Raw genomic sequence first — 288,358 nt, forward strand, 5'->3', positions numbered from 1 at the left:
TCTCCTAATGTCGGCCATAAGTAAAAGGGAAAAAAGGGAAAAACAGGACGAGATCCTCATGATCTCCCACTTTTATATGAAGTATTCACATGAATGGGATATTATACTTTGTTGGTCAGTTTCTTGGTCACCTATTTCTCATTGCCCCTCTCACAAGACCTGTAGCCATTCGTTATCAATAACTTTGCATTCCATTGCTATGTTTACCAAGACTTGTATCTGGTTCTCCAGGAAAATGCAGATAATATGAAGTCTTTAGCTGACAGGCAAATTCACTAAAAGGGAAACTTGTTTTTTAACAAAACCAGGACATACCCTCAGATACATGGTGTGAATCTGGGTGTTGTTTTACACAGGGACAGGAGTTGGACTTGATAATCCTTGTGGGTGCCTTCCAACTCAGGACATTCTATGATTCTATTATATCCAACCTGCATTTTGGGACTAGAGTGCAAGAGTTTTTCTGCATGTCACAAAACCTGTCATACCAGCACCTCTTCACCACCTTTTTTACCCCCTGACTGCTGTGCACCCTGGTTCAGTGGCCTTGCTGCATCTGCTGTGCCTCAAGTCTTTGCATTGCCATGTTACTTTCACATCAGCCACATGATTGGTTTCCTGGACCTATCTGGCAAAGGAGAAGTTTTCTGCCTCTGTGCACTTAACACACCCCAAGACACTCTGTTAATGACTTCTTTCTCTCAACCTCTTAACTCTTTTGTCCTTCCTAACAACATTTGTGAATTTGGGCTCAGTGCCTTGCACACACAGCAAAATCTCTTACAGTCCCAGGCTGACCATGTGGGGCCCCTGCAATGAATACTTGCTGGTAGGGTTTAGCTGCAGTGAATATCGGAGCATCAGGAAGGGGTTTTCCTTGCCATATGGTTACATCAGGTCAACCTTTCCATCTAAGATAATAACTTTTAAAAACATTGTTTAAAGGATAGACCTCTGATGGGGGTGGCAGGTAGGGCACAAACAGTGAGGCTAGTGTCTTGGGAGGGGAGCAAGGAAAGTGCCACTGCTCTGGTTTTAATGGTGAATCCTAGGTGTGTCAGAATAGCAAAAGATAACTGTGTCCCCCTGCATCCCCCATGATGAATTCATCTGCAAGGTGGTGAAGGTAGAAATGCAAGGGCTAACTCAGTGGTAGCAATTCCAGAGTTGTGCTAAAAATAATCCTGCAAGGAAACTCCCTCCACTTGCTCATCAGGAGCAGCTAATATACCTGTAGCAGAGACCATGACCAAGGTTTCAGTTTTGCCAGAACGTGTTCTTCCTGTGCTGGCACAGGACAAGCTCCTGGCCAATTCTAAAAATGGCTTGCAGCCTGTAACCTTAAACACAGGGAGGAGATTGAACTTCCTCAGGAAGCATTCCCCTAGGTCGCCATAAATTACAAAAAGACCCTCAGTAACAGCTGGAGGGCTGACCATTATTTTTTCCTGCACAACCTGGGCTGGGGTTCATTCATGATTCTTGTTCAGAAGTGCTCTTTCAGTGCATTTGCACGAGACAGCAGCAGTATGTGGGCCCTTGCAGATATTAAAAGCAACACAGGACCTCTTCTAAGCATACAGGGGTGTTAATCCTTGGCCAGACCCCAGCAGAGGAAACAAGATGATTTACACCCCCACTTCCTGGGATTCTCCCTGTTGCTCCTGGGGACACAATTATACCTTGTCACTTCCTGCCTCGGGGTCAAGTCGTCCTGGCTTTAATCCACACTTCTTGCTGCTCAGCACCTACTCAGAGGTCTGTTTCTTGCTATACTCTGGCAGATTTCCATGGGCCTGCTCTCTCTGATCCCCTTCAAGAAAATTTGCAGTGTAGGGATGGAGATTTAGGATGGGTTTGCCCCTTATTTGCTACCAGTAAGTCAGTGCCGGCACACCCCAAAGCAGGCTCTGGTCTCCAGAAGCATTTTCACAGTAACTTAGCCCAGATATCTGTCCTGACATGTCTGTTCAAGGTTCTGAAGGTGGGTCTTGTTGCAGATAGTGAAAAGGTGAGGCAATGGGTATTTGCCTGATATGTCACAACAGTCTAACTAGCTTTTGGGATTGGTTATTTTGCTCTAACCAACGCAGCACACCCTGTGAAAGAAATCATAGAATCACAGAATCATTTTGGTTAGAAAAGACCCTCAAGATCATTGAGTCAACTGTTACCCAACTCTGGCACTAACCCACGTCCCTAAGAACTTCATCTCCACACCCTGTTAAACCCCTCCAGGGATGGTGACTTCGCCACTGCGCTGGGCAGGCTGTTCAAATGTCTGACAACCTTTTCTGAAAACAAATTCTTCCCAAAATCCAACCTAAACCTCCCCTGGAGCGACTTGAGGCCATTTCCTCTCATGCTGTCACTTGTTCCTTGGAAGCAGAACCCGACAGAGCACGACAGAGCCCAACAAAGTCGGACAGAGTCCCACATAGCCAAACAGAGCCTGACAGAGCACGGCAGGTCCTGAGAGAGATGTACAGAGTCAGACAAAGCCTGACCAAGCCAGATAGAGCCTAACAAAACCTGACAGAGCCCAGCAATCCTGACAGGGATTGCCAAAGCCTGACAATTTTCAACAAACCTGGCAAAGCCCTGCAGAGCCCGACACAGATAGACAGAACCCAACGTGGCTCATAAAAGCCCGACAGTACTTGATAGGACCCAACAAGGACTGACAGAGCAGGACAGAGCCTGAAAAAAGCCCAGCAGTGCCTGACAAAGCTCAGCAGGGCCTGAGAGAGCCAGACAAATCCAAACAGAGCCCAAGACAGACTGACAGATCTCCACAAAGCCATACAGAGGCAGACAAAACCGACAGAATGCGACAGAGTCTGACAGAGTACGACAGGGCCCAACAAAGCCCATCAGAACCAGCCAGGGACTGACAGACCCCAACAGAGTGCAACAGAGCTCAACAAAGCTTGACAGAGCCCACCAGAGCCTGACAGAGCATGACAGGGCCTGCCAGAGCTTGAAAGCACCCAACAGAACTTGACAGGAATTGACACAGCCCAGCTAAGCTTGACAATGCCCGACAAAGCTTGACAAGGCCCAACAGAGCCAGATAAAGCATGCCAAAGAACGACAGAACCTGAAAGAGCATGACAAGGCCTGAAAGACCCCGATAGGGCCTGACAGAACACGACAGGGCCTAGCAGAGCCTACCAGAAACTGAGAGAGCCTGCTACAGCTTGACAGAGCCCACCAGGGCATGACAGAGCCTGACAGGCCTCAGCAAAGCTTGACAGAGCCCAACAGAACCTGAGAAGGCCTGACAGAGCCCGACACAGTCTCACATGGCCCAACAGAGCCCAAAGGGGCCTGACAGAGCCTGAGAGGATTTGACAGGGCCTGACAAATCCTGACAGTGACTGACGGGGAAGAGTCTGGCAGGGCTTGACAGAGGCTGACAAAGCACAACAGAGCCTGAAAGAGCTCAACAAAGCATTACAGAGTACAACAGGGCCTGACACAGCTTGACAGAGCCTTATAGATCATGACAGAACCTGACAGAGCCAGAGAGAACCCAACAAAGCTTGAAAGATCCCAACAGTGCCCAATGGAGCCTGACAGAGCTCAACAATACCCAACAGAGCCCAACAAAACCTGACAGAGCCCTGCAAATCCTGACATGGCCTGACAGAGCCTGATAGAACCCAAGAAAGCCCAACAGAGCCCAACAAAGCCTGAATAAGGGCAAGAAAGCCCAACAGAGCCCAACAAAGCCCGACAAAGACTGACAGAGCCTGACAGGGATTGAAAGAGCCTGACAAAACCCAACAGAGCACAACAGAGCCTGAGAGGGCCTGACAAAGCCAGACAGAGCCTGACAAAGCCTGGCAGAGCGCAACAGTGTCTGACTAGGCTCGACAAAGCCTGCAGAGCCCAACAGGGACAGAATGAGCCTGGCAATGCCCAGCAGAGCCCAAAGAAGACCAACAGAACCCGACAGGTATTGACAGAACCCAACTAAGCCCGACAGTGCCTGACAAAGCTCGACAGGGCCCGACAGAGCATGACAGAGTCCAACAAAGCCAGACAGAGTCCCACATTGCCGAACAGAGCCTGACAGAGCATGACAAGTCCTGACAGAGCCCTACAGAGTAGGACAGAGCCTGACAGAGTCTGACAGAGACCAACAAAGCCTGACTGAGCCAGATGGAGCCTGACAGGGATTGACAAAACCTGACAAATTTTGACAAACCTGGCAAAACCCTAAGGAGCCTGACACAAATAGACAGATCCCAACATGGCTCATAAAAGCCTGACAGTACTTGATAAGACCCAACAAGGACTGACAGAGCCCAACAGAGCCTGAGAGAGACCGACAGATCTCAACAAAGCCACACAGAGACCAACAAAGCCCAACAGAGACTGACAGGGCCTGAAAGAGTCTGACAAAACCTGAAAGGAATTGACAGAGCCCTACAGAACCCACCAGGGCATGACAGAGCCCAACAAAGCTCGACAGAGGCTGACGAAGCTTGACAGAGCCCACTAGAACCTGACAAAGCCCAACAGAGCCTAACAGGGCCTGACAGAACTCCACAGAACTCGACGGAGTCCGACAAATCCCGACAGTGCCTCACAGCGAACAATAGAGTCCAGCACAGCCTGACAGAAGCCAACAAAGCACGACAGAGCCTGAAAGAGCTCAACAAATCATAAAGAAAGAATTACATGGCCTGACACAGCTTGACAGAGCCTTACAGATCCTGACAGAACCCAACAAAGTTTAAAAGAGCCCAACAGCACTCAATGGAGCCTGACAGAGCTCAACAATACCTAATAGAGCCCAACAAATCCCGACAGAGCCCGACAGAGCCCAACAAAGCCTGAATAAGAGCAAGAAAGCCTGACAGAGCCCAACAAAGCCTGACAGAACCTGACAGAGATCAAAAGAAACTAACAAAGCCCAAAAGAGCCCAACAGAACCTGACAGAGCCAGCCAGGTCCTGACAAAGCCTGAGCAATCTTGACCAAGCCCAATATTGACAGAACCCAACAGGGCTTGACAGAGCATGACAGGGCCTGCCACAATGCGACAGAGTGCAACAGTGTCTGACAAGGCTCTTCAAAGCCTGCAGAACCCGACAGGGACAGAATGAGGCTGAGAAAGCCCAATAGAGCCCAAAGAAGCCCCAAAAAAGCCCACCACAGCCTGACAGGTATTGACAGAGCCTGACTAAGCCTGACAGTGCCTGACAAAGCTCGACAGGGCCCAACAGAGCCAGACAAATCCTGACAGAGCCCTACAGAGCTTGCCAGGGCATGACAAAGCCCAACAAAGCTTGACAGAGCCCAAGAGAACCTGAGAAAACCTGACAGAGACAGACACAGTCTCACAGGGCCTAACAGAGCCTCCTAGAAACTGAGAGAGCCCGCCACGGCGTGACAGAGCCTGATAAAGCCCAACAGATCTCAACAAAGTTTGACAGAGCCCAACAGAACCTGAGAAAGCCTGACAGAGCTTGACACAGTCTCACAGGGCCCGACAAAGCCTGACAGAGACCAAAAAGGCCTGACAGAGCTAGACAAAACCTTACAGAGCCCTACACATCCTGACATTGTCTTACAGAGCCCCAGAAATCCTGACAGAGCCCGACAAAGCCTGAAAAAGGGAAGAAAGCACGACTGTCAGGATCTGTCTATCCTTGCCTCACTCTGTCTGGCTTTGTTAGGCTCTGCCAAGCCCTTTTGGTCTCTGCTGGGTTTTGTTGGGCTCTGTCAGGGCCTCTCGGGCAATATGGGGCTCTCTCCAGCTTTGTCAGCCTCCATCGTGCTTTGTTGGGCTCTCACTGGTTCTGTCGGGCACTGTGGAACTAAGGGTAGTGATGCAGACACTTGGTTTTGCTTGGAGGGAAGTGGGTTTGGAGAATTAGAGCAGAGCATACTTAGGAAGAGGAGAGGGTCTACAGACAGATGGAGGAAAAACCTCCCACATTTACTTTAGGTGAAAGGGTCAGGGGAACTGCTTTTGATTAACCAATACTATATAGCTGGCAGGTGAGCAAACATCCTCTTCTTCACTGGGAAACCTTATGTTAGGCAAAGTGGAGCAGAGGGTTTCACAACCTCAGGGGTTAGTGTATAACCAGGCACAACTGCTGGGGGAGTTGCTGGGAGGGAGAGGGGGCACTGCGTCTAGGACTCAGCATCTCAGTGGGGTGCGCTGAATATCCATGACGTGGTGGATGCCTGCTGAGCCAGGGCTGAAAGCCCCTCTGTACGCTGTGGAGGACCTGGGGGCAGATCGGCGATGTGACACAGAGCGGCAGTCATGCGCTTCCATTTAGCAGTTAGCGGTGCCACCTCGTGGTCAAAATATTAACTGCACCGGTCCAACTGCACGTAAGAGAACGTGGGGCTGATTTTTACGGGGCAAATCAACGTTACACGGGAAAGTTGCCCGCACTCCACCTCAAATAGAGTTCATTGCTTCTCCATCGGGAAAGAAGTATTGTGATTGGGCATAAAAGGAACGGAAGCCCCAACCTCTGGATTCCTTCTGACTCTGAACATGAAAGAGATAACCACAGCAACACAGAGAAAGGAAAGAAGATACTGAGAAGCCAGATGACTGGGTCTTGTCTTCAGCTTTTGTGTGAAGAGTTTTCGTTCCTGGATGTTAAGTGCTTATCCTTGACAAGACTGGACCAAGGCTGTGTCCAGAACAAGGGACTCTCTCCCAGTGAAGAGAAGTTGCTAAATCATGTAGACTGTGATTAAGTTACAAAGGACTTAGCTATAATTAACCAATGACACAATAAATTCTTTCTAACCACCTCCAAAACGAGGGGATATTTTTCCAGTTTTAGATCTTCCTGCATGGCAAGCTGGAGACAGAAGATTAAGTTCTCTAGAAGAGGGGTGCTTAGCTGATACTTGACTAGAAATTAACAGATATATTGTAAGTAAGAAATGAATCACTTATGTGTGTGTACTAGTTGCACTCCCTAGAAGAGCGGCCAAGGTGGAGAGGTCGACCAGTGGACACATGAAAAGACCCTCAGAAGCCCCGCCGAAACAGACTTGCATGCGTTGTAAACAGGCGCTAGATGGCAGCAAAGACCGTGAAAGAACTAACTTCAGTCTTACCCCCACAATTATGGAATTACTTGGTATAGATGTATTGCATGTTAAAAAAATGTAATGAATAATTGTGTGAAAATAAGCAACGCAAAAGCGTCCAGTCTTTGAAGCACTTATGGAAGATAATACCCTTTGCTACCCCAGCGCTGTTAAAAAAATATACCTACTTAAGAATATTGACCTTGCTATTAAGTTCACACCTTTGTTTCACCAGGGTACATCTTTGGATGTCAGCAAAACACCCTCCACACCTGTAAGACGGGCAAAATTATCACAAAAGCAAGACTTTTAGTTCCTCACAGAAAGGGATTTAATACTGGTCACCTACGCTGCTCCCTCCCCCGTTCCCTCATGTCTATTTCTCTAACTCCTGGAATCTCCCTGCAGATGGGAAGAGGACCCCAGCATTCGACTTCCTGCAGCAGGTCTGCAAAAGGAAGAGAGTAGATGTGAAACCATGATTAGGGATTGAGGGGAAAAAGATGGATGCACATGAAAACTTGCACATGGATGTCTATGTACTTACATCATTGCACGTGTACACTGTTGGTTACACATCATGGCGCACACAAACATACCAACACCTGGAGACTCACAAGGTTTTATAAGCACTCATTCCATATTTACACTCACAGATCAGACTGAACACAGACAGTTGTGATCACACACCACTATACACATACCATTTCCTACACATACAGACACAGCCACAAAATCCCATGACCCCACCAGACCTGTCTAGTGCGCACATGCATGCACATGAACAATAAACCAAAACCTATCATAGCAACTCCCATCCTGAGCACAAGAAATAACATATGCTAATATCCCATTCTATGGCTCTGTTGCTGAGCCCTCTTTACTCCAAGTAGAGATGGCACGGACAAGAGATTCTCAACATCCTGAACTTTTCCCCACTGCCGGCCAGACTGGTCACGCACTCGTGTTTGTACTGGAATTGCTCTACGTTGGTGCAGTGTTCTCTGTGCTGGGACGAATATGAGGACTCTGTCTGTGTGGGTGAACATGTACTGTATGTGTGCAGGGCTCATTCCAACCCTATCCCAGAAGTGCTGATGGGATGGAATGGAAGGGAGGGAAGCACAGCCACATTCCATGCTCTATTGCTCCTTATGCTGGTGTGAGGGCACAACTGTGCTGCTGTTTCAAACGGTACTGCATATGCTTGGTTTCACAGTCCTAGCTTTTGCAAGAGAAAATCAACAAAACATGCCATATACAGAAAGAACAGCACAGTGGATGTTGACACGCTTACCCGTGATATGGAGTGGAACACACTGTGAGCAAAAGCAAAAGGAAAAGCACAAGTCTGTCCAGGTAAGTTAATGACGTCGCACACTGTCAACGTCTAGGATAGCTCTGGACTTGACCCGGCGTGTGTGGAGACAGGGTCCCTAACGAATAAGAACCACAGAGCACCTCTTCACAAGCTTGTCCCTGATATAGAGATGAAGGCAAACACTTGTATGCGTGTGTGAGAGCAAGTGTCATTCCTGTAAGTGGTTTTGGTATTTTGGCACAGTTCCATGTGTTGGCACGACTGTCAACATCTAGGATAGCTGCGGGCTTGACCCAGCGTGTGTGGAGACAGTGTCCCTGAAAGGCTGTGTGCGTAAGCGCCTGCTGAATCTATCTGTCTCTCCACACGCATGTGGGTGCATGTTTTTCTCTCAACAAGCATGCGCGTTACTTTGGTCGCATACGTGCATCTTGCGTTGGTCTTGAGCTCAGCTGAGTGTGTCTGTTGACGCTCTGGGTGTGCTGGTAGTGCCTGTGTAGAAATAAACAGCCATGACTGCTCAATCGTCACTCGCACAACTCTGATATGAAATATAGCTCATCTCCATTTCTAAAACTGGTTCATTGCACACCAGGAACGGACCTCCACTTCAGCAACATCATCTCCCCTACCTGTTCCCCTGAAAACTCCAGGATTCCTGGTCTCCAGAGAAACAAATGTCCGCTCTTAAGCTGTTGCAAAACACATCCTGCAGCAGGACACATTCTGCGAGAGTAAAAGAAGCAACTGGGAAAGCCATGTTTGGGGATGAGGCGAAAAAGGAAAGATGTAGACACTCAAAAACTCATGTGTGGATGTCTATGTACTAACATCATTGCACATGCACACTGCTGGTAACACATCACGACGCCCACGCCTGTACATACTATACTTATTCCGTTATGCTTATATAGTTTCATACACACTCATTCCAGACTTGCAATCACCAGTCAAGCTGAACACAGTTCATGAACACACACGCACAGCTGTGATCACACATCATTACACACGTACTATTTCCTGCACATATAGACAGAGCCACAAAATCACATGATTGCACAGACCTGCCCAGTGCTCATATGCACACACCAGTCCCCACCCAATGCAACACCTACCCTCAAATCAAGAAGCGCAAAAAATAAGGCAGGCTAAGAGCCCTTGCTATGGCTGTCTTCCCTAGCCCTCCTTACTCCAAGAAGAGAATGCACGGACAAGACATTCACAGCATCCCAATCCTTTCTAGACTTCAGCTATGCTGGTCACTCACGCATGAGTATTGGAACTGCTCTTTCAAGATTTGTTGGGCTCTGTCGGGCTGTGTCAGGTGCTGTCGGGATCCGTAAGGCTCTGTCAAGCTGTGTCAGGCCCTGTCAGGCTCTGCGATGCTTTGTTGAGCTCTTTTATTCTCTGTTGCACTTTGTTTTAGCCATCATCCACAGGATTTATTCTTTAAGTGGTAATGACTGCAGATGGATGGGGGAGAGAATCATTGTCAATGTCTTACTGTGTTCAGGGTGGAGAAGAACCTGCCTAGCTCTGGATGGTCACATATAATGCCCAGCAAAAAGGGTTTCTCATTTCTGACACTGTCTGGCACACTTTGAACACTCTACAAGTGGAGGGAGCTGAGTGCCTGAATGATGGGGTCCTCTTCCCATCTGTAGGGAGATTCCAGGACTCAGTGAAATAGAAGTGAGGGAACAGGGGAGGGAGCAACACAGGTGACAAGGCTGTATTAGAGGGATTAAATACCCGTGTGTGAGAAATTAAAAGTCTTGCTTTTGTGAAAATTGTGTCCGTCTTACAGGTGCAGATGGCGTTTTGCTAAAATCCAAAGAGGTACCCTGGTGAAACAAAGGTATGAACTTAACAACAAAATCTATACCCTTAAACAGGCACTCTTTCTTTTAATAGCACGGGGTATTATCCCTTTATAAGTTCTCCAAAGACAGGACACTCTTGCGTCCCCTGTATTGACACAATTATTGCATAATCATTACAATGTGGGTGAATTTTTGACATACAACGCATCTACAATAAGAAGGAATTGCGTCAACCTAGGGTTAGACTGAAATTAGTTATTTCACGGTCTTTGCTGCCATCTAGCATCTCTTAAATGATATGCAGTCAGTTTCGGCGGGCCTTCTGACGTTCTTCTATACAACTTAATCTTCTGTCTCCAGCTTGTCATGCCGGAGGATCTGAATTTTAAAAAATACCCCTTCGTTTTGCAGGTGGTTAGAAAGCATTTATCATGTCATTGCTTAATGATGGGTAAGTCCTTTGTGCCTTAATCACAGTCTACATTAATTTAGCAGCTTCTCTTCATATTACTTTTGTGTCCACGTGCAAGCAGGGGAGAGGTCAGCTACATACATGCAGAAACTCTTCCCCAAACTCTCACGGTTGTGCACATGCTACATCTCTTGTATCAATAAGATTCCAAAAAAACGCATGTGCATGTTTACCCCACGGACGGTCTCACAAGCATATAAAACACAGGACCACGTCCAAGATTTTGCACTGCTACCATCGTGTATAAATGTACAACCACGAGTATGCCTGTACACACTGACAAATTTCTAGGCAGACGTTTAATACATGAATGGCTACACGCGCAGCCTTAGGACACAGGCTCTGCCATTCTCCCGCTAAATGAGCTCTTTGGAAACGATTCTCTGGTAGATGTACCTCTCAGCTTTTTTCACTTATAACTGTGAAAGGCCACCTCAGGTAAACCGTCTGTATCAAACACACTTCAGTCCTGCCTTATTTTTGCTTGTTGTTGTCTCTACGTAGATGATTTCGCTTTTATCTGTTAACTTGAGTAGTCATGATTGCTCTGTTAAGCACAGGCACAGCCAACACACAGAGTGTTAAGAGACACCCTCAGTTGAGCTCAAGACCAGCAGAGATGCACATCTGCTGTGGAAGTAACACACATGAACTTGCATATATGCAGTCACATAACCACCAGCTTTTGAAGACAGGCTCTACGGGTTGCGGAAATTCTCAGGTACGCTTCTGAAAGCCGTGCACTCAGGATTGTATGCATCTATAACCGCTTGCACCCGTGTGCGACGTCATGAACTTACCTGGATGGACTTTTGCTCACAGAAGCAGGAATGTTTTTGCGTTCCACTCCATATCACAGGTAAGCGTGTCAACATCCACTGTGCTGTTCGCTCTGTGTACGGCATGTTTTGTCGAATTTCTCTTGCAGATAGAACGTTTAGCAGTTTTCTTTGTAGGACTAGGTGTGCCAAGAGGAAAACTCGCGGTCTGTTTTCGTCAGTGTTGGAGCCTGCTGCTCTCCCTTTTCTTTGTCCCCATGCACACATAGGATTCCTCACCAAAACACAGGCAGAAGCGTTTCCACAAGCACACAGATATGTGCAAAATCTATCACCGGCAGGCATACACAGCTACAGAAAGGCACATACGATTGCCTCGAATGTGTAAGCCTTCCACCCGCCTCTCATCAGCACTTCTGGGATATGGCTGGAAGGAGCTCTGCACACACAGAGCACGTCTTGGCTCCTCCCCACAGAGTCCTCATCTTTCTCCCAGCAGAGAGATTACTGCACCAGCGCGAAGTAGTTCCGATACTCACGCGTGTGTGACCAGCATAGCTGAAGTGCAGAAAGGATCGGGATGCTGTGAATGTCTTGTCCGTGCATTCTCCTCTTGGAGTAAGGAGGGCTAGGGAAGACAGCCATACAAGGGCCCTTAGCATGCCCAATTTTTTGCGCCTCTTGATCTGAGGGTAGGAGTTGCATTGGGTAGGGACTGGTGTGTGCATATGTGCACTGGGCAGGTCTGTGTGACCATGGGATTTTGTGGCTCTGTCTATATGTGCGGGAAATAGTATGTGTATAATGATGTGTGATCATAGCTGTGCGTGTGTATTCAAGAACTGTGTTCAGCTTGATTTGTGATTGCAAGTATGGAATGTGCGTGTATGAAACTATATAAGCATAGAGGAATAAGTATAGTATGTACAGGCGTGGGCATCATGGTGTGTAACCAGCAGTGTGTGTGTGCAATGATGTTAGTACATAGACATCCACGCATGAGTTTTCGAGTGTCTACATCTTTCCTTTTTCGCCTCATCCCCAAACATGGTTTTCCCAGTTACTTCTTTTCCTCTCACAGACCTGCTGCAGGAAGTGTTTTCAACAGGTTCAGAGCAGACATTCACCTCTCTGGAGACCAGGAATCCTGGAGTTTTCAAGGGACCGGGTGAGGGAGATGTTGTTGCTTAAATAGGGCTCCATTCTCGGTGTGCAACGAACCAGTTTTAGAAACAGAGATGAGCTATATTTCATTTCAGAGTTGAGGAAGTCACGATTGAGCAGTCATGGCTGTTCACTTACACATGAGGCACCTTACAACCCTTGAGATTCTAAAGATGGTAGTTATTTACAACGCCAGACACACGGGGAATCATTTCACCTAATACAGTAGCTGTGAGCTTGGTTAAATGCAGTAAAGTGTTACATATTCATGAAAGTTTTAGGAACGCCTATACATATGCATAACCTGTCCCCGAGAGGGCGGTTCTTATTACAATGAGTTCTGGAAAACCATTTCCATAGCCTCCACCTCTTGCTCCTCCTGGTTGCAGCTGTGCAGTAATCACGAACCCGGGTCTTCCTTCTTTGTACATGGTCACCTTTGATCCAGTGTGATGAGCTGGTTAGGTCTCAGACTGCTGAGTTGGTTAAAACTGGCGTATCTCCTGTCCTGTGCCCAAGTTTCTGTAATCTAGTTCACCCAAGGATGCACCCAAGGATTATTATTTTTGCAAGGCGTCAGTGAGGTCCTGTTTTTTGTACAATAAGTTACATATTGCAAGGCTAGGCAATAGTGATGTGGGTTAAAGGGTGAGATCTCTAAGTGTCTTTAGTGATGTGGGGTAGGGTTAGTTCTCAAGTGTCAGTTCTTTGTTAATTAGTTAATTGTCAATTCCCTGTATTATTCCCCCCTTTTCTAAGAGGTTAGTAAATTCTTTTACTAATGTGATGATTCTTTATCTATGTTTTATCTGGCCACAGGTAAGAAGGCTACTTCTACCTGAGAAAACCCATCTCTATCCTTAAACAGATTTTTAATGTTAATGCAAAAGTCAGGCTCCTGGTGTTTGTCTACTGCGCTGCTGAGCTCTTTCGGGGCAGCTGACAACCATATGGCTGGTGGTCCGGTAGAAATGGCATCTTCCGGGCTGCGACAGGAGCTTACATTCTTTGGCATGGTGACCCCTCTCACTGCAGCTGTAGCATTTGTCTTCTCTTTTGGGTTTCTTCTTGCTGAGGATACACTAAAACCTGTAGTTTTAACAGGAAGTTAAAAATGCCACATAAATAGCACCAGGGAAGTGTATAGCAATTACCTGTTAAGGAAGTTTTGTAGTTACCACTGAACCGTTTGCTGGGATTGCACAGATCATGTGACATGCTTGTATTCAGACAAAGTTAAAAAAAATACAATATAGCAGGTAGTTCAGTTGCATTTCTATAGGTTTTCATTCTGGATTTATTTGTGGTATTTAAATGAAAAATATCAAGAAAACTAGCTTGTAAAATGTTCTTTTCATTTGTTCACCCCGCCCAACCCATGTGTTTTTTCCCATGTAAATCCATCATATTAAAATATACTGTTTAAAACATTCTGGCATGTAATCTTACCAATTGCAAACACTTAATAATTTACCTGTTATGTGTTGCTAAGTGTCACTAAAAAGCATTGTCTTCTGCATACATATGGATTTTCATGGTTGTGCTGATCATAAAAAGAACATTAGCAGAGACTGAATATAACAATTTCCTCTGGCACAACAGTTTGATAGGCATGATCTATCATATTTATAGAAAGAATAAAATCACTCAGCAGAAAAGAGAACTAAATCTTGGGTTTATTGACAAAAGGGGATAGCTAATCATATCAAAAGCATTACACAAATAAACAGTCCTTTTCAAAGCTCAATGCTTTCCATGTCTAAGTTTAAACAAAGCAATGTATCCTGAAGAAATGAATTATGCCTGTAGTGTTTCACTATAACAAACATTTCTTTAAAATTATACTTAGAATTTCAATTATCTGAATTTTCAAAATCAATTTTTGATACAGTTGCTCTCTAATGCTTTAAATTGAGATGGCTTTCCATGATATTTTATCTAAGGTATATTACCAGATTTAAAGTGTCCCTAAATACTTTAGTTGATTACTCTGTAGCTTATTATTAGAGTTTGCTTTTGTGCATGATTCTTTCATTAAATCACTAAGATACAGACACATAATCTGTGATGCCCAGAAGCCACTTTAACAAATCAATTCTTAAAACAATTTTCATTTAATTTAATTCACAGAAGATCAGAAATATACACATTTTGTCATAACTGTAAAAATACTCCAGCCACTACAGCACAGAAAAAGATGAATATTCAGAAGTACTTGACTATGCATGCAACTTCTTGCCTGGTTGCTAAAGCCATGTCACAGATGAGTGATTTAGGATCCTTCTTGCTGTAGAGCAGTGTTTAGATCACTTAAAGTACAACTTTTAACGGGGTTTGATGGTGAGGTTCACTCTATCATGGAGGAAATATGCCAAGAAAAATCAGGCAAGAATTGTTTCGGAGTTTTCTTAACCATGCAGACTCTCAACTTACTTTTTATACATAACTGCTGTATTTTCTCTTCAGTGAGTCCTTCCACACACAAGGCTCATTTAAATCATGATACCAGACAGAAATTAAAAAACAAAACAAAAACCCCAAAACTAAAACAAACAAAAACCCCATCACCACCAAATGACCGAACAAGACTAATAGGAGTTAAAAATTAAACCCAGGGAAATAAAAATAATTTGTAAAAGTTAGACAAGCATTAAGTATACATAATTGTTCATTAAGAAAGAGGAGAGAATAAAAATACCAATGAAAGGATAGTATAGTAGGATTAATCACATCATACAACCCCAGTTCAGCATCACAATCTTCTAGCAATGATCACTGGAGACATGCATTCATTTAAAGGTCAAATTTATGTAAGATAATTTCAGTGGAAGTTACAAACTTTAAGAGTTAAATGCAGTAGCTGGTAGATATAGGTACGGTAATAAAAACAGAAAATCAGCATCAGAAAACAAGGTAATAGAAGCTGACAGTAGCCAAAGAGAGAAAGATCTATTAAACATCACATAATAATACTAGCACTGCAAATGCTTCCATTCTCTAATGTGAAAGGTCAGTCTTTGCGAAGGAATGATGATCCTCTTAAGAAGAAAATTTGGCAACTTGAAGATTGATAGAAATCCATCACAAAACAATATTTGATCTGAAGAAAGAAATTTGGGGACACTCAAAGTACCACCTGTCACTGAAATTGTGATCACCTTTAGTATCCTTTTATCAAATAATGGCAAAAAGCCATTTTAATAGTAATTTTAATAATGTGACAAGCTATCTTGAGAATAAGGCTGGATTTACCAATCAAACTCCTATCTCTGCCAAACAGAGGGATAGAGTGTTAAATAACTTCAGGAAGAAACCATAAACTGTCAGAATTAAACATGAGTATTTGATCCAGAGCACTTTAATTGGGTCATATTTCTTGCCTCTTATAGTGTTGACTTCTGAAAATCATCCTTACTAATACAAAGCTTCAGGTTTTTTTTAAGTTCTCCAAATCATACTTATATTCTCCAAAACATCAGAAATAAATTCTGCTGCATGCTGTGGCAGACTGGAGAGACTGGGACAATTTAATACTCAATAAAGTAGAAAACAGTTGCGTTCTAAATTTTCATGTTTGTTTAATAAGTGAGGACCTCGTGTGTTATTTTCTTGGAGACTAAATTGAGTTTATCTTAAGCCGTCACCACACTTCCAGTTTTTTGTATGCTGGAGGTTCCTGGACAGGTAATACAAAACTGCACTCATATAAAGACTGCAAGCTGTAATGACTACATTGCATTGTAGTTGTTATTTTCCCCTTAACACTTCATTTAGAGGATAAAGTGTGTAAATCCTCTTCAGAGTTTTTGTTTCAGGCTGTCTGCATATTTACAGAGGAAATACTGAACTGATTATCAGTTCTCTGTGCTGCTGTCTGTAACAGCATTTGTATGGAGACCGGAGGAAAGACTTTCTTTTCTGTATACATTTTTCAGTCTCTAGGGTTATCGCTTCTCTTAACAAAAGCCTTGGGTCCTGTGCAGTAGCTGAAAAAGTTCCTGATGACAAAACATTACCCAACACTACCCTGTATTCAGGGGTAAACCATATCCTATCATTGTAACCTTTCCGTCATTCCAGCGGAGTGCCAAAGACCCTCAGGGACTGGCTTGCGATATACCAGTACTACTAATCTAAACAATGGGAACAAACACAAAGTAAGAGATGTTGTGGATGTTGCACACTGTACCATAAATGCAGATTGTAGGCAAAGACCTTTGCCAGTGAAGCATAACTTAGAGCAATCCTGAAGCTTCCCTGAATGTAAGTGCTGCGTCTGGGTTACTCGAGCAAAGTCCTCAGAGACCCTGCTGTTCAAGTCATGGTTGAGCATATCTTTGAGTGTTGCCAACTGTAACATTTCAGTTTTCATACAAATATCCAATTTATTCCTATTATCATGGCCCACTAATCTCCATAAAAACAACCACCCACAAAATACAGATTTCTTTATTTTAAACATTACCTTCCAGTAAGCAAAACTAACTCTAAGTCCATGATAGTTTACAATCCTGCAAAATATTTTTATTTATGCCATTGGACAGTGAATCATTCATTGCTAACTGCATGATAATATACTTCCTTGATTTTAGGGATAATTTCTTGGAATTTTTCCATCCATTAAAACCTGTTGGAGAAAAAAACAGAGGTTCTTAGCAATGCTTAAACACAGCAACAAAGCACAGGGCATTTGTTGGAGCATAAATCAACCATTCTCCATTTACATTCCTCCTTACCTATATTTCAAAATGAGAGATACTTTAATAAATAGCAGCTCTTGCAACTCTACAGACACAGTGATGTTGAAAAATCACCCTCATTCTGGTCAGCTAGGTTTGCTTTTTTTTTTTTTTAAATTATATGGTCTTTAACTGTGTCACTGCTGTATATTTGCAAGTAAAATCTGTTTTTCAGAAAGGTGTTGTCAATATATCTCTCAATACAATCAGTACAGCATTAATTTTATTACTTTTACTTTTCTATTTCCTTCTAGTTATGGTTTTAATACCTATTAATACACATATTTTTTCCCAAAGACATCCAGCGAGAAGCAAGCACCAAAAAAAAAATAACCCCACAGATTCGTGTGAAACGGGAAAAAATATATAAATCAAGTAAATTAATTAGATTGAGAAGGAGGTGAATGTGGAGAATGAGCTTGAATAGGATTTGGAAACTGTTTAACAAAAGTCAGTCATTGATCATAGAATCATAGAATCATAGAATCATAGAATCATTCTGGTTGGAAGACACCCTCAAGTTTATTGAGTCCAACCATAACCCAACTCCAGTACCAAACCATGTCCCTAAGAACCTCGTTTAAATGCCTTTTAAACACCTTCAGGGATGGTGACTCCACCACTTCCCTGGGCAGCCTGTTCCAATGCCTGATAACCCTTCCTGTGAAGCATGTTTTCCTGATATCCAATCTGAACCTCCCCTGGTGCAAATTGAGGCCATTTCATCTTGTCCTATCACTTGCTACTTGGGAGAAGAGACCAACACCTTCCATGCTACAACCTCCTTTCGGGTACAACCCTCAGTCTCCTTTTCTCCAGCCTAAACAGCCTCAGTTCCCTCAGCCGCTCCTCATAAGACTTGTGCTCCAGACTCCACACCAGTTTCGTCACCCTCTTCTGCACTCTCTTAGTACATCAATGTCTTTCCTATAGTGAGAGATCCAAAACTGAACAGAGTATCAAAGGTGGAGCCTCACTAGCGGTGAGTACAGTCGCACAATCACTTCTCTAGTGGCCACACTATTCCTGACACGAGCCAGCATGCTCCTGGCATTTTTAGTCACCTGGGCACACTGCTGGCTCCCATTCAGATGGCTGTCAATCATCCTCAGATCCTTTTCCTCCAGGCAGCTTTCCAGCCACTCTTTCCCAAGCCTGTATCACTGCCTGGGGTTGTTATCACCCAAGTGCAGGACCCAGCACTTGGCCTTGTTAAACCTCATACAATTGGCCTCAGCACATAAATCCAGCTAGTCCAGATCACCCTGTATGTCCTTCCTACCACTCCCACCCAATTTGGTGTTGTCTGCAAATTTACTGAAGGTGCCCACAATCCCCCCCTCCAGATAATTGATAAAGTTTAATCTAACAGAACTGATAAAGTTTAATCTAACAGAACTGGCCCCAATACTGAGCCCTGGGGGACAGCACTCATGACTGGCTGCAAACTGGATTTGGCTCCATTCACCACTAGGTGCTTAGACCTGGCCAGCCATCCAGTTCTTCAGCCAGCAAGGAGTACACCCATCCAGGCCACGAGCTGCTAGCTTCTCCAGGAGAATACTGTGGCATACGGTGTCGAAGGCTTTACTGATGTCTAAGGACACAACACCTTTGGGTACTTCGCCTCATCTACTAGGTGGGTCATCTTGTCACAGAAGGAGACCAGAGTGGTCAAGCAGGACTTGCCTTTCATAAATCCATGTTGACTGGGCCTGATCGCATGGTTTTGCTGCATCTGCCATGTGATGGCACCCACGATGATCTGCTCCATGACCTTGCCCAGCACCAAGGACAGACTAACAGGTCTGTAGTTCCCCAGATCATTCTTCTGTCCCTTCTTGTAGATGGGTATTCACATTAGCCAACTTCCAGTCATCTGCAACCTCCCCAGCTAGCCAAGATTGCTGATAGATAATGGAAAGTGGCTTAGTCATCACCTCCACCAGCTCCCTCAGCATCCTTGGACGGATCCCATCTGGCTCCATAGACTTGTGGGTGTCTACGTGGTCTAGCAGTAACCATTTCCCTTGGATTGTTAGCTCTTCATTCTTCACCCCATTCCTGTCTCCTGGCTCAGGAGGCTGGGTACCTGGAGCACAACTGTTCTGACTATTAAAGACTGAGGCAAAGAAGGTATTTAGCACCTCAGCCTTTCCCTCATCCTCTGTTACTGTGTTCCCCCCCGCACCCATCAGGGGATGGAGATTTTCCTTAGCCCTGCTTTTGTTGCTGATATACTTATAGAAACATATCTTGTTGCCTTTTACAGCAGTAGCCAGGCTTAGCTCTAGCTGGGTTTTGGCCCTTAAAATTTTGTCCCTACATAACTTCACCAGCATTCTTGTATTCCTCTTGAGTAGTCTGCCCCTTCTTCCAAAGGTTATAAATTCTCCTTTTATCACCAAGTTCCAGCTGCAGGTCTCTATTCAGCCAGGATGGTCTTCTTCCCTACTGGCTCGCTTTTCGGCACATGAAAACAGCCTGCTCCTGCACCTCTAACATTTCCTTCATGAAGACTGACCAGCCTTCCTGGACTCCTTTGTCCATCAGCACTGCCTCCCAAGGAACTCTGCCAACCAGCCTCCTAAACAGATCAAAGTCTGCCCTTCAGAAGTCCAAGGCATGGGTTCTGCTGACTGCCCTTCCCCAAGAATATTTTCCAAGAATGGAAAACTCAGACATTTCATGATCCCTATGCCCAAGGCAACCTCCAACCAATACATTACCAATGAGCTTCTTCCCTAGCAGGCTCACTAATCAGCTGTGTCAGGAAGTTGTCTTCCATGCACTGCAGGAGCCTCCTAGACTGTTCCTCCCTGCTGTGCTGTATCTTCAGCAGACAACTGGTAGGTTGAAGTCCTCCATAAGAACAAGGGCTAGTGACTGGGAGACTTCTCCCAGCTGCCTGCAAAATAATTCATCAGCCTCTTTTTCCTGGTTGGGTGGTCTGTAACACACCCCCACCAGGACATCTCCTTTGTTGCCCTTCCCCTTGATTCTCACTCATAGACACTCAATCTTATAATCACCCTCATCAAGCTCCAGACAATTAAAACACTCCCTGACATACCGGGCTATCCCACCTCCTCTCCTTCCCTTCCTGTCCCTTCTGAAGAGTTTATAGCCACCTAATACACCACTCCAGTTGTTGGAGTTGTCTCACTATATTTCTATGATGGCAACTATATCACAGTTTTTCTGCGCACAATGGCTTCCAGCTCTTCCTGTTTGTTGCCCATGCTGCGTGCATCCCTATAGATGCACTTCAGCTGGGCCACAGATCCTGCCACCCTTTTCTGGTGAGAAGCCAAAATTCCTTTGAGGCTATCCTCAAGTACTTCCACAGTTTCTAACACATCTATAGCCCTTGTATCTCTTCTACCACATGGCTCTCCAGCCCCTCCCTCCACCAGGTCAACAGACCGAAGGGTCTCACTAGCATCCCTTCCCTCAACTGCTGATATGGTGTGCTTGGGTTTATCTCTGCCACACACATTTTCCTCCTCTTCCCCCTTCAAATCTAGTTTAAAGCCCTTTAATAAGCCCTGCTAACTGATGTATGATGTGAAAATGGATAACATATTCAGGACAATGAGACCCATTAAAAATCAAGAGATTGGTATAAGGAAGCATGCAGGGAAGACTGGGAAAGAGTAGCAAAATGAAAATAATAGGAGGGATGCTAGTGCTAGAAACAGGGTAGTTGTAAGAGTGATTAGATGACAATCTTAGAAATGTAAACTAAGATCCCATCACCATTCTAGACAGAGATGCAGGGTTCACAACAGATTTTCAAGGGTGACTTTAGTGTATTCCCCAATCTGTCAAATCTGGATAATATCTAAATTATACTTAAACCACTAAAGCTCTGAGGTACCATACATTTCTGCTTTTCTTATATGTAGAACCGGCTGTGTGAGAAAGGTATATTGATTTCCTTTTGCAATTTGCTTTTCCTCACCTGCTCTGACTCTATCCTGTACACTCTACTGATCTACTAGTCAGAAATTAAGGTGTGCAGACTGTACTGACTGTTTACAATGCAAATGCAATTAAGACTCTTCTTGAAGCTCTTCCTTGCAGATGGACTTGTGCTTCTCATATATATATACACAAAATGCATGTGTGTACATATACACATTGAAGCTGGTGATTATAGTAGCATAAAACCAGGACAAAAGAGAAATACATCAGCTGTCCACCTCATATGTACTGAAAGTTGAATTCTCTACTAAATCATATTAGTAATTCTTCCCTGAATAGAGGAAGAATTGTGTACGTACCTACTCATATGTGTGCATAGATCCTGCTGGCTATCTAGGTGTTGCTTATTAGTCTAGGTTAAATTCAGGAATATAATTAGTGCACTTCGAAGGGTATGTCCTGAAGGTACTAAACATCTTAAATTCAAAACCTGGCAGGATGTTTAAGAAGCCACTGGAAAGATGACTAGATTAGCTCACAGACTTTCCCCCCACTCCCTTGCACAGCGTCTGTTTATGATTTAAAAATATTAATTTGAAGAAGATGCGAAAATTTTGCTTACACACTACAGGTACTGAAATTACTCATGGAGGTTTTTATCTGCAGTAGTGGTTACACGAACATAGCAGCCAAACCAATCACTGTTAAAATGAGGAGGATATATTGTATCTCTATAAACTGCTGTGAATGTTGACATGTTGTGGCTGGGACTGCAGACATTCTGTTTCTGACAGAGTGTCACTTTTATAACTTTTCTGCTTCACTACTCATCTCAGGTGACGATTTGTCTGAAATTGTAATCCAGTGCAGTGTCCATTATTATTTTTGTGTGCTCTTCACACATTTTACATATGAAACTGACATCTTTCCACAGCTTGCCTCACAGGAAATCACTTCCACACCTTGTTCGGTAATTTAGTAAAAAAATATTTTTCACTATTTTAAAGGATTGTTAGAAGAGCTGAAAAATTCTTGAATGTGCTTTTATTGAAAACTTGAGACTCTTTTCAGTGGTGCTCAACAATAGGATGAGGGACAACAGGCAGAGACTGAAGCACAGGAGGTTCCGTCCAAACATGAGGAGAAACTTCTTTACTTTGAGGGTGCCAAAGCACTGGAACAGGCTGCCCAGAGAGGTTGTGGAGTTCAACCTTTGAAAGTCAGAATGCCGCCCAAGAGGCGGAAAGCAGGGCAGGCAGCTGCGGGTGCCACCGCCTGCGGCCACATCTCCCACCCACCCACCCATTGAGCCCACACAGCCGCTGTCCCCCAGAGACATGCGGACCGGCAGCTGACGAGCCTGGTCACACGCACAGCAGCGTCGGGGTACGGTGGGATCCCCGGCGGCGAGGGAAGCCCCGCCCACCCCCTCCAATCCGCACTCCAGCTCACGCCGGGCCCCGCCCCGCCCGCACGTGACCACAGCACAGCGGGGCGGGCTGCCCGCCGGCGCCTCCATGGCAGCGGGGAGTGCTGGGTGCCAGCGCTTCCACTTCCGGCGGTCAGAGCGCGGAAGGGCACGTTCGCGCTGAGGCTGCGCCGCGCGGCAGCGAGCTCGGGGCCCGCGCCGGGAGGTGGAGGTGACATGTGGCCGCCGCCGCTGGCCTGGCTCCTGGCGGGCCTGCTGTTGGCTGCCCGTTGCCGGGAGGCTGCGGCGGCGGCCCCTTCCCCCGACAGTGCCGCGGCCGCTTCCCCGCGCCCCACAGAGGTGGCCGACGTGGGCGCCACGCGAAGCAGCAGCAGCCGCCTGGCCGAGGTGTCGGCGCCGCCCGAGCAGGGCCAGCCCATGACCCAGCGCGCTCTGTCCGTGCTGGTGCTGGCCAGCGCCGCCCTCGTCGTCTACTTCGTGATCCGGACCGTCCGGTGAGAGCGCCGGCTGGCGCGCTGTCGCGGGGAGCGGGCCGTAGGGCGGCAGCTGCTGCCCCCTCCGGCCCTTTGGGGTGCGTCGCGCGCGCCGAGGGGGCCGGGTCGCGCCCTGCTCGCGGCAGTCGGTGGAGTAGCCGTGGAGTAGCCTCACGGTCCCGGGTCGGGGCCGGCGGGCAGGGCCTGTCCCCGCTGGCTGAGGTCTCTGTGAAACTCCTGGTGCCGCTTCCTCCTCGCACCTGGGTGGAAAGGTGCCGAGTCGGGCTCTGCTCGCCGCAGTGATAACCCTGATCAGTGCTGGGCCTTTCCTGCCTCCCTCCTGTTCTCTTCAAGTGGAGTTGTCACTGCTGATCAGTCCACCTGAATCTTTTGATTTTGTACATTCCGTGGATTATTTTTGTCCCGTTGGCAAACTTCTGTCTCACTGAGCTACTAAATGTGCCCATATCTCCTTCTTTGTCATTAAACATCTTTTGTGCTTTCTTTTTAAGTCAACTTCTCTACTTCACACTTTCTTAACAAAAGGGCCCTTACGAAGTTGGCACTACCAGTCATCTGCCTTAATATTTCTTATGGAATCTATTGACTGTATAAGTCTATGTGCTTTTGAAGTTGATTACAGTGTTTGTCACTGTGTTTTGTTGTCCTTGCAGTTTACTTGCTCTCTCTTATGCTTCAACTGTGAACTCTTCTGGGCAAGGTCCAAATGTGTGATTATGTATAAAGCACATTCATTATGCAGCAAGTTCTTTATGTACTTTTCATTGTAGTTAGATGTAGTGGTGGATGGTGAATCTACTACCTTCATAATTTATTCCAGAAAGATAGCTGAAAGACAGTGGTCTGTGTGAGGCACGTACTAAGATGTGCAGTCCAGGTAACCTAGGATGTCTTGAATGCGCCATGGCTCCTACAGATCATTCTTGAGCAGCCTTCAATCTTTTGTGTTTTCAGAGCCATATGACTTTCATTGAAGGTGGTACCCTGAAAATACGTTTTATAAAAATTTTTGTGTAAGCTGATACAACTTTGCTAATGTTGCTGACACTTAACATCTCTCCACGTAGGAGATGAATTTTGGTTGGGAATGGTTATGTAAAGTACAGCAATGTCCCATCAGCCTTCTCAAATATGGTGTTGCTGATGATCCAATTTCTCTCTCAGGAAACAAAATTTCATTTCTAGCTTTGTATAGAGACTTGTTTGAACAGCCTGATTATGGTTGAGCTGCTCGTGTCTCTGCTTCGCCTAATACATTTAGAAGTTTAGTTTGGGAGGTATTGTCAGTGGTTGTGGCAACTGAAATGGGCAATCATAGGGTGGCAGAGGCTGACACGCAGCTCTAGTTTAATTTTCTGCTCATGACAGGGCCATTTCCAGTAGGTTGCTCAGCTTTTGTACGTTTGAATTTTAAACATCTCTAATGATGCAGATTCTACAACCTCTCTGGGCCACATGTTTCTGTGTTTTACCACTCTTAGAGTAAGAAAGTGTTGGGTTTTTTTTGTTTTGTTTTTTGTTTGTTTGTTTGTTTTTTTCTGTTGGTGCTGTTACTGTTTTATGGATTTCTTCAGTCACTTTAGTGAAAAAGGTTTTTATTGTAGTGAAGCCTTAGTCTTTTCTAGATTCCATTGGATTGGAGGTCCTGCTTGCGCACACTTGTTCTGCTGCAGCAGCTGATTTTGCCAATTTAAATAGAAGGTTTTGGCTTTTATGGGTTTTAATTCTGGTATATCTCAAACTCATTTTATAACAAATTTGCAAAGAATAAGGTATGAAACACCAAGATCATTCAGCCAGTCCATCGGGGCTAGGAATAAGAGAAGGACACAATGATGCCTTGTTCAGTCTACTAGTGTAGTTGTATTGCCATTTTCGCTTCTTAGTTTTGATACTTATATAAAATGCCTTATGTGTGTGATTGCCCTTCATGATGTACAGAAAGGTTAGATTTACAATTCGTATGTCTTTTTGGTTTTTCTTCCTATTACTCTGTCTGGAGAGGTGGCCTTTTTTTTTTTTTTAATTGATTGTTTGTTTTCTTAACTTAAAACCTATTGCAGACAAAGGTCTTATTCTGTGTTTATGTAGGAAGAAGTGCATGGCCTTAAATCTTCAGTCTTCCTGAGATGATGGGAGAACAGATGTAGCAGATGAGGTGAAATGGCCCTATTTTTTTTAGAGAAAATCATGCTACGTAAGGCATCCAAAATATGTTTATGTGAACTACGTGTCATGATTTTACTTTAAAACAAATTTCTAGGAAGTCGCTTATAAGCCCTTTGAAGGGTGATTACTGAATGTCTTTCATAGATGTGACAGATGTAGCTCACACATGCCTTTTGCAGAAGAAAAGCTCAATTAACTTCAAGAAAAACTTTATAAGGATACCTTTTGTAGTGGACATAGCTCATAGTTCAGGAAAAAGTAATTCGGTTTAAAATGTGCATTAGTGCAGAAAGTAAAGTAACTATACTATATTTTATGAAACACAAGATATGCAAAAACTTTTAGATGTAACTATCCAAGCACTGTGTCAACTTTGGGACAGGTAAAACTTAGTTCTGTCACACAGACTGTTACTGAAATCTTCATGATACTTTTGCTGTGCTATAACTTATCCAGCTATTTGAAAGTAGTCTGTCTTTGGAACCATTGAGCAAGAAAATCTGAGTTTCACTTTTGAGAAAGCACATACTGGCCCATAATTAAGACTTGTCTGTAGGTTGAGGTGATGGGAGAGCTATGATTTCCTTGGTACATACTTCTCAGAATCTTCTAAAGTATTGTGAAACCAACGGGTGACAAGCAGGTTGGTTTATTGTAGTTTACTAACTGCAAAAAGCTTCTAGTAGAAAGACACTTTACCTAAAAAGACAGGGTGATTAGCAATTGCTACTTTATTGAACTGATCTTGTTTAAAGTGTTTCTGACTTTCAGCAAGGGTAGTACCTTACACTTGGGCAGATTAAGATAATGTAATACAGCTTGTTTGTTCTTCTCTTACATAGGTGGAAATTACCAGAGGAAAATGTCATTTTGTTCTAGCATTTCTTTTTAACATTTAGACATATTTATATGTTAAGCTTGCAGTTTGCAATAAGTATGCCATATATGATGTGTGTAATCATGATAGAAGTTCGATATATGTATTGTGAGTCCTGGTCAATCTTTTAATCTGAGTAATGCTGTTAGACCAGTGCTGCTGTATTTGTCAGTCTTGTTTTAGGAAAAGGTATTGCTGATTATGATCCTAGAGTGGAACTTCACTGATGGCACAGTATGGATTTATCCCAGCCTTTTAAATGTAATTTAAGTTTCTTGAATGTGCATGGAGTGGAATCATGACAGTAGAATGAGGAAGTTTTGAACTTTTTGGAAAGCATTTACAGACTTGATTAATACCACAAGCTTTTATCTGTGATTGTTAGAATTGAAATCCACCTGTTTGAGAAGAAAACAAAAAATCTGTTTTCCTTTTGTTTGGCTAGATTTTTCTCTAATGTATACAGTGTTTTTTTTTCCTTTCTGGTAAAGTCTAAGGACATAATAGGTTGTTTCAGGTTATGTTTACATCTTCTTTGTTCAGTGTTCCTTAAAATGTTATTTGGTGACTGTTTAAGTTACATCAGCTTATAAGCAACCATTATACTGCAAATCCTACAATGCCGTGTTCTACACAGAAAATACACAGAAGGGTCATTGAAAAAAATATTTCACACAATTATTATGCTAAATTCATTTTCTGGGTGGAATTAAGAGCAAGTATTGCTGTGACTCTTTTACTTGGTATCAAATTCAGGTAAGAATTGTGTTTGAACTGTCACGTTGCTTGAAGGAAGTTTACCTCTTTTAATTGAAATAGTATTTGACACTGAAAATATGGCAGTTTTTCAAGATACACATGATCACTGTGTTGGTACACAAAACTAAATCAGTGAGTTGTCAAGACTTCGTGTAAAAGTGAAAATTCTTTCATGTAAGATACCTTGCCCTATTACTTTTTGCTCTTTAATGGTTCTTCTGCCATTGCTTGGTGCAGATGTGTTCAGTAGAGGTTTGTATTTGATACAGCAGATGAGCATTCAGAAAACTTACAGACATTTAATTGAGAATACCTTTTTGTGTAAGGAAGTTATGGGATCTAAGCTAATATTTAACTGCCTTAGATGACTGAGATTTTGAGATTTCTGTCAGCAGTCAGTTTTGAAATTGTGTCCCCCTGCAAAAGAAGGTCCCATGCTATGTAGTGACTGTTTTTTACCTTACTCTGTGGAGTTTTTTTAACTCTTCCCACCCTCCCAAGTCCCTTGCAGTTTTATGTTTCTTTAGGCACTGGATATTCTTTTAACTTGACCTGCTGTTTTATTTCAGTTCTCATTTTCTTAGCATACTTTCTGCCTTGTGTGTGGGTTTGTGTGTTTTTTTTTACACCGACGTTTATTAGTTTCTCTAATTAAGCTCTTGGTACAACACCACTATCTATGCCAACTCTGATGTTAGTCAGATAATATCTGTTTTGGATTCCTCTGCTACTGTTAGCTGTATTTGAGGAGGGATTAGGGCTGAGCATGTAGAAATATAACATTAATTTTTAAAATACTTTTGAATTTAAATTTTAAATTTTCATAACTTTATAATTTTAGACCCCAAGGTATCCTTAGTAACTACAGAGATAAAAAATTATTTATAAAACAGTACTAGCTTTAATGAAATGGGGATTTTGTCCTAGGTTTTCTTCCTAACAGTCATAGGGTAAAAGGTTTTAAGTTAGTTTTTGTTAACAGTGATTGACACTGCTCTAGTGTCATAGTTACGACCACACATGTAAATTGCATAAACATTTCCACTATTCTTTTATAGTTTTTTGACTAATCTGTTCACTGACATCCAATGGAATGCACCTCTCACAGGAGAGGAAAAGGATTTTTGCTTGGGAGCTAGCAGGGCTGATGGGTAGGGCTTTAAACTAGATTGGAAGGGGCAAGGGAGCAGTACCAGGCCAGTCAGTGTTGAGCAGTGGGATGATACACCAAAGCTTGAGGAGCTGTGTTACAGTGAGATTCCTCAGACTGCACCAGAAGGTGAAGGGCACAATGAAGCACACTTGAAGTGCTTCTGTGCTAATGCACACAGCATGAGGAAAAAGCAAGATGAACTAAAAGCCTTGGCCCAGTTCCATGGGTGTGATATAATTGGCATTAGTGAAACCTGGTGGGATGAGTCCTGTGACTGGTGTGCCATGACAGATGGCTACAGGCTATTCAGAAGGGACAGGCAGGGTAGGAGAGGTGGAGGGGTGGCACTCTATGTAGTGGAGGGGCTGGAGTGCATGGAGCTGACAGCTGATCATGGCAAAGTTAAGAGCCTTTGGGTGAGGATTAAGGGTCATACAAAGTGGATGTCGTCGTGGGAGTCTACAATAGGCCACCCAGCCAGGATGACAGCACTGATGAGTTATTCTTTAAAGAACTAAGCAAAGCCTCCAAGTCATCTGCCCTTGTTCTTATGGGGGACTTCAACTTGCCAGATGTCAACTGGGAATATCGCACAGCTGGCACAAACAGGTCCAGAAGACTACTAAAGCACCTGGACAATAACTTCTTGTACAGGTACTAAGGCAACCAACCAGGAAAAGTGCCTTCCTAGATTTGATACTAACTAACAGAGAGGATCTTGTAGGTGAAGTGACAATTGGTGACTGCCTTGGCCACAGTGACCATGAAGCAGTTAGGTTCAAAATGTATACTAATAGGAGAAAAACTCACAGCAGGACCTCAACTCTGGATATGAGGAAAGCAGACTTCAGGTTGCTCAGAGAACTACTTAGGTTCTCTGTGAAGAAGCTTTTGAAGGTGCTGGGGTCCATCAGTGTTGGTTGCTTTTTAAGTACCATCTCCTAAAAGCACATGACCAGGCAATTCCAAAATGTTGAAAATTTAGCAGGCGAGGCAAAAAGCCAGCTAGGCTGAGCAGGGATCTTCTGAAACTATGGTGAAAAAAAAAATTGTATGGTCAGTGGAAGCAAGGCCAGATGTCATGGGAGGACTGCAGGGATGCTGCTCACCACTCTAGGAAGGAAATTTGTGTGGCCAAAGTTCAATTAGAATTGAAGTTGGCCAATACAGTGAGGGACAATAAAAAGGGCTTTTCAAATATGTTAATGGCAAAAGGCAAATCAGAAATAATGTTGGCCTATTACTTGATGAGCATGGTCACCTTATAAACAGGGACATAGACAAAGCCAAAATGTTTAATGCCTTCTTTGCCTTCGTCTTCAACACCAAAGATGGACTTGGGGCTCCCATAACCCTGGGCTAGAGAACCATGTGTCTTGCCCTGCTCAGTGGGGTGAGGGCAGAGTTAACTATTGAATGCTTTGTGTGGTTACCTGGAGTAACGACTGTTACTTGAGAGGTTCAATTAAGTCACAAATTTACTAAAAACTCAGTAGAATTACAGTGAATATGTGTAACTTAGAGTAATGGTAATTACTTGATGTTAAATAAAATAATGAATTTACTTAAAACTCGGTGGATTTACAGCAAATAGTGTCTTGGCAAAAGTTTTAACTGTATCATAAAACTTAACAAGACTTCAACAAGACGAAAATGATATTACCCTTAAATGCCCAGAAGAATAAACTTAGAAGGAAAGAGAAAAGAGAGAGAGACAGATATGAGAAGAAAGGTAAGATTTCACCACTCATTGGTCCACCGTTGGTCTCTGTAGCTCTGGTGGGGGAATGCGGTGAAACTTCAGGGTGATGAGTATCATCAGTCGCCAGTAATGCTGTACAGCCCGTCACACCACACACACACACACACACACACACACACACACACACACACACACACACACACACACACACACACATGCATATATGTCTGGAGTGAGGCACTTTTATGCTTTAGTTCATTTGCATGTGAGATAGGAGAGGGTGGCTCATCTCTTCCCTCTGCTAGCTTTTCATGCAAATTAAGGAGATTGTTCCAGAAATAGATCGGTGGTCTTGCCAGTTGTCTCAAAAGTGCCTAGACGTGAATTGTTTTGTCCTCTAGGGGTAGGTAGCTGGTGGTTCATGATTCCTCCTAGTGATCAATGATTGCTGAATGACCCTGCCTTGGTTCCAACTCGCTTAACTAGGAATGAGGAGTAGGACCTTCACAAACAGTGCTAATTGTCTTGATCTCAAAAATGTATGTCTTTGTTTTGCAAGACCTTGAAGAAATAGACACAAGTGCTATCTCCACAGCACTTTATTGCTGTCAGAAGTTACAAAAAAAGGCATAACATATACCATTAACGGGTCATTTGTTTTGCAAAGGATGGGGTGCACTTCAAGGCTGTCACACCATGGTTGCAAGAACAATGAACTCCCAATCAGTCCAGAAATTGCATGGGATTTGCTGCTTCAGCTACATGCCTAAAAGTCTATGTACCCTGATATAATTCATCCAATGGTACTTAAAGAGCTGACTGATGTCATAGCGAGAGCTCTCTCCCTGATTTTTCAATACTTCTGGGAGTCTGGAGAGGCCCCAATTGACTGGAAGCTGGCAAACAGTTTCCCAATCTATAATAAGGGCAACAGAGATGACCTTGGGAGCTACAGGCCTGTCAGCCTCACTACTCTGCCTCAAAATTATGGAAAAGATTATTCTAGGAACCACTGATAAACATCTGAATGGCAGTGCAATCATTGGTTCCATCCAGAACGGGTTCATGAGGGCAAAGTCCTGCTTGACCAACTTAATTTCTTTCTATGGCAAGGTTACCCACCTTTTTGGCCAAGAGAAGTCTGTTGATGTGATCATTTTGGATTTCAGTAAAGCCTTTGATACTGTCTCTCACAGTATCCTCCTGGACCATGTCCAGCATACAGCTGGGTAAAGTGGGAGAGCTGTTGGCTGACAGGTCAGGCTCAAAGGCTTGTAGTAAATGGGGTTATGTCGGGATGATGACCAGTGACCAGTCCAGAAGAGGGCTATGAAGTTGGTGAAGGGTTTGGAGGGAAGTCGTATGAGGAGCAGCAAAAGTCATTTGGTTTGTTCAGCCTGGAGAATAGGACACTAAGAGGAGACCTCATCGCTGTCTACAGCTTCCTCACAAGGGGTGGAGGAAGGGTAGGCACTGATCTCTTCTCTCTAGTGACTGATGACAGAACCCTAGGGAATGGCAGGAATATGTGCCAGGGAAGGTTTAGGTTGAACATGAGGAAAATCTTCACCCAGAGCGTGGTGGAGCTCCCCAGGGAGGTGTCACGGCCACAAGCCTGGCAGTGTTCAAGAAGAGACTGGACAACACCCTCAGACACATGGTGTGAACTGTGGGATTGTCATATGCAGGGGCAGGAGTTGGACTCGATGATCCTCATGGGTCCCTTCCAACTCAGGATGTTCTATGATTCAGTGATTCTATTCAACTTCTTTTTATGTTGAGGACCAAAGGCCGGATGCAATGAGGGAAGAAAATGGGAGGAACTTTGTCTTGAACTGAAAGGTGAAATTTGCATCTTTTTTATTAGCCTTAGCTTTAAACAATAAAGTTAGGTACTTGAAGTTGTGCTAAAGCACTTAGCAGCTGTTTGAAACAGATTGTTGAAACAATCTGTTGTTTCAAATCGTAGTTGAGGGTGGAAGGAATGATCATGCTGATCATTTCTTTTTATAATATCAGAAGTTGGAGCACTTTGAAGAAACGTATTTTGTACCCTTCCCATCCTAACAAGGTTTAGTTTTCTTCTTAGTTGCAAAAGGAGGTCTAATTCACTGGAATATGGTCTAAACCAAGACTGGATGCTCCTGTGTGTTCTTTCAAATTTGCCTTGGTCTGAAAAGGTGAATGATTTTCCAAGAAGCACATTAGAAATATTATTTAAGCACACCATAGTTCAGGACAGAATCTGAAGCTGAAAGTCTCGATATCACGTTTGATATCTCTTAGCAAGTAGTTAAAGCGGTACCTCACTGTGGAGCAGAGAGCTGATTATGCACAGTCTAATAATAGTATAATATACATAAATAGTAATTTTTATTAATAGTTCTGAAATATCCATTATCGAAATTCCTGAATGTTGTAAACACCTTTCCTAGTCACCTAGCATGAGTTTGTAAGTTCTGGAGTTTCTAAAAGGAAGGGCTACTATCACCTTTGAGTTTAGCGCTCAATGTCTAGAAAGCAGATTTTTATTTTTTTAAGTCAACTTTCAGGTAGCTGCTGCTTGCTAGTATACAGTAACTAAAAGTGCCTGTCAGCATTTTGTAAACAGATGAGTTTGTGTAGTTTTTGCTGAGGGGCTAGTGATCTGGATTCCTCATCCTTAACCTGAGCAAGGCATATTTGATGTATGTAGGAATAGTTCTGTAAAGTGAAATGAAATGTTTCAGTGTGCATGGGGTTTACATCAGACCCAGGCCCAGGCAGAGAAGCCATGGCAAGTGCGAAAAGCAGATGCAGTCTGTTCATCTGTGATGAGTGCTGTGCTTTAATCCTGAAATGTGAATCACTGACTTTTCCTTCCGTGTTTTATGAAGCATACAAGACATTGACTCTACAAGTTCTCTCTTATTCCAAAGTGTAATTATAAACAGTGTTTTTGACTTGATAGCTATAAAAGACTTCGCGAATTATGATAAAAGGTTTCGATGTCGCTCATGACTTGTGTTATATGGCTGCAATCACTTTGTTGAGTTTGTCTCTGATTTGATCTGCTGTGCTATAGAGACACGTAAAACACATAAAGAATATGTAGCTAGACATTTTTTTTCTCATTGTAGGATCTACTAGAAGTAGCTTTTGCATGTATTTCTACCTAGCTCTTGCATTTATCTACCAAATGTCTGTATAAGATTTTTGTTTTCATGAGAGCAATTGCATACGAAACTATAGATGACATTCTTATTGTCTTTCATAATTTCATGTACACTTTTGACACTTAGAATTGTTGGACCTCCACATTTCGTAAAGCTAAGTGTGTACACTTAGCATATATTGAGTTTTAGAATTTATAAGTACCAGTATAGATATATTTTAAAGGATGATTTTCTTACATAGTTGCAATAGAAAGTAGAGATTAATTTATAGAACTTAAATATTTTAAAATACATTTCAGGCTCAGAAGGCGAAACAGAAAAACCCGAAGATATGGAGTTTTGGATACAAACATAGAAAACATGGAACTGACCCCATTAGAGCAAGATGATGAGGATGACGATACAACACTGTTTGTTGCCAATCATCCTCGAAGGTTTGTATACAGAAGCCAAATGTACTTCTAGCAATAGAAGTGAAGGAGTATGGATGATAAGCAGTTTCACTGAGAAAGCTCACTACTGTGTTTTGTATGCATGTAGTTGGAGAAGGGATCACTTGAATTTTAAATGGGAAAGAATTTAGTGGGCAGGAAGATAAAAACCATTTGTCTTCAGCATGTGAGTTCCCGAGAAATGGAGAGGAAGGTAGGATATTTTTGTTACAAATACAGTGTGGTTGTTGAAGCTTATGTAAAAGCTGACAAATTTTACCTTTCTTTCTATCTTATTTTTTCTGTTTAATTTTTTTTTATTTTGGAGCCTCCTCAGTTTTTCCTGTGTATTCTCTCGCATGAGTTCCGCTTCCACCAGCTTCTTCCTGCTTTCTCATTGCTGAAGTAGTCAGCAGTTAATTGATGATAATCCTGCACGAAGATTCAGATTTAGTACTGCTGCATAGACAGGTTCATATTCTTAAATCACTCTCTGAAACTAGATACAGGAAAGTTTTGTTATATTTCCTTGCTGTCCTTAAATGTTATGATCAATTCAAAATTACTGTTCTTACTCAGTTCTCTTCAAACTTTAAAAAGTTTTCCTTGTTGAGTAATGCAATCACACTCACTGCACAAGCAAAGACATAGTAAAAGCTTTGATAGAATTGACATAATGAGGAATACTGTCAAGTTTCAGAGGAGACAAAATGATGAATTCTGCCAGTCACACTGTGAATCTGAATAAAAGTCTCAAGCAAAACAATTCAACAAATGATGTGTCAGATTAATTAAAAGTAGTGGAGTACTAAGTCAGATGTTCTGCTGTTTATTAGGAAACAACTTTGGATGCAGTTCTGGAACTTGAAGCAAAAGGTTCCGTCTTTTTTTAACTTTGTCTCCTTAGGGGAAATATTTCAGATTAAAGTCACTCTTTCCTTTTTCTCGCCTCCATGCATTAGAATAAACTACTTGGAATATCTCCACTTACCACTCCTCTGTATTAGAGAGTCATGTGACACGGTTACCACATGTTACTAATCTTATTCCAGTATACATTATGTCTATTACCTAATAGGTAATTGTCATTATATCCAGGAATTCCCTCAGTGTCTCTCATAGATATTTTAAATTATCTTGTTACTACATGCGCTTATAAGACTTTGAGGTATTTGATGACCAGCAAACATGATATTTCTCATAAATATTTATTTACAGGAGTCTCAAGTAATCTTTTTACTAGGAAAGGACATGATAATGTGCCTAGTTATCATCATTAACAAACAGTATTATACAATTAACAACAGTGTCTTCATGTTATGGACGTTACTTCATGCTCTTGTATGCTTATTTGGAGATTAAGCGTGGTTATATTTGTTGTTAAGCTTCAAGGACCTGATTATGTCTCAAGAGCAATATTTTATCCAAAGGGACTATACAGAAGGCAGAAAAACTACAATGTATTTGCCATCACAGAAACATGGTGTGACGACTCTTGGAACTGGAGTGGTGCATTAGATTGCTATAAACTCTTTAAAAGGGACAGGCAAGGAAGGAGAGGAGGTGGGGTAGCCCAGTATGCCAGGGCGTGTTTTGATTGTCTGGAACTTGATGAGGGTGATTATAAGATTGAGTGTCTATGAGTGAGAATCAAGGGGAAGGGCAACAAGGTGGACTACCTGGTGTTATAGACCACTCAAGCAGAATGAAGAGTCAGATGCATATTTTGCAGGCAGCTGGGAGAAGTCTCCCAGTCACTAGCCCTTGTTCTTATGGGGGACTTCAACTTAACAGATGTCTGCAGGAAGTACAACTCAGCGAAGAGGAAGCACTGTTAGTGAGCCTACTAGAGAAGTCGCCCCACTGGACCTGTTGTTTGTGAACAGAGAAGGACCTCTTGGTAACGTATTGATTGGAGGTTGCCTTGGGCATAGGGATCATGAAATGTCTGAGTTTTCCATTCTTGGAGAAGTAAGGAGGGCGATCAGCAGAACTCATACCTTGGACTTCTGAAGGGCAGACTTTGATCTGTTTAGGAGGCTGGTTGGCAGAGTTCCTTGGGAGGCAGTGCTGATGGACAAAGGAGTCCAGGAAGGCTGGTCAGTCTTCATGAAGGAAATGTTAGAGGTGCAGGAGCAGGCTGTTTTCATGTGCCAAAAAGCGAGCCAGTGGGGAAGAAGACCATCCTGGCTGAATAGAGACCTGCAGCTGGAACTTGGTGATAAAAGGAGAATTTATAACCTTTGGAAGGAGGGGCAGGCTACTCAAGAGGAATACAAGAATGCTGGTGAAGTTATGTAGGGACAAAATTTTAAGGGCCAAAGCCCAGCTAGAGCTAAGCCTGGCTACTGCTGTAAAAGGCAACAAGATATATTTCTGTAAGTATATCAGCAACAAAAGCATGGCTAAGGAGAATCTCCATCCCCTGATGGGTGTGGGGGGGAACACAGTAACAGAGGATGAGGGAAAGGCTGAGGTGCTAAATACCTTCTTTGCCTCAGTCTTTAATAGTCAGAACAGTTGTGCTCCAGGTACCCAGCCTCCTGAGCCAGGAGACAGGAATGGGGTGAAGAATGAAGAGCTAACAATCCAAGGGAAATGGTTACTGCTAGACCACGTAGACACCCACAAGTCTATGGAGCCAGATGGGATCCGTCCAAGGATGCTGAGGGAGCTGGTGGAGGTGATGACTAAGCCACTTTCCGTTATCTATCAGCAATCTTGGCTAGCTGGGGAGGTTGCAGATGACTGGAAGTTGGCTAATGTGAATACCCATCTACAAGAAGGGACAGAAGAATGATCTGGGGAACTACAGACCTGTTAGTCTGTCCTTGGTGCTGGGCAAGGTCATGGAGCAGATCATCGTGGGTGCCATCACATGGCAGATGCAGCAAAACCATGCGATCAGGCCCAGTCAACATGGGTTTATGAAAGGCAAGTCCTGCTTGACCACTCTGGTCTCCTTCTGTGACAAGATGACCCACCTAGTAGATGAGGCGAAGTATCCAAAGGTGTTGTGTCCTTAGACATCAGTAAAGCCTTCGACACCGTATGCCACAGTATTCTCCTGGAGAAGCTAGCAGCTCGTGGCCTGGATGGGTGTACTCCTTGCTGGCTGAAGAACTGGATGGCTGGCCAGGTCTAAGCACCTAGTGGTGAATGGAGCCAAATCCAGTTTGCAGCCAGTCATGAGTGCTGTGCCCCAGGGCTCAGTATTGGGACCAGTTCTGTTTAATCTCTTTATCAATTATCTGGATGGGGGGATTGTGAGCACCTTCAGTACGTTTGCAGACAATACCAAATTGGGTGGGAGTGTTGATCTGCTTCATGGTAGGAAGTCCATACAGAGGGATCTGGACCAGCTGGATTGATGGGCAGAGGCCAGTTGTATGAAGTTTAACAAGGTGAAGTGCCGGGTCCTGCACTTGGGTCACAGCAACCCCATGCAACAGTACAAATCTGGGGAAAAGTGGCTGGAAAGCTGCCTTGTGGAAAAGGGCCTGGCGATGTTGGTTGACAGCCATCTGAATGTGAACCAGCAGTATGCCCAGGTGGCTAAAAAGGCCAAGAGCATCCTGGCTTGTGTCAGGAATAGTGTGGCCACTAGAGAAGTGATTGTGCCACTGTACTCACCACTAGTGAGGCTCTACCTTGAATACTGTGTTCAGTTTTTGGCTTCTCACTATAGGAAAGACGTTGAGGTAGAAGAGAGAGTGCAGAGGAGGGCGATGAAGCTGGTGAGGGGTCTGGAGCACAAGTCTTATGAGGAGCGGTTGAGAGATCTAGGGCTGTTTAACCTGGAGAAAAGGAGGCTGAAGGGAGACCTTATCGCTCTCTGCAACTACCTGAAAGGAGGCTGTAGCATGGAGGGTGTTGATCTCTTCTCCCAAGTAGCAAGTGATAGGACAAGAGGAAATGGCCTCAAATTATGCCAGGCAAGGTTACTGTATACTAGCATAAACAAGATTGTATTTTTGAAGTCTGAAGCTGCAAAACCACTCTGAAGTGTCGAAGTGATTTTTTCTGTTTCTCTAAACTTCTTTGCATTCCTTAAAACATAAGCATTAAAAATCCCAGAGGTAAGATCACTAAAATGATGTCAAAGGTTTTCAGAATGCAGATTTCTGATTTTTTTTTTTCCCTGTACATTTCTACATACTTCAGTTTGATGGAGAAAAAGTTTCCATTCAAGTGTTTTATTGTAGAAGTAGCTAATATGGACAGTACTTTTAAATTGTTCCAAATCCATTTTGCGATCATATACTTTGGGTCTCTTATGGAATAACTGAATTATGTAAAACAGATAGATAGTGTTTTTATCTGGCTTACATAATTCAGTTATTTCATTCTTGTGTATTTAATTCTTGTCCCTGAAAGGATATATACAGATGAAACAGTAGTAAAATTAGAAGAAAATGAGGTATGGTTTAGGTAGAGCTCCTTATTTTTATCTTAATTTCCCCTTTTTGCCACAGACATGCTGGGGTGGTGCTGGGGTGAATGAATTTATGCTTGTTAACTGCCTATCAATCTAAAGAGAAACCTGAGAGAGCTGTTTCAAGAACCCTATTTATATCTATCGTGGTTATTCAATCAGATAATATTCTGTTCGTTCCCTTTCAAAATTTGCCTTTGAAACTCATACTCATTGAAGTAGTTGTCCTATGGATTGCCCTACCTCTGGTCCCAGTATGGATTTTGTCAAATTATGTCCTAAATTAATGTTTTTACCACAATTCTTTCTATATTCTATGGTTGAAACTAATTTGGTTTTATGGTTAAGAAATTAACTTGCATTAAAGCAAACTCTTTGTAATTACAGACAGTAGGCTTCGAGCTGCTCTTGCCCTAAACTGTGATAACTACAAAAAAAATAACACTGTTAGTGTTGTAGTTGGAAAACAAACAAACAAACAAACAAAAACCACATCAGAAAAAAACCCCTGTCCTTATTCCCAAAAACTCAACCTCTCTTTAAAGTACTTAAGTACTCTCTTCAAAGTACCACAATAAATCATAATTTAGTTTAGGTATACCAGACAATTTGGAAGTATTTGAAAGCAGATTACTGATCCAGACCACTTAAAAAATAGTCCTTTGGATGACAGACAGTACAAACAGTTCAAATACATTAGTAGTGTTTAATTTAGCTGTTGGCATAGCTATTTTAAGATAAAACAAGTATTTGTTTTATTAGATACAGTTCCTCACACGCTGTGGTATCTTGTTGGTGAAAGAACTTCTCAAGTAGTATTTTATTTTAAAAACGTCAGCTGAAGAGACAATACCTGATGTTTTGGTCATGTCCAAAGAGCCCAGAAAAAGCGGAGAGAAAATTGGCATGTCACATTTGAACATACCATAGGCTGGAGTAACTATGTAGTGATGTAACTTGTGGTGTAGACATAGCTTTATTTCTGCCCTGAGGGGCTGCAAAATTACCTAAAATTTGATGGTTTTAGCAGAGGAGATAATAATGTCAGCATCTTAGACAAACTGCAAGAAAAGTAATTGTATTGGAGTGACAGAGTGATCTAACCAAACTTAACTGCAACACATTTCTGATAACTTGCTGAGGAAGACTGACTAACCAGATCAAAAGTAATATGTTCAGAAGAGAGTAGCTGTAGATAATAAAGGAAGAAGGTGTTAGTGTTTCAAGATATCTCAGAAAGTGTTTAAGTTATCAAAGAAAACAAAGACTTCAGTTATGTTTAGTTGATAATGTGAATATACTCCATTTATATGCATGTTGAGAGATCACTGTGTTCTCCTTTATGGGGAGAAGCTCTCAAAATTTTAAAAGTTACTTTTTATCTTGAAACAGTGCTTGTGTTTAGGAAAACAGCAGTGCTGAATGATGTGAATGCACTCCACAAATCTCTATGAAACACCTTGATAAAATGCTGTTCAAACTTTACAAAACAAAGGCATTGATAGGAAGGAAGTTTGAAAACTAATGTAGAGTACTTAAAAAAAAAAAAATCCTTAGTTGGGAGTGTATTTTTTCCAGTTAATTTATTTTCCCTTGTTTCAACTAAGTCTTTTGTGTCTGCACCTGAGGCTTAAAAATCAGTCTTCATGTCACTGCTTAACCAAGAATGACCAATGGGAGTACAAAATACCAAAGTACTCAGAGAATTGCTGAGGACAACTCAATGATAATGATAGTCACATAGTCTCAGTAGATGTCATTACACCTTATCCTGAGGCTTGCAGTAATTCAGAGATATGGGGTTTTGTTTGTTTGGTTTGGTTTGTTTGTTTTTTTAAGGTAGCATAAATATTCTGTCAGGCTTGGAGCGACTATTTAGGGAACAAAGAAAAGGGGCTCTTAATGATTTTTGAATTTAGTCCTTTGAGGACTGGGTTAGGGAGCAATTAGGCAATCTGGACATCCATAAATCCATGGGTCAGGATGGGATGCACACGTGGGTGCTGAGGGAGCTGGCTGAAGTCATTGCTGGACCACTCTCCATCATCTTTGCCAAGTCTTGGGAAATGAGAGAGATGCCTGAGGACTGGAGAAAAGCAGATATCACTCCAGTCTTCAAAAAGGGCAAGAAAGAGGACCCGGGTAACTATAGACAGGTCAGCCTCACCTCCATCCCTGAGAAACTGATGGAACAACTTATCCTTGGTGTCATCTCAAGGCATGTCAGGGATAAGAGGATCATTAGGGGCAGTCAGCATGGCTTCACCAAGGGGAAGTCGTGCTTGACCAACCTCATTGACTTTTATGAGGACATAACAAGATGGATGGATGATGGCAGAGCGATGGATGGATGATGGCAGAGCTGTGGATGTGGTCTGTCTTGACTTCAGTAAGGCATTTGACACAGTCTCGCAGAGCATCTTTACAGCTAAACTAAGGGATTGTGGTGTGGACGAGCAAGTAGTGAGGCGGACTGCAAACTGGCTGAAGGAAAGAAACCAGAGAGTCGTGGTCAATGGGGCAGAGTCTAGTTGGAGGCCTGTATCTAGTGGAGTGCCTCAAGGGTCAGTACTGGGGCCTGCGTTATTCAATATATTCATCAATGATTTGGATGAGGGAATAGAGTGTACTATCAGCAAGTTTGTTGATGACACCAAGCTGGGAGGAGTGGCTGACACACCAGAAGGTTGTGCTGCCATCCAGTGAGACCTGGACAGGTTGGAGAGTTGGGTGGGGAAAAATTTAATGAAATATAACAAGGGCAAGTGTAGAGTATTGCATCTGGGTAGCAACAACCCCAGGTTCCAGTATAAGTTGGGGAATGACCTATTAGAGAGCAGCGTATGGGAAAGGGACCTGGGGGTCCTGGTGGACAGCAGGATGACCATGAGCCAACACTGTGCCCTTGTGGCCAGGAAGGCCAGTGGGGTGTATTAGAAGAGGAGTGGTTAGTAGATCGAGAGAGGTTCTCCTTCCCCTCTACTCTGCCCTGGTAAGACCACACATGGAATATTGTGTTCAGTTCTGGGCACCTCAGTTCAAGAAGGACAGGGAACTGCTAGAGAGAGTCCAGGGCAGGGCAACAAAGATGGAGTGGAGCATCTCCTTTATGAGGAAAGGCCGAGGGAACTGGGTCTCTTTAGCTTGGAGAAGAGGAGACTGAGGGGTGACCTTATTAAATTTTACAAATATATAAAGGGTGAGTGTCATAATGACGGAGCCAGGCTCTTCTCGGTGACAACCAATGATAGGACAAGGGGCAATGGGTACAAACTGGAACACAAGAGGTTCCACTTGAATTTGAGAGGAAACTTCTTCTCAGTGAGGGTAACAGAACACTGGAACAGGCTGCCCAGTGGGATTGTGGAGTCTTCTGCTCTGGAGACATTCAAAACCCGCCTGGACGCCCTCCTGTGTAACCTCATCCAGGTGTCTGGACTAGATGATCATTCGAGGTCCCTTCCAATCCCTAATGTTCTGTGATTTGTTAATTAAATCACAGTTGCAGTTTTGCTTGACTACAGTCAACAATCAGCTTATTCAGTTCATCAGATTCTTACCTTCATAACTCATAATGGAAGGCACTAAAAAACTAAATGCAGTTATAAGAATTTTTTATCTACATGTTCAGGTGCATTCATACACGTTTGTTATGGGCACTAAATTATGCAAGTATTGTTCTGTATAGCAAATAGTTGTCTCTTTTTTCCTTCTTTCTGTATGACCTGTTAATAGACTGCAGTAGTATCCACTCTGCTTTCATTTTTCTTAGCTAAAAATCAAAACTTTTTTAAGGTTATAATCTAGGCATAGAAATCCCTATAGACTTGTTTTGGATTAGCTGGTAAGTGTATCTGAGTCTTTCCAAAGCTAGTCAGAGAACCTGACTTATTTCCTAAAATCAGCATAGTGGCGTTAGTATGCTAGCGTGCTGATATGGTTATTACTTGAGTGTTGCTGTTTTCTTTCAGAGCCATATGGAAAAAAGTTCACAGTGCGTTCTGTTGTAACGTATGTGCATTTTAAGTGTACCCCCACCATTGTAGCTAGTCGCTGTGCCTCTTCAGTCTGGGGCAGCTTACCTGGATGGGATGTTCTAGCCATTTTGTTCATAGCATACTATTACATGTTGAAGTTTGAAATTCTAACCTTTGGTCTCTCACCATTCAACTGTACCTGCATGTCAACTGAAGTATGGTATCCTAATATCACGTCTTTGTTTTTCAAAGGTGTATCCCACTAATAGTTTACAATCAATCCTCATTAAATCACTTTATACACAAACTACTTGCTGTACTGCAAGGCACAAGGAAAAGCAGTTATTCTGTTTTTGATAACATTCCAGTTATGGAATGCTACTGAAGTTTGAATAGGAACTCGGGAGCCTTGGAAGTTTAAAAATATATCCAACGTGGTGAAAACCCAGGTTTTTGTAAGTGAGCTGTCTATTTGGGAGGTCTAAATGAATGGAGTTTTATGGCTCTTTGCTTCCCAGTAATATGGTAACTATGAGGTTTTACAGGCAAATTTAATAATAAAATGTTACATCTCATTTTTTTGGTCATGTTTGATCTTCAACAATGTAGGCTAAAGTTCTCCTTGAAACAGGGCATTTCAGATTAATATATCCGTTTCTTCTGTTGTAGAGAAATACGTGCCTTTCAGTGAAAGAACTTAATCTTAGAGCCAGAGAAGGAGACTGCTTCATGGGAGGAATAAGAAGGAAGAGGATATGCAAGTTGGGGGCACTAATTTAATTTGTGTATATTATGGTATCCTGAATTTGTTACAATAAATACTGTACCAATTTGTTGTACATTTTTGTTTATAGAGGATTCTAAATGTAAAGCCTACAGGGAGAGTGCACTGGATTGAAAACCCATTTGGAGAAGGGTATTTTTTCCTTGTTACACGTCTTTTGTGCCAGAAGTGTGGTGTACACTTTTTCTACAGCAATCTGGAGTGTTAAAAGTTGTGGTTTTTTTTTTTTTTTCTAATATTAAATTATAAGTAAATGTACCTTCTGTGGACTTCTCAGGATTGTTGATTTGATTTTAGCTGAGGAGATTCTTTATCCTTTACAAATAAAAAGTTGAACTACTACCATTTATGTTGAGACTTTTTAAAATGGAATTAACATGTTTTTAAACACTGTTTACAGTGTTCCTAGCATTTAGCATGATACTTCAACACTATGGATTTTAAGGATACTAGCATAACCTTGTAAAATGCAGTACTGCAATATCTTCTTGCTGTTAAGACTACTGATTACAATTACTGAGTCAATTTTTTGTGAGGTCCATCTTCAAATTGTATGGACAGATGTTCACTGACTTCATGGTGCTGCTGGTGTAGTCCATGTGGTGTCTGTCTTCAGGCCTATGGTGAAGCAGATATAAGGCTCTGAGAAGCCTTTTTTACTTTTGTACTCTTTGAACAATCTAAATCAAATACTAAATTTGCTGTAACTCTCAAATGAAAAAAAGACATCAGAAGCAGCTGTTACTATGAAATGAGTGGTAATTTTCACATGAATGTAGTTGTCATCCAGTGTTTACATTTTTTTTTTTTTTAGTTAGTTCCATAAAAATTAATGGAACAAGCTTTAAGACCTGGAAGACCTAATTTTTTAAAAAATATGCAGTTTCCACAGGAACCTTAAAAATGCAGACAAAATATTCAAATTTCAGTTCATTAAAATTACTGTGTAAATATATTGCTGATTATGTATATATGTAGTATCAAGGCATAAACTTGCTATAGCAGTACTGGGGGCCCTGACTATGTTTCTTGAAAGTTCATGTGTTATGGGCTATGGGGAAAGAGGTGTTATCTTTCCTGATTCTTTAGTCCTTTCTTGGTGTTTGAACAAAACTGGAATGCCTTATTTGTCTTTGAGGTTATTATTAATATCTCTTCGGTGATGGGGTGGGGAGGGGATGCACTGTAGATTTATTTAACCATGTACTATCCAATGTTGTATTGAAAACTAATTACTTGCCCTAGTAACAACTCAGATGAGGCCTGAAGTAATTAATAGCAAATCAGCCTTCCAAGGCAATTTCTGTCTACATTTGCCCATGTGCTGCACACAACTTGGAAATATATTGTACTTACTATAAATGCAAGTCTTTCTTTTGCTGCTTGTTTTGTGCCAAACCTTTTTTTGCCCATATTTAAAGACAAAATTGAAAGAAAAGCACTGATTCTTGGGGAAGCTTAACTGGGGAATCTAGAGACATAGTGAAGAATAACTGTGACATAGGCTGCAGGTGAGAGAACAAAAATTAATGGAAAGCAGAGCATGTTTCTTCTGTATATAAATATGTATAATCAGTGTTAAAACTAAATGTAATTGCAATATTTCTTTAGATTTAAATTTTTCTAGTAGTGCCACATGTTGGCCCTAGCAGTAGAGACTGTCTTCCTGACATCCTAAAATTAGTTGTTTTCATTTTGTAGAATCTTTCTAGGCTTAGAGCTGAGTACGTCCTGAGGAGCTGTTATGCTTGCTAAACATAGTTTCTTGAACTCACGTTGTTAGAAACGCTGGAAAAGCACACACTCCGTCTGTAAGCCTTTGTGTCTCCTGCAAGTAAATCTTGAGATTGTCCTGAAGGAAAACCAAAATAGAACAGGTTATTTAAAATTCTTTGCAACTTTTCTGGGGAAAAACCCAAAATTTTGAAAAAAATTATGTGAGCTTCTTGGATTCATTTCTCAAAAATTATGAGGATCTGTTTTGTAGGATAAGCATCTATAATGCAGTCACACAACTGGTAATAAGTTGTGACCGTTTTATTTTCTGGTATGACAGATACTGTGTGATCCATGTTGTGAACTTCCTCGGTCTTGTCCAGGACATACCTACTTTCAGTAGCTGAATTGTTTCTCATTGCTTTTGCAAACACAAAATTAGTAAAAAATAACGCGTGTTATATGTGCCTTGGTCTTAACAGCTGTAAATCTGCTCTGAATTTTGCACATCCCCTGTTGATACGTGCAACACTAGCAGTAGCATTTCCAGCTGTGGCTGAAAAGCTGTTCTTATGGTAGCCTAAGGTTCTTTTAAAAATTTTGGGAAGAGTATGCCACCTCAGAGGCCAGTAACTGAACTGTGTTTAGATGGAACTAAAGTTTATATCAAGTGTTTGTATGAGGTGTACTTAACACTTCACAATTCGATGTAAAACACAAGGTTAAAAAGATGAAGTCAGTGAATTACAAAATGTGTAACTAAGTAGCCACGCATGGGAAGTTTTATTCCCATTTGAGTCAAGATGTTAATAGGCTAGTAAAGAAAGGGAGCTGATCTGCTGAAATAAAGCTTCTTAAAGATATGAGAGAGCCCAAGTTTTAATAGGAAGTAAGCTGGGAGAAAGGCTAGATTTCTTCAATAACTTGAATTTCTGGAGACAGAAAGGGTATGTAGAGAAAAAACTGAGAAAACTCAAAGAAAAAAGATTGTTAAAAGATACCTTTACAGATCTTATAGTATTAAAGCTATCATGGTATACCTGTTATTGTTTCTTAGTGTTTTGTGAGTTTTTGTCTTCGTTAGTGTAATTTGAGACACAGCATGTACAAGAATATATAGTTCCTGATCAAGTCTGAATGTATTAATTCAGTGCATCGATAGGATAATCGAGTATACACCCTCAGATACTATGAATATGTCTGAGAATGAGAAATCTGTGGCTCAGAAAAGGCAGAAAGTATTTAATTTTTCTTGTTCACCAATAAGAGCCAGGAAAGGACTCTAATATATATGTCAACTAAAAGACCCAGGTCTCAAAAGACCTGATGTGACTGGACTGCCGAATAGTTTTAGAATAGACTGCTATTTTCTATGAACTTCTTGTGTTATGGTACTGTTGTCATTCCTTAAAAGAATGAATCGTGTCTGCAATTGTGAACCTAAAGATATGTAAATTCTTTCAGTTTTAAGTCGGTCTGCTCATATAACAAAGATAAGAGTGACTTGCAAAAACCTAGTCACAAACTACAGACACTACTGACCTTGCAGCTTTAGGCATTTTGAAGCCAGCACAATTAGTTGTCTTGTTCTGACACATCTCAAGACTGTTGGATAAAGTGCCCTTTAGCTGAATGTTGCTCATTATACTCTAAAAGGATTATGTAATGCAATATGCAAGTGTGTAACCAGTTGGCTCTTTAGGACTGCCCTGAGTAATGATAAGATTTTTTTTTTTTTTTCCTTGCTGGCATCCTGGCTCTATTCCAGCATCCAGACTTGTGCAACTCTGTAAATAAATATCGTCTCTGTGTGCTAATTTGGCTCATTTGTATGCACACCAGGTAAATCTGGTTTTGGGACAACAGCACTACTGATGATGTTGTTTCAAGTTGTTAACTGATAAACTGCTGCAGAATTGACTCAGATCTCTCAGGAGTGCTGTCCTCTGAGTTTTTTTTATTTGATTTTTCTCTGTCTGCTGTTGCTCATGTGTTCCAAGTAGCTTGTACTCTCTTTAGCTTGCATCTTGAAGCATTCTTACCTTAAGACATAGTAAAATGAGCAGATTTCTTAAAGAGATTATCAGGCAGGATCGGTAAGTTCAGGTTTTTATTAAGGTATATATATTTTATATATATATATGTATATATATGAAGATTAGCTTCTTAAATAATGAAATATTTTGATCGTAGTTTCCTGCTTGTTTCTGTTGGAAGAGTATGAGCCAAAAGGCACATGCTTCTGGCATAAGCCCTGTGGATGCTTCTAACAGTATGCTTTGCGCAGTATACGATATGTATAATGTGTTTATAAATGGTGGGGACACAGGAATCAAATGTCCATTAAGTAAGTTCACTGATGATACTAAACTAGCTGTGTACTTCCTCGGCGGTAGAGAGGCCTTACAGAGAGATTATGGATAGACTACAGAGCTGGGCAATAACTAATCGTATGAAATTTAACAAGAACAAGTGCTGGCTTGTGTACCTGGATCAGGGTGATCCTGGTTATACGTATAAGTTGGGGGACGAGAGGCTAGAGAGCAACCCAGTGGAAAAACATCTGGGGTTTTGGGTTGATGGCAAGTTAAATACCAGTTAGCAACGTACCCTGGCAGCCAAATGGGCGAACTGTGTCCTGGGGTGCATCAAGCACACCATAGCTAGTGATCGAGGGAGGTCATTGTCCCTGTCTACCCCACTGAGATGGGTAAAGCCCTGCCTCAAGTAATGTGTGAGGTTTTGGGCACCTCAGTATAAGAAATACAGCAAACTATTAGAGTGTGTGTAGAGAAGGGTGACCAAGATTGCAAAAGGGCAAAACTTAAATGAATGGCTGAGGTTGCTTGGTTTGTTCAGCTTAGAGAAGGCTGAGGGGTGACCTCATTGCAATCTACAACTTCCTCAAGGAAGGCAGCAGAGATATGGATCTCTGGTGACCACTGGTAGTGTTATCCCAAAATCAGGGTTCTTTACCTGGTGTGCAAGCAGCTGAATATCCATAGAGAGCCAAAATATCGTTTTATTATGAGATTAAACAGTGTCGGTGCTAGGTCATAAAAGCCCAAAGCTAACACACCTTCTTCACATTACCTACATCATTTACACTTTTGATTTTGGTTAATACATCCCAATGTTTCCACTCCCCTTTCCAGAATTGGTTAGTAATTTACATATGGTTACACAATCATTTTCTTGTACCATGCATGCTCATGGGTTGGGGTCTTCACTTGAGCAGGAGTCTTCATTCCTGTGGGTGTGATTTTTAGTATTATAATGAGCAAAGTTAACCTAAGGGGCGCTCTGTCTGACAGTCTCAAGATATATGTTAAACAAACTCAGCTAATTAAATGTGTTCCAGGATGCTCAAACTGCAAGGACAGGAACTCCTGATAAGGAGTTCTTCAAATCACTCTTATATTTGTTGAAGGAGCAGGCTGACCTGTTACTGGTCCACTGCTTGCATATCCTTAGGTTAGCAATTGTTGCCAGGATTTACGTATCCTTAGGTCAGTAACTGCTGACGGAAGTCATTGTTTTAATTCTAAGGACTACAATAGGACACGAGGAAATGAATGAAGCTGCATCATGAGAAGTTCAGACTGGCCATTAGTAAAAGGTTCTTCACTCCAAGGGTGGTCTGTCACTGAAACAGGTTCCCCAGGGAAGAGGTCACAGCACCAAGCCTGTCAGACCATTGTTAACCCAGCACTAGCACTAACCCATGTCTCTCAATGATCTTGAGAGTCTGTTCCAACCAAAATGATTCTGTGATTCTCTCTATGACAAAGGCGTAGTCTGAGGTTGAATGCAAAAGTTAATGCCAAAGATATTTTTGAACTGTTATTCCAAAAAGGCACTTCATTGATCTTCCCTGAGCCTCATTCAGTTTATTAGAAACAAAGATTCATTAATTATATCTTCAGAAAACCTGGTCCCTAAAGATAGAGGATGAAACAATACACATACTCACCCAGAGGTTTGGTTGTTCATGTTCTAAAGAAAAGTCATTGTCAGTTCAACAGATATCTAACAGGATTGTGTGTTGTACAAAGAATTACTCATTTCTAACAAACAAACTCTTTATTCTTTTCACAGCTTTTTCTTAAAAATCTGGCTAAAAGGCTTGTGAGTAAGGTAAACGGTATCACAGATTACTTAATTAAAAAGCCTATATGCCACAAATGTGTTGAAATCTGGAGATTCCACTGAGGAAGTGCACTATATTTGTACTGATCTTGTTCTCTTGAACTTGCCTTGGTCACTGTCCAAGAAAAGATGCATGGCTAGGTGGATTTCTAATCAGACCAAATACAGGTATACTGATACTGTCCTCTGATAGAGGCGTCTCCTCTTTCTAAACACAGAGAACATGATTTTTTTAAGATGTACATTAAACCTACTGATCAAAGCAGGAACAAGTATACTGACATTGTCGTGGTGTTTCTCCGAGTTAGTCTTGCTCATGGAATCATGGAATAGTTTGGGTTGGAAGGGACCTTCAAAGGTCATCTTGTCCAGCCCTCCCTACAAATAACAGGGACATCTTCAACTAGTTCAGGTTGCTCAGGCCCCATCCAGCCTGGCCTGGAATGTCTTCAGGGATGACCATCTGAGAGAAATGCGTCTGCCACGTCTCTCAGCAACCTGTTCTAGTATTTTACCATCCTCCTTGCACAAAATGTCTTCCTCATGTCTAACCTGAATCTCCTCTCTTCTAGTTTAAAACCATTACCCCTTGTCCTGTCATAACACACCCGCATAAAAAGTCTGTCAGCACTCTTCTTATATGCTCCTTTTGAGTACTGAAAGGCTGCAGTAAGATCTCCCGGGAGCTTTCTCTTCTCGGGGTTGAACTCTTCCAGCCTGAAGTAGCCTTACAAGTATGCAGATTATTTAGGTAAGTTGAAAAATCTAGTTCAAAACTTAACTATCCTTTCTAGTAGAGTGGTTTTTAATTTTGTTTTTACTGATGTGTAACCTAAATGTACTTTTTAGTAATTTTAAGCCTATAACACTTAAGCTGTCGTGAATGGCAGAAAGAGCTTGGTTCTATTGCAGGTCTGCCAATTATTTTCAGATCGCTGTATGTCCCTTCAGTCTTGGCTAAACAAAGCACCCTCCATTTTTTTCGTAGTCCTCTTATGGTGTAGATATGTAATACCTTTAATTCTGGAAATGAACTGGCTGATTCACACGCTCCATGAACTGCAGTGTCGAGAGGACTGTGGATTGTGTTTATGGAATGACAGATATGGAAAGTATGTGTGAGACATCCTTGTACATGGCCCACCTATCCTTTTCACTGCAAAACATCACTGCCTTTTTAAAAAAAGAATATTGAACTAACAGAGGATCAGCTGTCTACACACTTATCTCTCTGTGTGGTTGCTAGCACAATGTAAAAGTTTCAATCTAGCCCAGTAGTGTTGCAGTGAAAGTTTTTGAGGGAAGTTTGCTTAAACTTACTAAATTATTTATAATCTTAAAACTTCTATATGCATGTTGTATCTAGGTATGTGGCAATGCTGGACCATGCAAAGAAACCAAGCCAGGAGTAAGCCATCTTAAATACTGAAAGGAGCTTATCTGCATCAGCTCAGTACTCTTTTTTTTGGCGTGTTTAACATACCTGTTTCTTATCCAAGTCAACTTATTTGGTTGGACCAGATATTTGTGAAGTGCTGTTTTATGCCATGTAGATTTAGTTCTCAGCAGTAGTTACACCTGCTTTTTCCTACTGAAGCAACACTTGCCCTTAATCATTTATGCATCTTACCTGAGTGCACCATGAATGTTTGATTTTTTTTTTTTTTATCTGCTTTTACAGATGTCAAAATAACAGTTGAGACTTCCCCTTAGGCACAATTTTCTCCTATATGAGGTGGAAGGATATGATCTGAAGTCCTGTTGCTGTCCTGAGCTGTTAGCTCAGTGATTGGAGACTTACATGTAACATCAGTGATTTGCATTCAGTTCATTTTCTGAACTTTACATAAGAAATATGAAATAAACACCTTTTTCCTTCGTCTCCTACCCATGTCAAAGATAAGAACTTGTATTTTCAGTTTTAGTGCTCTAAATAAGTTTTATTGATTTAGGGCCTTAGATTTTGTAGCAGCATCAGAACTATTCGATACTAGAACGTAAACATGCAGAAAATAGGGTTCTATATTAAATATTAGTAACTACACATCTGTTCTACATCTGCAAGCAGGATGGAGGTTCTACAGATTGTTCAGTCTGCCTAGGAACTGATAGCATTCATATTCCCAGAGGTGCTATGAGAGCAGGGCTAATTAGCCTGAACAGCTTTGGTGCTTCTGGCTCTGATGTTATGTGGTCTCTACGAAGATAATACACAAATATCTTAGCTCCAATGTGCAATATTGATGTAACTGAAGTGTTTATAGTCTTCTGGATATAAATAGCAGAGAGCGATTAGGATTTTAACTGATTGCCTTGACAACTCTAGGTGTCCTTCAGAAAAACCCTTATGTTCACTTTGTGTTGATGTCAGTTTCGAGAAAAAGAAAGCTGAAGTAGGATATATGAAAAACTTGCTAAAATGTGTTGTTCTTTGTTTTGCTCTTTGAATACAAACTATGTTCGTGGTGCAAATATGTCTGTCTACAGTACCTGTGGAATGGAAATATTTTCCTCGATTTAAAACACTGTAGATGCTGTTCTGCCCATGTGCATGGCTAGAAACCACAACTCAAATCAGAAAGAAAATTGTTTGCAATGTTTCCAATTTAAAAATGAAAATAAAAAATTCCCATATTGGATTCAGTTTTGTCTTCTTTCTAAAATCATGGTAGGGCAAAATTCTGTTTAAAAAATGATTGCCATTTGGCCCTGGGCAGTGATGAAAACAGTAAACAACCACTCTCTGTTGCCTTTCTGTCCCTGGGGACAAGGAAGGAAAAAGGAGGAAAGACTCGTGGGTTGAAATTAAAACAGATTTAATAAAAAAAATAATAAAATTAGAGTGAATAATAATAATGTATCATAAAATATACCAAGCTATTCAAATATACAGAATAATGCTTACTGTCTGGAATGCGTACTTCCAACCATGAACACTAAAGGGTGGACACTGCAAACACGACGAGCCCAGTATGATGTGGAGATGGAAGTCGGGCATGGAGAAGTTACTGGAATCAGGCCCCAGGAATGGGAACAGGACCCCTCATGGATGGCAGCCGTCGAGAGAAGAGGGCAGTCCCTGGTGACCTCCCATTTATATATGGAGCATGATGTTCATGTTATGGAATATTCCCGTCGACCAGCGTAGTTCAGTTGTCCGGGATCTGCTCCTTCCAGCTGCTATCTTGCGCCTGGAGCTGGGCAGTTTGAACGTCCTTCATCCCCTTGGCAACAGTCATCATATCAATGGGTTTTTACATCCTTTCATACCCAATCCCAGGCACTGGGAAACTACTTGAAGAAAACATTAACTTTATCCCAGGGTGCTGTCTTCTTCCGGAACTAAATCCAAAAAAAAGCACCATGCTAGCTACCAAGAAAATCTATTAACTGTGTGGAAAATTACCTCAATTCAGCCAAACCAGCACAAAAATGCAAGTTGCAAATGTTTGGTTTGGGGGTCTTTTGCCCCCTGATTCATAATGTAGGAGTTTAAATCAAACAGTTCTTCCAGAAAACAGAAATTTTAGGATTGAAGATTTAGGCAGTCTAACCAGGTAATGTTGCAGTTGTCACTGTTCTGTCACCTCAGCTGTGCTTTTGGGTGCAAGAGATGTTGACAGCCATTCTAGTAAAGTAACGTTCCCTATGCCAAAGTGTGAGACTTGCCTTGAAAGAAATTTTAGACTAAAATCCCATTGAAACATTTAGGATCGTCATTTGTTTCTTTTCTCACAGCAAACACAGGTTCAGTTTTGGTTAGCATACATGCCATTCTCCAGTGAGCAAAAGCAAGAGAAGGCTACTGTGAATATTTTGTTTAGCAAATTCAAATCTACAGTTTCTAAAAATCTGTTTCTAGTTAAATTGCAATGTTATAATAGTTGGTATTTTCAAGATTTCAATTTGAATATTTGGTTTGGAGGATATTTTTCATTTAATGTATCAGACTGACAGTGGACTACAGTTTTGTATGTTGAGGAAGCAATATAAACTTGCCTGTGCCTCATACTGAAGTTGGAACTCTTAACAGTGAAAGGGAACACATGCTTTGTACATTTTTAGCCCTAGACCAGCAAGACAATTTTGCACTCATAATAGACGGACCTATTTTGACCACTGTTGCTTGTGCCAACAATGTCCTTTGCACCCTTCAAAATTGTATCTTGTTGACATGTATCCTAGAAATTTGCATGGCAGATTTTTCAGGGACTCTGTGTCCATGTACTGAAATACATGTGTTTCCCCTCCTTAGGTAGGAATGAGGAATCCAGTACCTAAGGTGTTATTCAATCTCAGGAAGAGGTCATAGGCATGAAATATGTATGCTGTAAGAACTTCACTGACATGGCAAAGTCATATTTTTCAATTAGAAATACCAGCTTGAAGTTCACAAAATAAAGTACTGACTACAAAAAGACTTTCACAAGAGTGTTGGTGGTTGAGAGAAGATGAGACTTTCCCTTGCCTAATGAAGAAGGTCCTGAAATACAGAAGGAAAGTCAATGTTCAGCCTGTATGTTCTTATTGGGAGAAGTGGTATTCTGTTACCAGCAATGATGAAAACAGAAGGGCTCACAAGCTTTTATTCCAAGGATACTTTTGAATAACGTCACTCATACATCTGGCATAGTTGTGTGGTTGCAGGTATCCTATCAGCGCTGACAGAGCATCCATCCACAGACGTTACCAGCCAGAGACAGGTACCCACCTTGTTGGGGTTGCTGCCAAATAGTACTGAAATGTTCGTTCCAAAAGATACTCCCTAACACTTGGCTCCTTGCCTGAGCTGGCTGGTAGCCCAAGACACTTTTTTTTTAATTTGAATCCTGTCTATTGTCAGCCAGCATGGACTTCAGCAGCAGCTCCCAAACTGATCTCTAATCAGGCAGGCTTCCTCTTCCTTGTCAGCCAAGAACTCAAGATATATGTTTGGTTTGGGATTCTTTGTGTTTTTTTTTTTTTTCCAAGTCACTTGGCCAGTATTACCCAAAAGTGGACCCCTCCAGTCAAGCCGTGAAACTGCCGTGAAGGACTTGAAGAACAACTTGGTTTTCACAGCAGGCAAGCTCTATGCGCTGGTCCTTGTAACTGAAGAGGGAAGTACCCTCCACTGGCTGAACAGCTATCAATGGAACACTGATGCAGTACTGCCAACATGTTTCTTCACCTCTTATTGCAAATATATGTACACTTTTGGCACTTGACAAAGCAATAGAATAGTTGCACAACGTATGGGCTTTCAGTCTTGGAAAGGCCCTAATTTTTTCTCTGTTACGTGTAGCTGCTACTTCTTATGTGACTTGTCCTGCTGCTAGCTTCTCAAGGAAGAGAGGCTGTGTCTAAATCACTTGGAGTAATATGAAGCGGAATGGAGGGTCCTGCCTTTGGGGAGCCATGGAAGGAAGGGAAAGGTGAAACTCCTTGCATAGGTATCATTCATAGGTGACATTAGGACACACTGGATATATTAAGAAAGTGATTGCATTTTGCTGGACTATGAACAATTCCATGTCTTGCCTCCCTCCCTCTTCTTCTGCCTTCCTCTTTCAACAAATCCACCCTTTTCCGTTGTGTAACAAGTGCTGGCAAGGAGACATATATCCTTCCTATTAGATGCACTCCTGAGAAGGATGACTGTCCAGAAACAGTGTATGAACCTGCAAACTATCAGTTGGATGGATTTGCCATTCCTCATGTGAATTACAAAGTGTGCAGCAGATCATGATAATTCTGCCAGTGCAGAGGGCAAAGCTGGTGTGTATGGAGATGCCTGAAGGCCTAGTTCATGGTCACCTGGCAGAAGTTAAGGACCCACTGTTTCTAATAGCTTTGATGATTGTACAAAACATCAGGCACAACAGCAACAGAGGTAAGATAGTGCTGCAACAGCAACAGAGGTAAGATAGTGCTGCTGACAATGCTATACTTGTTGCCCCGTGTTTGAAACAGGTTCTAGCTTATCACAAGAGACAGCTACTAGAGTTCTGATACTGATAAATATTAGTGTTGTTTACAGCCATAGACTTAATGTAAGTATACATTAAATAATTCTGCTGAGACTGCTGTCATTTCTTTATGTTCTCTTTATTGTGACAGCAGGCCCCCTGTGTTAGTCACCAGTTTTCTTGTCTGTGGGCTGGTCATGCGTTGCTGATGGAGTGTGAGGGATGCACTTTACTCCTAAGAGAGAAGGAACAACAAACTTTACTGATACAAAACAGGGAACAAAGCTTGATGATAAATGTGACAGTGGTTTAACAAGATGTGATGGCAAGGTACACTTATTTACTGTATAGAGAACAGGGTCAGACAAAATTGTCAGAGAGACCCTCACGTTGAGTCATGAGGTTCAGAAATGACCCCATTGCTTTGCAAACTCCTTCTCAGATGGAAGTCTAGATGCAGCTGGATCCAGACTTAGCCTCAGACTTGGCCAGCCATTTATGTCTACTGGATTATATATCCACAGTCAATCCTTTATATCACTAAGGTAAGATTTCGAAGTTTTGCATGCGACTAATCACTTACTGAGGATCTGTTGCACCAAGGAGTATTTCAGCCTCAAAAAGTGTCCCTACTCAAGGGGAAAACCCGGCGTGCCACTTGCTGCCATGCAGGAAAGCTGAAAGGGCTCTGGACTGTCCACGATTTATTTCTTTATCATTGACTCATAGTTGTATTTGTATACTGACTGCAGATATTAGTTTATTCCAAATTTGTCCTGAGTCAGACATTGACCAGCACTGTGGTTAGATGGGCACATTGCCATAAATTTGCACTTGGGTATTGTGTTACCTGTCTCCTCTGAATCCACTTTGAGCCAGATGCATCCATCATGACAAGATGCATCTGTCAAGTCTGCCACTGGTGGTTATTACTTCAGCAGGGATACAGGAAAGGGTCAGGTTGGGGCAGGGGCGTGCGGAGGGGAGAAGAGTACCACACGGTGCTGGAGCTGATATATGTTCTGAAGTCTGTGACCATTTTACTAAATATTTCAGGTGGTACCACAGACCTTGTTTGTCATAATGTTAACTGTGCAGTACCAAATTGCTGTACTGTTTGCCCCTTTAAGGTTAGTGTTGCCTGCTTCTTGTTTGCGATAAAAGCCCAGAAAATGCAGTTTGCTGAATTAAACATAACACCAGGTCCAACAACTGGCTCAGGAATGTAGCCTTCTGTACCGAGAAATTTGTGAGTACAGAAGTTGAGGGGATCAGCCTGTATATCTGTATTTTTTTGTCAGTGGTTGACACAGGCCCAAAACCTGCCAACAACTGAAAACTACTCAGAGTACTTACTCTTTTTTTCTGATAAAGTAATTGCAGATTCAGTAGCTACCTGTCTTGTGCTTTACTAGATGTCTTGAAGTTGTACTTGGTAAGAGCTCTGTTTTCTCTCCCTTCATCTTGTAGATCATGGGTTGGTGCACCATACTGGCTCAATGAGGTTTGTGTGGAAATTGAAGGTAAATGGCTGACAGAGCTTAAAAACTGTACATGATAGATAAGACAGGTGCTGATGAGTTAGTAGTGAGATTAGGCTCAAAAGAGACTTGGAAAACTTGGAGCATATCTTATAAATTTTGCCTTAGATCGTACCTTCTTCAGGTGTTAAATGTCAATTTAGTGGTCCCACTGTGGTTTATCAGTGTAAGTATGAACGGAGATATATTGATAATCTTGTCATGTGGGAATGTTATGTGCATATAAGTGAAGTCATGTAGTTTAAACAAACCCTTGGGAATGATGTGTCAGACTGACCTAGATACAGTCACTCAGGCATGTGCAAACAGGACAGTTGTGTAAGTCATTGTCTCATATTTGGGACTGATCTTTTTCTAGGGTGAAAGCATCTGAGCAGTCAAGCTCATTACATAGATGTAAGCTCAAACAGGCAGCTGATAATAAAATTTTCATTTCAAATCTGGATTTGATGTGAAGGAGCAAGCTAGGCATGATGTTTTTATACCTCATTGCATTGTATTTAATTCCATCTTAAGGATCTCTAATCGAGATAGATTATTCTATGTTCTCAACACAGTGTGCTGCACTACTCACAGCTCTGCCTTGCAATATTCTGACTATACATCAATACTGATGCTTATTTAAAACAAACAAACTTATCAGGGCACTCAATGATATGCTTAATTCCCACAGAGGTCAACTGGATTTAACCTATGTCTAATGTCTCTTGAGCTAGGATCTTGAAGCATTGTAAATTATAGTAGTGGAATTCCAGTTTGTATGGGAAAATCAAGTAACTGTACCAGACTACTGGAAAGTCATTCCCTGTGGAAGTATGCAGGCAGACAAAGTACTTCTTTCATGTCAGTGAATTATTTATTACTTAGTAGTAATATGCAAAATTTTACAGATCGTAGAGTTTTGGTACACTCTGAAGTGGATGTATGGAAATCATCACTTGCAATGTGTGAAGAACTTGGAAACCACTTTCATACAAAGAACTTGCAAACCACTTTCATTGCATGTGTTGAACAACAGATATTCAGCAGTTTAGATGCTCTAGTGTACCAAGATGAGGAGGATGCATTCAACAGAAATGACATTTACATATCTAATGGCAGTATGCAATACTGAAAATTCAACTACATGCTGTGTTAAACATTATTCTTTGTTTTGTATTAAAGTAAAAATTTAATCCAGTTTCACTAGGCAATCAAATTCCTTGATGTCTTCAAAAATAAATTAATTTGCTTCAGGGTTCTTGTTGGATATGTGTCTGTGTTGAAGACAGATGTAAGCGTTTAAATGTGTTTGTTAACATCTGTTCCAAGTAATCTCTATTGTTACTAACCGTAAGGGTTTTTTTCGGCTTTCTTTATGATCACAAGTTGGCTTTTCCCTTTTCTGCTGGTTTGCTTTTGCTTAGAGTAACAATGGTCTGGTGTTTTTTTTAATCTTAAAACCTTTTCAATAACGTAGTTGATCTCTTAGTTGAGAACTGATTGCCAGTACTCATGTATGCAACATTTCAGATAGAAGTTCTCTGACTCTTGTTAGCTTCTCTCACAGCTTGTGTGTATGTGTGTCCACACAGCATACAAAGAAGTTGAATATAGCTGAAGTTACAATAAAAGATCAAGTGCTTAAATATTGGAAAGTATCGTACAGGTTTTCTGAACAACCTTGATTTAATTCTTGTATATAGACATAATGATATTATTATTGTTAAATATATAATATGTTTTCTACAGGACTTTACTTCCCTACTGCAAAGCAGAGAAACTCAGTTAATAAGTAATATTTAAGTGTACTGTTTTCCTCACACATTTGCACGATTTAGGCATTATTCCTGAATTCAAATGTTTTTCTACATAAACAATGACTACTTTCTTCTTAGCTTTCCTCCAAGACACCCATGCCAATAGTGACTTAGACCTTCAAATGAATGAAACAAAACCAGTTCTCACAGAAACACGAGAAGTTCTTATTCCCATTTAACAGACAGGGTACTGAGACTGTGAGAGACTAAAATGTTACTAATTTTAGTAAGTTTGCTTCCATTAAAACAGCTAGAAGTGATTTTTCAGGGTGTTGAAGAATTTCACATATGCTAAGTATGTGTTGGTTTTTTCATCGTTGTAAGAACTTCTAGAGATTAGAGCCAGAATCTTAATTTGATCAATCAGAAAATGACAATAATGAATGACATACTGGACAAATTTTGAGTTAAAAGATTTGTTTAGCATTACCCAGAAAGTCAGTGGTAGAGCCTGGAGTAAACTCTGTTTCTGTAGAATTTTGTTCAATTTTGTTTTTCCTGTTCCATTTATTTTTCCTTTTAACCTTGCAATAAAGCACATAGATCTGTAATCACTATGGATGCCTAGTTTGTTCCTCGATTGTACTCCATCTGGTATGCTAAATGAAGCAGGGTCCTTTGGGAAAAATACTTTCTGATTATGTAATTAAGGACTGTATTGCAGTGCATATGCACAAGGGGGCAACTTTCTTCTTCTATTATTAAATTTATTCATCTTTGGAGACCTGGGCTAGTGCTCAGGAGAAAAAAGGGAAAGGTGAACTTGAGAACTGTTAAACGTGTGATTGTTCTGGAAGACAGTATTTTGTTAAATATAATTCTGAAGGAAGAGGGATTTCTTTGAGATGATGTGTTGAGAAGAAAAGCTAGTCTTTGCAGTATGCTTTCTGCAGGTTTCAATTTACTTCATTCTCTAAGAGAAACTAATTCTGAATTAATTTGCTTTGAGTGAACTGTTACAAAGCTGGATCTGTGAACTGCCTGAATTATCTAGAATTCTGTGGGTATTGTTGTATTCACTGGACAGTAATTTAGTGCTTAGCAGACCAAAAGACTTAATGAACCATTTATCTGGCAAGAGTAAATATTAAGTTCTGTCTGAGGATATGCTTTATTGCATTTTGTAATAGATGCATATCAGCGATCTGGCTTGCTGTGGTATCACTCTTTTTTGTTGATACCTGCTTTGTTTCCTCCCCAAGCACTTGTACTTGGTTTTATTCTTTACCTATAAAATTTTCTAATAAGAAAAGGAGAAGCAAGGATTTACTGTGTATGGTTCAGCATAACTGGTTCTACATATGTATAACAACAGATCAAGAGCTTAGAAACTAAGCAGTTGAAGCAGACAAAGGATAGTAGACAAAAAGCAGCAGTGTCTTCATTTTACGACTACAACATGTAGTGTTTACTACCAACTGCCACAAACTTTGCATCAGGTAGGGAAAATCATAAACATTTGCTAGTTTAACTACCTCTAATCTTTCACTCAAGGAAAGTGAGAGCAGAAGGTTTCCTTCTGTTTTTCTTATGAAGAAATAATAAAAGTATGTGACAACTTTATTTAAGGGTCAGTTTTTAAGTAAGGTTTCTTTTCTGAAATGGGTAATGTATGTTCCATATTCCTGTGTAACAGAAATTAGATGGTTGAACTTGGGCTTCCTGTAGTAAAGTAGATTCTACTGAATCTCTAACCAGTGTACTTTTATGTAAATAAGTAATGAAATATGAGAATAATAAATTGTCTTTTTCATTCTGCATGAGGAATTACTTTACCAGTAATGCCTAAACACCTAAGAGTAATCTGGGGATGATGGATTCCAAAGGACACTGCAGAGCCTACCCACAATCTGTGCAATACTTGGGCTGGACTAAAAAACAAGTTAGGGACCAGCTGCTGGCCAGGGAGAGATTTCTTCAACATGTCTGTTTTAGATATAACTGCCAGTGTTTGAGGCAAAGAGGAGGACAAATTAATGCACCAGAATCTGATTTGCATGTCCGAGTATAATACTTTTTGGTCATAGTGGGCTGAATGTGAACAGACATGACACTTTGGGAAGCCCGAGTCAGAGCAGCTTGCAAGGAAAAAGTGTTTGCAGCAAACCGAGAGGCAGCATTTGACTTCCTGCAGTTAGAGGCCCTGAAAACAGTTTGGGTCCCTCAGCCACACAAGGGGCAGCAGACTCAATGAATTTGAGCTGCTTGTCTTTTTTAGGCCACAGCAGCATCAGGAAGTAGTGGATAGCCAGGAATTAAGTCTCTCGTGACTTAATCCTTCTGAAAGGAAGTTGAATCCCTAGAAAGGAATGTGTAAATGTGTATACAGAGCTACACTTTTAGGACCAACAAAATGTTTGCTAATACTTAGTTTCAGTAACTTTCATGTTTAGCAAACTGTTTGTTACTTGGTATCGAAGATTTGGTTGCCTGCGCCCTTTCCTTCCTTTCTTTTAATTAAGCGTGGTTTAATTCTCCATGGGAATAATGGGAATAAACTTTTTTTTTTTTTAACATTAAAAAAAATATCCATGATTTTCTGTTATTCTGATGTGTGATACTTAGAAATTTCAGGGATCATCTTCAGTCATTTTCGTGGCCACCGGGTGGCAGCACTAAGAGTCAAGCCCAGTGCTCCTTGTTTCAGTGGGTTCATCAGGACCTAGAGGGAGGATTAAGGAGCAACAAACCCTCCGATGAGACACAGATGCAACCTGAGAGCTCTCAATATCTCCTTTTTGTTTGGAGTCTCAATTCTCAAGCTTAATGTAAATTCTAATTTCAGGTTTGTTAACAAATTGAGTCTCTGACAGGTTGCTACAACTTGACATCAGTGTCCAAAACCAGTGATGGTGCTAACTTTTGCTAACAGTGGCAGGAAATTAGTATTCAGATGAAAGAAAGGACTTTTTTCGAGCTGTCAAGGAGGAAATCAAATAGGATGCAGCAATTAACAGACTAAGAGAATCGGTTTTCCAAATTCTCTCCAGAATTTGCCACAGAAAAGTGAATGAGTTAATACCAGGAACAAATCTTTCAAATGTATTTCAGTTATGAAGGGCAAAGAGAAAAAATCCCCTTTCATTATATTTAGATAATATAAATTTTACTTTAAAAAAATCTTACTTTTCTCAGTTGAGAACAACTGAAGTTACCTGTCTCTGAGAGATAAGGCGATTTTTATCAAATGATGTATTAAAATAATGTATTCTGACTATGGTGATTTTAGAATTATTATTAAAAATGTAACATAACTACTCTGTGCTTTATAAAATGTACTATAAAATTTGAAATGCACAATATATCTGAATTTTTGAGAACTTTGGTGTTCAGGAGATGTTCTTATACCAGTAAAGCAGGACTTTTCTTTCTCTGAAGAAATATTTTCCTATTGTAAAGAAAGTGTTTATTCTAAAATATGGCCAATATTGTTCTGTCAGATGACTCATGTAATATCAATTAATGGAAAATATTTAATGATTCGTTGTTTCTTCTTTCCTCAAGCATGCCAGAGTCTTAGAGAATTTTCTTCACCCTAGATTTCCCCAAGTAGAGTCTCAGGCATGAATTCCATAAATTCCACTAATTAATTTATTTGTTAGGTACAGAAGTAGAGGGAGCTCCAGCTTGGTAACTTTGGGTGTGGGGGCTTTAAGTAAAGAAATCCCTGAGCAATTTATGTCCTTACAGTCTAAGTTCACCACCCCTCACATGACAGTTTGGACCAATAGTAACATTAGGGTCTGGGATCTTCCTGTTCTTCATTTGGTCTCTTAATTTTCTCCTGGTGGGCTACTTCTTGTCTCTAGAAGTGCTGTTCCATTTCTTATATCTAAGAATGTGGCTTCTTCTGACTGTTCTAGCTCCTTTTTGACTTGAATCAGCTCTGGCACCCTCCTTTGCCTAACTACGTAAAAAGTTTGACATATCTTGGTGAAAGTTCGTAGTTTGGGGCCTCCAGCAGGAAATTTAGTTACTAATGCTAAGAGCGAGTTACGCTAAGCAAATTCTATATAAGCAGTTGTGACAACCTTGAAGCACTCCCCCCATGCTTAGCAGAACAAAGACCTTGTTATGCCTTGAACGTCTATTTTTTGTTACTTTGGGAGGAAGAGATAGATGACACCTCATCTTATCTTTCCTGAAGTTTATGGCCATGAAGGCAGACACCTTGGAAGATAAGGACAGTTAACAATGTTGCTGTGAAAGGCCTCATGGCCTAATTGGGATGATAGAGATGAACCATCTGTCTGACAACCAATTACCAGAAGAAACCATGAACCAACAGCTACCCCTGGCAGGCAAGACAACTCAGTTCTGGTCAATACCATGAACTTTCCCCTAGTTTGAAGACCCCAGACCCATTTCCAGAAGAGTCTTCCTAATTAGCATGAAGAGTGAGCAGAGGGAGGAGATGAACCGCCTTCTCCTATCTTGCATGTAAATGAACTGGGTTATAAAACAACCTCACGTATGATACAGTTTGGCGGTGTGTAAATCTTAAACGCGTCCTCCCCTTTGGAGGTTGTTGCAGGACCGATGTACCTGTGGAGTAGTGATACCTTACTCTCCCTCTCTATCTCTCTCTCTCCCTTTCTCTTTCTGATATCTTAGTTTTCCTCTTCTCTCTCTCTCTTCCTTTTTCTTAAACATATAAAGTAATATAATTTTAAGTTCTGCTGCTAAAGTCTTGTTAAGTTTTGCATTACAGTTACTAATTGTTGCCAATCCACCATTTTTAGAAGGGCTTTTGCTGTCAATGTATTGATAAGTTTTGTGGTATGTCCAAGTCACTGATTGCTGTAATTTGTATACCACCATGTGCTTTTAGTAAATTCATAATTGGACCCCCTGTGTGATTGTCTGTCATTCACTTTGCATTGCTGCACAGAATTACCTGGAGTTAACTCACACGTGATCTCATCTGTTGAGTCAGGGCGCGTGTCGTGTTCAGGGTTAACTCATCCCTCACCCCATCTGTTGGGACGGGACAGCAGTATACCAAACCACACAGTAATCCTGCCCTATCATGTTTATGCAAGCCTCTTGATTGTACAAGCACAGTAGTTCAATAAGCTAAGGCCTGGATGCAGGCTAAGACAGTCAGCAGTTCCTAATGCAGTTTTTTGGTTTGGTTGGGTTGGGTTGGGTAGTTTTGTTTGGTTTTCTCTGTTTGGTTGGGGTTTTTTTGTTTGTTTTTGTTTGTTTGTTTTGTTCGTTTGTTTGTTTTGTTGTTTTGTTTTGGTTTGGTTTTTTTTTTTTTTTTTTCCGAGGCTTGCATTTGGACAACTAAGGGATGATAAACCCTGTTTATTGAAAATTAAAATACTGCTGAAAATGGTGTGTTTTGCTTTCACTTATTATGATTTTTCTGTTCTTTTAAAATCCTAGCAAGAATTATATCCAGAGTTGTATTAGCGTCTTACAATTGGATATCCTGGTGAGAACAAGGTAAAGATCCCCTTAAGTGCCCTGTAAATATTCACTTGAATTCTATTTTGTGTAGTGTGCTTTCTGGCAGGAGTGGTTTCTAACCAACCTACAAATGAAAAGCCACATCTCTGCCACAGTGTGCAGAATACGCAGAACCATATCCTGTATATTACATTATTTCAGATATCTGCATTTAAGCAGACTCAGTAAAATACTCCCAGCTATGACTTATGAAGGACATAATTATTTTTGGAAATCAAGCTGTTCTCACAGAATATAAATGGCTTTTCATCATTATGATTGTAAATGGCAGTTTTCACAACTTACAGAGCTACCATGCTTTCACATAAACTATTTAAACACTATTATCCTGACTTCTACAGCAAAATAAACCACATTGGTACTCATGTTCTCCTGAACTCTTGTTCTCCTGAAAACAGAAGAGGCAGTTTTATCCTTTGGCCATCTATGAATGTAGTCTTTTTAATTCAACAGATCAGTTACATATCTGTGTTAATATTATTTATTTAAAGCAAGCACCTTACTCCATAGTCAGTGTTACACCAAGAAAAAAAGCAGTTAAGTGCACTGTGGAAGAAAGTACAGTATGCAAGGGTGTTTCCTTCAAAACACTGAGGAATATCTCTATATAATCATGTTAATAAATTGTCCACTGAAAAATAAAGGTAAAGAAGGTAGAAAGGAAGTGTGTGAACTCCACTGAGACAGGTAAAAAAGAGTGATCAAGATTGGTTCAGTAGACAGTTATCTCTGAAGAAACCTAATATGGCATTTTTTCAGTGGATGTACAATTTAGTTGTAGTTTTGTGGCATATGAAATATGAGAATAGGCAATATACTGCACATCTCTTATGGTGCATTCTAAGATAGAAACTCAGGTCAAAGTACAGTGGCTGACATAAAACAACTTAATCGAGTGGGCATGTTCAAATATTTATTCTTTTAGGGAAAAAAAAAGTTATGCAAAATTCTTCCTTAAAGTGATTTGTACTGGTATAATAATGCATTTATTTTCCATATTGTTAATTTTTCTGTTTTATGGAAATTCCTGTAGCTCAGCTTATAATTTTGAAATGGAAAACAGAGGCTGAAGAAAAACTATGAAAATGTGGATTTAGATCTGTGAATTTGCACTAAATAGTATAATGTGGGGTTTGCCCCAGAATCTTTACAATAATTAGTAGATAATTGTCAATAATGGGCTCAGTTGTAAGGGGTTTGTTAGCACTAAAACCTAACATTTTCTGATGCCCCTTCTCCGACTGATAGTAGACATGTTTGAATCTTCCCTTAATAGCGTTGAAAGTGACTTTAAGTACTACAGGTGTCTTGCTCTGGTTTAACTGTTGTTTTTCAGGCTGTTAAACCTTCATCTTGCAACGGTAGATCTTTAATCAACCTATTTATTCATCCAGACTGCATTTGAAAAACAGGGCATCCAACAACAAGGTGATTATCATGCTTGTGAAACAATGAAAAAAGAACCATGTAAAATTCAACAGAATTTTTAAAGACTGGAGTACTTTGTACTGATTCCTGTTGTTTCTACTGTGATAGTGAGCCAAACTAATGGAAATAAAGTTGCAGGTGCTTTGTCATACATTCAAGTTATAGTAGAGAAAAGTGCATTTATATTCAAAATGGATGCAAAGAATTAAAATGAGATTAATCTTGGTGACATCCTAAATCAGGCTAGGAAAGTTACAACTGAATTTAAATTGAGATCGTCAACTTATTGTTGTAAGTACATAAGGAAAGAAATTTACATGCAGTATTTTAGCATCTGATGTCCTGCATCTCTTAAAAAAATATTTTACAGTCACTATTTTAGAATATGTATTTTCAAAACCCTTTTCTTCTCAGTAATGTCCAAATCTGAATGATCATGTGATTGTATTTAGATTCTAACAGTGCACTACTATTTAAAAATATCCACCCTATCTAATGTGCTATTGTTTTCAGTTTCCTGTTTCCTTGTGATGCAAGTTCATTGTTAACTTGCTTCATTTTATGTTTGCTCTGATAAGGTAGATCACTGAGAATTATCTATTTCTTCACTGAAGTGAAAATGACAGTCTGCTAGAAGTAATGCAAGGATTTTGTTTCCGTAAAACATGCTTTGAAAGACTTTGTAAAGAGGAAAATTAAAGAGTCAGAGGTTATTCGTATTTATTTAAATAGTATTTAGTATTTCCTGCTCTCTTCCACTATACTACTATGTAAATTATTTTCTTTTTTTCAAATTGCATTATGTTCCTTGAGGACTATTTCTTGCCTCACATATTTGTGTCACTTTTCAGGGCTAGATTCTTAAAACTGTTTAAAATAAGTCTCAAACACAACTGCTATGCTCCTCATAGTGCAACATCTGGTTCCATAAAATTCTTTCTCAGTTGCTGCCATTCCTGCAAAGACGCAGTTTTTGATTTCAAAGTCATTAAATTACCTGAAGTGCCATGAAGTGCTGTGGTGCCATGAAGTATAAACCAGTACAGGCTCATGTTCTACACAAAACGGTATGAGGAGATGGCACAGCACCTGTCTTAACCAGTAGCTTCCATGAAATGTCAGGTAAATGGCTTCTGATCATGGCAACACAATAGGCAGAATAGTCTGAGGCCTTTGACAGGTTTTGATTGAGTTCTGGTAATGCCATGTTCTTTGTAAATAATGCTTTCCCCTTCTTACTTCAGCTACTTGGTTTTCCTAAATCTTGTGTTGTCATGACAGTATAGTCTATGAATCTATTGTGATCAGCAATACATTTTGTCTTTCAGCTCCTTAGCAGTTTGTCCAGATCCTGTGCAAACACAAGCTCTGTTCTCTCAGTTGGTACAAGCTAGGACAAGGTTTTAAACTGAAGGAGGGTAGATTTAGATTTGATATAAGGAAGAAATTTTTTACATAATGGTGGTGAGGCACTGGAACAGGTTGCCAAGAGAAGTTGGGGATGCCCCATAAGTGGAAGTATTCACGGTCAGGTTGGATGGTGCTTCGCAGAATCGCAGAATGTTAGGGATTGGAAGGGACCTCAAAAGATCATCTAATCCAATCCTCCTGCTGGAAAAGGAACACCTAGATGAGGTTACACAGGAAGGTGTCCAGGGGGGTTTTGAATGTCTCTGGAGTAGGAGACTCCACAACCTCCCTGGGCAGCCTGTTCCAGTGTTCTGTTACCCTCACTGAGAAGAAGTTTCTTCTCATATTTAAGTGGAATCTCCTGTGTTCCAGATTGTACCCATTGCCCCTTGTCCTGTCACTGGTTGTCACCAAGAAGAGCCTGGCTCCATCCTCGTGACGCTCACCCTTTACATATTTATAAACATTAATGAGGTCACCCCTCAGTCTCCTCCAGGCTAAAGAGCCCCAGCTCCCTCAGCCTTTCCTCTCCCTCAGCCTTTCCACTCCCTTAATCATCTTTGTCGCCCTGCCCTGGACTCTCTCCAGCAGTTCCCTGTCCTTCTTGAACTGAGGGGCCCGGAACTGGACACAATATTCCAGATGCGGTCTCACCACGGCAGAGTAGAGGGGAAGGAGAACCTCTCTCGACCTGCTAACCACCTCCCTTCTAATACACCCCTGGATACAATTGACCTTCCTGGCCACAAGGGCACAGTGCTGGCTCATGGTCATCCTGCTGTCCACCAGGACCCCCAGATCCCTTTCCCCTACACTGTTCTCTAACAGGTTGTTCCCCAGCTTATACTGCAACCTGGGGTTGTTCCTACCCAGATGCAAGATTCTACACTTGCCCTTGTTGTATTTCAGTAAATTTTTCCCTGCCCAACTCTCCAGCCTGTCCAGGTCTCTGGATGGCAGCACAGCCTTCTGACGTGTCAGCCACTCCTCCCAGTTTGGTGTCATCAGCAAACTTGCTGACAGTGCAGTCTATTCCCTCATCCAAGTCACTGATGAATTGAACAACCTAATCTAGTAAAAGATGTCCCCTTGGAGACATCCCCTTGGATATTAGCTGGAATTTTTATTGCTGACTGTGTGACATGGCAGGGAAGTCACAACCTGTCTATATGTTCTTGGTACAGATTTATAAATACGGGAACTATCTCAGGTATGAATATGTCATGGCAACATTAGTGAATCTTGCCATGTTTAATGTATTTGTGCTATTACCAAGTCAAGATGGATGGAATAGGGCACCTATACTTACTTAGAAGTCTACCTGAAGTGTTATGTGCACAAATAAATGAGTCAAGGTATTTGTCTATGAACACATTTCCAGAAGATTTCATTTAAAAAATCCCAGAAAAAAATGGATTCTCATCAGTCATGTTCTGGAGGTTTTAAGTCAGCAACAAGTCAAAAAAACATTAGATTAAATGTTCTCTAGAAACATTTCTAGATGCTGGGACTTAACTGAATGTAATATGCTCCTAATGTACCCTGAGACAGTTCTTTTAGTGTATCCACTCCAGACATAGTTCAAGAATTAGTATGGGCCAAAACAACATGGTTGTGTTTCAAACATATATTTTGCATGTCTCCAAGTTTTACATGAGGAAAATAAATGTTTTTACCCTAATTTTATAGAAAATAAATAAGGGATCATAGGAGAGAGCTGTCAGAATATTTCAATATGGGGATGACTATGGAGGATTCAACTGTCAGAAATCAGTACCCATCAGTACAGACTTAAAGTATTAGTTTGGAAATGTTGCTAGACAGAAAAGTACACTGTTGAGGTAAAATGTTATATGGAAAAAAGTTTATTTCAGCAAAAATATTTTATATTTTTAAAAATGTATTTAGCTCTTTTTTCTTTCCAAGCAAAAAAGACATACATTTTCAATGCCTGATATGAAGCAAAATTTTTACTCTCAAGCAGACATTGGTCCTTCATTCTATGTCTCAATTCCATTTGAAATACTGAGTCTAATGTTCAAGTGTTGCTTTAAAGTAATGAAATATTTAATTTCAGTGAATTACGAAAAATAATTTCAGAGCATATTTGCATCGACAGAATCTCTATCTGGAACATGCTAGGGTTATTAATGAGTTAGAAACCAGGGAAGTGCCAAGAGAATGGTAATGTAGTAATTAGTAATTGCTACATTAGGGCTTCTCCCCACAAAAAGCTGGTAGGATCAGTAGCCAAGTCTGAGCTGGGTGCTGGGGAAGATTACGAAGCAGATCATCCTGAGTGCCATTACACAGCACATACAAGACAACCAAATGATCAGGCTCAGTCAGCATTGGTTTATGAAAGACAAGTCCTTCTTGACTAACTTGATCTTCTCCTGTGATAAGGTGACCTGCTTAGGATATGAGGGAAAGGCTGTGGATGTTGTCTACCTAGACTTCAGTAAAGTCTTTGACACGGTTTCCAACAGTATTCTCTTGGAGAAACTGGCAGCTGATGGCTTGGATGGGTGTACTCTTTGATGGATAAAAAACTGGCTGGATAACCAGGCACAAAGAGTTGTAGTGAAAGACGTTTAATTCAGTTTGCAGCCAGTCACGAGTGGTGTTCCCCAGGGCTCAGTATTGGGGCCAGTTCTGTTTATTCTCTTTATCAGTTATATGGATGAGGGGATTGAGTACACCTTCAGTAAGTTTGCAGAGGACACCAAATTAGGTGTGAGTGTTGATTTGCTTGATGGTAGAAATGCTCTATAGAGGCATCTGAACCAGCTGAGTCAATGGGCTGATGCCAGCTATATGGTATTTGACAAGGCCAAGTGCCAGCTCCTGCACCTGGGTCAAAACAACCCCAGGCAGCGCTACAGGCTCAGGGAAGAGCGCCTGGAAAGCTGCCTGTCAGAAAGGGATCTAGGGATGTTGATTGACAGCCAGCTGAATATGAGCCAGCAGTGTGGCCAGGTGGCTAGAAAGGCCAAGAGCATCCTAGCTTGTGTCAGGAATAGTGTGGCCAACAGGACTAGAGAAGTGATTGTGCTGCTGTACTTGCCCCACCTTGAATCCTGTGTTCAGTTTGGGTCCCTCACTATAGGAAAGACATGGAGGTGCTGGAGAGGATTCAGAGAAGGGCAACGAAGCTGGTGAAGGGTCTGGAGCACAAGTCTTATGAGGAGCAGCTGAGGGAACTGGGGCTGTTTAGCCTGGAGAAAAGGAGACTGAGGGGAGACCTTATTGCTGTCTACTGCTACTAGAAAGGAGGTTGTAGCATGGAGGGTGTTGGTCCCTTCTCCCAAGTAGCAAGTGATAGGACAAGAGGAAATGCCTCTAGTTGTGCTAGGGGAGGTTTAGGTTGGATATTACAACTTCTTCATGGAAGGACTTGTCAGGCATTGGAACAGGCTGCCCAGGGAACTAGTTGAGTCACCATCCTGGAGTTATTTAAAGATGTGGTTCTTAGGGCCATAATATGGAGGTGGACTTGACAGTGCTAAGTTAATGGTTGGACTCAATCTTAAAAGTCTTTTCCAACCAAAACAATTCCATAATTGTATGATTATGTGATTTCAATTTGTCCTAATCAGAAAGAAGAACAATTCTTGTGCTATTGAAAATTTCGAAGAGCCCTTGTGTACCCTGGTCAAAGTTTTCTTTGTTTCCCCACAGCCCCACAATCTGTTTCCTTTTTCATGAAATACAAGCGTGGAAAAGCTTTAATGAGATTCTACTACTGAAGGCAAATCAGAGGTTTTGCTTGTGGAAGCTTGATCTTGTAGTTCCAATAAACCTGATTTTTAGACTTCAAGCAAGACATCATTGGGCTCAGCGCAGCTGGAACTAGAGTTTAAGAAAATCTTCATTGCCATTTAGGCACTTAAATAGCAGATGAATTTTCATAAAAAATCAGCTCTTCTTCTGATAGTGATGGTCAAATTTTTAACAGAGAACTGAGATATATGTTTAACAAGCATGTCTGTCTTTAACCAAAAGAATTTTAAATTAAAGCAAATAATGCTTTCTTTCATTCCAGAAATCTAGCTGTAGACAGCTACATTTTTATAGGCAGCATTGAACGGATTTAGACAAACTCCCAGCTGAAAAGTGAATCATGAAACATGAAATACTAAAATAGAGCTGAATAAGAAACCAAAATATGTGCTTGGCTGATGATATGTCTGGAATTTAATGGGGTTTTTCTTCACTTCTCTTTCTCTCTGCTGCATCTGTCTGTGATGGGAGAATAGATGACCAAATCATTATGGAAATACATAGACCAGGGTAAAATGCAGGCAAAATCTCAGCTTCCTCCTCTCTCTAGCCTAGTGCTGGCCACACAGCCTCCTCAGCTGCGATCTTTGCGTCAGTAATTGAAAGAGGGAAGCGGGTGCAGAAGCTGGAAAGTCCCCAGGAATGAGAGAAGTGGGGGCTGACATTTCTTCCAATGTTTGTGTGTGTGTTTACGTAATGAAAGGGCATGCTATTTCTTATAGTGATCTGTTCGTCTTCTGTCATTTGCCCTGTAATTAATTTTGTGGGCAACACTCACTTTATGTCATTTTCACCTCCACATTTAGTGGCATTTCCTTGCACTTTTTGCAAATCCTGCTTAGTTTGGGGTTTTTTTCATCCATTCCTTCAAAGGGTACAGCCCTTTTCTGTATAAACACAACTCTTCACCCTTCTTGGACAAAGCCAGTTTCACTATTCTTGAAAATATTTAATTCTGTGTCTGTGCTTGTATATTGGCTACTCAAAAATGTGCCCAAAGTTAATTGTTACTCAGGTAGCAGAAAGGAAGGTGGCAGGACACAAATTATTAGTAAAGGGACCAGAAGAAATGTCAAACACAGTGGATTACTTTCTGTCCCAATTGTAAAACCTTGGGGATTGTAGAAATGACTGTATGCTTATCTCTGTAATGTCCTGGAATGTTCTCTAATAAGCTCTTGTTTTTACTCCAGGATGAGACCAGCTGAATGAAAAACAAAAACAAAACCACAAAACAAACAAACAACCCAAACAAAACCCCACAAACAAAAAACAAACAAAAAACCACAACAATAGAAAATCAAAAAACCCACACACAAACCTGAAAAGACACAACAAACCACCACCACCACCACCAAAATCACAAAGCTTTACATCAAAAGCAGCAACTGATGCTGATGCAGTGAAGAATTGGAACAGGAAGCTAAGAAATAGGTATAATTTCATAGTTTAAAAATCATTAGTGTTTTGCTGCAAAGGAGTAGACTTTGATCAGTTTGAAAGGGTGGCTGATTGCCTAAATTTTAAGTATAAGCTTTCCTCAGCCCTCAGATGCTTAACATTTCAATAGCATACATTGCTACAAAGTTTTGTTACATCAGCTGTTCTGCATGCCAGCTTCTCAACCAAGAGGAAAAGACTGTGGCGTAAACTGATTTTAGAATAGTGCAGATAACTGAAGGCCTATTCAAACCTGTTGCAGACTGTATGTGTAGTAGACATGGGCAAATATTCAGTTTGCAAAGAGATGTGGTATTATTTCTGCTTACCTGTTTCTTATTTCCCTCTGACACAGAATAGTAGTCACTTCATATAAAGTAGTTTGTTTTATACTTCAGTGGGGCGAGAGGAGGATGGATGGATGGATGTTAGTTTAAACTAACCCAGACAGGAATGTGAATGTTTACCTGAATACTCTCCAGGAAGAGATGAGGGGAAAATGACAACCAACTAGGGCCATGGTGAACACCTTGGAATGGGAAGGTTTCCAGCCAGGAGAGTTAAGCCTCAGAAGATGTCTGGCAAGAGTTTCATATTCTTTTGCATGAGAAAGTAAGTACAGATCTGTGTAGCAGCCCGATTTCACAAAGTCAGTTCTACCTGTAAGTTTGCAGGCAGATTTTTGTGCTTGAGCGGAACACCAGTAAAAAAGAAATTGAGTCTGCAGCACAGCTTGTAGACTTAGATCCAAAATACATAAAATACGATCAGATGCTTTGGGATGGAGGTCAGGCATGAAATACTTACATTATTCATTCTATACCTCTACCTCACAAGAATTTGAATTATTGTCAGTGCTCTCTGTAAATCTGAAACATCTGATAGAAATGAAGACGTGAGACAGGATTATTTTCCCTTTGGACATTTTTCTTCAGCTTTTATTTTTTTTCCGATTTACCCAGAAACCTGTACAACCTCACCTTTCAAAGTCTTTTTGTTCTTAGAAATGAACATTGCTGACTGTGTAGGTGACATGCAGATTCCAAAATCTTTATGCAATACATTGCATTTACACTTTGACCACCAGGTCTGTCATTTCCACGGGCAGATACTTGTGATATCAAAAGCAATGACAAGGACTAACTGGCAATACCTGCACCAAGCTTACAGTGTAGAACAAATAGAGAGATTTCTGGCAATTTCTGCAAGCAGTTTGTCAAAAATAAGTCACTTTTTTTTTTTTTTTTTGCTGAGTTACGCATGTTTCACTAAGTGGTACCCCTTTTACTAGTGTTTTCAGGATGAACAAAATAATGTGTCATTAATTTTTTATTATTTTCTATTTCTTTCTTTTTCCGTGTTGTTTTTGTAAAGCAACTGCTCAGATTACGAGTTATCCCTCCATACAATGGCCTTTCATACTTCCCCAAGGTTTAAGCACTTTTTATATCTGCTCTTTGTTGTCCTCAGCTTGGCCTGCCTTAAACTGGACCCCTAGGGAACAAAGTGCTGTGTAAGTAGTCTTTTTTATATTTCCATGACTTATCTCTCCTTTAGGACTTCATTTAGTATTTATTTTCAGCAGGAAACAGCAATAGATTCTGTAAATCTCCTTTTATAATGACTTCTATTTATTACATCTAATGGAGCTGCATGTCATACTTCACTTACTTCAGGGCGTATGTTTAATAACCTGCTGTGCATCAGAGAACAAACATTTTGTCTGTGAGCCTTTCGTCTTCACCACTGTGGTTACTTACATTGGTAAGGGTGATGATGCTTCTTTATGTGAGCACATGTTCAAATTTGAACATGTATGAAAAATAATATTGTATTAATAAAGATTCTGAGTTTCCCAGCATTCTTTTCAGTCTGTAGCTGCTTTTAACAATGGAAAGAGTGCTTTCTTAAATTGTGTGTCTTGGAAAAGGGCAGTTCCGTGAGCAGTTTGAGGTAAGCAGGACTGTAGACTTTATCAATAATCCACATTAACAAACACTGCAATTTAATAAGAAAAGAAAACTCATATAAGGAAGTAGATTAGAGGGCATGTAAAAATTCATAGTCTTCCAGATAATTAAATTATGCAGATATAAGCATTCTCTTAGTAATTACTGACATGCACTTTAGGCTTTGATTCAATAGCTTTGTGTATGAATATGCATCAGGAATTAAGTCTACATGAGCAACATACATTTGCAAACTTTTCTGTTTCTCTTCAAGGAAACAAATTAGCACTTCATTTCATATACAGTAGGTCACAAAGAGCTTTCTCATATCCTGCCCAGTGTCCTTCTGACACTATTTCTGTAGTATTATTCAGGAGACATGTCACTCATGTGTTTCAAATTCAGTAAAAGCTTTATCTACTTGTTTGGTGATTAATAAAAATTGAAAAATACTTATAATCTTCCAGATTCACACTCTACTTTCTGTTCATTTCAGAACATCTAATATGAGGAAGATTCAATAAGACAGAATAAGAAACATAAGAGGAAATGACAAGACCATCCATAAATTTGAACCTTGCAGATAACAGCCATTCTTGCCTCCTTGGAAGAATATTTAATTTATTTTTATTGTTATATTATATATTTTAAACTTCCTTGAGCACTTGAAATTGTATTTTGGTTCTGAGTGTGAGCTTCTAATTGGTTAACATTCAAAATAAGGGTTATAACAAAAATCTGAAGGACTAATATCTCAGCATGACAGAGAATATTATGCCTTTGTATCTACATTACCAGGAAAAAGGGTATTCCAAAATATGGTTTGGAAATAATACAATACATAACAATGAATAAATACACATACACATTGCAAACATTTTGTGGAACTTGACAGACTTTGAAGACTGGTTTTGTACTTGATAGAGTCCTATTCCTAAATGTTCTTAATTGTGTGTAAATTGCAAATTTTTCAGTCCTCTTTCATTTTAATGACAATAAATGTAAAGCTGAATAATGTCAGCACTTGTAGCAGAATGAAACATTATAAACTGTGCAAAAATACCATCTTTCTTTGTCTCTCTGCTTGATTGCACTGTCTTGCAAAAGAAATGTTATTGTAGGTAAGTTCTTCTTTTAGTCTGGCTTTCTAAGGAAACAAACTTCATGACCACATTATCTGCATATAAAAACAAAAGTCTTTCTGCTAGCCTCTCCTAATAATGAAAAATGCTAGCCCATTTCGTCTAGATATGACACAGATAGCTAGAGTTCTCAAAGATATTATCTTCCTATACATTTTTTTTAAGGAAAAAAGATAGTCAAATAGAGAAGTCAGACCTTAGAGAGGAGGGAAAACTACAAACTTAGCCTATTAAACTGAATACATTGTGGAGGAGTGTTACACTGGAAACCAGAATGTATTAGTTTAACTGAATATGGAATTCTTTTTTTCCTTTGGCCCAACTAGCAGTGCATGTTCCTATAAAACTGCCCACACTGTCATTATGTATGAAGCTTCTGATGCAGAAATTGGGAAAACATTGTACACGACTGTCATGCTGACTTTTGTAAACACAATAGGTATGCAGACATTTGAAGAAAGTTTTATTCCTGTTAAGTTGTTAGACTACTTGGTCCCAGCATTTTTTAGGGTTTGTGCATGGTAAAAATCTGTATAAATGTGATTTTTTTTTTTTTAGATCCATACTTCCAACACAATTAATATTCAGTAATGAAGGTTCTCAAGAAACAGAAATAGATTTTAGACATTTTAATAATTCACTGTCCAAATGCCTCTTAAACTCTGACAGGTGTGAGGCACTGACCACCTCTCTAGGAAGTGTGTTCCTGTTGGTAAAGGTCCCTGTTGGTAAAGGAATGCTTCCCTATGTCCAGTCTAAACCTCCACTGGTGCAGCTTTGAATGATTCCCAGGCATTCTGTCACTGGTACCAGGAAGAAGAGATCAGCACCTCCTTCTCTACTTCCCCTCCATGGGAAGCTGCAGAGAGCAATGAGGTTTCCCCTCAGCCTCCTTTTCTCCAAACTAGACAAACTCAGAGTTCTCAGTCACTCCTCACAGGACATGCTTTCCGGTCCTTCCACCAGCAAGATTGCCCTCCTCTGGATGCATTCAAGGACCTTAACATTGTTTTTTAAAGACAGACAAACTTTGGAGCCCAGAACTGCATACAACACTCAAGGTGAGGCCACACCACCACTAAATACAGCAGGATAATGTCCTCTTTTGACCAGCTGGTTATGCTGTGTTTGATGCACGCCAGGATGTAGAGATTTGCTTTCTGGGCTGCCAGGAGTCCTACTGCTGACTCATATTGATCCTGCTGTCAACCAGGACCCCCGGCTCCCTTTCTGCAGGCCTGCTCTTCAGTCACTCCTCTCCCAATTTTTCCTTATGTTCAGCATTACTCTGTCCCAGGTGCAGAGTCTGCATTGCATTGCAGTTGTCCAGCTTTGTATAACAGAAGCACACTCCAAAAGTCAGTTTGCATGGATTAAATGGATCACTCCTGACTTGGAATTTAAAAGGCAAAATAATTACATTACATTACAGTAAGTTACAGCACATCCACTGTACAAGTGACTGAAGAAAAGGAAACTAGCCACACATTTCTTCAAGTAAAAATATGGTTGAAGTCTGTTCTTCACAACTGCTGTAAAAAATGTGTGATATGGTGTATTTATAATTTTTTCTAGGAATTTGGGGGAAAGAGGTTTATTTTGTTTTGTCTTTGCTAGAAACAATTAAAGGAAGTTGTTAAAATCTATTACTGACAGTTGTTCAAGCTTCAAAAAAAATGAGCAGTCACAGAAGCAGAGCTGGTAAGAGTTGTTTTGCATAAAGGCAAGTTTTTTAGTAAATGCCAAATTCAAAAGCAAAATCGCTTTGATAAATGCAAATTATAAAAGGTTTCCAGTCTATTTGTATAATGGGCTGCTTCTAGGTGGAAACACAAAATATGAACTTGACTAAAAAGCCAAGAGAAAGCCAGCACACGGAATTTAAAAGGAGAAGAGCATAATTAAATGGGTTTTACAATTATTTTTGCATTAAATATTTAATTATTTTTGATAGCGTTGACATTTTACTTTATGAACAATTAACACAATATTTTCTTACTTAGATTTCTGATTATAGAATGACCCCCCAATTTTAATGGATGTAATAAATTAGCAAAGGGCATATAATGTTTGCTAATGCACAGTGTCATTTCTATAAATTGTTATTGATATAATCAACATAATTTAGTAATAGGATGACAGAAAAAGAATGTTTCCAAAGAGATTTAGAGGAGAATCTGAATTATTCAATTTTCTCCTGCTAAGAACAAGATTACACAGAGAAATGGAAGTTTCTAAACTCTTGGAGTCAATTTCCATCCTCTCCCAACCATTTGATACATAATCATAGAATCATAGAATCATTTTGGTTGGAGGAGACCCTCAGGATCATGAAATCCAACCATAACCTAACTCTAGCGCTAAACCATGTCCCTAAGAACCTCATCACCTTTTAAGTACCTCCAGGGATGGTGACTCCACCACTTCCCTGGGTAGCCATTTCCACTGCTTCACAACCCTTTCTGTGAATAGTTTTTTCATAATATCCAATCTAAACCTCCCCTGGTGCAAATTCAGGCCATTTTCTCTTGTCCTATCACTTGCTACTTTTCTCCAGGCTAAACAGCCCCAGTTCCCTTAACTGTTCCTCACATGACTTGTGCTCCAGGCCCCTCACCAGCTTCATCACCCTTCTCTGAACTCCTAGTACCTCAATGTCTTTCCTATAATGAGGTGCCCAAAACTGAACATAGTATTCAAGGTCGGGTCTCCCCAGTGCCGAGTACAGGGGGATAATCAGTTCCCTAGTCCTGCTGGCCACGCTATTCCTGATATAAGCCAGGATGCTCTTGGCCTTTTTCTCCACCTGGGCACACTGCTGGCTCGTGCTCAGCCAGCTGTCAACCGCCACCTCCAGATCCCTCTTTGCCAGGCAGCTTTCCAACCACTCTTCCCTGTGCCTGTAGTGCTGCCTGGGGTTGTTGTGACCCAAATGCAGGACTTGGTCTTGTTAAACCTCATACAATTGGCCTCAGCCCAATGATCCAGCTGGTTCAGATCCCACTGTATGACCTTCCTACCCTCCAGCCGACCAACACTCCCACCTGATTTGGTGTCATCTGCAAACTTACTGAGGGTGCACTCAATCCCCTCATCCAGATCATTGATAAAGATGTTAAACAGAACTGGCCCCAATACTGAGCCCTGGGGAACACCACTCGTGACTGGCCACCAACAGGATTTGACTCCGTTCACCATTCATGGCCATCCAGGCCATGAGCTGCCAGCTTCTCCAGGAGGATGTTGTAGGTAGGATACAGTGTCAAAGACCTTACTGACGTCTAAGTACACAAAATCCACAGCCTTTCCCTCATCTACTAGGTGAGTCACCTTCTAGTAGAAGGAGATCAGGTCAAGCAGGACTTGATAAACCCATGCTGACTGGGCCTGGTCACTTGGTTGTCTTGTATGTGCCTTATACAGTTTGCAAAACTGAGACCTCCAGCTGTATGAGAGTAAATATCTTTATTCTGCTCCAAAGTCATCTTTCTGTAAGTGTCTTCGCTATTAAAAGGTGCACTTTTTCAGAGAAATAAAGCTACTAACAGCAAAATATTAATGGTAATAGGAAGAAAATTCTGCCAAATTAATCAAGAGGATTATTCTAGGTATTTGTGCCTGAACATTACATTGCAAAGCACTGAACACTACTTTTATGAAAACAAAAACAAGCTTAGATTAAGTACATATTAAAATCTTAAACTACTGACTTCTTGAAGCATTTGACTACAATGGTTTCCTAAATCTCCGTTTACCCTAGATAAATATCCCACATATGAAACTGCCAGATAGAAACCTTGTTTTCCTGCTAAACCATGAAAAAAGAGATATCTAAAGAAGAAGTTGTATTCTGTTTGATTTAGCTTCATACCTTACAGACAGAAAAAATCTTGTAGGGACTGGACCACATCAGCTTTTCAAGAAAGGAATTAGTTATGGAACTGCCTGTCAAAATTGAACACATTGAGATTTCAACAAAGCACTTCTCACAGGCTGAAGGCATGACAGAAAAAGACCAAGGATTGGATTTCTCATCAGGTCAGTAAGATATACTACATATTTGATACAATCAGGATTTATGAAAGATGAACACCTTACTAATCTCTCATTCCTTTAGAAGACCATAATAATATTGGAACAAGATTAAAGGTGAAATACTAGTTGCAACTAACAATGCACTGAAGTGTGTACCTGTTTCAAAAAATCCTTTGTCAACTGCCAGACACGAAAATTTCTAGGTGCAGTTCTAGTCTAACTTACTGCCTGCAGAGCTTTTAATATGTGTTGTTTTTTCTTTTAGGCAAGTTATAATTTCCACATGATAAAAAACCTTAAACCTCTGTCAGATACTTATCTTTTAGATGCTCACAGAGGCTTTCATATGAATAAGAAACTGGAAGTGCTGAAGCTTTTTATTTGAGAAAGTGAGAGATAAGGGTCATGTATAGGCCTTTTTTTTTTTCTTTTTTAGGTTATTTTTGTAGTTGCTGGACTCTGCTTATGATAGTGCTAAAACTCAATGGGAACTCAGCCTTGGCTCCATTTTTGGTTATGTTTTTTAGACATAAATATCATCATGTCTTTATGAGTCTACAATGTTAGATTTTACAGCTTTATCCAGTTCTTGGAGGAACACCCTAAAAGAGAATCAAAGGTGACATTTTCCAAGGTGGTTCAACCTGCCTTCCTCTGATGCTTTTTTGCTGTATGGTTTCAGTTCAGTTTGCTCATTGGCTTTCACACAGCCATTTCTTTGCAAGATCAGATGGTCTTTAACTTAGCTGCATGATATTAGAGGACAATGCAGCTCAAGATTTTTTCTTCATGTGTGTCTCTACCATGTTTTTGGTTTACACACCAGCAAAAGAAAGTGAGTTTGAACAGTTTTGCATCCACTTTGCATGCAAAAATATCCAGGTGTATTTTGGGTTCTCAGGTTCGTATAGGTGCTCCTGTAGGAACTTAGATGAATTCATTTTGGAATGTAATAATTTCTCTGGGATTTGTGGAGGAGCTCAAACTGTAACCACTTAATCAGATAGGTGGTGTAGGGTGGCAAAATCAAAGATCTGGATTTCTCTGAAGTAGAAACTTTAAAATTCCCATCTCTCTGCCATACAGCCAGAAGATGGAAAGTCCTGGGAGACTAGTAGAGCTCTCAGTTCTCAGAGCTCCTTTGATTGTTTCAAAACAAAATTTGTTTGGAATCTACTTTTTGGAAAATTTTAAAAAATGGACAGAATGCAATATTACTTAGCATTATACTCAGAATAAAGTAACCATTCTTGAGAGTTCCTTACAGAAACATCCCTTTCAATCAATGTCTATGAAGTCATAAATATGATGCAAACTCACAGATGAGTTGTTTACCACTTACCATAACCTCCTAAAGTAAGACATCAGACCTCAAAGGAAGGCATTTTCTACCTAGCATGAAGTGAAAACTGATTGCCAGACATTTTGCCACAGGATATTGTGCCTGGAAAACATACGCACTTAACAAATTCAGAAAGCAAAAATCCATTGATATGGGATAACCATGAGAACAGAAGACCATAGTAGGAATTCTGACTGAGGGACTGTCTGTACTTGCCTGTTTCTACCTCTTCTTTACAGATCCAGTAGCTGACAGTGTCTTAGATGGCATACCTGAGCAGAAGCAGCTTTGCTTTTCTTTTCTTATGGTACGCTGTCCCAGAAAGGACTGTGAAGGAGAGAAGGAGGATATTTGCTGGAAATAGCAAGAAACCTGGAACCAGGTCTTGTTGCAAGACCATCTACTCTTCATTGCAAAAGCATGAAGAAATCCTAGAATGTTTAATAAAGCTGTTTGATGAAGGTATGGCTGTGTTTAAAGCGCACACTTGAATATCTTGTTAAAAGCCAAGAGCAGTTAAAAACCAACTCCAGTTTTAATGATCCATAAGCACTAGTTCAGGTTGAAATCATTTTTTTACCTTATAGTAAGAAACAAAAGAATGGAATAATTGCTGATACATAAAAAGAGGAAAATCATTATGTTGAAAAAATGAGGTCCTTACTTTTTCCTGGGAATGTGTAAGTTTTTTATTAAGGGCTAAACTTTCAAAGACTTTAACCTATCAGGTGTCAGTTCAAGTTTTGTAATTCTACAACTGTACCCATATTTTACTGCATTAGAATAAGAATATATGTTCAAATATAATTATGTGCTTGATTTGTGTTAGTTAAGCATGAAAACTTATATAAATTATCAGGTGGATCATCCCTCACACATACTGACACTGCGATTGCTAAAATATTATTTCAGTTTGGTTTTGTTTTTTATATTTGCTTCAAATAAATAGGTCTAGTTTTTGTGTTTGAATCAACACTGTCAAAACTGTGTTACATCTGAAACAGGGTTTTCTGTTTTCTCTGTATGATATAGTAAATAAAGAACAAATTACTCCATCAAATATAAAGGAAAATAAGAAAATTAATATTAATAATTAATTAATATTAAAATTAATTGCCAATGTTTTATTTGTAACCTTTCATGAAGGCTCTGAAGAAATATATTAGTATAAAGGATAGTATAGCAATTCTTATGGTGATGGGCTTCATTAAAATACAATTTATTTCAGTAACCTTTATATTCCTCAGAGCAAAAAGCAATGATATGTAACAAGTTAGAATCCGCTGCCTGTACATGTCCAAAAGAAGAGTTTAATTATTATTAGAAATATATATTAAGATGACAAATTATTAAACATCCCTCTCGAAAAAAAAAACAAACCAAACCAACAAACACACAAACACATCACAACAAACCAGTTGGTTTCTCTGTTTTGAATAGAATAAATTTTTCAGAATTTTTCCTACCTGCTTTTTCAATATCTGAGGGCTTTTGTAGCACACCTCAAAGAAATATCTACAAAATACAAAAGGACTCTGAATTAGACATAGCAATACATGAACAGTAATCAAATGGAAAATGGTACATCAGCAACAAACCTATCTTAATCATACAGCACCTTCCACAAATGATTCAGATCATTGCACAAGTGGAATGTATTAAACTTTTCTAATTTTATCTTACTTGGAGTAATTAAAGAGAATGTAATGTGAAAACTAATTAAAGGGAAAGTCTAAACAACAGCAAAGGCTAATGACTTTTAAGCAGCATTGGCAGATAAGGGGTGTGGAAATTTTGCAGCTTTTTTTTATGTAATACATATAGGCATTGAATACTTGTTCAAATGACATTTTCTTGGATGCAAACCGAAAATAGGATCTATATCCTGTGATACAGAAACACCTATAAATCACAGCAGTTCACTTCTGTTGATTCTTCTCTTCAACTAGTATCATCAGTGACAGTACTCACAAGCACCTGAACAGTACTAGTAGGGCTTATTGTATCACTGGTACTGCAGCCATGGATCACGCACATCTCCTCCTCCAGTCCTCCATGGGTCTTAGCTATAGCATTCCTCAACCCATGGTCACACACATCAGGTGTGAAAGCTGGTTCTCTGAGACACCCTCCTTGGATAAAGCCAAGGGGTCAGGGCTTGAGTTGTTTTGGTAACAAAATATTGTCAGGGTAGGACCTGGTGCTTTCCAACCTGGTCATGTTTTGAACCTTGTTCTACAGAGGATTAAGTATTTGTCACTCATGTAGCGAACATCATAGCAGTTGCAGCTAGAAAATTCCTGAGAGAAAACAGGGATCTGATCCTTATGACAGAAGTGAGAGCAAGGAATATTGCCAGCTGCTTTTGTGTGGCATTTTTACACAGTGCATACAATTTGACACATTACCTCTTTTAAGAACAACAACAAAAAAGAAGTAAAAAAAAAAGGTATCTATGCATTTTAGTGGCATGAAATACTTACTACAAAGATATTTCCTATGCAAACTATTTTACCTATCAGAATTATGTTACATGTATACAAAATTAAAAGATCTTAAAATTAAAACTTAAAAAAGCAATGTGATTTCATTGATGCTTTTATGACAGAACCAAAAATATTTTTCTTGAAGGTGCAAAGACTTTTTTGTTAGTTTTAGTATCTTTTAACTTGGACTAGGCAAGAGACTATGTGTATGGCATGTCTCAGTCATGTCATGTAAATAAGGAATGACAGAGTGTTTAGACAAGTTTTTGGTGCTGCCTTTTAGAAAATCAAATTACTGGGAGAGGATGACTACAAACTTAATGGTTTGTTTTAGAAACTTCAATTACTCTGTGTAATCTTGCTGTTAGCAGGAGTGCACTTTTGAAACAAACTCATAACTGTCCCCATTTAGTATGTTTTAGTTCACATCACTGAATTACAAGATGCAAAGAAGACAGAAGATGCCTTCTGAGAATGCATCTATAGCGGTCTAACACTGATGGTTATTTAGTCCTTGGAACCAGAGTGGAGCTAGTCTGAGGTAAACTCCTGAAATGCATATAGTATGGACAGTGGAGTCTCAATTGTCTTTTTTTTTCTTCCCTACAAATGCACTCTATTTGTGAAGGTGAGCATAACCTTAGAGGCCTAAATTCAAAATCTTACAACAGTAACAGGCATTGCAAGCTGTGGATATGTATGATATAGACTTACAGAAATGTTTGAAAGGTTGTATGTATTAGGCTTTCCTGATGTAAAGAAACATAGCATCAGCCTAATCTCATGGGTTAAACAGGTCGTCCCTGTGGCAGTTGCACTCACCCAGATAAGGCCCAGAACTTTCAATAGCTGATGGCTCTTTAAGCACTTATTGTGCCCCACTGTGGCTGTCCCAATGTACACACCTCAGTTGATGCTGACCTCAGGTCCCCTCGACCCGGGGCTTGGAGCCTTCAATCACACCTCCCCCTGGCTAGGTCAACAGACAGGGTCCTCAGCCAGTGAGGTGTCCCAAGCCCAGAAAAGCTTCTGGACCACGCTCATAGTGACCACAGACAGATCCAACCCTGCTATAAAATGGGCCACGTGACAAAGACCTCTTTGGAGAGGTCTCCTCAAAGCAGTAAGACTGTGAATGAAGACTTCCCCTTAAATCAGGGACACCTTCTAAGAAGAATTTCCACGACTAAGAGCCCTCACCTTCTACTTGGTGATTGTATCTCTGGATATATCCTTGACTGAACACTTCACTCTGCCCCCTCTGCCGCGGACAATGGATTCTTGGTACCCTTGACTGAGAGAGGTTTCTCTCTTCGGTGAATGTGTGCATGCTGTGGAGCACCATTTTTGTGTGGTCATATGGTAATAATATACCCAACTGGTATATTGAACCTGCAGTTTATTAAAAGTTGCTGATTGATTTCAGATTACCCTCACCATTTGTGTTGGTTTCTGTTGTTTGGTTTTGGTCTGTCGTTTGGTTTTGGTTCTGAATTAAAGTTGGTTTAAGCTTACATTTGCTTGGAGTTGTTTTGGGGTGTGTCCATGACGGTCTCCTTGAGGGAAAAAATTATAACACTAATAGAATACCTACACTATCTCAATTAGATGCTGCATAGTTACTTCTTTCTGGAGCAAAAGATAGTGTCCAAGAGGGCTCTTCCTGCCTTATAAGGATTGGGAACCAAAACTTGGCTAGCTCCAGAGAATGCAGTGCAACGGTGATTTGAAAGATCTGTTAATTAACTAACTTAACAGAAATGTGAACTATACAAGAAGTCAACTAAATAGAATTGATGTACATAACCTTTAGTTATCCAAACCTTTGTTTTTGTACAGGTCTCACAAAGTGCTTCAAATATAGGTCCCTCAGCTGGGACAGAGGGCTCAGAAAAGCAGGTTTTGGGATTTTTTTTTTTTTTTTTTTTGGTTGCACTTAAAAAAATTATCTGTTTCTTGTGCTTCCCCCAAGATTTTTCACAGCGATGCTGACTGAGAGTGTCTGCTTCTCCAAAAGATAACAGGCTTTGGAAATAGAAAGAAAATATACAAGGCAGTCAGCTGCCTGAATAGCAGAACACTATTAAAGAGTGATACATTGCAGATGTAGTTGCAGGTACACATTGAATGGTTTACCAACATCTTTTCAGAAATCCCACCCACTCCAGGTGGCAGACCCCCCAGATAAGGCATCACAAGAGCTCTGACGTGGGGTCTGCAGTTCTGATGCACTGCTCAGACGTACCCTTCTCATCGGGTATGTTAAATCAACTCAGTTGACGGATGGGAAAATGCAACTAGGAGGCCTATAATAAGAGAGCTGAAGTAACAGGATGGAGAGAGGTTCAAACATGCTATTTCAGCTGTTTCCAGTGTCATTGCATAACACCTGGAGGGAAGTTTCTTGACACCGAAAGAGGCCCTAGGAATGCTTTACTCATCCTCATTCTCAGGAGTGACAAGTCTTCTTGCCCACTTGATGATGAATGGCTAAATCCTTGTTGTATCAGGTAGTGAGACTCACTATCTCTTTCCTCATTCAGAAAATGCCTAAAAAGAGAAGCTAGGAGGTCTCCTTGTCCCTAGCCTGCTCAATGTTCTGTGCAAAATAGGAACCTGACACAACTCCAGACTTGAATGCATGTCACCAAGGTGGTTTTCAAACCCATCACACAGTAAGAGCCTCTGTTGTATTCAGGTGCAGAAAGCAGAGGAGAGTGGGAGTGGGGGACAGAGAGGAACCTGTTCAAATTTCCCTATGCAAAAAAATAAATGGCAAAGGTGAAATATTGAATAAAAAAAGTGTGCCTGTTGCTGCTAGAAGTGTTTTCAGAGAAAGGCCAGACATAAACATCTGACTTCAAAGGGGAGTTTAGGACATTAGGTGCTAGATGTCCTCTGAGGTAAAAGTGGTGGCTAATCTGGAGATAGAGAGGGCTGCAGTCAGATCTTGCTCCTCGGGTTTTTATTAAGCCAATTAACAATTTCCTGCTGTTGACTGTTGTGGATCACCTTCTGAGACAAGGAGAGACCCATAGGTGTCATCTCTGTAAACTTCTGTAAGACTTCTGATATGGTCCCCCACAATATTCTTAGCTCTGAATTGAAAAGATATGGGCTTAATGGATGGACTATTAGATGGATAAGGAACTGGCTGGATGACCATGCCAAAGAGTTACAGTCAATGGTTCCATGTCCAAGTGGAAACCAGTAGCAAGTAGTGTCCCTCAAGGGGCTGTACTGGGGAAAATGTTATTGAATATTTTCATCAATGACATAAACACTGGGACTAGAGTGCACCCTTAACAAGTCTGCAGATGATACCAAGCTGAGTGGTGCAGTTGATTCCCTTGAAGGAATGGGATGCCATCCAGAGGGACCTTGACAACCTTGAGAAGTGGGCCCATGTGAATCTCATAAAGTTCAGCAAGGCCAAATGAAACATCCTGCAGCTGGGTCAGGGAAACCCCCAATATCAATACAGGCTGGAGGACTGGATTTAGAGCTTCCCTACAGAGAAGAACTTGGAAATACGGGTGGATAGAAAACTGGACATAAGACAGCAACATGTGCTTGCATGCCAGAAAGCCAGTCGTATCCTGGGCTGTATAAGAAGTGTGGCCAGCAGGTCGAGGGAGGTGATTCTCCCCCTCTACTCTGCTTTCATGAGATCACTGCATCCAGCTCTGGTATCCCAAGTAAAAGAAAGATATGTACCTGTTGGAATGGGTTTGTTTAATTATTTAATGATTTAATTATTTGTTTAATAAGATTTCAGTGGATGATAAGAAGAGGTTTAACTGAATAAAAAGATCACCTCTTTGCAGAGGATCAGCATAGGACCTATACAACGCACAAGTTCATGTCAAGGCTTTATACGGGATTAATACAGATCTAGCACTGTCACTGAGAAATTTTGCTTGGTTTTTGTTGTTTGCCTTGTATCTTCTTATTTGTGCTGCTGAAAAGCACTAATACGGTTTCTGGTTTGATATGCATGGTATTCTGTGTAATTGCAAAGGCCACAATTATGAAGGAAGAACCAACATCTAGATTGATTTGAATCTTACAGCACATTTCAGACTGCAGTCCATCATGGTTGTAAAGTCTATCCATGTGCCAAATTTTTCCTTTTTAATTTCATTTTTAATTTAGGAATCACTTTTGGGTGGTTTTATTTGGTTTTGCCTAATGTATAATTTAACTAAGGAAATAGCTAATAGACCTAGGAAAAGTAATTTCTAATAATTCATTAAATTCGGAGTCATTGTGTTTAAACATCTCTGTTTAGAAAATAGAAGAAAAACCTATACACAAAGAGTTATGACAGATTAGTAATTCAGTGATGGAATGATGCTTTGTGGAGTTCATCATCATCATGAAACAGTCTCAGTGGAAGAACAGTACTTTGTAAATGATGAAGGTTGGATCTGAAATCTAGTTTTGAAAGCCACCATAAGTTATTATGTGAGATGCTTGTCTGATAAGCCCTTGCAGACAGCAATAATACTGTTTTTTGCCAAGAAAGGGATTCAAGCAATTTCAAAGAAACCTCAGTGTAAAATATTCCTGCGAAGACTTTGATAGTAAGTGATCACACTGAGGTAATTACCAGGCACAATAATTTATTTAGTTTTATGTTCCATCCATTTCCCTGGAACTGCTCATGCGTTTAAAAGAGTCAAAACAGATGTAGAAGGATTTGAAGCTTTGCATATATTTTCACTGAAATGTTTCACTATAACTCTTTCAAGTTCTGCAAAGCAGGACAGTTGAACTCCCCCTGTGGAAGAAAAAATTCAAGCAATGTTCTTCCACTGCTCTAAGTAACAGTGATGAATTCCATATTTAAAAATCTTTCTGCGTGTTTAAAAATGAATCACCTCTGAATCACACACATCTTTCTTGTTTGTGTACATGTGGAAGTTGAAAGCATGTCCAGGTACAGTTTGCACTTTAAAGTTCTGTGTAAACTGATACAGGCCCAGCATTTTACACAAAATGTCAAGCTCTTAATTTGCTCATTCTGTTTCAAAACACAAGTGCCTTTTTTTTTTTTTTTTTTTTTCTGAAAAGGTCATATTTATTGGGAACAGCTGAAATGTGAATTTTAAGCAGCCGATACCAGTTTGAAATTGGAATGGGAGGAGTGGGTGCTATATTCAAGTAGTATTTTGCTTCTCCCGTTCTTTTGCACAATAAATGCAGATAGATGTTTTTAAGACATGATTTAGGTGTTTCACTCCAGAGGGAACTTCTGACTGTGAATCCTCATACTAAATATTCATCACTCAGTGTTTTAATTCAGGTGAGGAGAAGTGGGAAGATCTCACTCAAGTGTCTTAGGGTTGTGGAAAACATGATAAATAAATATCAGATGGCTCATCCTGTAATTTTGTAACCCACATGCATACAGAAAATGCACACAGAGACAGTTTACTTAGCATATTTTCTTCTGTTGGAGGAGATTCTGAATGACAACACAGTCATTGGTCCCAGCCAGCACAGGTTCATGAGGGCAAGGTCTTGCCTGATCAACTTAATTTCATTCTACAACAAGGTTACCCACCTAGTTGACCAAGGAAAGCCTGTCGATGTGATATTTTTGGATTTTGGCAAAGCCTTTGATACTGTCTCTCACAGCATCCTCATGGACAAGATGTCCAGCAGTGGGTGAGCAATTGGCTGATGGACTGGGCTCAAAGGATTCTAATAAATGGCGTTATGTTGGGCTGGTGATCAGTCAGTAGAGGGGTTCCACAGGGATCCATCTTGGAGCCAACACTCTTCAATGTCTTCATAAATCACTTGGACACAGGACTTGAGGGATTGCTTAGTTAAGTTTGCTGATGACACAAAATTGGGAGGAGCTGTTGACACTGTTGAGGGCAGAGAGACCCTGCAGAGGGATCTGGACAAACTGAAGAACTGAGCAATCACCAACCACATGAAGTTCAACAAGGACAAGTGCTAGATTTTGCACCAGGGACATGGCAATGAGAGGCTGTAGAACAGTTCTGCAGAGAGGGATCTGGGGCTTTTGGCTGACGTCAAGTTGAATGTTAGCCAACAGTGCCCTGGCAGCCAAGAGGGCCACCTGTGTCCTCTGTGCATCAAGCACAGCATTGCCAACCGGGCAAGGGAGGTGATTGTCCTGCTCTGCTCTGCGCTGGTGCGGCCTCACCTGGAGCCCTGTGTGCAGTTCTGGGTGCCACGGGATAAAAAGGGTATAAAACTACCAGGGATTGTCCAGAAGAGGGCTGCAAAGTTCACGAAGGGTATGGAGGGGAAGCCATATGAGAGCCGCTAAACTCACTTGGTTTGTTCAGCCTGGAGAAGAGGAGACTGAGGAGAGACCTCATCACGGTCTACAGCTTCCTCACAAGGGGAGGAGGTAGGGTAGGCGCTGATCTCTTCTCCCTGGTGACCAATGACAAAACGCAAGTGAATGGCAGGAGGATGTGCCAGGAGAGGATTAGGTTGGACATTAGGAAAAATCTTCTTCACCCAGAGGGTGGTGGAGCACTGGAACAGGCTCCCCAGGGAGGTGTCACGCCCCAAGCCTGACAGTGTTCAAGAAGAGACTGGAGAATGCCCTCAGACACATGATGTGAACTGTGGGGTTGTCATATACAGGGACAGGAGTTGGACTCGATGATCCTTGTGGGTCCCTTCCAACTGAGGACATTCTATGATTCTGTGTTTTTAATAGTTATGAATAAATCCGTTTAAGCTCAAAAGAGTTGTTTACTTTTGGCACCAAAGACTCCAAGCTTAATTTCAATGTTTTATGAACTGTCAAAAGTCCTTATAGCACGGCACAGATAACCTTCAAATATTAATCTTTTTTAGATGACAAGCAAATGAATCTGGAAGTTATTTAAAACCTCAGATAAAAACAAAAGACACACTTTGCAAATAATTTGTTCAGTAAAGGTGCGAAGTAGTGGAGAAAGGAACCTAAAAATATTAGAGTGAAAATATTAATAAACTGAGAACAACAACAATGTGAATTTGAAAGTCAGAACGACTGTCTTACAAATGGAACAATTCACCTAATTGTTGTAAATCTTTGATGTACCCTATAATGAAAGATAGCTATGTATTTGTGTGTTCTATTGACAATTTACTATATATTTCTGTGCATACAGCTTGAAATCCTAATTAATTAAATAATAGAACAAAAATGGAACACCACCATCTCTGAATCTTGAAATCAAATCAATCTATAATATATTAATAACAACCTGGAATGAATCAATTAATTCAGTTCCTGGAAATCTACAGGTATGATGTTATCAAACCTATTATGAGCCCTCTGAAACAGTAACCCTATATATCAGAGGGACAGGGCTTGACATCAATACAGTGCTGCAATGACGTAATTTTAGGGTACTATTTTTCAAGCAACAGGTACAGCTAACTCTTATCTTGCCTAAATATTCTCTTGGAATATGGAAGGTCTTGCAACTATCACTCTTCCTTTTTATGGTGAACTGGTTTTATGTATATGCTCAAAACTTAAAATGAGTAGTGACTAAGTTAGTAACTTCTGGAATATATCCGAGGATGCAGTAATATTTTAAGATAATTTCAATCATACTACAAAATTATGGACAGTAGTAAGTAAACAAAAAGTTACAAAAAATATGAAGAAACAATAATTCTTTGGTTTGCATGGTGGCTTAGAATACATTCAGGAACAAGCATAGATTAGCGACACAGTAGTCTTTGTCAGAGTTAGTAAGATATTCAAAGCAGAACAAAAAAAATAGACCATATCACTGAAAGACTATTTCCCAAAGCAATAAGCAGGGATCAAAAGCTTCCTACCTCTGCAATAAGCAGGGATGAAAAACTGCTATTTCAGATATCACGTGGCATCATTTTAGTTAGTATCTCTAACCATGATTTTCCTTTGGACCCTTGTTTCTGTGGGTGGTACAACAAGAAGAATTTCTCACTTTTTCCTATGTTTTAGACTGACAGGATAGCAAAGGGTTCCATTATGGTGTGGATGCTGAAGGAAGACACATCTTTTTGGTATTTATAAATATCTAAGTTCACGGCTGAGATGCCAGCATTTTTTTGGTTGCATACTTCCACAGGATTCTTCAAAACAAAACAGGCATTCAGTTGTTTTTTCTGATAGCATGAATAGGGTAACAGTTGGGCATAGTCCAAAGATCACTTATTTCCACTATTTGTTATGATTCTCTCTTATTTCTATCAGCAAAAACTGTGTTTCAAAGACGTTATGTACAACATCTGGAAAGGAGATGTCCTCACAGGCACAGCATTTATGTCATCCATTTCCCCTTCCTGGTGTTTAACTTAACCTGCCTTATTTCTTTTCTTGTGTTTTTTGTTTGTTTTTTCTTTTTCTCTCCTTCCTTCCTTCCTTCCTTCCTTCCTTCCTTCCTTCCTTCCTTCCTTCCTTCCTTCCTTCCTTCCTTCCTTCCTTCCTTCCTTCCTTCCTTCCTTCCTTCCTTCCTTCCTTCCTTCCTTCCTTCCTTCCTTCCTTCCTTCCTTCCTTCCTTCCTTCCTTCCTTCCTTCCTTCCTTCCTTCCTTCCTTCCTTCCTTCCTTCCTTCCTTCCTTCCTTCCTCTCTTTCTTCCTCTCTTTCTTCCTCTCTTTCTTCCTCTCTTTCTTCCTCTCTTTCTTTCTCTCTTTCTTTCTCTCTTTCTTTCTCTCTTTCTCTCTTTCTTTCCTTTCTTTCCTTTCTTTTCAGTGCCCAAATGACTAATATTTTATTTCCATGTTCCCTTTAACTTCTCATATTTCCACTTACATTTCCATTACTCAAACAAATTTAATAGTAGTCATGACCCTTCTTAGTTACTTTGAGGAAGTAGAAGTAATTTTATTTATTTAATCAGATCAAAGTAATTATTTGCAACACACCTCTCTTTCATAATAATATATATATATTTTAGGTATCAGTTAACAATAACCTAAGAAACAGTTTGCATAGTCTAATTTTACACACAGAAAGCTCTGCTCATGGAAGCCAGCATAGCTGTAGTAACACAGTTTGTAAAGTATGATGCAAAACAACTTCTTTAGATGAAGTATATTTGATTTTGCAATGCTAAGTATATGTGAAAATAATAATAGAGGTTATTTTAGGAGATTTTTTCCGTATCTACATTTTATAGTGCTTCTATACCGCATTTTGTCCAAATAACACTTATTACATAGTTTTAGTCAATATATCACAGTATAGAACATGTGAATTCTACCTCTGCTAAAACCAGATCATAAACTGTAGGAATTTTTCTGGGTTCTTACTATTTTCTAGTCAGCACAAAATATAAATTTTTATTTCATATGGAGAGACAGAATTTTCTTTGCTTGACCTACAGCTACAGATCTGATTAAGTTTTTAGTCTGAAAGATATACTGTTTTAAAATAACGTTTCAACTTATTTTCAAAGTAAGACCACCTGTCCTTTATTTTTGGTTTCTAAATTTAGGAAGCAACATCAAGCTCTATGGAAAAAAAAATCAAAAACTATGGCATTAGTTTTAAAAATATGCTGAATTGTTCTCAATTAGGAATTTTTTTTTAACCAAATTTACAGTTGCACCTAAGATCACTCCTACTGAGAAGCCAAATTTATAGGACCGTTGGGCATCTTTCTACATGCTGATATGAATGCTGCAGAAGTTATACTGCTGCTACAGCACAGCACAGTTAAAGTTTTCTCAAGCCTCACAGAATTAAATAATTTTCATAAGCTTGAGATGAAAAAAACAACCAAACCAAAACAACAAACCCCAAACAAAACAGTGCTCTCACTTTAAGATAAGATGTGTTTCTAATATTAGATGAAATTTCCAAATGTAAACTCTTGCATCACATGTGACCACTCTTCCCTCTCTCTGGTCTTTCCACATTATCCAGATAAGCACTGGTCCAGGAAGTGAAAGAAGGGGCAAGACTTTCATTTCTCCTATATATCAGTGTGGAAAGTCTTTTGCAGTCTGATCTGAAACTGTTGACTTCTTCCTTTCATTATGTGATTTTCTTCTGTTGGAGAAGTAAACAGGACAGAAATGGAATGAGGTGAAGTGTGTCAGTGTGAGATTGCATGTTGAGGCATTAACCTCATCTGGGGTAAATCATCCTTTTTTCCAGCAAAGCTTACATAGCTCTGGGAACCTACCCAGGCTGAAGGACTGCTCTGTGATGAGTAAAAATGCTAGAAGAAGTGGCTACTTAAATAACAAGGGAACATGCTTGCTAAAATCAGAATAATTGCCCTAGTAAGGATGAACAGTGCTGTCGACAACGTACAGCTAATGAAGTGTCTGTTGTGTAAGAGAACGTGTCATAAAAAGCTTCCTTTTTCACCTCAGTCTACACATCAAAGGCTTCTACACCCCTGAGGAAGAAAATAAGATAAAATTTGCAGGGAGAAAAACTAGGATTAATTAACTTAGAGCACCTAACACAAAATAAAGTAGTAAATTGACACTGCTTTGTAACTAACTAAAAATCCTGAAGGAAATATCACATGCAGTTCAGTTGGGTTTTATATACACGTTTATTTAATATATGCACATTTTACTTCAAAAGCTTAGTGTTATATGTATGTATCAATTATACCTATCTATGTATGTGTTTTAAACGTATGAAACAAAATAGGTGCAAGTGCACATTCACAATTAGTAAATTAAGAAACTAATTCCGTGTCAGTTAGGAATTAGCAAAATGAAGCACAAAAATGGGCTCAGAATAGAAAACAATTGAAAAGCTCTTCTGTGTTGTAGAGAATTTGATCGGAAACATGCTAACAGCTGCAGGGAGACAACATTTTCCTAGTATGTCAGTTTCCTGAAGTTAAAGTACATTATATATCTTCTTAGTTATTCTGTGACTCTGTAGAAAATGGTTAGGAGAAAAAGCAGAAAAGCAGACCTCAGGAACCCTGTCAAGGAGTCATAGAACAAAGAAACAGTGGGTCATCAAAGCACACAGACTCCACTTGGTCCCATCATCTTTTGCTGTTGTAAGGGTAGAGGAATAAAACTCTGCAATTACAAGGTGTAGACATCTTCCAGTTCTCCAGAACTTCCCTCTTTTCCTTGCAATATCAACGCTTTAGAGGTCTCTCAAGTGAAGTTTTATCCCATTCCAGCTTAACTCTGTTTTGGGAGGTATCTATACCCTCCATATCTAAACCTCTGAGGCAACCCTACCGGGGATTGTAGAATAACAAATTTCCTGTCTAGACAGCCATTTGTCCTTATCACATTCAATATTTAAAAGTGTGTTATTTCTAGATTTTGAATGTCTGTAAATTTGCAGAATTGGAACAGTCTCACTTTAAAGTTAATACTAAATTCATGTATGTACAGCCAAAAGCTGAGCTGCCAATATATAAATAGGAAATCTTGTCACTGCAAACTTAAGAATCCTTGGATTGAAAAGTAAATGCTACCAGCTTTAAGTTTTTGTACTGTTGGCTTCTAAACATATTTACTGCCTATCCATGTATAAATAAAATGCAACAGTTTATGAATAAATAAGGATTATATGCAATTTGTTAGAGGTTTCTAAAGCTTTGCTTCATTCTTTTTTTTTTTTTTCTTTTTTGATACAAGGTGAGGTCAAGGTGATGATTGCCTCTTTTGTTTTGCAGATATGTTAAAGGCTTTGGAGACTTAAGAGAATGTAGAAATTTTTTTAGCACTGTGAGGGTGAACATATTTCCTTTCTCGTATACACAGTTCGCAATGCTACTGTACATCTGAAGAAAGGTTCTTCCTTTCCCCCTCCATCTTTGTGTGGCTTACGCACACACAAAATAAACAGTAATTCTGAAGGAAAGGGAAGAGCTTCCATTATATGTATATTGCTACTTCTTCATTCTGTTGTAGTGAGATATAGCCCCTGCTGTATTTTTTTAGTTTCCTGTAGCCCCGTAGAAACTCCATTTCATAATCAACCATGTTCAGTCTTAGTCAGGAAATACACGTTTCCCACATGCAAAGATTTTTAAAGTATCTGGAACTGCATATTACTAATCTCCAGACAAGTCATGGCAGGAACCTGTGATTAGACTGGGATCATTTAAAGCATTTTCTTAGATCTGTGAAGTAGCTGTTGTGTTACATATGTAACAGCAGGTCCTGTTTGACCAACCTAATCTCCTTCTATGACAAGGTGACCCACCTAGTAGATGAGGGAAAGGCTGTGGTGTTGTGTACTCAAACTTCAGTAAAGCCTTTGACACCGTATCCCACAGCATTCTCCTGAAGAAGATGGCAGCTCATGGGCTGGATGGGTGTACCCTTTGCTGGGTAAAGAACTGGCTGGAGGGTCGGGCCCGAAGAGTTGTGGTGAACGGAGCCAAATCCAGTTGGTGCCCGGTCATGAGTGCTGTTCCCCAGGGCTCAGTATTGAGACCAGTTCTGTTTGATCTCTTTATCAATGATCTGGATGAGCGGATTGAGTGCACCCTTAGTAAGCTTGCAGATGACACCAAATTGGGTGGGAGTGTTGACCTGCTGGAGGGTAGGAAGGTCATACAAACACAGACTGACTGGATCATTTGGCTGAGGCCAATTGGATGAGGTTTAACAAGACCACATGCTAGATCAACAACCCCAGGTAGTGTTACAGGCTCAGGGAAGAGTGGCTGGGAAGATGCCTGGCAGAGAGGGATCTGGGGATGTTGATTGACAGCCAGCTGAATATGAGCCAGCAGTGTGTCCAGGTGGACAAAAAGGCCAAGAGCATCCTGGCTTGTAGCAGGAATAGTGTGGCCAGAAGGACTAGAGAAGTGATTGTGCCACTGTACTTGGCACTGGGGAGACCCCACCTTGAATACTGTGTTCAGTTTTGGGCACCTCATCATAAGCAAGACATTGAGGTACTAGAAAGAGTTCAGAGAAGGGTGACGAAGCTGATGAGGGACCTGGAGCACAAGTCATGTGAGGAACAGTTAAGGGAACTGGGGCTGTTTAGCCTGGAGAAAAGGAGGCTGAGGTGAGACCTCTTCGCTGTCTACAATTACCTGAAAGGAGATTGTAGCATGGAGGGTGTTGATCTCTTCTCCCAAGTGATAAGATGAGAGGAAATGGCCTCAAGTTGTGCCAGGGGAGGTTTAGATTGGATATTAGGAAAAAAATTATTCATAGAAAGAGTTGTCAGGTATTGGAACATGCTTCCCAGGGAAGTGGTGTAGGCATTTAGACGAGGTTCTTAGGGACACGGTTTAGAGCTAGAGTTAGGCTAAGGTTGGACTTGATGATCCCAAGGGTGTCTTCCAACCAAAACAATTCTATGATTCTGTGATTCTAAAGTGCCAACACCATTCTAGTTACATACCATTCTAGATTATGGCACTGCGATATGGATCAACATACAGTAGTTATTGATGTGTCAAGTCTGATGCACCTTGCCACGCTTGCCACCTACTTTATCCTTTGCAGTGGTGAGCTGGATAAATGAGTTGGTAATTAATTTGTGCTTGTTCTGAGTCAGCTGAGATAGGCTTCATTTCCACAGGAAGCTGGGGGGATGACACAGCCAGCACAGTAGCCAAAGTGGTATTCAATCGCATATAAGGTCATGCTCAGTTTTAAAAGGGGGCTGGCTGGTGGTTCCAAGTGAGTCTGGGACACTCTTTGCTCCATGGACTGTGTGATTCCATTCTATTGGTTTTTTGAGCATGAGCTGCTGTCTGGGATTGGAGTGGGGGAAGGTTTCAGCACAAGCTGTGGATGGGAGTTCATGATTGCTGCTTAAGTGAACTGCACACTGGGATTACCATGTGTTGAGAGATTTATGCTGTGTATCCCTTGCTTTGTATATTCTTTCATTATTATTGCTGTTATTTCTTTTCTTTTCTTTTTTGCTGTTCTATTAAACTGTTCATATCCCACCCCATGAGTTTCGCCTTTTGTTTCCTGATTCACCTCCTCATCCCACTGGGGCTGGGCAAGGCATGAGTGAACAGCATATGGTTTTAGTTGCCAGCTATGTGGGAAATGGGACTAACCTAAAATAGTCCTTTTTGGTTGCCAGTGTGGGTCATCAATGGGTTGAGTTAACAACAAATCTGACCAGAGAGTGTTAAAATATGCATTATCTATTAGTTAAGTAGTCACTGGTCATGATGCTGCTTTGTTTGTCCACATGGCTGTGTTATGTAAATTCTTACAATCCCTATATATTCCCCATGGTGCTGTTTATCACCTCTGGGAGAAGGATTATGTGTGCAATGTTGGTGTCGTGTAATATCTACTTATGAGATGGTGATATCTCTTGTCATGCATTTATGTTGGTATTTTTATGCAGCATTGTTGTAATTTTCATACTTCTGGCTCCATCTCTCAGAACTGATTAATAATCGCACACAATCTTTGGGGAATATGGAAGGGGAGGTGGGAACTTTCCCCTGCTTTTTCACTTCCCTTTTCTTCTTCAGCCTAGACACAACAGTTTTTGAGGATTTTGAACACCCTTGGGATACTCAAGTTAGCATGCTCTTGTTGCTATGTCTCCTGAATGTGTCTCAGGCAATGTATGGTGTTACAAAAAGATTTTCTAAGAATACCACCCAGAGATTTGCCTAAAGGCTGGATGGTCATGGGTGGCATGGCATATGCGAGAGCATGGGCAGTTACCTAGAGAATTTTTCATTTCCAGTGGTTTGCAGTTTCATTCCTGAATAGCTACAGGACCCTGATGAAGTGTATCACAGTATCACAGTATGTTTGGGATTGGAAGGGACCTCAAAAGATCATCTAGTCCAATCCCCCTGCTGGAGCAGGAACGCCTAAGAGAGGTCGCACAGGAGTGTGTCCAGGTGGGCTTTGAATGTCTCCAGGGAAGGAGACTCCACAACCTCCGTGGGCAGCCTGTTCCAGTGCTCTGTCACCCTCACTGAGAAGAAGTTCTTTCTCAAATTTAAGTGGAACCTCTTGTGTTCCAGCTTGATCCTATTACCCCTTGTCCTATCATTGTTTGCCACTGAGAAGAGCCTGGCTCCATCCTCGTGGGACTCACCCTTTATATATTTATAAACATTAATAAGGTCACCCCTCAGTCTCCTCTTCTCCAAACTAAAGAGACCCAGCTCCCTCAGCCTTTCTTCATAAGGCAGGTGCTCCACTCCCTTAATCATCTTTGTTGCCCTACGCTGGACCCTCTCCAGCAGTTCCCTGTCCTTCTTGAACTCAGGGGCCCAGAACTGGACACAATATTCCAGATGGGGTCTCACCAGGGCGGAGTAGAGGGGAAGGAGGACCTCTCTCGATCTACTGACCACCCCCCTTGTAATACACCCGAGGATCCCATTAGCCTTCCTGGCCACAAGGACACAGTGCTGGCTCATGGTCATCCTGTTGTCCACCAGGACCCCCAGGTCCCTTTCCCCTACACTGCTCTCTAATATGTAATTTCCCAACCTATACTGGAACCTGGGGTTGTTCCTGCCCAGATGCAGGACTCTACACTTTCCCTTGTTAAATTTCATCAGGTTATTCCCCCCGCCACTCTCCAGCCTGTCCAGATCCCGCTGGATGGCAGCACAGCCTTCTGGCCTGTCAGCCACTCCTCCCAGCTTAGTGTCATCAGCAAACTTGCTGATAGTACACTCAATTCCCTCGTCTAATTCGTTAATTAATTGAATAATATTGGCCCCAGTACTGACCCCTGAGGCACTGCACTAGATACTGGCCTCCAACTGGACTCAGCACCATTGACTACCACTCTCTGGCTTCTCTCTTTAAGCCAGTTTGCAACCCACCTCACTACTCTATTGTCTGGACCACACCTCCTCAGTTTAGCTGTGAGGATGCTGTGAGAGACTGTGTCAAAGGCTTTACTAAAGTCAAGGTAGACCACATCCACCACTCTGCCATCATCCATCCACCTTGTTACATTCCACCAAGGATAAGCTGTTCCATTACTTTCCCAGGGACAGAGGTGAGGCTGACCGGTCTATAATTACCCGGGTCCTCCTTCTTGCCCTTTTTGAAGACTGGAGTGACATTTGCTTTCCTCCAATCCTCGGGCACCTCTCCCATTTCCCAAGACTTGGTAAAAATGATGGAGAGCGGTCCAGCAATGACTTCAGCCAGCTTCCTCAGCAACCGCGGATGCATCCCATCTGGACCCATGGATTTATGGATGTCCAGACTATTTAATTGCTCCCTAACCCAGTCCTCATCGACTAAAGCAAACTCCTCCACTGACCTGGCTTCATTCGGGGTCTCAGGGGTACAGGGTTCCCCAGGACAGCCTCCAGCAGAGTAGACAGAGACAAAGAAGGCATTCAGCAATTCTGCCTTCTCTGTGTCTTCTGCCACCAGGGCATCCACCTCATTCATCAGTGGGCCTACATTGCCTCTGCTATTAGTTTCATCTGCTATGTATTTGAAAAAGTTCTTCTTGCTGTCCTTGACCCCTCTCACCAGCTGTAATTCTAAGGAGGCCTTGGCTATCCTAGCTGCATTCCTACATCCTCTAACAGCAGCCTTATATTCCTCCCAAGTGGCCAGCCCCTGCTTCCATGACCTGTAAACTCTCCTCTTCTGCTTGAGCATACCCAACAGATCCCTATTCAACCACACAGGCCTCCTGGCTCCCTTCCTCGACTTCCTACGTGTGGGGATGCTTTGATCCTGAGCATGGAAGAAGCAACCTCTCAATGCAATCCAGCTCTCTTAGGCCCCTTTTCCTTCAAGCAGTCTTGCCCACGGGATTTCCCCCAGCAATTGCTTGAAAAGGCCGAAGTTAGCCCTGCTAAAGTCCAGGGTTGCAATTCTACTTGCTATTCTGTTCCTGCCACACGAGATGCTGAACTCCACCATCTCATGGTCACTGCAACCCAGACAGCCCTCAACCTTTACTGCTTTGACCAGACCCTCTTTGTTAGTGAGGATGAGATCCAGCAGTGCACCTCTCCTAGTCCGCTCCTCCACCATCTGCATGAGGAAGTTATCATCAATGCACTGGAGGAACCTCCTGGAGTGTGGCTGGCTGGCTGAATGGTCCTTCCAGCAAACATCAGGGAAGTTAAAATCACCCACAACAACCAGGGCCTGTGACTGGGAGGCCACTCTCAGCTGCGCATAGAAGGCCTCATCAACTTCCTCAGCCTGATCTGGTGGCCTATAATAGACACCTACAACCGTATCACCCCTGTCAGCCTGTCTCTTGATCCTGACTCATACACTCTCAACTCGCTCCTCATCTGCTCCTGGGCAGAATTTAGCACATTGCAGTTGCTCTCTCACATAGAGAGCAACTCCACCACCACGCCTGGCTGGCCTGTCTTTCCTGAAAAGGGCGTAGCCATCCATGACCACATTCCAGTCATGTGAACTGTCCCACCATGTTTCTGTGATTGCCACCAGACCATAATCTCCCGACTGAACATAGGATTCTAACTCCTCCTGCTTATTCCCCATGCTGCGCGCATTGGTGTACAGGCATTTCAGGGAGCGAGCAGAGCACACCAATTTCTCCCTAGGGGCATAGGAGGCCACCCGGTCCTCATCAGTTTTAGAATGCTGCCCCACTGGGGCCACCCCAGCTACAACCCCATCGCCCTTCGAGCCTAGTTTAAAGCTCTCCAAATGAGCCCAGCTAATTCCTGCCCCAGCATCCTTTTGCCCCTGCGAGATAAACCTTTCCCACGTAACACTGTCCGGACTGGAGCCTTATAAAACCAGCTATTATCAAAAAAACCAAAGCCCTGCCTGTAGCACCAGTCTTGGAGCCAACTGTTTAGAGATTGAATTTTCCCATTCCACCCCACATCATCACTTGAAGAAGGAAGGAGTGAAGAGAAGATCACTTGAACCCCTGAGTCTTTCACCATCCTTCCCAAGACCTTGAAATCGTTCTTCATTCCCCTCAGACTATGGGAAGCAGCTTCCTCTTCATCCGTCTCGAAGACCAGCAGCAGGTAGTAGTCTGTCGGGTGCACCAGTTTGGGGAGCTCTCTAGCAATATCCTTGATCCAGGCTCCAGGTAGACTACAGACTTCCCTAAGATGAGGGTCAACCCTGCATATTGGGCCCTCTGTTCCTTTCAGAAGGGAATTTCCTGTTACAATCACCCTTCTTTCTTTCTTATCGGAGGCAGCCTTAAGTTGTGTAGTCAGCCACCTCTTCCTATGTGATCTTGTAGGCAGGCTTGGCGCCATCTCCTCACCTACCTCTTCTTCAAGATCCAGGGCCTCAAACCTATTACGGAGGGGCACCTGGGGAGGCGAAGCAGGCAGGGAGGGGGGCTGCCCGTGATGCTGAACTGGAATACGCTTCCAACCCTCGTCTTCTTTTAGGTCCCTTACCTCTGCCGGAGAGTGACAAGGGTGGGGCTGTCTCAGGACCTCTGCCTCTGTCCGAGAGGGCAGGAGGTCCATCTCCTTTTTGGGGGTACCTCCCTGGGGCCTTTCCGACTGGCACGTCAGGGTGTTACTCCACCAGTCGATCTCCCTTTCGCACTCCCTGATGGACCTCAGTGTCTCAACCTCCTCCTTAAGCTTCACAACCATGTCGAGCAGATCTTGCACCTGCTCACACCTCACACAAGTAGAGTGCTGGCCTTCCTCCCCTGGCAGCAGCAGGCTCTGGCACTCCTTGCAGCCGGAGACCTGAACAGCCACCGTTTGGGACAGAACCTCAGTCTGCGTTGCCACAGTCTTTTTGAGACAAGCTCTCCTTCTGGAGGCGACCATGGTCATCAGCAGTCTGGGACACTGGCAATAAGTTGGAGGGAATGACGAGCAACAAGTGCTCTCTGCACCCCGCTGCACAAGCTGCCACACCCACTGCACAAGCTGGTGGCTCCTCTCTGCATCTGGTGGGCACCGATAGAATATTTGAATGGAAAATGCTCTGGGTATTCCAAAGAGGCACAATTTACCACACTGTGCTGGGCCCTGACCAGTACATACCAAACACTGCTCAATACCATGCAGCACCCCCAGGGGGAAAGTGGGGAGTAACAGAACAGGCCCTGTAGCTACTCCCACCCTCATGCCAAGCACTGCAGTTATTCCAGTCTGAGCAGCAGGCACTGTAGCTACCAAAACCCCAGTGACAGGCACTGTGACTACTCAAACCCAGGTCACAAGCTGCTGCAGCTGAACCAGAGAACCAGGGGATGTCTGTATCAGTTGCCTCTATACAGAAAGAGAAATACACAAAACATATCAGTTCGCAAGGTGAGAGATTTTCTCAATTTCTTTGGCATCAGAGTGCAGGCCACAGTTTGCTTTCACTTATAGGTGTGTCCAGCACACTTGGAATCAGCTGCCCCAGGGCTGGAAACACAGTGCCACCATTTGCCTTGGACTGATTCAGACTGCACTGGAAGAAGGCAAAGCTCTTGAAACACCTGCAATACATTGATGACATCATTGTGTGGGGCAACATAGCAGCAGAGGTTTCTGAGAAAGGAAAAAGAATAGTTTAATTTCTTCTGAAACTCAGTTGTGCCATAAAAAATAAGGTTGAGCGACCTACATGGGGCATCTATTTTTTAGGAGTAATACGGCAAGAAGGCTGTCAGATCCCAGCGGATGTGATCAACAAAATAGCAGCTGTGTCTCTGCCAACTAATAAAAAGGAAACACAAACGTTCTTGGGCATTGTGGGATTTTGGGAAATTCACATTTCAAGCTACAGTCAGATTGTGAGTTCTCTCTATGAAGTGACCCAGAAGAAGCATGATTTTGAGTGAGGCCCTGAGGAATGTCAAAGGGGAGACAGTTAATGCAGTAACCCTTGAATCAGTCTGGGCAGAAAAAGATGTTAAAACTGTGCTCTACACTGCAACTGGGGTGAATGGCCCTACCTGGAGCCTTTGACAGAAAGCAGCAGGGCAGACTCAAGGTTGACCCCTGAGGTTTTGGAGCTGGGGATACAGAGGATCTGAAGTCTGCTATACTTCAACCAAAAAAGAGATATTAGCAGTATATGGAGGGGTTCGTGCTGCTCCAGAAGTGGTTGGTACTGAAGCGCAGCTCCTCCCGGCACCTCTACTGCTGGTGCTTGGCTGCATGTTCAAAGGGCAAGTCCCCTCTACACATCCTGCAACTGATGCTATGTGGACTAAAAGTTATCATACAACGGGCTTGAAAGGGGAATCTCAGTCTCCCAGGGATCTCAGAAGTGATCACAAGCTGACCAGAGGATAAGGATTTCAGAGTATTGCCACAAAAGCAGGTGACGAGGCCCCACCATATAATATACTACCAGAAAATGAGAAAAAATATGCCCTGGTCACTGATGAGTCTTGTCGTATTGTTGAAAAGCATCAAAGGTGGAAAGCTGCTGTGTGGAGTCACACATGACGAGTTGCAGAAGCCACTAAAGGACAAAGTGAACTGAATCAGTTTGCAGAGGTGAAAGCCATCCAGCTGGCTTTAGACATTGCTGAATGAGAAAAATGGCCAGTGCTCTATCTCTATACTGACTCATGGATGGTGGCAAATGCCCTGTGGGGCTGGCTGCAGCAATGGAAGTGGCATCTGGGCTGCCGTATTGTGGCAAGATAGTGCTGCCTGCTAGAGAACCTGCCTGTAAGTAGAAGAATTTTACATAAACAATTAGGAAATAAAGAATACATAAACATAGACTGTCCTTGCATGACATCACCTACATGTCTAACTAAAAAGGCGTTAGTCATAGCTTCTTTAAAAAGATCATCATTTAAACAAAGAGCTTGTGGATGAGAAAAAGGTTTTCTATGTTGTCGAGGGTTAAGATTGCGGGGTGACAACCAAACCCTGGCAGATGTATTGTTAACCTCCTCTCCCCCCCACTTCCCCCTTTTGCCCCTCCCTCTCTCCCCTTCCCACTCAGGACAGGCGATCGGGAGGGAAAGAAGGACAGAGAGAAGAGAGTTGGAAAAGTTAAAGGTGTTTTACTAATGCTACTAATAAGAATAGAGAAAATAATACAAAATATACAAAACCAATCTTGTAAGTCTCAGCAACTGCAGAGCCAGCACCCAAAGTCCTGGATTAGACTCTGTAGCCAACCGGAGCTGGATTCAGTCTCTCACTAGGCCTCAGTTCGCAGGGACGACCAGCAAGGTCCTCTCCTAATGTCAGCCATGAGGAAAAAAAAAAAGGGAAAGAGACAAAAGGGACGAGATCCTCGTGATCTCCCACTTTTATATGAAGTATTCACGTGAATGGAATGTTATACACCGTTGGTCAGTCTCTCGGTCACCAGTTTCTCGTTGCCCCTCTTGCGAGATGTCCATCCGTGCTTATCAATAAGTTTGCATTCCATTGCTAGGTTTAACCAAAACATGTGTTGGGTTCTCCAGGAAAATGCAGCTAATATGAAGGCTTTAGCTGACAGGCAAAAATTCACTAAAAGAGAAACTTGTTTTTTAACAAAACCAGGACATTCCACCCCTTATAATATGACATTCACTGAATACTTAAAACTTATCAATACAATCTATCAATACAATCTAATTAATCACTACTACCATATATATATATATACATATGTACATATATACACAGGAGTAATTAATCAGTGGACCATCCTTTGAAAAGTTCATTAAGTTCATTTTGTCACAACAGTCTCCCAGGGCAGGGAAAATGATACAAGTGGATCTCACGACCACTGTCTGTGGGTTAAGGACACCAACTTCGAAGAAGGTGTCGGGCGCCACTCGAAGAAGTTAGCTCTAGTTTCATCACCATTGTCTTGATCTGAAAGACACTTATTAAACATTGTTAGTGCGGCAATTCACATCATACAGTTCAGCATTGCATATTTTCACCTAAAATCAAATCCCCTTGAGGTACACACCGAACTTCTCCATCCTTAAGCATCACCCACCAGGTGCTGCCAGGTCCCTGGGCAAAAACAATCCCACGAATAGGTTTGCCTTTGCCTGAGGCAGGAGCAACCCAGACTGCCTTTCCTAAGATATTTTTCATGTGTACTACAGGGACTTTATCTCCTTCTACAGTCCGTAGAATTTCTGATTGGGCAGGCCCGGCTCGATTGGTTGATCCCCTAGTGTTGACCAACCAAGTGGCTTTTGCTAAATGTGAATCCCAGTTTTTAAAGGTTCCGCCACTAAGTGCCTTTAGTGTAGTTTTTAACAAACCATTGTACCTTTCAATTTTCCCAGAGGCTGGTGCATGATATGGAATATGATATACCCACTCAATACCATGTTCTTTGGCCCAATTGTCTATAATACTGTTTTTGAAATGAGTACCATTGTCTGATTCAATTCTTTCTGGCGTACCGTGCCGCCAAAGGACTTGCTTCTCAAGGCCCAAGATAGTATTTCGGGCTGTAGCGTGAGGTACGGCATATGTTTCCAACCATCCAGTGGTTGCTTCCACCATTGTAAGTACATAGCGCTTACCTTGACGTGTTTGTGGAAGTGTAATATAATCAATCTGCCAAGCTTCTCCATACTTATACTTTAACCATCGCCCCCCATACCATACAGGTTTTAACCGTTTTGCTTGTTTGATTTCGGCGCAAGTTTCACATTCATGAATAACCTGTGAAATAGTGTCCATAGTTAAATCCACCCCTCGATCACGAGCCCATTTGTATGTTGCATCTCTGCCTTGATGCCCTGAAGCATCATGGGCCCACCGAGCTAGGAAAAGTTCACCTTTATGTTGCCAATCCAAGTCCACCTCAGCTACTTTGATCTTAGCAGCTTGATCCGCTTGTTGGTTGTTTAGATGTTCCTCGGTGGCTCGACTTTTAGGCACATGAGCATCTACATGACGAACTTTCACAGGCAGGCTCTCTAGCCGAGCAGCAATGTCTTGCCACAGTGTGGCAGCCCAAATGGGTTTACCTCTGCGCTGCCAGTTGCTTTTCTTCCATTGCTGTAGCCACCCCCACAAGGCATTTGCTACCATCCATGAGTCAGTATAGAGATAAAGTATTGGCCACTTCTCTCGTTCAGCAATGTCCAAAGCCAGCTGGATGGCTTTCACTTCTGCAAACTGACTGGATTCACCTTGTCCTTCAGTGGCTTCTGTAACTTGTCGTGTGGGACTCCACACAGCAGCTTTCCACCTTCGATGTTTTCCTACAAGACGACAGGATCCATCTGTGAACAGTGCATACTGCTTATCAGTCTCTGAAAGCGTATTATATGGTGGTGCTTCTTCAGCACGTTTTACTTCCTCCTCATCTGGAGACATCCCAAAGTCTTTGCTTTCTGGCCAGTCTGTAATCACTTCTAATATCCCTGGACGGTTGGGACTTCCAATTCGAGCTCGTTGCGTGATCAGTGCAATCCATTTACTCCATGTAACTTCGGTTGCATGATGTGGAGAGGGAACCGTCCCTTTGAACATCCAGTTCAGCACCGGCAGTCGAGGTGCCAGGAGGAGCTGTGCTTCAGTGCCGATCACTTCTGAAGCAGCTCGAACTCCTTCATATGCTGCTAGTATCTCCTTTTCAGTTGGAGTATAGTTGGCCTCAGATCCTTTGTATCCTCGACTCCAAAAACCTAAGGGTCGACCTCGGGTTTCTCCTGGTGCTTTCTGCCAGAGGCTCCAGGAAAGTCCATTATCTCCGGCTGCGGTGTAGAGCACATTTTTAACACCTAGTCCAGTTCGGACTGGTCCAAGGGCCACCGCATGAGTTATCTCACGCTTAATTTGTTCAAAGGCTTGTCGTTGTTCAGGGCCCCACTCAAATTGGTTCTTTTTACGAGTCACTCGATAGAGAGGGCTCACAATGTGGCTGTAGTCAGGAATATGCATTCTCCAAAAACCTACAACGCCCAAGAAAGTCTGTGTCTCCTTCTTATTAGTAGGTGGAGACATTGCTGCAATTTTGTTGATCACATCCATTGGGATCTGACGACGGCCATCTTGCCATTTTATTCCTAAAAACTGGATCTCTCGTGCAGGTCCCTTGACCTTACTTCGTTTTATGGCAAAACCAGCATCCAAAAGAATATGAATTATTCTCTCACCTTTCTCGAAGACTTCTTTCGCTGTGTCGCCCCATACGATGATGTCATCAATATATTGCAAGTGTTCTGGAGCTTCACCTTGCTCCAGCGTGGTCTGGATCAGTCCATGGCAGATGGTAGGACTGTGTTTCCACCCCTGGGGCAAGCGATTCCATGTGTACTGGATGCCCCTCCAGGTGAAAGCAAACTGCGGCCTGCACTCTGCTGCTACAGGAATAGAGAAAAATGCATTAGCAATGTCAATTGTAGCATACCACTTGGCTGCCTTTGACTCCAGTTCAAATTGCAGTTCTAGCATGTCAGGCACAGCAGCACTCAGTGGTGGTGTGACTTCATTCAGGCCACGATAGTCTACAGTTAGTCTCCACTCGTCACTAGACTTACGCACTGGCCAGATTGGGCTGTTAAAAGGTGAGCGAGTCTTACTGATCACACCCTGGCTTTCCAATTGACGGATCAGCTTCTGGATAGGAATCAAAGAGTCTCGATTGGTGCGATATTGCCGGCGATGCACCGTCGTGGTAGCAGTTGGCACCTGCTGATCGTCAACCCTCAGCAGTCCTACAACAGAAGGGTCATCTGAAAGACCAGGCAAATCAGACAGCTGTTCAATTTTCTCAGTGTCCACAGCTGCTATACCAAATGCCCACCTATACCCTTTTGGGTCCTTAAAATACCCTCTCCTGAGGTAGTCTATACCAAGGATGCACGGAGCATCTGGACCAGTCACAATGGGATGCTTTTGCCAGTTTTTTCCAGTTAGGCTCATTTCAGCCTCAACAACAGTCAGTTCCTGGGATCCCCCAGTCACTCCAACAATATTGATGGATTGCGTTCCTTTATAATTAGAAGGAATTATTGTGCACTGAGCACCAGTGTCCACTAAAGCTTTGTACTCCTGGGGTTGTGTTGTACCAGGCCATAGTATTTGTACAGTCCAATAAACTCTGTTATCCCTTTCCTCCACCTGGTTGGAGGCAGGGCACCTCTAATTCCTGTTTTGCACAGTCTCTGGGTGTGAATTAGAGGTTCCTTCAAGAGCATCAGAATCTCTTCTGCTCCTTTTGTAAACTGGAGCAGCCACCTTCCTAGGAGTTTTTCCTTTTATCTCACGTACTCGTTCTTGAAGTTCTGAGGTAGGCCTTCCATGCCACTTGTTCATGTTTTCTCCCTGCTCATGTAGGAAGAACCACAGTGAACCTCTTTTTGTGGGCTGCCTCTGCCCTCTCTCTCGAGTTTGGAAACGCCTTCTCCTAACAGCTGAAACATAGGTTTGTGCAGGTCGTGAACGGTACGAGTCTTCTCTGAGCTCTTTGATTTCTTGCAACAGCTTTTCAAACCGGTCATCAGATTTTTCACACAGTTTCTCCACAGCGGAGACACAAGCCCGTAGAGAACCAGCAAGGCTGTCCTCAAAGTACCGGAGCTGCTCAATCACTTCATTAATTTCTTGTATACCTCTAGCTGACCAGACCATTCCTGCCAATGACTTAGCATATGCAGGTGGTGCACTTTGTACAAATCTGCGCCACATAGATTTTGTACAATTGATTCTATCTGGGTCTGTCCCCTCTTGGCTGTTTGGCCCTAGATAGATGATCTCTCGCACAGCTAATTCTCTCAGGAACTGGATACCTCTCTCCATAGTATTCCATTTCCCTAACTTGGATATACAATCTTCCTTGTAGGGAAATCTGACTTTCATAGCTGCCAGGAGTCGGGTCCAGAGAGTAGCGGCATTAGACTCTCTTGAAATTGCCCTATCAATGGTGGAATCTTTTGACAGAGATCCCAGCTGCCTGGCTTCACCACCTTCTAATTCAATTGTTTCTGCCCCATTGTCCCAGCATCGCAGCAGCCAGGTTAAAATATTCTCGCCTTCACGACGACTAAAGTCTTTTCGCAGATCTCTCAGCTCACCTGGAGAAAAGGACCGAGTGGTGGTCACTTCATCTCCACCCTGTCCTGATGATGATGCCTCTTGGGTTGATGTTGGCCCTGTGCCATCACCTGCTGCACGGGTAGTCTTTCTAGTGACTTTCTTACAACCAGCAACTGATGCTGATATGGGTTCACCATCATCTGATTCATTTCCAGAGTCTGAATGACTGTCACAGTGATTGCTGTGGTTACAGCAGCAACAGTGCCCAGTGTGTGAAGACGGGGGGGCTGCCTTGTTAGCCTTTGAGGCTGGAGAAGTAACGTTATCTGCAGCGACCTTGGCAGAGGAGCTCTGCGGAGGAGCTGTAGCTTCAGCCTGTGAAGCCGCGGTTGGGGGGGCAGTGGCTGCAGCAGCAGCTTTGGCTGTTTTGCCTTTTCTCGAGCGGCTCGGAGTGCTTTTTGCTAATGCTTCCGAAGGTGCACTGCAAATCTCAGGACTAAGAAGAGACGCAAACCTCCTATTGAACCTCATTTCTCTTAACAGTAACACAAACTGACACACATTCAGCAAACCAAATAACACCATCACAGTTCTATCAAAGCTCCAAGGGTATTCAAAGTTCTCTAAAACATTTGCAAACTGTCCTAGTGAAAACACAAAAGTATTGTTAGTCAGCCTTTCTAAATATTCGCTTGACCAATTAGCAAATATAGAGCCATTCTGCTCTTTAATCTCTCCTGGAGGTTTTTCAAGGTAAAGCAGAAGCGAGTAGAAATTCATTAGCGGCTGCAGTATAATGAAATAAACCAGTGCCATACCACACAGTATCATCATGACCGCTGTCCAGTTTCTTGTTGTTATATAATGAATACTTCGATTCAGAAAGAAACACCAACACAGATATGGGATCAGCGAGCACAATGTAGAAAATAACTGATACAACTTTTGCCATAACATCTTTAAATCAATGTAATTCACTTTGCCTTAATACCACTAAATAATATCCGAAGCAAACAGACGCGCGAGTATCACAACTCTATGAGCTGGCACCGTGCCAAGAAAATTGAAAGGTACGTCAGAGCAGTAGAAAAGCCAAAAATCTCCAAATTTACCCCTTTCTCTGGCCCCACGTTGGGCGCCAATTATCTGTCGAGGGTTAAGATTGCGGGGTGACAACCAAACCCTGGCAGATGTATTGTTAACCTCCTCTCCCCCCCACTTCCCCCTTTTGCCCCTCCCTCTCTCCCCTTCCCACTCAGGACAGGCGATCGGGAGGGAAAGAAGGACAGAGAGAAGAGAGTTGGAAAAGTTAAAGGTGTTTTACTAATGCTACTAATAAGAATAGAGAAAATAATACAAAATATACAAAACCAATCTTGTAAGTCTCAGCAACTGCAGAGCCAGCACCCAAAGTCCTGGATTAGACTCTGTAGCCAACCGGAGCTGGATTCAGTCTCTCACTAGGCCTCAGTTCGCAGGGACGACCAGCAAGGTCCTCTCCTAATGTCAGCCATGAGGAAAAAAAAAAAGGGAAAGAGACAAAAGGGACGAGATCCTCGTGATCTCCCACTTTTATATGAAGTATTCACGTGAATGGAATGTTATACACCGTTGGTCAGTCTCTCGGTCACCAGTTTCTCGTTGCCCCTCTTGCGAGATGTCCATCCGTGCTTATCAATAAGTTTGCATTCCATTGCTAGGTTTAACCAAAACATGTGTTGGGTTCTCCAGGAAAATGCAGCTAATATGAAGGCTTTAGCTGACAGGCAAAAATTCACTAAAAGAGAAACTTGTTTTTTAACAAAACCAGGACATATGTTTATTGGCAGAATGCAGTTTTTCAATTCATGTCATTCTCTGGATAACAAGAATAGCAACACAAAGAACTGTCATTTTTAGAAGAATCTGGAGTTTTGCTTTGATTCTTAGAGCTTGCGCTATCATTTAAATACAGTCTTGTTTGCAATTATCCCACAAAAAGAGATTAATTTACTGTAACAAAAAGGCAGGCTAAGTCCAAACTGTTTATCATTTACCTTAAGCTAAAGGTAAAAAAGCAGGCTTATTAGGTGAATTTTCCATTTTATTGCTTTTGCATGAGGTATTTAAAATAACATCCATTTACAACAGATTGACCTAAAGGCATAAGAAATGCAAGTGTTATTTTAAAAATAGACTTTACATATATTGTAAGTAAATGCCAGTATTTTATTCTTAAATCTCACGTATATATGTTTAAAAGTTTCTTATCAAATAAGATTTAAACAATGTCATGAGTTCAGGGACACATCAAGAAGATCCAAGAGAGGGTTGTCTACACTCTCAATTGACTAAACTTCAAGAAGCAAAAATCAAATCATCAGATGTCAAGAACTGAACATCCAAATTAGCTGCTATTCATATAGCACAGTCTCAGCTAGACACTCAGCTGCAAAACAGCATACTTGTCTGCAAATAAAAACTTGTTGGAGGCAAGTAAAAACCAATGAATAGTGGAGTAGAAAATCAGAGACTGGTGTGTCATACTTTAAAAAATTGTGATGCCTTCCTTTTCAATATTCCAGGATTTTTGTTTTGCTTGTTTTACCTTGGTTAAGTCTGTATGTTTACTATGCTTATGGTTTTCTTAATAAAATCCATACTTCAGGTTTTTGAGAGGCTGGGAGAAAGGAAGGATTTAAAAAAATTAGCTTTCTTGTTCTAAGTTTGGAATGTGGAGAGAAGGAAGACATACTTATCCCTGTGATAAAGAATTTGGAATTGGGGGAAGAAAAGCATCCAGTGAAAATCTATTTTCAAGGCAGGGAGAGAGAGAGAAAGAAGGAAGTGTGTAGGAGACAGAGGGTGTGTGAGAGAGGACTGGAGTGAGAAACAGAGTGAGAAAAAGCAGCATGAAAGACAAGGGGGAAAGAAAGAGGGAGAGACAGGGAGAGAAAAGGGAGAATGGGGGTGGGTAGAGAGAAAGTGTGTATGAATAAGAGAGGAGGACAAGAGAGATCATTTTCGTTTTTTCTTAGTATGACTGAATGATTTCTGATATCTAATTAAAAGTAAACATAGCTTCTGACAAAAATGAAGCTTTTTCCCTGCCATAATTTTTCCTATTTCACTAATTTGAATTTGACCTTCATTTTAAAAAACTCTCAAAATTAAAACTTTTTCCCTTTTTCCCATCAATGCTAACCAGCTGTAACCACAACCCTTATATCAGCTGCAATGCCCTGTCAAGGGAACTGGTCTGCCCTGTCAGACACTAGTAGATTTAGACTAGACTATTGCAAAGCTGTGTTATCAGATTACTTCCAAACCCATATTTTTAACAGTAAGCAGGTCAGTGAGTCCAGGTGCAACAGATATAAAGCTTAATCTCTCTGCCACATATTTTTCTGTGAAGAAGTGGTTATTTGGGTTCTGCTTCTTCAGGCACCACAAAAGCAGTATTTCTGTATAGCAAATGCATCTAAGGGTCATTCAGTATTAAGCTTGGATGAGAAGGACCAGGAGTTTTATTAAAATTTAAACTGGAGTACAGAAGTAAGGAACAAGCAAGTAAGAAAAAAAATTCCTCACAAACTCCCAGCCCACCATTTCCATCTCCCAAAGATGCAGTCTGCAAGAGGCAATTCATCATGCACGCTGTGTGCACTAAAATGATCTCTTCTAGCAACTGATTAAAATGAAGACAGTGTTTTACTGGGGTGGCATCAGCTGCAGCACTTCAGCTGGGCTATGGATGTTGTCTTTGAAAGACATTGATTTGGCTAATCACAGCTGTTTTTCTGGAATGCTAACTACACACACCAAGAAGAACAAATTTATACCTGATGTTGCCTTGCAGCACACAATGTGGAATAATTTGAATGGAAACCCAAAAAATGTGATCAACATGAAATTAAAAGTCTATGTCAGAACAACCAGACAACCTGGAAGTGAGCAACAGAGATATGAAGGGTTATTGAGCACTTCCTGTTGAGCTGTAACTAGTTCTGAGCAAGTGACTCTAAATTAAATGCCCATTAAATAATTTTCATTAATGTGATTTGTATACTCTTTTCTAAAGGATTTCTCTGATCTCATCTTACATTATTTACAAAACTGCAAAGCAAAATGACAATACACCCTAAAAATGAGGAAGGAATCATATGCTGCTTTCATCCATTCCCATGTCAGAACATGGTCAGTAAATAATGAAAATGGGACAGTTTCTGTGCCAATATTTATGATCACCTTTCCTCACCTCTGTAAGCTGGTGCACAGGCTATTCTGGGAAGTTTTCCGAAGTAGCCTGTGCTACTGCTCTCCATGTTGATCATCACAATAGCCTCTGAAGTGGCCAGGATGCAAGAGACCTATGATGCTCAAGAAGTAAAGCCCAGTTTGTTGGCTGTAGCTTATGAGTTGAGCATTGCTTTAACTCACTCTTCTCTATCTTACTGGCAGAAGAAAGGAAAATGGCGTAGTGGTGTAACAGGGGCTATAACAGCTTCCTATCATTTGGATCTTGCATCATGTTGACCAGAACAACTTAAAGCCCCACATGGGATTAACCTTTCATCTTTTTTCTATGTATTATTTAAACCAAATTTCCAATCAGAATGATTGTAGATTTTTGAAAAACATTTCTAAGAATTAAATATTTTCATTCAGGGAGTAAGAAATGTGAAGTCATTGATGCATTCCTGTGATTCTTACTAGGAAATACGAATATTTTTAAAACTACATGAATGCCTGTGGTGTATAATACTATTACACACTCATCTGCCAAGCACCATGTTAATCTGATGTTATTTAATGCCACCAGTGTTTAGTTCTGTGGTCCTCATCCAGGCACTTTTCAGAAGATATTAGCCCTCTCAGTGACAAGCCCTGTCCCTATAAGTACCTCCATGTCTAAAATAATTCACACTGAGCATAGAGGAATTGAGGATTTTGCTAGGATTTGCCTAGGTCTCTGCGTGGAACTACCTCTACAAAAAGCTTAGTTATAGCTCTCTATTATTTTTGGCTGATATCAGACAAAAAAATGAAAGTGCTGGGTTTTCCACAGTGGTTCCCAGGCAGTTTCCTGCAGACAGAGTGACCACAGATCACAGGACGTCTTTTAACAATTCAGTGACTGAGAGGTCTCCCAAAGCCACTTCAGCTCAGTTCAACTGAGCTCAAAGACTAACATTGCTGATGGGCTGCTCCATGGATCACAAGAGATTCACAAATCCAGCTTTGCAGTTAATGTCTTTTATCAAGCAAACTAAAGATACCAGAGCTAAAAGTCTAAAAGAGAGCCTCATTTAGTGCAGTAACTTGAGTTACTACAAGTTACTTACTGAGTTACTACTAGAATAACTAAGTGGCTTGCCTCTCAGGTGCATCTTAGGTACTCTTCTTGGCGTGATACAGAGACAGGTAGTTAATTTTAATGCTCTGGATCATGCCCTCAGGATGAAACATGTAATTTTTAGGCATTTCAGTACATAAATTGCAGAACACATAGGTGCTCAAGATTTTGCCTACAATCATGTCACTTTCTCACTATAAAAGGTATCCCTTCAGCTAAATGTAGTTTTACTGCTGAAGAACTAAGGGATATGGTGCTGTGACAATATTCTTGTTTCTTTCCCTTGTCATTGTTAAGAATAATACCATCATCCCTTGAGTACATGGTTTCCAAATATCAACTACCTTCATATAGAAGTTTGTTTTTTGCACACACACAGTACAAAATATACTTGTATGTCTCTACATATATCTACATTTTCACAGGGTAAAGTAGTTCTCTGTCAGTAATGGGATCCTACTCAGCAGATGTCAATTGCATCTGATTACAGACATAGAAATAAATCAGCATACAGACTTTTCTGAGATCCTTTTAGTCATCTACAGTCCCTTTGAACTAAAATTTTCATCAGCTTTCTTCTGTAAAACATTTTCTGAGGACATGACCATATGAAAGGTTGTTTTGCCCATGTTTTGAGCTAAGCAGAAGTAGCCTGCAGACAATAAAAATATATAATATGTTCTGTTAGCATGTCTTGAAACTAAGTTAATGAATTCTGCCAAGAGGCAGAAGATATTAATGTATCAATGGATTTAAGCTAATATAATACAATAGGATTAGGCTCAAAGCTGATTTATATTCTGTGCTCTCAGAAAGCTGACTGCAATCTTCAGTGAAGTAATTCCTTGAGTCCTTCTCATGTTTGCTACCTATGTGTTATTGCAGTTCATTCTCTTTGTGAAGCTTTTCCACCTTACAGGTTTAATTCTCCTGGTGCTGAAAGCTTTTACCCACTGCAGAAGATCATGTCAATGCTCAGCACATCACAGGAGCAAGACCACAACACTCCACGTTTCTCACAGAGTTCTCAAGATGCAAGAATGCAGCAAAGCCATTTGGAGAAAATATTAACTGCCATCATGCATTGTCCTATTTAAAAATGTGTAACTTTTTTTTTTTTTTTTTTTTTTTAGGTAACGGTGATGATTTTTCAAAATGAGTAAAGATTCTGGTTGCCTCTATTCTACGATTTTCAGCATGAAAGATTTTTAAAAATGCATATTTTTAATGCAGAAGTGCCTAACCTATCACATGTTGAAAAGCACAGCCTTTGAAACTGTTTCATCTTGAACAATAGACTTCTGTGACTTGTCAGTTTGAGAACATTTTATTTTGAATATCTGGAGTATACAACTTCACCATGTTTGCCTGAACATCAAAAGTTTTCTCAATATTAGTTTAGCAAAAACTTTCACTTTACACAAGTGAAGTGGAATGGACTTTACTAAGGCTTATGGAATTCTTCTAAACCTCATGGAAGTCTTGCTATGTTGACATATTTTTCTGGGGAAAATAAACATGACTATTCACTGTTCTAGGTGAGTATACATGTGAAATGATAACACTTGAAAGAAAAAAAAAAAAAGAAAGAAAAGAAAATATAAACCCCTAGGCATTTAGGTAAAAGTGACTGCAGCTTTACGCTTGATTGAAGATGAACAGGTTTTGGTATGGACACTTATTCTGTGCAAGTGAGGAACAACTTCCCTGTTTTTCTCTGCTAACTGTTTAACTCTCTGACAACTACAAGAGAGAATTTGTTTTAAAAGCATGAGGTACCCAAAAAAGGAGACTGAACCATTCATTTGGAGAATGCCAAAAAGGTTATACTGATTTGTTACTTCATATGATTAAGAGAGCAATGTGTCTGCTGTAATTTCTTATTTCGTATTTATTTGCTAACTAAATAGATGGCTTAATATGTTGCTCTTTCAGTGAACAAATTGTTTGTGTAAGCTTGCTTTGTATTGCATAAAAGAAGCTTGAAAATCATTGACCAGCTAATCCTTGCCTAATACCTGGAAAATTCAAAGGGATTGATGAAGATTTTATTAACTCTGAGCATTAAATATTACCTTTGAAGAGATGTTCTGTCATTATTCAGGCAACATGATAAATATCATAGTGGTACTTCACAAATTAAAGCTAATATCTGAGAAAACTTGTAGAGTTTCTCTTGTCCCAGACTGCCAGAGCTCTTCTTTCAGACACACAGTCATCTACACCTTCTCCGATTTACCCCTCTGGCTGAAGCTTTATTGGGTACGTACATCTGAACACCCAGTGTCCTGTTATGCAATGTAAGTTACTCCAAAGTTCCAACGCGGTAACCAGATGCTTTAAAACATTAGACCCTAACTTCCAGTAGCTTCTGTGCAATAGTAATGCTCAAGTAATAACCTGTGCTCTTTTAGCAGATCTAGTTTACAGCCATATAACCTCACAAGGACAGACCATTGCTTGAGGACTTTGAGCAACTGCTTTAGTAGAAAGGGCAAGAACATAAGTATGTTTCCTGAGCAGCTGTTTGTGTGTGGGAACAGCTTAAAAAGCTAGGATGTGGTCCTAGCATTTGTGATATCTCCAATTAAGAAATGTCATGTTTGCTCATTTGTAGTTCCATTTTCTCTCTTCAACTTTACATCCCTTTATCTTCAGTTTGTCTTTTAGCTTCAATAGTAATCTTAAAGTTGCTCAATCAAAAATGGCATATTTCTTGATTACAAATGTTTTACAAAGTGAAGAGCATTTATTCTGTGCTCTCTTAGCCAAAGATTAATGCAACATGAGAAATGTTGTATTAAAAGTAAAAATTAATCATCAACGTCATAACATCTTTGGTCCAGAAATTTCTCCTAATACAGATTTATTGGAAATTTGCCACTAAATTAAACTGCTATACTTCCTTCCTCTACCAACTCCATGCTAATTTCAACAAATACAGCTTTGGAAGGCATTAATTTGATTTATTTTTCCAGTTCTAAGGTGAAACTTCTGGATGGAAAAAAAAAACAAAAGGAAGAAGAGAAACCACTCCACAAATTTTAGGTCAGTGACATGTTAGAGGTGGGATTCCATAGGCTGTTGTTAAAGTCATGGCCATGTTTACACCCAGTCATGTGTAAACATGGAGTCCTGTAAAACCCTATTGATGTTGCTAATAACAGACCATATATTTTGTACTGACTCTGCAAGCCTCAGGACTGAGGCTTGTCACAGCCTTCCTCCATCTGAGTTTTTTTATTCTGCCTGCAGCTTTGTTTTGCCTGGTTTAGCTGTGACAGCAATTCCTCTGACAGGCTGTCTATGGCTAATTTGTTCTAACTATTATTTTTGTATAGCGCAGAAACATTTTTTATATTGATAGTAACAAGTAGTCATCCTATATAGTGTGAGATACAAGTCTTACACATTATGCAAAGAAGCACAGATCTGGTACAACAGCAGAAGCTTTGCACAGGGGAGGCACAGGCTGTGCCGTAGAACATGGGTTGAGAGATGAAGCACAGGATTGATCCTGGAGACCTCACAGCAATAAACAACTCGCCAGTACGTAACGAAGAAATGGTGTGCAATATACACAAAACAATCTAAAGTATTAATACAGTAAATTTGGGTGTAACATGGAGCTGCAGACTACTGAAGAAAAGGCAAGCTGTAAAGATGTGGTAGGAAACATAAAAATAACCCCAGGTGGATCCTAGAGTGGGAAAGAAATAACCAATGTGAACATCACAATCCTCCAGGCAAAGGACACTGGATGATGACAACTCTCCATAACTCACCTCGAACCACGAGGATGACCACACTGACATTAAGGACTGAAAGGAGCAGAGGAGGCATGAGCACAGCACCAGAAAACCAAACCAAACCAAGCCAAGCCACCAACCTACAAAAAAAACAACAACAACAAACAAACCAGAAAATGTGTGTATTAAAATTTAAATTGTGTTGTTACTATTATTCATTTTTTTCTGTGTATTCTAACTGTATTATTCTTATTTTTCTGTAATAGTTAGACCTAGACTAATAATAATTCTTGAATTACATTGTCCAGATGTTGGTGATACTAACAATAAATTCATGGATTTATATGTAAAGTGTGTTTCATCTTTGTCCATAAACAACATTTTGGAAGTAACTCATGTATTGATGTGACATTGTGCCATTACATTTCTCATCTGGGTGAATATTCAGGAAATTCAGCTAGCAGTAAATGTGTCCCCAGGAGACTCATGACATCATATAAGAATGATGAAATGGGAACTACACATGCAAACAAAGGCAAATAACTGTATGTCAGAATCCCCAACCATTGCTAAGACTTCATTTTTTCGTAAAATATCTTAAATCTCTTGTTTCTATATATACTACTTTTTGTTTGTTTTTTAAATAGTCTGTAAAGAAACTTTTGAGTTAATGGTAAAAGGGACCTTCTTAGAGCTAGTAAATCAAAATTACATCTATCATATATCCTAGTTATGAGCATTAACATTGGTTTTCTTTCTCACACTCATGGGAGTAAAAGACAGGCAGAGTGAAGAGCTGGTCAGGCAGTCACCACAAGGTAATTTAGTGCTTTTTGTATAGCATTGTCAAGTGGCCTGTCTCATAAATGGCAGATTCAACATGTTAGCATCTAAAGTGAGTTAATGTGGACTGAAATATGCTTTAATGGTCATTGCTTGAAAATGCACTTTCCTTTTGAAGTGTGTTCAGGTCTTTAGTCCACTGATTCAGTTCTCTCTCACTTTTTTTTTTTCCCAAATGCTTATAGCCAAAAATGCCATTGCCATACAGCGGAAGATTTTTGTCACTGAACCTACCATTCTCAGCATTTCATAATTCCTGGTGTCTGCTAAAAATATACCTAGAAAAGGAAGACTGATTTTCCAACATGCCTCTTTCCTGTCAGACAGCTACAGACATTCAAATAGTCCTCAAGAAAAATTCTTTTAACTCCTTTCTACCTCAAAGCTTTTGGCAGTACTGAGGTAATGTAAAACAGCTTCAGCCTCATCTCTTGTAATTCAAGTGTCTCTATGAAACCTTGTGCTATAACCAATGAACCATTTCACAGTGCATGTAAGACTAGAAATGCTTTTGGTTATCAGTTTTCTGAATTGTGTCAATATGTTTCATTAGTGAAAAATCATATTCCAGAGGAGACCACAAGAAAAGGAGAAGCCACAACTGTCTTACCTAAGCCATTTGCTAGAAATTTGCAGAGGCAAAGACAGTGGCACTTAAATTTAAAGGAATTTTTCTTCCTTAAATTTCAGTTTTGCTCACACACTTGTTCAGAATAATGGGAAAAATTAACTAAAATTACTGGTGCTGAACAAGAAAACTTTTGCCTCCCAATAAACATACATCAGTTGGCTTAACACAAGACAAAAAACCCCAGCCAGGGTAGATAAAAAGCTAACAGGCATCCTCAGATAACAGAGAGCTCCATGATCCTAAAGCAAACCTGATTTTCCTATCGAGCCCTCTTGCCTGGTGAGACAGCTGCCCCAGCTACACGCTTTTACCCTCCTCCAGGAACACTTCCGCATTGCTGGGGAACTATCAGGCAGTGCTGACTGAACTGTTACTCCTGGGTGCAGCTGCAGGTGCTTCCACACAGGTCCTGCCTGCACCAGCAAGGGTGATTGCACCACTGAAGGTTTACCTGGGTCTTTCGCAAACAGGAAGCCACCAAAGTTCATCCCAACTTCATGCCTACTTCTTCCCCAGACTAAAGCTACCTAAGGGATCTCTTAATCAGCTCACATGTTCAAACAGTGCTCCAACCAGAAACTTCTACCTCTTTAAAATAAGTAAGTTTTGGACTCATTTCTGTAAAACAAAAATGTAGAAAAAAAGTAAACGCAAAGCTCTTGTTTCAGGTCTTTAGACCATGCATTACTTTTTCTTTTCTCTTTACTAGATTCAGGAGGGTACTTCCTCCAGAGAGGTCTTGCTCTTCTCAGCTACCACATTTATCCCATGTGTATGTCAGACTATTTAATCACCCTCCCTGCTAAAATGGTATCTCTTCTTTCCTGCTGGAATTCGTCTTCAGTTCTGACAACTGACTTTTTTCCACCTTTAACTTCTAGCACTTTTCCTGTGTATCTGTATATACAAGATATCTCCTCTTCATTATTTCTGCAGCCTGCTGGGTGGAAGAAAACACAAACAGTCCTTTGCTTTTTCACTGCTTAGCACACTCGTCATCAGAAAACAATCTATTAGGTGCCTCTAACTCCTAATTCCTGGCTTGCTGCAGGAAAGCTTTTAAGGTAAGAGGAGGGCCTGATAGAAATCAGCAGAGACACAGAGGGGCCTGCTCTGGAACTCTCTAATTTTTGACCTGCAAGTAGGAAACTGTGTCTGTATAGTAACTAACAGAGTATTGCTCACAGTTACTGATTTCTTGCATCCAGGTAACACAATTTTCACATTGCTGTGCTCTCCTGCCTAGCAAGGTGGAGTTGAGGACCTGGACAGGTAGCCTGGTGAAGATAGGGTGATTGTCTTGTCACAAAAGATTGCCTGCACACGGGTGTTTTCCAAGTCTACAAGCTTTCTGCTACTTTTCCTCCAATTGTTGGTGGGTATATATAGGTATAGTCCTTACGTGTTCTGTAACTATTATCAAAGAAAGACACAAACACTCTGGGGAGGAAAACACCCTCACTAAACCAGTACAGTGTTTTCTTAGCAAAAAACACACACTATGAAGTCAGAGCAGTATCGTCAAACTTTTCATTATAAATTTTAATTAACTGGGAGTATTGCTATAGCAGATTAGATCCTCTGCTTAGTGATTGGGACCCCATTTAGATGTGTACTATATATAAAACGGAACGATGTTCATCTTAACTCCTTTTTTTTTTTTTCTTTTTGTTGGCTTTCATTATGGAAGCAACTGAACTGAAACTGAAATTTATCAACACTTTTCTGTATACTAGTTTAAAAAGTCAAATAATTGCTCAGAAATAAACTTCATACAAACCGCTTCTATACCAAATAATTACAAAAGCATATCCTAGTGCTTTGTGCTATTCAAATAAGACCACAAATAAACAAGATACAGAGATGAAAAATCTTCCTGATTCTTAGAGGACTGCTAGCTTTCAAACCACAAAGTACTCGTTTTTGCTATAACTGATTTCAACAGCAAATTGGAGAAAATCCAAATCGTCATCTTTTTTCAGCATGTTTGCCTGCAAGCCACCTTCCAGATATATTTGTCTATTTAGCTCTGAAAATATGTTTTGAATATATTTTTCCATTAATTGACACCATTTCAAAGATATGAAAGTAATGGTTATAATACACAAGTGTGTCTAGAGTCACTTGCTTCATCACAGTTCCCTGAAGAACAGCTGAAGTCAGACACCATGTTAAGGCCACACAACTACAATCTGGTCTAGTGAATCACACAAATCTAGCAACAGAATTCCCCTGGGCTGCTTGGTAACTCTTATATAGTTATTGGAAAGCAAGTTAAATTCCCTGTCCTATTTTCTGCATCATCTTTCCAAACTTCCATTCCATGTTCCTAGTAAGAAGCTGGTAAAAACGAAAAGTGGATATGGCCTGGATTTCTACTGACCTGCCTTTGTGTCACAACTGATAGCCCCCGTGATAGGTTTTCAGTTACTAGCAACAGCATGAGATTGAGAACTAGTGTTTATTTTAATTGAGAAAATAAAAACCTTAATTATCTTCAGGTGTTTTTCTGTCCTATGTACAACCACATCACTCTCTTTCCCCACAGTGCACTTCAGCCCAGTTTGCTAAGACAGTAGGTCTTATATGATGCCATTGCTTGTCTGTCAGTTCATAACTAAGCCCATGGGTCTAGCACAGGCTCACAAAGAAGATTAAGGGATGGAAACCTCTTTCATATGAGGAAAGGCTGAAAGAGCTGGGACTGTTCAGCCTGGAGCAGGCTTAGGGAGGTCTCATCAATGTGTACAAATACCTGATGGCTGGGAATGAAGAAGAGGGAGCCAGACCCTTCTCAGTAGTGCACACTGACAGGACAAGAGGCAATAAACACAAGTTAAAAACTGGAAATTCTGTATAAACACAAGAAAATGCTATTTTTTATTGTGACAGTGGTCAAATATGGGACCAGACTGCCCAGAGAGGTTATGGAGTCTCCATTATTAGAAGCTTTCAAATCCCAGTATGGTCCTGGGTAAACTACCCTAGCTGACCCAGCTTGAGCAGCAGTATTTGGACTGGATGATCTCAAGAAACTCCTTCCAAGCTATGCAGTTCTGCGATGCTGTATTAATCTCTTGATCAAATTCAGCCACATTTCCTAGAAGAGTGGCTCACTTCAGCATTTTAAGTTCCTAAAACTTTATGGAAATATGTAAGATACAAGGAGAGAAAAAGTGAACACCACTTTTGCTGCTGCAGGGAAGAGAAGTAGCACTCTGTACTCCCTCAGCAGCAATATCCCACTCCCTAAATGGGATACAGGTTTATCAGAATGGGTGTACTAGCCCTTGCATACCTGCAAACTGCCATCATAGGCATCTTTACTTGCCTGACTTGTGAGCTTCTCCTTTCTTTGCAAAACAGGTCCTCTGCCCCATGCTGCAACAGTGGATACTGGAGGATGTGGAATTATTGGAAAAGGAAGTGTTTCAGTGAGAAGATTCTGGAAGACATTGGAAGTGGAAAGGGGGAAAGTGGAAAAGCAGAGAGGCAGCTGGCATGGGAAGAGCTGAGGTTACTTCAGGACATAACCTTGTGTAAAATCAGGCTTTACACATTGTACTACTCATAGGATGACTTGTTTGATGCACAGACTTAGAGCCATTACAGCACTGAATGCTGTTTCTGTATCACACAGCACTTTCACACAGCAGAGCAGGGAGCATTACCATGATGCACTGCCTAGGCTACTCCATCCTTCTTCTAAAAGGAGTAATTCTTTCACATGGAGTACTATACTGCAATAGCTGTTCTTCTTCCAGGCTAGTGCACTGCTACACAGAACGGCCTCAGGTCTCTCTTTATACACAGATTGAGTCAGCTTGCACTTCCCAATGATTCTGCAGGAGTAAGAACAGAGAGCTTGGAGAGAGACACAGCTCTCTCAGTCTCTCCTCGTAAGAAAGGTGCTCTAGGCCCCTAATCATCTTTGTAGCCCACCACTGGACCCCCTTCAGTAATTCCTTTTCTTTCTTAAACTGGTTATCCCAGGACTGGACACAGTACTCCAGATGTGGCCTCACCAGGGCAGAGTAGAGGGGGATGATAACCTCTCTTGACCTGGTGGTCACACTTTTCCTAGTGCACCCCAGGGTACCATTGGCCTTCTTGGCCACAAGGACACATTGTTGACTCATGGTCAACCTGTTGACAGCCAGAACTCCCAGGTCCTTCTCTGCAGTGCTGCCAGAACTCCCAGGTCCTTCTCTGCAGTGCTGCCTTCCAGCAAGTCCACCCCAACCTGTGTTGGGACCTGTGGTTATTTCTCCCCAGGTGCATGGCCCTACACTTGCCTTTGTTAGAGTTCATCAGGTTCTTCTCTGTCCAGTCCTCCACCCTGTCCAGGTCTTGCTGAATGGCAGCACAGCCTTCTGGTGTGTCAGCCCTTCCTCCTAGTTTGGTATCATCAGCAAATTTCCTGAGAGTGCACTCAGTCTCTTCATCCAGGTCATTGATGAACAGGTTGAACAGGACTGGACCTAATACTGACCCCTGGGGAACCCCACCACCTACAGCCCTCCAACTAGACTGCACCATTGATCACAACCCTCTGAGCTCTGTCATCCAGCCAGTTCATGATCCATCTCACCATGCACTCATCCAACCCACACTTCCTGAGCTTACCTATGAGGATGTTGTGAGAGACAGTGTCAAAAGGCTTGCTGAAGTCAAGGTAGACAACATCCACTGTTCTTCCCTCATCTACCTAGCTAGTCATGCCATTGTAGAAGGCTATCAGGTTGGTCAACCATGATTTCCCTTTGATGAACCCATGCTGACTACTCATGATAACCTTCTTTTCTTCTGCATGCTTGGAGATGATGTCCAGAATGAGCTGTTCCTCACCTTTCCAGGGATGGAGGTGAGGCTGACTGGCCTGTAGTTTTCTTCTCACCATTTTGAAGACTGGAGTGGCTTTCCTCCAGTCTTCAGGCACCTCTCCTGTTCTCCAAGATCATTCAAAGTTGATGGAGAGCAGTTTAGCAGTAACATCTGCCAACTCTCTCAGCACTCGTGGGTGCATCCCATTGGATGACTCTTGCTTTCCTGCAGTCAGGGAATTATACAGGAAAACAGTGTGTGAATCAGCTGCTCAGACACTGTTCCTGTACTTACTAGATCTGAAGCTGTTTTTTTTTAGTGCAACAAAGTGATGGATGGTGACAAGGATTCCAATGCCCTGGAAGAGCTGTTGAGTCATGAAGGTGGGTCTGAGAAATCTGACAGCAAAAGCAGGCAGATTAGTTTGATTTAGTAGCAGCTGTTAATCTCTGAAAGGAACAGACCTACTGAGAATAATATTAGGAAGCAAAAGAAGTCTTAGAAAAACTACCTGAACAGCACAGCTAGCTCATCAAGAAGTTTTATTTGAAAAAAAGGTGTGCACCAGTAAACACAGAGCTTGCACCTGCTTACCGACTACCATCCAGGGAAATAGCCCATTCTAGCCATTCTGTATTAGTGAAACACATTGTGAGCATGATATCCCTTCGTCAGAATTTCAGAAATTGACTGTTTACTTAAGAACTAGAGGCAAGAACAGCAACTATGAAAAGTATACATCTCCCTGAAGCATTTGCAGAGATATAAATGAATATTAAGGATGATGGTGACTCTTTGATGTACGGGGCATAGTTTCAGACAGTCAGGGCCTTGGCTAACTCTCCATGCCCATTCTGATACTGGAACTAATTACTTCTCCAGCTTTACATTACTCTGGGCCTTAACTCCTGGATAGCATCCCAGTGTGTTAGCAGGCTTTCTTTGGCAGGTGGATTCCCAGGAATGCCTTTGAGTATCCATTAGAACAGAACCGTGTTTAAAGGCAGGAGTTGAACCTTACTGTTGGAATGATAAAGGACTCAGCATTCTGATTCAATGTGAATCACGCAAAGCCATTTATTACAGAAACAAGCCTCCTTATATATGCAACTATGATCTGATCACGCATCCACGCTCCAAGCATGCATTCGCTAATTGGATATTATCTATGTTCACGAGCTGTCCACACGCTGAAGTCTCACTGCTGATAGGTCCGTTGATTTACACCACGTTTGGGCCTTGTTATTTCAGAGATGCTTCTCTCCCACAGCAGGTCCTCTTCCCAGCTTTGAAATTCCTGGCTGGTTCAGTAACAAATCTCCATCTAACAGCAACCCCTCCACAATTCCCCCTTTTTGTTCTTGAACCAGCCAGGCCCCATTTTCAGTGTGCTGAATCATCTTTGAAATACACTGCAATATACAGCACATGATTAACACAATAATTACAGTTACATATAATGCAATTAAGCCTTACTTAATAAGATCAAACAACTACCCACTTATTCCAAAATTATAAGCTACATGTCAAACCTTAACTTTACTACGGCAATCTTATTAATGTACTGTTCTAGTTTGCCTAAAGCACTTATTAATAGATTCAGAATAATCAAACAAGTTAATACAGCACAACCATAATCCTAACGTTAAAACTAGAAAATTTATAACTGCGTGATTTTGTAGATTTTGTAGGAATGTCTCATAATTTTACTTCATTTTTGCATTGACTATCTAAGTGTAATATCACCCTTTTGGCTCTCCTGCTGATTGTTCAAATTGCCATTCTCCACAGAAGGTGCACCACCTGCTTGCTAATAGGCTTCTAGACCACCAGGTCTGTGAGCATCTATAACACTGAATTAGGATCCATGGTTTGCATCTGAAACAGTCCTCACAACTTATCTCCCTCCTGTCCATCTGCATCCACTGAATCTTTGTTGTCTTTATTCAGCCATGGCTTAACCCATTTCGCGGGAATCCACTTCAATCCTTGGCCTGTAATGGCACAAGCATAACCTTTCCCCAGGTTATCAATTGATGTGGCCTTTTCCATTGACTAGTGATTTGACCATAACTAATGTAGGTTCTTTCTGATTTAGTATGGTTTTGGGTCATACTTGCAAAGTATTTCATCACATACAATGCTTTTGACAATTGGTTTTGTGGTGTTTCCCCTACTTCCCTCTTTTTTTAAACAAACAAACAAACAAACAAACAAAGTTCGGAATCAGATACGTGCATTGAATCTTGACTACATACTCAAAATAACAAATCAAATTTAGAGGTTCCTCCTTAAAAAGCTCTAAGTAATTTAAAGCTGAGCCAAGTTCTGCTAATTGGCTTGAACCTTCAATAATTTTTACAGAATTATACCAATCGTTATCTTCACACCAAACCATTACAGCTTTATGAGACTTCCCAGAACCATCAACAAAAACTGTGCAAGTATGTAGGATCAGACCAAATACAAGTATGGCCTATGACCTGATGTTAAAGACTTGCAGGTTCTGCAGCAATTTACATTTATGCATGCCAAAAGTTGTGCTGTTAAGAAAACCAGCTAGTGCAATTTACAAGGACATAGATTACAAATAAAAAAAAATCAGAATTAAATTTCACAAGTGGTACATATATGACAAAAGGATCATGGCCTATTAAGACTTAAATTCATTCCCTACATTTTCTTGATCAGAGTGACAATTGGTATGTAACAGTTGGTATATCAATCTGCTAGCAATCTCATTATACTGTCCCACAATAGCCACAGGTTGTTTCATAGACAAATCTGCAAGTCCAATCGAATGCAGTCAGCCTGTAAGGTTTTCATAAATTTATTCCTCAAAGTTTCTAAGTCCATTTTGGCTGTCATATTTATTGGATATTGTTTTCCCTTACTGGATCCAAGTCCTGTTTCAGTTCATTTAGTGTAGTATTTGCTTTATCGAAACATTGGCTGTTAATACTAATGGAAATGCAGCATCCAAAATTTCCTGGGAGATTTCTCACTTGCAGCAAGCAGATCTGCGCCATCCAAGCAGCTTCTTGTAGGACATGCAACTAAACAGAATTCTCAGAAAACATTATTTAATCTTACAATTTACTTAACAAATCCTGACCCAAGAGAGGTATAGGACTTTCTGGCAACTACAAGAATTCATGTATTAAAACTTTTTTACAAATTTGGCATTCTATTGGTCTCAAAAAACAGCCTTTCTTCTGTTCTTTCCCATGACCTCAAAAACTAGCACGATGAATTTACTAAGAAGTCTCTTACAACCAGTTACCACAGAATAACTCTATTAAAAAAAAATTTTTTTTGTTTCATTTCCCAGCTTCATTAGAACTATGGACCCACTGGTAATGCCTTTAAATTTCAACCCTCAGACTCCTTGATGCAGTATTACAGTTCTCTAGCAGTAACATTGCTGGGGGGGGCATAAAACCTCCCTCTTGACCCCATCTGGGATGGCAGGATCTCCAGCCCAGCATGAAAACAAATCAATTCCAACTCCACATCAAACCAGCCTGGCTCCACTCCACACCCAAATTAGTACCAGTCTGACCCAGAGAAGTACTGAGCACTCTGACCCCCGCAAAGCTAACCAGTGTGAAAAGAGGAGGTAAAATTGTGAGCTCTTTCCCCAGATGTGCCAAAACCTAGGAAACAAGACAAAAGCAAAAAGAAACATCAACAACCCCTGATTCAAAGCTGAGAAGCAACACAGTGCCACAACAAGGATGGATGACAATACTTCAGGAAAAAAAAAAAAAAGAGCAGGGGGAGTAAAGTCCCCTTTCTCCGCTTAGCAGCGGGAAAGCGGGTTTTTCCATTTTTTTTCCCTTCTTTCTCTTCTTGCTGCAGTTCAGATATAACCAAGGCCACACAGCTGGTGTAATCGTTGGTACGAAGTGGGAGGCTCTGGCAAACTCTTTGATTGCAATGACCTGAGTTTATCTGGCAGTTTCACATAGGCCCGAAATCCATGTTCAGGAACAGGTCTGGGATATTTTGCTTTTTTGTTCTCCCATTTCACTCCAACCATAACACACTTCATACACAATTCCAACCAGCTCAAGAGTTGCCACACTCCTCAGCCCCATTTACCTTTTACAATTTACAGATGTCAAAAAACAGTATATTAAGCATCAATGCATTATTCCGTTTTCCTAGATTCCAAATCAGTTCATATTCTAGCAGCTTTTAAATACAACCTCATACAATATCAAGTTCACATTCATCATAGCATTCAGGTGGTTGGTTGGTTGTTGTGGGTTTTTTTGTTTGTTTGTTTTTGTGTTTGTTTTTGTGTTTATTTTTGTTTTTGTTTTTTCAATGCAAAGCAAAGTTTAACAATTTAAATTCTTTTCTGGTCTCAAAATTACTAGACGACAATATAAGCACAAGGATGCATCCTAAGGGGGAGCAAGGTGGAATTTTAGCAGTGAAATTTTAGCAGTGGAACCGGTTCCCATTTTGTAATTATCTCCCCAAACAAAATTCTTTTGGTACCAAATATAAATATGCAAATTAAAATACTGAGCTCAGATATGAAAACCAAATTAAAATATGCAAACAGATCACAATTACACTTATTCAAACCAATATCTCAATTATAGCATTGCACCTTTGAAGCTCTTACTGCTCAGCCAACTGGAGGTACTGCTGGGTCTCCCTGACAAAACAGGTCAGTGCACACTGGAGCCCCATTGGCACCCCCCCCCGCCGCCGCTGCAACAAGCTGGACCAGGCAAGGTTTTTATTAGTGTCTCATCTGGTGCGCTACAACTGTTATCCCAAAACTAGGATTCTTTACTTGGTGTGCATACAAAAGAGCCAAATCCAGCACATCGAGATGAGACACAGCCTGTCACAGAGTTGCGCAAGTCTGGATACCGGAATAAAGCTAGCATGCTAGAAAGAAAAATAACAGCTACTACATACAAAATTTTACCATCACATTCATGCAGTGAAGAACTAAATTACTCATGATCTTCTGTATTATCACAAAATGCACATTTTGAGTCAACAGATTCTCATGATTTAACAGACTGTGAACTTATCGTACCATATAACAAAGACCTACCAAAATTGCAACATGCTTAAACAGATACTCACAAAGAAAACAGGTTAATAAGGAAAGCATCTTGCAGAATTTAACAAGTTTCCTGACCTGTGTGTTATCAGTTAAGTCTCTCAGCTTGTTGAAGTTCAAATCGCCCCGCCTGTAAAACTGTCTGAAATGATTTAATGATTTATTGTCTAAGTGCTTTCCTATGTTTTAAAACACCTCCCAAAACCAATTTTTTAGGAACACAACTGAAAACAGTCATTCCTGACCCCATCTTGCAAGTAAAGACCTTGAGAAGAGGGAGGGAGGGGGGGAAGCACAGGGCTGCTTGCAGCATGAGTGGGAAAAGCAGGGAGAAGGTTTTACGGCGCACTTAAAAACAACTAGTAAAACAATTAACTCACATTCCTGACAAGCTGCTTGATTTTCAGAGAGGCAGTACACAGGAGCACATAATATGTACTGTAAAACTCGCAAATGACATGCTGATAGCAAACATCAGCATTCTCTACTGCTAATTTCAACACCAGTGCTTCCTTAACTTCTAAGTTTTCAACCTGTTTATTGATGGCCTCTTGAAGGTGGTCAATAAATCACATGTAATTCTCATTGTGACCCTGATTAATAGTTGCAAATGATTTGGCTGCTTTGTTGGTTTCAGGAACCTCTCTCATAGCTTGATATGCAAGGTCTGCTGACTGCCTCAGGATTTCAGAAACTAATCGCACCTCTAATTGTGGTGTGTCAATTAGTGTCTGTTCCAAAAGTTGGGGGATATCTGCCCCTTTCAACAAATCCCCATCGTTCTGTCCTAAATGATCTATAGCTGTTACATTGCATAGGTCTACTTTTGCTTGAGTCTTTCATGGTTCTTATCTGATTTCGGGGCAACTCGTATGTATACTCCTTTAACTTTTCAAGAAAATGCTGCAAACCCTCATCCTCTTCCGAGTCATCAGATAACACGGACTTGAACGGTGCTGGAGAATCATTAGTAACAGGGGGGTTCGGAACAGTGCACATTCTCGCCAATACTTTCTAGCATCATAATTATTCATATAACCTGAGTTCTCAAGCGCATCCCCTTTCCCGACACCATCAGCATGACTGCATTGCCAAATGTTGGATTCACTCGCTAATAGCTGCTCTGATCTTTCACACAGTTCTTTTGCTCAGTTCTTATCTGGTGACTCCTTCTGCTCTCTCATGGAAGTTGGAGGGTTAAAAGGCAGTAAAAGCAGATACAAATTGGTAAAAGGACTTGTCTGCGACTTTAGCATTCTCAGCTTTCACAGGTTCTTTGGGCAAGTTGCCTGATTCCAATCCTTTGGACTTGCTGTTCTCATCAGGGTTGGATAATAGTGCAGGAGGACACCCGCTCGGCATTTTTCCTCCCCCCAGCCCTGGACTGCTGAGCTATCGGGGGTGCCAAAAGCACAGCAGGGGATGGAATAGGGAGGGTATCAAAGACACAAACCGGGTGAACTTCACAGCGACTTTCAGGATTCTTATTAGGCCGCAATGCTACAAAAACTCCAGCAGCAGCAGACTGTTCAGCCTTAAAATCTTTTATAAGTTTCCATGTAGTTACTAATGATTTAGCTTCTTTATCATCTCCATTGCCGACCTTATTCCATAATTTCTGCCCTTTGTCGTCCCAAAGTTAACGTTTAAAAGCCTTCTCGGTTTCTCCCAGGTAGCCGTTAATTCTACACCAAACTAACAGTCTACATATGTTACTTTCTTCCTATTTAAGTCCTCTCACAGAGAGAATATGCAGGAGGAGCTTAACTATGGCTTGTTCTTCATAAAATATGTTTTGCTCCATAACTTCACTCTTCCCTTCTCCTGCCCCCAGCTGCTCACCTTTTCCGGTGATCCGTTGACGAATTTAACCCCGGGGCATCCGTACGCCTCCGTCGGTCTTCAGTGCAGCTGATCCGCCTCCAGCTGGGCCACTCCAGGCTCTTCCCCAATCGTAGTGAGACGCCATTCAGAGTATCACGTTGGGGTCACCATTTGTTGGAATGATAAAGGACTCAGCATTCTGATTCAATGTGAATCACGCAAAGCCATTTATTACAGAAACAAGCCTCCTTATATATGCAACTATGATCTGATCACGCGTCCACGCTCCAAGCATGCATTCGCTAATTGGATATCATCTATGTTCACGAGCTGTCCACGCGCAGAAGTCTCACTGCTGATAGGTCCGTTGATTTACACCACGTTTGGGCCTTGTTATTTCAGAGATGCTTCTCTCCCACGGCAGGTCCTGTTCCCAGCCTTGAAATTCCTGGCTGGTTCAGTAACAAATCTCCATCTAACAGCAACCCCTCCACACCTTACTTCAGTGGAATCATAATAATTCTCTATATGTTATCCGCACAATGACATAATAGTAACACGCAGAGCTGTTCAACAACAGTAAAATGTTGGAAAGCAAAATGTGGGAAAGCAAGATGTGCGGTTCCAGCCACCTCGATGATAAAGAAAGATCAATACTAACATGACCATTTGGACGGCCAAAGACATTATACTAACATAATAATATATAAAGGGCCTTGGACAGATTACTTTGAAGTACGTTTCTCGCAATGGTAAAATGTTGCAGCCCAGACTCGTGAGAATGTTATCTTGGGCCGGATAACCGCTCCCAAGTGTCTGGAATGTGTGAATGTCCTTTGGCCTGGTCTGTGAATGAGTGGAAAAACAAGTGAGACAAACATCGCATGAGTTTAGTGTGTTCTTAATAACAATCTGTGGAAAAGTACCTTTTTGTAAACATCTTAGTCCAGGCCTGTACCTGTAAATCCTATAAACTGTCAATGGTGCATAAAGAAAGCAGCCTAAGCCTAGGCCTAATCGCCGCAAATGGTGCTCCATGTGAGCGTGTGACCCCTGGAAGTTCTTCATTGAGCAGTGTGTTTGGTGGCGACCACGCATTCCAAGGGGTGAGTAAATTTTATTTGTGGCCACATTAATCCCTACGGTATAGATAGGGACAAGAAGTCCTCGTTGAATGAGAGAGCTGCGGGATTGCATTAGTATAGGGCAAGCCACTTCTCAGGAACTTAAACTGTATTTGCAGGTTTTACTGCAGCTATTATGTTCTTCTGGGTATCGTACTTCTGAGAAGCAGGTAGCTTTGCTCCTGGTATGGGTGAGAGAGAATTGTGCTTGGTTTCTGAGTGAGGGGACGTTTGACAGTAAAATTTGGAAACAGGTCGGGGAACAGCTACATGCACAAAAGAATTCAGTTCCCAATAGTTTACATATTATTTGGAGATTGGTATACTCCAGTTGCAGTCGGCAGAGCACATACTGAAAGGACAAACAGGGGAGGATGGACAGAAGAACACAAATGAGCAGGTTGCTAATTATTTGAGTCTTGACAGCACTCATCCTTTAGAGTCAGGCTCGGTAGATATTGAAAAAAGAGTCAGTTTTACATCCATCATTAATGCCATCACAGCTGTGTAAAGATGAGGCCCGAATCTGTGTGGAGCTGGATCAGGAGTCTAAAACTCTGCCCTCAGCACCTCCTTTGCCTGATTTTAATGATGCTTATACAGCACACAGTAACCCCTTCATGACTAAGACAGCGGAACACAAAGGGGTGATGCGAAATGCCATGAAAAGGCTACGGAGCACAGCGATTTTTCTTTCGCCTTTCCAGTTACTTACAAACCATAACAACCACCAGAACATGATGGAATACCTGCTTCTGTGTATTGCTTTTCTGAAAATCAAGCAGCTTGTCAGGAATGTGAGTTAATTGTTTTCTTGGTTGGTGTTACAGTTGTTTCTTTGTGATATTGTTTGTGTAAGTGCACTGTAAGCCTTCTCCACACTTTTCCCACTCGTGCCACAAGCAGCTCCGTGCTTCCCCCTCCTCCCTCCCTCTTCTCATGGTTTTTACTTATGGGATGGGGTCAGGAATGACTGTTTTCAGTCATGTTCCTAAGAAATTAGTATTTGGAGGTGTTTTAGAACATAGGAAAGCACTTGGAAATATGAGGAAGGAAGATCTTGTGAAATATTGTAATTAATGGTGGCTGCTGTGTAAGTTCGATGATTGGGAAAAGTGTCCAGAGAATAGAACCTTGAAGTATAACACTTTGTAGTTTTTAAAGCGAGAAGAGCAGGACAAAAATAAAACTCTACAAGAGATCATTGAATCATTTCAGACAATTTTACAGGCGGAATGGTTTGAACTTCAACAAGCTGGGAGAGAATTAACCGATAACACGCAAGTCATAGAAAACTTACTGAACTCTGCAAGATACTTTTCCTTATTAACCTGTTTTCTTCGTAGGTATCTGTTTAAGCATATTGCAGTTTAATAGGTCTTTGTCTATTATATAGTACAGTAAGTTCATAGACTGTTGAATAATGAGAATCTATGGACTCAAAATGTGCGTTTTGTGATAATACAGAAGAACGTGAGTAATTCAGTTCTTTACTGCATGAATGTGACGATAAGATTTTGTATGTGACAGCTGCTACTTTTCTTTCTAGCATGCTAGCTTTATTCCAGTATCCAGACTTGCACAACTCTGTGATAGGCTGTGTCTCATCTCAATGTGCTGGATTTGGCTCTTTCGTATGCACACCAAGTAAAGAATCCTGTTTTTGGAATAACAGTTGTAACGCACCAGATGAGACACTAATAAAAACCTTGCCCGGTCCGGCTTGCTGTGTTGGCGGGGGCCAGGTGCCGATGGGGCTCCAGTGCGCACTGACCTGTTTTGTCAGGGAGACCCAGCAGCACCTCTACCTGGTTGAGCAGTCAGCGGCTCAAAGGTGCAATGCTATAATTTTGATATTGTTTTGAATAAGTGTAACTGTGATCTATCTGCATATTTGAATTTGGTATTTGGTTTTCATATCTGAGCTCAGTATTTTAATTTGCATATTTATATTTGGTATCAAAAGAATTTTGTTTGGGGAGATAATTACAAAATGGGAACCGGTTTTGCTACTAAAATACCACCTTGCTCCCCCTTAGGATGCACCCTTACACATTAGAGTAATTGCTCTTATTGTTTTTTAATAATTTTGAGACCAGAAAAGAATTGAAGTTGTTAAACTCTGATTCTCATTGAATTTATGTGTTTGTTCGACGTATGGGAAAGAAAACTAAATGCTATGATGAATGTGAACTCAGAGGAGGTTGTATTTAAAAGCTGCTAGAATATGACCTGATTTGGATCTAGGAAAATTAAAGTAATCAACTGATAGTTAATATGCTGTTTATTGACATCTGTAAGACATTGCAAATGGTAAATGGGGCTGAGGAATGTAACTATTGCTCAGCTAATTAGAATTGCATATAGAGTGTATTATGGCTGGAATGAAATAGGAAAATAAAAAAAACCAAAATATCCCAGGCCTGTGCTGTACTGTTTTGAACATTTCAGGTCTGTGTCTTAGCTACAAGAATAAACTTAGCTGCATGGCAGCTAACACTTAGCACCAGAAATTAACGCCAGCTGCGTGGCCTTACCTGTATCTAAACTGCAGCAAGAAGAAAAAAAAAAAAAAAAAAAAAAAAAGAAAAACCTGGCTGCCCGCTTTTAAAAGGGTGAAAGGGGGGATTTCTCTCCTCCCCCTCTGCAGCGATGTTGTAATGCTGAATGGAGCAGCCTGAGGGTGAAATTTAAAGGCATCCCTAGTGGATCCATAGTTCTAATGAAACTGGGAAATTAAACCAAAAATTTGTTAATAGACTTATTGTGTGGTAACTAGTCGTAAAAGACTTCTTAGTAAATTCACCATGCTAGTTTTAGAGATTGTGGGAAAGAAAGAAAGATCATTTTTTGAAACCACGGAATGCTAAATTTCGAACAAAGTTTTAACAGCTGAGCTTTTCTGTTTGCCAGAAAACCCTATACCTCTTTTGGGTCAAGATTTGTTAAGTAAAGTAAATTGAAATCTCAAATAACGTTGTCTGAGAATTCTGTTTAGTTGCATGTCCCACAAGAAGCTGCTTGGATGGTGCAGATCTGCTTGCTGCAAGTGAGAAATCTCCAGGGAAATTTTGGATGCTGTATGGGCAACCAAACTATTGGTAAAGCAAATGCTACACTGATAGATCTGAAACAGGACTTCGATCCGGTAAGGGAAAACAATATCCAATAAATATGACAGCTAAAATGGAGTTAGAAACTTTGATGAATAGATTTATGACAACCTTACAAGCTAACTGCATTTGATTGGACTTGCAGATTTGTCTATTTATAGCTACAACATAGAAACAACCTGTGGCTATTGCGGGACATTGTGATGAGAATGCAAACAGACTGATATACTTGGAATGGATTTTTTGCCCAATTCTTTTTGTAAAACTATTACTGAGCTCCTGGAATTGATTGTTACTCTGATCAAAAAAGGCAGAGAACAGATTCAGGCTTTAGTGGGCCATGATCCATCTGTCATATTTGTGCCTTTTGTGAAAGCAGATTTTGATTTTTTTATTCGCAATCTCTGTCCTTGCCAATTGCGCTAGCCGATTTTCTTAACAGCATAGCTTTTGGCATGCCTAAATGTAAATTGCTTCAAAATCTGCGTGTCTTTGTTATCACACCACAGACTGTACTTGTATTCGGTCCTATCCCAAATGCTCACACAGTTTTTGTTGATGGTTCAGGGAAGTCTCATTAAGCTGTAGTGGTCTGGCGTGAAGATAACAATTGGCATCATTCTGTTAAAATTGTTGAAGGTTCAACCCAATTAGTGGAACTTGGTGCAGTTTTGCATGCCTTAGAGCTTTTTAGGGAGAAACCTCTAAATTTGGTTTGTGATGCTGAGTACGTAGTCAAGGTCCTACAGCGCATCCCCTCCACTTTTCTTAAAGAAATCTCACAACAGCAGCTCTTTGATATGTTTGTATCATTGCAAACTGCATTACAGCTTCGCAAACACTGTTTGTTACTCATATATGCTCTTATACAACTTTACCAGGTCCCACAACTGAAGGTAATGCAGTTGTGGATTCTTATACTGTAGCTACAGTCCGTTTCCAGTCTGCCAGGTTTTCACATGCTTTCTTCCATCAGAATGCTGCTGCCTTAAAAAAGATGTTTGGTCTCACTCTCGAGCAAGTGAGAGACATAGTGCGCTCTTGCCCAGAATGTCAAGGTCTGATTACAAGCTCACCCTCCCTTGGAGTTAACACGTTTCATTTTTTGGCCATTTGAAATATGTACATGTTTCTATAGATACTTTTTCAGGTATGCTTTGTGTATCTCTGCATACAAGTGAGAAAAGCAGAGATGTTCAGCGTCACTGGACCCGTTGTTTTGCTACACTGGGAGTGCCACAACGCAGTATTTTTTACAGCAATGGGGAGTTTCGCATGTCACAGGTATTCCACATTCTCCCACTGGACAGGCTATCATTTAACAAGACAAACAGAAGACAAGAAGGCATAAACTGAACAGAGAAAGGTGGGGCTCATAAGGCCATTGTTAAAGGCTGCAGGAGAAAGTACAGCTGAATATTGACAGTGTTAAGCAGGTCTTTATTACAGTGCAAAAATTTTTAATGGACACAGTTACTGATTATTTATTATATGCTTATATTTTTGCAGTAGTAAGTAAGCAAAAGACAGCACTTTCCCAATGAAAGATAGCCATTTAAAATAATTTAAGTTATATCACAGAACTATAAGCAGGAGCCAGAAAAATAAAGCCTTTTCTGCTTGTGCCATGAAAAACAACACAGCACAGCAAAATATTGACTGTCACAGGATTTTCAAACACACAAAAGTGCTAGCAGTGTGTGAAGGCTGAATCTGCAATTATAGAATAAAAATATCAGGTTTATTATGGAAAATGTTAGAGATTTTTATCAGTTTCTATAGCCAGGGTGGAGTTGTGTATTTAATGTCATGTATTTGCTCTCATGTGAACCACTTCAAACATTTAAAAATACACTGTATTAATGGGGCATTATGAGTGGCCACTATCCCCAGCCACTTTGGGCTGAGACCTGCCCAACCCAGCTGATGGAGCTCGCCCTCATGGCTGTGAACCTGGGATAGCTGCCCAGGCAGAGGGATGTGGCTGCTGCTTTCCCATTTGCAGGTTCAACCAGAAATGAAGCTGAGCACGTGTCCTGTGACACACACAGAGAGGATACTAACACGGCTGGTCACTCGCACTGCCACAGAGGATGTGCCGCTTCTGGTAGCACCCCATGGAGGAATCACACAACCATGATAGCAGACAGCCCAGACAACCCTCCTCGTTCGGCAGAGGCAGAAGAGGGTCACTAGTACAGCACATGCACATTTGCAGATCCCCCAAATACTGGTATGGCCCTTCTGCTTCAAGCCAGGATCTCCTACTCACTGTCTGGTCTACTTTGGTGATTTCTCCTGATCTGTCTTTGCATCACAAAGGCTGCTGGTGATTACACCTCTGTGGAGGACAGAGATACTCTCCCTCCAGGCAGCTGGCATAAGGCACACAGGCTGTGATCTGTGGTCCCACTACAGCCACAAGTAATGAGCCTTTCATTTGCCTCGCTCACAATGGTGGCGCCCAGTGGCTGGTTTTGGGAAATGACACTGTTCCCACCCTGTGGATGTAGGTTAAAGATACCCACTTCCTCCAGCTGCTGGTACTGAATCATAGAATTATTTAGGTTGCAAAAGACCTTTGAGATCATTGAGTCCAACCGTAAACCTAACATTGTCAAGCCCACCACTAAACCATTTCTGTGCCACATCTACATATCTTTGAAATATCTCCAGGGAGGTGGTACTCAACCACAACCTTGGGCACCCTATTCCAATGCTTGATAACCATTTCTGTGGAGAAATTTTTCCCTTCAATCTAATGTAAACCTCTCGTGCCATATTTGAAGATGTTTCCTCTTATCCTATTGCTTGTTACTTGAGAAAAGAGACTGACACCCACTTCACTGCAACCTCCTTTCTGGTAGTTAAGGAAGTAGTTAAGAAAAGATTTAATAAGGAGTTATGAGAGACACTGGCAATCAGGCACAGGACTGAACCAGAACAGTGTACTGACCAGCCTCTGTTTACACGACTAGCCTCTTTTCTGTCTATTTCTCTTTTCTTCCTCCCCTGCATATTGTCCCACTAGTTTGCACAGTCCCATTGACTCCCTTCTAACATCCTGGACCCTCAGGTCTGCATCCTTATCAGTCGCAAAGTCCCATTTGCCTGCAGTTTCTTGATAGCCATTCAGTTAGTGTGACTGACGAGGTTGGCTTCTTGTCTTTATCTCCGTTACGACTAGCCTGACAGGTTTCTGTCTTTGTATACTTTATCGCTTCCCCCTTTTCCTTCGTATTCCATTTTACAAGGTTCTTGATGACATAATTTTACTGGAATAAGCATTCCTACGCTCCACATACTCTTACCACTTAGTGTGACATTTGGTTCTTTCTGCTGCCCCCCATTTGTCAGTCAGGTTTGTGTTTGTGGTCTTGCTTATGGTTTCCTCCTTTTCTTAAGATCCCCTGCTGTGTTGAAAAAGTCCTTGACCAGACACCTTAAAGGAGCAGACAATCTCCTTCCACCCATTCTTACGATTAGCACAGAATTAAAAAATATAATCACAACTGTGTTAGAAAGGAATACGGAACAGAATATAACAGTAAAAATGAAAAAAATTCTTTATTTTACAGTTATACAAATAAAAAACAATCCCCATAGCTGTACTTGAAATAATATTAACAGTGTCAAACATGACAAGCCTGACAGAACACATATCAATATTTTAAACCACAGAAATTGTATTACATATGCTCAGTAGCAATAGTTCTGTGCAGGAATGAACCTTTCTGTAAACGCTCTTCTTTTGTTTTACCTACATTTAGAACAATTGTGCTTTTCCCTACACAAAGTAACAGTGCTATTAAAAATAAATAATGTGCAATTTCAGAGTTATATCCTGAAATATGCTAATCTGATCCCCATCTAAATCCTGGACATGTCTCTCCCAGGAAAGTCACTGTAAAGAGTGCTCAGCACTTTGCTAGCTCAAACACTAAAAGAAGGTACTGAACCCACACCTGTTTTTCTTCAAATTGCAGTCAATTACAGAACAGGTGCTGACCTCAAGCACATGTTGCTTCTGTTTTTTAACAAAAGAATGGTACAGTCCTTATTATACGCCACATTGTGTAAACTAGTCAAGGTTTGAAAGGTTCAGTAGATTTTATATCTGGAGAATGGCTCAGAGCTGTGGGAGAGAAAACAATCCCAAAACTGAAAACTTCCCAAACAAATTTATTTATCAATTGTTTTTACGAAATATGAAAGACTCTCTGCCACAGAAACATTAACATGTACGTTAAGAAGCAATTCACAATAAATTTATCTGAATGAAATCAAGTTTTTCAATGTAAAGCTGTCATACAATTCAGAAAAAATATACACGGTCTGCTCTCTTAATATATCTCCCAGCTCTTATTTTTAACATACATTTAGGAACCATAGCTGGCAATTGATATGACTGATGTGAGTACACAGTTGAGGAACACTCAACTGATGAGGACTCAGTTGTTCCTCACCAGGGAAAATATCTTTACAATATTAGGGATTTTTGTTCTTTTTATCCTATCTACTTATTAGTTATTTATAGTATTGGATGATAGAAGTGGTAATTATAATAAAGCCTATTTATCTGATCTGTGCTGTAGGCAGCACAGGAGATGTGAATGTATTAATATATAAACACCAGAAATCATCCAAAGCAGCTATGGAGGCTTGAGTTGTTGACTGCTGCCCAGTGAAGGACCACAAAGAAAAATGTATTCCACCGTGAAGTCCTTATACGGCAGATAAGACTTTGGTGCTATGCTCCAGGTCATGTCTAGGGAAGAAGAGTCACATAGTGGAAATACTATGTCTTTTTAATTCAGGACCTGGGTCCCTCAACAGAAATGCATGAATAGCCCCATGGCAATATAGAGCCAGAAGGTATAAGAGAAAGGTAGGAAACGGTGTCTGCAATGAATCCACTGCTACAGCTTCCCAGCAGTGAAAGGGCAAACAACTAAGGCCATGTAACCTAACAGGAAAAGCTCTGGGCATATCCCATCGCAGGCCACTCTACAGTAACCAGTAACTGGTAGTCAGAAACCACCTCAAAAGTGACAATTTGCAGCACAACAAACTGCACACCAAGGAGTCCCAGAAGCTTTGGGGTCTACATGGAGACAGATCTTATACAAATGCAATAGAGTAAAATGACTCCTAGTGCCCACAAAAACCTGCACAGTCAAAAATACAACTGCTACTTTGCCTCAGAGGATGGTTTGAAACCTAATACATTACTCTTCAGCTCAGGATAGAGCTGAGGCAGGTGAGACAGGAGCTGGTTTAGTGAGGAGCTCTATGCTTTTGGTAGGGAGGCACACCTGGATACCGGTTTGAGAGGAGAGTGCTATAAGAAGGATGAGCATACATGACGGTAGAGAGCCATGAACCCACGGCTCATGGTGCCAGAACCATGCAGTACTGAAAGTGGAAAGCCTGCAGGAAATAAGGTTAAAGTATTTTTGAGAAAGTATGGACAAACTGTTGTCTTGTAAGAAGGTCCTACTGTCATGTCATGTCATGTCATGTCATGTCATGTCATGTCATGTCATGTCATGTCATGTCATGTCATGTCATGTCATGTCATGTCATGTCATCTCTTGTGCCAAACATTGCCCTTTATCACCCTGTTCTGTCAGATTTAGTGATAGAGTAAAAACTTGGACTCCATGGCTTGTGTAATAAAGTTAACTTCAATCACAGAGATCAAAGATATACTTTGCAAATAGGCCCAAGCCAAACTTTTCTCCATCTGCTGACTTCTAAAGGCAAACTTTCTCATCTGTCGCCCTGTTTACAACTAATTCTTTTCACTTATTCAGTTAACACAAGTAATGAGCCAACTGGCTGATGTAGTTGCCCAGACATTTTCCATGACATTTGAGAAGCCATGGCAGTCATGTGAAGTCCCTGATGACTGAAAAAAGGGAAACATCACACCCATTTTTAAAAAAGAGTAGAAAGGAGGACCCTGGAAACTATCAATCTGTCAGCCTCTGTGCCTGGGAAGATCATGGAACAGATCTTCCTAGAAGCTATGCTAAGGCACATGGAGGACAGGGAGGTGATGAGACAGCCAGCATGGCTTCACCAAGGGCAAGTCCTGCATGACCCACCTTGTGGCTTTCTACGGTGGAGTGGACAAAGGAAGGGCTATGGATGTTGTCTAGCTGGACTTCTGTAAAGCCTTTGACATGGTCCCTCATAACATTCTCTCTCTAAATTGGAGAGATATGGATTTGATGAGTGGACTGTTTGGTGGATGAGGCACTGGCTTGATGGTCACATCCAGAAGGTAGTGGCCAATGCCTCAATGTCTGGATATACAGTGGTGACAAGCGGTGACCATCATGGGTCCATACGGGGACCAGTACTGTTTAGTATCTTCACCAATGACAGACAGTGGGATTGAGTGCACCCTCAGCAAGTGTGTGGATGACACCAACCTGAGTGGTACAGTTGACACAACTGAGGGACAGGATGCCATCTAGAGGGACCTGGACAAGCTCAAGAAGTGGGTCCATGTGAATCTCACGAGGTTCAACAGGAACAAGCACAAGGTCTTGCACCTGTATTGTGGCAACCCCCAGTATCAATACAGGCTGGAGATGAAGGAATTGAGTGTAGCCCTACAGAAAAGGATGCGGGTGTACTGGTGGATATAAGATTGGACAGGAGCATGCCATGTGCGCTCGCAGCCCAGAAGATCAGCTGTATCTTGGGCTGCATCAAAAGGAGTATGGCCAGCAGGTGGAGGGAGGTGATTCTGGTCCTCTGTTCTGCTCTGGTGAGACTCCACCTGGAGTCCTGCATCCAGCTCTGGAGCCCTCAGCACAGGAAATACATGGATCGGTTGGAGATGGTCCAGAGGAGGGCCACGAAAATGATGAGAGTACTGAACAGCTTTGCTGTGAGGACAGGCTGAGAGAGTTGGGGTTGATCAGCCTGGAGAAGAGAAGGCTTTGGGGAGACCTTGTTGCAGCTTTTGAGTAGTTAAAAGGGGCCTATAAGAAAGATAGAGACAGATTTTTTAGCAGGCCCTGTTGCAACAGGAAAAGGAGTAATGGCTTTAAGCTAAAGGAGACATGTGAAAGACATGAGAAAGAAATTTTTTACAATGAGGGTGGTAAAACACTGGCACAGGCTGCCTGGAGAGGTGGTAGATGCCCCATCCCTGGAAACATTCAACGGCATACTGGATGAGGCTCTGAGCAACTTGATACAGTGGAAGATGTCCCTGCTCATTGCAGGGGGCTTGGACTAGATGATGTCTGAAGGTCACTTTCAACTGAAACTATTCTATGATTCTATGATTATTTTTTTCACTACCACAGGAGTGTCTGTATCTACATTTCTCTCAGAGATATTATTAGCTGATGTATTAAAAACTTCCCTAACACGAAAAACTTCACCTTTCAGTTAATATTTTAGTCTACTTGAATTCCTTTTTTGTTCATGACCTGACAGTAGAGAGGAAAAGATATTCCCAGAAGAAAGGTTAAAGCTAAACAGATGCTTCTCTGAGCTTCCATGACACTGTCACCTGTGAATTCTTCATCGCAATAGAAATTCTGTCAATGTAAATGAAATATATTTTAAAAAATCAACAGCAGCAAAATCCTGACACAAAAAAACAAAAATATGCCTACCTTTCATCAAGGAAAATAACCTTGTCTTAGACTGCAAGTTTACACAGTGTACAATAACACCCTCTGGCTTATCAACAACAAAGTAAACACATACCAGTCTGTATTGCTGTTTAGTTCCTAGTGACGCCTTGTCTTCAAGTGGTGATCATGTTAGGACCATATCCCACACCTTAACATATAGCCAGAGTAAACTCTCCTGGATAGAAGAGATTGGTGAATAAGGAAAGATGCTACTGTGTCATAGATATAGCAGAATGACTTTCTGTTTCCTATCAGCTTTTGGCAAAACTGTCTGCAAGGCAGTGATCTAGCTACTAAATTTGCATAATCATAGAATCAAAGAATCATTCTGGTTGGAAGAGACCCTCAAGATCATTGAGTGCAATCATAACCTAACTCTAGCACTAAACCATCTCCCGCAGAACTTTGTCTATGCATCTTTTAAACACTTTGAGGGATGGTGACTCAACCACTCCCATGGGCAGTCTATTCCACTGCTTCATAACACTCTCCACAAAGAATTTTTTCCTAATATACACTCTAAACCTCCCCTGGTGCAGCTTGAGGCCATTTCCTCTTGTCATAATCACAGACATCTAGTTAGGTATAATGAAATACATGTGAACTTAGAGGAAAAATGGGTAATAAATGGCACTTCTAACTAGTAAATATTTGTGAGTGCTTTGCTACTTATGAAATTGGCTCAAGGTCATTCAAAATTTAATAGATATATCTAATATCATATTTGGAGATTATGACCTAACCTAGAGCTGAAAACATAACATGAAAATAGCCATGCATTGTATCTGCATGCCTCCTTCTAAGCCTAGACTGACATGAAAATGGTGAAACCACGGTATTCTTCATTTACCTGCTCCATTAGTGCTACAACATATCATATGCAGATAGGTTTTGTATCTTAGATATGCTGTACTGTAATTCCACTTTCTCCTACCCTCCTGTAATTTCTTATTCTCTTTTTTGAAAGAAGAGAGTGAAAGAATTCTTGATTTTGTGGATAAACAAGAGTGATGCTCAGAAAAGTCACTGTGAGATAATGCAGCTCTGTGTTATTCAGTTGATTACATATTAGACCATCAAGCTGATACAAAAGAGGTATATTAGAGAAAGATATCCAACACCATTAAAAAATTAAGTTTTAAAAGAACTGTTTGATCTACAGTGTCACAATTTTCCGTTTAATTGGTTAGCTTTTTTTTCTTTAGATGTGTTCCAATGTCACCTGAGTTCCTTTAGCTTTTGTGTTTTCTTTTTAATCAGGAATAAAAATTGTGTATATATATATGCTTGAGTGTATGAAATAATTTCTTTACTCCTGCAAATTTTTCTGAAGAGTAGAATTCTGTATGTAGTCAGTAAAGAGGCTTTGCTTTGAGATGCTTAATTCAAAAATTTAAATAACATACAGAATATGTTCCCTTCAGCAGCAGAGAAACATCATACTGAATCTAAATTATTTCTCCAAGGAAAAGAGGAAATGTGTATAAAAGTAATCTTTGGTACAAAAAATAAGGGGACCTTCTCATATGTCTTCAAATCTGAACACAACAGAAAAACTTGTCTTTAAAAATGGATCGAAATGACCGCTGAGTGGTTCCATTTAGTGGGTATTGACAGTGGCAGCTGGAAAAACAATTGGGATGATAACGGTTGTGTGACAGCAAGATACAATACAATAACAATTGATAAAATATTTGATGTTTCCCTCCACCATCCCACCCTTACGAATTTTTTTCCTAAGACAATTCAGTAAGATATATACTTTCAATTACTCATCCTCAAAATCCTTTAAGGGCTCCCATACTTAAAAGCAACAGAACCCAATCAACAGCAATAAGAAAAACAGCAACAAAAGCTGAGGTTATTGTACAAGATCAGAAAAGTCCTCTGACTGAAGGCATTTACTGATTTGTTTGATCTTGCGGGCTTCACTTTCTCTACCCAATTCTGATAATGATTCAAATCATGATCTTATTCTGCCAAGGTCTGGTTTATTTGCTTAAGAAAATACTCCATCCATTGGGGATTTCTTCTATGGGCTGTCTGACCACAGTGCATGTCAGCAGTAATCAGGCTATATTTTTCTTCTTTAATTCATGATGACTGTGTCACTGGAACCTGAGTATACACTACTGAGTATACATTCAAGCTCTGTTCTTAGTGAAAGTGGCACTTACTTGAACCCTTGCAGTCAAGATAGCTTAGTTATATAGCACTTTACAGGTATAATAGCTGGTTACGTACTTCTGATAAAATTATTTTTTTCCAATGGCTTAGTGGATATTGAAACATATCCTCACAGGGATTGCGTTGTCATTCCACAACACCTTTATGATGAGGTGTGTATTCTGTTCTTCCTCTTTTTTCACGTGTGCTTTATTGCTGTACACATTTCCCTGTTGTTAATTTAAGTGCTCCTCTGTTATGTAATACATACAATGTTTTAAACTCTAATGGCATCCTGTGAGGACTGGCATTAGAAAAGTACCGATACTTCAGATCATCATAATAATGATACTTTACTGGTTTTCCATGTAAATCCTTTGGGAATGGCCAAAATCCGTATAGGTGAATTTCGTCACAAAACCTGGTGGCAAGCGTATACATGAGCAGACCAGTGCTGGGTCGTTTAATGTGGACCTTGTTTGTCAGCCAATAGCTGCAAAGAAGGAAAAAGTACATTAGGAAACCCTCATACAACTTCATGTGAATAAATCCCGCAAACTTATTTGATCTATTATGAATTCATTTTACACTATAAAAACGAAAATGTTTCCTTCTTCTCTCTAAGCTGAGATCATAAATGATTACACTGTTGTGTCATCATGGGGGAGTTTTCCTGAGCCAGCAACAACATGTCTGGTTATGGGTTTAGAAGCTGCAGGGAGTTTTCAAAGATGCAAATGGCGGGCAGGTGCAGAAGGAACATGCAAAGTGAACTGGATTCCAACACATAGCTCTCATTGGTACCTTCAAAATCTGCCACCAACATTGTTTTCCATCCTCAGTTTTTAAAAGCAAAACTTAATCAAGCTAGTGCCAGCCTATTACTGGTAAAACACTTCTCCCAAGCCTGATTCAATATAAAGTTTGTTAGTACTTCACAGAAATAAAAAAGGGTATTTAGAAACTTAGACATGGTTATTCTACTGGTTCAGATAAATAGCAGCCATGCACAGAGTTGTAGTGGTCAAACTGTGGGAAGAGTGGCTGCAAATACGGGAGGTAAGCAAAGTTGTTAAACAGCTTTACTACACAAACCTGGATCATTGCTTTGTATTATTATGTTATCTGTTAGCTGTAGGCTGTGAATTGTTTCTACCATAGCCTAGACAGGGGATCAAGGGACACAAGCTTCATCAAAACAGAGTTAGCTTTGTGTTAAACAGGCTTACACTAAGGTTGGAACTCTGAGTATACAACCAGACTGCTTTAAAGGCATTTAGCAGTGTAGCAGGAGAAACATTCCACCCACCACTATCAGACAGGATTGCAAAAATATGTCTTTAATTAAAGCTAAAAGTGTCTTAAAAGCATCAGATGCTGTACAACATTAAAAACAACCACCTCATTGAAACTGTCCTTTTCAATTCCACTCTTTGCCAAAAGCATAGGGCCTAAAGGCTGATGTCTTTGAATCACAGATACATACGCACGTGAAAGATAATTTTTTTTTTGCCTTGACTGTACTTAGTTTCATTTTTGAAAGCTGAAGGACTCTGCAAACAGAAAGCAGCTCTAGGCTGAGTGATTGCTTCTCTATAGCCAACTGAGGCAATGACTCAGAATTTTGTTTAGCTGTAAAAAAAAAGGATGGTAAAAAGCATATTTAAGAAGCAAATGCAATGAAGAATGGCTACATGTACAAAAGACAAATGTATTGCATATAATTTATTCATTGTTTTCATGAACCTGGATTTTCAGACAGAGGTTTCTGAGATAAAACACTAAGTAGTTTGCTTCCTACCCTGAGAATCTGTAACTTCTTAAACAATACAAGTCAAAGGGGAGACTTCAAATCTAGAAGATTTTTTAAAAATGTTTGCTTACAGAAAAGTTATGGAAGACACTAATGTGACATCTTTTGTCACTTCATATCACAGATACAGTGAAACAGATTAAAAGGGAAAGCTAATTATTTAATTTTTGTAGAAACTGGTATTTGTCTCTTCAGAAGTCAGTACTCACTCTAATCACATGCAATCAGCAATCTACATGAGTGTCTCTAGCCAAACAGCAACCAAATCTGATGCATCTGGTACTACAGGGCACAATTGCTATCATGTCAGCTGAATCTCACCCTTCCATGAATAGGGTGATCATGGCAGAGAATGAAATTAATAGTAAACAGGTGGATCTAAGTATTTGAAAAGGACACTACATCTTCTTAGGAGTTTCTGTACAGGAATAAAGATGTAATGAGGAATAAGATAGAATAAAGAGCCTCTCACAATTTCAGAATATAAAATACTTTCTTCTGCTTGTCATATTCAGATATCTCACAAAAAGCAAGTTTATCTGTTTGGTTTCTCTTAAAAATGAAAAATATATCCAAACTCTGTACACAAAATATGCTACTTTGCAACTTGCGATCAAGTCTACTTCAAATGAAAAGAACATCAGTAATGCAATGAATGAAACAGTTAGAGGAATTCAGCACTCTAGTCTGAAGATTCCTATAGATCATTTGATATCTGCAAATCTCTGGCTCCCAACCTTTGCTTGAATACATAAAAGTGGTTGTGTGGTGTTAGTAGCCTTTGTGATTTTGGTCATGAAATGTATGTGTCATCACCTTAGTCAGTCAAGTAGCTACTCTAATATGAAACTTAGTTAAGGCTGACTTTAGAGATTCATTGATGCAGTAAATGTTTTAAATAATAATAATTTTTGCACCTTCTTTCAGTTTCTGGAGTCTTGTTATATCTTCAGTTTTAAGCCTAAAGATACCCTTCTTAACTATTTATCTGGCATGCAATATGAGGGAAGCAACTTATCAGACATACAAAAGATATTATATTTTTTCTCATAACCAATATTTAGATCTTCACCCATGACCTAACACTGCTAAGTCCAACTCTAAATCATGTCCCTGAGAACCACATCTATGTGGCTTTTAAACACCTCCAGTGATGGTGACTCAACCACTTCCATAAGCAGCCTGTTCCAATGCCTGACAACCCATTCAGTGAAGTCTTTCCTAATACCCAATCTAAACCTCCACTAGCACAACTTGAGGCTATTTCCTGTTGTCCTATCACTTGCTACTTGGGAAAAGAGACCAACATCCTCCCTGCTACAACCTCCATTCAAGTAGTTGTAAAAAGTGATAGGGACTCCCCTCAGCCTCTGTTTTTCCAGACTATCTTTTCTCCTCCATCCACTAGAAGGTAGAGATTCTCCTTTGCCCTCCTTTTGTTGCTCATGTACTTTTTCGTTGCCTTTTACAGCAGTAGTCAGATTCAGCTCTATTTGGGCCTTTGTCCTTCTACTTTTCTTCCTGCATAACTTCACGGTATCCTGGTATTCCTCTTGAATAACCTGCCCCTTCTTCCAAAGGTTATAAATTCTCCTTTTATACCTGAATCCTAGCCAAAGCTCTCTACTGAGCCAGGTTGGTCTTCTTCCCTGCCGGCTCATCTTTCAGCACACATGGACACCCTGCTCCTGTGTCTCTAAGATTTCCTTCTTGAAGAGCTACCAGTCTTCCTGGACTCCTTTGTCCTTCAGAACTGCCTTCAAAGCAACTCTGTTAACCAGTGTGTAAAGAAGTCCAATGGGGATTTAATTACTACTTTAACACAAGCACTGTAGCATATAAAATATGGACACAGTGGAGTTATTCAGCGGTAGGTCTAAAACAAACAGATAAAAGTGGAATTCATTGCAACAGGATGTTTTGGATGTCTACGACCAATTGACTAAAAAGATACAAATTGTTAAAATTCACAAACACAGTGGTGCAGATGAAGCTCCTTCTCAAGGTTTTACCCAGCTGTTATCCATGGCAGCACACATCACAGGCTAAATGCTTGACCTTTCCTCTGTTTCCAACTTTCCTCCTAAGCCTTTGTGTTGGCCCCTGGCACTGCTAAGACTGCAGGCTAGAGAGTGTACTAGCCACTTTCATGTTCTTGAATCCAGTGTCTGCTTTGTCTAGAAAGTGTTAGCTAAAATAACTTCCTCAAACTTAAAAAGAATAAAGCCTTTGCTGGTGCTTTCATGTTTTCAGTGGGATTAATCACATCAACTATATGAACAACCATTCAACTGACCCTCTTAATTTATGTGAATATGTTAATTAAAAATGCATTATTTGTCCTCTTCTTAATGACATATGCACACAAGTGATCTAGAGTATGAATGAATTAAAGTGTGAACAATAACACTGAGAGTGTGACAGCCAGCACAGAAACACTGATGAGTGTATTCTATTTTACAGTTTTCAATGTACAATATTTTGAAATAGGATACAAAAAAACCCAGTTCATTAAAAGGAACAATGCACTTTGTGAAGAGCTGAAACATGGCCCAAAATTCTAATTTGCTTTTTGGCAAACTTACTTCACTACTTTAATGTTAATAGTTGTTTTTTTGTTTGGGGTTTTTTCCTTTACCCATTCCTCTAATGCTGTCAAGCAAATTCAAATTCTTGCATACAAAGCAGATTTCAAGGACCACCTGAGTAGTTTCACTCTGCCTAGAAATCTTCCTTGGCAAGAAAAGAAAAAGATCAGTGGTATCAACAGTGAACACAGTCATGTTACATTTCTTATACTGCCATAGCTCAACAAGAGCATGGCCAGCAGGCTGCCATTCAGTGCCAATGCCATTGCAGAGAATTTTAATGACTGTGAGCATAGTCTTCACTGGCTATGGGAAAATAATTAAGAATATATTAAAGCTCACCTTTACCTGTCTTCAAATAAAATTATTCAGCTTCCCTGGTGTAAGAGACTATTCTGCTAGATGTCCGAAATTCTAAATTTTGGAAAAATCCAAGCTGTTTCCCATAAAAACTTACGCCTGTATACAAAACTGTTTGTACAAAATTTGTTTCAACTGATGCCAGATCACTGTCTTCACTTAGCCATGACACTTTGGTAAATGCTTTTTCATTTTCATGCTATTATGAGGTACACTGTATCTGTGAAATCGGTTAATGCCTATGTACCCATATGGATAAAGCCATTCAAAACTCAGTAGAGTAAGTAGATTGGTGACTCTTTGTCAAAAAATAACAACTTTCATAAAGATGCTATAAAATGTCAAAATTCCTTGTTTTAAGCTGAGCCTCACTTGGTTTGTTACAGTAGCACATAGTAAACCCCCACAGAACTGACTTCAAGCAACAGGAGTGGCAAACCTTACAGGAAAAAAAAAAAAAGAAATTAAAATGAACACAAATTTAAGCAATAAACAAAGCACATTTATTGCTGTCCAAGATCACACAATTTGGTTAATTTTGCATTAACCCACAGAAACAGTTGGAATACTTATCTATGCATATTTTTAAAAAGCAATTTAAATTATCTTGAAAAAGACTGTATGTGGGAAAGTTAACAATGAATTAACAGCTAGTTCACCGATGAAAATAGTTGCCATCACTGTAAATAGTAATAATGTACTAACCTTTTCTAGAAGGTCCATAATGAACGAGACTGTAAAGTAATATCTTACATTAAATTTCAATCTTTAGGCTAAATGAAAGCAACAGGAGTGCAGATGCTAGCCCAGGCCTATGTATCTTTTCTTTTGCAAGTTACACATAGCACTAAAAGGAAAAGTCTCCAAGTGCTTCTGTGAAAAGAGAACTGATACAGCTTCCAAAACACTAAAACACGGCAAGTTAGGAATGTATGTATTTTTTTTTTCAAAAAAGGCGGTCATGGTATGATTGAGGGTTATTTGATTCCATTTCCTGAGCAATATACTAATGATCAAACTGTCTACACATTTCTTAGGTTTTAAGCTTTGGTCCTTTCAACATTCCCCTAGTAGCTTCCAAAAGCCAAGGTCACTTTCCTTATTTATTTTTGGTAGAAGAGCTTTTTTTCTGCTTATCATTTGTCTTCTACACAAGCTATTGACTGTCATGTATGATTAGCCACACAATATTTTTTCACTGGTGAGGGAACGGGCATCTTCTCTTACTTTATTTTCATGCTTTTCTCACAATGCAAGTGACATTCATAACAACCTTTTGTTGACATCTGTGGGATACTTTAGTCTTCAGGCTGTGTTTAAATGCTCAGCATTTTCAAGGAAAAAACCTGAACGGAGCTCTTCACAGCTCCTTTTCACCTTCTCCTTTCTGAAAGTGTTCAAGCTTCTGGGAAATCACTTAGATCACTTATCATTGTGACTTTTAAGCCACAGAAACGACTCACTGCCCTAGAGCTCTACTTCTGTGAAAAGTCACAATCTCTGTACCAGCCCACCAGTCAGTATTCCCTACTGCTCCAATAAGCGTGCTGAGTTTGCCCAGACTGTTGTCTTCCCCCCTCTCTCAAAACACCTTGGAAACACTGATCTGCTGCTTAGGCAGTTAGAAATTTTTTTTTGCCATACATCACACTACAGGAGAGAAAGGGAGAGTAGAGACTACTTACTTATGTAGCTAGTTAAAATCACAAAGAATATCCATAAATATATTTTTTAAAGTAGCAGATGCAGAAACTTTGACAGTAAACATGGTTAGTCCTCTGTTGCATAGCATAGTTCCCCAGGGGTCAGCATTAGGTACAGCCCTATTCAACCTGTTCATCAATGACCTGGATGAAGAGACTGAGTGCACCCTCAGCAAGTTTGCTGATGATACCAAACTGAGAGCAAGGGCTGACACACCAGAAGGCTGTGCTGCCACTCAGTGAGACCTGGACAGGCTGGAGGACTGGACAGAGAAGAACCTGACGAACTCTAACAAAGGCAAGTGTAGGGGCATGCACCTGGGGAGGAATAACCCCATGCACCAGTACAGGTTAGGGGTGGACATGCTGGAAAGCAGCATTGTGGAGAAGGACCTGGGAGTTCTGGTTGACAACAGGTTGACCATGAGTCAGCAATGTGCCCTTGTGGTCAAGAAGGCCAATGGTACCCTGGGGTGCATCAGGAAAAGTGTGACCATCAGGTCAAGGGAGATTATCATCCCCCTCTACTCTGCCCTGGTGAGGCCACATCTGGAGTACTGTGCACAGTTCTGGGCTTCCCAGTTGAAGAAGAACAAGGAATTGCTGGAAGTAGTCCAGCGGTGGGCTACAAAGGTCTGGAGCATCTTTCTTATGAGGAGAGACTGAGAGAGCTGGGTCTGTTCAGCCTGGAGAATAGAAGGTTGAGAGGGGGTCTTAACACTCAAGAGAGTGTTTCAAGAGGATGGGACAAGACTCTTTTCAGTGCTACCCAGCAATCAGATGAGGAGCAATGGGCACAGACTGAAGCACAGGATGTTCCATCTGAATATGAGGCAAAACTCTAGTCTGAGGGTGTGACAGAGCACTGGATCAGGCAGCCCAGAGAGGTTGTGGAGTCTCCTTCCCTGGGGACATTCAAAACCCACCTGGATGCATTCTGTGCAATCTACTCTGGGTGACTCTGCTTTAGCAAGGTGGGTTGGACTAGACGATCTCCAGAGGTCCCTTCCAATCCCAGCCATTCTGTGATTCTGTGACTTAAACGCCTATCCTTGCTTCAGAGTCATGGAAGTCATCAGCTGAAATGCATTCTACCATAGTACATGGCTCTGCTGAAAAGCACTGCTCCCTCAAGCCATGGACAAAACTTGAAAAGAAGTCAGTTATAAATAGTTAGAGATCACAGGTGCACTAGATGTATATACAGGTACATAGCAAATGTGCAGTCAAATGGACATAGAGTACATTTCATAGACTAAGAAAGCTAATAGAGAAACTTACTGGGAAAAGGTTTTCCTTTATGGCAAATCAGTTCCTTTCTGAGGTCTGGTGGAGATACATCTCTGAGTCAGGTGTTCCATGTCTACCTTATTTCTTTGACATATGTAAACAACAACATATTCCTGCAATGAAGATAATGAGGCAAAATACAGAATTCTATGAATCACAGAACCATTTGGGTTGGGAAGGACCTTTAAACCTCATCTAGTACAACTGCCTCTGCCATGGGTAGGGGCATCTTCCACTAGATCAGGTTGCTCAAAGACCCATCCACCCTGACCCTGAACACTTCCAGGCATGGGGCATCCACAGCTTCTCTGGGCAACCTGTTGCAGTGTCTCACCATCATAATAAAACATTTATTCCTTTTGTCTAATCTAAACCCTCCCTCTTTCAGTTCAAAACCGTTGCCCCTTGTCCTCTCACTACAGGCCTTGGTAAAATTTCTCCATCTTTTTTATAAGCCCCCTTTAAGTACTGAAAAACTGCAATAAGGTCTTCCCAGAGCCTTCTCTTCTCCAGGCTGAACAAACCCAGCTCTCTGTCTTCACAGCAGAGATTTTCCAGGTTTCTGACCATTTTTGTTGCCTTCGTCTAGATGTGCTCCAACATGTCCATGTCTTTCTTGCACTGGTTAACTCCAGGGCAGGATGCAGAACTCCAGGTGGAGTCTCACAAGAGTGGTGTAGAGGGCAAGAATCACCTCTCCTGCCTTGCTGGCCATGGTTCTTTCTGTGCAGCTTAGGATATGACTGGCTTTCTGGGCTTCAGGCATATACTGCCAACTCATATACAAAGATATGAAGATATGTTAATGTTTCCTTCAGGTTAACAAATTCTGACCTGCTCAAATAAACTCTTTTTTCTTTTTCCTTTTTCCAATTTCTGGCCATAAACTACAACCTACCAGTGATAAATAATAAAACTGTGTCAATTTCTTTTTGTTTTACTCCATCCTGCCATTATAAATGAATGCATGTCCTGGTTTTGTTAAAAACAAGTTTCTCTTTTAGTGAATTTTTGCCTATCAGCTAAAGCCTTCATATTAGCTGCATTTTCCTGGAGAACCCGACACATGTTTTGGTTAAACCTAGCAATGGAATGCAAACTTATTGATAAGCACGGATGGACACCTCGCGAGAGGGGCAACGAGAAACTGATGATCGAGAGACTGACCAATGGTGTATAACATTCCATTCACGTGAATACTTCATATAAAAGTGGGAGATCACGAGGATCTCGGCCCTTTTTGCTGCCCTCTTTCCTTTTTTTTTTTTTCTCTCATGGCTGACATTAGGAGAGGACCTTGCTGGTCGTCCCTGCGAACTGAGGCCTAGTGAGAGACTGAATCCAGCTCCGGTTGGCTGCAGAGTCTAATCCAGGACTTTGGGTGCTGGCTCTGCAGTTGCTGAGACTTACAAGATTGGTTTTGTATATTTTGTATTATTTTCTCTATTCTTATTAGTAGCATTAGTAAAACATTTTTAGTTTTCCCAACTCTCTTCTCTCTGTCCTTCTTTCCCTCCCAATCACCTGTCCTGAGTGGGAAGGCGGGAGAGGGAGGGGCAAAAGGAGGAAGTGGGGGGAGAGGAGGTTAACAATACATCTGCCAGAGTTTGATTGTCACCCCGCAATCTTAACCCTCGACAGCTAATTGGCGTCCAACGTGGGGCAAAAGAAAGGGGTAAATTTGGAGATTTTTGGCTTTTCTACTGCTCTGACGTACCTTTCAATTTTCTTGGCACGGTGCCACCTCATAGAGTTGTGATACTCGCGCCTCTGTTTGATTCGGATATTATTTAGTCGTGATGATGATCCTGTGTGGTTTGGCACTGGTTTATTTCATTATACTGCAGCCGCTAATGTATTTTTACTAGCTTTTTCTTTACCTTGAAAAACCTCCAGGAGAGATTAAAGAGCAGAATGGCTCTATATTTGCTAACTGGTCAAGCGAATCTTTAGAAAGGCTGACTAACAATACTTTTGTGTTTTCGCTAGGACAGTTTGCAAATGTTTTAGAGAACTTTGAATATCCTTGGAGCTTTGATAGAACTGTGATGGTGTTATCTGGTTTGCTGAATGTGTGTCAGTTTGTGTTACTGTTAAGAGAAATGAGGTTCAATAGGAGGTTTGCGTCTCTTCTTAGTCCTGAGATTTGCGGTGCGTCTTTGGAAGCTTTAGCAAAGAGCACTCCTAGCCGCTCGAGAAAAGGCAAAACAGCCAAAGCTGCTGCTGCAGCCACTGCCCCCCCAACCGCGGCTTCACAGGCTGAAGCTACAGCTCCTCCGCAGAGCTCCTCTGCCAAGGTCGCTGCAGATAACGTTACTTCTCCAGCCTCAAAGGCTAACAAGGCAGCCCCCCCGTCTTCACACACTGGGCACTGTTGTTGCTGTAACCACAGCAATCACTGTGACAGTCATTCAGACTCTGAAAATGAATCAAATGATGGCGAACCCATATCAGCATCAGTTGCTGGTTGTAAGAAAGTCACTAGAAAGACTACCCGTGCAGCAGGTGATGGCACAGGGCCAACATCAATCCAAGACGCATCATCAGGACAGGGTGGAGATGAAGTGACCACCACTCGGTCCTTTTCTCCAGGTGAGCTGAGAGATCTGCGGAAAGACTTTAGTCGTCGTGAAGGCGAGAATATTTTAACCTGGCTGCTGCGATGCTGGGACAATGGGGCAGAAACAATTGAATTAGAAGGTGGTGAAGCCAGGCAGCTGGGATCTCTGTCAAAAGATTCCACCATTGATAGGGCAATTTCAAGAGAGTCTAATGCCACTACTCTCTGGACCCGACTCCTGGCAGCTATGAAAGTCAGATTTCCCTACAAGGAAGACTATATCCAAGTTAGGGAAATGGAATACTATGGAGAGAGGTATCCAGTTCCTGAGAGAATTAGCTGTGCGAGAGATCATCTATCTAGGACCAAACAGCCAAGAGGGGACAGACCCAGATAGAATCAATTGTACAAAATCTATGTGGCGCAGATTTGTACAAAGTGCACCACCTGCATATGCTAAGTCATTGGCAGGAATGGTCTGGTCAGCTAGAGGTATACAAGAAATTAATGAAGTAATTGAGCAGCTCCGTACTTTGAGGACAGCCTTGCTGGTTCTCTATGGGCTTGTGTCTCCGCTGTGGAGAAACTGTGTGAAAAATCTGATGACCGGTTTGAAAAGCTGTTGCAAGAAATCAAAGAGCTCAGAGAAGACTCGTACCGTTCACGACCTGCACAAACCTATGTTTCAGCTGTTAGGAGAAGGCGTTTCCAATCTCGAGAGAGAGGGCAGAGACAGCCCACAAAAAGAGGTTCACTGTGGTTCTTCCTACATGAGCAGGGAGAAAACATGAATAAGTGGCATGGAAGGCCTACCTCAGAACTTCAAGAACGAGTACGTGAGATAAAAGGAAAAACTCCTAGGAAGGTGGCTGCTCCAGTTTACAAAAGGAGCAGAAGAGATTCTGATGCTCTTGAAGGAACCTCTAATTCACACCCAGAGACTCTGCAAAACAGAAATTAGAGGTGCCCTGCCTCCAACCAGGTGGAGGAAAGGGATAACAGAGTTTATTGGACTGTACAAATACTATGGCCTGGTACAACACAACCCCAGGAGTACAAAGTTTTAGTGGACACTGGTGCTCAGTGCACAATAATTCCTTCTAATTATAAAGGAACGCAGTCCATCAATATTGTTGGAGTGACTGGGGGATCCCAGGAACTGACTGTTGTAGAGGCTGAAATGAGCCTAACTGGAAAAAACTGGCAAAAGCATCCCATTGTGACTGGTCCAGATGCTCTGTGCATCCTTGGTATAGACTACCTCAGGAGAGGGTATTTTAAGGACCCAAAAGGGTATAGGTGGGCATTTGGTATAGCAGCTGTGGACACTGAGAAAATTGAACAGCTGTCTGATTTGCCTGGTCTTTCAGATGACCCTTCTGTTGTAGGACTGCTGAGGGTTGATGATCAGCAGGTGCCAATTGCTACCACGACGGTGCACCGCCAGCAATATCACACCAATCGAGACTCTTTGATTCCTATCCAGAAGCTGATCCGTCAATTGGAAAGCCAGGGTGTGATCAGTAAGACTCGCTCACCTTTTAACAGCCCAATCTGGCCAGTGCGTAAGTCTAGTGACGAGTGGAGACTAACTGTAGACTATCGTGGCCTGAATGAAGTTACACCACCACTGAGTGCTGCTGTGCCTGACATGCTAGAACTGCAATTTGAACTGGAGTCAAAGGCAGCCAAGTGCTATGCTACAATTAACATTGCTAATGCATTTTTCTCTATTCCTGTAGCAGCAGAGTGCAGGCCGCAGTTTGCTTTCACCTGGAGGGGCATCCAGTATACATGGAATCGCTTGCCCCAAGGGTGGAAACACAGCCCTACCATCTGCCATGGACTGATCCAGACCACGCTGGAGCAAGGTGAAGCTCCAGAACACTTGCAATATATTGATGACATCATCGTATGGGGCGACACAGCGAAAGAAGTCTTCGAGAAAGGTGAAACAATAATTCATATTCTTTTGGATGCTGGTTTTGCCATAAAACGGAGCAAGGTCAAGGGACCTGCACGAGAGATCCAGTTTTTAGGAATAAAATGGCAAGATGGCCGTCGTCAGATCCCAATGGATGTGATCAACAAAATTGCAGCAATGTCTCCACCTACTAATAAAAAGGAGACACAGACTTTCTTGGGCATTGTAGGTTTTTGGAGAATGCATATTCCTGACTACAGCCACATTGTGAGCCCTCTCTATCGAGTGACTCGTAAAAAGAACCAATTTGAGTGGGGCCCTGAACAACGACAAGCCTTTGAACAAATTAAGCGTGAGATAACTCATGCGGTGGCCCTTGGACCAGTCTGAACTGGACTAGATGTTAAAAATGTGCTCTACACCGCAGCCGGAGATAATGGACTTACCTGGAGCCTCTGGCAGAAAGCACCAGGAGAAACCCGAGGTCGACCCTTAGGTTTTTGGAGTCGAGGATACAAAGGATCTGAGGTCAACTATACTCCAACTGAAAAGGAGATACTAGCAGCATATGAAGGAGTTCGAGCTGCTTCAGAAGTGATCGGCACTGAAGCACAGCTCCTCCTGGCACCTCGACTGCTGGTGCTGAGCTGGATGTTCAAAGGGACGGTTCCCTCTCCACATCATGCAACCGAAGTTACATGGAGTAAATGGATTGCACTGATCACACAAAGAGCTCAAATTGGAAGTCCCAACCGTCCAGGGATATTAGAAGTTATTACAGACTGGCCAGAAAGCAAAGACTTTGGGATGTCTCCAGATGAGGAGGAAGTAAAACGTGCCGAAGAAGCACCACCATATAATACGCTTTCAGAGACTGATAAGCAGTATGCACTGTTCACAGATGGATCCTGTCATCTTGTAGGAAAACATCGAAGGTGGAAAGCTGCTGTGTGGAGTCCCACACGACAAGTTACAGAAGCCACTGAAGGACAAGGTGAATCTAGTCAATTTGCAGAAGTGAAAGCCATCCAGCTGGCTTTGGACATTGCTGAACGAGAGAAGTGGCCAATACTCTATCTCTATACTGACTCATGGATGGTAGCAAATGCCTTGTGGGGGTGGCTACAACAATGGAAGAAAAGCAACTGGCAGCGCAGAGGTAAACCCATTTGGGCTGCCACACTGTGGCAAGACATTGCTGCTCGGCTAGAGAGCCTGCCTGTGAAAGTTAGTCATGTAGATGCTCATGTGCCTGAAAGTCGAGCCACCGAGGAACATCTAAACAACCAACAAGCAGATCAAGCTGCTAAGATTAAAGTAGCTGAGGTGGACTTGGACTGGCAACATAAAGGTGAACTTTTCCTAGCTCGGTGGGCCCATGATGCTTCAGGGCATCAAGGTAGAGATGCAACATACAAATGGGCTCGTGATCGAGGGGTGGATTTAACTATGGACACTATTTCACAGGTTATTAATGAATGTGAAACTTGCACCGAAATCAAACAAGCAAAACGGTTAAAACCTGTATGGTATGGGCGGCGATGGTTAAAATAGAAGTATGGAGAAGCTTGGCAGATTGATTATATTACACTTCCACAAACACGTCAAGGTAAGCATTATGTACTTACAATGGTGGAAGCAACCACTGGATGGTTGGAAACATATGCCGTACTTCATGCTACAGCCCAAAATACTATCTTGGGCCTTGAGAAGCAAGTCCTTTGGCGGCACGGTACGCCAGAAAGAATTGAATCAGACAATGGTACTCATTTCAAAAACAGTATTATAGACAATTGGGCCAAAGAACATGGTATTGAGTGGGTATATCATATTCCATATCATGCACCAGCCTCTGGGAAAACTGAAAGGTACAATGGTTTGTTAAAAACTACACTAAAGGCACTTGGTGGTGGAACCTTTAAAAACTGGGATTCACATTTACCAAAAGCCACTTGGTTGGTCAACACTAGGGGATCAACCAATCGAGCCTGGCCTGCCCAATCAGAAATTCTACGGACTGTAGAAGGAGATAAAGTCCCTGTAGTACACATGAAAAATATGTTAGGAAAGGCAGTCTGGGTTACTCCTGCCTCAGGCAAAGGCAAACCTATTCGTGGGATTGTTTTTGCCCAGGGACCTGGCAGCACCTGGTGGGTGATGCTCAAGGATGGAGAAGTTCGGTGTGTACCTCAAGGGGATTTGATTTTAGGTGAAAATATGCAATGCTGAACTGTATGATGTGAATTGCCGCACTAACAATGTTTAATAAGTGTCTTTCAGATCAAGACAATGGTGATGAAACTAGAGCTAGCTTCTTCGAGTGACGCCCGACACCTTCTTCGAAGTTGGTGTCCTTAACCCACAAGCAGTGGTCATGAGATGCACTTGTACCATTTTTCCTGCCCTGGGAGACTGTTGTGACAAAATGAACTTAATGAACTTTTCAAAGGATGGTCCACTGATTAATTACTCCTGTGTATATATGTACATATGTGTATGTGTATATATATATAGTAGTGATTAATTAGATTGTATTGATCGATTGTATTGATAAGGTTTAAGTATTCAGTGAATGTCATATTATAAGGGGTGGAATGTCCTGGTTTTGTTAAAAACAAGTTTCTCTTTTAGTGAATTTTTGCCTATCAGCTAAAGCCTTCATATTAGCTGCATTTTCCTGGAGAACCTGACACATGTTTTGGTTAAACCTAGCAATGGAATGCAAACTTATTGATAAGCACGGATGGACACCTCGCGAGAGGGCAACGAGAAACTGATGATCGAGAGACTGACCAACGGTGTATAACATTCCATTCACGTGAATACTTTATATAAAAGTGGGAGATCACGAGGATCTCGGCCCTTTTTGCTGCCCTCTTTCCTTTTTTTTTTTCTCTCATGGCTGACATTAGGAGAGGACCTTGCTGGTCGTCCCTGCGAACTGAGGCCTAGTGAGAGACTGAATCCAGCTTCGGTTGGCTACAGAGTCTAATCCAGGACTTTGGGTGCTGGCTCTGCAGTTGCTGAGGCTTTCAAGATTGGTTTTGTATATTTTGTATTATTTTCTCTATTCTTATTAGTAGCATTAGTAAAACATCTTTAATTTTTTCAACTCTCTTCTCTGTCCTTCTTTCCCTCCTGATCGCCTGTCCTGAGTGGGAAGGGGGGAGAGGGAGGGGCAAAAGGGGGAAGTGGGGGGGAGAGGAGGTTAACAATACATCTGCCAGGGTTTGATTGTCACCCCGCAATCTTAACCCTCGACAATGCACTACCTTCACACTTAAAATATAAAAGTCCGTGTGTCAGTCTGTGAGTTCAAATCAATCTATTTTTGATTAATATAGACAGAACCTGAATCAAATACATTAATTTGTATTACACATGGGTTGTAAGCTGCAGCATTAATGGGCTTTTTTTACCCTTAACTTCCAACGAAGACTACCTTTTCATATATTTTATTCTTGCCCCATGGAACTCCTTAACACATGCATATATTAAGTGCTAAGATAAAACCTTAAAAAAATTACAGAGAACACTTGAACAGAGTGACCCTAAGGTGTAAAATTCACGATCAAAAAGCATCTATGAGAATTTATGAGGATTTGAAATGGAAGGTGTGAGATGTGTTTATACGGTTCATAAACAGCCAAATGTAAGCAAATACAAAATAAATGTCTGTAGCAAGGGAGAGTAGCACTGATGAGAAAACAGCACAAAAGCAAAAGCACCTGATTAACCATGAAAAAAACCAGAACCGACAAGTTGAAAAACAAACCCAAGCAACTATTTGCCATAATTTGATAGTCCTCCTTTTTCCTTTGTTTCATTCTTTCTGTGTGAATTCACAGAAGTGAATCTATTTTCCTATGTCTAGAGCTACAAAGCACAGCCACAAACTGACTGAGGGATGTTCCCATTCAAAACTTTTCTGTGACTTGTCAATGTACTAATTTAGCGAGCTTTTTCTTTCTTCTCTACTTTCCTCCTGCTCCACATGCTAGTGTTGCAAATGTCAGGTTAGAGCAAAAGGTGTAATCTTAGTTATATGGAAGTTCATAGGTGTATTGTGATTTGTTTCAGTAGGGCTTGGGTTTCATCCACATAATGTAACAGCAATATTTCCTCATTACACCTTTTCATTAATGCTATTCTCTCTGTTACACAAGTATCTCCCAATTTCCTACAACACATTTGGAAAGAAATACCTGGTTGAAACGTCATAAACAATCTAGAAGACAGTTCAGCTGAGTTCCTTCTATGGTCTGCAGGTTTTTGTGAAAGTCCAAGCTGTCACTACTTGGCTGTCGTCTACAACCAAGGAGGAAGGTGCAAAGCATGCAGGAAATATTTTCTGAGTTTGTTGACTGGAAGGATGCTCCTAGCATACAGTTTTACAGAGCTACATAACAGCTAGTGATAATAGCAACAGTCCTCTGTCACTCAGCACTGGAGACAGCAAGACATGCAGAGAATTTGAGTTAATGCTAATGCTCATGACCAGCAAATATGCTAAGCATAATTGGAGAAAGATGCTGTGCTGCTTTTCTTATGCAGTTGTGCTAATGTGTTTCAATTAGAGCATGTCTCTGCTATTCCAGATGAACACACTTCTTCTGACCAGTGACTTCAAGTAGTGCTGAGCAGCGCAGTTTTCCTTTGTGATTAGACATACACTAGGGAATATGTAAACACCTCTAAACCCCTTTTAAGGGGTTATCAAGTCAGACTTCTATACAAATCTTTAGAGACTAGATTAGAGCACCACTATGTCTCCATTCCCCAATCAACAGTTCAATACAAGCAAATAATGCTTACAGAAGTTAAGCATACTGACAGTGCCAACGGAAGACTTTGGCAGGAAAAACAGGTGTTGGATTTCCATTCTGGAAAACCACAATGAGCCCAGTCCTAACAAAACAGTTATAAAATTAAGAAAAAGAAAGCAAATTTATTTTAAGTAAATGGTGCTGACAATGCAGGTATGTTGAAGAAGGAGTCAACTGCTTTTTTTCCACTCATATATATTGTAAATATTACTTATTTCCTTCTCTAAAAAGGGCATTGGCATAAGCTTGGATTAAACAGAAGTGACGAAGCAAAGGGCTGCATGGGAGGAAGAGAAAAATCATAATTAGACCGGAGATGGCACAAGAATATTTTGTTGTAGAGAAGAATCTACCTTTGCATTCACAACTAATTTTCTATTCAGTAAAAACAAGACTACCTACCAAACTCTTTCACACAGAGAAATGTACGTAGAGGTGGCAGAAATAAGGCAAAACCAAGCGTCCAATCATGGAAAAGTGACAGACAAAAGAAGTCTGTACAGAAAAAACACATTTCCTCACAGCAAAATGAGAAGGCTGTCTTAGAAGATAGGTATTTTACTTCACTGAGATTTTTCAAGTTTTTAGGACACTTACAGCCTAAGCTTATATTTTGATTGACAATTACATTGTCTCTGTTTCTGAAGCAGAACTCCCTCCTCCACTAAAGGAAAAGCTCTGCCTTGAGTGGTCACCACTGCTGAAAAACCTTCCTTTCCTCTCCACTCATCTTCTCGAGCTCCCTTTCCATTCAGATTTGGCACAAGAACCAGCACCGTTGCTCCCTGCTGCTGGCACATTTTGTGGACCTCAGAGTTGATCTATACCAACTGTGATGGTGGGCTAGCTTCCTAGGCAGAAGTTTGGTCCATGGCATCAGCAGGGTTGATACCAGAGGTCAGCCTCCAGCTGAAGGGTGGAGACACAAGCCTACACTGGGGTCTCTCCTAGTGTCAGAGATATTATAAAACTGAGAAATCAGAGTCCAAGAGCGTGTCTAATTTCAACTGGCCCACAGGGGCAGTTTTAACAGGCAGAGATGAGGCAGAGTGATAAATAAGCAGCCTACTTTCTACCAGCCATATTATCTTCCTGAAGAGCCCTTATTTATATGTCTCAGAGTAGCTATTCAAGCCTAAGAAAGGCTACTCAAGCAGTTCCTCAGTAGGAAACCTTGATAATGGTTTGGGTGAGCAAAGATATGGTAGCCAAGAAATGAATCTGACCCATGATCTGCAAATTAATGATGAATCCTCTAATGAATGCAAATGAGAATTTTGCTATTGCATGACTATTAAATATCTATTACATGATGGCAATTATACAGATTTTATTTCAGCTATGAAAGAAGTAATTTTGAATCTTAGCTTTAATTAAAATAATACATACCCATGTCACTGACATAATATATAATGAAATATAACCACATGTTCATGTTAATCTTGAACTACATGCTTTGTTGAACTGTGTCCTGTGGTCCTGACTTTGACTTTTCCTAGGTATTGGTGAGGGTGTGACAAAATGTTCATGAAAAATTACAACAGGCAAATCTATCTCCCTGGTCAAACATGGGCAAATTGAGTGGAAAATGAGATTAGTTTGTAGCAATACAAGAATGGGACTGTTTTGATAAGCCTCTTTAACCACATCAGCTAATGCTTCTCCAGGAAAGCCATGTCTAATTAAGATCAGGGAAAAACCTTTTGTATGAACAAAGATAACATTTCAGCTAAAGACTAGTAATGGAGAAAGAACAATGCAGTCTTACTGCAAAGTTATAATAATAGCAATGCACGCCAGACTGATTGGTGGACACTGCTAAGTTCTTTGAAACAGATAGGTAACTTTGTTTAAAATCTATAAAATATGCAGTTCAAAAACCTAAGGAATTCTTAAAATGTTATGAAAGCATTACTACCACTTACAATTGATTAGCATTTTGCCTGTGTGTATTAAGGGATTAGGAACCTTATATCAACTGTTAAATCTACTCTAAAAAAGATAAAAAGACATATCTGTGGGACACTCTGCTCCCTGCTGTGAGTATTACATTCTATGTCCCTGCCATTGGGGGAACTGTATAAGGATGATCCCAGGATAAGGACTATGCCCGATATCATGGAACATTTCATTAATGGCACTGATACTGAAACTACTGTTGAAAAATGCAGCCTGTGAACTTGAGAATATGTTTAGGATGCTCTTTGCTCATTGGACTGATAAACAGGTTAAAACTGCTTTCAGTTTGTGTCCAGCTCCCCTTGAAGACTGAAGTCAATAATATCTTAACATCAGATCTGAACAGACAGAGTAAAACAAGATGTTCAATGCTATGTTACTTGTTAGACTAACTTCAATTATATAGAATAAAATCTGGCCTCTTTCGATTTAATCAATATAATCTTCCTTTTAGAGATTATGATACAAAATATCCATGACAGGCCCTTAAGTTCGATCAATGCAATGAACCAGAGCAGATTAATCAGATACAGAAGCTATTGATTTTAGTATAATAAATACCACAGCTGTCATTGAATTAACCAATCAGAAGAGCCAGTCTTCATACAAATAGAAGTAAGGTACTTCAGTAAAATAAGAAAGCAGAAGTTACTCTTTAGGACAAAGATTACACAAAACCTTTAAAAAATTAAAAAGCATTCACTGAAGCATGTGCAAGCACATGTTGAAGAATGTTATTGAACAGGAACGATTTGCTCTATCACAGCTTAATGTGGAGCTCAAAAGCGAAAGATTGCATTGCAAAGTCCATTAAATATGAAAAGCACACTTAAACAATACACACGCTGCCACGACAAAGGACCAGCACCTTTAAAGAATTACTGTTTCTCACTTTTCACTTGCTATTAAGCTCCAGTTTCACTGAAAACAATGCCAACCAAAATGCCAAATAGTAGCAATGAGATGCGACTGGAGCTCTATCAAGCCCATCCACTGGTTTCACAAGGACATGGAACAGATCAAGAAAAAATTGGTTTGGGTCACTGCTACACTTGGTGAGACACACATATGTGATACCAAAAAAACAAAAGGCTGCAGATCCCACCACTGATTTTACAAGCAATAAATTCCCAACAGAAATTAATTTGATTTTCAAGTAAGGAGATTAATGGATGTGTTTCCGCATCAAATATTTCCTGTGTTTAGTTAGCTCTCCTCCTAGATTTGCTGATACAACAGCTTTCTGCATCAATTTCTCTTTTCTACTACATATTTCAGAAAGGAGTCTAGAGAAATACGACAAAAGACTGTCATGATTGGCTAGGATTTGCCAAAAAAATTTAGAGATGTGTCCTTTCCATTGTGCAATTTATTTTCTTTCTGTGGGTTTTAAGCACTTCAAAATGTATCAGTAGAGGCATCCAGCAGGGAGGTGTCTACTATTATTACACTGTTATAAATCAAATAAAGAAAAACAGGAATTATCAGCTAGCATCTTCACTAAACTATAAGACTTTTTTTTTAAGTGTGTAAATGAATTAAAAAAAAATTTTAAAAGGAAAGGAAATACTTGTCACTTTCTTGATTAAAGCACTTAAGCAAAAACTGTCTTACTGTTAGTTACTTACTGTTATGCTAAAAGTCATAGTATATTGTCCGTGGCTTTACTAAGTTACCACCTGTCCTGTCCCACTTGGTGGGGTGATGGAGGAGTTAACTTTTGGATACTCTGTGCGGTAGCTCGGACTAACAACAGTTACTCAAGATGTTCAGTTAAATACCGAATTTACTAAAAAACTCAGTGGAATTACAGTGAATAGTGGCTCGGCAAAAGTTTGTAACTAAATCATAAAACTTAGCAAGACTTCAACAAGAAAACTCAAAATGATATTACACTTAAGTGCCTAGAATAAAGCTAGAAGAAGAGACAGGAAGAGAAAAGAGAGAGAGATTAAGATATCAGAAGAAAGGTAAGATTTCACCACTCTGAGATCAGTTGTTCCAGCAAAGAATCTCAGGGGCATTGTAGTGCTATGAGTCCTCAAACTGACAGTACAATCAATCACTCCGCTGCCTCCCACTCTCCACCAGTGTCCCTAATGAGAAAGTTTTATAACCCAGTTCATTACCTTGCGAGATAGAAGAGGGCATCTCACCTTCTCCCTCTGCTCACTCTTCATGCTAGTTAAGAAAATTGTTCCAGAAGTGAGTCAGTGGTTTCGGTGGTCCCAAAAGTGTCTAGAAGTGAGTAGTTTTGTCTGTTAGGGGTAACTGGTCACTTGTGATTTCTTCTAGCGGTTGACTGTTCACTAGATGACCCCTCCCCATCATCCATGCACGAAGCCTGAGGCCTTGTTAGGCGTCAAGGAAGAAACACTGTTAATTGCCTTTATCTCAAAAATTCATGCCTTTGTTTTGCAGAGGCATTGAGGAAAAAGAGTTTCTGCCTTCACAGCACTTACCTATTTCCAAAGTTGCAAAAACCAGCTGTTTAATGCATAACATATAACATTAATAAATCCTTTGTTTTGCAAAGGATAGTGGGTCTCTTCAAGGCTGTCACACCACCAGCCATGTAATTAGCAGAAATTTAAAGCAAGATCTTCAGTCTGAACTCAAACTACTCAACTTAAAGTCATCCCTGTTACAGAAATGGAGCGTGTTTACACATTGGCACATTTCCCACGTATTTTGTACAGGAATCTTGCTTTGCGTACTACAAACAAGTTTAGAGAAATTGAAAACAAAAAGAGCAAGACAGACTTCCTCTTCTCTTTCACCGCTGTTTCAGAGGATGACCATCAAAACAAAATAGCAACAGTGGCGTAGCAATCTCCTGAATTAAAACGAGGAGATTTCAGGAAAGTTTTGCACTCTACAACAGCCTTTCTGCATTACCATTTCCAGTGAGACGCTTAGTGTTCGCTAAATGGATTCAGTAGGAAAAGGACAGATGTTTGCTGCCACCAATATCAGAGAGCTGAGATTTCCAAATGAATGAGTCAAATCTTTGTCTACCCATATGCTCTCAAACCCATTCTTCTCACTCCCAGAATTCATTCAATTCACCTTCTAATTGACTCCACATTTGGCTAGCATCACCTCTAGGCATCTGCTCCCACTGTGAAATGTTCCTGGGGTCCCAGAGAAAACCACAAACTACTGTGAATCAGTTCCCCTGTGAAAACCCATGACAAACCCCTCACAGGCAGCAGAAATCCCAATTGCCGTCAGCGGTCTACAGGTCTAGCCCTGTGTTTTATCTCCAGTGGCAACTTAGAGCAATCCCTACAGCTGGCCACGCTGCACCTTCTCCTCCACTGCATGGCCCACAACTGTGCTTGTGAGGTTTCCTGCAGCCATGCAGCTTCCTAGCTGGCCACTGTTCACTGAGAGGACAACACACTGTAGCACTGAAGGAGAGGTTCCCTCCTTGATCCTGTTTTTATTGGTCCTCAGGGTTTCACTTCAGGGATTTTAAAATGACTGCTAGCTCTGGAAAGGAAGATAAAAAGAAACAAACTATTTTCTGAAAGCTGCTTGTCATTCAGAGCTATGTTGCTCTGTTGCATCTTATATATATATACACATATAAATATATTTATAAATATAAATATAAATATAATATATTTATAAATATAAATATATAAATATAAATATATTTATATTTATATGTATATATATATATATATCTTTTCTGTTCCTTACAGGCTAAAGGTGAGAAAGGCCTTATCTGCGAAGTTCATGCCAAACATGTATCTTTCAAACAGTTTGCAAAGCCCACAGAGGGTTTTTACACTGCAGTAGCAGTCTGGAAGATAAGAAGATACTACCCTCTTAGCCTTTCTGTATGTTCATCTGAAGCTGAAGATTTTGATGTAAGCATAAGCTGTGCCACCTGTTGGTTTCAGTATGACTCTGATAAACGCACTACTTCCTCTTTGCCAACACTTCCGGTGAATGTGGGCACATTCATACTGAAATAGAAAAAATAAAAATAAAAATCCCCCCATGAGCCTCCAAAATGTTCTGAAACCAGCAGCTGCACTTTTTCTCGGTAGGCAACATCTACAGGTCTTCTTTGCTTGCAAGTTGTAAAAGAAGATTATGACTCATTCTGGTTTGAAATTCCCCTGTATCCCACTGCTTACCAACAAAGTACAACCAAGTTTAAAATGAAGAGAAAGTTCTAGCAATAACTTTCTCTAGGTCAACTTTCTTTGACTACTTCACTAAATATATGCTTAAAAAATGCAAATATGATTCTTGTGCTACCAAATACAGAACTGAAAATGTAAATAAGTTGTCTCCACAGTGCCCAGAAAGTATATCAACTCTTATAGCAATATAGGAATATTGTTTAAAAAAAAAAGTGTGTTGGTTTTTGTGTTTGTTGGTTCTGTTTGTTTTGGTTAGGTTTTTTTTTTGTTTACATTTCAGAAGGAGCAGCTATTTTCCTGATTTTTCCTGTGGCCCATTAATTCACTTGTCAAAGACTGAAAGACAGATCTCATAAGAGGACTTCAATATAGCAACCTTATAGTATTAAACTCATAACACACAATGTTAATCTCTTATACATGCATAGAGATATCCTTATGTCTATGCAGCAGCATAAGGACAGCAGGACATGTAAGAACAGGATTCACAAACTCTGCTGAAAGAGATGCGTAGGAGAAAAAACAGAGGGGCAGACACTTCAGTCTAGCCTGGCAAGAAAAATAGGACTGGTGGAAGATTTAAATCTCATTCCATCCAAAATGCAGGCACCTACCATCTAACTGTACCTTCTAACACCAAAGAAAAAGAATCCAGACCCATCACCTGACGAGTACATTATTTCACAGCATCACAGAATGTTAGGGATTAGAAGGGACCTCAAAGGATCATCTAGTCCAGTCCCCCTGCTGGAAAAGAAACACCTAGATGAGGTTACACAGGAAGGGATCCAGGCAGGTCTTGAATGCCTCCAGAGTAGGAGACTCCACAACCTCCCTGGGCAGCCTGTTCCAGTGTTCTGTCACCCTCACTGAGAAGAAGTTTCATCTCAAATTTAAGTGGAACCTCCTGTGTTCCAGTTTGTACCCATTGCCCCTTGTCCTATCATTGGTTGTCACCGAGAAGAGCCTGGCTTCATCCTCGTGACAGTCACCCTTTATGTATCTGTAAACATTAATGAGGTCACCCCTCAGTCTCCTCTTCTCCAAACTAAAGAGACCCAGCTCCCTCAGCCTTTCCTGATAAGGGAGATGCTCCACTCCCTTAGTCATCTTTGTTGCCCTGTGCTGGACTCTCTTCAGCAGTTCCCTGTCCTTCCTGAACTCAGGGGCCCAGAACTGGACACAATATTCCAGATGGGGTCTCACCAGGGCAGAGAAGAGGGGGAGGAGAACCTCTCTTGACCTATTAACCACTCCCCTTCTAATGCATTCCAGGATGCCATTGGCCTTCCTGGCCACAGGGGCAGAGTGCTGGCTCATGGTCATTCTGCTGCCCACTAGGACCCCCAGGTCCCTCTCCCCTACACCTCTCCCCTCCCTCTCCCCAACTTATATTGCAACCTGGGGTTGTTCCTGCCCAGATGCAAGACTCTACTCTTGCCCTTGTTATATTTCATTAAATTTTCCCCTGCCTAGCCCTCCAGCCTGTCCAGGTCTCGCTGGATGGCAGCACAGCCCTCTGGCATGTCAGCCACTCCTCCCAGTTCAGTGTCATCAGCAAACTTGCTGACAGTGCACTCTATTCCTTCATCCAAGTCATTGATGAATATATTGAATAGTATAGGCCCCAGTACTGACCCCTGAGGCACTCCACTAGATACAGGCCTCCAACTGGACTCTCTCCCATTGACCACAACTCTCTGGCTTCTTTCCTTCAACCAGTTCACAGTCCACCTCACTACCTGATCATCCAGACCACACTTCCTCAGTTTAGCTTCCTTCAAAACATATTCTGTGCTTAAAACATCACCAGGCAAGATAGCACTGACCTCATCACCCGGCCTCTTTATCTCCCATGTGTCTGAAATACAGCAATGCTCACCCTATTTCTTACTTTGTAACTTAAGTCTCTTAATTCTTTGATGAAAACCACAACAGGCATCTCTGAAAAGCCTATACTTGGCTAATGTAGCAAATACAGCAATTCCTTCCCTCACATGGTAGGCTGACCGTGGCCAGCAGCCAAGCACCCACACAGCTGCTCTCTCACTCCCTGCTCCCTCCTTGGGGGAATCGGGGAGAGAACAGGAAAAGCAAGAGCAAGAAAACTCATAGATCAAGATAAAGACAGCTGATTAAGTGAATGAAAGAGTCAGGGAAAAAGGTAATTGCTTGCCACCACCCAGAAACAAATCAAGGCCCACCTTGTCTCTCAGCAAAAGTCAACATAGAAAACCTCCACTCCTTCTCTTTCCGCTACCACAGTTTTAGTTCTTGTTGAGCATAATGTTATATGGTATTGCATTTCCCTTTAGTCATTTCAGGTCAGCCGTTTTGCCTGTGTCACTTCCCAGCTTTCTGCCCACTACCAGCCTACTCATTGGTGGGTGAGACATGGAGAAGGCTTTGGGGCTCTGCAATCACTGTTCAGCAACAGGCACAACACTGGCCTGTTACCAACACTATTTTACCCACAGATCCAGCACCTGTATTTTGGGACAGAGCTGTCATGAAGGAAGTTAACTCTATCCCAGCCAGGCCCAGTACACCTTAGAAAGAGGAAGGACCACGAGCCTTTCTCCTACATGGTGGAGAAACCTTGTGCTCTTTGTGTGAAAGGAAGAGACGGACTGCTTTCCCACAAGGTGTGGCTGTCGGAAAGGTAACCATTGGCCTTGGCATTTGATAACTTCATATAAAATGCCCAAATGCTACTCAGTGCTTCTGAGTTGAAGCACTGAAATCTTTATCCATATACAAACAAGAACCCAGAGACTTCAAATAAACCCATAAAAGCATTCTTGAAGAAACTCATGTACACTAAAAAGCGAGGTTACAGAAGATACTACACCAAGTTGCTCCTTCCTATACTGATACCACTGTAAGGATTGTCCCAGTGTGTTATTTCATTGAAGGACTGGGCTGTTTATTCATTTTCACAAAGAAGCCTATAACTGGATTTGGAGTATAAGCTACAAGTATAAGGAGTGTAAGGAAAACATCCGGTGGCATCTGTGCAGAAAGAAAAGCCATACTCTTTTCTTGATACAGCTCTGCAAATGTCAATGTGGCAGCTAGAAGCATAATACCGAAGAATTACAAGAGGAACAATCTCAAGCATGTGCATCCATTTCTATCTTCTCTCTTTGGTTTGGGCTTGTTTTGCCCCCATTGATGAAGCTCTCCTTTCCCTCAAAAAGTTACATAACTATTGACAGATCTTGCTAAATCTTCCTGAAACACAATAAAATAGGAGAACTTTTGCAAAGGAAATAAAAGTACATCCTGAGAAACATTGAACCAGATGATGAGGCACCCTTATGAGGTGCATGGGCCCTGCAGCCCTGGTAATTAGCTGCTAGGTTGAAAGATCAACCCTGGAGTGTCTCCAGGAATCAGAGCATCACCTCTTGCTCTCCCATTAGGAAAGGATCCTGGGAATCCAAAGAACAACTTCACACAACAGATTAAGATCTGAAAATCCTAACTGGCACCTCATTTGTTTGTATAACTTACCAAACAAAGCCACTCTACTGATATGTTACGGAAGGGCAGAAGGGTACTGTAATACAGAACTCCAGTGTTAACATCCACATATAAGAAAAATGGGTTTGCACACTGAAAAGTAGGGAAATGTGGATTTTTTTTCTCAATATTTTTAATATTTTTATGACATGATGCAAAAAACATTGTCATTTTATATTAAATATAGTATAGTATTTTTCACTTAATGGCTATTTTTAAACTATTTTGTTTTCTGCAGTGATTATTTATTCATCCATGTACTCCAAAACCTCTTTTCTTAAGAAATACATTTTAGCAGTAAAGAAAAAACTGAAGTTGGTTAGCAGTAAGAAAAGAAAACAGAAGTATTTACAAAACAGATTGCTCCCAGCTGCTGGAGAACTACTTGATTTCTGCATGTTTGAGTTTCTCCAAGTATTTTTTCTGTAATTCCCACAGCAAAGGACTCTGGAGCCATGGTGAAGTTATGTAAAAACCCACCACACTGAAACAACAGCTGTTTGTTTTCGCTAATAAAAAAACCTCTGAACTGAAAAGTGACCATAAATAGGCACAACATACTCTTCAGACACACAAAACACAGAGATTTCAGTGGGAATTCTGCCACATTTAGCACAGGATCAACTGTAATACTGCTCTTTCACAGGGAGTATCAAGGAGGAAACGAGCTGAACACAGGAAAATCCCACAGGATGTCCATGTGATTGTTCCGTACCCAAAAGACAGGAAGGAAACTTATGTGAAGCAGTTTCAGCAATATTGCTCGGAGTGACTAACAGTTTATGGAATGGCTCCAATAGGAAAAAAAGCCAAGAAAACATTCTCACACATGAAGATGAGTGTGAGAACTTTGTTTTGTGAAGTTGGGAGAGGAAATAAGAAAAAATTTCTCAGAAAACTACGGCATTGTAAAAGACTCTGTGGGGAGGTGGTGGTGTTCTGCCTCTTCAGTAGATGTCTTCAGGTATGCGCCAGCAGAAGTAGAAGAAGAGCTGTGCAAGGTTCTGGGAGTTAACTCTGGTGTCTACCTAATGTACCAACAACACGTTTAGTCTTGGGAGACCTCTCTACTCCCTCCAGGCAACTGCAGGGCAGGAGCCATAGCAGAAGGCATCTGCTGGTCCTACTTTGAGGTTTGGTTGTTTGCTACCATTGGAAGTAAACAACAAGATCTGGACTCTAATCCCAGCAGGCTCAGTTCCTGTTTGCCTGCTGGTTTATGCATATTCCATTAGAGCTCTGCTACTGAGACCAGACTCTATAGAGACACTGTCCACACCTCAAAGAGCACCATCTCACTTGTAAAATAATATTTAAAATAATCCTGGTGAAATAGTTCAGCATTAAATCTCAGGCCTATTAAAAATCAAGGTTTCTGAAGTTTATTGTTAAATTCCATGTTAAAAAAGTAGTTGTGGGGTTTGCTCATTATATTTACCTTGTAATTAATCTTCTTGGCAGCGGTATCAGAAAGCAAATATATCCTTTTAATCAATTAAGGTCTTCACTTATATATTCCAGTTCCATATTAAACCCTGTTGCTTCAATTACTTTATCAATAATACATGCACAATTATGTTCCATAAACCAGTTTTTAGAGACACTTTGTGAAAAAAACATGCAACTGCCCCCAAATCAGTTTCCAAATCCAATAATGTAACTTGAAATACAAACTTGTTGATCAAGAACTACAAAAGCAAAATAAGAGAAAATTATCACACAAAAGCACTTGAACTAAGTCTATTGAAGTAAAAAATCCAAACCAAATGATCATTTAGGATATGCTACAGATTAAAAAAGTAGTTATCATGTTTGACTTAGTATTTACTTAATCTGTTTTAAAACTTCTGATATTTTAGTGGACTGGCCATCACTCACAGAAGTTTAATAAGGCATGAAATCTGAAAAAAAGCAATTTATTTTTCCAACACCACGTTACCTTTTTATGACTCAAAAAGTGCTTGAATTGACAGGAAAAAATGCAGTTTTAAAAAATTATCTCAGAATGCAGTCATTATTCTACTGTCTGATCAAGAACATCTCCCAAACACTGCGTGCTGCTCAGAAAGTTTATTTCACTAAAGGAGAAGAAAAAATAGGAGGGAGTATTTCAATGCTGTGTGTGATTGCGGCAAAACTGCCCTGTTATAAAACACTACACAGGAATACAAAATTTCGCCTCACTAGATCATAACAGAAGTGTAAAAAAGTCAATGTTCTGTCTATAGAAACTGCCTATGTCATGTGCTTTAAAGAATGATGAAAGAAAAATATAATTCACCTGAACAATTTGGCAGTGTGATACACACAAAAAGAAATAAAGACAATACTTCCCAAACCTTTTGCCTGCACCCTTCAGCAGTAAATGTCTCTATTAGTACTTCATATGTCAGGTTGGAATTATGAAATTTATTGATGACTAGTTATTAAATTATTTAGCCCACAATACACTACATTTCTGTATTTGTAATAAAATTTTAGGTGTATTACATTAAAAACCTCTTGATATAAATTTAAATTTACACTGAGTATTTGTTCTTAAAAAAAAAGCTACTTTATAATTGTGCCTTTTTAGGATAGACATCTTCTCTTTTTAGGCAGTTTTCAGGCCTGTTGCAGAGTTTTTAGTATTTTTAGATTATGAAGACCTATAGTTGCAATATAATACATTAAAGTTTCACAGAAAAGCCTCTTTTCAACCAGCTGAATAATATGGATATGGTATAGCCCTGTCGTACACTGTATCTACAAGTATATCCGTGGTACAGGAAAAACAGCATGGGCGCATAAGTCTTCCAAAACAGGTGAATGGAATCTTTCAGCTTATTAATCATAAAACTGCACATATTATTTGTCTTCATAAGAATATGTTTTCAAGATGAGGACAATTCTTCAGTAGGCCCTCCTGGTATTGTATCTTTGGCACAGTCTAACAAAAATCTCATTGCATTTAAGTAGTTAAAAGTTTGGGAGGATTTCAAGATATAAAAAGCAACATAGACCCACACTGACCTCCTTCACAAATTCTCTCATCATTAAAATATTATTTAAGATAGTTCTAACTACCTTCACATAAATTATTTAATGCAAAATATGCATACTCAAATAAAAAGTAAAGCCATTATATTTTGGAATTATCAAGGCAAGAAACAGGAAACAGAAGAAGTGAATACTTACCTGTTTGGAGGTTAAAAGGAGTTTGGGAATGTTATAAATATTAATACAGGACAGTCATTGCAAATGCTACATTCCTTGTGTCTGCTCTAAACTTTTGTAGCCTTTAATGTAAATCATTGAGCTACATTTGAGCACAAAGACGGCTGAGAATGCTCAGAGACTACAGAACAAAGACTGCAGATGCAAGTAATTTCCATGTGTAGAGTAAGACAGTCTACAAAAAACATTTCTCACAGTTCAGCTTTCCTTTCATGCTTTCATAAACCAAACTCCATCCCCCTCTTACAGCTGAAAGATGTAGCATAAAACATGCATTCCCAGTCTTGCACATATGCTTAGGTACCCTATGAAGATTAGATTATCTGCAAAGGTCTTACTGTGTCTTTCAACAGACGGTAGATTTCCTGGTTATATTGGTAGATCTCTTGGTTTTGCTTCTCATTCAACTAACAGCAATCTTCACATTCATTTTATTTTACCCTTTCTATTTTGTAGCACCATAGGCCTCTACTAGGTGATCACTCCTGACGTAGTCACAAAGACTTAAACTTGCAAGCAGAGAGCTTGCAAAAGCATTAAATACACAAACAAATACATTAAATAAATCGAAACAAATATGCAAAAATAGTTCAGATTCATAAAACAAGGAGTGTTGCATAGGTGTTCCTTTTAGGTAGTGTCTCTTCAGAGGCTCATAAGTAATCAATTTACATTGAATTTGAAATAAGCATGAGCACGATAGGCAGAATACAATATTACAAAGATTTTCCTTAAAACTAAGTATATAAGTTGCACCCACTGTTTTCAATGGCAGCAGACTTCGCTGTCCATTAGTCGCAAACTGATATTAGCAGTTGTAACTTGCTTAAACTTTCCCAAGTTTTATTGCTCAAAATGAACTGATTTGATAACCAGGTTATGCAGCTTTAAATTTCACTTTATTTTTCAAGTTATTTTACTTATTTTTAGAAAATATTATTCTTTAGCTCAGGCACGTTTTTATTTACGAACAGATTTTGCTTATTAGATTCTCACACTACCATGGTATTCCATTTGACATAAAAACCTAACAGATCTTAAAGAAATGTAATTCAACTCATAAAGAGATTATATGCTTCCCCTAGATTTAACTTTGCTCTAATACAAACTTCAGTATTCTGGGCTGGTGTTTTAAGACTGCTGTCTAAGAAACCTAAAGAATATTTGTTCTGAATGTGTTACTGCTAACTATATCACCTTCAAACTTGACTCACAAACACCTATTCATCTCATGCACTTTACTTACTAAAGTCAGGAGTTAGACCAAAGACAAATTTGACCTAAGATTTAGAGCACCGGTACAACAACCAGACAAAGCTGTGCAGTCACATCAGATGACACTGCTAGGTATAATCTGAAATACAGTCAATACAGCCAATTTTGTTGACTTTCTTTCAGAGAAAATGTAGGTGCTAATCCTTTTTTAAGACAAAGCACCTAAAGGACCTGCACATCGGCCAACTGAAAGACTGCACATTCTGAATTACCATTCCCATTTAATAATTTTGTCCAGATTTAGCAGATGGAAATGAGAACAGCTATTATAAATGTGAAGTAATCTTATTTACTCAGATTTTTACACACATGCAAAACCACCTATCCATGGGTTATAGGCATTTTGAATACTTGAAAATTCCACACAATCAAGGCCCATAAATAGCTAAAGTGTAATCATAAAACAACTATCCAAACAACTATGGAAACTGAGGAACTCAGTAAAAAATAGAAGATTTCCAAAGGATTTCCAGATTCCAAAGTGCACAGATTACTCCACAGACAGCATAATTCAAATAACTCAAGCTGAATATTATCATACTCTCATAATTCACTGTACAAACAGATATTGCACTACCATCATCTACTGAATGGTTTTCATGCATAGCCCAATATGCTTGTACTTCTAGTAACAAAGAAACTGTAGCCTTCAGTTGATAAGCTTGTTTAATTATGGAGTTAAAAAGCCTCCGCACAAAGCATGGCTGTAATTTTTTTTTTCCAAGTGATCAATGTTTTTGATTTGCCCAAACATCTGGGCAAATTCTGAAAGAGAAAGACTGCTACAAAGTCTTAGACATTTTGGGAAGGAGCTCATTATTTCCAGATCTGCTAGAGCTGATCATTTACATGCTTGTTACCTCAACCACTATACTAGTTAAATTTTATTTATCTCCACAGTCTTGCCCAAAAGAAGACACGTAGCACTTTCATTGTTCTCTGATTTGATGACTCACATATATCCTTTGAATTCAGACTACTTTTTAATTAATTACTATAATTATAATAAAAATTTCTTGTACATAAAAGTGAAAAGTTATTGTGCTAACACCATTTCAGTTGTTTGCATTAGAGCAGGCTAAATAAGCGGACAACATTTATTACCCAACTTATTTTATCATAAATGCAATCCATTACAACAATAATGGAAATATTGTACCCCTTTTAACATTCTACTCGAGCTTTATTCTGCCTGCTAGCAATTCTAGTTATGAGCTTCATTGTGCCAAGGACAGACCAGTCTTTTCCAGTCACTTACCCTCTGACAGCATGAATAAGTCTCAGTGATGGATAGGCGGTTCGCACCTTCAATTTATTCTTAAGGATTAATGCATTAACCCATTCCACATGCTTCTCTCCACCTTTGACCATGAAAGCAGGGATCCAGAGGACACTGTCATTCAGCATGGACAGTCTATGCACAAATTTTTCTCTGTCACTCTCATTCCGAAAGCCTCCAAATGCTCTTTGTACAACTGATGGGTTCATGGTTATAAAATCAGATTTAGTTCCCACATCGGCAGCAAACTCCACCACAGGAGCTAGATTGCACCTGAAGAGGAAGAAATTAATGGAAAATGAAAATAAATATGAAATATTAACTCAGAAAAATATATGCATGAAGGGAAAGCTGAAAATGAACATGCAAGTCCATATCAATTTAACATCAGAAAGAAATACCAGTGATAATAGGGATGATAACATGCAGAGTTTTACCCAACATGGACACGCATTAGACAATTTGAAAAAAAAACCATTAAACATACATAAAGCTGTGAGGAAAAACCAAAGTTTTTTGTACATTTGAAAACCATGTCATCATGCTTTAAAATGCATCAACAGCTAGTAGTACATATTAGTAAGACTGTGCTCTCTATGACACCTATTAACTTTCACTAGTGTTAATCTGTCAACACGTTACCAATAGGTCACACTCAAAGGAAGTCATGCTAGCCAATTAAAGTATAAATGATACAGGTTAGTCACAGCATTTTTTTACAATACACTATTAAAATATGTTTTACAAATGAACGTTACCCCATGTTAAATGAATTTTTGGCATTTTGGGTTTTGCTATTGTCACTGCAGCTGACTGCATGTTTCAAAAATTAGTATTTTAATTTCACTTAGAAATTGACTTCTTTTTCCTTGATGTCTCATTTTCAAACCTCGTTTAATTTTGTAGTAGTTTTGTGCTTTTTTCTAGGCTTGAGAAAAAGGTCTCATCAAGCCTTTTTTTCAGCAGTTTTTTACCTCACTTATATAAATACATATATATGTAATCACACAAAGATAGTATTCTTCATGGGCAGCATTGGATGCGGGTGACAAAATGCAACTCAAAAACTATTTGTGATGTCAGTGATTGAAACGAATCACCTCCACAACATCCTCAGTGAATTAGCCTGTGGCTGGTATGCCCCAAATAAGTATCCCGATACATCAAATTTTCACAATGTAACAAACTGCTCTGTAGAGATGAAAGATGCAAAGCAGCAATGTGGGTAATAGGTACTTCAATACATGTGCATGATATTATACTTTGAATATAAATAGTGTTCCATTAGTTCTGCAATTATTTTCTGGTACATTAAACTTTTTACGTCAGCTTATGCCCTAGCATCTTCTAATGGACAGATCTCCAATGTCATATAAAAATAACTGAAGTCAGCAGGGCAATATTAACATCACCTGATGACCTCGTCCTGATTGATAATACTAATTCCTCACAACATAATTTTCATTCTGTAATTATCAGCTAAAGTTTGTGGTACTGTCTTCTTCAGAGAGAAATGTTCTGAAGACCATAAAGCCTTCTATGACAAAGTAACCTGCTTGGTCGACGACGGCCAAACACTGGATGTTGCTTGACTGGATTTCTCTAAGGCTTTCTGTACCGTTTCCCACCTCCTCCTCCTAGAGAAACTGATGCATTATGGTCTAGACAAGTGGCCTCTGCAGTGGCTGGGGAACCGGCTGACAGCCATATCCAGAGGGTAGTGGTCAATGACTCCTTTTTCAACTGGAAGGCTGACACTAGTGGGATCCCCCAGGGATCGATGTTGGACCTAACTCTGTTCAACATCTTGATAGATGATCTGGATGATGGTATTAAGTGTATCTTGATGAAGTTTGCTAATGACACCAAACTGAGTGGGGAAGTGGACACTTCAGAAGGGAGAGCCACCTTGCAGGATTACCTGGACAGAAGAGTGCGCTAACAACAACTTTAAGAAATTAATCAAAGACAAGTGTAAGGTTTTGCACCTGGGAGAACATAATCCAGGAGTGCAGCACAGGCTGGGATCCACCCAGCTGGGAAGCAGTTCTGTGGAAAGGGACCTGGGTGTTCTGGTGGACAACGAGCTCAAAATGAGCAAACAGTGTGCTGCTGTGGCAAAGGTCAACAGGATGCTGGGCTGCATCAAGGGCATTGCCAGCAGAGACAAAGAAGACATCCTGCTGCACTCAGTGTGTGTCAGTCCACACCTGGAATACTGTGTTCAGTTTTCATCCCTGCTATACAAAAATGATGTGGACAGGCTGGAGAGGATCTAGAGAAGGGCCACAAAGATGATCAATGGACTGGGAAGTTGCTATATGAGGAATGGCTGAGAGAATTCAGCTGGTTCAGCTTTGAGAAAAGCTGGCTTAGTGGAGACTTCATCACCATGTTCCAGTATTTAAAGGGTGGCTAAAAAGGAGACTCCCTTTTTGCAAGGAGTTACATGGAAAATATTGGGGATAACGAGTACAAGTTACTCTTGGGGAGATTCTGATTGGACACAACAGGGAAATCTTTGCCGTGACAACAATTAGTCATTGAAATAATCTCCCCAGTGAAGTGGTGGATTCCCCAACGTTGGACACTTTTATGTTTCAGCTGAACAGGATGCTGGGCCATCTTGTCTAGACTGTACTTTTGCTAAGAAAGGTTGGACCAGATGATCCTTGTGGTCCCTTCCAACCTAGTATTCTATGATTCTATGAAATGAAACTTTTTTTTTTTTTTTAAAGTTGTCATTGCTATATCAAGTCTATCAGGAAGAATAATAGAAACTGTAATTTACTGAGATTCCTCTTTCCCACATGCTGCATTACAGACTGCAACTATATGATTGCTTACAATTTTACTCAAACCCACAATCTTCCATTCGTTCTTAAAACAACTTCAGTATTGCCTTCATCTCAGTCTACCTACAAGTATCTGGGCTGCAGGTTAAAGCTGAGCCAGACAAACTTGCTACGAGGTTACTGAGAATATGAGAACATGTTCTAATTACCAGTCACACATAGCACTGAAGATTTACTTAGGCAATTAAGCAACCACCTGTAAATATGAGCATTGAGAATATAATCCACATATATAAAGGTTTGTAAACCTCCTTCTCCTGAACCCAGGCTACTGACTCTTTCCACACAAAATGATTAAATGTGGCTTCTCCCAGCAGAAAATAAATTTGCAAAATAATAGCTCACATGAGTTCCTTTGGTGTCTTTTTTTTTCCTCGCCATCACAATTCACTGTAAGTGTATTTTTTTAAGACCAATATGCTTATGGCTATTTTTTTCTATATAATTTTGTTTCAGAAACTCTAGCTCCTTCTTTTTTCCCTTGCACTAAACTAACAAATAATTAGAGTAATTATTTGCTGTGTTACTTCTTCTAAGCACTGTCTATAGTAGAAGTGTTCAGAAACTGGTCTAACAATACAAAGATTGGTACATTTGGGAGAGAAGGTTAGGAAAAAAACCTAAGTGGGAAATGTTCCTAATCTGGGTGATTGGTAGTATCTTAAGCAATAACATGTAAGGTACTTCAAATTAATGCTGCAGTCTTTGTTCTTCCCATGACATCAGCACAGATCATACCTAAAACCTCAGTGCAGCCATTTCAGCAGGGTAGTCTAAACTTACTATTAGGCATCAATTATGTGATTTAGGTAATCAATAAGTTTACAGGGCCATGTAATTTACATACTATTCACGTATAATCATGATACTGAAAGGCAAATACACATATAGAAAATATTCATAGTAAAAATGTGGAAGTTACCACACATGAGCTTTCAGTGTGACAGCATAAGATTTTCAACAGGAACATGCACTGCAATGCTATCACTAAAAAGAGACCTGAGGTAAATAGGAAAAATCAGTTCATGTCTGAAATACCACACAGTATTTGGGTATCTGCAGAATAACTGTGATCCTAAGATACACAGACCTGAAAGTCTCGGTGACTGAAAACATGCTTCTTCCAAAACTGTCTACTGCATATATTAGTTACAGAGGGATATTTTAAGAAAAAAAGTGTGGCGGGAAAAGAACCAAACTGCCAATGGCTGGGGTTGCATGCCAAGAGAAAAGATTGAAGAATGGAGTAAGTGCTGCTATACCACACTTACACCAGAGTAAAACAACCCTGGGTTTGCTGTGAATCCTTTATGGCCCAAATACCTGTAGCATACTTAGTCTTTTATACAGCAGAGCTTAACATAGAAAATAATGAAACCATATTCACAAAAATACACCCAAATTAGGTCAGTTATTCCACAGAGATTCAGTTGAACTTGCCTGGTCACTAATAAACATACAGCTCATGTACATGCACACAAATGTCTAATATGTAATATTATTAGGCCATATGTTATTCTTCAACTTAACTTTAAACAAAAGTCATAAAATTTATTTGAGTAAAAGTGATCACTATTTCCATTTTATTTTACATTGAGATCTAGAATAATATTATTCATAGAGTGATAATAGAAAAATTGGCCATGAATCTGTACACTTGTTAATCCTTTAACAATCTGTGCATTTGAGGTTTACAGGTTGAAATAAATATTTAGAAACCATGCTAAAGTCCAAGCTACAGGAAAGTGCTATAAAAATGTGCTTTGTTACATATCTTCTCCTTGTAGAGCAAAGCCAAAAACAACTATCACAAAATATTAACCACTTACACTCTGAGAAGCCAAAAAATGAAAATTATATTGTTGCTGGTAGACATGATATTAAACCTCTTGGAAACATAACATATTATCTAAACTAGAATCAATAATGCACACTCTTTCCTGAATAGTCTGCAAGCTTTAATATTTGGGTTCATATCCAGATTCCTGCAAGAATCAAAACTGCAATCTCAAATTCAGAGATTGTTGACATTTTAAGAAACACTTGCATGTGAAAGTAAAATTTAAGGCTCAAGAACACAGGAAAGAAGTTAAGTTCATGGCAGCAGACAACCTAGCACTTGGAGTACTCTCCACCCAGTTTACTTGCACGAAGTACAGCACTGTAATACCTGTGTATACATAACACATAATTATACCTGGTTCTACAAATAAAGGTGTGCAGCAGCACTGTTATAACCTTCACATACACCCCCAAAAAGGGAGATTTACAAAAAAACTCCATGCACAAAGCTACTACCTCCCCCTGCTGAATCTAATTATTAGTAAAATATATGGATTCTCGTATGTTCTGTATGCTTGTCTGGCTCCTGATAAAACTGAAATTGCTTCAACTTAACTAAAAGGATACAGATTGGCAGGGCATCACCTGACATATCCTACTTCATCCTAGTCATTATCCTCTGCATGACAAAATAGAGAATGTCTCTTAAGAGCTGCAAGCTGTGTAAAGGCTCAGCATAATTATGGATTCTATTCCGAAAAAGGAATCACAGCTGTCTTTTAAATGTGCCATGTAAAATATACCATTATTGACCTGATATCCCCTTTTATAACACAAGTCCAGAAGAACCCTGAATTTATGACTGATTTCACTTTAGTCAGAAGATGCATTTTTGGAACATGATCTGCTAATAAACTTAGTTTCTTCTTGTTGCCCGAACTAGTACCTATACCAGGATCACTACCTTCTTTCTTCCTAGCATCTTCCTTAATGCCAGTGACTGAAATGCAAGTTATCCTGACACAGCACAGGGAAAGGTGTAATTGGTATTTTAGAAACAGTAGCAAAACATATTACTTACATCTTTACTGTTAAGTGCTTGCTGCAACATTACGCATGAATTAGAGAGTTTTACTATTCTTTCCAATACCATTACTTTGACACCAAAATAAAGGAATTTCTATCCCTGAAAGTTTGTTGCATATGAAAAAGAAGAACTAGAGCAGTGAAATATTTAGAATGATATTTTAACATATATTTTAACAATATTTTACTATTCTGATATGGGAACTTTAGAACAGTTCTGCAACACGGTGTGGACAGAAAGAGTTAAAAAACCGTTATTATCCTTGCAATAAATTTAGACAAAATGATAGTTTTCATTGTTTTGGAGAAGCACCTTGTGGTCCTGTGTTTGGAATGCAGAAAAAGCAAGAGTTTGAAAATTCAAAAATGAAGAAGAGCAAAACCCGCAATGCTTAGACTGAGACTGTTCTGAACATTAGCACACCTCTTAATTGAAACACTTTGTCAACGAACAAATGCATTAATGAAGCTTTCTTGCACTTGAAACTGTTCAGAAAACTACTGAATTAAAAGCACTGTATTATCAACAACAGGAATAACCAACTTTAAAATAATTTTATCCTTTTATCTCAGGATGATTATAGAAAGAGTCAGGTTAAGCATATGTGCTCTATGTTTGGATGCTCATAGGACACTATTTAAGAAATCACTTTGGAATGTCTGATCATTCATATATGGGTTTACAGAATCCACTTCCTACTAATGTTTCCTTAGTCTTCTATGTCCTTAAGTCTCCTCCCATATCACCCATTGAAGATCTTTTTTTTTAAAAAAAAAAAAAAAAAAGTTGCACCAAAGTGGGAATTATAAATTATAAATGCTTATGGAGGGTACACAGTTCTGTGGTCCACCAGAATAGGTAGCACCAGGTGCTACTGACTAAGCATGAGATTCAGCTTCCTAAGATTTCTCTGTATCAGTTCTCACCCCTTGACAGGCTGTCTGGAGCAGCAGTCATGCAAGGACTCTTCCAGCAGCTGAAGAAGTCATGAGTTGAATCCAAAAAGGGAAAATGTGGCCACAAAAAGTAAGGCCTTCTTCAAGGTGCCCCTGAGGTGGAGGCTACCCATGTCTAACTTGACTGGAAACACCAAACAGCTACACTGATGCTCCCCCTTTCTCAGGCACTCAAATCACTGAGCAAATGCATCTGGAGACAATGGCTTTCTGGCTTTCTTCTGCTTTCATTTAATGTTTCAATGTAGTGTAATGATTTGTAGGAAGAGACAGAGGTGCAAAAATAGAGTTGACACATTTGAGAGATGAGAAAGGTCTAATGAGCTACTCATGATATATTCAAATGTTATTTTTAAGTGAAGAATCATATTTTAAAATAAGTCTGTTAAACTGGCAACTTTGCTTTCAACATATCTCTGGTATCTCTGGTTCTGAGCATCTAGGTCTACTGGCACAATGGTTATGCTCCAAGCAAGGTGTATTAAATAAATATTTGGACATAAAAGCTGATCCAAGGTATAAAAAAAAACTAAAGTTCCAGAATATAGGTACGTTGATATCTTCAATATTTTTATTCTGACAAATTTATGATTTTTTTTCCTATCAGCACACAGAACAAAGATGCTACTACCACTCTCTGCTAACATATTAATATTATCAGAGAAATTTAAATCGTTTTTCTGAAATTAGCAACCACACCTCCATGGTACAGAAGGTCTGTCCTTCTTCCTGAACAGATATGCTGGTTTCTGCTCACCTCACAGTTGCTTGCCCACAAAACCAAGACATCAGGAAGAAGTCAAACAGAGTATGCTCCTCTTTGCATAAGATAAAGCAACAAATCTGCTAAAGGGCTACACATTTTTTCCATGTCAACTTCACTAACTACAAGAATTGCCACGTTAAAAAAAAAATGAAAGTCAAAGGGCACTGGAAAAATTAACAGTTGCATTTGCCCGGTAAAATTCTATCACCAGTGATGACAAAAATATTCAGCATGATTCCTAGATGCTGACAGAGTTGGTAGGAAAACAATAGGAGAAAGAAGAGTTTTAATATACAAACCACACACTTCAATCCAAAGAAAGAAGAAATCAATATCCTCTCATGGCTGTTCCTTGTCAGAGCAGCCCTAAGCTTATTCAAACAGCTTCACTCAACAGGCCTGTTTTCCATATAGTCCAACTGAAATGACAGGGCCTTTTCCAGAAGAAGGAAAGAAAGCAAACCCCTCAAGATTATTTACCAGGTTTGGGGGATTTTGTTTGCTTTGTTTTTACCCAAATAACTGCAAAACTCTACTTGGGCTCTCCTTCTGAAAATTTCCCATAATGAATCAAATTAATTAAATAGAATTCCATTAATTAAAAAATCTTCTGATCTTTGACGTTCAAATCCTGAACTCAAAGCTGAACAGAATTCATTTTGGTATTTATTCGTTGCCAGAAGTAATTCCAGGAATCTGAGAGTTGGTACGTGGCCATGTTTAGTATTGTTATTTTACATTTACCTATAATGCAGTTATGTATTTCAGGAAGCCCTATCTAACTACTGTATTTCAAAATGTACCACTTACTATAACAAGTTAATCTGTTCTGTAAGATGTTAACAGCTAATACAGACAAGGCATGAGAACTTCAGCATGAAAAAGGGTAGACAATGAGGAAATAAGATGTAGTGTATTTAAATCTCACAGGGAGTGAGCACCATATATCTGACCCAACAGCTAGAGAAATAGCTGAGAAAGGAACCACGCAAAAAACAGCTCCTGCAACAGCACTGTGCCATTTATAAATCTTAAATGTAATCTGGTTGATTATCTCATATTTTCATTGTGATTTATTTTATGGAATCAGAGATTTTGAAATGGTTCAGACCCTTTCTGGGTATAGTATCAAAATGCAGCAGGCTTTTACTCACCACTACAAATGTAGTAAGAGGTGCAAAGATCAACAGTCACTTTAAAGGGTGTAAAAACATAAGAATTAATAAGGAAGGGAATATGAGAAACAGGAAACAGTTTATAGTCAGCACAGCGGTTTTTTTTTAATAGCAGAGGGTCTCCTTGCTTCCTGTTTTCACTAGATGGGTCACACATTCTAATGTCAAAATAAGCGTGACTTCACTAAACTTGTGGAATTAATCCATTTTGTCTTAGCAGAAATGTCCCTTGACTCCTGATTTCTGATGCCATGAGAACAAATAAGGCCTTATGTTATCAAGCAATTAAAGCCAAGCCACTTTAAAACATTCAGTAATACAGTAAATCTGCTTATGTTGACAAGATACGATCTTGCTTGCAAAAATTAACCTTATTTATGCACTTGCAGAGATGTCTAAAGAATTGCATTGTTTTACTTGTAAAATTTGCTGACAGAATTATATCTTGGTTTGTAGGCATGCTTATTATTTAACTCTAGCTTAGGTGCCTGTTTTTAAACATTTTTCATAATAGAAGTATTCTAATTATCCGCTGTTTCTATTGGTTCAATGGTCTTTGACAGGCATTGTTATATAGAAGCTACTGAATACACTGGAGTATCTCAAAGGAAGATGGACTGTTGTTAGTCACTTTGGATGACTTTCAAAGACATTGACAAATACGATCAACCTTAAAATAACTAAAGTGCTAGGTACTGACATTCTTTTTTTACCCTTAATAAAGTATATGTTCTGTTATTACTAACATCTTCATATCACCTTCACAGGTCCATTAAAATTCAGTATATTGAGTTTATAGTACTGTAAGACAAATACTACTGGATGTCTGTTGTGCCCTCTCCGCTTTCATAGATCTTCACTAACAGTTTTATCATTAAATGAATGATATTTTTGGTGTTAGATCTAACTTTAGATCTGCTGCTCTAAGTAACAACTCTCTCAACAACACACACTTTTAGTGTTTCAGATGTCAAAAAGAACATACGGTACTATCAAAATCAACTGGAAAATACATTTAGCCACAATAGTATGACATACTTGTCGTAGCATGTAGGCATAACACTCAGCATAGGATGTTCTACAAAAACGTTGTTCATCAGCCTATACACATAGTTGCCTATAGTACAAACAGTAACTGCTTTTCAGAACCCCATCAGGTGGTGAGTAGAATGAGTGCATTTTACTTCCACAGAAATCAGCTGAAAGTAAAGGCAGTAACAGAATATCACGGTACATTTTAATACCAGAATCCTAATATCAATGGAGGGCAGTGGTTACCAAGTATGCCAGTACCATTAGATCATGTGATTACATATCATGTCGCATACAATTTTTTTTCAATGCAAGAAGAGCAATGTAGAAAACTGTAACTCTGAGGAATGGTTTGCCTTTTTCTTTAACTTGAAATACAAATGAATTAATTGCTATTTACTTAAAGCAGGTGTTATGTACCTATGCACCCATCCACACATACAAAAATAAATATAATATAGTTTAACCTATGAAATAATCTGTCAACTTCTAAGATGTTTTAACTTTGATTTGTAAATCCGAAAGTTTCACTATATTAAAACTCTCTGTAGGCTGCAGGGTATAAGTATTCTATTCCCAGAACCTCATAAGGATTATTATCTGCAATATCATCAGACTAACTAGTTGATAATACTGATCACTTCACTAGTCATACACCATATGAGAGATGTTTGTCCAGTCTAAATAACTGATTAGCAACATAAACTTCCTGATGCTTTCATTAAGCTTTACCATTTTTCTTTTATTCATACACAAATCTTTAAGAATATTATCTGTACTCCACATGGGTTGAATTAGTTAAAATCTCCTAGCACCTGGTTTCATGGCTAGTTGAAACATGGGGAAGAGCATGATTTAAGTATGTACCTTGCTTCCTGAAAGAAAATTTTCATCTAGAAAACCTATTATCTAAATTTTTCTGTAGTCCTGTTAAATGAATCAGATCTAATCTTTGAGAGAGCAAAAAAGCATGCTATATGCTAAATGTAGTTCAAAAATGCGGTATTTATTTTTAGATTCCTTTGCGATAAGGATGTGTATTTGAAATACTACTGGTACTAGCAAAACAAATACGGAAAATGAAACAGTGGTGTTTTATTGCTTCAGTTGCCACTTGCTAATACACCTTTCAGATAAAATAGAACTTTCATGCAGATATCCTGTCTTGATTTATGCACTGAAAAAATATATTTCTTATGTTCCATAGCCCTTTTTTTTTGCTACCATCTTTCTTCAAAGTGAGAAAAGACAAATAGCTAGCAATGACAACTCATTCTATTTTGTTTTCTGTCACTGCCCTTTCTGCCCTTTCACCTTTCTCAAACCAAAACAATTGAATATTCTGCTTCAAAAGCAAGAGGACCTATCTGTTGCTCAGCCTTCTCAATATAACGTCTGGCTGTCGAATGAAGTCAGATATTCATCTTTATTTCCTGTCAATATGTGAAGTCGAAAGGTATTCTACTGTGCGTACTTGAAGACTGAATAAAAAGTGAATCATATCAACATTTTTGCCCAAACTGCAGGGATGTAATTTAATGGCAGCCATCTGGTTCAATAGCACTACATCACACTGAAATTCTATCCCATGTTGCATGTAAGTAACGTAGTAATTTACAACAGCACATCTTCATTGGCCAAGAGCTAAGAAAAAATATTTTTGAAAGATAAAACATTTAGCATTTATTCTACCAAGGACTACTTAATATTTGTTTTGCCTGGAATAAAAACAAACAGCAAAAACGGGTAGCGTAAACCTCTCTTCTCTGGCCCTTTTTTATTTTCACTGTAAAAATAATCCTCTTGTCAATAATACGGGCATGTATTTAAATTTGGGGAATCACACAGTGGAAGATACCATTTCAGATCAATTTCAGATAATGCCTGAAATTTGTATCTCAGATTAAAACACTTCTCCCAGCTTTTGTCCAAGAAATATAGCAGGCTGTAACTTCAATAGCAGACGAAAACTTACCTTATAACAAAGTCATGGCTATCAATGTCTTTTCCACATCCACTGTCCAGAAGGATGCCAGAATTCCCAACAACTGCACAGTTTTTAAATCGACGATTTTTCATTGGGGAAACTTCAGGGAGAAGGCTGTGCAAATCCTGAGAAATGTTTAGGGTGCGACGTCTGTCCAGTACATAATGGATTACATCTCCTGGCTTGAAGCTACTTTTCACCACTGAGACATCTCTTTCAGCATCCAAAAATCGAAGAATGTTCTTTCTGGGTTGAGAGAAAAATGCACAGATAAAACCCAACATTCAACTGCTTTCATGGAGTCTATCCAATAGTAATAGAGTCTGTACAGACCATACAACATAAAGCAGAGGGTAGACAGTGTCAAACAGACTAAGGCCATTTCCCATGCTCTAGGATGGAGTTAGAGCAAAGCTGTTAAGACAGAGTTCAAATCTTGGTTACAATATTAAATGTAAATACTACAGCAATAAAGTTTAATTACTTCCTATGAACACGGGCTCTGAGAGACGAAGGGAAACTAGAAGGAATACTATTTTTGAGTATTTTACAAAACTTTGGAATAAACACATTTGAAAAATAATGAGCACAGTTTGTTTTCATAGCAACATATTTTAATATATGAGGTATATGTGATTTAGAAGATAAATGTCCTACTACAATCTCATCTCTCACAAATCAGCTTGGTTCAGGAATGGCCATGTTTTCTTACAGGTTCTTACTTCAGCATAATAATAACATACTCAGTTTAGCATCAACTTGCTCATAATTAACTTGAAATAAGAACAGCCTTTCATGCCACTTTAAACAAAAACAGCTTTTAAACACTGCAAATTAAATTACTGCAGCTCAGGGTCCACTCAAGCTGTGATCTGAACTCATAGAAACACTTAAAAACCCTACCATGTTTTAAATCAGGTCTGTCCAATCCTTTATTTTGCCTCTCTGCAAATTATTGTTTAAACTATTAGCCAGGTTCAGATACACATGATCAAGGCATGAGGGTTTAACAGGCTACCATGTGTTGAGTGAACTACAGCAATTAAACAGTTGTATACTCCAAGTCCACAGCAAGTAACAGGTGAAGAATGTCCGCTTAAATGCCAGCTGAAGAAGTCATGGTTATTGTACCTGCTTATGAGGGTGAGGGCTGGGGTCTAAAAACTGACACACTTTCAATACACAAGTTCAAAAAAAGATACTATGAATGACTGCAGTTTTCACTACACACTTATCCTTGGTATAAATAGCTGGGAGGGATTCCAGACCAGAGCTGCAGGAGCCACGCAAAGCCTTACAAGCTTGTGTCTGTCCCTGCCCTGCAAAGCACGTAGGTTTGTGAAGAGGTATAAAGACCGCATCTGAACTTAAGCACACTCTGAAGTACAATACACTTAAGGAACACCCGGGGAGCGCTGAGCTGGGCAGAGTGTTTACATGTTAACTCAAACAGAAACATTTGCCTCTGCAACTCTAAAAAGACAAGAAGAAAACCAGTAACTTTACATGTTCCACTGCTATCTTCAGGTAAGGTGCAATTTAAAAAAGAATAGGCATTTTGTTGAGTAAGAGAATGCTATTTTTACATAGTAAGCTTTTAGAACAGAACTTCCTTAGAGCAGATCAAAACAGGAAAAGGTAACTACAGATGCCACTCCAGTAGTTGCAACACCCACTGAGAGGCATAAAGGAGAAATAATCCCTTGTAAGTGAAAATGGATTAACTATAAGAACACCATGCTTACCAGCCAGTTTGTGTCCCTCAAGAGGGAAGAATATGTCTGAACCAGTGACACAAAATACTTATCCTCGAACTGACCTTAAAAGTGTTTCCTCTCTTCTCTTAAACTAGGACAAAAAGAAAAAAGCAAACAAAACAAAACTAAACTAAAAGGGAATAAAATCTTGGGCTGTTTGTTACAGCTGTCGTGTGAATGAAACAATACCAGAGCAAAAGCAGCTTGTGCTGAGGCATATGAGGGACTCAGCATAATGGAGCAGGACAGAAAATGTTAAAATCCCAATTGTCTAATGCTTTTGGTAAGGCTAGGCAAGGAACTTTTGTAAAAGAAACTATGAAGTTTTGCAAACAATGCCAAAAAAAAATATAAAAGCACATTGACTTCCATTATTAATTCAGTTACTTACAGTCAAAAGTTATCTATCTATCTGCTCACAGAAGTCTTCCAAAGGTTTTCAAGGGGACCTGAATTAGATTCAGATAATCAACCACTTATTTAACAGAGCTGAAATTTCAAAATGTCTATGGAATTTATTTTTCAATAAAATTTTGAGATGGGCAAGTAACTGAATCCTAATGTCTTCTCACACATTTAAAAACATCTTCTTATCTGAAGTTGTCAGTAGCATATTCATTAAAATATATGCACACATATTACAGTACATATAAGAAACCGTGTATAAAAGATGTGTAATAATGCTAACATTTAAATACTTATATTGATTCATCTCACTGTACCCAGATATCTTTTAATACTGAAAGAAATATGATTAAGAATGCCTCATGCTACTCTTTTAAGCTCCTCTGTGCTACTGACTCATCTGTACCATGTGGATAGTACTACTTCTCATTTTCATGTAACTGCGAAGAGAAAAAAAATACTAAAGAGTATGACAAAAATTGAAAGTACAAACATGAGTGTCTAAGTTAGTCTTGATGCTACTTGATAAGAACTTGTTTAAACATCTGTTCTGCCCCACAAAGAGCACTGAAAATAGCACAAGGTTATTTTGATTAAACAAATGTAAAAACAATTTTAAATACGTGCTAATCCACATCCAGCTGCATATAAAATTCAAAAGTAAAGTCAACTAGATGAAAGAAAAACCAGCACGAATTTTAGTAAACCTTGAAGCAAATGTGTTCTGCAACCTTAGGCTAAGAAGTGTAAAGAAACTGTTTTATTTGAAGTGATCTTCAAATTTTGAAGAATAAAACTGTATGTGGAGTGTGGCCTGAGCTCTTTGCCGTCAGGTGATGCAGACGTGGCTCACCCTTATCTGAAGCCAAGCAGCTGTTTGTAACATGTTCACATGATTCAAGGAAACATAATGTCACAATCTGTGGTTGTCCTAGGGTATTTCTTTCTATAGCCAGAAACAGATGTTCCTAGTATTTAAATACCAACTACAACTCCCAGTTATCTGATAAAGTACATGTAGCAGAGAGCATTTCCTCTGGAAAGCTTTCCAAAGAAATATATAAAAATTATATTTATATATAAAGAATATAAAATATAAAGAATATAAGTATAAATATAAAAATATAATTTATAAATATATATTTGTTCGGTGCAACAGTAATTGTGGTTTTGGACCGTGAATTTTAAATCATTATAAATAGGCTCAAACACATCTCTATTAATCAAAACAAGAACCATTACAATAAACACATTTGGTCAATGAGAAATAAGTTTGTTTATTCCTGTAGCCTAAAAATCTCTGCTTTGGGATTCAACAAACTCTTGGAAGGCGTTTTCTGCATGCTGCTGGTTGAGGAAGCATTTTCCCTGCAAAAAGTCATCGAGATGCCTGAGAAAGTGGTGGTTGGTTGGCGAGAGGTCAGGTGAATATGGCAGATGAGGCAAAACTTTGTAGCCCAATTCGTTCAACTTTTGAAGCGCTGGTTGTACAACGTGTAGTCGGGCGTTGTCGTGGAGAAGAACTGGGCCATTTCTGTTGAGCTATGCCGTCTGCAGGCATTGCAGTTTTCAGCGCATCTCATCAATTTGCTGAACGTCCTTCTCAGATGGAATGGTTTAGCCGGGATTCAGAAAGCTGTAGTGAATCAGACAAGCAGCAGATCACCAAACAGTGATGGTGGCCTTATTTTAGTTCAAGTTTGGCTTTGGGAGGTGCTTTGGAGGCTCTTCTCGGCCCAATCACTGAGCTGGTCGTCGCCGGCTTTCATATAAAATTCACTTCTTGTCGCACGTCACAATCTGATCGAAGAATGGTTCATTGTTGCATAGAAGAAGAGGAGATGACACTTCAAAACAACGATTTTTTTTTTTTTTTTTTGGTCAGTTTATGAGGGACCTGCTTATCGAGCTTTTTCACCTTTCCAATTTGCTTCAAATTCCGCATGACCATGGAATGGTCAACGTTGAGTTCTTCGGCAACTTCATGTGTAGTTGTAAGAGGATCAGCTTCTATGATTGCTCTCAAATGGTCATTGTCAACTTCCGATGGCCAGATACTACACTCCTCATCCTCAAGGCTCTTGTCTCCTTTGTGAAACTTCTTGAACCACCACTGCACTCTACATTCATTTGCAGTTCCCGGGCCAAATGTGTTGTTGATGTTGTGAGTTGTCTCCACTGCTTCACAACTAATTTTGAACTTGAATAAGAAAACTGCTCAAATTTGCTTTCTGTCTAACATCATATTCATAGTCTAAACCAAATCTAAAATAAACAGCAAGTAGTAAGTCAGCAGCAAAAAAAATTTAAAGCAAGAAAAGCGAATTAAAATAATGTATAACGTAACCACATTTATTTAAGAAGGTATTCAAATATCAAATCGCAAATGTCAACCATGCAAAAACCGCAACTCCTTTTGCACCAAACTAAGATTACTCTGGGGCAACATGGTCACATTTTTCTATTTCTGTGCACTTTACTGGCTTTATTTTGTACTGTAGTCTTTGTACTACACAACTATTATTTAATGGCAAACTCTCCCTCCTCTCCCTCAGAATTGTGTGGATTAAGGAAAGAAAATATATCGCTTATACATCTGACTTTTATGATTACAAATAAATTTATATTTTTAGACCACTGAAATGATCTCCAACACTTTTCCTGGGAAAATAATTCCTTTCAAGCACAGCAGAAATCCTCACTGCTGGGGCACTTGGTCTTGTCTGGACCCCAGCCATGAGGGGAAGCCCCTGAAGTGCATTGTCAGTGTCCAGGATGCTGGGCAAGCTCATCAGTAACCACATTATGGAAAGAGAGATCAACTAAGTGATTACCTAGTCCATGCTCTGCTCTCACTGAAGATGTGCCTTTATCTACATCATTCCATGCCATGTTTATCTAATACACTTCTCACAACCTCCCATGCTGAGGACTCTGCCAACTCCCCACAAAGTCTACATCAGCGCTTCCCTAGCCTTACCAGCAGCACAACATTCCTTGAGATAGCTCGGATCATTCCCAGAACAACTGAAGCCTGTTCTTGCTCCTCATACCTTGCCTGTGGAAGACAGACTATTCCATAGTCTTGACAATAATCTTCATTTACCTGAGGTTGTCCAACTTTTAAAAAAACTTTTACTTTTGAATTGGACAGATCATGTGCTATATATCTCTGTCCCCTCTTGTTGCTTTCCTGCAGGCTTTCTCTGATTGATTCACACAGGTCTTCAAACAACTTGATTTTCTAACCCTAGCAAGTCCTGATGCTGCTTCCCACTCCCCAGCTGGAAGGCAGAAGGTGGTCTCAGCTTTTGAAATCACCAAGTACTATGACCTAAGTAAAGCATACATTTTGCCAGTTGAACTAGTTTGATTTAAAAAAAAAAAAAAACAAACCAAAAAAACAAGCAAAACAAACAAAAAACAAAACAAGAACGAACTGTGTGACAACACAAGGTCACAGCCTGCCCTTCTAGATGGCTACAGTTCCTGTTGGCCTCCTGAGAAGGCAGTGGGGATTGTGAATGTCCACACCCATACTGGGTTTGGCTTCAGTCTGAATGAAAGGGAGTTTTAAGAAAACATCTTCAAGGAAAGCAGCATTTAAAATCACAGAATCACACAGCAGTTCAGGTTGGAAGGGGATTCTAAAGGTTATCTAGTCCAACTCACAATCTGGATTTGTTAAAAACATGCCTAACTACAACTAACCATGGAAAGGTTCTTGTCATTCCCCAGTCCATGCAAGACCACACAACCAGAAACGCTGTAGTAGGGGAAGATGCTGCCTGGCTCTGCCTCCATTCTAGCCCTCCTTGTGCCTTTCAGGGCACCCTACTCTCCCTTGACTGGAAAGGTCACTTCAGCAGCTGAAGCATGTACCAATTGGGCACAAATCTTCAGTGAGCATGCAAAAGGAAAAGGGGGCTCTTAAATAGAGTGTGACCCAACTACTGCTTGCCATATGAAGGCCAGTCATACATCTGCTTTTCATTAAGTTAAGCAAGTTAGTGTCAAAAAAAGGAGTTAACCACCCCAGCCAACAATAAACACTGACCTTTCAGTTGAGGCAAGGGTCTAAGGAGGCAAAAAACACTTAAAGTTTATTATTACTATATTATGATTGTATCATGACTAGAGAGCCCCAGTTTACATGTCTTAGAGACATGGAAGATCTGAAATAAACAGTGCAATTGGCCCTAAAATGTTGCTCCAAAAGCTTCAGAGCAATTGTACCACTCCATTGCCAGCTCAGTATTTACTGCTTCCACTTCAAGGGCTTGTCATAGCTGTTTCTTATCAACTTGAAAGATAAACAATGATAATAATCTGAACCCTTCTAAGAGGGAAGTTGCACTTTTTTTTTTTTCCCCATGATGCTGTTAACATCTTACAGGCTCTCACACTATTCTGACAGGAAATTTCCACTCATCGAGTTCTCTGTTACATTGCAGAGATATTTACATTCTTTATTTTTTTATTTGTTTGTTTTCATCTTGTCTTCCTGCAATTCAAAACCTTCATCTGCTCCTTACAACACAAATGCCCTTGTTTAATCAAAAACAAGCAAAAGAGACACCAGACTTTAGTTTATTTCACATGGGTCACAGATGTGCTGGCATCAATCCTGTGTAGAAGGTTTTTCCACATAGGTTTGTACCATCTCAGTCACATCTCTCCTTCCTGCAAGTATGGCCTTCAATACAACTGAAATTTTGTAGTTTCCATAACTGGAAAACCTTTACATTGCTACAGAGAGTAGAAAGGACTTCTGACACAAAAGCTTGCAGATGGTAGATTCTCTCTCTTCTTCATGACTGAAATAATTCAGACAGAAGGGGAACCAAGCAAGCAGTCTTCTTCCATTGGGCACACGAATTACCAATTATTCTTCAAAGACATTGTAAGCAATCAGAAGGTAATATCAAGTTGGAAAAATTATTCTCCCAACAGACCAATCGTGATTGGCAAGGCACTATATTTGCTACAGTTTCAAGTAATTAAAAATATCCATAATTTCCACCTAGTCTAGGTTTTTCTTCTAATGCCTACTTAACATCTCCAAGGGGCTGCTGTTCTCCCAAGAGAGCTGCTGCACTCCCCCGACTGCTTCTTCTGGCTGCAATTTCCCAGAGAGCACCTTGTGACACCACAAAGCTAGTAGAAGCTTTTCATCCTCCCCTGGGGTCTTGATAAAGGAGCTTTTTCACTCATTGACTCCTATCTGAGCCTGGCCTTACCAAGAATTCATAGGACCTTTGAGGCTGATAGACTTGCCACTAACCTGAGCCAGAGATGATGTCCACGGTCAACAAAGTAAATAACAAAGCATAATATTCCAGCTGTCAGCCACCTAGGTCCAGACATAATATTGATCAACAGCTCTCACACAAAGTAAAACTCACTATCAAATATTTTCTAGATTTTAAAACTACTAATGTGGGTGTTAAGCTGACATAAGACACAAAAGTAGCTGCCATTCATGGATGTTTTATGTATTAGGAAATGTCTTTATGCTGTACACTAATGGTTTCACAAATTATTTCTCCACTGCTAAGAACTGCTAACTTTGCTTTATTCAACAGGCGCTAGCTTTTTTGTTATTTCTCTCTTACCATTAGCTGCTATGGTCAACCTCACATGAGACCACCACTGTTCATATTAATAGTTGCAATATTAGAGTATGAATCATCTTTATGGTCTACACGGCACATGTAATGTACTTTGGAGGGCTGAAGAGTTAGCTTAGCCATCAGAACACCCTATAAGATTGCTAGACACATTTTAATCTAGTCCTGATAGGTCTCTAAGCGTAAAAACATGTACGGCTAAGATGTTTCTTACTGCTGTGACAGGAAACAAAGATGTACAGCAAACTGCCTGTAAAAGTGAAAGAAGAACGCACATTGTTTAGTCAGCATTGGAATGGAACTCATATCACAAGTGGCTACATGTGGCTTCATCAGGGAAAAGCATGTCAAACTTCCCTCCCTCACCACTGAGTACCGTAATTGAATACAATACGCAGTTTAGCAGATTTCTTAAAATGATAAGACTGGCTGTTAGCACTGATTCCTTTCATACAGTTTATATCAAATTTTAGCCCTAAGTCACATTAATCTAAAACCTTTTACTGGTTCAGTGAAAACACCTGCTTACTGTGATGGTGTTCATGATGATGGTAGCTATTATATTTAATCTCAAAACAAGACTAGCAATGCGGACATCTAAATAATGTCAGCTCTTTGCTGTCCACTGTACAGAAAATCTTTACGCTGATGAAGTTGGACTTTTACTGCTTAAACCAGTGCACAAGATATGTGTTTTTCTTCACTGTACTACTGAGACAAAAAAAATGCTTCACTGCACAATTTTTAAAAACTACCACATAATCACATCATGATTCTTCTTAAGAGCACATTAGTAATTTCTAAAATGAGAGAACTTTTCCCCCACCAGCCAAGAATAAGGAAAACTCTGATTCTGAAACTCATTATTTTAGGAGACTGAGATGATACACATGTAGTAACAGGCTTAAAAAAACCCTAAAGCATTCTCTACTGTTTTACCTCTTCATCTGAATGACACATTTTGCTTTTGAAACAGGTAAAAAATGAGCATAAGCCAAGCTTCATTTTCTCTCTTAATATTAATCAAAAAGTTATTGTAATATTTGGCTTGAGCAACAAGCAGTATCGGTTTAAAATGTTTCTGAAATACAACACCTAATTTAAAAAAAAAATTACTCAAAAGAGCTATCATCTGTCTCTACTCATAGTCACTCAATGACTTCCAAATCAGTTTACTTTACAGGTAAAACAGTGTGCTACTTCCTCCTAATTGTTAGAACCATAACCTATGATTTGAAATTTCAACAGTATTCTTCTGAAGTCACTCAATATTTCTTCAACTTAAACTGTCAGTTATAAGCATACGACTTTTTAATACTGTTACTGATATAAAAAATCTCCTTATGTTTGGCAGACTACATTGGAACAGAACTTAGCCTTTACGGAACAACTAGTCAAACAGGCTACATCTGAACACATGGTCCTGGAAGAAACTCCATTCCTAAGCTGCACCTCAGCTGCATTTTAGGGTGACCACCAGGTCTTTACCTGTAGGAAACTCAGGTGCCTGGGGAGCAGCTGAGTGACTGAGGGTCCCTTAGTCTAAGCAGTCAGGTTGTGGGGACTCCACAGAGCAGCTGCCAGGCAGCTGAGAAACAGTTGCAGGCTCCAGAGTATTAATTTGCTGCCAACCCAAATCCTGCCAGTCTTTCCAACCCTGACGCTGTTCCTTGGCTTTCACAGTAGGGATGCACTATGTCCACCACAGCACAACACTTCCAGAACATCAGTCCTTTACTACAACTTCATATATTTCTGAGTTACCCACATCTTCTGCATGTTTTAGAATTCAGAACATAAAATAGCAGTCATTTAAAAAATGCCGTAAGTTCCTCATTCAGAGATGCCATGCTTTCATACATTGCCTGCTTAAGATTTTGTAAGCTGTCCTTTACTTAAGAAAAAAGGTAGAAAGGGAAACAACATAGAAGCCACATTATAAATAGATCAAATTCCTATTCAACAACTTTATATTCAGAAAATCAAGTCTACCTCGCTATGTGATTGCTGCTAAATATAGTTATTTTCTATCATTATTCACAGAATGGAACATTTCTATCCCTCCACACTCTCAACCCATGCTCCATACACTTCTCTCACTGGCCACCTTCTTGATAAAGACAAGGAAGATACGATGACAATACAACACACTATGAGGTTTCTGCTTTCTCCTCTCTCAGACCCCAAGGTGAGTAGACCCACTGTAACTACTAACAGGCATCGGAACTGTCATTCACTTTAACTCTGCTAATATATTTTGCCCCTCAGCAACAGCCTAAGGCTCTTCTGGTCTCTCTAAGTTCAGGAAAGAAAACTGCGTAAGATATGGCTGTTTTCAACATCTGACCTTGTGATATGGACCAGCCACAGACAGGGCTGGATGCACAGCACCTGACATCGTAGCTCTTGATTCCTATATTTAAGTTGTCTGTCTAAGCTTCGTTTGTAGTTAAGAGAGAAAAACTGGTATGTTCAGCGTATTTCCATGTGTTCTATTTCAGACCTCTCGGATGAGAGGAAATAAGGTCCTAAAAGTGCCCATTTCTCACCACCAACTGCAAGAGAGCTCTAGACAACCAACTCATTTGTGGACATGCATTATGTAGATACTGACTGCATGGGTCTGATTAACCAGATGAAAACATTTTATTTATTCTTATGAAAGATGACTTGACATTGGAGCCTGATGTAAATTAGTTGCATTTAACACTGAACTCTAAATATGTACAGTTATAAAACATCCACCTACAACCATAAATCAAATTATTGTCTTCCAGACCAGAAAAATTACAGACAATATGAAAAGAATTATAGGTAATACAAAATTAATTGCTTTTTACTTAAGATACTCACCTTATTTCCAGTACCAAAGAAGAATTGATTTTCCAGCCTTGTACAGCATGCTGGAAGATTGAGGAGTCACCCTTTCGAATTATCTTGTCAGAGCTATTGATCATTGATCTGCTCAAACTCAGTTCACCATCTCTGCAACGCAACATAGAAAAGACATGATTACATCAAAGCTAACTCTACTTTTAAGTAATTTGCCTCACACACACCAGTGACATTTCCTTTTTTTCACAACAAAAAAAAAAGCAATTCTCTGTTTGCCAAATTGAATAAACTGTACCTGTGAGAAATCTACGGGCCACCTATATCTAATGCTTGAATATGCCATTTAAGATCATAAATATGCTTATATCTGTAATGAAATGGACATAACAAAAATTATAATGAACTCCAAATTGTGAACTTGGATCAAACTTCAGTGTTTGTGAGGCAGATTCTGCATTTCTGTGTTCCAAATTTCCAATACTAACCTAAGAATTAAGTGTTAACTTTCAATCCTTCCTCTAGCAATTGCTCATGTTCTACAGTAATGGCCTAATAGATTCCCTTTGGCTCCTATTGATACTAAAAGACTTTCATGCATGGCATTTTGGAGTTTAACGGCATACAAACCACAAAATTTCCTTAAGACTTCCTGAAACCTTTGTATGTGTACATCCAAACAACCTCAATTGTCTTATCTTGCCCTTAGTAAGAGTTACAGCAACATCACTACTGTGTGTGTATATACATATATATATATATATATATGTATATGTGGTATCAGTATTTGGTAATTATATAACAGGCTAAACTCAAACTAACCTGCAATGGGACATTAAATAAGCCAAATAAACAAAACAGGTAACATGTAGTAATGTGCAAAAGGTGCTATGATTGCAAAAAGCCCTGTAACTAATAAACTAGTATTGTACACTTCATCAAAAACAACACAGCATTACTAGCAATGCTTTCTCTCCCTCATCCTCTCTGTGCCAACATACTGCACCACTGACATTGCACAGTCATAGGTAAGACCAACACCTATCGAAAAACCTACAACTTTAAGGAATCACGTAGGCAAAAGACCTGTATGCAAATTAATAAAATCATGCTAACTTGAAGGCATAGGAGGATGCTGCAGAAGTCCCTAAATTCAATAACCAGAATGTAAATAATACTTCTTCCTATTTTAAAATAGGCACTTTGTTCTACCGTTAAAACAAATGTGTTCACTTACATGCTCACCTCTTTTTTATTTGAATTGCTTTACTTTATTTTCACTTAAAGTAATATTAAATAAACTAGCACCTAAGATGCTAAATTTACTCCAGAAATTTCTTAATTGTGTAAAGAACTGTGAAATAAATTTGTGCTACTTTGTATCTTCTACAATCACTGCAAATCCCCTCTGAGGTAAATGAAACAGCTGCCACAGTAATTTGTGGGTGACAGTGTCAACCTTCACTCTGAATTACCTTGCCTTGGTGACCCATCAGACCAATAATAACATCTCTTCTCCTGAAGACACTTAATTAAATATAAAAAACTATCTTCAAGCATAAAATATAACAGAAGATAAAACTGTTTAAGAAACACTGCATTCCACATAATACTCATGTTTCATTACTTGATCTGTAAAGGGTCATTACTGTCCAGTTAAAGAAGGGCATGCTTTCACAATTATTTTCCTAGCAAACTTTGCTATGAGAAGAACACAGCCGACTTTAGGTTTATCAGATACTTTGGAATTGCACATACACATTTTGGAAGATCTGGGACTTAACCTGCAGTGTCACTTATAAAATAGGCCACTTTGTGCATTAACAGTTCTACATTACTGGTACTTCTGGGAAGTAAAACATCACATGCAAAAGTGATTCTGCCTTCCCATGTGGCCAGTCAAAAATAACCAAATGGCACGAGCCCTTCCTTTAGGAGAGAGACAAGTGTAACATCAACGGTGGCAGCAGACACTAGTAGTACACTCAGGATTTTCTTTCCTGCTTCATACAAGAATGGATGGGATGACAGGCTGGGAAAAGAAACTGTATTCCAATACCCTTAGCCGAAGTGAGTAGCACCATATTGCACAATAAGTTTCACTGATACCAAGGAAATAGAGATATCACTTAAAGACCTGGCAGAAGTACCTTACACCTATATTTTAAAGTGTTACGGACATACATACTTATGACTAAATACACATTCTTTCACAGAATCACAGAATGTTAGGTATTAGAAGGGACCTCGAAAGATCATCTAGTCCAATCCCCCTGCTGGAAAAGAAACACCTAGATGAGGTTACACAGGAAGGGATCCAGGCAGGTCTTGAATGCCTCCAGAGTAGGAGACTCCACAACCTCCCTGGGCAGCCTGTTCCAGTGTTCTGTCACCCTCACTGAGAAGTTGTTTCATCTCAAATTTAAGTGAAACCTCCTGTGTTCCAGTTTGTACCCATTGCCCCTTGTCCTATCATTGGTTGTCACCGAGAAGAGCCTGGCTTCATCCTCATGACACTCACCTTTTATGTATCTGTAAACATTAATGAGGTCACCCCTCAGTCTCCTCTTCTCCAAACTAAAGAGACCCAGCTCCCTCAGCCTTTCCTGATAACGGAGATGCTCCACTCCCTTAGTCATCTTTGTTGCCCTGTGCTGGACTCTCTTCAGCAGTTCCCTGTCCTTCCTGAACTCAGGGGCCCAGAACTGGAGACAATATTCCAGATGTGGTCTCACCAGGGCAGAGAAGAGGGGGAGGAGAACCTCTCTCGACCTATTAACCACCCCCCTTCTAATACATTCCAGGATGCCATTGGCCTTCCTGGCCACAAGGGCACAGTGCTGGCTCATGGTCATCCTGCTGCCCACTAGGACCCCCAGGTCCCTTTCCCATACACTGCTCTCTAATAGGTCATTCCCGAACTTATATTGGAACCTGGGATTGTTCCTACCAGATATAAGACTCTACACCTTCCCTTGTTATATTTCATTGAATTTTTCCCTACTCAACTCTCCAACCTGTCCAGGTCTCACTGGATGGCAGCACAGCCTTCTGGCATGTCAGCCACTCCTCCCAGTTTTGTGTCATCAGCAAACTTGCTGATAGTACACTCTACTCCCTCATCCAAATCATTGATGAATATATTGAATAGCATAGGCCCCAGTACTGACCCCTGAGGCACTCCACTAGATACAGGCCTCCAACTAGACTCTGCCCCATTGACCACAACTCTCTGGCTTCTTCCCTTCAGCCAGCTCGCAGTCCACCTCACCACCTGATCATCCAGACCACATTCCCTCAATTTAGCTGTAAGGATGCTGTGGGAGACTGTGTCAAATGCCTTACTCATGTCAAGGTAGACCACATCCACCACGCTGCCATCATCCATCCATGTTGTTATGGCCTCATAAAAGTCAATGAGGTTGGTCAAGCACGACTTCCCCTTAGTGAAGCCATGCTAACTGCCGCTTATGACCCTCTTATCCCTGATACGCCTTGAGATGGCACCAAGGATAAGTCGTTCCATCAGTTTCTCAGGGATGGAGGTGAGGCTGACTGCTCTATAGTTACCCGGGTCCTCCTTCTTGCCCTTTTTGAAGACTGGAGTAACATTTCATATTAAATCATCAGTTCATTTTAGTAGCTTTTAAATCATGTCAATGTATTATAAGCTGGAGGGGGCTATTTTTGCAAATATATATGGATTCTATCTAATGACTAATTTCTGAATCATTTTAGCAGTTACCTCTAGTCTGACAGGAAGGAGTACATATTAGATTGGTGCAAAAGGAATTGTGGGTTTTGCATTGTTGAAATTTGCTGTTTGATATTGGAATACATTCTTAAACACGTGCTTTTCTTCATGATTTTTTGCTACTGATATATTACTTGCTGTTTATTTTAGATTTGGTTTAGACCATGGAAATTATGTTAGACAGAAAGTAAATTTGAGCAGTTTTCTTATTCAAGTTCAAAATTAGTTGTGAAGCAGTGGAGACAACTCACAACATCAACAACACATTTGGCCCGGGAACTGCAAATGAATGTAGAGTGCAGTGGTGGTTCAAGAAGTTTCACAAAGGAGACAAGAGCCTTGAGGATGAGGAGTGTAGTATCTGGCCATCGGAAGTTGACAATGGCCATTTGAGAGCAATCATAGAAGCTGATCCTCTTACAACTACACATGAAGTTGCCGAAGAACTCAACGTTGACCATTCCATGGTCATGCGGAATTTGAAGCAAATTGGAAAGGTGAAAAAGCTCGATAAGCAGGTCCCTCATAAACTGACCAAAAAAAAAAAAAAAAATCGTTGTTTTGAAGTGTCATCTCCTCTTCTTCTATGCAACAATGAACCATTCTTCGATCAGATTGTGACGTGCGACAAGAAGTGAATTTTATATGAAAGCCGGCGACGACCAGCTCAGTGATTGGGCCGAGAAGAGCCTCCAAAGCACCTCCCAAAGCCAAACTTGAACTAAAATAAGGCCACCATCACTGTTTGGTGATCTGCTGCTTGTCTGATTCACTACAGCCTTCTGAATCCCGGCTAAACCATTCCATCTGAGAAGGATGTTCAGCAAATTGATGAGATGCGCTGAAAACTGCAATGCCTGCAGACGGCATAGCTCAACAGAAATGGCCCAGTTCTTCTCCACGACAACGCCCGACTACACGTTGTACAACCAGCGCTTCAAACGTTGAACGAATTGGGCTACAAAGTTTTGCCTCATCCGCCATATTCACCTGACCTCTCGCCAACCAACCACCACTTTTTCAGGCATCTCAATGACTTTTTGCAGGGAAAACGTTTCCTCAACCAGCAGGATGCAGAAAACGCTTTCTAAGAGTTTGTTGAATCGCAAAACAGAGATTTTTAGGCTACAGGAATAAACAAACTTATTTCTCATTGACCAAATGTGTTTATTGTAATGGTTCTTGTTTTGATTAATAAAGATGTGTTTGAGCCTATTTATAATGATTTAAAATTCACGGTCCAAAACCACAACTACTTTTGCACCAACCTAATATTAAGAAACATGGTATCTTTAATGCTGCTTCTCCCTTACACATTCATTTTCACGTGTATTTTTGCACACATACAACCCCAAAATTTTAAACTTTGTGCATCCCCTAAGTATTCAGATACCACAGCATCACAGCAGAAACAGGGCTTACATTCAGGCTGAACAAGAGGGAAAGATACCAGCAAGTTATGAAAGACTTTCATACAAAGGGAAGCAAACATGGCATCATTAATCAGGCATACACACAGATGAGGCCAAACCCATGCTCCTGGGAGATGCCAGGGCCACAGCCACCCAGCTGTGCCCAGTGCATGCACCCAGCTCCCATACTGGCCTGCCTGGGCATGGGTCAGTTAAGAGGGATGCACTTTCTGGTTTAGACTCTGGGGACTGCGGGGCAAAATGGGAACTAAATAGGTTGCAATTGTCCCAGCTTCCCCCAGGCCAACACTCCTCCTCAAATTAAGGCAAAAGCCAAAGGAAGAAAATCTGCCATGAATGCATCCCTCTGCCCCCTAGTCGATTTGCACAGGAAAGTGTGAGCCCCTTCCCTGCCTTTGCTGATTTCACAAAGCCACCACGGAACTCCCCCATGAAAACAAAAATTTATACATCTCAAAGGATAAATAAGCTTGGCTGAAACCACATCTTCACAGGATAGCTGGAAGCTGTGAGAAAAATGAGGAATACAGGCATGCATGTACACAAACCCAATGTGAGAGAATGAGAAAGCCGTGCTCACAGAAAAATGGCAAGGGAATTTCTCCTTTAATTTTCAAGCTCAGACTGGCAGAAGAGCAAAAATATGTAAGAGTGTCTCGGCGAGGGACCAGAGTTTCCACTGGAGGAGCCTAACGAACCTTAAGGGTATGTCTCGTACACTCTCAGAGCAAGCCCGGGAGCACAGCTCCCAGGGAAACTTGAAGGACGGAGGTAGGAGCCAGCAGTAGCTGCCAGCGGCCGCCCAGCCCGGTACGGTCACCTCTGAAGGGCTCCCAACGCAGCAAACGAGGCACAACGCGCACCGGCGGCCGCCACTGCCACCTCCAGTTACGCCGGCCGTCGGGGAGCACCCGGCGCCCCCTATTACTGCGGCTGGGGGAGAGCAGCAGCAGCTGCAACACCGACACCAGCCAACGTCCCGCCCGGGCCCTTCGCACCCAGTCCGCCGGCGCTGAGCTCCGCCAGCCAAACCTGATCGTAGCCTGTCCCGCAGCAGTACCCCTGCTCCACACACGCTCCCCCGCCACCCGAGCCCCACGCCCCCTTTCCCTGCGCAGACCAGCAAGGGTGGCAAGTTGCGGTGGCAAAGCAGTGGAGCGGGTCACGGCCCAGGGTGTGCCAGGGGACCCGAAGACCCGGGTGGGGCCCTGGAGAAGACCTCAAACAGCCACATCGCCAGGACGTCCCCTCGAGGAGCCTTCCCGGCGTGGCGCCCCACAATTACCCGACGAGCGGTGCCTCCTGGCGCTCCTCAGTCCGCGCTATTTCTTTCGTTTTATAGAAGATGAGGAGGAGACTTATCGTGCACGCAGTCCACCTCTTCCTGACTGAACGCATGTCTTCTGCGAAACGCAGTCCCCCTCCCCCTTTTCCTTTGTTTGTCAAGGGTGTGCGGAAAAGAACTCCACCCGCGGCACAAATTGCCAAAAACACAGTAGATCTTTTTTCGAAATAGCTGAAGAAACAAAAACCATAAAATCAGGAAGGCGCAGACGCTGGGGGACGTTTGGCGTTTAGTTTGTCTTTCACCCTGCCCCCGATAGCCAAGGACCAGGGCTCGCAGGCGGCGGCTCGCTCTCCTCGGCCAAAGAGATAAGTCCGTGGCGCCGCCGCTCCGCGCCCGCCGCGCCGAGCTCCTCCCGCCGCTGCTCCGCTGCGCCTCGGGCCCCGGCCCCGCTGCAGCCCTCTTACGACCGCGCCGGCCACGGCCCCGGGGAGCCGCTGGCACCTCCCTCCCCGCGGCGGGGCGGTGGCGGGCGGAGCGCTGCCAATGGGCGCCGTGCGGGGGCGGGCACCCGGCGTCGCGCCGCAGGTAGCAGCAGCGAGCGGCGGGAGACGCGAGTCCGGGCTGTGCAGGGTTGCGGGCCGCGGTGCGGGAGGGCAGGGGGGGCACCCGCTGGGTAGAGGCTGGAGGTCCTCCCGCTCTGTAGCCCCGCTGTGTTTGTGGAGGGGTTGCCTTTTTCCCCTGAAGTACGTAGTTCCCTGTCGCCTGCTGGGTGTCAGAAAGTTTGAGTAAAGCACCGCCAGCTCGGTGCCACTGAAAAGACACGCTTCCTTTTTTTGAGAAGGATGAGGGTGGTTTCTGTTTCTGGGTTGTTTTGGGGTTGGGTTTTTTTTTTTTCTTTCTCTGGCCTGACGGACGCTTGGAGTGTGAAAAGGGCATTGCAGGTTTATCCCAGCTTCGCGGTACGCCCTGGGCAGCTCCTCCGGCCCCGACACCAGCGGGAGAATGCAAGGGGAGGGAGGGGCAGGGAAGCAGTAGGGTCTCTGCACACCCGTGTCCGGAGGTTAAACCCGGGGTGTGGCCAAATCCACCGCCCAAGCCCCGCTCTTTTGTGCCCTGTTTCATGTATGCGGACTCAACATGGCCGTTGTTTTTATACTTGTGCTAGGATGATTTCTCTGAAATGCACAAAATAACCCCGAATCTCAAAAGAAAATAAAAAAAAGCCCTTTAAAACGCATAATGCAACATGAAAAATAAATAACAAGCATCTACTTTTCTCAGTATTATTTTGTCCTCTTCAAAGTGACTGGGCTGCCTTGGATTATTCTGTGTGACAGCCATCTGCACACAGCCCTTAGGCTTACATTTATGGAATAGGCTTCAACACCAACACCACTCTTCTCCCATGGGGATCCAGGAAGGGTTTGTGACAAATCTGATGTGATTCCTCTCAGGTTAAGAGCAGGAGCTCACAGGGTGAGAGAACTTTCCCTGGGTCTATTTGATCTGATATGCTGTATTCAGAACTAGTTGGTCACAGACATTTCATAGCAAGATGCAAGCAAATGTAAGCATGGATTTTTCTTTCCTGAGAGAATATTACCTCACAGGCATTAAAAGTGAAGAAGGGTTGGAGAAATCCTTGAGAATGTCAGGGCTGCTAGTAGTTATGTTCTAAAAATCAATTTTGTTTAAAAGAAAATAATTAATTCAGCCTCAGTGGAATAGAATGGATACTTTGCAACTTCCTTTCACACAAGCCACATCAAACTGTGTTTTCTGTGCCCTTCTCTGCTGTGGCTCTGATAACCTAGTCTTGGAAACTGACCTCTAAATAGCATCAGCAGCAAAAGGAGTAAAACCCATTCTACTTGCGAGCATGAGCTTCAAATTTCACTTGGTGTAATTCATGTCAGACAGTCTCTTCTAGACGGAAAGTGAATTCATATGCAAAACCCTATTTAATACCATTGTAAAAATTTCATCACTTCATCTGAAAAGTTAGGATTCGATCAGTTGTCAGTCCTGTTGAACATCAGCAAATACTCTTTTTTACATGCTATATTTTTGTATGAGATTATTTTTATAGTTAGATGGGCTTATCAGCAACAGATACTGAAAACGTATACAGAGGGTCCCAAATTCACCCACCTTTGGTGGTGGTTTTACTTGGTTCCAGCCACAGCTACCAATGGCAGCTTACACTATCAGCCACAGTAGCTTTTGGTTTTGTACCAGGTTGTGTGAACATTCAGAAAGTAGTACGTCTTCATCTTCTCCACCTTCTGCTAGGCTTCCTTCCACCTGAAGCTTAAAATCCATCTCTCCTGCTGCTTCATGTGTACTAATTGCCACCCCACACAAGGAATCCTTGCTTGCACCCAGGAGACTTGAAGACTGATGGTGATGGGCATCATGAGGTACCTTGCCCATCACAGTACACTTTTGTATCTGTGGTCTGTCTGCTTGCAACCAGTCTGACTGAAACTGAACTCCACCACTTCAAGAGGCCTAAAAGGTTGACACCAAACTGATTCTATGTACAAGTAGCCACAGCAGCCTTATCCAGGCAGGTGGACACTTCTGCAGTTTGTGGGTTTTTTGTGTGTTTTTTGTTGGGTTTTTTTTAATGTCTATGTGTTTTTAAATACCATGAGCAGTACCAGTGCATTCTCCATGATGGTCCCAGCACCCTTGAGGAACCTATCTAATATTTTAACTACAAGCTCTAAACCATCGAAACTCCCAAACTGTTAATTCAGTTGTCAAAACGTAAAACTGTCAATTTACACTTGAGTAAAATATGAAGAAAAAACACTTATCCAGAAGCACACATTGATAATCTGTAGCTATTATCCTGAAAATTCAGGCTGTTCTCATGCCTGTCATTCTACTACCATGAGAACACACTACTGGGTCAGAAGAGAACTGTGGGATCTTGAGAGACAACCCAGTGCATCCCCCGCCACAAGACAGGATTTGTGATACCGCACATGTACCTTACTCATATAGACTAAGTTGGTCTTGAAGACTGATGCTGTTTGCAACTCAGCCACCTATTGTCTCCATTGATCTGATCCTGCAGTGATTCACCATATTCACCTTCTGTGTGTGCCATTCTAAGCTCTGAGGTTGTATGTATAGGAGGGTCCCAGTGCCACTTGAAAGTTGACCCAGGGCAACTTCTCAACATCTTCAGTGCTGTCCCAAATCAGTCTTGACCTCTATTTCAGAAGTAGCTTTACAGTTGTGACTACAGTGCAGAAGGCTACTCTCATAGCTGTTCTGATCAGGATTCCCTCCTAATCTATACTCCTATTCTCTAGCTTTCTGATGTACTCAAGTAACAGGGCAGATGCATATAGTATATAGGTATAAAGCGTATGTATAACATAATTGAGCCAGGTGGTACATTTCACTTGCAATGACAAATTTTGTTGTAACACAAAATGAGTTTACTGCATACACAATTTAAACATACATATCACCAATTCATTTAATTACCTTTCTTTAATGTGTATTAACAGCACTTAATAAGTCTAATGAGCTATCTAAATTATACCTTGAAATGATTTCCTCTTTCTCATACAATCTAATGATATTTAAATAATGAGTAGAGTTCATATCAAATTGTATGGTTTATTTTATATGAAATAACGGAATGATTGAGCTCTGTAAACCTAGAAATATGTTTAGTAAATCTTATTTTAAGGCAGCTAGTGATGTCAGTATAATTCATTTTATGAAGACTACTGGAGGAGCAAAAATATGAATAATATAACTAATCATACATTTGAGCATATCAGATTTCAGAGTGCTAATTGGTTCCTACAGCAAAGTGTTCTTGAAAGGCCGCATTTCATGCTGAAGAAAGCGTTTAGAATCTTCAAACATTTATATTTGTTAAAACATATTATCATGTAAAGTCCTTTTTGTGTTAAGTGTATTTGATGTTGTCTGTGGGTGCTCAGAAATATCTTCTGACTTAATTCTATCCTTGTTATCACTGAGGACAGAGAAACACTATAAGAGATTGCCTAGGGAAGCTGTAGCATTTCCATCACTGGATGTCTTCTGGACTAAGTTACACAGATCCTCTGAATTCTAGACTCAAGGTGGAAGGATGGATGAGGTAACTTTTTCAGGTCCCTTCTCACTCGTTTTTTTAGTATATAATTTTAATGTAAACCTGCTCCATTTACAGCAAGTAGAGCTTTCTGGTTCTTATATAATAATTTTTAACAGAATACTGAGTTTTGTGGGAAGGTCATGTGTTTCAGGAATAGATATGGCTGATGTTTTATTCTTACATTTGCTTAACATTTTAAACTCTGATTTAGTCCTATGCAGTGTGTTTATTAGTCTTAACTATTCAAATTTTATTGTAAAAAAGAAACATCAGTTAAAACAATAAATAATTATTTAAGGAATTTTTAAGTACTCCTTATACTTAAATCTGTTTCTGTGCAGACGTCAATGTCTTTAAATATTTTCATTGATAGTTCAAGCAGAGACACCAGACATTCACATTTTTTGCTTAATGTTAATGTGCACAGGACACTAATACTCTGCAGGATAAGTACTCTTACAGCCAAAATTTGAATATCTTCTATGCTTCTATTTGTAATCATCCATCCATACTTTTGTTGAAACGTCTTCCTCTTTGAAATATAGTCTATTTGCTATTGTAGTAGAAGTATTGCATTTTTAACATTCCTAGCATTGCAAATAGCAGCATTTCAAATACCTCTGCTTCATAACACAACAGTTTTTTTATAGGCAGCACAATTAAAGACGACACTGTGAAATGCATTTTTGTATAGTTATTCCACTGTACAGGACTCGAGGTGTGGGTTGGTGGTACTTAACTTCTCTTGATGTTTAGATACACAAAAAGCAGGTCAGAATCCATATTCAGGTTCACCTCCACTTTCATTTTGATGACTAACATGCAGTGATGACGTAGCATTTGCAATCACCTTGCAAAACAATCACAGGATCAGTAATGTGGAGACAGTTGCAATAAGCTTACCTGAATCTCTCAGCAGTTTCTTTTTGTGTGTGGTAGGAAGACAACGTTTTGTTTTCTCTAGAATAAATGCTACAGCAATTCTTTAGAAAGCCTTGAAACTAAATCTCAATGAAGCCATATAATTTGTTTTACGTTCTTTTTTGCAGTTGTGTGTTTATCTACTGAGAGAGGTCGGACCTACCAGCAATTTAGTCTTCTCTGCACTCACGTGACATACAAAGGATTTGAACTCAGATCCTTGTCAGAGGATGTTTTTTGGCTGTCTTCATCAGCTGCTTATAGACCTTTTATGGGCAGATGAACAAGAAAGCCCTTTTTGTTGATAGCTAAGGTACCTCAACATGATCTCATATTTGCTGCAGACGAAAGCATGCATGCAAACTGTTACTGTATAATAACCATCAGATGCTGTAAGTTCATAGTATGCCCTCTGCTGTGGAAACTTGTTTGCGAAGCTTTGCTGTCAGCCTGCATTGCTATGATTAATTTCATTTTTAATGACAGCTTTCAGTGACAGTCTTTTACCACTGGCTAATGCTTAAGACAGGACAAAATGGTCTTCTACCACATTCGAAGCAACATCTACAAACAGTAGCTCTTTAGGGCAAGTCATTCACTAAAATACAATAAAACACAATAATCCTTTCCTTTCCTTTCCTTTCCTTTCCTTGCCTTTCCTTGCCTTTCCTTGCCTTTCCTTGCCTTTCCTTGCCTTTCCTTGCCTTGCCTTGCCTTGCCTTGCCTTGCCTTGCCTTTCCTTTCCTTGCCTTTCCTTTCCTTTCCTTGCCTTTCCTTTCCTTGCCTTTCCTTTCCTTGCCTTTGCCTTGCCTTGCCTTGCCTTGCCTTGCCTTGCCTTGCCTTGCCTTGCCTTGCCTTCCCTTCCCTTCCCGTCCCTTCCCTTCCCGTCCCGTCCCTCCCCTTCCCTTTTTCCCCTTCCCTTTTTCCCCTTCCCTTTTTCCCCTTCCCTTTTTCCCCTTCCCTTTCCCCTTTCCTTTTCACCCTTTCCTTTTCCCCCCTTCCTTTTCCCCCTTTCCTTTTCCCCCTTTCTTTTCCCCTTTCCCCTTTCCTTTCCCTTTTCCTTTCCCTTTCCCCCCTTTCCCTTTCCCCCCTCTACCCCCCTTTCCCTTTCCTTTTCCCTTTCCCTTTACCTCTACCTTTCCCTTTACCTTTCCCCTTCCCTTTTTCTTTCTCTTTGTTTCTTTGCAAACTTGTATTTGGTAATCTAGTCACAGATGATCAGGGTCCTAGGTCTTTAAATTTCCATGGGAAAGCCTACCTCAGAAGTTAAAAGTCCACAGAGAAGACACTGGCACCAACCAGGGTAAGAAAAGAACACAAGGAAATGGGATTTTCCGTACGTCATCCAGGTCAGTGGGCGGACATGTGAAGCAGATCTAAGATTAAGTTCTTACTCCAATGAAGTAGATACAAAAATTTTGATTGAGTTCAGCAAGGTTAGGTTATAACTTCACCTCTCCTACTTTACAGTTCTATACTGTCCTGGTTTTGTTAAAAAACAAGTTTCTCTTTTAGTGAATTTGCCTGTCAGCTAAAGCTTTCATGTTAGCTGCATTTTCCTGGAGAACCCAACACATGTTTTGGTTAAACCTAGCAATGGAATGCAAACTTATTGATAAGCATGGATGGACATCTCGCGAGAGGGGCAACGAGAAAACTGATGACCGAGAGACTGACCAATGGTGTATAACATTCCATTCACGTGAATACTTCATATAAAAGTGGGAGATCACGAGGATCTCGTCCCTTTTTTCGTTTTTTTCCTCATGGCTGACATTAGGAGAGGACCTTGCTGGTCGTCCCTGCGAACTGAGGCCTAGTGAGAGACTGAATCCAGCTCCGGTTGGCTACAGAGTCTAATCCAGGACTTTGGGTGCTGGCTCTGCAGTTGCTGAGACTTACAAGATTGGTTTTGTATATTTTGTATTATTTTCTCTATTCTTATTAGTAGCATTAGTAAAACATCTTTAACTTTTCCAACTCTCTTCTCTCTGTCCTTCTTTCCCTCCCGATCGCCTGTCCTGAGTGGGAAGGGGGGAGAGGGAGGGGCAAAAAGGGGGAAGTGGAGGGGAGAGGAGGTTAACAATACATCTGCCAGGGTTTGATTGTCACCCCACAATCTTAACCCTCGACAGCTAATTGGCGTCCAACGTGGGGCAAGAGAAAGGGGTAAATTTGGAGATTTTTGGCTTTTCTACTGCTCTGACGTACCTTTCAATTTTCTTGGCACGGTGCCAACTCATAGAGTTGTGATACTCGCGCGTCTGTTTGCTTCGGATATTATTTAGTGGTATTAAGGCAAAGTGAATTACATTGACTTAAAGATGTTGTGGCATAAGTTGTATCAGTTATTTTCTACATTGTGCTCGCTGATCCCATATCTGTGTTGGTGTTTCTTTCTAAATCGAAGTATTCATTATATAACAACAAGAAACTGGACAGCGGTCATGATGATACTGTGTGGTTTGGCACTGGTTTATTTCATTATACTGCAGCCGCTAATGTATTTTTACTCGTTTTTTCTTTACCTTGAAAAACCTCCAGGAGAGATTAAAGAGCAGAATGGCTCTATATTTGCTAACTGGTCAAGCGAATCTTTAGAAAGGCTGACTAACAATACTTTTGTGTTTTCGCTAGGACAGTTTGCAAATGTTTTAGAGAACTTTGAATATCCTTGGAGCTTTGATGGAACTGTGATGGTGTTATCTGGTTTGCTGAATGTGTGTCAGTCTGTGTTACTGTTAAGAGAAATGAGGTTCAATAGGAGGTTTGCGTCTCTTTTTAGTCCTGAGATTTGCAGTGCGTCTTCGGAAGCTTTAGCAAAAAGCACTCCTAGCCGCTCGAGAAAAGGCAAAACAGCCAAAGCTGCTGCTGCAGCCACTGTCCCCGCAACTGCGGCTTCACAGGCTGAAGCTACAGCTCCTCCGCAGAGCTCCTCTGCCAAGGTCGCTGCGGATAATGTTACTTCTCCAGCCTCAAAGGCTAACAAGGCAGCCCCCCCCGTCTTCACACACTGGGCACTGTTGCTGCTGTAACCACAGCAATCACTGTGACAATCATTCAGACTCTGAAAATGAATCAAATGGTGGTGAACCCATATCAGCATCAGTTGCTGGTTGTAAGAAAGTCACTAGAAAGACTACCCGTGCAGCAGGTGATGGCACAGGGCCAACATCAACCCAAGACGCATCATCAGGACAGGGTGGAGATGAAGTGACCACCACTCGGTCCTTTTCTCCAGGTGAGCTGAGAGATCTGCGAAAGGACTTTAGTCGTTGTGAAGGCGAGAATATTTTAACCTGGCTGCTGCGATGCTGGGACAATGGGGCAGAAACAATTGAATTAGAAGGTGGTGAAGCCAGGCAGCTGGGATCTCTGTCAAAAGATTCCACCATTGATAGGGCAATTTCAAGAGAGTCTAACGCCACTACCCTCTGGACCTGACTCCTGGCAGCTATGAAAGTCAGATTTCCCTACAAGGAAGATTGTATATCCACGTTAGGGAAATGGAATACTATGGAGAGAGGTATCCAGTTCCTGAGAGAATTAGCTGTGCGAGAGATCATCTATCTAGGACCTAACAGCCAAGAGGGGACAGACCCAGATAGAATCAATTGTACAAAATCTATGTGGCGCAGATTTGTACAAAGTGCACCACCTGCATATGCTAAGTCATTGGCAGGAATGGTCTGGTCAGCTAGAGGTGTACAAGAAATTAATGAAGTGATTGAGCAGCTCCGGTACTTTGAGGACAGCCTTGCTGGTTCTCTACGGGCTTGTGTCTCCGCTGTGGAGAAACTGTGTGAAAAATCTGATGATCGGTTTGAAAAGCTGTTGCAAGAAATCAAAGAGCTCAGAGAAGACTCGTACCGTTCACGACCTGCACAAACCTATGTTTCAGCTGTTAGGAGAAGGCGTTTCCAATCTCGAGAGAGAGGGCAGAGACAGCCCACAAAAAGAGGTTCACTGTGGTTCTTCCTGCATGAGCAGGGAGAAAACATGAATAAGTGGCATGGAAGGCCTACCTCAGAACTTCAAGAACGAGTATGTGAGATAAAAGGAAAAACTCCTAGGAAGGTGGCTGCTCCAGTTTACAAAAGCAGCAGAAGAGATTCTGATGCTCTTGAAGGAACCTCTAATTCACACCCAGACACTCTGCAAAACAGAAATTAGAGGTGCCCTGCCTCCAACCAGGTGGAGGAAAGGGATAACAGAGTTTATTGGACTGTACAAATACTATGGCCTGGTACAACACAACCCCAGGAGTACAAAGCTTTAGTGGACACTGGTGCTCAGTGCACAATAATTCCTTCTAATTATAAAGGAACGCAATCCATCAATATTGTTGGAGTGACTGGGGGATCCCAGGAACTGACTGTTGTAGAGGCTGAAATGAGCCTAACTGGAAAAAACTGGCAAAAGCATCCCATTGTGACTGGTCCAGATGCTCCGTGCATCCTTGGTATAGACTACCTCAGGAGAGGGTATTTTAAGGACCCAAAAGGGTATAGGTGGGCATTTGGTATAGCAGCTGTGGACACTGAGAAAATTGAACAGCTGTCTGATTTGCCTGGTCTCTCAGATGACCCTTCTGTTGTAGGACTGCTGAGGGTTGACGATCAGCAGGTGCCAATTGCTACCACGACGGTGCATCGCCGGCAATATCGCACCAATCGAGACTCTTTGATTCCTATCCAGAAGCTGATCCGTCAATTGGAAAGCCAGGGTGTGATCAGTAAGACTCGCTCACCTTTTAACAGCCCAGTCTGGCCAGTGCGTAAGTCTGGTGACGAGTGGAGACTAACTGTGGACTATCGTGGCCTGAATGAAGTTACACCACCACTGAGTGCTGCTGTGCCTGACATGCTAGAACTGCAATTTGAACTGGAGTCAAAGGCAGCCAAGTGCTATGCTACAATTGACATTGCTAATGCATATTTCTCTATTCCTGTAGCAGCAGAGTGCAGGCCGCAGTTTGCTTTCACCTGGAGGGGCATCCAGTATACATGGAATCGCTTGCCCCAAGGGTGGAAGTACAGTCCTACCATCTGCCATGGACTGATCCAGACCACGCTGGAGCAAGGTGAAGCTCCAGAACACTTGCAATATATTGATGACATCATCGTATGGGGCGACACAGCGAAAGAAGTCTTCGAGAAAGGTGAGAGAATAATTCAGATTCTTTTGGATGCTGGTTTTGCCATAAAACGAAGCAAGGTCAAGGGACCTGCACGAGAGATCCAGTTTTTAGGAATAAAATGGCAAGATGGCCATCGTCAGATCCCAATGGATGTGATCAACAAAATTGCAGCAATGTCTCCACCTACTAATAAAAAGGAGACACAGACTTTCTTGGGCATTGTAGGTTTTTGGAGAATGCATATTCCTGACTACAGCCACATTGTGAGCCCTCTCTATCGAGTGACTCGTAAAAAGAACTGATTTGAGTGGGGCCCTGAACAACGACAAGCTTTTGAACAAATTAAGCGTGAGATAACTCATGCGGTGGCCCTTGGACCAGTCCGAACTGGACTAGATGTTAAAAATGTGCTCTACACCGCAGCCGGAGATAATGGACTTACCTGGAGCCTCGGGCAGAAAGCACCAGGAGAAACCCGAGGTCGACCCTTAGGTTTTTGGAGTCGAGGATACAAAGGATCTGAGGCCAACTATACTCCAACTGAAAAGGAGATACTAGCAGCATATGAAGGAGTTCGAGCTGCTTCAGAAGTGATCGGCACTGAAGCACAGCTCCTCCTGGCACCTCGACTGCTGGTGCTGAGCTGGATGTTCAAAGGGACGGTTCCCTCTCCACATCATGCAACCGAAGTTACATGGAGTAAATGGATTGCACTGATCACACAAAGAGCTCAAATTGGAAGTCCCAACCGTCCAGGGATATTAGAAGTTATTACAGACTGGCCAGAAAGCAAAGACTTTGGGATGTCTCCAGATGAGGAGGAAGTAAAACGTGCTGAAGAAGCACCACCATATAATACGCTTTCAGAGACTGATAAGCAGTATGCACTGTTCACAGATGGATCCTGTCGTCTTGTAGGAAAACATCGAAGGTGGAAAGCTGCTGTGTGGACTCCCACACGACAAGTTACAGAAGCCACTGAAGGACAAGGTGAATCCAGTCAGTTTGCAGAAGTGAAAGCCATCCAGCTGGCTTTGGACATTGCTGAACGAGAGAAGTGGCCAATACTCTATCTCTATACTGACTCATGGATGGTAGCAAATGCCTTGTGGGGGTGGCTACAGCAATGGAAGAAAAGCAACTGGCAGCGCAGAGGTAAACCCATTTGGGCTGCCACACTGTGGCAAGACATTGCTGCTCGGCTAGAGAGCCTGCCTGTGAAAGTTCGGCATGTAGATGCTCAGGTGCCTGAAAGTCGAGCCACCGAGGAACATCTAAACAACCAACAAGCAGATCAAGCTGCTAAGATTAAAGTAGCTGAGGTGGACTTGGACTGGCAACATAAAGGTGAACTTTTCCTAGCTCGGTGGGCCCATGATGCTTCAGGGCATCAAGGTAGAGATGCAACATACAAATGGGCTCGTGATCGAGGGGTGGATTTAACTATGGACACTATTTCACAGGTTATTCATGAATGTGAAACTTGCACCGAAATCAAACAAGCGAAACGGTTAAAGCCTGTATGGTATGGGCGGCGATGATTAAAGTAGAAGTATGGAGAAGCTTGGCAGATTGATTATATTACACTTCCACAAACACGTCAAGGTAAGCATTATGTACTTACAATGGTGGAAGCAACCACTGGATGGTTGGAAACATATGCCGTACCTCATGCTACAGCCCGAAATACTGTCTTGGGCCTTGAGAAGCAAGTCCTTTGGCGGCACGGTACGCCAGAAAGAATTGAATCAGACAATGGTACTCATTTCAAAAACAGTATTATAGACAATTGGGCCAAAGAACATGGTATTGAGTGGGTATATCATATTCCATATCATGCACCAGCCTCTGGGAAAACTGAAAGGTACAATGGTTTGTTAAAAACTACACTAAAGGCACTTGGTGGTGGAACCTTTAAAAACTGGGATTCACATTTACCAAAAGCCACTTGGTTGGTCAACACTAGGGGATCAACCAATCGAGCCGGGCCTGCCCAATCAGAAATTCTACGGACTGTAGAAGGAGATAAAGTCCCTGTAGTACACATGAAAAATATGTTAGGAAAGGCAGTCTGGGTTACTCCTGCCTCAGGCAAAGGCAAACCTATTCGTGGGATTGTTTTTGCCCAGGGACCTGGCAGCACCTGGTGGGTGATGCTCAAGGATGGAGAAGTTCGGTGTGTACCTCAAGGGGATTTGATTTTAGGTGAAAATATGCAGTGCTGAACTGTATGATGTGAATTGCTGCACTAACAATGTTTAATAAGTGTCTTTCAGATCAAGACAATGGTGATGAAAACTAGAGCTAGCTTCTTCGAGTGACGCCCGACACCTTCTTCGAAGTTGGTGTCCCTAACCCACAAACAGTGGTCATGAGATGCACTTGTACCATTTTTCCTGCCCTGGGAGACTGTTGTGACAAAATGAACTTAATGAACTTTTCAAAGGATGGTCCACTGATTAATATATGTGTATATATGTACATATGTATATATATATATATAGTAGTAGTGATTAATTAGATTGTATTGATAGATTGTATTGATAAGGTTTAAGTATTCAGTGAATGTCATATTATAAGGGGTGGAATGTCCTGGTTTTGTTAAAAACAAGTTTCTCTTTTAGTGAATTTGCCTATCAGCTAAAGCCTTCATGTTAGCTGCATTTTCCTGGAGAACCCAACACATGTTTTGGTTAAACCTAGCAATGGAATGCAAACTTATTGATAAGCATGGATGGACATCTCGCGAGAGGGGCAACGAGAAAACTGATGACCGAGAGACTGACCAATGGTGTATAACATTCCATTCACGTGAATACTTCATATAAAAGTGGGAGATCACGAGGATCTCGTCCCTTTTTTCGTTTTTTTCCTCATGGCTGACATTAGGAGAGGACCTTGCTGGTCGTCCCTGCGAACTGAGGCCTAGTGAGAGACTGAATCCAGCTCCGGTTGGCTACAGAGTCTAATCCAGGACTTTGGGTGCTGGCTCTGCAGTTGCTGAGACTTACAAGATTGGTTTTGTATATTTTGTATTATTTTCTCTATTCTTATTAGTAGCGTTAGTAAAACATCTTTAACTTTTCCAACTCTCTTCTCTCTGTCCTTCTTTCCCTCCCGATCGCCTGTCCTGAGTGGGAAGGGGGGAGAGGGAGGGGCAAAAAGGGGGAAGTGGAGGGGAGAGGAGGTTAACAATACATCTGCCAGGGTTTGATTGTCACCCCACAATCCTAACCCTCGACATATACTCAAAATAGGAAGACACTAAATGTAGGCAGAACATGTCAAGAAAGATATTACATAATTCTACTTAGTGTATTTCGTTAAATATTGTCTCTTAGGCTAAGAAGTTTTAAAAAATTACACAAAGTACAAATGTATCCCATAGAAATTGCATTAATAATCTAATCCTACTACTTGTAGTCTGCTCAAAGACAGTGTAGATGGAAATAACATTTTTCCATATTTTGTTGACTCAGGAAAGCATACAAAATCTTCACCATTTGCCGTTACAAAAGTCCTTCACAAGCTTCTTCTCAATGTTTTTCACTGGAGGAAATGTAAGCTCTTTATCAACTTCAGACACTTTAAAAAAAAATCAAATATGGTTTGCATTAAATAAAAGGCAGAGAACTTTTGAGTTTTGCTTAGAATACTTTATATTTTAGTGCTCTTTAAAGGAAGTTACATCACAAAATCAAAATTGGCTATTTTTGGCAGAAACAAATGACACAATAACTATTTTTATAGTTCAGAGAAATTCTGTGGAAAGCAAATTTGATTTACCAAGCATTTCACTGGCTGTGAAGTTTAACATTAAGGTGGAAAGAATGTTTCATTTTGAAAACACTGGTTCAGCCCTGACTGAAATAAAATAATCTATGAAGGAAATAAATACCAAATATGTATACACATGTAAAGTGCTGTAAGTCACAAGATGTAAATATTCTTTAATTACAGAGGAAGACACAGACTCAAGTCTGATGTCCTTGAACAGCAAATTGCCATCTACCTGTGCAGAATTCTAAGAACCTATTTTCCCATGTATGTTTTGGGTGATTGGAGAGTGGAAAAATCTGTCATGGTCTTAGGTTAGACAAAAGTATGTGACTAATGTAGATTTGCACCCAGAAACAGGTCATTTGAAATGTTTTTGCTCAGTTGCTGCAAAGTGCTCTAGTTTGGCTGTTTGCTCTCAGTGGAGAATTTCCACAGTGCAGAGCACAGTTGTGCCATGTGCTTTTGCTCCATGTGCTTCCCCTCCACATGCTTGCCTCAAAATAAAAAAAGTGCCAAGCAGAGGTAGGAGGAGACAGAGAGAGCTGTAGTGTACTATGTCCATCCTCACCTGGCGGTGACTGGAAATTACTTTGGAGCCAAGTCCTACCAGCCCAAGCCCTGGTACAGACCACAGGAATAGTCTGTGTTCTCAGGGAGAGGAAGGGCTTAGGAAGGACTTTTGGCAGTAACAATGTAATATTTATGGTGAGTTCCAGGTGGCACTTGCTTCCTAAAAATCAATAGCATGCATATTTTATAGTATAATAACAGAGTATCTCTCAGTATGAGTGTATTGATACTCAGTTTCATAAGCATCTATGATGCCTTATTCTAATTTAACCACACCATTGCAAATGGGCTTCAACAGCACCTTTCTCAGAATCTTTGTCTGGACAACTTAATGGTGGATGTGTCTTACACCTAGGACTCCTTTTAGCATTTCTGTTAGCATCTCAGATTATCAAGTCTTGACCTGTACATCTTGCAATGCAGCGTTTTTAGGACAATTACTTTAGAATTCAGGCTGATGGCTTTCAGGTCTGTCCTGTCTTTGTTGGTCTGAGCATCTATAAAGCTTTTGTTTTCTTCTTGAAGCAAATCACAATGTAGAGAAACTGGATATGTGAAATCCTACACATTTAAAGATTCAGGAACCTATGATGTATTGCACCAGGAGCAGGAAAAAATGCTAGGCTAAGTTATTCAAGATGCAAAGAGTTCTCTGATCCATGCAAAAAGGTTTGGTTTGGGAGGAAATTGTGAAATGCCCTGTGAAACAGCAGACCTATCTTTTTGCAAGCTAAGTTGTATATGTTTTAATATCTCAGTGACAAGTTAGCCAGTGACCACATTCCACGTGACATAAAAGGCAAAATACAAAGTTAGTGTGTGAAGGGACTTGCTCTGCAAATCCTAACAACTATCTCCAGGGCCAGTGAAAACTGTGCTTCACAAATCATAGAATCATAGAACCACAGAATAGTTTCGGTTGGAAGGAGCCTTCAAAGATCATCTAGTCCAACCCACCTGCAATGAGCAGGGACATCTTTAACTAGATTACATTGTTCTGAACACCCTCCAGCCTGATCTGGAATGTTTCCAGGGATGAGGCATCTACTGCCTCTCTGAGCAACTTCTTCCACCCTCATTGTAAAAAATTTCTTCCTTACATCTAGCCTGAATCTCCTTTCTTTCAGCTTGAAACCATTACCCCTTATCCTGTCATACCAGCTAAAAAAATCTGTCCCCATCTTTCTTACAGCAGAGCAGAGGGGCAGAATCACCAGCCTTCACCTTCTTGCCACACTTCTTTTAATGCAGCCCAAGACACGATTGGCCTTCTGGGCTGCAAGCGCACATTGCCGGCTCATGTGCAATCTTTCATTTGCTAGTACCTCCAAGACCTTTTCTGTAGGGCTGGTCTCAATCCCTTCATCCCCCCGTCTGTGCTGATACCAGGGATTGCCCTGACCCAGGTGCAGGACCTTACACTTAGTCTTGTTGAGTCTCATGAGGTTTGCATAGCCCCACTTCTTGAGCTTGTCCAGGTCATGGTCTTGTTAGAAAATAGAGGAAGAAAGAAATTCCACCTAATTAAACATAGGTATCAGAGAAAAAAAAAAAAAATAGGGTAAACTACTGACTGAAACAAGCTGTCTGTGCAATAAACGGGACAGTTATCTAAGGAAAATGCTGAGGTGTGCAAGACAAGAGGCAACAGATCACACAATCAGTAACAGCAACATCAACAACCTGTGCTATTAAAAAAAAAAACAACCAACCAACCAAAGAAACAAAAAAAACAAACAAAAAAACCCCAAACCAAACTGACAAACATACAAAAACTACTGATGAAAAAGTAAAGAATTTGAAGTTGTCAGTGATGCAGAATCAGTTGTTTGTCTGCACTTGTAGATATACAAGGATGCATCCCATAATTAATTTTCTACAGCAGACTAAGGAAGAAAAGACAGGTTTCAATTAATGACAGTGATAAACTATTTGAATAAAGGCCATCCAGCAGGGACTGACGAGTCACAAGGAGAAAATGGAGATATCAATTTCACTAAATATTAAGAAAAAATTGTCCAATTCTCTTTAATTTAAAGCATGCGTGTTGTCCTAGGATGTCCTATGCGCGCAGGTGAGCTATTTTATAACTCAGTACTTCAAAACGTTTTAACATTTTAGGCAAAATAAAAGCTTGCTAGAACAGAGTCCATTCCAATAATCTAGGTAGACCTATATCAGTTTGCCACATCAAAGATTGAGGACAATGCACCATTTGAAAAGAACCTCTGTTTTATGAGATACCCTACACTAAGTTATCTTTAATGTGTTTAAATTTGTTGTTGGCCCATCTGAAAAATTAAATCCATTCTTCTGCTAAGTAAGACTTTTATGTATACTAAAGCACTTATGTTGTAACATTTTATCTGCGTAGTAACTGAATCTCTAAAAGCTGACATGGTTGGAATATTACCCGAATCATCTCTGTTTTCTCGCCTCATGTTTTAGGATTCTCAGGGAAGCAACAGGATTCTCAGGGAAGGCAATTATATTCATTTAAATAAAACAGTAAAGGAGGCTATTAAAGATATTTTTTAGAAATCCTTTCCTGATGACTGGCTTTGTAGACACACTCTAGGCATTAGATTAAAGCATATTTATGGACATGCTAATATTTATGAGACACTGTGGTTAGATTTTCTATACTGACCAATCATGCTCTATGGAATGATTCATGTGTCAATGTCAAGAATGTTCTTTACTGCTGTTGTATAGTTGGTCTATGTATGCTGCAACAGCTGCTGCTGTCTTTGCTTGAAATTCAAAGTGGTGCATGAGGTACTTCTTCAGAGAGGACTCTACCACACCTTACAGGCGACAGAGAAAATCAGGCATATTTATTTTTCAGTAGGGGATGTTCTCACGACCTTTGGCTATGCTTAGAAAGCAGCAAACGCATAAAAGAAGACAGACCCAAGCACTGGTCTGCAGTATGTAGTGTACTGCATTTCTCCCTGTATTACTTCAGAAATTACATTCATAATAATTTGTGTGTATTTTTGGTAGGGCTTCTTTCAATCACAAAAAGTTTGGAAGGATTTCAGACTAGAGCATCCTGTTAAGGATACTATTTATTTCTTAAAGATGTTACATGTGTTTCTATGTTTTCTTCAGATTTTTTTTTTGTGTGCATTTATGAACAGATGGAGATACTTTTAAAATTATGTAGTTCTATTCATGATCTAAAACTACTAAGAGGGTGCATATGTGGCCTAATGTTTATAGAAATAAATACAGATTAATGAAAAGTGCCAAATACAGGAGGTTTTTTGGGTGTTAAAATCCATAATCAAGTTCTGTGTCTGAAAAAAGAAAATACCTCTAATGCATACACTGGAATAAACAGAGACTACAGTCATCACATTATTTTCAAAGGCTGCACTTTGGAAGGATTTAAAGAAGGACAAAATTCACTCTCATGGTGCAGATACGTAACAACATTCTATATTACCTACAAGGAAAGTTTTAACAAATCATTGAATTAATCTATCAAGAAGTCAAAGTGCTAAAGCTGAGCAGCATACAGCCAACGTTACAAAACCTGTCTCAGTCTGCTCCCACAAATACCACATGATCTGCAAAGGGCAGAACCAATTCCTATCTCACTTGAATTTTACCTCAGTGCCATCCTAGGCACCTACTCATCAGCCCAGGTCAACTTGCTGTGCCATGCTTTGGACTTTGGGACCTGGATTAAAGACTGAAGGGTGAATAATGCTCTAAATCTATGTTGTTGCATCTTAATTTCAGCAAAATTTCTGCTAATGAGAATGCAATCCAAATATTATGCTTATGTTAATCCCATCATTAAATTATAGATTAAAACCACAAAAAGTACAAAGGTAGACTGGGTAGATTGATATTACTGCAATAGGATGCTTTTCAAATGCAACACTGCATTTCATTTGAACGATTTCCAAGAAAACTTACTCTGATATTATTTGTTGTGTTAGATTCTAAAAATCAACAGTAATAGCTTATCTTCTAGTATGCAAAGGAACTACAACACTTGCCACGAAATATACCCAAGCTCTAAGTAACAAGTCAGAAAAATACACCTGGGTGAATTTTAAGGTGTACAGTTGCCTAGTAACTCTATATTTAAGTGGAGTCTAAACATGATCTTTGAGTATTTAAATGTTTGAGTTCTTCTGCCAAAAAAAGCCAACTAAGTCCTTTTGAATACGTATCACATGCATAATTTTTTCAATCTATGTCTAAAGTGCTTTATCTTCTCATTAAATCATACATTTTGTTCTATTTTTAATATGTTAGCATTTGTCACTTGCATGTTTCTTTGCTTTTTTCCTATGCAGACCTAATTCAGAGAATCATTCACATCACAACAATTTTATGAACAGGAATGCTTTTTATGGTCAAGACCAGAAAAAAAAAAACCCAAATCAAACCAAAAAACCCCAACCAAAACAAAACAAAAATAACATAAAATGAAAATGTACTTATTGAACTGCTAAATTATTTAACACCATCCCTTCCTGTTTTCAATATGTCTTCTATACATGTATTAATAATTTTTAGATTGAAAAGGAGGAATCACAATGTCAATAAATTGCAACCTTATACTGATACACAAACATATTATGTATGTCTGCAGATGATGTTCTTACTCTTTGAAGGAGTAAAACAGGCAAGGGGAAAGGTCTCTCAATTTGTCAGCTTCAGCTGTCTAGTAACTATGAAAAAAGAATTTCCATTCTGTTTTTCAGTCACAGAGTCACTGGACTGTTAGGACTTCTGGTAGGTCATATCATCCAGACAGTATTTGATCTTTGATGTTCAAACACAAAAAAGAAAAAGGGAAAAAGGAAAGAAGAAAATAATTAAAAAGTAAAAGAAAAAAAGGAAATTAAAAAAAAAAAAAAGAAAAGAAAAAATAAAAAAAGAAAAAGAGAAAAGAGAAACAAACAAAAAAAGAAAAAACAAAGAAGAAAAAGAAAAAAGAAAAAGTAAAAAAGAAAGAAGAAAAAAGAAAAAAGAAAAGAAAGAGAAAAAGAAAAGAAAAAGGGAAAAAAGAGAGAAAAAAAAGTTATGTGTATATCCTTGACTTCACTGATAAATTTCAACTTATACATAAGTCCGAAATTATGTGCAATTTCTATTTTTTGAATAAAAGTTATCTCTAATGCCATATGACTTGTAAGGCCTTCCTCCTTTTCTCTGCTAAAAATGCTGTAAATAATTTTTTCTCTTCATGCAAATCTGGAAACATGTTGACAAATGGGATGCAAAGGTGATTTGAAACCTTAACTGAGAATAAGAAATTAAGTTAGCACTTCACAACATCTACTTTCAACAAATGAAAAAAGTTAAAGTAAGCTTCTGCCTGCAGTCAAGTTAAAATCCTATCACTTCGTGTGCAACATGAGTAAAACAGGCCAATCATTTTAGAATTTGTCAGGGTGTCAATTATTCCTAGCTGTTACAATAATAACGTCTCGAAGGATAACCTTTTAAAGATGAAATGAGATTGCTGGGACCTACTTTGTTTTTCATTTGTGTAAAAATAATTCCAACTTTTCTGAATTTATTTCTGGAATTATGACATTATCAAAGTATTAGGGGAGCAATTTTAAACACATATTCCTGGAACCAGAAGAAAACATGTAATGTAAATGGGGCAAACTTGCAGACAAATTTAATTCAGCCTCTGGAGCCTGGATTTCTGGTAAGCTACCATTTTTACCATTATAAAGTTTTTCTCTAAATGGTCTGTGTTAAATATATGATGGAGAAAGATCCTAAAATACCAAGCCCTGCCAATCTGAATACATCTAATTTATGCAAAATACTTTCTCGTATCTTCTTTTAATATTCCAGGCAGGGATCTCACCCCTTTCCCTCCACTGCTATTTGGCCTGCCCAGATGCACACAATTAGAAAAGGGAAATACACCATTACCACAAAAAACCTTTAGCACTGAATTGTATTGTATAAAAACCAATTAAAACAACAACAAAAACCCCATTGCTGTTCTGCTGCTTGTAGCTAGCTGCCTTTGAAATAAAGCAGACACTTACCAGACTTTGTTTGTTTGTTTATTTGATACTTTTCCCAGCTACAAGGATATTTGAGGTTGCATGAGAGTGTTTCCACTAATGAACACACTAGAAAAACTGAGATTCATCATCATAACTTACCAAGCTGTCTATAAAGTGATATTTTAACAATTCTTTTTATATGTTATTCAATTTTCATTTAAAAAACTGCATTTACTTCCATGACAATGACGTGTAAAGAGATTGAGTGCAATAATGCATCTGTTGGAGAGTTTCAATTTGAGAGGATGCAGTCATGACACAATTTAAAGTTTTATTTTCATATAGCAATATCATAAAGTTAATGTGTTCCAGCTAATGCTCTCCTTACACTTTCTTTGAAAATTGCTGCAATAGGAGCATGGCATACACATTGAACATTACAGATATTCATGTCTGGAGCTCAGGTCCAGATAAGCACTAACTGCTGGATCGAATAAAAATATCTCTTGAGGAAAACTGTATTCTATGCAATTTCCACATTTTTTTTCTTCTGTAGAAAAATTGAACTTTCAGTCAAATCTGGAAATGTTACTGTAGTGTCTGATGGGAATCTTTATTTGTCACTGTTCAGTGCATTATTGTCCCACATAGTCAAAATATGCTGACTTGGACAATGCCTTCTAAGTAATACCATACTCTATCTTCCTTAGTCAATATGATACAGACTGAAAATCCATTTATTTAGGTTATTCCATGGATGATGTAGTCCAATTTAAAAAAATACATACTTGTATATATAGATAAAGATAACTCACAGGTACTTTCAATGACAGATTAACTTTTGAGTGGAATTTTCTTCAGTGTTAGACCAAAAATGAAGGTGCTAATTTCTTTGCCAGAGAGCTAATATTATTTCATTAGCAAATAGTTTTCATAAGGGAATCCAAGAAGCTGAAATTCCTTCCAGGGCATCAAAATTATTTTTTGATTGAAAATATTCAATTATCTCAAGCTAGGATATTGTAGTCTGTTATTTAGAAAGAAAGGCTCTTCAGAAATCATACAAATGAAATTTCCAAATAATCAAAATATCATTTCATAAAATAAGGGTAGGAAAATGCACACGAATGACAAGCTGGTGCAGGCAGGAAAGAGAAAAAGATTAAATTGCACTGATTTCCCAGGTATTATAGGAGAATGAATGAAAGATCAAAAGTCTTAAGAAAAATTATACTACACAGAAAGAAAAAAAAAGGCATTGAATTTACTGGACTGATAAGACTTAATAAGGCTTTGAGGAATCAGTTACTAAAGGAGAAGCATACATAGATTTCTGGAATCCGAGATCAGTATCTGTGGAAACAGAAAACATGCAGGCAGAGAGAAAACATGAAGGACTATAAAGTCAAACTTCTTGGAGTAAATGAGAGAAATAGGCAATTAAAATGAAGTAAAAAGAATAAAATCATAATGGAGCTACAAATACAAGATGGTTGTCTCTCAAAGAAAACAGCATTATTTATAATTTCCAAAACACAAAATTCATGTATGGTTTAGGAAATTAATGGTTTTAAGCTGGATTTAGGCCATAAAATCATGATCATAGAATCATAGAACCATTTTGGTTGGAAAAGACCCTCAGGATCATTGAGTCCAATTATAACCTAAACCTAGCATTAAACTTAATGCTAAGCCTAGAGGGTGTTCCTGGGGAACACCACTGTGATCAGCCACCAACTGGATTTGACTCCATTCACCACAACTCTTTGGGCCTGGCCATCCAGCCAGTTCTACACCCATCCAAACCATGAGCTGCCAGCTTCTCCAGGAGAATGTTGTGGGATATGGAATCAAAGGCTTTACTGAAGTCTAAGTATACAACATCCACAGTATTTCCCTCAACTGCTAAGTGGGTCACTTTGTCATAGAAGGAGATGAGGTTGGTCACACAGGACCTGCCTTTCGTAAACCCATGCTGAGTCCATTTACTTGGTTGTCTTGTATGTGCCACATGATGGCACTCAGGTGATCTGCTCTGACACCGAGGTCAGACTGACAGGCCTATGATTTTCCAGATCCTCCTTCCAGCCCTTATTGTAGATGGGCATCACATTTGCCAACTTCCAGTCAACTGGGACATCCTCAGTTAGCCAGGACTGCCAATAAATAACTGAAAGTGGCTTGGTGATCACCTCCGCCAGCTCCCTCAGCACCCTTGGATGGATCCCAACTGGCCCCAGAGACTTGTTTGTGTCTAAGTGGTGTAGCAGGTTGCCAGCTATTTCCTGTTGGACTACTGGGGCTTCATTCTGCTCCCCATTCCTGTCTTCTGGCTCAGGGAGCCAGATCGCCAGAGAACAACTGTTCTTACTATTAAAGGCTAAGGAGGCAAAGAAGGCATTAAGTACCTCAGCCTTTTTCTCAGCCTTTGTCGCTCTATTCCCCTACATTGCATTAAGGATGGAGATTCTACTTAGCCTTGCTTTTGTTGACAGTGTATTTACAGTAACTTTTTTTTTTTCCTTTTACAGTAGTAGCCAGATTAAGTTCCATTTGGGCTTTGGCCCTTCTAATTTTCTTTCTGCATAACCTCATCATATCACTGTCAACAACAATAAAGTCTTAATATTCAACGTCATTCCCTCTTCTCTCTTCAGGAGAGAGCTGCTTTCTTAAAAAAAATAAAAAAGGAAGGCCAAGGGGCAGCTGAGGCTGAACTTGGCAAGGGACACAAAGAAGAACAAGGAGGGCTTCTAAAGGTATGTCAACCAGAAAAGGAAAGTCAAAGGAAGCATACCCCCCTAATGAGCAAGACTGATAAACTGGGAACAATGGACAAGCAGAAGGCTGAGGTACTCAACAACTTCTTTGCCTCAGTATTCACTGGCAAGCTCTCTTCCTGCACCTCTGAAGTGGATGAAATGCAATCCTTAGCCCTTCTATTGTTGCTGATGTGTTTATAGAAGCATGTTTTGTTACCTTTTACAGGCGTAGCCAGGCTTAGCTCTAGTTGAGCTTTGGCCCTTCTAATTTTCTCACTGTGTGACTTCACAGCATCCTTGTATTCCTCGAGTGGCCTGCCACTTCTTCAAAAGGTTATAGATTCTCCTTTCATTCCTGAGTTCCAGTCGAAGCTCTCTATTCAGCCAGGCCAGTCTTCTTACCCGCTGGCTCGTCTTTTGGCACACACGTATGAATTATGGTATCAACAGTTATAATTATGAAATAAATTATCAACTTTTAAAAAAGCCTTTCAAGCTCAAAGCAACAATTTCATCTGTAAAAACAGCAGGCATCAATGTCAACACTGCAGAGCACAACCATGGCAAATATAACTGGAAAATGTGATGTAAATTGCCTCAGCCAGTATGTCAGAGGTGTTAGAGAAGTGCATCTGATATCACAGCTTTCCTGAGAAGAGCATTGTCCATACAAGGACAGATGTATGTTCCCAGTTGGTTCCAGGACAAAACAGGATAAGAAAGCATGTACTGGCTCTACATGCGCCATTAATGTAGAAAGCTATAACACAAAGACCAGTGCCAAGAAACAATTTGCCAGTTTGCCGTAGAGCTGACTGGAATGGTACTGCAATCCAAAGAGAAAAATCTATGTGCATGTGACTATATATATAACTTGGCTAAACAGCTTGTGTAGTTAAAGTGCAGAGATAAGCGAACAGTTTAACGAGAACACAAATGATAACCACGGCATGACACTTTCATTCTTAATATTTATGTCTGCCATTAGCGGTCTGATAGCTGCAAGACAAACATCAAATGACTGGAAAGAGTATATGTGCTTCATGTATGTTAGAAGCACTACAGCTTTCGTTCTATTACATGCACATTACACATGCCCACACTTTCTCTCATGATGAATTTGATATCTCTTGATAGCGCCTTGAATTGTAAATCAAACTTTGCATTTCATTGTTGTCATAACTACATGTTGGTGCTATCAAAATTCAAGCAAACTGGTCATCACCTTGAAATGGCATATTTAATAATGTTAACCTTAACATGTTTCAATGGAAACAGTGTATTAGCAGCCAAATAAATACAACAGCCAAATGAATGAACAGTCAGTTCACATGTTCAGCAGTAACTGTACACTATTTGGGCTATGCAAATGTAAATAACGTAACAAAATGACAGGTGTTTTCAGCTTATATGGTTTCATCAACTCATTTAGTCAACAGAAAGCTAAAAATTAAAAGCAAAACTAAAGGTATGCTTTCTCAATTTCATTACTGGTTCCAGATCAACCTGTGAAAATGAAAGCTGGGAATCCAGAGGACACCCAGAAACATCTAATTACCAGAGGAAAATACTACATGTTAGAAGGAGTGTGTTTTCAACACATGCTAAGATTATCAGAGGGCTCAACAGTTCATCAGCTCTGAAATTACTCAGAAGAAAAGGTTGGATATATTTGGGATTTATTAAGAATAAGGTATCGGTGTCTGAAGTGCAGTTATGTGAATGGAGAAGGTTGAAAAACTCATTATACTGAGTAATATTTAAAGAGATAAAACCTATGAAATCAACAACAAGGAAGAGAAGTCCTAAGTAGATAGGATAAGCTGAACTTTATTTGTGCCTTAAATTATAAAATTAATGTGCAGAAAAGATTGAAATGCCTTTTAACTACCTTGTTTATATTATACAATATACATTAATCAGCCACTGGATTGTATACTGAAAAATAAACCAAAGCGTACCATTGCAGTCAATACTGTATCTACAACAACATCCAAACGGGACAAAAACGTGCCATGATAGACAATTTGCAGAGAAGCAAACAGAAGTTTTGAAATATTCCTCAGGTACAGCTGGCTCGTCCTCATCATAGTTTCATTAATTGTGTGATTTCAAAGGAAGTGTGGTGATTTACGGTAGTGTCAGAGTCCAATACGCTGTCCAGATTCTTTTAGATATTTTATGCGTAGAGGGATATCTTTAATATAAAATTTAGTTATTTGAATATAGTCAATACACCATAATTCTGATTTAGCAGAGTGATATGCTAAAAACATGATTAAGTTACATTTAGTAAAACATAACAGTTGCAAAACAGAGTTCAGTCACAGTATCAGTGTGGTTCCCGCTACCAGTCTCTACAGCATACTCACCATGACAATGCTAGGCCTCTTCAGTCACCAGGAAGGCATAAGTGTGTTGAAGCCAGCTCAAGCCCATTGCTCTCTTCAAGATAATTTTGCTAGTTGACTGATTTTTATAGTCCATGTTGGGCTGACCCAGATATTCCCTCCTCCCCTGCTGGTCTGGTGAGAGAGTGGGACTTCCGCACTGTTTTAATGAACTCAAAAGAAACATCAACACAACCAGTTGATCCACACAACTGCTGATAGCTGTTTACTTAAAACAAAGGCCACCCTCTGATCTCCTTTGTGTTGGGATAAAGTCTTTGCCACTGCTGTGGTCAGTCACAACTTGCATTATTCTCTGAGCTTGATCACCCTGGCCCATCTCCTCTGAGCCTTCTTCCATGATAGGGATTTATTGGTCAGTGAAAAGCTGTAGAGCTGGTACTGAAGTTTTATTTTCATACAATCCTCTCTTGCATTTTTCTGGGGGGAAAAAACATAATGAAAATAAAATGCACAACTAAGGCATACCACTTATCAACAGGAGAAAGATAGAGAAAAGGAAGTAAAACTGAAAGACTGTTTTCTTTAGTACACATATACTTCAAAATAACTAGTCCAAGTCAGGTTACTCCCTACCTTTTGAGTTTGAGGACTGTTGTATTGGTTCAGACCACTGGCCAATAACTCACTTTCAGCAGTGTCCTGCAATACCTGGTCTCTAAAGCAAATACATACCTTCCCAGGAATGAGTCATTTAATGACATCGTAACTCAGGTGACTGCATTCAATTGTCCCCATGGACTTATCTTTCACTGACTTTGCTAATCTTCATGTTCAGATTCATTTACACTTTTTGCCTCTACTACCTTCTGTGGAAATTAATCTCACCATTTAATAGTAAGTACATTGTGAAAACAATGTTTCCACTTTAAAAAGGCCCAGAAGAAACTGCTGCCTGCTTGTTTCAGTGGATGCCTGCCAGTTTTCGTGCTAAAAAGAGTAATGAACAGTCTATATTTACCTTCTTACCATACCTGATTTTGCAAGGATCTGTCATCTCTTGCTTTTATTTTTGCCTTCCCAAGTTGAAGAGTCCTAGCTTAACTAGTTTATTTTCCTGGAAAAACCATGCCATAACTTCAGTTATCCTTGTTACCCTTCTCTATATTTTTGTAATTCAGTATTTTGAAACAGGATTACAAGGCCTGCCTGCATATGGTGTTTAAAGTGTGACAGTGTAGTTGTGATATTGTATGGTTTATTCTTTGTTTTTCCTTAACATTACCTAGGTTTTTGGACTGAGCATTGAGCTACCCACTACCATACCTGGCCAGCAAAAGTGCCCTTTAATTTGGATTTCTTCATGGAGCTGGAGCAAGTTCAGAGAAGGGCAATGAAACTGCTGAAGGGTCTGAAGCATAAGTGTTATGAGGAGCAGCTGAGGGATCTGGGGCTGTTTAGCCTGGAGAAAAGGAGGCTGTCTACAACTACCTGAAAGGAGGTTGTACCAGAGAAGATGTTGGTCTCTTCTCCCAAGTAGCAAGTGATAGGACAAGGGGAAATGGCCTCAAGTTGTGTCAGGGAAGGTTCAGATTGGATATTAGGATAAATTTCTTCAAGGAAAGGGTTGTGAAGCATTGGAACAGGCTGCCCAGGGAAGTGGTTGAGTCACAATCCCTGAAGGTGTTTAAAAGACATACAGACGAGGCTCCTAGGAACGCGGTTTAGAGGTGGACTTGGCAGTGTTAGGTTAAGGGTAGGACTAGATGTTCTTAAAGATCTTTTTCCAATCAAAATGATTCAACAGCCTATCCAGAGAAGGTTGTGGAGTCTTTTTCTTGGGAGACATTCAAAAGTCACCTGGATGCATTCCTGCACGATATACACTAGGTGAACCTGCTTTAGCAGTTGGGTTGTACTAAATGATCTCCAGAGGTCCCTTCTGAACCTAACCACTCTGTGATACGGTGTGTGCGTCTCCTTATATTCATCACTCTGCATTTATCAACTCTGCATTTCATGTGCGATGTTATAGTCAACTGGTATCTGCAACTGTTTCTGGAGATTTTTGTTTTGTGTTTTTTGAACAATTTTCAAGGTGGAGCCAGCTTAGTCCCTGTAGTGGGTGCAAGTGCCCGGGCACTGACAGCAGGGACTTGCAGGGGTGGCCTTTGTGAGAAGAGGCCAGGGCTGCCCTCTGCTGGACACAGCCAGTTCCAGGAAGTGTGAAGTAATGGCAGGGGCACTGCAGTCAGAGGAGGAGGAAGTGCTCCATGGCAGAGAAGGTGCTCCCTCAAAGCAGCCGCATCTTCTGGAGGACCCACAACAGTGCAAAGGAAAACTACAAGAAAGAAGGAGCAGCAGAGAGACACTGCTACATCATGACTCGAAACAGCCTGTGCCGCTCACAGGCTCGCTGAAGGGACTGAATGTATAACCTGTGATGCTAACAGGGATAAGGAGGGGAGCCTGGAGTGGAACTGAGCCTGCAAATATAAGATATGTTTTTCTCCCTATGTGTTTTAATGTTTTTGTTTCCCAGTAACCCAATCAATAACTCAATATGTGAACTGGTACTAAATTTAAAGTCAAGCCCATTCTCTCCTCTGCAATAGATCTTCCTGCCTTCATTTTCACGCCTGAGTTTTCTGAATCCTGTGTTGCTGTTGTTTCTCTCCCCTGCTTACAGAACAGAGGCCTAGGGAGTGAGCAAGTCTGTGTGCAGGTGCTTTGCTGCCAGCCAAAGCCAAGCCGCCATACTCGGCTCACTTGCAATACCCTTTAAAGATCTTACTCACTTTAAGGCGTGAATTGAAATGTCAGAGACAGGTGGAACAGCCCCTAAGGAACATCCTTTTGTGAAACCTTCTGTACATTTCCAGCTTTATAATGACTCCAAATCAGTTGTTAATATATATGATCAACTTTTTATCCTATGCAAGGTAAGTTTTTTCTTAAGTGTTTTTATTGATGGATACATTAAAATTTGTCTTAAAATAGAAGCAGTACATTATTTTATTTGGTTGTTTTGTTATAATTTCAAACTATTTACCTAGTATAGACAGCCGACTCAACAACGTATTGTTCCACAGTCCCTCTAAAGCCCTTTTTATGGTTGGTGAATACAGTTTCTGTTCGGGTACTGAGGCTTTGTGAGACAACAGAGTTATACACTATAGTTAATAATATTACAGTTTCATATTTGAGTGTCTTTCCTACTTTTGAGTGACTTCTGATTGGATATTTGTTACTGTCCATTTCATTGATTAGATGAATTTAATTTCATTCATTAAATGGTGGCATTGATTAGGTGCCATTGGCTGTTCAGTTTGGGACGACACCTTAGATTCTTTCCCTATAGAAAGTGGTTCTAGGGTGAAAACTTGTAAGGCAGCTCTCTAGGTTCTTCAAATATAGTAGAGATTTAACACATCACATCCCTTCACTCTGATGTCTGTACCTCTTCTCCATTTAGCAAACCCCTCTCTAATGCAGCATAACCTTGGAGTGGAGAAATACTCAGACTATGCAGCCTGGTATATCCAAGAATGCAAGGATACCTGTCAGCACACTTTTACAGGACACAGCCCACACTCCGTTACAGGGTAGGCCAGATCTTCTGATCACTGTAAAGGTGGGGGAACATGCCCTGCATTCCCGATTCCCACATTCTGTGGGCTTCAAATATCCTACAAATGTCAACTGCGGGCTGCCCAATCAGGGGAAGACTATTGAGGAAGCCAGTTTACTCCAGCCACAGTAGGTAACACGTTTGCAGGCCCTTGTCCTGCTGGGGGACTTTGACCACCCCAGCATCTGCTGGAAAAGCAGTATGGCAAGCTGTAGGCAATGCAAGGAACTTCTGGAGTGCATTGAGGTTGACTTCCTAAATGGGGTAATAGATAACCCTACTGGGGTGATGCAATACTGGACCTGATGGTCACCAGTGCAAGTGAACTAAATGGAGGGAGGCTGGGCTGCAGTGCTCACATGCCTGTGGAGTCTGCAGTCCAGAGGGGTGAGGGATGTGGGACAGGCAAAGTGTAAAGCCAGGACCTGGAATTTTAGGAAAGACAACTTCCAGATCTTCAAGGAATTAGTCAATGGGATCCCTTGGGAAACTACCCCCAAGGACAAGGGAGCAGAATAGAGCTGGCAAATCTTTAAGGAGGCTTTCCATATAGCATAGCAGCTTGTGATCCCCGGGCGCAAGACATCAGACAAGAAAGGCAAGAAGTTGGCGTGGCTGAGTTGAGACTTGCTGGTCAAACTAAAGGACAAGAAGGAAATGCACAGGCAGTGGGAGCAAGGGCAGCTAGCTTGGGAAGGTCAAAGGAAGCATAGCCCCCTAATGAGCAAGACTGGTAAACTGGGAGCAATGGACAAGCAGAAGGCTGAGGTACTCGGCAACTTCTTTGCCTCAATGTTCACTGACAACCTTTCTTCCCGCACCTCTAGAGTGGATGAAATGCAAGGCAGGGACTGGGGGAGCAAAGTCCCTCCCACTGTAAGTGAAGATCCGGTTCGTGACCACCTGAGGAACCTGAACATACATAAATCTATGGGATCAGACAAGATGCATCCCAGAGTCCTGAGAGAATTGGCCAATGTAGTTGCCAAGCCACTGTCCACACTATTTAAGAAGTCATGGCAGTCAAGCAAAATCCCTGGTAACTGGAAAAACGGAAATATTGCACCCTTTTTTAAAAAGGCTAGAAAGGAGGACCATGGGAACTGTAGACCTGTCAGCCTCACCTCTGTGCCTGGAAAGACCATGGTATAGATCCTTCTAGAAGCTATGCTAAGGCACATGGAAGACAGGGAGGTGATTTGAGAGAGCCAACATAGCTTCACCAAGAGTGAGTCCTGTCTGACCAAGCTCGTGGCCTTCTACGATGGAGTAACTACATCAGTCGGAATGGTTCAACATGAAAAAGTGCAAGGTCCTGAACCTGGGTTGGGGCAATCCCTGATATCAATGCAGGCTGGGGCATGACGGGATCAAGAGCAGTCCGTGGAGAAGGACTTGAGGCTACTAGTGGTTGAAAGATTGGACATGAACTGGCAATGTCCACTTGCAGCCCAGAAGACAGGTTGCTTCTTGGGCTGCATCAAAAGGAGTGTGGCCAGCAGGTGGAGGGAGGTGATTCTGCCCTTCTGCTCTGCTCTGGTGAGACCTCACCTAAAGTCCTGAATCCAGCTCTGCAGCCCTCAGTACAGGAAAGACGTGGACCTGTTGGAGAGGGTCCAGGGGAGGCCACAAAAATGATCAGAGGACTGGGACAGCTCTGCTGTGAGGACAGCCTGGGAGAATTGGGGTTGATCAGCCTGGAGACAGGAAGACTCCAAGGAGACCTTATTGCAGCCTTTCAGTACTTAAAAGGGGCCTGTAAGAAAGATGTGGACAGATTTTTTGGCAGAGACTGATATGACAGGACAAGGGGTTATGGTTTTAAATCAAAAGAGGGAGATTCATGCTAGACATGAGGAAGAAATTTTTTACAATGACAGTGGTGACATACTGAAACAGGTTGCCCAGAGAGGTGGTAGATGCCCCATCCCTGGAAGCACTGAAGACCAGACTGTACGGGATTCTGAGCAAACTGATCTAGTGAAAAGTGACCCTGCTCATTGCAGTGGGGTTGGGCTAGTTCATCTTTGATGTTCTGTTCCAACCCAAACTATTATATGATTCTCTGATTTTGTGATAATAAGACTGAACTTGCAGTGCATAAATTCCTGATTCCTGTATGACAAAAGACCAAAGTATTTAATAGCTGAGGACTGTCAAAGATATGAAAACCTTTAAATAAAAAGGAAAAAAAAAAAAAAAGAAAGAAAAAAAAATGCCAGAAGGGATATTCTATTGTCAAGAACTCTCTGAGAGATACAAACATCAAGGAATATTTTCCTGCACCCTTAATTTCCTGAAAGCTTGTAAATCAAGCACGTGGCCTGTGTCCCCAGTGTCTGCTTTTGCTAGATACAAAAGAGATACAGTCTGTTATTTACTCGAAAAGGTACCAAAAAAATACCAAGTATCCATTATACTATTTATATTAAAGGAATGCATAGGTATTGAGTGTATGTTTAGTTTAGCCTTAGAGCTACATCTTATGTAAGTAAATTTATCCCATATGGTAGTGTAGATTTTTTAGCTTTCTTTCTCTCATATAGTTGCTTTAGAATTCTTAGATTCTTCTTTGTCAAATGATACCTAATTTAAATTGCAGTTATTATTGATCCTATGATCATCACATCTCTCATTGATACCTTTCCTATATCCCACCCAACTCTGGATTTTAATATAGATGGGTTGATTTGTATTCAGTGACAGGTTATAATTATTTTTCTGTTTTGCCTTTTTTCTTAGACAGGTATTGAAATTCAGTTGTTGTGATCTTAGGATAGTGTTGACTTGCTCAGTACTGCATTTGTGACAGATGGTGGATGTGACGTCTGAACACAAAAATGTAGCCCATTTCAATTGTTTCAGGAGGCTTGTAAGAGCTCTTTTTAAGGCTCCAGTTCACAGAAATATCACTGAATGAAGGATGGTGAAATAAAGATAAGTTTACTCTTGCAATTCTTGTTCAGTATTTATTAACTGCGTTACTCAGGGCTTATTGGTGTTTTTCTTAGGTAGATTAGTGTGTGACAACTGCCTGAAAGCAAATGAACAGTGTTCAGGACTATTCAGCTTCTCTTCTTATTGTTAGAAGATTTAGACTTTTGGCTACAAATAAAGTCCTGTTACATAGGGATTAGGATCACGTGTTTTCAATTTAGGATAGGCTTTATCTTTCCATCTGTTAGCAATTGCTTTTACTTGACATAAACCCTGAGACAGCCTATGAATTACTATATCTGCTCCCACAGACCAGTTCCATTCTCTTGTGAAAGTCGAATGAAGACTCCTCATAGGTCAGAATTGCTTACAACAAGATTATGTAAAAAAGAAAAAAATCCCCACAATACTTGTTAAAAAAAGCGTTAACCTTCTCCCCTCAACTCCTTTTCCACTCTTGCATTATATATTGGTTGTAGTTAAAACTTTTCTACAGAGGAAAATATTGTAGGTACAATATGTTCACTTTAACCTGCCACTTACATAAAAATCAATCATTTCACCTATTTCTTAGAGCTGTGCACTGTTATTTCCCAAGAAGAATTAACACATCTGGTATCCATGTCAAGCAGAAAGCACCCAGTTACAGCACTCCTTTTCAAATTACAGGTGGACCAAGATCACTCTGATGTGCTAGAGGCAGAGGAGGGCTTTTGGGTGCTATGTAACAGTTGTCATAGCTAAGGACTCTATCTGTCTTGTGACCAGACAACTAGTTGAGATTAAAACTTGAATACTGCATGTATGCAGTGCAGACTTGAAGTCTATTCTGCAGTCTAGTGTAGAGATGCCTGAAGTAGATTCTCCAGCAGCCTTCCAGCTGCTCAGTATTGGCTACTTTGTCCTGCTTATCTCCAGCTGTTACAGTTTATTATTGCTTCTGGTACTTAAGAAGTGCATTTGAAGCCAGTTCAGATATCCTATACAACCAGACAACATACAAGGTAGATATTTTATTTTTAAATATACTCAAGTGCAGCTTTCACTCCTAAGGTGAATGATAGCAGCAATAAGCTCTCTTCTTCTCTTTCCATTTTACCATCCTTTTTCAGCCTCTGGAGTCTTTTCCTCTGACAGTAACTTCTAGAAAACTTCTGGAATGTCAGCATGTTTTATGCTGATACTGGCAGTATTTTCACTTCCTGTAGCGCTGTAGCTCCAGCTGCTTCTGTTAAAGTTCCATCTCTGGAAAAATAAATCCTGGAGGACAAAAACAACTTTTATTTCATAATTTGTTTAGAAAAAAAAATTTGAGCTACTGACTGCTACCCTTCTATATCCTAGAAGATTGCTTTAAAATAATTTCTTAGAGGGTCTGTTATCTCCTCTACCTCTGATTAGATTAATGAGTCTTTGAAGCCTTGAAAGATGTTGTAAAGAAATTTAGGGCATTACTTTAGTTCAGAAAATAAAACTGGTTTATATGCTGCCAGGTGGGCATTTAAGGATCTGACTGATATGAAGATGTAGTTTTCTCTCTGTGATTATAGATGTTTCTGTAATTCCAGGGACAATGGTCCCCTGGAGAAAAATTTGGCACCATTTTACTCTCTTGAAAAGGTGTGAAAAATTGCAGTACGGTTCCCATTTGAGTTCTGCTGGTAGTTATTCAAGAACATGTTTGAAACTCGCTAGCTATATTAGTAAACTAACACGGGACCATGACCTAGCACTGCAGCTGACTACCACAGAACGACCTGTGTCTTTACTTCTAAAACCACCCCTCAGGTATCCCAGACCCTAGAGACAGGAGATAAAGTCTGACTTTCCCTTGGTTGAGGAAGATTGGGTTAGAGATCATTTAGAGAACCTGGACATCCACAAATGCATGGGCTCTGATGGGATGCACCCAGGAGTGCTGAGAGAATTAGCAGATGTTATTGCTAAGCTGCTCTCCATCATCTTTGAAAGGTCTTGGAGAACAGGAGAGGTGCCAGAGGACTGGAAGAAAGCCAGCGTCACTCCAGTCTTCAAAAAGGGCAAGAAGGAGGACCCAGGGAACTATGGGCCAGTCAGCCTCACCTCCATCTCTGGAAAAGTGATGGAACAGCTCATTCTGGACATCATCTCCAAGCACGTGGAGGAAAATAAGGTTATCAGGAGTAGTCAGCATGAGTTCACCAAAGGGAAATCATGGTTGACCAACCTGATAGCCTTCTGTGATGGCATGACTAGCTGGGTATGTGAGGGAAAAGCAGTGGTTATCGTCTAGCTGGAGTTCAGCAAGCCTTTAGACGCTGTCTCTCACAACATCCTCATAGGTAACTCAGGAAGTGTGGGTTGGATGAATGCATAGTGAGATGGATCATGAATTGGTTGGATGGAAGAGCTCAGAGGGTTGTGATCAATGGTGTAGAGCCTGGTTGAAGGCCTGTAGTTAGTGGGGTTCCCCAGGGGTCAGTATTAGGTCCAGTCCTGTTCAACCTGTTCATCAATGACCTGGATGAAGAGTTTGCTGATGATACCAAACTGAGAGGAAGGGCTGACACACCAGAAGGCTGTGCTGCCATTCAGTGAGACCTGGACAGGCTGGAGGACTGGGCAGAGAAGAACCTGAGCAATTCAACAAGGGCAAGTGTAGGGTCCTGTACCTGGGGAAGAATAGCCCCATGCACCAGTACAGGTTAGGGGTTGACCTGCTGGAAAGCAGATCTGCAGAGAAGGACTTAGGAGTTCAGGTGGACAACAGACCATGAGTCAGCAATGTGCCCTTGTGGCCAAGAAGGCCAATGGTGTCCTGGGGTGCATCAGGAAAAGTGTGACCAGCAAGGTGAGGGAGGTTATCCTGCCTTTCTTCTATGCCATGGTGAGGCCCCATCTGTAGTACTGTGTCCAGTTCTGGGCTTCCCAGTTTAAGAAGGACAAGGAACTACTGCAGGGAGTCAAGCAGCTGGCTATGAAGATGATTAGGGGCCTAGAGCACCTTTCTTATGAGGAGAGACTGAGAGAGCTGGGTCTGTTCAACCTGGAGAACAGAAGGCTGAGACGGGATCTCATCAATATTCATAAATATCTCATTAACTGTAACTTTTGATTTGACATGTTTTTCCTTTCTGTGACACAATACACTTTCCCTCTTAAAATCCCTTTGCTTATGATTCAGCAGTCGAATATTATTGAATCTGGTCCGAAGTTATTTTTAAAATAGAAAGTGGGCTATGTCATCATGTTTTAAGGAAAACATCACTGTAGACTATTGCTTGATATTTAGTGGGACAATACGAAGCAGAGGGGCAGAATCACCTCCCTCCACCTGCTGGCCACACTCCTTTTGATGCAGCCAAGAAACAATCTGTCCTACTTCAGGGCAAAAAGTGCTTGCTCAGAAACCTATTCCAATAAGACGAAATGTTGACTATCTGACAGTTTTATTCCAGATGAGTTTCACATTTTAGAGCATTTTGTCCACTGATTCAGGAATGATAATACACATTAGATGAACCGTTGCATCATTACAACACTGTAGTTTATATGTTCTTTACTATCATGCCTGATCTTGTCAAAATTTCTTCAGCCATGGCTTTTGTGATTGATCTTTTACCAATAAAAGGCATATTTGTAATGCTATTCAGGCCTTAAATATCTACCAGATAGTTCTGGAACCTCATTTGTGTTTAAAAAAACTGAAAGTATTTCTGCTACTCAGAGAGTTTTGAAAAATGACACCTTTTTAATGCACTCATTCTTAACCAACTTCTTCCTTCACAGTAATAAACTCTCAGATCCAAATTGGGCAGAAGTTTCATAAAAAGCTGAGTGGGTGCCTATTGGAAAAAAAATAATTCAAAAGTGGTTACAACAATGAAATTAACTTTCCTTCATTTGCATTACATTCAAGATTTCATGGTGCTACAGCTGTTCTATAAAACTTTGAAGAATTTCTCAAAAGAAACATCTCTTACTTCTACTCAATTCCAATACCTGATAGACAGTTCAGGAAATCACAACTTAGTGTAATAAACTTCAGTAAGAGCTGTTGAGCTAATGCCATTTCATAAAGCTTCTGTAATATAAGACATAACTGTCTGTTTCAGTTAGTTTTAACTTATTCCCTCATCACTCCTCTAAGAAACCTCCCTTAAATGCATACAAATGAGTGAGGTGCCTGTGTTTTCATCAGTAGAGTTTCTCAGATGCTGTTATAACAGAAGCACAGCAGTATGAATCCGTATGAAAGCAGGCAACTCAGCACTTAAACCCTGGCAAGATTTTCACACTGTGGTGATTTTCTTGTCTCTCTGGGGCTCAGGCTGCTGGTTGTATTCTGAAAACACTTCCCAAACAAAGCCTTGTACAAATTCAGGCAGGAGAACATGTCATTGTCATTCTGTCTTCTGCACAGCACTCGCAGTCTTTTTCTAGAGGCATGTTGAGATCTGTCTTCCTTCTGCTCACTGTTGGCAGGAAGTGATTTTGGGCTTCCAGTCAAAACTAAGGAATCTACAATTGTGTCTTCTGCAGCTACTTTATTTCATAGAAATATTTAAATATTCTAGTGGTAAGACATAAAAAAAAGGGATTAATCCAGATCTTCTGTCTTGCATGGAGTCTAGAATTCACACTGAAATCTGCCTTCTGCTGAAGACAATGTTAGCTTGATCATAGCCTTTGAAAAGTATTGCTGTTCATGACTGGGATGTACAGACATGCCTGAGGTGGTATAGAAATGCTTACTCAGAGGGAGGTTGATTTCAGCAAGTCCTCACAAAGTTAGTCCTAGAGCTTACTTTTTAAATTTTCTAGTAACTTTGGTACAAATATGCAGCAAAATTAAGTAGTTCTAAATTAATTAGCTAAAGATTTTCTGATTGTGATCACACAGCTTGCAGCATTTAGTAACCTGAAGCTTAAAAAACTAAAACACTCCCACCAATAACGCTTACCAGAAGAATGAACTACTATTGACGTAGCGTGAAAAGCCTGACATCTAGACTGAAAAATTTTGCATCTATCATTTGTGACATCCCAGATAACACATTCAGCAAATACAGGTTTCAGCATATTAGTTACTTTGGGTTTGGTTTTATTTATATCTACAATGTTGCCTTCAAATAATTGGTGAAACAAAATCCAGCAATCACATTTTAAAGCTGCAGATACAAATAGTTTGAAGTTTCATATTTACAATAATATTATATTAGGAATAACAGTTTGTCCATCTGTCACGTTAGCTGAGGTTAAGAAACAAAAATCACAATAATATGAAAAAGAATTGCACACATTTTTGTTAGTTGCAATCAGGCACTCATGAAGAAAATGAATGAACAATCTGATTAATTTTAAAGCAATTTAAGCAGTTAATACAGTTTAAGCCATCACTGTTTTAGCCTGTTCAAATGTGATTTTGAAAGCAATAACATATAGTGTATACTCATTTGTTTATTATGACCTATTCGTTTTTTTGTTGTAATCATATGTGGAGGTCTATGACATTCTGAGTCATGTGTCCCAGAAAAAAAAAAAATACATATCTGTGAAACAGATTTTATTCTTGAAAGACTAATGTTGTCACATTTTGTAAATGAAGCATGCTATAATTCCAGAGAAGAGCTGTAATTCTGGATCACTGTGAAGAATTCAACATGCAGTGTACATATTTTGTCTGGACTTTGAGGAAATTGTATAGAATATGTCATGTTACTGAAATTTATTTCAGCAGGTGGTAGGCAATTAACAAACAGATAAAGAACAAGAACCATTTTTATGGCGACTGAAGTGCTGAGTAAATAGTGCTGTGAATAACAACACAGCCCATTAAGAACTCCTTGTGATGACCAGTATTATGTAAATTAAGCAAAAGAAAAATTTAACCAGAGGACTGATTGAATAGCTCACTTGAAATAAGGGATCAGACAAAGATAATAATTTAGAATAATTTCTTGCTTGTGAATTATCATATGTTGAGACATAATTACGTTCTAACACTTCATTTGCTACCATCCTAATAATATGTATGTGACTTTTTGTCACAGATTGGTGAATGCAATTATTCACATCATGTGACTATTCATCTTTAGATGAGAACTAATATTACAGTTTTGTTCTCTAGATAAATTCTTTGACATGATCATTCTGCTTTTTTAAATGTTTGATCCTGTATTTCTTCTTTATTGTGTACAAAAAAAAAATTGACTTTTATAAAATGGTTGTAAGAAACTCATTCCAGTGAAAATTTATGACAATTATCTGCAATGTTCTGTCTCACAAATAAATATTTGTTTATCCAAATGCTTATGAAAAATGTTATTAATATTTTTGTGTTTGTGTATGATTATTTGTCCCATATAACTCTCCTTGAATGCTGGGAGGTAAATAAAAACCATAATAGAGAAGTCAACATGGGACAACCAGTGGGTCATAGATAGTCACACTCTGGACTTTCCAATGGTTGATTGCCTGGTAGAAGAAGGAGAAGCACTTCTTGCTTTACTTCAGATAGGTTAACAAGGTATCTTCTCACCAAATTCAAAACATAGGTTCAAAGAGAATACTTAAATCTTAAAATACTGATCCAAATATAAAATTAGCTAAATGTGGGGTCAGCATATTAACACTTAGTGGTGGAGAGAGGGAGTGCAATTCATAGCTTCTACAAAGTGACGTGTTTATCTGTGCTGAGGGGAACCTGCAAATGTTCACTATCAGAGACTGAGATATAAGCAAGAATATTGCCCGTAAAATGTGAAGCAATCCTTGTTCTATGTTCAGTGGCAGTGTGGTCTCAGTTGCAGTACAGTTTTCAGTTTGGGGGTATATCAATTCAAGAACATTAAGGCACTAATGAATAGCATCCAGAAAAGATCAAAGGGAATGCATTGAGGTTTAAGAAACATGACATGGGAGAAAACTGAGTTGTTTATTGTGAGAAAATGAAGACCAGGGAGCATAGAATTATGGTCTTAAAACACTAAGAAACTGTAAGCAAAGAAGAAAAGTACATTTTATTCTCCATGTCCAGAGTGGATAGAACAATAAATAATGGTCTTCAATTGCAGTACAGAGAATTTATTTTCAGGATCACAGAAGACCTTCCAGCAGGGCAGATAGAGAGCAATGCAGTAGGATGTGTAAATAAAGCAATTAGGTTACTAAGAATACACGGGGTAAATCTCTAACAAGGTTGGCATAAATGTAATTGATCCTAATTTGAGGTAGAACCATGGAGTAAATGACTGATTTCTTGAACACTTTTCAGCCATGGGTTTCTGTGATACAGGACCAGATGAGGGGAAGTGTGTGTCCACAGTCATTCATCATTGTAACTTCTTGCCCTACAATGTGACAGGAGGAAAACAATAAATAAAACTTTCTTATTAAAATGCCTGCTTTGAGTTATTTCAGTCCTCTGTCATAAAAATTCTTAAGTGAAGCTTACTGATGCCAAAATTATATGGGTCTGTTAAATAATTGTGGGGAACCGACGCAAAATTACCAAACACAGATATAATCAAAGTGCTTGTGGTCTTGATACTCCCTCCAGAGTTTGATACAAGAACATATTTGCATCACAAAATAGGAATTATGTAGAGTTTAAGGTAAATATTACAAGGGGGGAAAAAAAGAGAAGAAATACAAATACATGTCCCTAGTAGTAATCTAACTCAATGTGTTTGACCAGAAACCATTTTTAACCCTTGTGATTATCAGATCTAGGTAAAACTAAAGAAACATATAAGTTTATCAGGACGCTGTGTTAAAAATAAGTGTGGGAAGCCAATTAAATAAAACAACAACAACAACAACAACAACAACAACAACAACAACAACAATAATAATAATAATAATAATAATAATAATAATAATAATAATAATAATAATAATAATAATAATAATACCAAGTCAGCATATAGAAAATTGAAAAATACAGAGTCACAAAACAAATTTCTGGAAGCAGCTGAGCTAGGTGGTAGACTGTATGAACTACTATGATTAATGGACTTCCCTATTCTTAATTTCTTTTCTTGAATTACCTAGTCTGTCATAGGAAATTAGACTGTCGAAAGGAGAATTTTTAAAAAAATATCTTTTACAATCCAAGGTAATTTTCAAACAGGAAGTCTGTGGCTTGTTTGTTCAAAAAGGTATGACGCTAGACATTAGAGAAATCTTCAGCAACTGGAAGCAGTTGAGATTAATGAGAAACAAAAGAAAGCTTACTGAACAGGTAAAAAGTATAAATTTCTGCTTTCCTTTTTTTGCACAAAAATAAGAAATACAGAAAGAGGATCATGTTAGAGATCATTTAGGCAAACTGGACATCCACAACCTTTCAATCTCCTCTCTCAGCAATCTCCCCAGGCTGAGCAGGTCATCCACCTGCTCACACCTCAAACAGCCATTATCTCAGCTGCCATCCCATACCATTGAGAGGCTCTGACACACGCAGTCTGAGGTCTGGACAGCTGTTTCCATGGCAGTTCTTTCTGGGTTGTTGCCTCCTTCCTGGAGAGTGCAGAGGATTTACCTTTGCCCCAGGTGGATACAACAGTCGGGCTTCTCCTGCAAGGGTCATAACCACCAACTGAGCTAACCTCTTGAGGAGGCAGAGCTTCCTTGCCCTTCCTGCATGACCTGCCTGTGCAAACTGCCCTGTCAACTGCTGTGCTAACCACCATGTCCTTGTTTGCTCACACTGTTTGCTGCACTCCTGGTTGCCGGCACTTCCTAGGGGCCACTTAAATCACCCATGGTTGCTGCTGGCAACACCCAAGCCTCATCAGCCTCTCGTGTGAGAGCTGCCACTTCACAGCATGAATGCCACAGTAGACTCTTTCCTTGGCTTCCCTCTCTCCAGGAACCAACTGTTTGTCTCAATCTAGTGCTCAGTCACAGGTGCTAACCACTGTCACCGCTGTGTGACTTGCTGCCTGATTGACGATTTTTCACTTGTCTGCTTGGGAAGGTTCTAAAAATGCTATAGTTCTAGTGAAAGGTACTGAATTATAAAGTAAATAGGAAATCCATCGGTAAGATTAGACTTCCTTTTTCTCCAGTCTGTATCAAGGTTATTTATTCCTTTCCGTTCAGTTACTATTATATGCATCAAGTTACCAGTAATTAGTACCAGTTACTAGTGATGTATTTAAATTTCTGTCTTTGAACTGTGAAATCCTGGAGGCTTTGCTCAAATATTTCTACTGTATGACTGAATCTTCTTATGTGGTGTCTTATGCCACCACATGGTGTCCCTAAAATATGTTTGAAATATGCATAATATTTTACAAATCTCTAAAATTTTTTCCAATATAGAACAGAGAGGTTTTGTACTCCCCAAAGAGGCTGGAAAGTAATAGAATTTATTAATCTGTAAATATGGATTATTTAATCCAAGTAAATAAGAAAGGCCATGGAATGACATGCTTCATAAAGCATAGTAACCTACAGACATTCACTAAATTTCTTTCTCTCTGCTGCACAGTTATTTTGCAAAGTATACAGAAAGGGGACACAGAGTTTGGTTGTCACTGAAGTTTTAAAGCAGCTTCACAAAAGGAATTAACTTGTTAAATATGGTGCTTGACTGTCTTCAATTTAATACAGCATGTACCTGTTCCTTTATGTTGTAGTTATTGGTTGAGAGGCAACAGAAAAGTAGTTATACAATTTGGGAAATATCTTTATTTGCTTCACAGCTTAAATACACTGAGTTTTGAGCGGATGACTACTGTGTTTTGTGACTTACCGCACTCTCAATACATGAGAAGCCACTACAGGATGTTATAATCCAACTTAGTATAACACGTTTAGGATGTTGAATAATATAACAATGTTACAGTAGAAAAATAATGAGATTGCTCACAGTACAACATTCTGCTCTCCAAGAAGATTCCATTTTGGATGGATTTGCCTACATAGAAGTAGGTGCCTGCTATCAATTTTTCAAAGTGTTTTAACAACTGAAAAATAGAAGCCAATAAAGGCTAGGCCCTTGCATCCTTTGCCTGGTCTGATACAGTCCCCATGAAATTCTGTTGCCTTTCCTGGCTAGTAGCTGTAGCACAAGCCCCTTCCACTTTTGCAGGGAATAGGAAAGAAATAATTTTATGGCTCCTTTGACTGTGATACCCAACTTGCTCCACATGACATCCTGCAGGTGGGTAAATTTATCCTGTCACCAGCAAAGGCAGCTAAACCTTGCAAAAGTCTACACTTTCATGAAGACCATTTAGATTCAAGACTATACATAAATGAAGAGGGAAATACTGTATCACCACAAAAATCACCACAAAATTGTACACAAGAAGTTTAGAATTATTTTATTGTTTTGGTTTGGTTTTGGCTCTATCTATCTATCTATCTATCTATCTATCTATCTATCTATCTATCTATCTAAACCTGAGAAAATGTCCACATGAAAAACCGTAGCTGTAGCAGCAACTTCTAAAAAGTCAAAATGATCTTTTGAGTTACATCTTTATGATGTTACAACCCTTATCATGAAAGAGATTTCAGTAGGGTAAAAACTGAAAACATCCAGGCAACTGATGTTTCCAATCTTTTGGATGTATTACATTGCAACCAAATATACTCCCATGTCCATTTTCCCCGCAGAAGGGAGCAAACGTGACAGAAGATGAGGGAAAGGCTAAGATACTAAATGCCTTCTTTGCCTCAGTCTTCAATAGTCAGAACAGTTGTGCTCCAGGCACCCAGTCCCTTGAGCCAGAAGACTGGAATGGGGAACAGAATGAAGCTCCAATAGTCCAAGGGGAAATGGTTAGTGACCTGCTACACCACTTGGACACCCACAGGTCTATGGGGCCAGATGGAATCCATCCAAGGGTGCTGAGGGAGCTGGTGGAGGTGATCACTAAGCCACTTTCCATTATCTACAGCAATTCTGGCTAGCTGAGGAGGTTGCAGTTGACTGAAATTTGGCAAAAGTGACATCCATCTACAAGAAGGGCTGGAAGGAGGTTCCTGTCAGTCTGACCTCGGTGCCAGGGAAGGTCATGGAGCAGATCATCTTCAGTGCCATCACGAAGCACATGCAAGACAATCAAGTAATCACGCCCAGTCAGTGTGGGTTTATGAAAGGCAGGTTCGGCTTGACCAACCTCATGTCCTTCTATGAAAAGGCGACCCACTTAGTAGATGAGAGAACGGCTGTGGATGTTGTGTACTTGGACTTCAGCAAGGCCTTTGACAGGTTGTGACCAATGGAGTCAATTCCAATTGGCAGATGGTCATGAGTGGTGTTCCCCAGGGTTTAGTATTGAGTCCAGTTCTTTATGAATGGTCTGATGAGGGGATCAAGTGCACCTTCAGGAAGTTTGCAGATGACACCAAATTGGGTGGAAGTGTTGATCTGCTGGAGGGTAGGAAGGCCATATGGAGGGATCTGGACTGGCTGTATTGATGGCCTGAGGCCAACTGTATGAGGTTCAACAAGGCCAAGTGCCAAATCCTGTACCTGGGTCACAGGCAGCACTAGAGGCTCAGGGAAGAGGGGCTGGAAAGTTGCCTGACAGAGAGGGATCTGGGGGTTTTGATTGACAGCCAGCTGAATATGAGCCAGCAGTGTGCCCAGGTGGACAAAAAGGCCAAGAGCATCCTGGCTTGTATCAGGAATAGTGTGGCCAGCAGGACTAGAGAAGTAATTGTGCCACTGTACTCACCACTAGTGAGGCCCAACCTTGAATACGGTGTTCAGTTTTCAGCCCCTCACTATAGGAAAGACATTGAAGTTCTGGAGAGAGTGCAGATGAGGGTGACAAAGCTGGTGAAGGGCCTGGAGCACAAGTCTTACTAGGAGCAGTTGAGGGAGCTGGGACGGTTTAGCCTGGAGAAAGGGAAGCTGAGGGGAGACCCTATCGCTGTCTACAACTACTTAAAAGGAGGTTGTAGCATGGAGGGTGTTGGTCCCTTCTCCCAGGTAGCAAGTGATAGGACAAGAGGAAATGGCCTCAAATTATGCCAAGGAAGGTTCAAATTGGATATTAGAATAAATTGCTTCACGGAAAGGGTTGGGAAGCAGTGGAACAGGCTGCCCAGGGAAGTGATTGAGTCACCATCCCTGGAGGTGTTTAAAAGGTGCATAGACGAGGTTCTTAGGGACATGGTTCAGTGCTAGATTTGGGTTATGGTTGGACTCCATGATCTTGAGAGTCTCTTCCAAGCAAAGTGGTTCTGTGATTCTTTGAAGATACTTAATGGACGACTTATGGAAAACTCATGGAAAAGCCACCAGTACACAAACAAATACTTCCAAAGCAATCACGTTTGGATAGAAAGTAATTTAATTCCTTTCTGTAGTATGAATAAGTTCAGCTTTCATTTCCTTAAGGATCACATAAAAATATATTGATCTACTGTAAATTCCATTTGGGGAAGAAACCATCACAATACTAACGTTCTCTCAGTTCCTCTATAACATGTAATTACCGTATTAATAGTGTGTCAACCTTCTGCCTCAAAGGATTCAAGCATAATTTTGTATTATGGGACTCAAGTCAAAATGGGATTTCTGTAACTGAATAGATTTAGCAGTGATTAGCAGCCTGTCTGATCAAACAAAACCTTTTCTGTTTGCTGGGAAAAAGGGCATGTGGAAGACAGAAAAAGACCTTTTTGAGTTGTTTTATTATGCTCACAAAATAATAAGAATGAAGTCTCACTAAGCAACTGAGAATTCTTGTATGGAAGCACCACAGTATTAAACATACCCACCAGCAGATTTTTTCAACTATATTTCTCTCCAAATTTGCTGTTCTGTCTTCCTCTACAGAGGCCAGATATTTCCAGTATTTCCTTTTTCAGGGATTAGTGACATAAATGCCTTTGCAAATGACAAACAAAAACAAACAAAAAAAAAAACAACAAACCAAACCAAAACCAATTAAAACCAAAAAACATTACAAACAAAGAAAAAGAGTATCTTTAGAGAGGTTTCTCTTCTCACACTGTGCTGTGTCCAGTTCTGAGATCTAAACTAACCACTTTTGTCTCTTTTATTTGCCTTCTTCATGAAGACAGACTACTAGGTTTGTATGCAATAAGTACCACAATCCTGGTATTGCACATTTCAGTGGGAATCTGTATGCCAGTGTCACGGAGGCACCCTGAGGATAGTTTAAGGGACAACGGGGTCCAAAACAACTTTTATTACACCGGTGAGAAACAGGGTTTTAGCATTCCAAAAGTAGCTTAAATACAGGTTTGGATATCAGTTGAGGAAAATTATTAAGGGGCAGCAACTAATACAACAGGCGGTCCACAGAGTGCATGCACATGGCTTCACCAAAAGCAATGCCGGAGCCAACCCCGACTCCGGGAGGAGTACACACTTGCCTGAACACGGTGTGGGATTATTTTTAAAGAGATACACGTACTCGTAGTGAGTATGGAAAGTTAGTACTCTCGCGATTCTGCAAGGGTAAATTTATTATACACTCGCAATATCCTGCGAGGGTTAATTTACTTATACGTGCAAATGTGCATGGGATATTACACGTGCTTATGTGGAAACACGGGAGGAAAATACACTCGTGATTGTGCAAGGAAATAATTTAAAGTACACGTGCAAATGTGCACGGAAAGTACACATGCTTGTATTAAGCATGGAAAGTTACACGTGCATATGAGCACGGAAAGGATAAAGAGATTCACAATCCTGCAAGGAGAAGTTTTACTCACACTCGTGGCGGCAAGGCAAGCGGAGTCTCCATCCCGGGAAGGGGGGCTCTCAGCGGTAGCATCTTGCTCGTGCTCCAAGAGACCCACGACAATGGGTGAAGTCTTGAAGAGGATCCCGTTTTTATACTGGCTGATCAGACCTGACTGTAGGCATTCCAGAAGCTTCTCTGCACCCCCACACTGGCTATGGGTTACCCCTGAAGCCTCCAAACATCCCCCACATTGGCCGCAGGTGCCCAGCGGCTCACTGTCACCTCGGCACTCCCTTCTCCTAATGGCCCTTGCCAGGGTGCTCGGGGGCCAAACAAAGGAAGCTGTTAGCCTCAAACAGCAAAGAGAGAGGGAGACGTGCCTACTCCTTCCATACTGAAGGAGCGGGGGGAGAGAGGGGGGGTTTGCATCCTGCCACAACCAGTTACTATGTTCACCATTGTTAGGAAGTTTAGTTTTAGGAGTTCTTACTCATTCCAGCTTCTACTGTTTGCTTTACACAACCCACTACCATTGTGTTTCATCTTCTGCTTTGTTTCTGTCAAAAGCTAGATCAATTATTTGCATAGCTATTCTCTGTCTAAATGAAATAATTAAAATGTTGGCATTTAGGGAGGAAAAAAATTGTAATTCTTGTTTTCTCATTTTTTTTTCCTCCAAAAATCAGTCAAGAATTTTGACAGAAACAAGCAGAAATACAGAAATTACTGATTTGTGAGACTGCCCATCAGAAAGAGGTTTCAGGACATAATATGAAATCAAGGAAACTATGATCCCTTGCCAAAGAGAAGTAATTACCAAAGAATCCTGACATACTTCATCGAATGAATGCTTCGTTTGAGGTACAGAGGATAGGAAATACACATTTCGGAAAGAAAAAATAAATGAGGAAAAAGTTAAAGATAAATGTAATGTAATAGATTTCTAAGTGTGAGTTGCAATAAAATCTGAGAACAAAACAAGAACTACCTTTAGGAATCACCAGACATTTAATGTCATAATGAAGTCAGCTTCATTTTCCAAGATCAGCTATTAACTAATGATGAAATAATTTAAAAAAAAAAAAAGAAGAATAAATAATTACATTAACCATTATATCTTCAAGAATTCATTTTATTGTTCTTATTCTCAGGAACACTGATGTCCACGGCTGAGCAAACGAATGGACAGAAATCCCATGTTTAGTATGTGCCATTCCTTCATGTGTGTCACAGTGAGGCAGCTCTTCTCTCTAACACATCCTTTGCATGGTTTTAAACAGAGCACTAATTTATACAGATACAGCAAAGGAAATAGTGGAAGGATCAATAGACTAAGCATTTAGTAATGGCTTTATTAGATCAAACTGCAGCAAGAACAATTTAATATGATTTCTTGTCTCCCATAAGGGAGAAAAAACAACCCCCCTGACACACATGCCTAGCTATTACAGACCAACCCAAATATGGTTGTTCAAATTTATTAGTCCCCTTGTGTTTGATGCAAGTATAATACACTATTCTCACTCAAATTTATCAGCAGTTTGACAGTTTGCCTTCTCAATACCAAACATGCTGTTTCCTGCTTTAGAGAGTTCTTCTCCCCTGCATTGGAGTACACTATACAATATACAGGGAAGTTTTGAGAATGAGTTTTCCTGCAAGTCTCTGCTGCAACAAACATGGAGACAAACTGGTATGCCATTTATAGGGACATGAATTTTTATTAAGGCTTTTTGCATGTCCATGAATAATATTATTCAGTCCATGATGGGCTGGCTTATCTGAAAAAATGAATTAATTTATTGAACTGTGGCAGAATTAGGACTCCAAACTGAAAACTGATCCCAGTTTCTCAAGTTCTTTCCAGCCTTCCAAGCCAGTGACATTAGAAATTTGTTTAATGCAACCCATTTGAAACATTTTTTTTTTTCTCATTTAATACTTTCTTTCATTTCCCAAGCAAATATTCTCAACTATTCATGGAAAAGCAAGCCTGTTAAGAACAATATTTTCATGTTTCAGACATGAGAGAAGCAGTTGCTTCTGTACCACCTGAGGAAAAATGGTCAAATTAGAAACAAAGGCTGGGGCATTATATTCATGACTGCATTTTTCAATACATCTCTACTACATTTAAATTGTCTATTGATTACAAATGTGTTTTTACTTACCAACAAACAACTTTCTTTACCCTTTTGTTGTTGCTTCACTGATTTTACATCATAATTATGGAAATATTTGTGAATACCTATTATTACTTTTTTTCCTGAAAGTCCTTATTCTATTCCAAAATAATCACTAACATCATTGTAACAAGGTGAATGGTGGAACAGCTGTAGCCTATATAAGAAGTAATATTAGATTCTCAGTTTATAGGAATTCTTTAGTGTTTGTTGAACATTTAACTCTAAGCAGACTGTAATACACTACTTCTCCCCTAACAAAATCCGCTCTACCATTCCTACAAGTTTTTTATCTGCTTTTAGAGTGTTTAATTTTATTCTTCCAATATGCTTATATAATGATCATCCTCTTTCAAGTTTACTCATCTTATTTTTTGGACATGCTGAATTTGTGTGGAAATAATCCAGGAGAAAGGAGAGAGAAAGATAATACAACATAAACCATTAGGGTTGGCTTACACTCTGTTCAAGGAGATACGTGTGAATACAACACACGGAATATTTTGCCTTTCATGTATGCAGATCCTATGGGGAAAAAAACAAGGTCCTGAACTTGAAATCTGAGCCACACCAACTAACTTCACCAAGAGGACTTTTCTTGCTTATGCATCCAGCTATACTTACACCTGTTGGCAACAGTAGTCACGTATTTTTCAGCCTCCTGGGACACTTAGCAGCAGACTATGATAGCCCAAACATCTGAAACCCCAAATACATATGCCTTAGGAACCACTATGCTTTTTCATGAAAGTCCATGTTACTAGCTACCAAGATGAATCTTTTCAAAGTATGGAGGAGTTTTGATTAAATGGGAATTCAACACCTGAAAACTGCTAAGCAGTTACTCTGCCCATTGCTCAAAACACAATTTAGAGCTACTAAATAACAAACACATAACACTCCTGCTGTGCTTTTCTGATGCATAGGAGATTGCTCAGCAGCTTTGATTGGGGTATTGAGGGTACAGTCCTGATACAAATCCTGATTACTGTCTTACAGTGATGGTACTTAAAGCATACAAGAAATACTGCTAACATTCAAATTCTAACACAAGATATTATCAAAACAAAAGTATGGAGTATTGGAGGCTTATTCCTGCTTTTATGATCCCTTGTCCATGAAATTATAGTTAAACTCTTCCAGTTACCAGAAGACTAAATATTTAATGAAGGGGAAAATACTGAATAATCTTCTTTCCCAGTAATGGGAAAGAATTATCTGAAGACAATGCTATACCATAGAACCATAGAATCATTTCAGTTGGAACAGACCCTCAAGATCATGGAGTCCAACCATAACCTAATCAACTCCAGCAATAAACTATGTCCCTAAGAACCTCTTCTACACATGTTTAAACACCTCCAGGGATGGTGACACTACCACTTCTCTTGGCACCCTGTTCCAATGCTTTCCAATACTTTCTGTGAAGAAGTTTTTCCTAATATCCAATCTAAATCTCCCCTAGTGCAACTTGAGGCAATTTCCCGTTGTCCTATCACTCACTACTTGGGAGAAGAGACCAACACCCTCCATGCTGCAACCTCCTTTCAGGTAGTTGTAGACAGCGATAAAGTCTCCCCTCAGCCTCCTTCTCTCCAGGCTGAACAGCCCCAGATATCTCAGCAATTCAGGCATATCAGCTGCAACAGTAGACATGCAGGTAGGGCAGAGACGGCAACACTTGTGAGGGAAAAGAAATGCTGTTGTGCATATGTGGTGATCTATTTTTCTGGCTCTGGCAAAAATTATGAATAATGAAATGCAACCATTTTGGCTGATGTTTCATATGCGTCCAAGCTGACAGCCCTTAGTTTAGTGCAACTCATACAATTTAAAAACTATGCCATCTGCAAGCAACACCATAACAACACAGTTCAGTAAGTATTTCTAGAGGATTTTTAAAACGTAGTGTCAAGATTAAGCTACATACATTCTTCTATGGTCTAGTATCTAACTCTAGGTCCAGTTACTTTTCCCCTCAACACTGCCCTCTTCAATGAGATCAGCAAAGTGTGAAGGGGTTTCGTTAGATGGAGATATGTTTTTGAATTAGTCAAGCCCAAAGGAATCTCAAGGCCACTTCGAGAAGCTGAGAACAGAATCTGCTGTGAGAAAGAGGGGCGTTTCTTCATTAACAGGGCCTCAGCATGGCGTGAATCATCAGACCTATCATCGGTGGGGCTCCAGCGTGTGGACTGCCCATGATACTCATTTAGCGAATCCATGCTTGGAGCGTGGATTCGTGATTAGAGAATAGTTGCGTATATAAGGAGACATGCTTCTGTAATAAATGGCTTTTGCGTGATTCACATTGAATTGGAGTGCTGAGTCCTTTATCGTTCCAACAAATGGTGACCCCGATGTGATACTCCGAATGGCGTCTCACTAAGGTCGGGGAAAAGCCTGGAGCGACCCAGCCGGAGGCGGTTCAGCTGGACTGAGAGCCGGGCAGAGACGTACGGACATTCCACGGATAAATTTTGTTGAAGAAGGCCCCGGGAAAGGTGAGCGGCTGGGAGCAGGAGGAGGGAAGAGTGAAGTTATGGGGCAGAATATATCCTCTGAGGAAGAAGCTATAGTTAAAATCCTCCTGCATATTCTCTCTATGAGAGGACTTAAATATGAAGAAAGTAACATACGTAGACTGTTGGTTTGGTGTAGAACTAACGGCTACCCGACAGAAGCTGAGAAAGCTTTTAAAATTGAACTTTGGGACGATATAGGGCAGAAATTATGGGATAAGGTTAGCGACGGAGATAAAGAAACTAAATCATTAGCGACTACATGGAAGCTTATAATTTCCACCTTAAAAGAATTTAAGGCTGAGCAGGCTGCGGTTACTGGAATTTTTGCAGCATTAAAGCCTGATAAGAACTCTAAAAATAACTGTGAAGCTTATCCAGTTCGTGTTTTCGATACCCTCCTTACTCCATCCCCTGTTGTGCCTTCGGCACCCCCAATGATACAACAGTCTGGGGCGGAGGGAGGAAGATTACTGAGTGGATGGCCTCCTGTACCATCACACAACCCTGGAGAGACCAAGAAGTCCAAAGAACTGGAGTCAGATAATTTGTCAAAAGGACTGGTGAAAGTTGAGAATGCTAAAGTCGTAAATTAGTGTAATATCAATTCTTTTACTGATTCGTGTCCGCCTTCACCGCTTTCTATCCTTCTAACTCCTACAAGAGAACAGAAGGAGTCGCCGGATAAGAACTGGGCAAAAGAACTGTGTGAAAGATCAGATCAGTTATTAGCGAGTGATTCCAACAGTCAGCAATAGCAAGCTATGAGAGAGGTGCCTGAAACCAACAAAGCAGCCAAATCGTTTCCAACTATTAATCAGGGTCCCAATGAGAATTACATGCAATTTATTGACCACCTTCAAGAGACCATCAATAAGCAGGTTGAAAACTTAGAAGTTAAGGAAGCACTGGTGTTGAAATTAGCAGTAGAGAATGCTAATGTTTGCTATCAGCATGTTATTTGCGAGTTTTACAGTACATATTATGTGTTCCTGTGTACCGTCTCTCTGAAAATCAAGCAGCTTGTCAGGAATGTGAGTTAATTATTTTACTAGTTGTTTTTAAGTGCGCCATAAAACCTTCTGCCTGCTCTTCCCACTCAGGCTGCAAGCAGCCCTGTGCTTCCCCCCCACCTCCCCCCTCCCCAAGGTTTTTACTTGCAAGATGGGGTCAGGAATGATTGTTTTCAGTTGTATTCCTAAAAAATTGGTATTGGGAGGTGTTTTAAAACATAGGAAAGCACTCGGACAAGAAATCATTAAATCATTTCAGACAGTTTTACAGGTGGGGCGATTTGAACTTCAACAAGCTGAGAGAGAATTAACTGATAACACACAGATCAGAAAACTTGTTAAAGTCTGCAAGATGCTTTCCTTATTAACCTGTTTTCTTTGTGGGTATCTGTTTAAGCATGTTGCAATTTTGATAGGTCTTTGTTATATGATACGATAAGTTCACAGTCTGTTAAATCATGAGATTCCGTTGACTCAAAATGTGCATTTTGTGATAATACAGAAGAACATGAGTAATTTAGTTCTTTACTGCATGAATGTGATGTCTATCCCTGTTTCTCTATTAGGACGGGATGTGTTAGGACAACTAGGAGCAACTCTGGTGACAAAACAACAGCATTTCTAGAAGCGGCCATTGATGATGGGCGACCAGTACTGAAATTACAGTGGAAAAATGATGATCCAGTATGGGTAAATCAATGGCCGCTCAGTAAAGAAAAACTCGCCCATGTCGAAGAGCTAGTACAGGAACAGCTTGAAAAAGGGCATTTAGAGTCCCTGGAATACTCCTGTGTTTACTATTCAGAAAAAAATCAAAGAAATGGAGGTGGTTACATGATCTTCGAAAAATTAATGATACCATGGAAGACATGGGAGCATTACAGCCGGGATTACCATCCCCTGTCATGATTCCAGAAAATTGGCAGATCTTAATAATTGACTTCAAAGATTGTTTTTTCACCATGGCTTTGCATCCTGATGACTGTAAACGTTTTGCATTTTCCATAAATTCTGTAAATAAGGCTGAACCTGTGAAAAGGTATCAACGGGTAGTTTTGCCACAGGGAATGAAAAAATTCCCCAACTATGTGTCAGATTTATGTAGCTTGGGCCTTGCAATCAATCAGAAAATCTCATCCTGAGTTAGTGATTTACCACTACACGGATGACATATTAATAGCTGGGGAAACTTTTTCGACTGATTTGTTGATAAATGAAGTATCTGATACATTGCAGCATAGAGGATTGCAAATTGCTCCAGAAAAGGTACAAATTCAACCTGCATGGAAATATCTTGGTTGGGAAATTTCTCAGTCCACAGTGAAACCTCAGAAAATAGTATGTCGGCCTGTCATTCAATCCTTAAATGATGTGCAGAAACTAGTGGGTGATCTGAATTGGGTCCGGACCATTTGTGGGATCACTAATGAGGATTTAGCTCCAATTGTAAAACTGCTAAAAGAGGATAGTGACATTAGCTCTCCTAGAACGCTTACTGCTGAGGCAGATGCTGCTCTGAAAAAGATTATGTCCAAACTTGTAAAAGCTTTCAGCCATAGGTGGAACCCAGATTATGTAATCGGACTACTAATTTTAAACAATACTAACTATCCTTTTGCTCTCATAATGCAATGGACAACTGGTAACGAGCCGTTAAAGATCTTAGAGTGGGTGTTTTTGCCTTTCCAACTCAAACGAACCATTACAACCAGGGTTGAGGTCTTTGCTCAGCTTATAATGAAAGGTAGGCAGAGAATAATTGAAATTTCAGGGGCTGAGCCTGCATATATCATTGTTCCCCTCATTTCAGAATATTTCCAGTGGGCTTTGCAGAACTCCTTACCTTTTCAGATTGCGTTATTAGATTCTCAAGCTTTAATTAAGACATTTTCCCCTCCACACAAGTTAATGTCAGTTTTGAATATGGGATCAATGGAGGAGGGTCCCCCTCTTCTCTCAGAATTTCCTGTTAAAGGACCCACAGTGTTCACTGACACGGGGGGTAAAATGCAGAAAGCAGCAATTACATGGAAAACAGATGGAAAATGGCACGATGTGATACTAACTGACCTGAAAGGATCAACTCAGCATTTGGAACTCAGGGCTGTAGTAGAAGTGTTTATCAGATTTGCTCATAGCCCAGTGAATATTGTTTGTGATTCTTTGTATGTGGTAGGTGTGGTAGCTCACATTGAAAGATCATTGCTCAAAGAGGTTCAGGATGCACAACTGATGTCTTTGTTCAAGCAACTATGGTTGTTGATCGAAGAGAGACAACGCCGATACTTCATAACACATATCTGTAGTCATCTGACAATTCAAGGCGATTTAGCTGAAGGAAACCGCCGAGCTGATTTTCTTGTGTCTCCTGCCTGGGTTCCACCTCCAAGAGATAGGTTTGGGCAAGCAGTATGCTCTCATAGTTTCCTCCATCAGTCTGCTCAGGTCTTACAGTGGCAATTTTCATTGTCCGAAAGTGAAGCCCGAGGTATTGTTAAAAGTTGTGCAGATTGTCAGCGCATCTCAGTAGGGCTGGGTGCAGGAGTCAATCCAAGAGGATTAGGAGCCTTGGAATTGTGGCAAATGGACGTCACACATGTCCCTGAATTTGGCAGGCTGAAGTATGTGCATATGTCTATTGATACATATTCTTTCGCCATATGGGCCACTGCTCAGACTGGTGAAACTAGTTCACATGTGCAACGACATTTACGTTCTGCTTTTGCAGCTTTGGGAGTTCCTGCACAGGTAAAGACAGACAACGCACCTGGTTATATCGCCAAAGCTACTGCCACCTTTTTTCAATTGTGGGGTGTTAAGCATATTACAGGGATACCAAATTCCCCTACTGGTCGGGCCTTGGTAGAAAGGATGAATCGAACTCTCAAGCATCAGCTTGACAAACAAAAAGGGGGAACTGACTGTACTACTCCACATGACAGACTAAGCAAAGCATTATATGTCTTGAACTTTTTACGCCTTCCACAAGGGTTCGACATTCCACCTATGATTCGTCATGGAACAAGCTTAAAAGGACACTTGACAGACCTTAGAGAAAATCAATGTCAGGTCAAAATACGCAATGGAGTTACTGGCGAATGGGAGGGTCCTTTCCAATTAATAACTTGGGGAAAGGGTTATGCTTGTGTCATTACAGACCAAGGATCAAAATGGATTCCTGCGAAATGGATCAAGCCATAGCTGAATAAAGACAACAAAGATTCGACAGATGCAGAAGGACAGGAGGGAGATAAGTTGTGAGAATTGTCTCAAATGTAAACCATGAATTCTTATTCAGTGTTATAGATGCTCCTAGACCCAGTGGTCTAAAAGCTTATTAGTAAACAGATAAGGTACCTTCCATAGAGAATGCTAATTTGAACAGATAGTAAGAGTTCCAAAAGGGTGATATTACAATTAGATAATCTATCCATAGATAAGGTAAAAAGTATAAGATATTTCTACCATGGTAACCTAATTTAGCAACTGGTAAGGTTTTAAAAGAGATATTAAGATTAAGCTATAGATCTTTTAAATAGGTTAATATAAGTTTTAAGATATTAAGTCAATAATTAGCATATGCTGATAGTATTAAGTACGTTACTCTATAAACTGCGCAGTTATAGATCTTTTAGGAATTTAAGAGAATATATTGTATTAAGTTGTCTGACTATTCTAAAATAGTGCGTTGGTAAGGTTGTCATAAGTAGAATTAAGGTTTTATATATGATATGAAGGTTTGAGTATAAGCAGATAGTTGTTTAATCTTATTAAGTAAGGTTTAGCTACATTATATGTAATTGTAATTATGTTGTTAATCACGTGTCCTATGTTGCAGTGTATTTCAAAGAAGATTCAGCATGCTGTTGAAGGGGCCTGACTAGTTCAAGAACAAAAAGGGGGAATTGTGAAGGGGTTTCGTTAGAAGGAGATATGTTGTTGAATTAGTCAGGCCCAAAGGAATCTCAAGGCCACTTCGAGAAGCTGAGAACAGAATCTGCTGTGAGAAAGAGGGGTGTTTCTTCATTAACAGGACCTCAGCATGGCGTGAGTCATCAGACCTATCATCGGTGGGGCTCCAGCGTGTGGACTGCCCATGATACTCATTTAGCGAATCCATGCTTGGAGCATGGATTCGTGATTAGAGAATAGTTGCGTATATAAGGAGACATGCTTCTGTAATAAATGGCTTTTGCGTGATTCACATTGAATTGGAGTGCTGAGTCCTTTATCGTTCCAACAGCAAAGGGTTTGTTTTCCTTTTTCACTGAGTATGGGTACAGAACTGTGATCTGCTTTCACAACTTGCTTTGCAAAGTGTGAACTTCGAAAAAGTGTATACGTAGAGGAAAGGGACATTGCAGGCAATTGATTAATTAGTCTGGGAACTGGAGTCAAGTCATTAAGTGGGCATTAAAGTCTCATTATCACATCAATTAAACTAGGAAAATGAAAAACATATAATGCATAAGGCAAAATGGACTGTAATAAAAGTGCTAAGACTTGATTTCAGGAAATAATATGTAGTCTTTTAAAATAAATGGTGAACATTTCTTTCTTCATCGTTATTATCATTATTATCCATTATTATCAGGGAATAACCTGATGAAATTTAACAAGGGAAAGTGTAGAGTCCTGCATCTGCGCAGGAACAACCCCAGGTTCCAGTATAGGTTGGGAAATTACATATTAGAGAGCAGTGCAGGGGAAAGGGACCTGGGGGTCCTGGTGGACAACAGGATGACCATGAGCCAGCACTGTGCCCTTGTGGCCAGGAAGGCCAATGGCATCCTGGGGTATATTAGAAGGGGGTTGGTTAGTAGATCAAGAGAGGTTCTCCTTCCCCTCTACTCCGTCCTGGTGAGACCACATCTGGAATATTGTGTCCAGTTCTGGGCCTCTCAGTTCAAGAAGGACAGGGAACTGCTGGAGAGGGTCCAGCGTAGGGCAACAAAGATGATGAAGGGAGTGGAGCACCTCCCTTATGAAGAAAGGCTAAGGGAGCTGGGTCCCTTTAGCCTGGAGAAGAAGAGACTGAAGGGTGACCTTATTAATGTTTATAAATATATAAGGGGTGAGTGCCATGAGGATGGAGTCAGGCTCTTCTCGGTGGCAAACAACGATAGGACAAGGAGTAATGGGATCAAGCTGGAACACAAGAGGTTTCACTTAAATATGAGAAAAAACAAATTCTCAGTGAGGGTGACAGAGCACTGGAACAGGCTGCCCAGGGAGGTTGTGGAGTCTCCTTCCCTGGAGACATTCAAAGCCCGCCTGGACGCATTCCTGTGCAACCTCACCTAGGCGTTCCTGCTCCAGCAGGGGGTTTGGACTAGATGATCTTTCGAGGTCCCTTCCAATCCCAAACATACTGTGATACTGTGATATTGTGATCCTTCTCTGATGGGGGGATTGAACTAGATGACCTTTCGAGGTCCCTTCCAATCCCTAACATTCTGTGATTCTGTGATTATAATACAATATTTTTATTCAAGACAAACCAACAGGACGCTTGTTCTATCCAACACAAACCTTGGTAATATGGGAAAGAATATTTTACTAAAAAAAGAACATTATAAATATAAGCTCTAACGCATAAAAATAAGGATTACAAAATACTTATACTTACATAGACTTTCTAGAAGAACAGAGTGCTAGGGAAAGAAAGCTTTTTGAAGGCTTCATGAGGGAATATTCAGAAATAACTAATATCAGCATGAGAATATATCTATTTTGATTATGATCACAAAACTCCAAAACAATATACAAGACATCACTGATGAGAGTACTCTATGAGTAGCTTAATGAAGTCCATATGTTTCTTGTAACTGTGTCTTGAAAAACAGATCTGAGAAGGGAGTCAAAATTTATGAAGATCTATGTATTCTTCCACTGTTCAAGTGATGTTCTTGCTCTTTTAGTTATTCATTATTTCTTATACATCTGTGGTGAAAGCAAGACTATCTGACAGAAATTAAAGCTGCATTATTCTAATTTGGAAATAAAAGATTGAAAAACACTTCCTTATGATTCATAAAACTCTTACCCATTCATTCCTTTTTAGACACTATAACATTTCTCATTTTAAACTATACATTTTCCTTCAAGGTTTTAGAACCCCAGTGACTGTTCCTGATTGCCCAACCTCTGTTGGGTTGATATCATATGACTGGTATCATATGGATCCATCTACAACACATAATACTTCACATTTTTGATTAAATACCAGCACAGGCTTTCTTTTCGGTATTTTAGAGTCACTCTCACAATCCATAACTACTCCATCTGAAATTAAAACACAATGGCTTGCCGATGCATGTCTTAATCAGAACAGATGGCCTCATTTTCAAGTGAGATTTTTGGGGAAAATCCTGAAAATCCACCTCTTTTAGTGTAAGAGCCTTATTCTCTCTGTAGCCTTAATAATTGTGGTTTTCTCTTGTGAACTTATTCTGAGAAATTTTGAAATGTGAATCATTCTGTCTAATGATTTCCAATAACTGAATAGTGAGAAAATAATGTATTTTAACAGCTCTGCTGATTATTATGTTGGTATTCTAGTTTATCAGCTAGTAGCCCATTAAAAAAAAAAAAAAGGTTGTATCTGTTCAGCTGTCATCAAGGTTTTTAAACATTTCAGCTAATTTCATCCTGAATTAGATGATTCACATGGTTAAGATGAGTCCATTTTTCCCTTTCCAGGGATTCTCATTTTCTGTCTTTTATGAAACTATAGAGGATGACTTCAGCAGTGGTCTAAATTACAGCAAACTTCAGAACTTATCAAGATGGAATTGCAGTAATTAGCTTGCCAATGATAGGCAAAATTAATTCCACTCCTGTGGAATTGCTGAAGGAATAAATCCAAGGAAGCAGCAATTCTGAAAGTATTTATAAGTAACAGCAGACAAGCACTCTCTCAAAACTATGCTGCAGTGAGGTTAGCTAAAACATTCTCCATCTATACAAACAGAGCAGGTTTTGCATCTGTGTATCACCATGATGAAGCATATACATGGAAACTGACAGTTTTGGTGTTCAAGCTTTTACAAAAACGTTGAAAAATTGCAAAGGGTGTAGAAAAGAGTTACAGAAATGATTTGTGGGTTGGGAAAAGCCTTATAGCAAAAATCTTTCAGGGCTTAATATATGAAGCTTATAATTATACTAAGAGAACAGAAGATTGAGAAATTATAATAAATAGTAGTGTCTTCAAAGACAGAAAGTCTCAGATGCTTAATGATATATTCTTAACAAGAACTAGTGGCTAGATATTAGAAAAAGATACCATACAGGAAAAAAATGCAGAAAATTTTCAGAAACTAAGATCATTAACCTTCAGAAGATTCTAGGAAAACAAGCAAGTGGCAGGGAAAAGCCAGGAGCCAACAGCTCTCTTGTGGGAGATACTGACAAGACCTGGGCCTTGCCAGGGCCATGGTGACCACACCGCACCTATAAAAAGCATCCCAGGGAGCACTAGCAATGAGGACCCCACCAACAGAACATGGCATGGAAGCTCGCATAGCAGGTTGAGCAGAAGGATATGCAGGAAGGGTCTAGTCACCCTACCATCTCAAGAGATTATTTCAATTCGTGGTTATCACCCTCCCAGAAGTAGCTTGGCTATGGTATCCAGCCAGTGCAAAGTTATGTCCTCGGCGCTCACCAGGAAGGACATAGCAACACAGACAGAGGTCCCACAGAAACCTGCAGCCATCCAGACCTCAGGCTGCAGGGAGTTCCAGAGCCTCTCACTGGTATGGGATGGCAGTAAGGGCAACAGCTGTGTGAGGTGTGACCAGGTAGATGATCTGCTCAGCCTGATGACAGAGCTAAGAGAGAGGAAGTAGATAGGTTAAGAGGCGTCAGGGAGTCTGGAAAGGAGACAGAATAGTGGGACCATTCTCTCACCTCTCTGAAACAGGAATGGCCACCAGAAAAACAAAAACCAAAACCAACACAACAACAAACAAACCACCACCAACAACAACAAGAAAACCCACACAAAATCTCAACAAGATCAAGGGGATTCTGTATACTTTCCATGCCAGACTAAAGACAGTAGCTCAAAGGAAAGAACTGCACTTGAAGTCCACACTTAAAGCAGCAAGCAAAACACCCACTTCACCCACTCAGGTGACTCTATACAACATGTATGAGGCTCTGGATGTGAAATTCCAATAAATGAATGGGGAGGATGAAAGTCGATCTACACTGGAGGTGTTGACAGGATCAGAAATGCTGTCGATGGCTACACTTGGTTCAGAATGGACAGTCACGGAAGGAAGGATGGAGGGGTTGCCCTCTACATCAAGAGATGGATGAAAGTGTGAAAAGCTATTCTGAAGAATAGCTACAAGCAGGTTGAAAGATTATGAGTAAGAATCAGAGATCAAGGCAACAAAGGAAACCTTGTGGTGGGTGTTTACTACAGGCCAACCAGTCAGGGTGAGACTACTGATGAAGCCTGCTCACTCCAGACACAGTACGCATTGTGCTCACAGGCTCTTGTCCTGATGGGGGACTTAAATCACCCCAACTTCTGTTCGAAAAGTAGCCGAGTGAGCTGTAGGCAATGCAAGAAACTCCTGGAGTGCATTGAGGATAACTTCCTAAGCTGAGTAATAGGCAATCATACAAGGGAGGATGTGATATTGGACCTGGTGGTCACCAATGCAAAGTAAGCTAACTGGTGACACCAAGATCAGAGGCAGCCTGGGCTGTGGTGGATATGTACTCGTGGATGTGGGACAGGCAAAGAGTAAAGCCAGGACCCTGAATTTTAGGAAAGCCAACTTCCAGATCTTCAAGGAGTTAGTCAACAGGATCCCTTGGGAAACTGCCCCCAGGGACAAGGGAGCAGAAAAGAGCTGGCAGATCTTTAAGACATTTCGTAGAGAAAGGGTCTACAGTATTACACCCCTTCATCGGACTCCTCTGTTTCTTCTGAAGTTTCAAATGAGCTAAAATTCCCTGGGTTTTTTCCTCAGAAAGCTGGTTTTGTATGTTCCCCGATCAGTTTCAAAACTGAGTTTAGTTCTGTGTTTCTCTAATTTCTGCATTTTTTTCATAGTGTTTTCTTCATCAGAATTAGTCACACACAAATCTCATTTCTTTTTATGCATATAAACATGATGGATAGATCTTCAGCTTTGATCGCCTCACTCACCTGTTTAGCAAGATTGAACTCTCATGTGACAATTCTCAAGTAGCAAACTTGAATTACAGTACCAGAACAGCCATGTAAGTGCTTTAATTATTCATATTAATTTAATAATAAATTAGATTGGTTTCCAAGTCAGAACTCTGTCTACTGGCACATTTTCTAATCTGTGAGCAAGTGCTAGGAACCTAGTAAAAAACAAAAATAAAATCACAGCTAGTGTAGTTAGGAAATGTCTTGGACTATTGCCAAATACTCACTGCAGAATCAACTGCAAGCAGGATTCAGCTGCAAAGAGAGCAGTAAGAAGCACTATGCAATTGCGACTTATCTGTTTCAGTGCAAAGTTAACCATGTTAGAGTAAACAACTAATCAGTTGATATAGAAGATTTGTTTGAAAATGGCTAAAGTGTGGTAACATGACCCATACTAACATTTTGTTGATACAGGGAAACCAGGTTCTATGGCACAATAGTATTTTTAAATGGCACAACCATTTACAGAAGTAAATAGAAGTCAGCAGAGATATTCACCCAAACAACTAATAAAAATGGAGTAAATTTTTCTAAAGATTAGAACAATACTAGGTCTAGTATTATGGACTGCATTATTTGATAATTGTAAAAGTTGTGTGGATGCTTATTGATTAAAAAGAGCAGCAACACCATGACATAATCACAGAATCACAGAATGCTAGGGATTGGAAGAGACCTCAAAAGATCATCTAGTCCAATCCCCATGCTGGAGCAGGAACACCTAGATGAGGTTACACAGGAATGTGTCCAGGCAGGTTGTGAATGTCTCCAGAGTAGGAGACTCCACAATCTCACTGGGCAGCCTGTTCCAGTGTTCTGTTACCCTTACTGAGAAGAAGTTCTAGTATCTCCTGTCTGATTGAATGTGCTTTTCTAACAAGCAGAATGCTGTTATAGTAAGTCAGTGTATTCAACACTGAAAGATTACCCTTTAGCAACAAACATTGTTAGCCAGTAGCATTATCAGAGACACTTGAAATTCAAACTGAAAATCACTTGGAGCTCTGACAGCCACAGTTAAATCAGGAAAGTTTAGACTGAATATTTAAACTTTGAGTAAAGATAATGGAATGGTTTCAATTTATGCTTTCTGTCATTTATTCTTCAATTTGGGTAAATATGTGTAATAAGAAATGCAAGTGTACATCAAGAGTTCAATTTGAAATTTTACTACTTGCTTGACTTTGAAAATGTTCATATGATCATGTATTCAAAAATTTCTGCTTGACTGATCTGAGAGCCTTGGACTTTTAGCACATTGGAAGAAATTGTAAATTTAATTAGTATCCTTAAAATTACTAACATCTTAAAAAAAAAAATCTATAATTCAAGGAATCCTGCTGTCAGTATCTGGCCTGTGATGCAGAGCCCTAACTGTTGCATGGTTCATGTAAGGATACATGGAACGAGAGTGTTTGCTGCATTAAAGGTATATGGTCAAAGGCCTTTTCAATGCAAAGAAGGATATTAAGAAAAGGAGGAAACCAGAAACATGAACATGGAGAGACACAACCTATCAGACAAGTGGTAAGGAAGGCAGTGATGAGAACAAAGGTGGCCAGCCACACTAGTTGGTAAGGGTATGTGGAGTGTGTGAACGTTTATTTTTAAGAAATATTATCTGACTTTGGACCTTGCCAAACTGGGATGATACGGAAAGGGAAAGAGAGAAAGGCTCAGAAACATAAAACCTGACCAAATGGTATAAATTAAAATAACCAGACAGAAACCTGGCCAGTTGCAGTAATTGCTAAATGCCAGTGGACTGGAACCAGGAGATTTCACCTCTTGGCTCTGCAGTAGGTTCCTCACGTCACTCAGGAAAATCTTTATTTCCTCTGCTTGAACCTTTTGCTTGTTTACTCTACTGAAATTGTTGCATGTGTTTTGTATTAGGAACCACTGTTTCCAGTCCTTCCATAGCATAGACAGACAAATAGAAAATGACAGCATTGTTAAAGCATATGGTCAGAGGTCTAGTAGTCAATTGATTGAAGTGTCAATCACTGGAATATCAGCTGCTGAAAAGTCCAGCTGGCAAGTGCATTGCTTGTAACCTTTCACATTCCCTTCCACTACTGTGTTCATATTCCACTGTACTGTGTGTTTCTGTGCTCCTTAGTGAGTTTACAATATCTAGCGATGTGTTAAATTCACAATCAATTATCAAAAAATGGTTTATTCTAAAATAAAAATCAATGAAGAAGACTACTCAGAAATTCTTGGACAAAAAATAAAGTATGTGCTTATAATAGATGTCATGGGCAAAAGGCAGGTTACTGATTTCAGGGTGATTTCAATCAATAGAATTTATCAATTAAGAAAGTGCTAATCACCAATTCTGGCATTGAAAGGAAAACAAACAAGCACTTTGGGAGAACAGCTCTTGCCTCTGTAAAAGCTCTCCTCACTCTCCTCCTGGTTCTCAGTCTGTTGCTGTAGGCTACCTAATCCCTTCCTGGCAGCAATGGGGACTGGGGCTCGGGTGTGGCAGAAATACTTAACACACCTCTTGAATTTTGCTAATATCATTCTAACAAATACAAGCATGTATAAATAAAGCCTGGTTTTGAGTGCTTCTGCAAGACAGTGGCTGAGTACTTTGGTTTAGGTTGTCAGAAGTGGGGTCTTTTTGCAGAACTCGAGCTTTTGTCGTTCATCAGTTCTTATCCCCTGCACTGAATTCCCAGGTGAGGTTAAGACAAGAGGAGATGCTCGCCTGTGGGTCAGTGAAGCAATCTATTAAGGGCATACACACATCAGTGAATGGAAGAGGTTCAAGGAATTAAGTAAACAGATAATCTGCACAGCACAATAGAGGAAGAAAAATTCACAAGAACACTGAAGAAGGACCACAAATTTGTGTCAAATTATAATGTAACTCAAAGTTTTTTTTCACTGATCCTGAGAGCAAAGAAGGAATTATATGTTTATAAATGCTCAGAAAGTAATGCTGGGAAGCGTCCATCTGTTTTTAGATTTTCACTAAAAATGTTTGTTTTTCAACAGTGATATGCATTTAGTATTCTGGATCTAAAACTGTGTTAGGCTTGTAAGCAGAGTCACAGTAATCAAAATCCAGTAATGGAAAGAATGAGAACGAACATGGATTTTGAAGACAGGATGAGAAGTGAAAGGCCTTGTAAATATCATGGTTAACCCTGTGGCATGTGTGATGTGTGGCCAGTGAGTGTTCAGAGCAACAAGAATAGAGGTGTGATGAAGGGTACTTTTATTGGATAATGGAAAGAACCAACTTCTGGTATTTCAGAAAACTGAGTGAGGTTTTAACTGAAACAACTTCCATTAATATATGTGAAGAACAAACAGCTGCATGAACTTTGTCAATGCTGTCTTTAGAGGTATACAGCATTTGAAAGATGGAAGAAAATTAAGGCAAATTACTATGCAATTACCCTTTATGCATGAAAAGATTATGTAATTGATGATATCACCAAATGTTGCAGAACATATAAGCAACTGAGCATTATTTGGAAAAAGCCTGTCCATAAAATTATAAACTGTGCAAAATAGGCAATATGTATAGTCTTAAGATGGAAACTGAGATATTGATTAAGAATGTATTGCTTATGTCATGTACAGACCAAACTGATGGTACTTGAAAACTATTTTTGCTTATATCCTGAGAGTTTTGGTAAAAAAACCACCCCACACTATAAAAACCCAAACCAACCAAACAAATCACCATGACAACAAAAGGCCTCAAACAAGAAACAAACAAACAAAAAAAATCAAACAGGAAAAACTCCAAACCAACCAACGAGAAATAAAACCAAACTACAAACTAAAAATAAAAAACAACAACAAAAAACAAAGCAAACAAACAAACAAAAAAACAAACCCATATTTTCTCTTGAACACCACAAATGTTAAAGGTATTTTTAATTATCGCAGTTGCATTTGGTTTTGTTGAAGTTTTGTGTAGCCATGTCACTTAAAAACTCAGGTAACAACATCTGAAGACTAAAAAAATAATCTTGAAGAACAAAATGTTTGAAGCAGAATACATGAAATTATAATTTCTAATCAGAGGATTCTGATTGTAGATACTAGATTTTTGCATCATGAGTTTTACTGTTACAGGAATGTGTCTGTTAGCAATGCCAGATAAGTCAAGTTACAAATGAGGATGTCTAAGCTGGTCTCTAAGCCAGGTAACAGACAGCCCTACCAGGGGGATGAAGTTCTGGACCTGGTGGTCACCAATACAAGTGAGCTAATTGGAAGCAGGCTGGGCTGCAGTGACCATGTGCTTGTGGAGTTTGCAGTCCTGAGGGATGAAGGATGAGTGAATAGTAAAGTCAGGACCTGAATTTTAGGAAAGCCAACTTCCAGATTTCTAGGAGTTAGTCAACAGGATCCCCTGGGAAACTGCCCCCAAGGACAAGGGAGCAGAACAGAGCTGGCAGATCTTTAAGGATGCTTTTCACAGAGCACAAGAGCTCATGACCCACGGGTGTAAGAAATCAGGTAAGGAAGGCAAGAGGCTGGCATTGCTGAGTTGAGACTTGCTGGTCGAACTAAAGGGCAAGAAGGAAATGCACAGGCAGTGGAAGCAGGGACAGGAAGCCTGGGAAGAGTAGAGGAACACTGCCTGGTTGTGCAGACATGGGGTCAGAAAGGGCAAAGTGCAGCTGGAGCTGAACTTGGCAATGGACACAAAGAATAACAAGAAGGGCTTCTACAGGCGTGTCAATGAGAAAAGGAAGGTCAAAGAAAGTGTACCCCCCTAATGAGTAAGACAGGTAGCAATGGGTGAGAAAGCTGAGGTACTCAGCAACTTCTTTGCCTCAGTATTCACTGGCAAGCTCTCTTCCTGCACCTCCCAAGTAGATGAACTGCAAGACAGGGACTGGGGTAGCAAAGTCCCTCCCATTGTAAGGAAAAGTTGAGTTTGTGACCACCTGAGGAACCTGAACATACATAAATCTGTGGGATCTGATGAGATGCATCCCAGAGTCCTGAGGGAATGGGCTGATGTAGTTCCCAAGTCACTGTCCATGACATTTGAAAAGTCACGGCAGTCAGGTGAACTCCCTGGTGACTGGAAAAATGGAAATATCACACCCATTTTTAAGAAGGGTAGAAAGGAAGATGCCAGGAAATAGCAACTCATAAGCCTCACTTCTGTGAGGTGTCTGTACTGGGACCAGTACTGTTTAATATCTTCATGAATGACACAGTGAGATCAAGTGCACCCTCAGCAAGGCTGTGGATGACACCAAGCTGAGTGGTGCAGCTGATGCACTTGAGGGACAGGACGCCATCCAGAGGGACCTGGACAAGTTTGAGAAGTGGGTCCATGTGAACCTCATGAGGTTCAACAGGAACAAGTGCAAGGTCCTGCGCCTGGGTAGGGCAATCCCTGATATCAATGCAGGCTGGGAGATAAAGGGATTGCAGCCTTGTGGAGAAGGACTTGGGGGTATTGGTGAATGAAAGATTGGACATAAACCAGGACATGAACATCCAGCTCAGAAGGCGAATTGTTTCTTGGGTTGTATCAAAAGGAGTGTGGCCAGCAGGTGAAGGGAGGTGATTCTGCCCTTCTGCTCTGCTCTGGTGAGACCCCACCTGGAGTCCCATTCCCACTCTGGAGCCCTCAGTACAGGAAAGACATTGACCTATTGGAGAGGGGCCAGAGGAGGCCACAAAAATGATCAGAGGGCTGGAACACCTCTTCTATGAGGACAGGCTGAGAGAGTTGGAGTTGTTCAGCCTGGAGAGGGGAAGACTCCAAGGAGACCTTATTGCAGCCTTTCAGTACTTGAAAGAAGCCTATAAAGAAAAAGAAGCCTGTAAGAAAGATGAAAACAGACTTTTCTTTTTTTTTTTTTAATAGAAGGGTATGTTACAACAGGACAAGGGATAATGGTTTTAAACAAAAGGAGGCAGATTCAGGCTGGACATGAGGAAGAAACTTTTCACAATGAGAGTGGTGAGACACTGGAACAGTTGCCCAGAGAGGTGGTAGATGCCCCACCCCTGGAAACATTCCAGGCCAGGCTGGACAGGGTTCTGAACAACCTGATCTAGTGGACGATGTCCCTGCTCATTGCAGTGGGGTTGAAGTAGATGACATTTGAAGGTTCATTCCAGCTTGAACTATTCTGTGATTTTATGATTCTCTTAAGCAAAACACAGAACTATCTTGCCTTTAACAATTTTACAGTGTGATGTGTAAAGAATAAACAAACACAGCATATTTATTTCTCCTCTACTAGTGCTAATCTACATTGATCCACACAAAATATTCATGAATACATAACATGTTGCAGCATATTAACAACAGTCATTAAAATAAATGCAAGAAAATGCTGTAAGTCATGGTTCCTCTATGAAAGCAAGGTTCTATCACATCCAAACTCAGCCATAAAATGGTACTATCAGTAAAAGTGATGTCTTTACCCAAAGCACACTTTTAATATTTAGTCCAAAGATAAAATGTATTTGCTGGGGAACTTGTACAAAATGCACTGTGTAACATTTGCCCACTAGATAGCAGCAAAGAAAATAGATGTGTCTGTATGTTTCCCTTCTTACACCCAGGAAGTTAAATTAACGTATTACTTGTAAGTGAGTCAGAATTTTTCTACTTTAAGCTGAACATATTCATAATGTAAATGAAATGTAACATCATCTGCTTTATGTTATTGTTTTGTATACTTGCACTTAATTATATGGATACTATTTAATCTCACAGAAAACCCAAGCACTTTATCAAGTGAAAACAGGGAAAATTAAAAAGGAAAGTTAAGATGATTCATCTGTTCTATTGTGAGTAGATTTTACATGGACAGACAAATAATAGGCATGAAGCAGATCAAATTATCTTTTTTTAACCTCTATTGCTTGCTAGCTTTTTGTTTATTCTTTCTATGCTTTATCTGCATTGATGCTTTCACACAAGAGTATACCAGAGATATTGGTTTTAGCAAGCTCACTTCTAAAAGAGACATGCTGAGCACAACCAACCAAGCAGCTCTGTTGGACATTTTTTAATGTGTGTGTTACTGGCAAAAGCTGCTTACTGCCATAATGCTAACGAAGTAACATAATGCATAAGATTGGCATATGGAAAAGAATTCAAGTACACCCTTTCTTTTTCCTTTCAAGACAATTTACAGAAAGAAAGGAAAAAAACAAACCAAAACAAAATAACCACAACAAACACAAACAAGCCCACAAACCCACCAAAACCAAACCAACCAACCAAAACCCCATGACCTCACTTCCTTTTAAACTTACTAAAAATGCTAGAAAGACTTGTCCTGTATATCAGATATCAAATACATTCTGGCTAGCCCAATAGCAAAGCTCTCAAGGTTATTCTTGGTTGTTAGAAGAGGAATTAACATCAAAATAACTGTGGCACTTGGAAAGACAAAATGGTTTTCTTATTTCAGAATGATTGTCTGATTTCTGAGAGGATCAGCAATTGTTTAGATTTGATGTTCCAATTCCAGACATTTTGAGCACCTTTGCAAATATTTTTTTTTTTCAGTATCAAAGACAGCCTGCAAAAGCACCCAGATGTTTTCAGTATCAAAACATTGTGAGAGACATCTAATATTGCCAGAGGATATCCAGAGGATGATGTATTTTTTTACTGCTTGGGTTCCTATGTAGCAACCAAATTTTGCACCATTTCCCTAGCCTATTGGAAGAAAAGATGATCTATGAGTCATATTTCTTTAAGACAAAATAGGGACATATTTGAGAGCTTAGTACAAGGGCATTTTGCATTCTATCTTGATTAAAGATATGTTCATTTGTTTGTTTGTTCCAGATAAGTACAGCTTTTGAATAGTGCCTGTTCATTCTCTATAAGGCATAAGATGCTAGGGGTTAGACAAAGGCAAGTCAAAGACTTGTGGTATTGTACAGGCTTAGGTAAACAGGGAGGTATTCACAGTACAATTCTCAAGTCAAACAGCTTCTCCAGGACTTGTGGAGAGTAGTTTACTCACTTGTCCTTTTCTTCAAATTGATGGATTACTCTCATGCTTGAGAATTCCTGTGTCATGAAAGTAAAATAGAATAAAGTATCTGCTATCCAAAACTTCCTGAAAAATGGGGCAAAGATTTATGTGACCTTCATTCCGACCGTATGACTAGAAGATCTATCATTTTACATTCAGGTAAAATCTCACATAAAGGCACAAACTAATGATTCTGTGTCTAACTGTTTCTAAAAATCCTTCAGTGACTGGTTGGCAGCTTTCGATAAACATAAGCTTTGGAATAAGCAACCTAGTTATATAACTATGGGACTGAAAATAAAACTACCCCCCCATCAACTCCATCCTCCTATTGTTTAGAAGCTTATCTTCTTCAGTTCTGTCTGCCATTAAATTGTAAGCTTTTACAGCAATGAGAATATCTTTATAGATATTTATATAGTGCCAAAAGTAATAAGGTAAGGATATTAAATTCATCTCCAGTAAAAATAAGCCATTGCCTTGGAGATCAGGCACAAAGTTGTCATGTAGCATTACTGAAACAGGGTACCTAGGGAATTCAGCATGCCATTTGTGTCTAACTGGTTTCGTGTACCAGTGTTTCATTGTAGGCGGAACTTAAATTCTCCATTAATACGAAGTATGAAGCACATTGATAAATAGAAATAAATACTTTGTTTAGATGAATACATACATTTTTATTCTGCAGCAATGAGAATAACTAGATGCTCCCATCAGCTAAGTGCTAAAATTGATAATACAATTACTATCATTACTTTCTGTTTATTTCCAGTCTCTGGTTCAGGATGTCAAATCATATGTAGAATCAAATGGAATACAGTAGAGGCAAACTTTGACCATCTCAAATGTTGCAGGGGTAACTTTTGCCTACCTTCTCTACTACATATTCAGATTAAATAGCTTTTTGGGGATGGAAGGAAGCAAGGAAAAAGTGGACAACACACAAGAAGGCAATCTGACATCAAAAGTGGACTAATGCCCAAGAGACATCTATAATAAAAAGTGAGAGTAAAGCATGTGCCCCCATGTCTTGCAAAGTCAGTTTTTAGTATAGACTATATGGGACATTTTTTTTCACTGCAGGAAATTTGAAGCACATATTTATTTTTTCACTTAGTTAAGCACTCAGTTGATGCTATTTAAACTACTGAATGTGTATGTGCACATAAGCAAGGCCACATTTTCCGGTAAGCATCGAACAAACAGGTATGCTTCTGGCTGCATTATAGCTTGAGCAACAATTCTTTCATCTCAGTGTGCTTACAAACGTGGCTCTCTTTGCCTGCTTATAGTGGTCTGAAGAGAAGCTTGCAACCACAGTGTGTGCAGGAGGGGAGCATACACTGACCAACACATCAGTACAGAAATCTAATCTGAAAGTTCTGAATACATGGAATTCTTAGCCACATGGAGCCCGCACCGTATTCCTGGTTTCAATAATATTCTTTCTTTATGTAAAATACTCCCACCAGAAACCAATAACTGTGAACACACTATATTAACCTTCCAGTCACACCTTTATGGCATCGTTGAACTTTATCACTAAATGTTTTAGTTTTTGTTGATTTTGATTTTTTTCTTCTCATACTGGGCATAAAGAAAACCCTTTATGAACAGTGTTTGCAGTTGTGGTAGTGGATAAGAAAGTAATACAACTGTTTCATATTTCTATTTGGAAAAATAAAAAGTCAGTTTTACTAATCAAAGTAAAAATTCTCGCCATGAACCATAAATATGGCCTTGAAATAGACAGTTAATTCAAGCTTAATCAGTTTGGTCTGGGTTGAGATCAGTCTACATCGGAGGGGAAAAGAGCGGAAAAATATATAAAAGATATGTTGTTGATTTTTTCCCATTAAGAATAATTTTTTAATCTGCTTCTACTTCATCATCTCACATTACTAAAATAGAAGTATTACCTGATTCTAGTGCTTAAAATGGCTGAATTATACTTAGGTTATTATCCAGGTATGATTATTTCAGATTTCCCTGTAAGAAGATTAGAGCTGAATTTGCCGATTTTAACTAGCAAAACTATCAGATATACATAATGCAGCTTTTGGCTGTAGTTAAAAGTGGGAAAATTATGCAAAAACAAAAAGACTGACTCACTAAACTCTTTTGAGAGTCGAACTTGTAGCCTAAAGAATATGCATTCAAACATGAATAAGCCAATGCAATAATCCCCAAAAAGAAGAAGTGGAAGTTTATTGAGTCATTCTAACACTTTTCTTTTATACCTCTGTGTCAAATTTGGGGTCTATAAAATACCAGAGGACCTGAAAATTGTAAGGCTAATAAGACATTTGTACTGCAATTGTTTCTGATGTTATGTGATGTATCACAATTAATTAATCAAGCTGGCTTGAAGGAGTCAGTTGTCTAAGCATGAAAGAGTAGACTACTTTAAGAACACAATGGAACTGTAAGCAGAAAAACTATTTGGATATACCAAACCTGTATTTCAAAAGTATTTTCTGTTGCCTTTTGTGTCTGGACAAGTCTAAGAACTCTTCACTCCTGTCTTCACTATACATAGAACCAAGATAGTAACAGGGAATAACAGAAGGACAAGACAATAGGATTCGAGGTTCCCCTCACATTTCTATTCATTTCTTATGCAATAAAGTAGGTTATAACTAGAAACCGTGTAGCCAATTTTAGCAAGTAACTGAGACAGTGGATTAACACTGAAATGGTCTCCTTAGCATCAATGATGCATAGATGCCAACCTAAGAAAACCTCCTGAGTTTCACAGAATTAAACTTTTGGTTGCGTTTAATGATGATGGTTCATAATAGCACTTTTTGTTTTATTTCCATTCTGTTTCTTTGTTTCAAATTTTATCATCAAATACTTATCCTATATTTTATCAGTATCATGTCCTGATGTCCCTCAGTCACACATTTGATGTTTAAAGGTATGCCTATACTGATGGCTGTACAAATGAATTGAATAAAGCCAGGGACACAGCTCTAACACTGCAGTACTGATCATCCATATTGCATTCAATGTTCCCTCATACTGTTTCTGCCTGTAACTGATAGTATTCACCGTGGCAATATCCAGACATGATTCAGGGAACATGGGGACTGTCCATAGTGGGAATATGAAACTGACTGCATCATTGCTACCACTATCTCCAACACTACAGTAAGCTTTTGAATCCTCAGCATCTATAATGCACTTTCCTGTCATATCCAGACTAGAATACCCCTGGAAACTGGGATACCTCTTGTTTCAGAATGTGTAAACCCCATTGCAATGAGCTGATTTGAAGCATATTTTAGGTATTCTGAACCTGACAAACATGCACACACATTTATACCTTCAGACTGCAGACACTGTATGGGGTCCAGAGGAGGCCACGAGTTAAGTGCTAGGTGGTATAGATGCATCTTCAACACTAGAAGAATATCAGCAGAGACTCAGACCAAACAACCGGCTAACTGAGTGCACTCTTGTTTTTCATGAGTGAATCAAGAAACTGCAAGTTCATTTTTGAGAACCTCACATACATGAAGTGTTTTAGGTTTCTCTGGCAAGCTTTAAGTGCTGTTATGGTTACTGGAAAAACAACAAACCAACCAAACACAACCAAACAAATTAACAGCAACAACAACAACAACAACAACAAAACAAAACAAAACAAAACAAAACAAAACAAAAAAACAAACAAAAAAACCCAACCAACCAACCAAAAAAAACCCACAAAACAAAACAAAACGAAAAAACCAACCAACCAACAAAATTTTCAAAATCAGTGAAGGGCAAACTACTTTACTGGAGACAGTTTAGTGTTCCACAGTGCCAGTAGCAGACAGTGCGGGCAATCAAGCAAGCTGATATGATTAGGTACCAAGGCCCAGTCCTACCTAGCTAAATATTCAAAGAAGATGTCTCAGTGGCCATGTAACAGTAGGTGAAGATACATAGCAAGGAGGACAAAGTTAGAATGATTAACCAATGTACACAGTAATCTTGAAGACTGTGGTAGCCTTGTTGATAAAATTAATTGTTCATTGAAAATTATCTGTCTGGGCACTCTTCTACTACAAATAAGAAGCCACCTCTAAATTAAAAGGTGCTGGTGTGGAGCATTCTTAGGAGAAAAAGAATCAAAAGGACTGTGCTCCTGCATTGACTACCTAATTCAGTTCCTGATCTAAAAGTACTGGAGATGAGATGATTGAGATGATGAGATGCGGTGAGGTGAGGTGAGGTGAGGTGAGGTGAGGTGAGGTGAGGTGAGGTGAGGTGAGGTGAGGTGAGGTGATGAAAACAGGGGACTCAAACCTCTCTCCAAAATACTGAATTCAAAAGAAACAAGTGTTCACAATTAAGGACAAGAACAGCAGGCAACAACCTTAGATGTCTCAACAGTAGAAATATCCATTAGGCATATAGCAGGGATCAATTATGTAGCATCTAATTTGAAATAGTCAGCTTGTATTCGTCTTGTTTCAAATAGCGGATAAATATCCTCTCAGAAATGCCTGTGCAGTTTCTCATCAGATGTTTATAATTATACAGCAACACTATTCTCATGCCTGTGAAATTCACCATGAAATGGCTAAAACATTAGAAGAAAAATGAAAGGGACCTGACATATAACTAAATGTAAATATTTCTGAACTCAATTCCAATGGCCAGTCTCTGTAATAACTCACCTTTTCACATTTATACAGTGACTAGTGCTCTGATTGTACAACATCCTAGATAACTGTTAAAAATATTGTATTCTAGAAATGGGCTTCTTCAACCCAATGATTCATTGTCCACGGAAAACTCTTAGGATGTGCATCACATCAAGCTGATGTTACTGATCCTAGGAAAGCAATCTTCAGTGAAAGATGTTTCTGGAAATACACTAACAAATTCTCAGATAATGGTTTTATCAGCTGACTATGTCATTTATACAAGGCTGGGGGCAGATACAGCTGCTGACATGAACCTTTTAAACAGTTATGTTCAAGTTCCTGTTCTGTCCAATTCACATAACAAAGCAGATTCCCAAACAGAGAAAGTCTCTCTAATCTAGCTTATTCGCCTAGCAGCTCTCCTTTAACAGTGCAGTGAACAATAATACATTTTCATAATTTGGAATAATGCTTTCAAGTAGGAAGAAATAAAGGTAGTCCAAAATATTTTCTAATTAGGCAAGGATTCTACATAATTACATTTTCTTGGTTTGTAGACACATCTATTAAAAAATTTTGCAGAGCCTGCTGGAGAAGGACATAACAAGATGGATGGATGATGGCAGAGCGGTGGACGTGATCCACCTTGACTTGAGTAAGGCATTTGACACAGTCTCCCACAGCATCCTTACAGCTAAACTGAGGGAGTGTGGTCTGGATGACACGAACTTCCCTGTACTTCTAAACATAAACCACAGAATCACAGAATGTTAGGGATTGGAAGGGACCTCGAAAGATCATCTAGTCCAATCCCCCTGCTGGAGCAGGAACACCTAGATGAGGTTACACAGGAAGGTGTACAGGCGGGTTTTGAATGTCTCCAGAGAAGGAGTGTGGCGGTAGCAAATTCGACGAATCCAGACGCCGGCATAAGCTCTTTGATCGAACGGGCGGGCCGGGCGAGAGTAAGGAGTCTAATTCAATGTGAATTTACCATCCGTACTCTTTAATGAACTCTTAAACAACACTGAATATCAATGTCCCCGAGACCACGTTTTTCCAAGCCTTATATACTCTATACCAAAAGCCCATGCGGCAAGTGCAGGCTACAATTGGTTACACTCACAGTCACTCATCCCCCCCACTATGGTGATTGGCTGCAGGGCACTGTTCACAGACTGTTCATGCGCAGCGGCAACGCCCCTCCTGCAGCCTGGGTCGAGGGCAGAGCGGCTTCTGTTTATTTTCCTTTTGTCTCTGGTGTCTCAGGGAAATCCTTCCGTGTAGCACAGCCGCATCAAGCCCTGGCTTGTTCACAGCACACAGCCAGTAACTCTCCACAATTCCTCCTTTTTTTTTTTTCTTTTTGGACAAGCCAGGATTGATTAGCTGTGTGTTCTAATCCTTTTTTGATATGTGATAAAAAACAACTTATACATAACATATAAATAACAACAACAATCAACATAAACAGTGCACTTTGCAATAAACCTGAGGTATTCCATTGCCATTTAAATATCGCAATGGATTGATTAAACAAATTCCAAGAACTTTGGTTTAAAGATACTCAACTTATAACAAACGATGTGCTGGATGTTGATAAACTTACACAAGAGGTAGTGGTGTTTAAAGATCTACTTATATAACTATAGTACGCATACATGTCACAGCTAAATCAATGCAAAGGTTACACCTCACTCTGTGACCTCCGAGGGTTCTGCTGCAGGGAGTTGACTTGGTTGAGTTTGTTTCAACTCCGGCTTTACTGCTCGGCTTGGAACCCACAATGGACCTTGATCTGTGGAGAGACACATATACCCTCTACCATTAAAAATAACAGGTACTGGTCCCTTCCACAATCCAGTGGTGGGATCACGATACCTCACCATGAATTCCGGTAAAGTGTTTTTCCTTCCTAGTCTGATCTGATAATGATGAATGATCACAGGAGGCTCCTCATGATCTCCAGTTAGACATAAATAATTCAAGGTAAACAACACCTTTGCTAAACGCTGTTGACAATCTAACTCTTCCTGCTTCTGTTTGCTCAAATACCCTTTAATCATTTGATGTGCTCTCTCAATGATTCCTTGGCCTGTTGGGGAATGAGGTATACCTGTAACGTGTTTCACTCCCCATTTCATTAGAAAAGTTCTAACTTTCTGGCTAACATAGGCAGGGCCATTGTCTGTCTTAATCTTTTCTGGGACACCCATTACAGCAAAACAAGCTGTAAGATGTTTACATACATGTAGTGCTTTTTCTCCTGGTAAAGCAGTAGCCCATATCATTTTTGAAAAAGTATCGATTGTGACATGCACATATTTAAGTCTTCCGAATTCTGGCACATGTGTCACATCCATTTGCCATACTTCTAAGGCTTTTAAACCTCGAGGATTGACACCGATTCCTATACCTAACATCTGGCTTCCACACTGAGGACATGCCTGTACAATACTTCTTGCTTCATTTAAAGTTAAATCGAATTGTCTTTGGAGACCTCTGGCATTCTGATGAAAGCTCTCATGACTTTGTCTCGCTTGTTGGAATTTATCTGTTGGAGGCATGTGCTGTACTGAACTTACTAAACTATCTGCAATTTGATTTCCTTCACCTAGACCAAGATTCCATTGATGACTGCGGATGTGAATCACACAACAGGGTTCTTTTCTTTGATTTAAAATAGCTCTCAATTGTACAAACAATTTTCCTAATCGAGGATTATTCGATTGTCTTAACAGGGCATTTTCCATTCTGGGTATTACACCTGCTACATACAAAGAATCTGTGACAACATTTAAAGCAGATTTCAGCCAATTATTTAAGGCCCATATTACTGCCGTGAGCTCTAAAGTCTGCAATGAATCCTCTTTTGAACCTTCAATTAAATGCTGTTTCCATTGACTATTCTCTTGCCAGACACATGCTGCCTGGTGTCTTCGTTTTCCTGCATCTGTATATACTGTAAGGCCTTCAACAGGTTTTGCTTTTACTTTGCTTCTCTCTAACCACTGATTTGTTCTAAGGAATTGCCATAGTTTACCTTTTGGTTGTCGTGAATGTACCTTGCCTATAAATCCTAATAATGCATTCTGTATAGGCATCGAATGTCTCAGCCACCATTCTAAATCGGCTCCATTTATCGGAATACTGATGTCATCTGGTTCCTGACCGCTAATTTCTAATATTCGAGATCTTCCTTTTCGAATCAATTCTCCAATTGCTTCTGGTCTCGTTTGAATACTGAATTTTGGTTGGACACTGAGAAAAATCCACTCTAATAATCGCAAATCATTTTCTGTTTTCAATCTGACAGTGGCACAAAAGGAAGAATCTGTAGCAACATCTATGGGGAATTCCCCGTTTTTGTTTTGCCACTGGCAGATGATTGCACACGGATGTTCTAGATTGCTAATAAGGAGGGAAATTGGTCCATCAGAAAGTCTTCGGCTAGACCAATTTGTCTGTACTTTTTGTATAATATCAGAAAGACATTTGAGATGCACGGACTCTAAGCTTATTTTCTTAGCTGGATCACCTCCTTTTAGAAGTGAAGTAAGAGGTGCTATATCATTGTTAGTAATGCCTACGCAATTTCTAATCCATTGTATGTCCCCTAACAATTTTTGGACATCATTTAATGTTTGTAAATCAGTATGTAATTCAATTTTTTGTGGACGAATCTGTGCATCACAAATGGACCAACCAAGGTATTTCCAAGGTGCAGACTTTTGAACTTTCTCTGGAGCTATAACCAACCCCTTTTCTTTGAGTTTGATCGTAATTTGGACTATGGAACTTTCTGTGAACTCAGCGTGTTGACAGAACAGAATATCATCCATATAATGATAAATAATTGTTTGTTTCCATGATGCACGAATAGGTTGAAGTGCCCATGCAACATACATTTGGCACAGTGTAGGAGAATTTTTCATACCTTGCGGTAGCACTACCCACTCATACCTTTTAGCTGGTTCCGCTTTGTTTACTGAAGGCAGTGTAAATGCAAAACGCTGTGTATCTTGCTCATGTAAAGGAATGGTAAAGAAACAATCCTTTAAATCTATAATTAGAATATGCCAATTTTCTGGTAACATTACAGGTGATGGTAATCCAGGCTGTAAAGCACCCATGGCTTGCATTTGATCATTTACCTTTCGCAAGTCATGTAATAATCGCCACTTTCCACTCTTTTTTGGTATTACAAAAATTGGGGTATTCCATGGACTAGTAGAAGGCTTGATATGGCCTGCAACTAATTGCTCTTCTACTAATTCACGTGCCTTTTGCAGTCGCTCTTCTGTTAATGGCCACTGGTCAACCCAAACTGGGCTATCTGTTAACCAGGTCAATGGAGGGTTGGGCAACTGCTTTCCAGTGACCACTAAGGAAAAGGTGAAGTAGTTAACACGGCACCAAGTTGCCCCAAGACGTCACGGCCAATAAGCGCCTCAAGGCTGCTTGGCAATTCCATTACATACACCCTAAGGGTAACACATTGACCTTCAGGGAAACTAATCGAAATGGGATCAACACTTATATTTGGAGTAGTTTGACCCCCTACTCCAGCTACAGTGGAAGAGATTGATTTTTGAAGTTTCCAATTTCGTGGCCATTTGAATTGACTAATGATGGAGACATCAGCTCCAGTATCAAGCATTGCATTTACCTCTACAACAACAGTAGAATCAGACTGAAATAGTTGCACACGTAACATGGGACGCTGAGTCATTGATGAGGTGAAGCAAACTGCAGGACCTGTCGATCCAAATCCTTTATCACGCCTTTGTGTTGAGGATGCTGGAGGAACTCCTGGAAGCATTGGTAGGCAGTTTTCTAGTGCTACTACCTGAGCTATTCTACTCCCAGAAGGAATAAAAATTGGCGGATGCAGAGTGTAGGCCAGGATTTGAACAGTTCCTGTGAAATCTGCATCAATTATACCTGGTATTACTATAAGACCTTTGATACTAGCAGAAGAACGGCCAATCAATAGGCCTCCAATGAGACTATCTTGTCTAAATAAAGGTCCTTTAGCATTAGTTGGTATTCTATGAATTGCAGTATTGGTCAATGTTATATCTACTGCTGTCTCCACATCAACTCCGAGGCTTCCTGCGGTGCTTGGCTTGTTGAGGTGAAAGAAGCCTGGTTCACAGTTGGTCGCTGATTGGGATACAGGTTCGGAGATGTTCTTTGTGTCTGGTAGCTGCTGAACGTATACCATAGTTGGTGATTGTTTGTTTTGCTTGTTGCAAAACTTTCCAATCGTGTGGTTCCCATACCGCTGTCTGAGTGTTCATATTTTGAATTACCGGTAGGGCTAATTTTGCTGGAGACCAATCACCTTCTAGGATGGCATCTTTGATGACCCCTGACCATCTGCCACGTCGGGGCTGCGGCTGGTCAGTAGAATCTATAGGCACCTTTGATTGCATTGTTTGTGAAGGGCAAGCTGGTTTTTGAAACTCAATTTGTTCCTTATTTTTCTCTACATTTGACACTCTTAAGTTAAGTTGTTCAAGCTTGTTGGTAATGACTTGCAGTAACTGCTCTACTGCTTGGGGTGAGCCCAATGATGTAGGAGGAGGCTCACAAAAAACTTCCGCGGGTGCTTGCGGAGGCAAAGTTTGAGGCGGCCCCGGCCCCGGCGGCTGCGCCGCGGCCGGTCCGGGCCGGGCCCCCACGTTTTTCTCGGAGGGAGGTGGGGCGTCCGGCTCGGGGCAGGGCAGAGGCGGAGCGGTAGGAGGAGGGCGGCACACAGGGCCTCCCACATCCGGACAGTCGACTAGTTGCACTTCCGCCTTCTTGGCACATTGCCCCAGAGACTCAGAGGGGGAAACTTCCGGTTCTTTGTTTACGAGCCGCGCAGTTTCTAATCCGCGTTGCAGATCGGATTGTGAAAGTATTGGCTGAGCCGGGACCCCGCGACCACCCCGAACGGCAGGCAGACCCCACAGAGTAGCCCACAGGCCCCTCTTTTCTTTTGGACAAGTTTTATCAGTCCAGGTTTGTTCTGGGACAAGCGCCTCCGCGGCTCTTAGGGCGGCACGTTGTTCCGATTTCAAAACTTCTAATGATTCTAATACGGTTTTCCACAATTCTCTCACAGCTTTAATTTCTTTCTCTTCTTCCCCTCTGATAGTTTTGTCCCACATAGTGTCCCCCACTGATCTCCATTCCGTTGGGGAAAACAAAAGTGGAACTTCCCCAAAGTGTCCCCACTTCTGAGCTAAAAAAATCAATGTGATTAGCTTTTCCTGTGACGATTCAATACCTCTCTTAGAGAGAATAGTCGTCAGCAGTGCCGCGGCTGTTTCAATATCCATTATCTTATCAGCGCGGTCTTAACGTAGGATGCGAGTGGCCAGCTCGACTGGTGCCCGTCTTTTGATACCGGACTAAGCACACTATCCCACACCCCGGCTTGGCTCCGTTTTTATGAACGCTGCTCACCGCAGTAATTTCGATCCGGAGCGATATGCTTTGCTAACGATCCATCCTTCTGCTACCATATGTAGATCCGAAGCGTTATGCTCTGCTAACGAACCATCCTCTGCTACCAAATGTGGCGGTAGCAAATTCGACGAATCCAGACGCCGGCATAAGCTCTTTGATCGAACGGGCGGGCCGGGCGAGAGTAAGGAGTCTAATTCAATGTGAATTTACCATCCGTACTCTTTAATGAACTCTTAAACAACACTGAATATCAATGTCCCCGAGACCACGTTTTTCCAAGCCTTATATACTCTATACCAAAAGCCCATGCGGCAAGTGCAGGCTACAATTGGTTACACTCACAGTCACTCATCCCCCCCACTATGGTGATTGGCTGCAGGGCACTGTTCACAGACTGTTCATGCGCAGCGGCAACGCCCCTCCTGCAGCCTGGGTCGAGGGCAGAGCGGCTTCTGTTTATTTTCCTTTTGTCTCTGGTGTCTCAGGGAAATCCTTCCGTGTAGCACAGCCGCATCAAGCCCTGGCTTGTTCACAGCACACAGCCAGTAACTCTCCACAAAGGAGTCTCCACAACCTCCCTGGGCAGCCTGTTCCAGTGTTCTGTCGCCCTCACTGAGAAGTTTTCTCATATTTAAGTGGAACCTCCTATGTTCCAGTTTGTACCCATTGCCCCTTGGCCTGTCATTGGTTGTCACCAAGAAGAGCCTGGTTCCATCCTCGTGACGCTCGCCCTTTACACATTTATAAACATTAATGGGGTCACCCCTCAGTCTCTTCTTCTCCAGGCTAAAGAGACCCAGCTCCCTCAGCCTTTCCTCATAAGGGAGATACTCCACTCCCTCAATCATCTACATTACCCTGCTCTGGACTCTCTCCAGAAGTTCTCTGTCCTTCTTGACCTGAGGGGCCCAGAACTGGACACAATATTCCAGACGTGGTCTCACCAGGGCAGAGTAGAGGAGAGTATTCCCCCTTTTTTGCACCACTGATTGTTTGGTGAGCTGGTTGAAATAAACCAGTATCATAGTGCCAAGGAAATACTTTTATTCCTGGCAAACAAATTGTAACTTTAGGTCTTTGCTACCATTTAAGGTGTAGTTGGAACATATTGCATGTACATATGAACCAGACTTAAAACCCTGAGCACCATAGAAAAGATGATTGTCAACAAGTTCACCTCAGATAATATTTAGGTAACCAAATTATGACAAACTTCACAATATGCCAATGGAGAAGAAACCCACTCCAGGGATTCGGTGATTTGTTTTGAGAAGATGAAATTCCTTTTGAAACAGAACTGCACAATGCAGTAGCTCCACAGACACAGGTCAGATACATAAAGCAGGTATATACATGAGAGCATCTGATGAAAATTTCAGTCATAATGTGAATACATGGCTAGACCTACCTAGCTACTGTCTACAGTTCTCAAATAACTTTTCAGTTGAAGTATAAAGATGGAGAATTCTGGTTTTAGGGAGCATGAATTCTCTGCATACTAAATGACAACATGTCAATGCCTACTGAAATAATTTGAAAATGTTTACTGTGTCAGGACTGAGTTGACAATTTCTGTGTAACTTTAAACAAAAAAGCCAGTAGATACTGATGTAAACTTTCAAATGTTTATAATACACCTGTATGAAACAGTGGAAAGGCCTTCTTTGTTCTCTAAATCAGTTAATTCTAGTTTGAAAACTGAAATTGCTTATTATAATATCCCAAAACATGTGAAGTCAAAAAAACAATACGAACAGGATGAAGAAAGTTATGACTAGCATTTGGATTTATGATATCAACTAACTATAAAAGAAGTTCAGAAAGAAGTACAGATATCTGAAAGGTAAGTAGATTCCTAATGTCTACACTAGCATTCTTCTAAAGGGCTGATCTTCATAAATTGGAGGAGGAAAAACGCAGTGGTGAGGCATGGGAATCATAGAATTATTTTGATTGGAGGAGACCCTGAAGATCATTGAGTCCAACCATAATCTAACTTTAGCACTAAACCATGTCCCTAAGAACCTCACTTGTACAACTTCTAAACACCTCCAGGGATGGTGACTCCACCACTTCCCTGGGCAGCCTGTTCCACTGCTTCACAACCCTTTCTGTGAAGAAATTTATCCTAATGTCCAATCTGAACCTTTCTTGGCACAATTTGAGGCCATTTCCTCTTGTCCTATCACTTGCTACCTGGGAGAAGAGACCAACACCCTCCATGCTGCAGCCTTCTTTCAGGTAGTTGTAGACAGCCCCAGTTCCCTCAACCTCTCCTCATAAGACCTGTTCTTCAGACCCCTCACCAGCTTTGTTGTCCTCAATTTCTTTTCTATAATGAGGGGCTGAAAACTGAACACAGGATTCAAGGTGGGGTCTCACAAGCAACGAGTACAGTGGCATGATCACTTCTCTAGTCCTGCTGGCCACACTATTCCTGATACAAGCCAGGATGCTCTCTTTGGCCACCTGGGCACACTGCTGGCTCATGTTCAGTTGGCTGTCAATCAACACCCCCACGTCCTTTTCCATGAGGCAATTCTCCAGCCACGCTTCCCCAAGCTTGTAAGGTTGCATGGGATTGTTGGGACCTCAACGCAGGACCTGGCACTTGGCCTCTTTTAACCTCATGCAATTGGCCTGAGTCCAATGATCCGGCTGGTCCATGTCCCTCTGTATGGCCTTCTGACCCTCAAGCACATCAATGCTCCCA

General features: G+C 40.5%; 2 protein-coding genes across 25 annotated transcripts; one reads left to right on the forward strand and one right to left on the reverse strand.

The window, feature by feature from the left end:
* Positions 1–22,813: 22,813 nt before the first annotated feature.
* FAM174A (family with sequence similarity 174 member A) lies at positions 22,814–117,589 on the forward strand. Of its 14 annotated transcripts, XM_071802667.1 has the most exons (6): positions 22,815–23,228; positions 33,343–33,477; positions 63,215–63,274; positions 64,693–64,726; positions 72,830–72,872; positions 73,805–74,371. In XM_071802667.1, the coding sequence occupies exons 1-5, from the start codon at positions 22,951–22,953 to the stop codon at positions 72,842–72,844; spliced, it is 522 nt and encodes a 173-aa protein (XP_071658768.1). In that variant the 5' UTR covers positions 22,815–22,950; the 3' UTR covers positions 72,845–72,872; positions 73,805–74,371. The 14 variants fall into 14 exon arrangements, 10 of the variants coding, with proteins under 10 accessions (XP_065717541.1, XP_071658768.1, XP_071658769.1 ...); XM_065861470.2 differs by lacking the exon at positions 64,693–64,726 and having other exon boundaries at positions 22,816–23,228; XR_011736686.1 differs by lacking the exons at positions 64,693–64,726; positions 72,830–72,872; positions 73,805–74,371 and adding exons at positions 114,623–115,751; positions 116,468–117,589 and having other exon boundaries at positions 22,817–23,228.
* Positions 72,071–206,235, reverse strand: ST8SIA4 (ST8 alpha-N-acetyl-neuraminide alpha-2,8-sialyltransferase 4). 11 transcript variants are annotated; one of them, XR_011736683.1, is made up of 9 exons: positions 205,734–206,233; positions 199,283–199,414; positions 188,626–188,883; positions 176,977–177,270; positions 144,877–145,012; positions 117,275–117,378; positions 81,294–81,342; positions 78,322–80,154; positions 75,065–75,842 (listed from the first exon to the last, which is right to left on the reverse strand). XR_011736683.1 is itself a non-coding variant. In XM_071802664.1 (7 exons), exons 1-6 carry the CDS (start codon positions 205,844–205,846, stop codon positions 117,304–117,306), a joined length of 1,008 nt encoding a protein of 335 aa, XP_071658765.1. In that variant the 5' UTR covers positions 205,847–206,233; the 3' UTR covers positions 72,074–73,357; positions 117,275–117,303. The 11 variants fall into 11 exon arrangements, 8 of the variants coding, with proteins under 8 accessions (XP_071658767.1, XP_071658765.1, XP_071658766.1 ...); XR_011736684.1 differs by lacking the exon at positions 144,877–145,012 and adding an exon at positions 88,630–88,733 and having other exon boundaries at positions 75,065–80,154; positions 205,734–206,234; XR_010653203.2 differs by having other exon boundaries at positions 75,065–80,154.
* Between the last annotated feature and the right edge of the window lie 82,123 nt (positions 206,236–288,358).

The sequence above is a fragment of the Patagioenas fasciata genome, chromosome Z (assembly GCF_037038585.1).
Source record: "Patagioenas fasciata isolate bPatFas1 chromosome Z, bPatFas1.hap1, whole genome shotgun sequence".
Classification (NCBI taxonomy): Eukaryota; Metazoa; Chordata; class Aves; order Columbiformes; family Columbidae; genus Patagioenas; species Patagioenas fasciata.

Coding starts and splice junctions, on each gene's coding strand:
- FAM174A (XM_065861469.2), top strand. CDS start 22,951: ATGTGGCCGCCGCCGCTGGCCTGGCTCCTGGCGGGCCTGCTGTTGGCT. Junction 23,229..33,342: donor TTCGTGATCCGGACCGTCCG/GTGAGAGCGCCG, acceptor AATACATTTCAG/GCTCAGAAGGCGAAACAGAA. Junction 33,478..72,733: donor GTTGCCAATCATCCTCGAAG/GTTTGTATACAG, acceptor GTTTTTGTAAAG/CAACTGCTCAGATTACGAGT.
- ST8SIA4 (XM_065861466.2), bottom strand. CDS start 205,846: ATGCGTTCAGTCAGGAAGAGGTGGACTGCGTGCACGATAAGTCTCCTC. Junction 199,415..205,733: donor CAGGAGGCACCGCTCGTCGG/GTAATTGTGGGG, acceptor GTTGCGTTGCAG/AGATGGTGAACTGAGTTTGA. Junction 141,688..144,876: donor AGGATTTACATGGAAAACCA/GTAAAGTATCAT, acceptor TCTTTCTTATAG/GCCCCTTTTAACTACTCAAA.